At 46.6% G+C, this 243,979-nt stretch overlaps 6 protein-coding genes across 9 annotated transcripts; 4 read left to right on the top strand and 2 right to left on the bottom strand.

Annotated features, from left to right (window-relative positions):
- Nucleotides 1-4,425: 4,425 nt before the first annotated feature.
- Nucleotides 4,426-8,559, bottom strand: NDUFB7 (NADH:ubiquinone oxidoreductase subunit B7). Its single transcript, XM_078622516.1, has 3 exons — nucleotides 7,960-8,559; nucleotides 5,652-5,820; nucleotides 4,426-4,970 (listed from the first exon to the last, which is right to left on the bottom strand). Exons 1-3 carry the CDS (start codon nucleotides 8,069-8,071, stop codon nucleotides 4,886-4,888), a joined length of 366 nt encoding a protein of 121 aa, XP_078478642.1. The 5' UTR covers nucleotides 8,072-8,559; the 3' UTR covers nucleotides 4,426-4,885.
- Nucleotides 8,560-8,637: 78 nt separating this feature from the next.
- Nucleotides 8,638-30,747, top strand: ABCD3 (ATP binding cassette subfamily D member 3). 4 transcript variants are annotated; one of them, XM_078622505.1, is made up of 24 exons: nucleotides 8,638-8,777; nucleotides 10,335-10,371; nucleotides 11,210-11,308; nucleotides 13,233-13,321; nucleotides 16,536-16,605; nucleotides 17,904-18,001; nucleotides 18,706-18,829; nucleotides 19,290-19,346; nucleotides 20,051-20,193; nucleotides 20,767-20,836; nucleotides 21,081-21,150; nucleotides 22,000-22,097; nucleotides 22,976-23,067; nucleotides 23,514-23,605; nucleotides 24,638-24,710; nucleotides 25,314-25,377; nucleotides 25,735-25,812; nucleotides 26,681-26,746; nucleotides 27,159-27,248; nucleotides 27,615-27,734; nucleotides 28,129-28,233; nucleotides 28,766-28,822; nucleotides 29,245-29,337; nucleotides 30,499-30,628. In XM_078622505.1, the coding sequence occupies exons 1-23, from the start codon at nucleotides 8,668-8,670 to the stop codon at nucleotides 29,320-29,322; spliced, it is 1,980 nt and encodes a 659-aa protein (XP_078478631.1). In that variant the 5' UTR covers nucleotides 8,638-8,667; the 3' UTR covers nucleotides 29,323-29,337; nucleotides 30,499-30,628. The 4 variants fall into 4 exon arrangements, with proteins under 4 accessions (XP_078478631.1, XP_078478624.1, XP_078478612.1 ...); XM_078622498.1 differs by having other exon boundaries at nucleotides 30,496-30,624; XM_078622486.1 differs by having other exon boundaries at nucleotides 29,245-30,747.
- Nucleotides 30,748-36,018: 5,271 nt separating this feature from the next.
- Nucleotides 36,019-94,215, top strand: USP24 (ubiquitin specific peptidase 24). The gene is made up of 66 exons (XM_078622477.1): nucleotides 36,019-36,552; nucleotides 37,742-37,898; nucleotides 38,502-38,569; nucleotides 39,442-39,585; nucleotides 40,669-40,803; nucleotides 41,004-41,039; nucleotides 41,959-42,024; nucleotides 42,264-42,329; nucleotides 43,104-43,178; nucleotides 43,413-43,571; nucleotides 44,215-44,329; nucleotides 45,105-45,208; nucleotides 45,466-45,573; nucleotides 46,574-46,669; nucleotides 47,141-47,302; nucleotides 47,709-47,792; nucleotides 48,209-48,358; nucleotides 49,236-49,367; nucleotides 49,789-49,900; nucleotides 50,387-50,463; nucleotides 51,131-51,271; nucleotides 51,922-51,975; nucleotides 52,551-52,669; nucleotides 53,148-53,214; nucleotides 53,739-53,855; nucleotides 54,570-54,668; nucleotides 55,304-55,489; nucleotides 55,919-56,004; nucleotides 56,642-56,726; nucleotides 57,861-57,971; nucleotides 58,256-58,353; nucleotides 58,780-58,875; nucleotides 59,435-59,795; nucleotides 60,366-60,537; nucleotides 61,352-61,513; nucleotides 62,248-62,318; nucleotides 62,615-62,799; nucleotides 63,329-63,390; nucleotides 64,658-64,879; nucleotides 65,561-65,678; nucleotides 66,336-66,480; nucleotides 67,209-67,328; nucleotides 68,080-68,208; nucleotides 69,326-69,424; nucleotides 69,803-69,885; nucleotides 70,288-70,429; nucleotides 70,860-70,979; nucleotides 71,382-71,686; nucleotides 72,254-72,381; nucleotides 72,738-73,204; nucleotides 73,899-73,994; nucleotides 75,981-76,084; nucleotides 76,430-76,543; nucleotides 77,155-77,254; nucleotides 78,202-78,321; nucleotides 78,741-78,830; nucleotides 79,300-79,402; nucleotides 79,908-80,032; nucleotides 81,056-81,169; nucleotides 82,011-82,076; nucleotides 83,018-83,084; nucleotides 83,562-83,640; nucleotides 84,267-84,342; nucleotides 85,052-85,138; nucleotides 86,728-86,844; nucleotides 89,522-94,215. Exons 1-66 carry the CDS (start codon nucleotides 36,271-36,273, stop codon nucleotides 89,576-89,578), a joined length of 8,193 nt encoding a protein of 2,730 aa, XP_078478603.1. The 5' UTR covers nucleotides 36,019-36,270; the 3' UTR covers nucleotides 89,579-94,215.
- Nucleotides 94,216-96,485: 2,270 nt separating this feature from the next.
- LOC144739523 (sodium/glucose cotransporter 4-like) lies at nucleotides 96,486-119,999 on the top strand. Its single transcript, XM_078622469.1, has 14 exons — nucleotides 96,486-97,270; nucleotides 101,208-101,279; nucleotides 103,471-103,575; nucleotides 105,156-105,320; nucleotides 105,931-106,036; nucleotides 107,092-107,172; nucleotides 110,249-110,454; nucleotides 110,692-110,827; nucleotides 111,363-111,470; nucleotides 113,073-113,223; nucleotides 113,774-113,942; nucleotides 114,490-114,705; nucleotides 117,822-118,095; nucleotides 119,039-119,999. The coding sequence occupies exons 1-14, from the start codon at nucleotides 97,190-97,192 to the stop codon at nucleotides 119,224-119,226; spliced, it is 2,058 nt and encodes a 685-aa protein (XP_078478595.1). The 5' UTR covers nucleotides 96,486-97,189; the 3' UTR covers nucleotides 119,227-119,999.
- A 3,392-nt stretch (nucleotides 120,000-123,391) lies between these two features.
- Nucleotides 123,392-130,886, bottom strand: LOC144739512 (uncharacterized). Its single transcript, XM_078622459.1, has 3 exons — nucleotides 130,632-130,886; nucleotides 125,585-125,954; nucleotides 123,392-124,183 (listed from the first exon to the last, which is right to left on the bottom strand). The coding sequence occupies exons 1-3, from the start codon at nucleotides 130,663-130,665 to the stop codon at nucleotides 123,514-123,516; spliced, it is 1,074 nt and encodes a 357-aa protein (XP_078478585.1). The 5' UTR covers nucleotides 130,666-130,886; the 3' UTR covers nucleotides 123,392-123,513.
- A 39,421-nt stretch (nucleotides 130,887-170,307) lies between these two features.
- Nucleotides 170,308-242,561, top strand: LOC144739499 (microtubule-associated protein 1B-like). The gene is made up of 8 exons (XM_078622452.1): nucleotides 170,308-170,598; nucleotides 178,258-178,359; nucleotides 212,050-212,132; nucleotides 229,837-229,977; nucleotides 230,602-231,237; nucleotides 233,090-237,095; nucleotides 238,173-238,411; nucleotides 238,656-242,561. Exons 1-8 carry the CDS (start codon nucleotides 170,505-170,507, stop codon nucleotides 238,809-238,811), a joined length of 5,457 nt encoding a protein of 1,818 aa, XP_078478578.1. The 5' UTR covers nucleotides 170,308-170,504; the 3' UTR covers nucleotides 238,812-242,561.
- The last annotated feature ends 1,418 nt before the right edge of the window (nucleotides 242,562-243,979 follow it).

The following is a 243,979-nucleotide window of genomic DNA, read 5'->3' as shown; positions in this document are numbered from 1 at the left end:
AAGACTCTTTGAGTTCGCAGCACCTGAGATTCTGGGTTCGAGGTGCGAGCACGGGCCGATTTCTGTGGGGGGTTAGTACAGGGACACAGACTACGTTTAATTCACGTTCCACGAGGAATAAGTCAAATTCCGCTCCGTTCCATTACATTCCAGTCACTTTTGACGTTTGTTCTCGAATGCTCCTGGTTCATAAGAAACATACAAATCTTAAATTTCGATTTAAAGCTTTCGTGACTGCAGGGATTCATCTTCTTGGTTTTTTCGGTAAAGTCACGTAGAAGGGAAATAATAAAATAATAAAAAATCATTTTATTATGCTTTATTTTTATTATTTTATTACTTCCCTTCTACGTGACTTTACCGAAAGAACCAAGAAGATACAAATCTTGTTCTGGAATTATTGGAATGGAACGGAAGCCAGTTCCTTCGCGTTTCATTAGTAAACAAAATTAGCATCTATTTGTAGGCTACTAATGTCGAATGTTATCAAACTACAACATGGAGGAATGAGCTCTAATTACCTACTGTAATTACCCAGGAATGTCTGTCCTTAACGCTCGTGACGTCACTCCACATCGACCAGCCCCCTCATTAATATTCATGAGCATGTGACATCTTCCAAATGAGCATCTCCCCCCACCCCTCCTTATTAATAAGGGGTCGTCCATAAATGACGTCACGCACCTAGTGGGGGGAGGGGGGGGTCAGACATTCGTGACGATGTGTGACGAGGGGGGGGGAGAAATGTGACGTCACATCAAAATGCGCAACTTTAAATAAATATAGAATTGTTATAACAACACTAATTGTTATAACAACACTCCTACAACATCAGAATGCAGCGCCACATTAAATACGCACTACAATGACAATAGTTTAAAGCGATTTGAAGCATGTTTTATTTTCAAAATGGGAATATGGTTTGGGGGGGGGGCAGAGCTTTGTGACGTCATATTTGAGGGGGGGGTCTGACTTTTTGTGACGCCGTGTGACGAGGTGGGGGGGGTCAAAAATCGTCCAAAATCGCGTGACGTCATTTATGGACGGCCCCTAATCAAGATTAATCAAGACACTCTAACAGTGCAAAACACAGGAAATGGCTCACGTCTCCCAGATTGCAAATTATATTTGCCTAACTGCAGAATGGATTCACACCATCGGGATTATATAGATGCAAACCACCAGACATTTATGTGAATTTACACCACTAGAGATCATACAGATTAACACCACCATAGATTCACATCACTGGAGATCCAACCACACTATTGCACTCCTGCATATGGGTTCACGCGACTAGTTGAGAGATTCACAGCTAAAAAAAATGTTAGACACTTTCACATCACCGCTGGTTCCATACATTCACACCACGTTGGGACTCTGTCAATACCCACGATGTACATTTAAACCACTGCACATTTAACAGAATCACATCTGCGTCATTTGCCTAGATGTATACCACTACAGTTTTAACATTTAGGCTGTAACAAAATAACACCGCTAAATTACTCTGCATAACACATTGTTGTATGCATAATACATTGATGTATTGATGTATCATGCATATATTCATGTTATTATTGTAACAGACACAACAACAACCGCCGTTCGTGAAGTGTCAAAGGCTCGCTAACAGGAGGCCTCATGGACAGACCCAGGTGTTATGGTTGACTGAGATGCTACTTCAGATGCACCCCCCCAACTCCGTACTCCCCCCACTGTTCCAACTTTCTCTGCTCGTTGTTGTGAGCGTCGCTCCTGTGCCCTCCGTTGTTGTTGAAGGGTGCGACTGCCCTCCATTTGTTCAGTAGCAGCGTCCTCCTCCCTCCTCGAGAGAGAGTCTCATCTTGACACCGCTGGTTACCAGTACTCGGCAAGTCCACTCAGCTCCATCTCTTCTCTAGCCCGCAGAAGTTGCTTGGACATGCGGTGGCTGGGCATGCATTGAGAAGGGAGGGCATAACTGTGACCTAGACCACCCGCCCAGCCTGACCGCCTTTGTCTCCCTCGTGGCGATATTTACACATCGCACTCGGAACCCATTTGAGGCTGAGTCGACCTAGGGGAGGCCCACGAACGGTTAAGATAATCGTCACTGGGTCGCCAGGTTCGTAGCGCAGCGAGCCAACAGCGACACGACCGCTCTCCAATACACACACACCAACAATGTACATATACAGCACACAGTTCGACAAAAGATTATTAACACACAAATACACACAATTGTGCACCCCAATACACGCACTCATCGCCAGAAGCAGAGGTCGGGGTTAATATGCACCCGTTATACATGATAGACAAAATTATAAAACGTCACAATGTAACGGATGTGTCATCAGCAGTGAGAATTAAATGGTTTATATGTATGTATTCATCCAGTAAACAAGTCATGATCACATCGGTCGATTGTCATCAACATGTATAAAATCTCTCACATTATCATAGCTACTTCTATGCTAAATCCCTCTGTTGATATGTAAACTCCTTTGACAAGGCTTAATTTGGAGCTTTCGTGACTGCAGGAATTACTCTTTGGTTCTTTCGGTAAAGTCACGTATAAAGATAAAATAATAAATTAAATACTAACATACGACGTTTCGATTGCAACACAAGCAATCATCATCAGGTATATATGAAATAAAAACACAAATCTAGTATACTTAGAAATGTAATGTAATACAACAGAGAGTCGGATAACATAACAGTCAACACTCTACCTGGTTGATTACGTTCTTCCTGAGAATGCTAAATTTGAGAGAGAGATAAAACACAGAACCAGAGACATATAGACAGACATATAAGCAGACAGATATCACAGAGATACATAGAGAGAGAGAACAAACATAGGCACACAGGCGCTCTGCTCCTCCCACCCAGCTTAAATACGCTGCCAAGCTTAGCAGTGTTCATTGGAGCGCTGTCTTTCCGACAGCTCTGTTTCTTCACCTGAGGACGGCTGCTTGTGTTGTGGCCGAAACGTCGTGAGAATTTTATTTTAATGTTTTATTTTTATTATTTCCCTTCTACGTGGCTTTACCGCAAGAACCGAGATGTATAAACAGTCATACATTGGCTGATAACATCTTAATGTGTAGAGGAACGCAGAGCATTGGCAATTGTTGGTCACGCCCACTCACTACCTGGCTTGGCTGCCTCTCAGCTTGTCCGTGGTTCTTCATCGATTGATATCCAATTTGCATGACCGACGCGATATATATTTCCACAAAACATTATTGATGAACACACGTGTGAATAAAAGCCAAGCTGTATTTTACTGTACAGTATTTAATTATACTGTAGTCATTTGAATGATTGCTCATCATAACCGTGATAATTGTGAGTTTCTAAATAATTACCGTAATTCGGATGTGAAAGAAATATGATTGTAACAATTGTGTTTTAAACATACAATTGCTTACGCAATTGTATGTTTAAAACGAGTCGAAAACGGCGCTCAGATTAGTCCTGTACGCATTGTTCTAATCTACAAAACGCAAACAGTTGCCACCACAGGGAAAGCACGTGCCAGGCACGTTTAGAAAACAAGCCGATGTCAGCATTTACTATTGGCCATTGATTTTGGAACGTTTCCAACATTTAAGAGCAACAATATCCCAATTAAAAGTTGTCTTTGATTTTTCGTTCCAAAAAGGTTTTAATATTATGTTCATTAGTACATTGCAAGAAAATTCCATTGTTCTGAAATATTCATTCATTCCGTTTCCCATTCATAGTTCAACATTAATGAGCAGATGACACGAAGCTGGCTGTTTTGAAGGCACAATTAATGTGGTATCTGTCCCTCTCACGTGAGTTTATAATGATCATCACGTTGGGTAGGTTCATAAATCAAAGACACCCAAGGCAAAACGACACAAATCCTGGGTTTGAGCTTCGAATCTACAAGTCTCTCCTTTGAGGTTTGTAATTTTTTTCAGAATATTACGTATGTTGCAATGTGAAATCCAAATTGAGTAATTTGTTGGTGATTTTTCAGCATTGAGATGTTTGGTCAATACAAGTGACATTTTGGGTATTTTATGTAGCTATGGGATGAAACTAGAGAACTCGGGGGAGAACAAGTGTTACCACTGTGCCATCCTGCCATCAAAACAATTATTATTCGACACACAACCGTGTCAGGTTCATACCGGCCGTGCGAAAAAATGAGCGAACATCTCCAGTTTTAGCTTTGAGACTGGGCATCTCTTTCAGTTCAAATTCTTGTTAGGTTTATAGTCTTGTCAAAAGCACTGAGGCATCAAAGCCGAAATTGTGGGTTCAAGGTCAGTTTATGCTTCTAAGTGTCTCAGGTTTATAATGGTCTTGTCAGAAGAAATGAGCCAACACCGCTTACGTCCTGCGTTCAAACTTGGTTGAACCTCCTAACCAAACACGTTTCAACATCGCAACGCAAACACCAAGTTTAACGATTTATTCAGAAGTTTATTCGCGAACAATGTTCTTTCACAACCAATGGGCAGGTCGTGATGCGCCAGCCTGCTCACATGTGCAGGGACACACACGAGTGTGTGAACATGAAAGTAGTTATGGTGAGAGGCTCTGCCTTTTGATTGTGGGGAGGTGGGGTGGGGGGTATGATTTGTGTACGTGTGCTTGTGTGCGTGCGTGTGTCACAGTGGTTCACACATATAGCTACAAATGTGGTGACACAAGTTCAATTCCCCGCCATGGCCGGTGAGGTGGGTGAACATCGATAATGGGGAGACTAAACCGAATGGGTGAATTGCTGGCCATATTGCCCCCTTGTGCACAATGCTGGAATTAATGAGTGCTCCGCTAATGGCACTTGCCCCAACAGTCTCTATAAGGATGAGTGGGGGGTCGATGTCTTTGTGTGTGTATGTATATGTGTCCAGGTGTATTATGCTGCTTGTTTCTGATCCAGACGCTGCTTTCTCTCCAGAAGCCGACGTTCGCGCTCGTATTCCTTCATGCGCATCACGTAACTAAACACACAGAGACATGCACGCACACACACACATATATGAACAAATTGGAAAAGTGTGCAAAGAAGTATGGGGATATCTATGCTCTGAATAAAAATTAGATGCAGAAACAAGAACACTTGGATCAGGGAATAAACACAAGTTAGAGATAGTACTTTCATGATTAATAAAAGTGAGTGGGCTTTGGCAGGACACATTGCTAAACAAGATGATGAGCTGACAGACTGGACTGATGACACACTCGCAGCCAATGGAAAGGAGGGTACCTGCATTGCGTGCTTTCCGATTTGATTCTGCAGCCGTCTAGAACGCTCTTCCTTACGATGTTAGGAAGCCACTGGAGCTATGCACTTTTAAATCTACATTGAAATCTAATTTCTTTAGAACTGCTTTTTGTATTTAGTTTGTTGTCCTTCCTCCGCACATCCAATTAGTACGGTTCGCTATGTATTGTGCGAAAGAAGTTCAATATACATACATACAGGAGTATCAAGTATCAATCACTGCAAAAATGGAGCAATGAGATCAGTTATAATTTGCAGGAGTGAGATGGATTGTGGAGTTCAAGGACAATGAAGGATGGCGATGGCATGAGGCCTTCATCCAGCAGTGGATAATAGCTGCTGCTGAAAATGACGTCTACGTAAGTGTGCGTGTGTACACAGCAGCGAGTGTACTCACTCATCGTGTTGGCACTGTTCCCACGAGTGCTTTTGGTGGCCGCAAGCGAAGATGTCGGGGAAGTTGTCACGCTTGCACTTGAGCCACATGATCATGTGGTGGGCGCAGTAGTCACGGAGATCTACGGGTACCTGAGCATCACGCATTTGTTCCGCCGTGGCCACCATCACTGACAAACAGACAAATACACGCAGTCATTGATAAAGATCCTCTCCATAGAGCCATAACAGACGTTTGTGGTGCTGTTAGTGAGCACCTATGAAGGCCACCAGGGAACACGAGGGGGTGGTGTGTCTAACGCCATGCGCAAGCTGCTTTTGTTTCTCCAGCGCTGATGTTTACGCACAACAGCTTCTCAATCTTGATTTTAAGCTTTCGTGACTGCAGGAATCCATACTCTTTGGTTCTTTCGGTAAAGTCACGTAGTTACCGAAAGAACCAAACAGGAATCAGTTTACCTTGCAGAGGCCCAGGACCGATTCAGATAGTCGCCACTGGCATTAGCTCTGGCACGAAATCAAATTCAGCTAGCTGAATTCATAGTGCATTGTGCTAACCACCACACATCATCACTCATTTGTACACAATTGGAATGTGTATGGCCTTATCAGAACTCAGAAACAAAGCAGGGTTTGGCCCGAACACCAGCTAAGCTAAGCAGGTTGAGGCCTGACCACCAGGTTTTGTCGTCTTGGGCTGTGTAGTACCCAGCAGACAACAGCGCAGCAATGGATTATTGAATCTATCTGTGGAAACTTTTGAGTCATCCCATTGTATGCATGGGTTTTCTTGGGTACTTGGGCAGTCTTCGCAAATGCTAACATTAATGAATGAACTGACCAAATAATTCTATACATCCCAATCCAGTCTTGAGATTCAGGAATACTTTTCTGGATAAATAGATGTTTTACATATACACACACGTATATAATCATATACTTTATCATAAAATAATACACATACAAATAGATACATTTCTGTTTTTTCAGCTGCAATGTTTTCCATCTGCATTTATTTAATCAGGCAAACTCTAGAATGTATAACATATTAAATAAATGCTAATTGATTGGCCTAATGTTAAAGACAACACTCCAAGTCCCGTCAAGCACAGTCCAGCAACATTGGATGTGCTATGAGCTAACCTTGTGGACAGAGTTTAAACGCAACGGTTTGTCTGGTCATATATAAACCATTGGAGTTCAACAACCTATTGGTCTTCTGATGCAATATTTTACAGCATCATCTGTTTAAACAACAACACTTGGAAGGGTTTAACTTTCATGAGTTTAACGTACATATACTCTCTCACCTTTAAAGATGTAAATACTAATGTTCAACTTCTTTCGCACCATACGTAGCCAACCATGCTAATCGGAGGTGCAGGGGAAAGACAACAAACTAAACACGAAAAATGGTATTCTCCAAGGGCTATAACGATTTAATTTGCTCATAACTGGAAAATCTGAAAAAGTAAATGTTTGGTTTTGGGCGTCATAAAATGTAGGGGGGGGGGGATATTTTAAACTTGTTTGTCCTCAGGCCTAGACGTATGAAATGTTATATCAGAAGGGTTTGAAGGGTGAAGAATGAAAATACATCATATATTGATAGCCCAATTTCTCTGGAACTTTTTGGAAAAAAGCCACGACCATTTACTGTGCTATGTGATAAGGAGGGTAATTGCCTGAAACGTCATCTATTCTATACTTTTGTTTTAAGGCAATGTTATTGGCGTTACTGTGAATCGTGGCACGAATACAAAGCACACACAAGTATACTCTGGTGGCACGGAGTACACCCCGATGACATGGCACTTTAATGATACTGTGGTGACGAGCACATTGTAGTGATAAGCGTACACCGTCACAGTACCATGGATGTTGCAGCAGTGCCCTCTGCTGCCGACAACGCACCACAGCCCCATGACAACTGAATTCCAGCCGCCCAACCAAACAAAATCCAGGCTCTTCACATGCTTAGCTTACACGGTCTGACGTTACGTGACACAGTGCGGGTTATTTGGTGGTCAACATAATCATCATCACGATATCCCGTGGGTGTCCACTGCACATTCCTCCGTCTTGTACCAAATAGCTTGGGCACATCTTTCTGGCACCAGATTTGGTCACAGGCTTAATAGTAACTGCACTGTCCAAATGAATACGAGCACGCAAACGTCAGCAAGCGTATACTGCTTGACCCCGTGCAACTAAAGACACACGCACGAATACAAATCGCACACGAATATAAAATACAAAGGCTGAAGGTGCCGCGGTTTGCCCCGTGACGCCAGGTTTGAAGGCCTCACCCCTCTCCTGCCGTTCGCCGAAGCCCTTGTTGGGGTCAAACGAGGGTTTGCTTTGCGGGTCTGGCTCGGTCTCGGTGCTCGTCACGTAGCGGCGCGTGAAATGCGACCCCATCGCGCCCTAAGTCAGTCGACGCTTTTTGCGATATTCACCAATCTTCTTAATTTAAGTTGGGCAGCCGCTCAAAGACTTAAGAAGGGCGAGGAATCGATTCCATCTGCGAAGATAACCTCATTCGATTCTTTGCACGTTAGGCATCGTGTGCGACCAGGAATCGATTCCCACTTTTGGCGCGCATTAATCGGCGAAGGTACTTTCGCCTTCAACAACGTGTAGGGATTCGAAATAATCCAAAATCGATCATGAGAATCGAATCGTGTTTGGTGACACCAACATCGATAATATCAACGCCGATTGGCGGCTTAGCGGTCACGTCACAGCAACGAAGAGTTCTGCCCCCTAACGCTGACGTCATGCCGCTCGTCATCGATTCGCAGATGACGACTCCGCCCACGCTGTCTACAAGCCACGCCCATTCTCAATTGTCATTAATCGTGACGTAGAATGAGACGGCGTCTGACCAAATGAAAGAGCAGCCCTGGGAGGTGGGGGGGGCCAAGAGGGGGCGGGGCGAGAGGTGGGGGCGGTGCGATGACGTCACAACGTTTATATAAAGCCGCGCCGGAAGCGGACGACCTCCCCTTACCAACATGGCGGCGCTGAGCAAGCTGTTCACTCGCACCAATGGCTCTGCCGCGGCAGCCGCTTTCATCGCCTGCTACCTCCTCTCCCGACGCCGCGGCCAGCGCAAACCGCCCAAGTACGTGCGATTGCCGCCACCTCGCGCTCTGTCTGCGGCGCTTCTCGGTATCCCGTCGTCGGTAAATCGATGCGAACGTCACTACCAATGGGTCTCGGACAGCAGCCCAAGTGTCTTTGGAATTCGTAGTTTGCATGTGCGGCGCTGCAGCACGATTGGCTGCGCGCGCGTCGCGTGATGGCGGCCTCGCGACCTGATTGGTCGACGTTTGACGCGCCGGGTTCCCCTGTGGGGAGCTGCGCGCCTAAGCGCTGTATGGAATGCAAAGGCTCCAGTTGACCTTAGGTGAACGTGCGTGCGAGTCTTTGAGTTGACATAAAACTACGCGTGTATAGTTCGTAACGTTGCTCGCACATACGTATCTAAGGCATTTGTGTTGGGTGGTGGGGGGGAGACATTTACATTGCAAAAAAAAATAGGTGCGGTTTTTGTGAACTGTGTTAGGTTTTATTATACAATCTGTGTTAAGGGTCACGGGTTGAAATTTCGTGTTGGTTACAATATTGAGCTGGAATCAACTTCGCCTGGTTGGTGTAGGTGTGTCATGAGCTCTCACTGTACAGAAAGTGCGTCAGTCATTCAAGATGTACTACTGTACCCTGCGGCTCGTTAATTAGCGGTGTCAACTGGTAATTTGGTTGAAAGGGGTATTAACATGGCTAATGGAAGGCATTCGTTTAGAATACGGTACAATCAATGTCAACGTGGTTAAATAAAGGACGGCAAAAAAATCGACAAGGTTAAATAAAGTACACGATTAAACCAGGTGAGGGTCCATTGAAATGGGGCCCTCACCTGGTTTAATCATTGTAGCGAATATGCATCTCTGGACTCGCACCTACCTCACGAACGTCAATCACAAGGGATATAACCTCAAATGATACCTGGTTAAATCAAGGACACCTCAACAGAATTTCAACGGGCCCTCACCTGGTTTAAAGAAGGTAACGACACTAAATCGAATGTTTTTTTTCCCCGAGGAATGTCCCCTTAGGATATCCAGAGCACAGTGTGTTCCCTATAAATATAATTCACCGACTCTGCCTCCCTGAAATCACACGAAGTGTAAGGCAAAGATTAATTCCCCCTCCTCTGGCTCTGATTCTGAACTATAAAAAACGCCCCCTACAGTTTGCATTGTGACTCGCAGTACGTGTCCTGCGAATCCTGTCATCGTCTTTGAAACCCATTGCTAATTTGATTTGACCCATTATCATCAGCATCATTAGCAGCATCAGCAAACAACAATTTGTTCAGCTGCAGTAAAAAAAACACCGTTGTAAACACCATCGCGAACAGCTATAGCAGCAGAATCGGGAGCAACAGTCATCATCATCCCCTATGTGGTGGTAAAGTAAATAGTATCACTTTGTGGGAAGTCACCAGTGTTCTTCCAGTGTATCGACCGAGCTCAAATCGTTGCTCTTTTGATTATTGGAGACACTTTGAATATTTTGAAGGCTCGTAAAGTACAAGAACATATATATAAACCATAATGTGATGCCTTTGCTGTTGATAACACGACAGGTAATAAACATTTTGTCTTTCTTTTTCTAGGAAAGATGGTGATGGATTTGCAATTGTTGTCAATTCGGTAAGACTCTTCCTTAGGAAGTTCACAATGGCCGTGTCTGAGACACTGAGCTAGCACTACTGCGAATGTGGATTTGATGTTTGGGTCTCTCTCACTTGAAGCGTAAATGTCGTGGTTGAGGTATTGAAATTGAGTGGGAAAAAGCACACGAATGACTTCATAGGTGCTTCCTAACAGCACTCATTCCAACAACTCCCACAGGCTAAATTAAGGTGTTGTGTGCATAATTGATGATGGCGGTGATCATGTTGTGTTGTTTAACAGAGTTTTTTCGTGCAGTTTACTTTTTACACGCTGCCAGACAGTTCATTTTGGTTTCATACTTCATTGGGTTTACAGAACGTTGGTTTCATCCCCTCATGTAGACTTGCATATACACTTTTTCTTTACCAAGCACATTGTTTTCTCATCTCTGTTATGTAAGCCCATCATTCTATGGCAGCTTACATTAGCTCCCAGTGCAGTCAGTCTTCCTCTCTTGAACTACAGGCATAATCGTATATTTATAGCTTGAAGAGCAGAGGCATGGTGCATGCCTGGTCAGCTGTCTCGCATTGTCACGGTTTGCACAATCGCAAGCCAGCACATTAAATGGCAGCCTATGAAACCGGTTCTCCTATTCCTTGCACTGCATCTCGGCCAGTGAGATCTGCCTTGATTTTTCTCTTGGGTGGCGACCACACCCAACGTTGGTTATCCCATGGGTTACCCCATTTGATGGCGACAGGTATGGTGTTCCTCTACCTTGTCACATGGTGGTTGTGAGCATGATGATGGTGGTGGTGGTAGTAGTGATGGTGATGATGCAAACGGGACTTGTCCATGTGTCTGTGTGCAGAAGGATGGCAAGAGAGAGAGGGCAGCTGTTGACAAGGCATTTTTTGGCCGAATTTGGCAGATTTTGAAAATCATGGTGCCTGGGATGCTTTCTAAGGAGGTAAGAGTTTAGATGTTGTTATTGTTATATGAAAGTGATATGAAATGTGTGTGCAACTGTCAGTCATCTCACTCGGCTAACCCCTTAACACCTCAGTTTGACCCTTGACTTGCCTCCAAGTGCACCTGGCTTGGCACAAGTATGCTGGTGAAATCACCACTGATTAGTAGAAAATGACAGTCATTGTTTTTCTGGGTGTGGATACGCTATGTGCTAAAATGTGTGTGATCGTTAACAGCACTTTCCCCAACAGTCTGTTTAAAGGTTGTATGGGTGTCTGTGTATGTAATATAGTATGTGTCTGCACATGTACAGACACACATACTATTTGACAAATTGTTACGTGGAGGTCATTATTTGTAAAAAAAAAATTTGCGTTTTTTCATTCTTGTTTGAATTATCTAGTTTATACTGTCGTTTTTATAGTACTGGTCGCTCTTTCAGCGAAAATATAATGACATATCATTTGGATATGCTTGTATCATAAGTGTCAATGTATTTTAATAAATGCAGTGAAGCATCATTACATTTCCAATGCGTACGCATATAGTTTACATCCATACCCAGATCCACACATTAACTGTACATACACATGCAGACAAAAATACAGTTACATCTAGACACGCACACATACATATCCATATATACAGAGATATGCAGTCATGCACCAAAATGCATATGCACATACACAGAAATGGGAACGTGTGCGACCTTTGTGTAGGCATAGTTGTGTGTGTCTTATCAGTCGCACAATTTAGTGAGCGAGATGTTCTGTCAACTTACAGCCTCTAAATGATAAGAAAGCTCTCCACCCCTAAAAGCTAGCTGTTAAGTTCACAATGGCTGTCTCAGATGTATAATGCCTTCAATGGTGAATGGTGATGGAGTGTTGTTGGTGCAGTGGTTATAACTGCACTCAGAACCCAGTGACTTGAGTTTGATTCCTGGCCACAGTTAACAACAGTGACGAGTGATATGTCAACTGCTCCTAGGTTTACCCCCCCCCTCACCAACTCACACTGACCAGTGTGGTCAAGGATGGTGATATAAACCCCATTATGGATAGGCATGGAGAGGGGAAGTCATATCCAGCAGTGGATTGGCAAAGGGCTGCACATTAATGTGAAGATCATAAAGGCCATGTTGACAATGCTCCACCAGCACCACTGATATCCTGGGTTTGGGTTTACACATGCCTCTCTTGGGAGTTCAAAATGGCTCTGTTTGAGACTTTGAGCCAGCGCCACTAAAATCCTGGCTTCACAGAGATTGTAAAACCCCTACAGGGATCCTAGGTATTAATATGCTGACTAATTAAACCAAATCGCCGTGTTTCATGAGTTTAGTGTCACAACCTACCTGATCACTAATGACTGGAACAAAACAAGAAAAATGGCATCCTGATCTTCATTATTTCAATAGTAAATCTTGTTTTTTATTTAACCAAGCCCAGCTCTTGAGAGATAAAATTTGTATGACCGACACTTGGTGAACAACTTGTTATGGGGTGTTAATAAGTGCCCTCTAATTTGGGGTGAGGGGTGGCTCTTGAAGGCGAGACTCCTATTGAAGTGGCGATGATGGTAATCGGCTGAATCGACTCCGACCAGGGTTTGAACTCAACCTTCCAACTTGTGAGTCAAGTACTCAGACCACAGTGACACCAAGCTAAATTTGAAAGACAATACATCAAAAAATTCTGACTTCATTTTAAAACCTCATGTTCCTCGATTTAATGAACGTTGCCCTCCATTGCCCCTGAACCCTCCCTATTGAACTTTGCCCAATGCTGACCTGTCTCCTCTCTCCCCCCTCATTCTTCCCCTACCACCCCCCCCAATTCCTCCTCCCCCATTCCTCTCCTAAACCATCTCGCCTCACTCCCTCCCTGATTCAACCTCCCAACCCACGTGACCTGGTTAAGACAATGTATCTGGTTATGGTGGCGGCAACTTTGGTGGCCCGGACCTACTGCGACGTGTGGATGATTGAGAACGGGACAATGATTGAGAGGTAAGGGAGCTACTCCGGTGATAGTGATGAGGAGGATAATAATGATTATGAAGCTGATGTTGCTGTTGATGACGGTGATTGTGATGGTGATGATATTCATGAGGGCGACGATGTTTATGTTTCTTATGAACAGGTTCAAATAAGTAAAGATAATTTTAGTAATTTTGTAATCTTTGTCAGTGCAATTCCTGTTAAAATTGTACAGTGAATGGGGGGCATAAGCCTGGTACTCATATTTAAAAATATATATACTGTAAATGGGAGGTAAAAGGCACGTGATCAATGATGCGTTCTTTCTTTCCACAACTACACATTTGAATAGCAGTGAGCTTATATTTGTGTTTTTGTCCTCTGAGGGTATACAGATGCATGAGATGTATTGCAGAATGAAGCTGCAATATGATTACAATTGTATTCTGTTCACATAGAAATATGGCCAATAAGGCACAACAAAGATGAGTTTATTTTTTAATAGACTGTTCCCACACTTTTTTGCTAGCAACTCCTAATATATGCTTAGTTCCTACTTGACCTGGCATTCAAAATCAGCACCTCAACACAAGCATTGTTGCTTAGACTTGAAGCATCTTTCCCACCACTTCTGTTGTCGTCACAAACATGGCCATATCTTGATTACCGCAGATCCACAATTTTTTTTTACTTTAAATACAGGTGCCACCATAATTTAACCTTATTATTTCAAGAAATGGCATGTGTCCTTACACCCCATAACAGCTCTCCGCTCTTGGATTGAAAATTGGGGCAAGTCTGTCATCTAGTGGAAAAATCTTGAGAAAAAGTTATGCGAGTACCGGAGTCAAGCTCCATTATGTACAACTTTTTTTTACTGACATTGCAGTGATATAAGTGATATCATTGTTAAAGTTTTATATATTGAAATACCTTAATATAAACGAATGTGGTGATGCTGATACTGTCTGGTAATTGATTAAGATGATTAAGAGGTGGTGGTTGGGTGGCTCAAGCGGCCAGGACAAGGAGCTGTCACCGTTGCAGTCCCAGGTTAAATATTGACAGCCACTCGTCATTAAACAGGTTCTCAAGTGGTCGTGCGTGGATGGCCTCGACTCAGTCACCAATGACTGCACAAAAACCTTGACGTTTTTTTATTTACTTAATTTGGAAACATTTCAACTGAAAATTTAAAAAGAGCAATTTTATTGTCATGCGTACATTTTTTCTCTGAAGCAAGGTGTTTAGGAAAGTGCGCACCTTGTGTGTGGATAAATAGGGTGACTTGAGAGATCTCAGAAGTAGTTCTGTGATATTGGACTCTGCGGGCCATTCTCGAGCACAGGCTCATGCACAGTGTACCGTGAGGAGTGCCAAATGGACATTTCGTCTCATCACATGAAGATAGTGGCACAATTTGAATAAAATTGTCGAAAGAGACAATTGTTAGTGTTGCTTAAGTCAGCTTTTTATCTTAGTGTCTGTGGTTACCACCTGAAACCATCATTCAACCAACAAGACACGACAACAACGATGGTGTCAAAAGCACTGCATGTTAAGCTTTTCCCTTTGGGAGTTTGGCCAAAACATGACCAAAAGGATTGCGTTAACACTTTGTGTGGTCTTCCATCCCGTGATTCTCTCTCGTTCCATTCCATTCGATAGCGGAATTATCAGCCGGAATACAACAGTTTTCAGGAGACATCTGTTTAAGTTCATATCAGCGATGCCGATGGTAAGATAATTAAAATATACAAAAAAAAGAAAGTTCTGCTCGCCTGTAAGGTTTGGTTGTGGATTGTGATGTTTCATGTTTTTCATGTTGGGTTTAAATGGCGATGTGGATTTTTACAACAATGAATATCATTAATGTCAGCCTCGGAAGATGACGCCACAAACCCACTTAAATACGAGCCTCATTTTAAAAAGGCCTCTCGAAACCAAAACTAGACATCGCTTCTTCACCCTCCATAAACAGTTGTCTGCTGTGTGTCAGTCATCTGATATCATTGGTGACCGAACTAAGACCTGATGCGACAACCTGATTTAACCATGGGCGGCTAAGACCAGGATTCATAATTAGGACCTCAAAGGTGCCAACACATTGTTTGAAATGCCCTTCATGAACGGCCTCAGACTCAGGGCTCAAACCCAAGATCTCTAGAACTCTCCTTGTCATTGATATGGCCTTTATGATACCCCCGAGACAGAAAGGTGTTCCCAGGCCCAGGCATCGAGTGCTCCTGGCTCATTACGATTTAAGAACCTCTAACGTTGCCATTGTAAATCTGGAAATTTAACACATTCACATTTCTTAAATATCTTTTATCTAAAGATGGATGTCTGTCTTGCCAGCATAGCATAACAAATGTGTACTAGAAAAGGTGATTTTGCCAGTCGAGGTTGGCCATTATGAAACCCAGCATGGAAATCCTGCTCGTATCGTGTTTGCGCATGTTTTTTTTGAGAAAAAAAAAAGATTTTCGCTGTTCAGCTTACAACCCAGAATCAGAATATGTGTTTATACTGGAGGAATCCGATGAGCTATAAAGCTCTTTTTCACAGATGTCCAGTAGGGGTGGGTCAGAACGTTACATCAACAACACAACTATACAAAAACATGATAGGAGTGCAGAGTAAAAGAAAAGGTAAACAAATTGCCTAAACACATACAAATGAAACTAAACCATCCCCATCCTACCAGGCAATCTGGGCTGGTGTCAAGGCTATGGGTTAATGTTATGTACAATTGTTGTGGATGTGGGTTCAATACAAATTCCATTCCCATTGTGTTTATATGCAGCTAATCTCCAATAGCTTTCATATAATTTAGAAAATTGAGAGACTGAAGGTGTGATTTCACGTTGAGGCTGTAGGGTAGTTGTTGAGGCTATGCGTTAATGTTATGGATAATTGTTGATTTGATTTTATGTCGTGCCATGATGGCTGGGTTATCTTTGGGTTGTGTCTTATTTTAAGAGCAAATTTTTATCGCTGAATGTCAGGGAACTGTTACTGAACAGTGAAATGTCGATCTGGGTTCAGGGAAGGGTGGCTGCTTTTTTGAATGATGCTGCCCTACCCCCTTCGCTCTTCACTTCTGATTCATTTGGTGTTCTTCACACACCTTGGTTAACTTTCACTCATTCGCTTCTTCGCTCTACTTCACCCCCCCCATCCCTCCCATCCCTCCCATCCCTCCCTCCCCTCGGTCTCCCCGTGCATGGCTTGGTGGCTTTAGTGCTATCATTGGGAGGAGTATGGGGCTGTTCAAGAAATACCTCCTCAACTTCATGTGGGCAATGCCTCTTGTAAGTGTGGTTACAGACTCACTCAGTGACTCACTGACCCGTCCACTTATTTTCCACCTTGCTTAACCATTCACTTACTCCCTTGCACCCGATAACTCACACATTCACACATGCACTCACTGCCACGCTCATTTGATCCTGCTCACTCAATGGCTCGTTAATCCGCTCACTCACTTTCTCACTCCCCACACACACACACCCCCACTTATTATCTCAACCACTCGCTTGCTTGCTAACCTGTCTGTCCGCTTGCTCATCAGTTACTCGATCACCCACTCATTCACACCAACTCACTCACCAACTCACTCACCAACTCACTCGTCTTCCTACTCATCACCCATGAAATGTGCCTGTTTATATGCTTTTGCACCAGGGTGTTTTATTAAGTAAAGAGGCTTTTAGAACTCCCATAGCATGTCAGTGTGATTTTAGTAAAAATTGCTTCGTAAATGGGGAAGAACCTTGGAAAGCATGTGCAATGTGATTGGTCTCACACGTGCATAATTGCTCATTAGAGCACGGTGCAAAGACATGCAAAATTTACTTTAGAATTAACTGCAATATGATGAACATCTGTATGAATTATGGCAGCGTTTACAAATGTTATTACAGCTGCAAACAGGACGTGAGCATACTGCTGCTACCATTGCGTGTAAAGAAGTTGATTGTTGGGTGGCGAAGTGGGTAGTAATTCGGCATAAATCAGCGGTCTATGGCATAGGTGTAGGAGCAGTTAATTGGACAGTTCATTAAATAATGTGTCCAAAGACCCTTTTGACTCTGAAAGAAGATGTACGTGGAAGGCAGCTCTACAGGAGGCTGAGAGCATTTGTGCAGTCACCACACAAAGAGCAACCAGGAGACTTCTCTGCTTTTGGCATTAGGTGAATTGGCAAAGGCTGTACATGAACATGCAAACTAATGTCCTCTGAAAAATAATTGTTGCCTCTTTGCTTACTGAAACGCCCTCGTATTTACTGTTGAATGTAATTTGGTGTACTTATGAGCAATGTAAAATCTAGCAATCTTCAGGTTCAACAATTGAAATAGTACGCCATCTTAATCATGGCCTTTATAACCAATGGTGTCCATGACAACCTTAACACATAAAAGCCATCATTCATATGAGCACAATGAAATGTGCATGCATGTGCTCATAAGCTTTGTGAAATCTAACATTGCTTATGAGAAATAACAAATGAACTAGGGTGTTTCTGCCATGCCCCATGATTATTGATGCTATGAAGGCCATGGTTGCGCTTGCATACAGTGTGGAGTCTGATGGCTTACTATTACAGATCGCAGTTGTCAACAACCTGCTAAAGTTCGGGCTCAATGAGCTGAAGCTGTGCTTTCGATCCCGGCTTACTCTGTACCTCTACGAGCAGTATCTCAAGTAAGTAGAGACCCACACCCACCATTGGCCAGAAGAGATATACATTCTCCGTCAGTAAGCTAGAGACCCATGATGTTGACAAGCAGTCACCCTCTTACTCGCCATTGGTAAGCAGTGACTAACATATGACCATTAGTTTTTGGTATAACTATGATCGTAAGCAGCGAGGCCAGAGTTTATTTGAGTGAGCACTCAGACTTTACTTGCCACCAGTAATATCTAGAATGTACTATTGGTGAGGAATTGCTTCCATTAATGATCAGTTACCCATGATTGCCGAGGAGTGAAATGTACTCATCACTGTAACGATCAATACTTAACGCTTACCCATAAGTACATCCCTATACCATTAAATGCTGAAATGGTAAGTTGATACCGTACTATTTGCACCAGACAATTTTCACCTATTTCATGCAGTGTTGGGAACTGCTTAGTGAGCTGCATTTATTCACAGTATGAGTACAGTGCAGTGTGACTGTAACATGATGTCTCATGTGAAAGTACTCTTGAGTGTAGAGTGTGTATCGTGATGTTCATACAGTTAGTGCATACAGTGTGACGTGGTTTCAGTTGACACAAACCAACCTTAGCATGCAGCGCACGTACAGTGCATATACTATGTACAGTTTTCATTTGGCACATTTGTTGTGCTGTCCATACGGTTCGCGCATACAATGCTCATACAGTGCTGTGTTCCGTGCTAGTGGCCACACGTACTACAAGATGGGGAACCTGGACAATCGCATCGCAAACGCCGACCAGCTGCTCACCCAGGATGTGGAGAAATTCTGCAACAGCGTAGTTGATCTTTACTCCAACCTGAGCAAGGTGAGGGAAGGCTGACTTGTCGACTCACCCATTGAACGATTCACGAGCTCACTCAATGATGTGCAACGACGACGACTCAAACTCACTCTGTAACTGACGAACACTCGATCACTGAATGACTCCCAAACATAAATACTCTCTCGACGCCTCACATACATGAACACTCTCAATGACTCTCGAACAAGCTCAATTATTTCCACACTCATTGACTCGGGAAGTTAAACACTTGCTCATTCACTCACACCCATTCGCTCACTCTTTTTTTTTCATATAACCACTTATGAACTCACCCGATCACTTGCTTGTTTGTTCACTGGTGCATTCACCAACTCATCCACTCGGTAGCCATCCTTTCAGGATACCTGCTGAGCCTATAACCCACACTCACTCACCCTGTTACCCAATGTATTGCTTGTTTTCTCTCACACCCCCACTCATTCATTCACTCACTTTGTTACAGCCTCTACTGGACATCGCTCTCTATGTGTTCCGGCTGACGAGTGCCATTGGAGCTCAGGTGAGCGTGAACTCTAATCCACAATCTCTGGCAATATGCCTGGCCTATGCTGGTGTTTTCAGTATATGTGTGTTTGCATGTGTGTTTGTACATGTCGAAAATGGTTGGCAGAGTGGGGAGCACAGGTGGTGTATCTGTCGGTCATCTCAGTCAGTCAACCCACAACACCTGAGTCTGTCCCGACACCTGTCAGTGAGCCTTTCAACGTGATCACCTCAAAGTGCATCTAGCCTGGCACAAGCGCTGTGGTGACGTCACCACCATATGGCAACAAATGGCGGCAGTTCTGTGTGTGAATATTTACATGTGTTGTGGACGGGCGTAGTGGTTTAGCACACTGGGCTACGAACCGTGAGACCTGAATTTTATTCCCGGCCTTGGCCCAACATCCGTGGCGAGTGATATCTGAACTGGTCTTGGGGTTCCTCTAGATCAACTCAAACTTACATGAGTACCCGGTGTGTTGTGTAAACAAAGGTGATGTGCGTGGTTGCAGCCACGCCAATCTCTCATGCTCATCTGCCTTAATGAGTTGCTCGCAAACAAAACTCTCCCGAACATTCTCTGTCGGCTAACATAATCTGTAGGCAATGACTTGACACAAGGGCTGTACATGTATATATGTTTGTATTACCGCACACGCGCGTGTGTCTGTTTGCATGTGTCTTTGTGTATATGCTGTACGTTTGTGCCTATGTATGCAGGGCCCGTGTGCAATGCTCTCGTACCTCATGGTGTCGGGGCTGTTCTTGACGAGGCTGCGTCGCCCCATCGGGAAGATGACGATGACGGAGCAGAGATTCGAGGGCGAGTACAGATACGTGAACTCGCGGCTCATCACCAACAGGCAAGGACCCCATATCACCATAAGCACAAGCAGCATCACCATCAGCAAGCCAGAGCAACAACAGCAGCATCTTCGTCATCATCATCAATAGCATCAGCAGTATCATTGGGTGCAGCGTATTTATTGTTATAATTGGCAATAGCAGCAATATCAGCAATAACAGCAATTTCATTTTTGATATCATTTAGTATCGTAATCAGCAGTAGCAGTTTTTGAAGCATCAATGATCAGTCACAGCAGTAGAAGTATCAGTTGTAGCAGCATTTTCATTAAAGAGAATAGCACCAGCATCACCATCAGGAGCAGTAGCATCAGCAGCCATAACAGCAGCATCAGCAAATGTATCATCTTCATTATCATTATCAGCACAAGTAGCATTAATGTCAGCAGCAGCATCATCAGCAATGAGCTTCGCCATCAATATCTTCATTAATATTATTGGTATCATTGTTGTCAAAAATATCACCACGATCATCATCAGCATCGTCATCATCAGCAGTATTTTCATTATCATCAGCATCATCTCCATAATTTTGATGTGTCGATGTGTGTGCGTGACTTTTTACTCTACAGTGAGGAGATTGCTTTTTACAATGGCAACAAACGAGAGAAAACGACCATCAAGAACACGTTCAAGCGGCTGGTGAGATGGTTTCTTTCACCACTCCGACCACCATTATTACATCAGCAGCACCACCATTACTGTTATCAGTGAACATTACCACAACTACTACCACCTCCACTATCACCACCTGCAACACCATAACCACCTTCAATGTCTCGTAGACTCGATGCGCGTCTCAAACTTAAATCCTACAGTGCTATGTGTGTTGTGCTCATTGTGTTGGGTGTTTTTTGGTTTGTAAATTGTGTCTTTGTGTTCCCAGGTCGATCATCTGCACAATTTCATTGTGTTTCGCTTTTCCATGGGCATTGTGGATGACATCATCGCCAAATGTGAGCCATGTTTAAAAAAGCAATAACAATTCTATGAAAACCGCAAAGAATCATGGCAAACACCCACCATGCTTTGCAGGACTCCTGGAGCCAAGTCCCATTCAAGACTAATCCTTGGACCCAGTCTTCTGGAGTCGAGTTTTGATCAATACTCCAATCCTAAAAAATATCTCCTGCAGCCAGTTTTGGAGACGGTGTGTGTGTGTGTGTAAAACAAAGCACTACAATCACTATGAGCTCAGTTCAATTCCCAGCCATGGATATCATCAGTGGAAAGTGGTATCTGAATTATTCCTTGGTTATGTCAACTCTAAATTAGTACATAGTGAAGTGTGTGAATGTTGGCACAGGGGAGACAAAGGTGGCTGGGTATGTTGCTTGCTACACCACCCCCTCTAGCATGGTGCAGGGTCTCACAGGTGCTCGTGAATAGACGATGCCCTAACAGTCGATAAGGCATTAGGGGATCTGTCACTGTGGATCTCTAACTGTAAAGTGTGTATGTGTTTTTATCTGGGGAGTGGTGGTACAATAGTTTTCACACTGCTATAAACCTAGTGACCTGCATTTGATTCATGACCATGGCTGTAGTCAGAAGTAAATGATATGTGAACCAGTCCTGACCTCCGTTCGATACTCAGTCTTGAATGAATACCTGGTGCGATGTGTAAATGTGCACTGGGGAGACAAAAGGCGGCCTTCTCGTGTGTTCAGCCAGCTTTAATAGATGTTCGTCAACAACACTTGCCCCAAATGTCTGGAAGGCTATGCTGGGATCTCTGCTTTTTGTTTTGCATATGTTGTATATATCCATAGAAACGGTTGTATTTGTGTGTGTGTATGCACCAGATGTTGCCACGGTGGTGGGTTACCTGGTCGTGAGTCGTCCCTTTCTGGAGCATAACAACCCTCGCCACCTCACCAGCAGCCATGCCGAGCTGCTGGAGGTGAGAGACATTCACCATGGATTGTGGTGACCGGTTGACGCGGGAGTATCATAATGGTCATGTCAGAGGCGCTGAACCGCTGCTCCCCCGAGCACTTGGGTTTGAAACGTGATTTTTGGTCACCCATAATTAAACCAGGTTGTCATGTGTGTCGTGAAGTTGATGTCTTGACCCAGTCACCAATGATTAGTTTCTCGATTCTTTCGAGCCCAGATCCAAATGCTGCGATTTATGAATACAGGATAATCCATGGTGACTAAAGCCTCTTTGTGGAGCGTAAAGGGGAGATAGGCTTTATAAAGATGATGCTCCTTTTGAAGTGGATGCCAGTGGTTTTTTTTTACAAGTCTGTGTGCCTGTCTTCATATCTGTGTGTCTTTATGTGTAAATATCTTCATCTGCCGTGAATATAAGGTGTTAAGATGTTTAAACATTAAATAGACACCAGTTACAAGGTGTCACGTTTACGTAGCCACACAAGCTTGTGGTGAAGAATGCGAATACATTTTTGCTTTGATAATGTATGCATTGTCCTTGCAATTGATTGGTCTGCACGAGAGACAGCCTCCTTAATGGCATTGTATTGCTCGTCCTAGACCAGGGCCATCAAAAGAAGCACTACAAGGACAATGCAATCGCAAAACAATTATCACTTTCAAAATGTGTGCATTGTTCTTGAAACTGATTGCTCTGCGCCAGAGACAGCTTTCTTCATGGCATTGGCTTGCTCGTGCTAGACCAGGGCTGCTAAAATAGCAGTACAAGGATTATGTAATCATCCTTGTGCTGCTATCTGTCTATAATTCTGCTTGTGTGGGTGTGTTGTCTGTATGCCTATGTCTTTGTGTCTGTGTGCCTGCCTGCTTGACCGGCTACAGGATTACTACCAGAGTGGAAGGATGTTGTTGAGGATGTCTCAAGCACTGGGTCGGATTGTTTTGGCTGGAAGAGAAATGACCCGACTTGCTGGGTATAAACACAATGCTGCATATCGCGAGCACTAACCAACCCCTTACGCAAGCCCATAGCCAAAGCACTTGTCTTAAAATTAGCTGATTCCCATAACGCGAACACGAGCCCATAGGTTTATCCCTCACCCTAACACTAATCCTGCTGCTAATCCATAGCCTAAACCGGACCATGACACTTAACACTTACTCTGTCCTTGACCAAACACTCTCACTAGCTTCATCACGTGTCCTTCATGATAACCATCACATTTACGTAACTATTATGAACCTGAAAACCGTCATTATGAACCTCCTCAGAGTAAGATAAACGTGCAGACCTGGGACACGAACCCAGGTCCTCGGCAGCGCTGTCTCATTGTATCAGATATGACCATTATGAACCCGCTGAGAGAGTGAGAATTGCACCCAGAGTCAGGGCTCAAACCCAGCTTTTTATTGCTCTCAGGTTCACCGCTCGCATAACGGAACTCATGCAGGTGCTGAAGGAACTGAATGCTGGAAAATACGAACGGACGATGGTGACATCGCACGATCGAGGTGATTCCTTGACCGTTTGTACGTGTGAGCGTATTGTGTGTGAGTGTGTGAGCTGTACCACCTGGGTTATACTCTCAGCTGTGGTTAATACGAGTGATAGTTGAACCTTTTTGGGCCACCCGTATGTCAGCTCATCCTTAATTGATCACCTGATGCATTGTGTCAGGATTAGCACTGGGAAGATGAACTCGGCTGAGCCTGATTCTGGCCACACTATCAGAGGTCGCAATCGGGTACCCGATACCCGGCTACCCGTACCCGGCCGGGTACAGGTACAGGTATGGGTACCCGTTTGCGACCCTGGTGCGGCCAGGTACGGGTACGGGTAGGCCGTGAGTCACTGGTGAGTCACCGTTTGTCACTCATTTCCCAACGTCTTGTCTATTCTCACAATTCAAGTTCCTAGAACCAACCCACCCGCACCTGCAAAATGGCTTCATCCCAGAGGTCGCAATCGGGTACCCGTACCCTACCCGATACCCGGCCGGGTACGGGTAGCCGGGTATCGAGTAGGGTACGGGTACCCGATTGCGACCCTGTTGCGGCCGGGTACGGGTAAGGAATCAAAACCCGTTTGCGACCTCTGCACACTATCCCTCATGTCATGCCAGCCTGAATTTTCGACCACTGAGAATGATTTTCACAATAGTTTGTAATGGTAAAATGGGAAAACTGCCTTCACATTTGTGTGTATGTTCATCTGCATGCATGTGTGCATATGTAAGCTTACTATGTATTTACTGTCTCATTTATACCGTCTCTTCTGTACCGTCTGCACACTTTGTACTATCATTGTCTTGTTCTTGTCTGTAATGTTTAATATGTTCTGTCTTTACGCGCTAATTTGTTTCGTCTCATTGTGTGTGTAACTGTGTGTGTAGGTACGGGAATAATATCTGTCTGTCGTGTGCGCGCGCGTGACTATGGGTATGTGTGTCCCCTTTGTGAGGGCGTATATCTACGTGCGTGCATTTCACCAAGTGTGTGTGCATATAACCAAGTGTGTGTGTGTGCGTGTCTGCATGTGAGAAGGCGCCTCTCAAGAGGAGACGGAACCACTTGTCCCTGGACGAGGACAAGTCATCCTCACCGACCACATCATCAAGTGAGGGCTTAACACAGTTCATGAAGGAACCTGCTATGAGCCAAGGCTCGTGACTGCATCTCCAGAGTTAGTAGGGTGTGTGTGTGCATTTCTGTGTTTTTATTTGTGTAGGGGGGGGCGGGTGAGGCTGGGGTACAGTAGTTCATGCACTGCGCTATAAACCCAGCGACCTGAGTTCGATTCCCAGCAATTACTAATATTGGAGGCGATTATCTGAACCTCTTCTGGGCCTTCCTTTGGTCGACTCAGTCTTCATTGAATACCTTGTGCAGTGTTTAAACATCAGCACTGGAACGACAAAGGCAGGCAGATGTTGTGTTGGCCACCCACCCCTTCAGGTGCTATGCTGGCCTTCACATGTGCTCGTTAACAGCACTTGTCCCAATTGTCTGTTACAGGCTATATGAGGGATTTCTGTCTTTGTGTCTTTCTGAATGTATATCATCATTTGCCATGATCAATCCACTGTTTGGTGAAGGCCCTCCCACACCGTTGTCATCGCTCATGATCGTACAATGATTAATATAGAATGTATGAGTGTGTTATACGTGTGTGTATGTGTATATTTTGGTATGCATAAGTTCGTGTCTCGCTGTGCTACAGGTTTGAACACGTCCCATTGGCCACCCCTAACGGAGACGTCCTCATCAAAGACCTCTCCTTCGAGGTCTCCTGATACATTATCACATTCAGCAGGACAGGGTTAAGTGTCAGCGTTAGGGTGAGTAGTTAGTTTTAGTGTTATTTTTAGGGGTAAATAGTTGTGGTTATTGGTAAGGTAGTGTCCCAGTTATAGTTTATAATCGGGATAGTTTAAGGGTTAAGGTTATAGTTATTAGTACAGTTAATGTACGGTTATTGCTAGGATTATGTTTATTATCAGGGATAATATAACGGTTATGGTTAGAATCGTGGTCGGGATTAATATTTTCACCTCTCTTTTGTGATGTGGTGTGCCAGTCCGCTTGAATCCATGTACTTATCTCACCCTTGACTGTCCCTTCCCTCCCAATGTCATGTGCAGGTGCGTTCTGGGACAAATGTCCTCGTTTGTGGCCCCAACGGCTGCGGGAAGAGTTCGCTCTTCCGAGTGCTGGGAGAGGTGAGTTTTACTTCCACATGACGCGTGTAACTTTCTCTCTCGAGGGGTTAGCTCCTCTATACCTTGGTGATCTGCTGAAACTGTATGCGCCTGTCCGGCAACTTCGATCCACCAAATCCTTGCACCTGAGTGTACCAATGACAAATCTGCGTTCAATGGGTGAATCGGTAGTCGGGCGCCTCGTTTGTAGAACGCCTAGCCCCAGACCGTTAGGGATGTTACGTCAGTCGAGGTTTTTAGGGCTCGTGTAAAAACAATTTTATTTTCTCTTTCATATCCATCTGTTTACGGTTGTTTGCCTCTTAGTTTTAGTGTTAAGGGGTTTTTACTGGGGTTCTGTTGTAAAACGCTGTGGGTCTTGTGTGAATGGTGTGATAAAAAACCGAGTTTTTCTTGTTTTATTTGCCTTGTCAGGATCATAATGGTTAATCAGACCCTGAGCCAGCACCAGAGGTTCTTGATTCAAACCCTTATGAAGCCCTCTTTGATGAGGGCTTCATAGTTGCTGTGCCAGACACTGAGCTATCACAGCTGAGGTACTGGGGTCCCTGAATCTGCATGTCTCTTTTAAGGGTGGTTCACAATAGCTCTTTGGGGAGACACTGAATCGACACTGATGAGTTTGAGCCCTGGGTCTGAGTGTTTCCTCAAAGGGTTTGTAATGGATATACTATGTTAAAAATGGACACTAGCAGAACTGGGGTAATGCTTGTCTTTCTCTCTTATGAATGGGCATCAGGTTAACAGTGGCTATGTAGGAGACACTGAGCCAGAAATACTGAAGTCTTCATTTCAGCCAAACACCGACCACAAAGTGTCATTGTTGGTGTTTGTTGGTGTTACAGCTTTGTCTCTTTGTTTTCCCCAGCTGTGGCCCTTATTTGGAGGATCTCTCACCAAACCAGAGATTGGAAAGCTCTTTTACGTCCCACAGGTACTGAATAATTCATTATTTGTTCGTGAGAACCTTTACGGGGCCTGTGGTTAACACACTCAACTCTCACTCCAAAGGTTGAAAAATTAAATCCTGGTCCGTATCATCATCATCAGCATCCTCATCATCTTCACAACCATTGTCAACAGCAGAATCATTAACATCAGGACGATCAGCATTGTAACATCAACTGTATTATTGCTTGCATTATCAATGTCATCAGAATCATTAACATCATGATTAGAAAAACAATTTACGGAGTGGATTAATTGAGAAGCGCACACTTTGTGAAGTGTCAACATTGGTCATCATCCCATTGAGATGCTGATATCCAAAATAGGAATGTGGATTTGTTGGTTGGGAGAAGAATGCGGTTGCAATTGAATTGTTTATGGGTTTTCTGCTATCACAGAGGCCGTACATGACCCTCGGAACCCTGAGGGACCAAGTGATTTACCCTGACTCACCTGAAGACCAGCGGGAAAAGGGCGTCTCTGACAAGGTGATGGTGGTGGTGGTGACAATGGCGGTTTTTCTGATTTTTTTTTCGTCATGGTGGTGATCTTGGTGATGGTGGTGGGTGAGCCTTTGATATTTCACATGACCTCAGTAAACCTAGCATGGCACAAGCACCGTGGTGATGTCACCGCCACTTAGTGGTGAACGGTGGTTGTTGTTGAAGTTAATAATGGTGGTTCTATTTGTAATAGTGTAGTCCTGATGATGGAAATAATGATGTTGGTGGTGATGATATTGGTAGTTGTGGTGTTGATCATGACACTGATTGTCATGATGATGCTGCTTTTATTGATGATGTTGATAATGTTCCTGCTACTGCCCCCCTATACTCCTGCTTTTATTGATGCAGGTCCTCAAGGACTACTTGGACAACGTGCAACTTGGTCACATCCTGGATAGGGAGGGAGGCTGGGATAGCGTTCAGGACTGGATGGACGTACTGAGTGGTGGAGAGAAGCAGCGAATGGCCGTAAGTGTGTGATTTTTCCACACGCTTTCTCCCATAAACCTGTAATGCCAAGGTGTGGAGGCTGCACATTTTGTTAGCCTTCCCACATTCCTCATCTGTCTCCCAGGCCCCCTTTCTCGCAGATTTCTCTGTCTTCATCTTCCCATTGTCCCCTTCATCATGGCCACCCCTCCACTTGAGTCTTCCTATAATCCCCCACTACCTTCTTGCAATCCCCTATCAGTTCCAATTTTTAACAATATTGTTTCCCACAATCCCTCCTTTTCTACAATCCCCCTCTCCCATATTACAATTGTTTTATTGACTGCTCCATCTCCCACCCTCCTCTTAACTCTATCCACAATGCCATTTATTTTTTTCCATGTTGCTCCTGTCGCTTCCCACGATGCCTTAGATGGCGCGCCTCTTCTACCACAAGCCGCAGTTCGCTATCCTGGATGAGTGCACGAGCGCAGTGAGCGTCGATGTTGAGGACTTCATCTACAGCCACTGCAAGAAGGTGAGTTGCAGCAGTAGTAGCTGCGGTGTCAGTAGTAGTGTTAACAAAGTGGCAGCATTTGGAGAACTGACTGCAACAGCAGTATAAACATAATTACCGGCAGTCGTGGCATTGGTAGCAACAGTAGTAACAGAAGTGTCAGTAACTATTGGAACATTAGTCACCTTAAAATCAGAAGTAGCAGCAGGTTATGCATTAGTCATGGTAAAAATCGTAGCAACAGCAGTATTATTTGCCACAGCAGCAGTAGTTACAGTATTAACCTTAGTAACAACACACGGCGTAGTAGAAGTCGCAAGTATCAGTAATAAAATCAGTAGCGGTAGCCATATCAGCATCATAAGTAATAGTAACAGCAGCAAAAATGGTGGTTCTTATTGTATTGGTGTCAGCAGCAATAGTTTTAGCAGTTAACAGGTGTAGGCAGCTATAAACTAGTGCTAGTATTAAGGTTATGTGTGATGGCTCGTGCCATTGTTGGGGCGAGTGTTTGGGATCATCTCGGCCGTTTCTTCCTCTTCTCGGTCCCCAGGTTCACATTACGCTCTTCACAGTGTCTCACAGGAAATCACTCTGGAAACACCATGCCGTGAGTGATACCAACAGCACCAACATCATCGTCATCACCACATAACCAAAATCATTATCATCATCATTTCTGTCACCATCATCACTCTCACCGTCATCACTTCACTCTCACCGTAATTACTTTCCACTGTTGCTGTCATCACCATAATCAGCAACACCACAAACCATCACTGCTCGTCTTAACACCATCACTCACTACTGTACAATAAACAGCACCACCAAAATGTGTATGCATGTGTGGTTATATTTAATATATTTGGCATGTATGTGTGCCGTCGTGCTGTGCTAGCGACCTTTAATACGTCCACTCTAATAGCACTTGTCTCAAACCCTCCATAAAGGACAATATTAGTATTTATTTCATACTTACATTTTTATGTGTCGGGTGTATATTTATGAGTATATGCGTGTGTCTCTCACCAGTTTTACCTGCACATGGATGGACGTGGCAACTACGAATTCAAAGCGATCACTTCTGACACCGTGGAGTTTGGATCTTAGTCCTGTAATTCTTGAGTGAGTGAGAGTGGTCAATTAGAGACAGCTTTGGTGGGTTGCAGTGAAGGAGGTTGATATTGGTTGGGAAATGTGTGAGTGAGTGATTAGGTTGATCGTAGAGTGAGTAGGTGGGTGGATGTGTGTGTGTGGATAAAATTAGTTGAGTGGATCAGTGTGTGAGTGAGTAGTTGGGTTGGTGAGCAAGCAGTTGGGTGAATGAGTGAGTAAGAAGATCGGTGGGTGAATGGATGAGTGGATTGGTAAATTAATCAATGAGTGGGTAGGCGAGTGATTGGGTGGATTAATTGGTGAGTAAATTCAGTGCATGTCTTTGTGCTCATGAAACTTGGAACTGCAGGCTCCACAAGCCGAGCAATGGCCCATTTAGTCCAGGATCAGAACCTGGACCGAGGTCCACATTTCCATGCTCCATGAGGCTGTCTGGTCTCAGGCCCACTCGTCTTGTTTTATATTCTTCCCCTACCTTCGGTAGCCAGAGGGAAGGGAGTGGGGTTGAGAAACTGGAATATAATGTTCTTAGGAACATTTAATATAGGCATGGGTTATGTTATGCAATTCTGCAAAAATGTTTTGACACTTCAACCAAGGTAGGAAAGCATGAGAGTGTATCAATTTTGCCCATTTGTCTGTTCTTCTATCTTAACGTGGGGGAGGGAACGATAACTCTCGTAAAGCTTAATCCCTTATGTACGAAACTTTATTAAAAAAAAATAGTTCTTAGACACTCACTAATTAAAACTGGCCAAATTGTGAATAAAGAGTTGTGCAAAACTTTGACAAAAATCCAGCACTTAAAGGATACGCCTTGGCGTTTGTGCCATAACGGCTGAGATTTGTGAGCGTCTCGCTTTCCCCCGCCTCAGGACGTCACATGTCATGAGGCTGCCTCCCCACCTGATGTGTCATAATCCCACCCCCTCCACACACAGCTGAGAAGTTAAACTAAGCAGATGACATCAAGTACGCATTGGCCTGTCATACTCATTGACCCCTCCACTCATGCTGCATTCCAAAACCATGGGAAAGCAGACTGCAACCGTGCTAAGCAATTTCAAGAATGACTGAAAATGGCTTGGTTTTTGTCCCAATGTTTCAAGAAACATGCCACCATGGATTAACTTCCCCGATATCCTCCTTGCCCCCCTCTCTTTCCAGAAGAAGAGGAAGGATCAACATTTTTTTTGTAACTAGGTTTGTCGCATGGTTGGGTTAACTTGCACTGTCCCATTTTAAAATGTATCAAATTTGGAATTGTATGCTGTGACTTTATTAGAAAAACACAGCTGTGATTTTAACTTAGAAACATCAATCATGGAGCATTTATCTTCTACCTTTAAGCCCGTTATGTAACAACTCGGGTGAAAGAATGTAGATCCATTCGTAAATGGTGCCACATGGCTTACAAAATACGAGCTATGGCTTGGCATGGTAAGGGTAATTTGGGAATCCATGCCAAGCTCACTTGTCTGGCTGGCTAGCTTCCCAATAGTGATGGTATCGTTACGCAAATATTTTGTAACCGTGCCGAGGGGTTCAGGGTGCCAAGGTCACTTAAAGTCGAGTAGGCCTGGGAGGACCGTGTGTGGGAATTTGCGTTCATCGTTTCAGCCCCGATGGAGCACCACCGGATCAGTGCAGTTCCCAGTGCCCGTGTAAATGTTCCAACAATATGGTGCTGCTCTCATCACCACCATCCATGTCCAACACTGCTAGCATAATCATTGTTATGGATTTATAACCACTGTGGCAAAGGCATTTAATGGTTGAACACATTTTGGAGCCACTGCACAGCAAAGTGTGTTGAGGAAATAGGGTTATTTTAAAGACCAATTACTGTAGTAATTACTGTAGTTAGTGTTGGTACTTTTAATGAATGTGCAAATAAAGAATGTCCAATGCATTTAAACGAAATCGTCACTATGTACAGCATCAATACTGTATACTGTGCTGTGTAATACCTATTACCAGAATCCTTCACTTTTGCCATAATTATAATTTCCATAAATGTTTTCGGAAAAAAGTTTAATTATTTATTTTCAAAATAGCATGCAAGTTACACCTTGATGGGCAAGATTTCTCAATTTGCAGTTGCCTTGTCAATTATACAATGTCCCAGATTTACTCAAACTGCCCTATTTAATTATAGCTCGGATAATAATTTGCTAGTGCAAATGAAATGCAGTACTGATACAAAAAATATTACAACTTATTATTACTGTTAACTTTAACATCGCAAATGCGCGTGAATGTAATTTCAACCGATTCCTAACGTGTCGACAAAATGTTGATGTTGCTGTTGAATTAATTTGCAATAAAATGCTCATTAGAAACATTTCGTGGATGAGTAAATTATAGTGAGCGGGTGAGTGAGGTCCAAGTGAGTAGATTAGTGAGTGGGTATGCGAGTAAAATAGTCGAGTGATTAGATTGAGTGGGTTAGTTGGTTCGTGGTTGAGTGAGGATTACCAATGATTGGGTTAGTACAGGGGTCGGCAACCTACGGCTCCGGAGCCGCATGCGGCTCTTTACGGGCTGCTTCTTGACGATATGTACATGTACATAGATGCATTGCGGCTCTTGAAATACTGAATTTTGTACCGAATTGGAAAGAAATGGCTCTTGTTATTTTGGTTGCCGACCCCTGGGTTAGTAGATTGGTGGGTGAGTAGCTTCGTGAGGAGATTGATAAGTGGATGAGAGTAGTTGAGTGAGAAGGCGAGTAGATTGAGGGAATATATTAATGTGAAAGTAGAGTAACGAGTAGATCATTGAGTGGGTGGATAAGTATGTTGGTGAGTGAAAGATTGAGTCGATTAGATAATTGAGTAGTTTCATGAGTGGATGTGTAGATTAGTGAGTGGGCTAGTTTATGATTCCATGAGAGTGGGTGAGCGAGATGAATGAGTAAGATGAGTAAAGTCACGTAGAAGGGAAATAAAATAATAAAAATAAAACAAAATGAAATTCTCACGACGTTTCGGCCACAACACAAGCAGCCGTCCTCAGGTGAAAAAACAGCTGTCGGAAAGACAGCGTCTTAATGAACACTGCTAAGCTTGGCAGCGTATTTTAAGCTGGGTGGGAGGAGCCATTCAAAATCATCACCTTACCCTACATTGCGGGTGTCACGAAAAAGATCTCAAAAATCCTGAATAAACACAAGATCCAGGTCCGATTCAACACAGTACATAAAATACGTGATCTGGTCCTGTCTGTAACAGATGTGATTCCAGACATACAGTACCCTGGCATCTACAAACTAAGTTGCCTCTGTGGTAGTAGTTACATTGGGGAAACCAAACGACATGTCTCGGACCGCATCCGTGAACACAAAGCAGACCTGAAACACGGTAGGACCAACACCTCAGCCGTGGCAGACCATTGTTATAGTTCAGTGGGCTCACATGACATTGACTTCTCCAAGACGGAGGTTCTCTGCAAGCCATCCGGCTACCATGACAGATTTATTCATGAGGCCATCCACATATACAAACACAGAGACAATTTCAACCGAGAAGATGGATTCTGGCTCAGCAATCATTGGAAGGACGTGATAAACCATTTCGGGTCTTGATTGATTATGTTCACGTTTACGGTGACTTTCAGACCGCATTCCATTCGCTGGCATTGACTTTATAGCTTTTGTATTCTCTTCACAGATCGGAGTCTTTGCTCCGATGCAAGTTTCCTGCTACCACTCTCCCACTGACATATTTCTTTGCTTCCTCCCTGTACCTTTCACGTGACGGTCAAGGGTATGGTGTATAGTAGAATGTATAATAATAATAATAATTAGTATAATAGTGCAATGTTTAAATTTTGATTTAAAGCTTTCGTGACTGCAGGGATTCATATTCTTGGTTCTTTCGGTAAAGTCACGTAGAATGGAAATAATTAAATAATATAATTATTAAACAATAAAAATTCTCACGACGTTTCGACTGCAACACAAGCAATCATCATCAGGTGTGAAATCCACAGCAAAAAATTTTGAAAAAGTGCTGTGGATTTCACACCTGATGATGATTGCTTGTGTTGCAGTCGAAACGTCGTGAGAATGTTTTATTGTTTTATATCTATATTATTTTATTATTTCCCTTCTACGTGACTTTACCGAAAGAACCAATAATATACAGTGCAATGTTTAATAGAATGTATAAGGTAATATATAGTATCGTAATTGTATAGTGAATATACAGCAGTGTGGTATACAGTAAGGTTTGTAGAATAATACATAGCGTAATATTACAATTGTTTTCGATTTAAAGCTTTCGTAACTGCAGGGATTCATCTTATTGGTTCTTTCGGTAAAGTCACGTAGAAGGGAAATAATAAAATAATAAATACAACATAATAAAATACAATTCTCACGACGTTTCGGCCACAACGCAAGCAGCCGTCCTCAGTTGAAGAACAGGTCTGTCGGAAAGACAGCGTCTGAAATATTACAATGTATAGTCTAAGGTTTAGGGTAGTGTATAGTAACGCAGTGTACAATTCAATGTTGGGGTTTGTCTATGGCAGTGTATAGTACGGTGTATAGTCGTGTGATGTAGAAAAAAGTTTAGTTGGAGGCATATCAATATAATGCATAATGTTAGAGCTTATATTGGGCTGTGTATACGATATTATACAGTGTAGTTTAAATTGGAAGGTATAATATTGTAATGTATAGTAGTCTATATTCTTGGTTCTTTCGGTAAAGTCACGTAGAAGGGAAATAATAAAATAATAAAAATAAACCAATAAAATAATTCTCACGACGTTTCGGCCACAACGCAAGCAGCCGTCCTCAGGTGAAGAACAGGTCTGTCGGAAAGACAGCGTCTGAATGAACACCACCAGGCTTGGCAGCGTATATTTAAGCTGGGTTGGAGGGGGAAGAGCGCCTTAGAGTCGCGGCATCTCTTCAGAAAGGTGAAAGACTCAATTAGCTGAGCCTTCTTATACCGGAGTTTGTTGAAGGATCTTAAAGTTTTGTGGAATCCCACCCCGTAGTGGCGGTTAAATTTCGATTTTAAGCTTTCGTGACTGCAGGGATTCATCAACCAAGAAGATGAATCCCTGCAGTCACGAAAGCTTTAAATCGAAATATAGTAGTCTAGTTTATCGCATAGTTGTAACGCAACACAGGACAGAGTAGCGCATCGTGGTTGTTTCTTTCTATCTCCCCTCTCCTCCGTTCCCAGCGTAAATGGACTCGTCCGTCTGAACGACGCTAGCTGCTTTCCGTGGTGCTGACGTTAAGGAGGAAAAAGGAAACCGCCACTTTTTTCGACATAGAATTGTAATGTATACTGACTTATTGTTAGTAGCTCAGCTGATTGGAGAGTATATTGAGTTTATTGATAATATTGATGTAGTTTATATTTTAGTTTTTTTTATCAGTTTACTATATGGTATGCATTATATAGTGTAGTGTATACCCGGTTACTTAATGTTAATAGCTCAGCTAATTGGAGAGTATATTGAGTGCATTTATTATATTGATGTAGTTTATATTTAGTTTTTTCACATCGGGTTATTGTATGATAGTAGGGTATGTGTAGTTCTTTAAAAACTCCTTTTTTGTTTTCCACATCATGCACGAGCTTGATACGTGGTGGTTTGGCTGCTGCAGTTCTTTATTATTAAAATTTCCATCCCTTTATTACTGCTAATCCTACATAATACACGAGCATAATATGACTTTGAGACCCCCCACCGCCTACACATTCCGCAAGGAGTGACTAACCCCATATCTGCATTTGTCATCAATATGCTAAATTACTCTGTTGATATATAAACTCCTTTGTCAAGGCTCTCTCCTCCAACCCAGCTTAAAATACGCTGCCAAGCTTAGCAGTGTTCATTAAGACGCTGTCTTTCCGACAGCTCTGTTTATTCACCTGAAGACGGCTGCTTGCGTTGTGGCCGAAACGTCGTGAGAATTTCATTTGATTTTGTTTTATTTTTATTGTATTATTTCCCTGCAGTCACGAAAGCTTTCAATCGAAATTTAAGATGAGTAACTGAAACTTATATAAAATAAATCTTCAAATGGTGTATCTAATGGCCGTGTCGATGATATGAATGGAGCACTGCTGATGTTCCAGTTTCATGATTCATTCCCTGGGTTTTGATCAGTGGTGGAGTCACGACATCAGTTCAAGGCGTGCGGCGATCGGTCAGATGGGAGCCCCAATATTTGATTTGTTCTTACACGGCCGCACCCAAGGTTATTATAGATCGCGGCTCCTCACCGACTCGCATCATTACGCTCACGGTCTCGAACATTTAACGTTGTAAGGGGCACTCCGTTTTAAATAAGTGTTTTGTTCTTTTACACCTCTGTTGAAAACGTATCTCATGGTTGTCAAGGGGGGGCCCAGCTCGTAGCTTTGGCCACCAGGGGTTGGGGGGGGTGGCAAAACACCCCCCTGTCCCCTCGCTAGTTACGATACTGGTCTTGAAATCTTTCCTCGGGTTCATAATGGCCAAGCCAGAAGTCGTCTCCGGTTCAAATCCAGCGCGCTCAGAGAATCGATTCTCAGTTTAGAAAGTTTCGAATCTTGCCATTCGGGGCCCAAGGAATCGAATCACTTGGCGTCGAATCGCACCAACCTCGAGCACCCGAACAGAAAAGGATGGGAATCGACGGGGTTGAGAATCGATTCTGATCTTAAATCCGAAATCGAATCTCCGCAATGCAAAGCTCATGAGGCAGAGAAGTGAGGAGGCGACGATGGGGGATGATGGTGCTAATGATGTCGGAGTCTTTTAAACTTTAATTGCAAAACCTTACCCGCATCAAGTGAAAGCACAGAGCGTCTCGCTCAAAGCTCGAAAGTTAACGCGGGAGCCACAAATCACCTTCGCCTCGGGGAATTCCACATTCCTATGGCCGGGAGCTGCTGTCGGTTGAACTTCTTCTAACTTGGAGCAGTCACGATGGAGGTGGACGAGGAGCATGTGTCCACGCTGCTCGCCATGGGCTTCTCGGACCCCTTCTCCGTGCGAAGAGCGCTCAGCTTAGCCAAGGGAGACCTGGGCGACGCCGTGTCCTTCCTCACCAACGAGACGCCGGGCCTTGGCCTCCAGAGGGAAGGGAGAGAAGGCGGTGTCGGTGGTGGTGGCGGTGGCGGTGGCGGAGAAGACGACGAGGACGTGGAGATGAAGACGGTGTCGGGCAGGGACGCGCTGCCCGCCTACGACGACCTCGCGGAAGCGGAGGTGAGAGGAGATGGTCTTCTCGGGGTATGGAGGTGGGGGGGCCTAGTGTTTTGATCGGGACAAGTGAAGGGAAGTTCGGTAGGAAGGCTTATGCAAGAGGGGGGCGGTCGGCGTGGCCGTCAGGATATGGGTTTTAGTTCGAATTTATTTGATAAAAGAGAGTTGGGGGGAGCTTGTACGGCACGACTAAGGGAGTGCAGTGCCGCTCAAGACTTTGGGGAAGTAGAGGATTCAAGGTAAATTGTTGGATAGGGGTTGGGAGGGGGTGGTGCGGCCTAGTTTCATTGGCCGGGTAGGGTCAAGGGACCCCAGTAGGGTGACTAGGCGAGGTCGGTGAGCTCGGCCCTTGGAGAGTTTTATGGTAAAATTAGCGCCGCCATGGTCGAGGAGGTAAATTTAGATGCGGGAGTGGTTATTTGAGGAGACACGAGGGGTGTGTTTTAATATGAGCGCCTTGTTTGCCTGCCTGAGTGAAATGGGGTGATGATGAATTCACGATGAATGTTGATTGCGCTGATGGTGGTGGTGTTGATGTTATTAATCACTAATGCTGATTGCCCTGATGATGATGGTGATGGGGTACAGTCTGATGCTACTGATAATGATACGGTCACTGCTGATTTTTGACCACCAAATTATTGAATGAAACATGCGAGTGTTGATTATGAGGTTGCTGCTGATGGTCGTGGTTGTAGTGATGCTCCTGCTGACTGATGACGGTGCTGCTGATGCTTAGAGTGCGGCTTATACTGCAGATAATGGTAATGATGCTAATTATGCTGCTACTGCTGATGCTCCTAGTGAAGTTGCTGCTGTCGAAAATGTTGCTACTGTTGATTCTGATGCGGCTGCTGTCAATTTAGCCAAATACTGCTGTTGTTGAAATGCTGCTACTGCTAATCATAATTCGACTGCAGATGTTCATGTTGCTCTTTAGAGTGCTGCTGCTGATGATACTGCTATCATTGACACTGATGCGGTTAATGATACCGGTACTACAGCTGCACATCGTTCTGCTTGTGGTGGTTGTGTTACTGTTAATAACGCCGCTGCTGATGCCAACTTTCCTCGTGTCACTGCTTCTGCTAACTTCGCTGCTGCTGCTGACGATGATGATGGCGCTCCTGCTGACTCCAATATCGCTGCTGCCGCCTTGTGGCGGTCGTCCCCTGGCTGGTGGCGAGTGCAGGACGAGAATGGAAATGGCACGGGCGTCCCCACCTTCCCAGCTGCGTGCCTCTACGACCTGGAGAACAGAGTGTTCACCGAGCAATGGTCAATACCGTATAAGCGCAACGAGTCGCTGGGACGGTGTCTCTCGGCCGCCACACGCCTCGCCAAGCATGGTACGAGCCACACCTCCTCACCTTGACCCTGACATTGAAGCAGGGTTGGTGACTCACGCCCGAAGGTCCAAATGGATGTGTTGTCCTCTGATATGCCATTTGATAGCTTGCGTTAAAAGGGAAACTAAATGAGGCTATCTTAACTATCCAGCATGCTGCAGTGATGTCGCCACCGTCTCACACTCATGCTCTCTAGTGTCCTGGGCGTGTGCTTTATCATAAATTCTATGTTACGATTTCACCTCCATACACCTGTGATTGATGTGACACACACTAACATAAAAAAATATCAAATATTAACCGCACACGTCCCATTTTTTATGCAAACTTACCTTAAGTTTATTATGGTTCTTAATTGTTTTGTTTTCTGTTTAATAAAGTTTGGGTATGTTAATAAGGTTATATATGTGTTTTAATTATGTGGTTATTATCAAGGTGTGGGGACTTTTTTTGTTTTCTATTCAACATTTTTACTGTCTTTAGAAGCGGTCACATTTACATGCTTTATAAATCGAAATAGGGTTAAGGATCAGATTTTTGGTAAGCATATGATGATGCCTTTGGTTTACCTTATTGTGTGTACATTTGTGTGTGTGCGATCAGACCTCCTTGATTCAGATGAGAGCTGCAAGAGGTTCATTGAGCGCTGCATGCCTGAAGCTTTTAAGAAGGTAAACTACAGCAAGGCTCACAATGACGGTGCTGAAAATGGCTAACCATCGAACTTTTGGCTAACCATCGAACAGAGAGGGTCACTGCATTGCGTGCTTTCAGATGCGCTTCGGTGGCCGTCTGGAACGCTCTTCCTTCTGATATTAGGAAGCCACTGGAGCTATGCATTTAAAAAATTAGAATAAGAACTAATATCTTTAGAACTGCTTTTTCAGTTTAGTTTGTTGTCCTTCCCCTACACCTCTGATTAGCATGGTTGGCTATGTACGGTGCAAAAGAGGTTCAATATATATATGGAGCAAGCATCGGTCAGTACCCGATTTAGAGCCCTGGGTCTAGGTGGCTTCATCTCAGGGAATTTGTAATATGCATGTCTGGTTTATAATGACCTTGATAGCATCATAATGGCCATGTCAGAGACCCTGAGCCAGCATTGGATTCCAGCCCTGGATCTGGGTGTCTGTCTGTCTGTCTCCCAGGGTTCATCATTGCTGTGGTAGAGACATTGAGCAAGCGCACGTGAGGTGTTAAAGTCAGATAGTGATGATGAGATGAGTGGTCCTTGAGAGATGTTTCCACTGTTCCAACAAGATGAGCATGATGATGAAACTGCAAGAGCTATCTTTGAAGGACGCATCAATTGTCAAAAAAGGGGAACCTCAAGCCGATGGAAGCAGTCTCGAGACTTAGAGTGGTCCTTGAAAGATGAAAGTGACTGCATAACAGTGGTTAAACTTTACACCAGACAATGACAGTGACGACGAGACTTAAGAGCGGTCCATGCGTAGATTTTTGCAACAGTTGCTGCATGTGGCATAAGTAAGGAAGCAATGGCATGGTGTGGCTGACCCCCTTCAACCTTGTCATTCAGCTGTTGACGTCGAGTGCGGTGCACAAGTGGGGTTCGGAGATCCAGGAGGGGATCCTCCACATGCTGCTGCTTCTGGTGCAGCTCACAGCAGAGACGCTCACTTCTAAGAACACGTCCCCCTTTCTACTCACGTCACTCTCACTGGTGAGTATATCAGTGTGTCTGAGTGTGTGCGCAAATGTAGTATGTGCGAGTGTTAGTTCATGAAATCAGACCAGATATTGCACTTTTTGGTACTACTCGAGGTGGTGTAGTTTTAGCGGCTCCGATTTCTTGATGTAGCCAATAACAGTGGATGATGTTATAACCATTTTAAATCAGTGGGTTATCAAATCGTTCACTCTTTTTAGCCATGTAAATCAATCATTCATTCTTTTTAGGCAATTAAATCAATCCGAACTATAAAAGTTTCGTGAACATATGTGTGACTTAAAACTTTCGTGACTGCAGGAATTCATATTCTATGGTTCTTACAGTAAAGTCACGTAGATAGAAAAATAAAAATAATAAAAATAAAGTGAATACAAATAATACAAATATCACGATGTTTCGATCGCTTGTGTTGCGATAAAAACGTCGTGATATTTTTAGTATTTTTATTCACTTTATTTTTATTTTATTGTTATTTTTTCTATCTACGTGATTTTACCGAAAGAACCATAGAATAACATGTGTGGTACCAATATTGGCTCATGGATTGTGTAAGTATACATGAGCGTGCATGTGTGAGTGAGGTTGTGTGATAGTGTGTATGTGTGCGATCACATGCCCCCCATTTCTGACCACCTTGCATTGGTAAGTATATGTGTGCGAGCACACAGGACATTCTCTTCTCACCTCACACGTGTGATGGTGTGTGTTTATGGTATGATGTGTGTGTGTACATAAACATGGAGAGTGGTGGCATACTGCTCTATGACCCCAGCAACCTGGATTTATATTCCACAGCTAACATCAGTGGCGATTACCTGAACTGGTTCTGGGACACACTCGAGGTTGACTCGGCCTCAAATGTGTACTTGGTTCAGTGTGTAAACATCAGCATTGGGGAGACAATGGTGGCTGGGTGTGGTGTTGGCCATGCATCCCCTTCGTGTACTGTGCCGGCCTTAATATGGTGCTCGCTAACAGCACTTGTCCCAACATTCTGTTGAACGCTATATGGAGGTGCTTTGTATTTTTGCGTACATATATATACCCATGTATTTGTATGGTTGTGTCACACAGGCCTTCAACCCAGAGAACGAGTTCCACTTCAAGAACCGTGCCAAAGCTTCCCAGACACCACGCCTTTCCTCTTCCTCGTCATCCTCCACCTCCTCACAGGATGACCCCCCTTTTGCAGAGTCTTCCCCTGGCAAGGTAGAGGGACACAGTGCTGACTATTCACAGTGAGAACGGTGTGCGGAGGAGTGAGATACATGGTGGTGATAGCGATGGAGGTGGTGTTGATTAATTGTTGTGTATTTTGGTGGCCATTTTGATGGTGTTCGTGGTGGTGATGATTGTGAAATTCCATACTGGTTTAAAAGAAGATGACGATAATGTTTTCTTGTTTTCAGGAACCCTATGGCTGGCTTGTGGATTTAATCAATAAGGTACGGCAGTGTTTTCTTTTTATCATTTTTTAAAGAAAGAATATTACTCTGGAATTATATGTTGGACTAAATCGAAAACTAAAATTAGTACTTTCTGCTGATAGACTGTACAATTAGAAGGCCCATTGTAATCGGTCTTCGTCTTGCTAGCCAACCTGTGGGTACACTTTTCTCTTCCCTCAACCCTCGTGAGGAGTTTTGCTTCCCTTAATCACTTGACGATTTTGCTAGGATATGCCGCGGGTGGAACTTATTTTTGACGTGAGTAGGGCTGCTATGCAGTGGCTTGGGCTTCTTGCTGTCGTGGCTGTGATCTTTTTGCTGTAGTAGGGGGCCCTCTCCATAGTGGGCAGGGTTGAGTGGGTGTGGCTCTTTTGTAGTGGCCAGGGCTTCCTACTATATTGGGCGAGGTTTCTTGTTCTCGTGGTCTGGATTTCTACGAAGGGTGCAGCTTGTCAGTATAGTGGGTGACGCCTCTAGCGGTGGGGTTTTTCTCCACGAGGCAGTTTCTCGCTGTCATGAGCAGGATTTCTCACTCTTTGGTGTGGCTTCTCTGTAATAGGCGGGGCTTCCTGCTGCAATGGGTGGGGCTTCTTGCTGCAGTGGGCAGGCAAACGTAAATACAGCACAAGGTGGTGCATCTTCATCGATTAGTGTGTAGATGCAGAACAAGACTGCATCTTCATTAAAGAGGATATCAAGAAAGGATGAGGCTTTCTTCATTGGTTTGTCTATAGATTCAGGACAGGACTCCATATCTCAAATAAGAAGTGTATAGATGCAATACAAACTCTAGGCCTTCAGTTTCAAGTGTATCGATGCAATGCTCTAGTATAGTACCAGTGGTATTAGGTGTCCACTAACATAATTTGCTCCATCTCTCTCTAAGTCTCAATGAGAATGTCTTTGTGTGTTTTAGTTCGCCGAGGTTGGAGGTTTCAACGCCATAAAGACCAAGGCAGAGACTGAAGATCTGGACTTGACGGTACAACTTATACAAATGGAGACACGGATAGAGACACTGAGATGGACAGACACACAGCTACACAGACGGACAGACAAAGACACACCAGCCATCGTATACTACCCGCAAGCCTTTAAACGAATCACTGGATGGCTAAAGCAGATCGGCAAAGCCAGCACACTTCCCATCTACACGAGTGATTTGCTCTGATTTGTCCTGTTGGTGTATATTCTGAACAATTCTCTCTCTTGTTCCTCCAGACTATGGCCTCCGTCCTGCAGCCACTAGGAATGTGTGCAGAATTTCTCAACCCCACAGTCATGAAGGTAACCTCATTCATTACCAGCATCGGCATCATTTGGCGTGCAGTGGTGGTGCTCACCTTTAATCAACACTGGTGGCAGGGGTTGGTATATCACGCAAATGTTGTGAAACTTCCTTGCCATGGGCGTCCAGCTGCCATACCCTGGCTTACCAGAAGGCAGTACTGCAATGTATGGACTAAAGTGTTGCCCCCTGGCATGTGTTGGTTTGCTCCGGGTGCTTTGGTTTCCTCCCACATGTAATAATTAATTCTCTGAAAATATCTTAATTTATAGAGGACCTCAGAGCCTGCCTAATTGTTGGTGCCTGCTCACCGCCTGGCTGCCTTCCCGCTTGTCTGTGGTTCCTTGTGCCTCTGAGCCATTCTTCTTCTTTGAGAGTGAATGAATCCTGTGCGCATTACAAGTTGAAATAATAATTATTGTCATTATTGGCAGCAATAGCATTCACAGCAGCATTGCCAAACATCATATGTGTCAGTTTAACACGTAGGCTTTCGCGACCAATATCATCGTCACTAGTACAGCACACCGGTGTGTTGTTGTGGCTTGGCTCTCCAACACATCGGTGTGCTGTACGAGTGACGAATTGGCATGTTCTGTTTACGTGACAACCCTTACTAGCTGGCTCTGTCGGGTGGTGGCGGGTTTTAACCACACATGTTTACGCGATCTAACCCAAAAACCTCTGTTATGGATCATATGTGTCATCATAATCTCATTGGTGCGGACTCTTGAGTCTCTAACATGGCCTTCATGAACCCTTGTATCCTGCAGACGATGTTCAACCCTGTGGTTCAGAAAGTTATGGCGTCATTGCAGAACCTGGATGAGAAAGATCTGAAGGACAAGGTGATGGTGGTGAAAATGATTGTGGTGATGCATCTGTTGCTCCTATTACTCGTGCTGATGCTGATGAGAATGGTGATGACTGGAATTGGTTATGTTGCTCTTGCCTTTGTTGCTGCTGCTGATAACTGTGTGTTGCTGCTGTGTGCTATTGCGAATGTTGATGTTGCATTTGCTTCTGCTGATGTCGTTAATGATGATAACAATGATGACACACCCTCTTCTCTGCCGTCTTAGCGCCTTGCCTCTGTGCCATCGCTGCTGTCATCCCTGAAACTGCTGTGCCTTCGTTTGAGCGCTGAAGCGGCGCAGCAGGTTGACCTGCTGCGCCTCGACACCCTGCTGCGTATGCTGCGATCGCCACACTTCAACGCCAAGATGACTTCACTCAAGGAGGTTTGAGCTGCTGCACGTGCAGATGCACTTTTCACTATATCCCCTTCTGCGAATACTGCTACATCATCTACTACACCTTACCCATATACCCATTGTGCATCATCTACTGCTACACCTTCTGCTACACCTACAGGGACACCTACGGTAGTATCGACTTCTATATCTACATGCATCACATGCCACACTTACAGCTCTATCACCTACTTCTCTATCACATACTACTCCACCTATATCACCCGCTGCTCCTCCCGCTGTCAATTTCTGCTGTATCAAGCACCGCCTGCTCTTTCACGACCCACTGCATTACCTCTTACTGCGTCAGCTGCTTCTGTTTTGTCGGCTGCTGATGCTGACTGTATTGCAAATAATGATGCAGTGGTTAGTGCGCACTGCGTGCTACCCAGTGACCTGTGTTTGATTCCTGGCCACAGCCAACATCTTATCTGAACCAGTCCTGGGTCTCACCCAGGTCAACTCAGCCTTAAATGTATAATTGGTGCGGTGTGTAAACATCAGCATTGCCTTGGCCACACTGGCCCCTTATGAGCTTTGCCAGCCTTCATTGGTGCTTGTGAACAGGCCTTTCCCCAAAAGTCTGTTAAAGGCTCTCAGGGGGATCTCTCTGTCTTTGTCCCGGCTGCAGGTGTCCCGCCTGCTGGAGGACAGCTCGAGTGCGCGTGCTTCGCGGGACGCGATGGCACGCGAGCAGCTGCTCTCGTGGCTCGAGCAGCAGCACGTGCTGTCTCTCGCTCTGGAGGGTGCGGCCCAATAACCTCAAACTTTCAATCCCGCTCCTCAGACCCTCGACCCCACACACCTAATATCTGACCCTCAAAACTCAATTTCCAATCCCACAAACTTAAATCTCACAAACTCTCGTGACTTCCGGTAACTTAACTCCAGGTCGCTGACTTTTTTTGACGCAGCAAACCGAACTTAGATTATGATACCACTTGTTAAACCGCGACCCACAACTTTTAAGCCCACGAACGTATCACGTGACTGCTGACCCTGCGCACTTGCGCTACCGCCTCATGAATTTTGAACTTGACCGCTGATTCTTGATCCCACTAACTTGGATTCAGGATCTTGACCCATGACCCCATTAAGTCAACTCAGCACCTGACCTCCGACTCCAAAAACTCAACGTCTGACAGTTGATCCACAGCCCCAACTGATTGCCATCTGTCTTTGACCTCATGCATTCAAGATCCAAGTTTTACCCCTCATACTCAACCCGAACCCCGTAACAAAAACCTTGATCCAAGAGCTCAAGAATTCAGAGCTTGACCCCTGGCCTTTGCAAACACCATGAACTTGACACATCAAGCTGGGATTCTGATTTGAAACCTCAAGTCTTGACCCTAGACACTGCTGCCATGATAATGATAATGATGCTGATTCTAGTTGTGATGATAGCGATAATAGTGGAAATGATATTGATAATGATCATGACAATTATGATGGTGAAGCTGCTGTTGATGGCTATGATGATGCTTCAAGTGATAATAATGATGGTGATGATGTGTGCAGGTAACATAGACCAAGCGCAATACTGTGACCGAGTCAAGGGAATCATCGATGCTTTGGGTAGCAAACTGACCCTCGATGAGATTGCATCATTATGGAAAATGCAGGTAAGTGTGATGGTCATTAGGTTGGGGGAATGGGTGAGTGTGTGGGAGTGGTGATTGAGTACATGGGTTAGTTGTTGAAGTATGAATTTGTTGAGCAAGTGAGTAAGAGTATTAGCAAGTGTTAGGTGTGCGTATTGGGTAAATCAATGTGTGGATATATGGGTGAGTGAATAATTGTCAGTGAACGAGTGACTGAGAGAGTGGTAGTGTGGGCGAGTAAACAAGCGGGTGAGTTGAGCTTTGTTTTTTTTGTTCAGACGGGACAGTCGACCACAGTGATGGACAACATCCACTCCATCCTCGCGTCTTCCGCCACCCACTTGGGAAACCAGCAACTTCACCACCTCTTTGACCTCATCCACCAGGTACACCCAGACAACTTCACATCCCTGCAGAAGTTATCAGCACTTGATGAACACCACTTTGGCTCAGAGTGGGGTTTGTGATGACTTTGTCAGGTTCATAATGGCTGTGTCGGAGATATTACGGTTATGCATTCAAGCCCTGGCTTTGTTGGTGACACAACTGGTAACTGAGGTCATTGATTCAATATTCAATCCTCAGGGATGCCTGTCTTTTTCGTTTTCAAATGGTTCATAGCAGCTATGTTGGGTACGTAATGGAAATGTTAAATCGGCTTCTCCGGGGTTCCTGCTTTATGTTTGGTTGTCTCGGGGGGTTCATAATGGCCATGTCTGTTTCATAATTGCTGTGTCAGCGTCAATGTGTACAAATGTTGAGGCTGTGTTGATCAATCAAGGCAAATTGTCTCACTGCTTAATAACTGTACATTACACAGCTCTTTTCATTGAGCAACCCTTTGAAGGCAGTGGAAGTTCCACATTCTCATGTTGGGGGCCCACTGTCGTTCAATTGCTACAAAAGTGGTGATACTCATTATCTCAACCCTGGAAAGAGGTGGATGGTGTTGTTGATAATGTAATTATGTATCCAGTAGACCCTCATTAGTTTTTAGACTCTTTTTTTCAATATGATCTGCATTTGGATGATTGGTAGATTCCTCTTAGTTTTGCATGTGGGAGGACACCAGAGCACCCACAAAAAAGCCTTTCCACACATGAACACTAAGCAGTTCGCAATTCCACCTGTTGTACTTCCATCTCCTTGCTACTTTTCCATCCTACAGGCTTGAGAGTTTCGCGATTGGACGTGAGCCACCAATATTTTGATTACAAGTGCGCGCCACTCTGTCTAGCTTTCATGACAGTCCCCGTTTGGAATTTGAACTTGTGACCTTTTGAATGTGAGCCGAGTCCTCTGACCACAGCGCCGCTCGGACAGATCATCATGCTGTGTCGCAGTTTTTAGCCAAAAAACCCATGGTGGTTTTGTCTCTTGCTGCAGAGCTGGGATTCGGAGAGCGACAGGGTGAGACAGAAACTCCTCACTCTGATTGGGCGAATTGGCCGGGAGGGGAGGTCGGAGAGCACAACCTCCAAGGTGAGTGAGATAACGTGTTCTCGGTCTATATTCTCACCTCTTTGTGTCACCCGTCTCCTCCTTTGGTCACTTCACCTTTCCGCATCGTCCTTCATCTACTTCTGTCTCCAACCACCTCTAAAGTTACTCATCTCCTGCTCCTATTGCTTGCATACCCTTATCACCCTTCCCCCGTGTCACTTTTCCATGTTTCTTCTTTCTCTTCTCGTACCTTCCTTCACGTCCTCCTTTATTCCCTTCCCTGTGTCTCCCTTCTCTCCATGTCTCCTTTCTCCTCCACCTCTCTCCCTCCAGCCCCTGTTTCATTTCTCCTCTTGTCTCCCTTCCCCCTCTCTCTTCTCCCTCAGCATTTCTCATTTCTCCTCCTATCTCTCCCTGCTCCCTGCATCTCATTCTCCCCCATATCTCTTCCTTCTCCTTGTCTCTGCTTCCCGTGTCTCATTTTTGTGTCTCCCTCCTCGTGCCTCCTAGGTGCTGGACCTGCTGTGGGATTTCTCCCACGAGCAGTCGCTGCCTTGCAGTCTGGTCCAGCAGGCTTTGTCTGAGCACATGGCAGTGTGCTGTGAGCCATACTCGACGCGGGATGCTCTCAAGAGATCGTTCGCTCTCCGCTGTGTTGAAGACCTCAAGAAGGTGCCCACATGACCTGCATGATTTATAATGGTCATGCTGGAGACGCTGGTCCTGGCTGCAAGTCCTGGGTTTCTATTAATTGTCAAGATTCAGGGTTGCAATAAGATTTAAGAATCGATTCTTTTGTTCTCTTTTTGGCATCTCATTGGTAATTTTTCGATTATTTGCCACATTTTAACCGTTTGTGTTTGCATTATTAGCTTGAATATAGCCTTAGCATATCGTCTGCATAAATCATAAATAATACATTCTTACACACATGATTCTATGCATATATCACATAAAACTCCATGTCATTGTTGAATCGTTGGATCGTCCGATGCCTTCACACCCATGATGTGAGGGCTCAAGCTCTGGGTTTAAATGTGTGTGACAGTTATAATTACGTGTTTGCATCTCGCCACAGGGCATCCTGGTGGTTCCTCTACTGAGGCATCTGCACGAGATGGTGAAGAGCCTCTTAGAACACAGCTACCAGAAGCAGGAAAAGGTTGGCCATCAAATTAATTTCTACTTTAGTAACTTCAGGAGGGAGGGGCTGAAATCATTTATGAAAGTTATTTGGGGAGAAGGCAGCACGGGGAGGACAAGGGAAGACATGGGGAAAAGTAAGACCTTGGGAGAGGGGGAGACATGGGAAGGAGAATGGTGACATGGGGAGGGGAAGAAAGATCAATAACTGATCGTGTGTCTACGCGAACAGGTTGAAGGAGGTTGCTGCTCAATGGTTCATTTTTGAGTTTGTGCTTTTTGGTCATGCCTCCCAGCTGCTTTCTTCAGAGCATGTGAAATGTATAAAGTGATGTTCATTGATTGTGTTATCCATGGGGGCACTGCATTGTATACAAGATGAATGATGTGGAATGCAGTTCAGAGTTTGCCCTCTCTTCTCACCCTCCCCCTCAGGGCATCATCCAGGAGCTCAAGAAACATGTGGACATGGTGAAAATGGTGACAGGCAGCCTGGTGGCCACCCATAAGACAGCTGTCGGGTCCTCAGGTCCTGGGGTCCTCGATGGGTCCGTGCTTGTGGACGGCCGCTATTCCCACCGTGATGTGCGTCTCCAACTCTTGCCTTCCACTCACAATAACAACACAATACAACAACGTTATTAATAATAACATCGATATCACAATTTATCCAGGGGATGGGGTGGTGGTGCAGTGTTTAGCACGCTGTGCTATGAACCTAATGACATGATTTGGATTTCCAACCATGGCTAACATCAGGTGGCGAGTGATTCTCAACCGGTCCTAGGTTACCCCCCACTCCTCCAACACAGATTTATCATGCTGCATTGACCAGCATGGTAAAGTATGGTCAAACAACTTCCATGACTGACATGGTATAAGGAGGTCTTCATCCAGCAGTAGCTCAGCAACTGGTTTTCAGGAGGGTCTTGAATTGGAAAGTTTGTTTAGAGAGCTGTTGGATATTTTTTAAGGTTTTTGAGATATTTATAATAGATTTTTTTTTTCACATTGGTGATTATTCATAATTTTTTGATTAACTAATTTTAAACATTTATAATTATAGGATTCATCCTAGGGTTTTTGTTTATTATATTAATATATTCTACTGATATATTTTTTTTATCTTGAATCTAGTTTTCTATTAATATGCTGCTGATGAAGTTTCTTCTGAAGCAGCACCAGAATGATGGTGCACCATAATGATGGTGTTGCTTCCCATGATGATGGTCTTGCTACTGCTGCAGCTCATGATGCAGATGATGATCATGATGACACTGCTGGTGATGATGTTGCTAATTATAATACTGGCGATCATGCTGACAGTGATGCGGCTCCTGTTGCTGCTGATGGTGATAATGCTAATGATAATACTACTAGTGATACTGCTGTTGTTGCTGCTGCTTATGCAACTAATACTTTATGCTGCTGCTGATAGTTGTGATGATGTTGATGTTCCCAGCATGTGGAGGCTCATCTCAAGTTCTTGGCGTTCTTCCTCCAAGTGGCCGCCCTGTATCTGTCCCAGAGCCGAGCCAACGACATCTGGGACTGCCTGGTGTCCAACCCCAATGCATGCGATTCAGACAGAGAGGTGAGTGTGTATATCTGTCTATATATCTGTGTCTGTGCATATGTTTGTGTGTAGACATGCACACGTGTTTAGATGTGAGTGTCTGTTTGCCTTTGTGTGTGTATCTGTCTGTCCTCGTATCTCCCTCCTGTGGCTTGTCTGACTGTCCATGAGTCAGTCTCTGTTTATGAATCTTTATGTTTGTCCTTTTCTTTGCATCGGTGTGTCTGTGTGTCACTGTCTGTCTGTAAGTGTGGATAATTATCAGTACCTGTCTGGCCATTGATAACAATTGATCTGTGTTTGTGTCCGACTTAATTTTTATGTCCATGTTTTTGTCCGTTAATAAAGTAATCTTTCTGTCTGTGTGTCTCTCTGCCATGTAATGTATCTGTCTTTCCATGTGTGTCCATGTCGGTCTGTGTGTGTGTGCGTTTGTCAGCTGTGTCTCGAGTGGTTCACCCGCGGTCTTCACGACCTGGAGCCGGACACGCAGCAGCGTCTCTTCAAAGACAAAATTCTCCGTCTGGAGCCACTTGAAATGTCCATGAACGGTGACTCCCCCTCACACGCCCCAGAGCATCATGGGGAAAAAACACCCACATGGCATTGTCTTTATTTGTTAAAGAGTGTTTTCTAATTGGTAATTTAAAAAACATGGATACAATTCTACAAGTAATTATTATCTAGATATTGAGTGGGTTTTGAACATTCTTAGACTTAAAACTTTCGTGACTGCAGGAATTCATATTCTTGGTTCTTTCGCTAAAGTCACAGTAGATAGAAAACTAAAATCTAAATTCAAAGCAAAAAACCCACGACGTTTCAATCGCAACACAAGCGGTCTTCTCGCCACCTGTATGTATGTATATACCCATAGTGCGTTGTTTTTGTTAAATTGTGTTTTAATAGGTTGCAGATCATCATGGGAAAAGCCCCACAATTCATTGCATGTATAATGATTGATTTCAGGGTTGTTCTCAGTTCTTTGGAGTGGTTTATCATAACTAATTGGCGTGTATGTGTGTGACACGCATCAGCGTTCAATCTGTTCAAGGCATTCTTTGAGAGCGTGAACATGAATGAGCATCGACTGAAGAAGCAGGCTGGGCAAATGGTAATATTTTTACACGCATTATATATAACATATATACAGTTTAGACACTGCAGACAGACAAGATACAGGAGTCTTTAGAATCTTATTGAGTAGGATACAAACAGGCGGGAAACCCGCTGAATTAAATTCACAGCTTTCAATTAGCAACTGCACACAGTTGCTTTGTTTCAGGTTGTCTAATGAATGCAAGTTTGAATTGTCTATATAGAGAAGTAGCTTTTCCCATGAGTGATTATTATTATTATTTAACTTTGGAAACATATTGTAAGGCATTGGGAGCCAAGTCTGGGAATGTGGGCTTTCTCCACATTTTTACTTTTGTCTCCAGAATTTTCCACATTTCAGCTTACGTGCCAATTGAATGGCCCTTGGACACTTGCAAAAAAATGATTGGTTTGATTTCCTCATGATATGTGTTAGTCCTTCAAAACACAGACAGCCTCTTACTCACCCTTCATGTTTTGTTAACAAACATTTCCTTCCATGTCAGGCAACAGGCAATTATTTCACCCCTCGTAACTGCAAACTCAACACGACCGCAACTCAAGAACACCACCACCATAATACAATCACACCGGCTGCAACACAGAGCTGGCTTTGCCTCTGGGTGCCTTTTTAATAAGTGCTCGCTAACATCCCTGCCCCCGTCTCTACCGCATGCTCCCAGCTCGTAGAGAAGCCAGAGTTAATGGGGATGGATTTCATCTGGCGGGTTGCCATGGAAACAAGTGATGATGACATCGCAAATGAAGCCATCAACCTCATCATCAGCTACGGCTTCACATGCCTCAACCCTCGCCTCAAGAAGGTACTTTGAAATTCACAATGGCTGTCTCAGGTTGATACTGGCTGTGTCAGAGGCAGATCTGACACTGCTGACATCCTGTGCTTGAGCCTTGGGTCTGTGTCTACGTGTGTCTCTCAGGTACTTCATAATGGTTGAGTCAGGTTCATAATGGCTGTGTCAGTGACACCAACCGGTGATTTTTTTTTTTATCTGGGGGAGCATTGTGGGACTTTGCAGGCCCTGAGGTGTTTTAGGAATGCGCTTGGCTATAACAAGTGTCCAGTGCTTTTAAATACTTTGTTTTGAAAGGTGCTTTATAAAATGAAGATGATCACTATTACATCTGTTGAAAGTGAAACTGGTCTGTGGTTTGAAAATCATTGATCCTGAGGGCCCTTTAGCTGATGGAACATAAAGTTATCATTATGTGCAGAGATGAACATTGGTTAATTGTGTTTTTTTATATATATTTCCACAAGAACAGACAATAACGGGGTTAAATGCCTATATGCCGATTTACCCAAGATAGGAATTGGGTGAGGACATTCAGTCAATTTGCGAACATATAACCAAAATCGGATTATTATGAGAGCAATTTTGGTTGATTTAAAAAAAAAATTTTGATTCGTCAAGACTAGAATCAGAACATGGAAATGTTCATTTAATTTCAGGACCCATCCTCGCTTCACAAGAAATTCTTCTCTGAATGCCAAAAGAGACTGGAGGTGAGATCCGCAAACCCTCGTATTTCTTCTTCATTTCTCACTCTGCATCTCCCTTGTCTTCGCTGTCTCTCTGCCCCTCTCTATTTCTCCTTTACCCCAATCTCCAATATGTTTCCTTACATCTTGATGCGTTTCCCCTAATTAGTCTGTCTCCTTTCTCTTTGTTTCTCCTTTCTTCCTGTGTCTCTCTTCTCTCCATGACTCCTTTGATTTATCCGTGCCTCCGTTACCCATACTGCTACTTCACTCTGTCCGTGCCACCATTCTTCTACCTGTCATCCTTTGCTTCCCGGCATTTCCCATCACCTCCCTTTAACTCCCTTCTGCTCCTTCTCTCTTCTTCTCCATACCTCCCGTCATATAAACTTTTGCTTCCTTTCTCCGCCAGCTGATGACAACGGGCGGAGAAACGAAGTATCAGCTTGTCATCATAATCGCTGTCTGACAATTTTTTTGTAAAAGGGAGCTATTATAAAAGATGTTTAATTGAATGGTTGATTCCGGTTATCTGCCATCAACTTCCTCTTAACTCCCTTCTCTCCGCTCCTCTCGCCCCCGTCACGTGTGTGTCCCAGGCGGCGAGTGGAGGTCTGAGCGGCGTGCCTTCTGTCTGCCACGTGCTGGGCCGTGCGACGCGGACGTTAACGGCTACGGCTTCCCCGGAGCTCTCCAGCACCGTCGACGCCCCCTCAAGGTTTCTGGCATCTCTTATTTAGAGAAAAATACGCAACTCAGAAATCGCACGGCTCATCTCGAGCAGCCACACACCCAGGCGTTCTCACACTTTCCTGACACAAGTTTGAAGCTTCGATAGCGAGATAAAACAAACTTTTTAAAGTCATGGTCAGGCACTCGGTCACAGCGCACTGGCCATGCCGCTGTATTAACAAATTGAATCGTGTGATAGTGACGTATCGGTGATCTAACTAGAGTGCTATAATAAAGTGCTTGACCATGATTTTTTATTATATTTTTCACGAATGAAGATTAAAACTTTGACGCACGGCCTAGGTGTGTAGCTACTAGGGACGCGTTCTCTGTTTTTGGTTGCGCCTTCTTTTACACATTCATGGGCCCATCCAGATTCAAGATCTGTCCTTGATTTAACAAAATTGTGTTGACTCTGATTGATGGATTGATTGTTTGATGGATTTTTGTTTGTTCAATGCCAGGGTAAGGAGGGTTTTGACTCTGGAAAGGCTCTTACTTCTGGCGGAGCGATATATTGTCACTATTGAGGTGGGTGAGTGGTTGGGAGGGTGGACGGGTGGGTGGGTGGGTGGATGGATGGCTGGATGTGTGAGCGAGTGAGCTCGTGGGTGGATGAGCAAATGAGTGAGTTTGTGGGTTGGTGAGTGAATCAGTGAATTAGTGGGTGGGTGGGCGGGTGGGTGAGCGTGTGAGTGGGAAAGTTGAAATTGAGTGGGATGGATGGGTCAGCAGGTGTGTATGTGAAGAGTGGGTGAGTGTATGAGCGGATGGATGAGTGAGTGACTGAATGAGTGTGTGGGTAAGTGAGTGAATGCATTGGTGGTAGATTGGGGAAATGAGTGGATGATTGAGTGGGTAGGTGAATAAGTACGTGATTGAGTGAAAGAATGGGCGAGTAACTGAATATATGAGTGAGGAAATTAGTGGATGGGTGTTAGGTTGAGTGAGTGAGTGAGGGAGAAAGTGAATGTGAGCGAGTTAATGAATGAGCGGTTGAGTCAGTGATTCAGTGAGACTTTCCTCATCTTCTTGTCTCCCGTGTCCTCCTTTAGGACTCCAGTGCCGATGCATTTCCGAGGACCCTGCTCCCCCATGGGGCCTCGTTTCATGGCCATCCCATTACCCTGCACGTGTCGTGTGATGGGACAGGAACCTCATTCACACTAGAGGTGAACAAGACCGGGGCCCTCGGGAGTCTCAATTTAGACCGAAATTGGAGTCTTGATTGAGACTCGGCTCCAGGTTTAAATACGTGCTTGAGTGTCGATGTCTGTGCATATGTGTATATATATACATACATACGGTGAGGAGCGGTGTTTTGTAGTGCTTTGCACACAAACCTGCCCAACTGAGTTTGATTCCTGCTCACGGCCAACATCAGTGGTGATTATCTGAACCGGTCCTGGCACTCCTTTAAGTTGACTCGGCCTTACACGAGTACCTTGTGGCGATCTATAAACATTGCCACTTGGGAGACAAAGGTGGCTGGGCATGGTGCTTGCCTACCACTCGTTTGTGTGCCGTGCCGCTAACAGCGCTTTACCAAAAGGTCTGTAAAGGTTATACAGGAGATATTTGTCTTGTATATACATACACCCACTTTGGTGACAATTGGACTGGTCCCGGGTCTCCCCTAGGTCAACTCAGTCTTAAATGAGTACCTAGTACAGTGTGCAAACACCAGCACTGGGAAGATAAAAATGCGGCCGGGCATGGTGCTGGCCACCTACCCCCTCGTGTGTCTTGCCGGCCTTCATAGGTGCTCGCTGATCGCTTTTGCCCCCAACAGTTTGTGAAAGGCTATACGGGGGTCTTTGTCTTTGGTGCCGTAACATGAACTCGACTACGAGTCTCACCCCTGTCTCCAACCGTGGCCCCTGCAGGCTCATGGCAACGAGACGGTCAGCAGCGTGAGAGCTCGTGTTGCGGCTCACATCCCCTGCTCACAAGACGTCCTCCAGATTTTCGCCAACGACACCTTGGTTAGTACGAACGCATGGCGAGACACAGGGAATGGATGAGAAGGAAAAGGAGACTTGGGGGGAGGTGAAAGGCGGCATGGAGACGAGATAGGAGACATGGCGATGGGAAGGGAGATGCAGGAAAAAGTATGGAGACACTGGGAGGCTGTGGAAGTCTGGAGAAGGAGAAGGGAGATATTAGGAGGAGTAATGAGATATTGGCAAGAGACTGGAGAGATAATGAGAAATCAGAAATAAGGAGGGCAATGGCTTTATGGGAAAGAGAATAGAGACGTGGGGAAGAGCAGGGAGGCATGAGAAAGAGATGGATGGTATGGGGAAGAGATGGGAGAAACGAGTAAGAAAATAGGGACAGCAGAGAATTAATGCATAGGGGGCGGAGCAATGAAACTGGTCGAAGGAAGATGCCCGGAAGACTTTTAAGACACGGGGAAGAGGAAGGATATGCGGGAAAAAGAGTGGACATACGGGAAGGAGAAACGAGACCCGAGAAAGAGATGGGAGTCGTGTGGTGAAGAAAGCACGAGGGAGGAGATGGGCAACACATTTTCCATCTCCTGTGTCACCTTGTCCCCGCAGCTGTTCTCCTGCGTTGTTGTTGCATGTGAGTCTCCGCGTCCCCGTGTCTCCCTCAGCTCACCTCCTCCCGCAACCACAAGCTCCTCCGCCAGCTGCACTTTGCCGAGCGGCAGCAGCTTGGGGCAAAGGTCGCATCGGGGTCGGCAACCTCCACTTCTTCGGCAGCTGGAGGAGGAGGCGGCGGGGCGGCAGCAACCGCCACGGATACAGCCGCCACTGGCAACGCGTATGGGCTAGATCAGGTGACGTCTTCCCATTAATTGATTAGCAATTCGGGGAAGGTTGCATTTGTTAAATTTGACACTTGCTTACCCCGAAATTTTTTTTATATGAATTTCAAGACTTTTTCAGGAGGGTCCTGCCAAGTTTTTGCCATGGGGGGAGGGCGATGTTGCTATGTGTAATCCGAATTGATTCGATGTTTGGCCAATACTCATTACATTTTATGTTTTTACAGTCATGGGAGGAAGCACATGCAGGACAGGGGGAAATCATTAAAATTCTACACAGAAAGGCAACGGAGTCGAGACCCTTTTTGCTTGAGGCACAGTTGTTACCACTGTGCCACCCTGCCAGCCAATGGTTACTAAAGAAATACAGATTTTCATTGTTTGCCTACCAAACTATATTTTTTATAAATGATGTTATTCATGGTGATGATGTTGTTACAGGAGAAATCCCTGCCCGGTGTTGTGATGGCACTAGGGCAACCGATGTTCGACCTCCTCTACCAGCTCGCCAACATCGACGAGCCTAGGTTTGACTCGTGAATGTGACACTCGCCTCTTTTGGGGCTCATCAGTGTGCTGTAGGCTACTCGCATGCATCCATCGTAGGTCAAGATCAGAGGCTCTCCCTGCTTAAGCCAGTTTGGAGTAGCGCCCAGCTCTGTGGCGCCCCCCTGTCTTTGGCGGAAATTCCACGTTCCCGTGCCAGTCTCTCCATAGAACAACGACTGCTGTTGGCTTCCTACTGAGAAGTGCTGCTCGTTTTATTAGCCTCGGAGTGATGGTGTTGGCGATGATGGTGTTGGTAACGATGGTGATCATTAAGTTGGTGATAATAATTATACTACTGCCAGTGATTATTATGGTGATTATGTTGATAAGGGTGCCAATGCAAAGTAACAATGCTGTTGATCGTGATATGAATGATCTTGTCGATGATGCTGTTGATGTTGATCATAATGACGAGTTTACACATCTGACTAGGATTTGAAATTGCAACCTTCCTGTCTGAATTGAGTGCTCTAACCACATTAACACAGTCACATTACAACTTTGTTCATAATAATACTGTTTAATATCATGGTACTATTCATTAGCGGTGGAAATTTGCATCGATTCCATCATGTTGATTGTTAAGGTCTAATACTGTCGTGTTGCTGGTTACAGGCTGACTGTGCGAGTTCGGAACCTGCTGCTTCTCATTCCCACGGACCCTTCAGTCCAAGATACCCTGGATGCCTTGGGGCGAAAGGTGCTTTGGCCTTCATAATGACCGTGTTGGGTTCATAAAAGCCATGTCATGAGCCTCTGCCAGCACGACTGAGGTGCTGGATTCGGGCTTAAAGGCTTCAGTGGCTGTGTCAGGTTCATAATGGCTGTGTCAGGTTCATAATGGCCGTGTCAGGTTCATAATAACTCCGTTGGAACAGGGGCCTCAACACTTTGGGGCACCTGTACCCCACCCCCCTAGTTGTGTTTTTCAAAACCTTTGTGCACCCATTTGGCTCTTGAACATGGGCCCACCCCCATTCGAAGTATTCACTATTCGCTCCCCACCATGTGCTGTGATGTGACGAATTAATTAATTTGTACTGTTTCATTCCATCTCAATTCTGTCATGAACTGATATACAATGTGCATATGATTTGCAAATTTTTTTTTTAATTGCAAATTCATTTTAGGTGCGCAATTCAATCTGTTAGTTACATGCCTGCCCCCCTGACCCCCCTAAATTTGAAATCCCCACCTCCCTTGTCATAACCACGGAGCCAGCACTGCTTATGTAATCGGTTCACACCTCCCAGTACTGTGGTCTCTGTCTCAGGCTGCACATAATGGGTATGTCATATGGGTGCCACGGTGGTGAGATGTTAACTACTTCTCCTGGTATACAGTAGGTCGTGGGTTCGAGCCCAACCCTGACGCCTGTCTATTTGGAGTTTGCGTGTTGTCCCCTTGATCGCCTGCATTTTTCTCTGGGCCCTCCGGTTTTTCCCTCCACATTTAGAATCGGCGTGCGTTTAGAGTATTTGGCTGCTATAAATATCCACGTAATAAGCCACTTCGTTGCGCTATCATTCTTGACCAGGTCCCTTCTGAAAAAGAGCTATATAGCTTAGTGGGCCTTATCTGTTAAAATAAAAATATTTTTTTAGTTTATATTCACAATGGCTGTGCGATAGACACCAAGTTAACATGACTAGGTTCGTAATCGATTAATGATGTTAGTGATGATGTTTGTGGTGACGATGTTTGTGGTAATGATGATGAATTTCATGGTGATACTTTTGCTGATGACATGTTTATGGTGACGATGAAGGTGATGTTGCTACTGATAATGATGATAATGGCTGTGATATTCATCTGAAGTTGTTGATGTGTCTAGTCTGCAGATGGGAGATGCAACAGCATCCAAGCCTTGGGCTCCGTTCTAGAGAGCCTTTTCCGATTCTCCTCCACCGGCATGTCCACCTTCAGAGTTCTCTACAACCTGGAGGTACAGGGAGACTCGTAGAGGGCAAGGCTGTCACGGGGAGGTGATGCCGACGATGAAGCTGCTTCTGTTGCTGACACTGTTGCTAATGCTTCTGATGCAGCTCCTGCTTGTGGGTTTGCTTTTGCTGATATTTCTCCCGCTAATGGTTGTGTTACTTCTGTGGATGCCACTGCTGCTGGTATTGCTGCTTCTGCAAATGCTTTTGATGGTGATAATGCTGTTGATGCTGCGGATGTTATTCCTGTTGCTGATATTGTTGCTCTGACTTGCTGATGTTGTTGCAGGTTCTGAGCTCGAAGCTCATGCCGTTGTCTCAAGATGAGATGGCTCGGGACTGTGCTCGATCCTTCTGTGAGGGCTTTGTTCAAGCAGGAGGACTGAAGTAAGATATCACTGTCATTATCATCATCATCATCATTTTCACCACCATCGGCAGCTGTATTATCATAGTCATCATCAGACCTCTCCTCGGTGTGGTATGCGAGACATCCTCTGTTGTGTTAGTTGGTATAATTCTAGATTTGAAGTTTTCGTGACTGCAAGGATCCATACTCTTTGGTTATTTCGGTAAAGTCACGTAGATGAAAAAAAAGTGAAAATAACTAAATTAAATCACGACGTTTCGGAGGCAACACAAGCTTCCGCCATCAGGTGGAACAGCCACAGCTGTTCGTGATTTAATTTAGATATTTTCATTTTATTTTTCATTTAGTTGGTATAGTCCATGAATTTGTGTATGAGACCACCCATATGTGTATTTGAGTTGGTATAGTCTGGAGTCACTGCCTCCACTATGTGATCCACTCAGCCTCGTTGTGGGAGTGATGGAGAGAGACACTCTGCCCATGGACACGGACTACGAGACGAGACAAGACATCTACTCCATCTGTCTTCAGTTGGCCCGGTCAGACATCAACAACATTAACATGATTGTTATCTGCGCCATGCAATGTTAGTCATGTAATGATTTGTGCAATGAATCAATGAATTGCCATGGTTCAGGGTCACGATTTAGTTAAATAATTGATTCTTGTTTTTTTTCTTGTCTTGTATTGTCATATAGTTTAAATTATAATACATTTGCAACATGATGCATGTGTTGTGAGCATGTGACAATTAATCTTAAGCAATTAATTATTACAATCATCATAACAAACAATTATCAACACAATCAATCATCACCACCAGCACCGCTAACACCACCAGTGGTTGGCAACACCCAACACAACCACCACCACGAATCACCGTGACCTTCTTCACTACCAGCACTGCCATCACCACCTCCACCATTATCACTACCATCACCACATCAACACTAGGACCAACGCTACTACTACTAGCACTGCTGCCACCACCATCGCTATTGTTACCACCATTACCACCGACAACGTCACTAGCCTTGTTGTCTATAGGTATGAGATGATTACTCCCCTCCTTATGTCCCCTCCCCCTTCCCTTCTCAGCTTCTTGCTCGTCGGCCTTCCCCTCGACAACAATTTTCCCGACGACATCGCCATGGAGACAAACGAGGGCCGCCCATCCCCATCGTCGCGTCCAGCCCGCACCGCCCATCACCTCCGCTCCAACACCACCACATCGCCGTCAACGCCATCGTCGTCCTCGTCGTCATCGCCGGCCACGGGCTCCATCTGCTCCACCAACGCCAGCACCTCCCCCTTCTCTACCGCTTCAGGGACTCAGCCCGCCACTCCCTCCACGCGCCTGTCTGTGGGCAGCGGCGGTGGCACGGGGACACAGTCCTCGTCTGATCGCGCGTCGATCCGCATCGACGACGTGCATCCGGCAGCACGAGCAGCCATACAGGTGCCCAGCGGGGTCTACTTGGCACGTTCCCCACCAGATCTGGGGAGTGGGGCAGGGGGGGCGCTGAGTTAACGTACGGCGTAGACGGAGCCTGATCGGGTGTATAGTGACGTATCCATCCGTGTCTTCCTGTACCCCTTGGCATCTTCCTATGTCCCTTTGTCTCTGCCAGTGTCTCTCCATGACCCTCCGTGTCTCCCTGTGTTTGGCCATGTCTCCTTGTGTCTCATCAAGCCTTCCATTGATTCTCTGTCCTCCCCTCTCCTTGCTGTTCCTCCTTCCCTCCCCACCCCCCTATGCTTTCCTCTTTCCTCTCCAAAATCCGTACACCCTGTTCCTGCAATGTTCACCTCCCTTCCCATCTCACTCTCCTTCACTTTTTATTTTTTATCCTTTTTGTCTCCCATGCTACCCTTTTACCTGTGCCTCTCTTTCCTTTGCTTGTCTGCCTTGTCTTCCATTTCCTTCCTTCTCGCTGTGTCTCTCTTATTCCTGTGCCTTTGCTCACCTCCCTGTCTCTCCCTTCACCTCCCCATGTGTGCCTCCTGTCTTTCGCCTGTGTCACCCCAGACGATGGAGTCATGTGATTTTGCAAGCGCAGTCTCTTGTCTCGTCCGTGTCTCCTGGGCGGCTGCTGCTGGACGTCTGGATCTGTCGGGGACGACTCCGCTATCGGATCCCGGCGTCATTTACATGCGTGGAGCGATGGGGGGCGGCAGACGCAGTCGGCAAAGCAGCACAGGTAAGCGACGCAAGCCTACTGTTTGCAGTGACTCTAATGGTGGCACTAACAAGGACTCGTAACCTTGGCCCTGAAACTAACAGTCACATTAACACCGACTCTGATTCTTTCCCTGACATTAACAGTGGTACTACTTTCCAATACTGCCACGAATGCTGATGTTAGCCCTAATACTCTTAATGAAAGTCCTGGTACTAACTCTGACACTGGCCCTGTTGCTAGCACTGGCAAAAAACCTGAAACTAGCAACTAGCCCTGCCAATGACCTGAACACACAAGCCCGATTCCTGATCCTAAGACGACCACTTGCCCAAACCGTGATTTTATAACACATTAGCAAGCGGGTTGAGAGTTATGCGGGGCCAAGGATGACGTAACGTCACGGGTTATGTAAGGGGCTTTAGGAAAGCACTTTCGGAAAAGTAGGCGGGGCCGAGCTGTGGGGAGATAGCCACCCAAAGGGTTCTTAAGGGGGGGACCCCGTGACGGAGGCGTGGTCTTCGTCGGGGGCCAGGGTAAGGACCGGCTGGAGTAGGGTCTCTCTCCTCGTCGCGGGGCGGTGATGGCTGATCCCCCGCCCCGGGCAGACGAGTGAGAGAGCCAAGGGGATAGCCGGGGTAGGGTCCAAATAGTTATTCAGTGTCCGTGTGAAGGACGGAGATAGAGTGCACCTACACTGGTGTGAGTGTTGGATGCCGAGTGAGAGAGTGTGTTCATAAACGGCAACAGCCCTTATAGTATTCCTCGTCTCCGCGTGGTTGTACTGCACAACGATTGTATTGTGTAATGCTTGTGTTTAAATGTGATGTTACAGGCAGCACAGGCAGCTCGGGAAGCGAGTTGGGCGACCCGTCTGCGGTCCTGCAGACCGGTGTTTGTGTCCGGCAGCTCGCCGTGGCTCCCAAGGACGCCCGCGTGTCCATCGAGGCCCTCTCACTCCTCGTCACGTGTCTGCAGCTACGCAGCTCTCTCATAGGTCAGCCTCACGCCCTACCCACAATGCCTTGCTCCCTAGTGGGTGTTGCCATATTTGGAGATAATAATTCCCATAATCCTATAATGAGTCTGCCTCTTCGGTGATGGTAATACCCGTAATTTTTAATTCCTGCTGTTCCCCTTTCATACTTGTACATGTACAGCCCGTTTGTCAATGCACTGCTGGAAGAGTTGCCTCCCTGCTCCATGTGGGCCGTGGGGGGTTTTTGTCCATACTTCACCACGCTGGTCAGTGCAGGTTGGTGAATGTGGGGGAGGGGGGATTACAGAACTAAAACATATTTAGACTGGCCCACAATTCTTCCTACACCTGTTTTTTTGCACATGATTGTCAAAAATCCAAGCACTATCCTCCAGACTTAAGCCTGCTTAACTTAGCAGGTCTGATGGAATCTTGTGCTTTCTGGGTGAGAAAGCAATAATCAGAATTCATTCTGTTTCGGGATAATAATTCCTAGAAGTCTTCAGTTCAGTTTTCATCTGCAATTCGTAAATATTGCATTAATCCTCAACTCCTAAAGCTCCTTGGATTAAGAAATATCCCATGATTATTGTCTGGTCGCACCCTGTGTTTGGTTGTAATAATACCCAACGTCCTTCACTCCTGCACTCTCATTGATACATATCAGATGATGATAGTTCAGAGAATCCAACATTGTTGTTTCCCCTTTTGTATCATATTAACCCCAGAATGCCTCGCTGCTTTGTGCCCAGGTGCATTCTACACTGTTCCCTGTGTCTCTGACTTCATCATCGACATATTACTCTGCTCGCCAAGCGAAGAGGTGAGACGACAGCTATAGGATTTACCCCTTCCTCGTTTGTCAACCATCTTCACGCTCCACCTCTGCATGCCTCTGTGTCAACATTCTCTCCTTTGTGCTCTCCTACTCTCTTCATGTCTCCCTTCACCTCCTTACATCCCTTCCTCCATTCTCTTGATGTCTCCACCTTCCTGTGTCTCCCTGAGGTGTGCTCTTGTTTTTATTTTCCTCCCAGAGTCTTCCCCCTTCACTTCCACCATTTTTTTACCTACCCCCCCCCCCCACAAATGTTTCCCCTCTCCCCACCATGCCCCTAGGTGCGGCGTGCTGCGTGCGATGAGCTCTACGCTCTGAGCTGCACCTCCTGCCCCACCATGGGAGGGGGTGTGGGGGACGACGCTTCCCAGGGTCAGAAACCACTGCTCTTCCTGCTCAGGGTCATTCTACAGGCGCGTCTACCGCTGTGGACACCGGCCGGGACGCTACGGGGACACCACCAGCGGTGGGGACACACGGGGAGGGGAGAGGAGACACGGGCAGGGCAGAGAAAATTAGACACGACAGGGGAGAGGAAAGAAGACACGGGAAAGGAGACAGCGGGGAGAGAAAAGTCCACATTGAAATGAAAAGCAAGTCGTGTAGAAGAGAAGGGTGACGTGACGAGGAGAAAGGTGAAATTGGGACGGGAGAGGAGGCATGGGGAGTAGTGTGACATGGGGATGGAAGAGTGCACATGGGGAGTAGGAAGGCAACATTGGAAGAAAGAAGTCATGGGGAGAAAAAGGGTGACATGGGGAGGTGGGGGGGACGTAGAGGATACATGGGGAGGATAAAAGTAGAATTGAAATTAAATAAAGTCGTTGGGAGGAGAATAGATTTTGCAGAGGAGAAGAGGGGAGATTGGGGAAGTGAGGCACAGAGAACAGAACGGAGATTCTGGGAGAAGAAGAAATGGAGACATGGAGAAATGGGACTTGTGAGAAAAAGGGAGGCATGGGAAAGACATGGTATGTGTATGTGTGTCTCCTCAGTCTGCTGGCTCAGTGCAAGGAGTACTTTGACCTAAGATGCCGCCTGCTGGAGGATATGACAGGTAAGTGATAGTCCAACATAGCCATAATGATTCCACTGAGAGAGATGCTTGACCCAGGGCTCAATCCAGGATTTTATCGGTGTTGGCATGGCCATTATGAACCCAATACAGCCATCTGGCATTTACATTTTGAAGTCATCAGTTTCATGAACCTGAAACAACCAGGATGAATTGCTGGAGAGAAGCACACATTTTAGACCCAGGTTTTCAACCTTAAACCCAAGATTTGCATGACTGTGACTCATGGTCTCTAATGGTCATTGTGGACATTATAGTTCTTATAAACCCACTGATAGAAATATAAACACAGATCCATGTAAATAATTTATCCAGGGATACCTCACGGAGTCTCAAGACCCCATTTCTCAGTCGTGTGTCCTGCAATGGTATGTTTGGCTACGTTCCACTGACGATTTCCAATCAGTGTTGAAAGCATTAATGCAATATCTTCTTGGTTCTTTCGGTAAAGTCACGTAGAAGGGAAGTAATAAAATAATAAAAATAAAACATAATAAAACAATTCTCACAATTGTTTTATTATGTTTTATTTTTATTATTTTATTACTTCCCTTCTACGTGACTTTACCGAAAGAACCAAGAAGATGAATCCATGCAGTCACGAAAGCTTTAAATCATTAATGCAATAGCTTTATCTCATAATTTTCAAAAAGATGATCGAAAATAAACTAAATTTCAGTTAAAATTGTCATTGCTTTAGGGATTTACCTGAGAGAAAACAGACCAAATTCATCAAAGGGGGGCTGCCCAGGTTTTGGTTAACAAAAAACAGTGCTAAAAGTATTTGCCTTGCCGGAACAATGTGGTGACGACGCATGTCATGCGCGCACCTCACCACCTCCTGATACAATTGTGTGTGACGTCATCTCATTGTGCAGCTTGAAAAGTATCTGCTTTACAGCTGTTTAAACACAAAAGCATGTTGGGGAGTGTTTTTAAATCCATGCATATCCATGATTTGTCTTCCTTGTTTAATAATGTTTTGCTCTATCTGGGAGGAGAGTTTGCGGACATATTGCACGTACGTGACGAAATAATACTCTGCAAGGACAGATTAATTTCCCTACTTACCCACTTGTTGTACTGCCATTTCTGGCTACCTTGCAGCCCAATGGATTTTTAAATTTCACAAATCTGCACTGTTTGCAAGCCCTTGCCTCAAAGTTCCGGGTTATAGGTGTGCACCACTACACCCGGCCATTGCAAACATAACACTGCCATTGTGAACCTCCATCTCCCCCTCCCCTAGACACGGATATGAAAATGTTGGAAGTGAGCCCGGCGGCCATGTTGGAAGATGAGATCACATGGCTCGACAACTATGAGCTCCCCGCGGCATTGTGGGAAGGAGGCGACGGAGGCGGCGGTGGCACCAGCGTCGCAGTGCATTCTGGGACATCTCTTCTGGCGGGACACCTACGTCTCATCAACACTCTGCTAATGCTGAGCACGCAGGACAAAGATCAGATCGGTGCGTCACTGGCGATTCTGATGACATTAGAAGGGTTACAAACGAGAGTGGGGGGGGGGACCATTCGGTCCATCCAGCATGTTCAGTTATGAATAACGTATTGATTCTAGAATCTCATAAAGGCGTTTCTTGAGGTCCAGTGAATTAAAAATGGGTTTGAGCCACCAATTCTATACTCCCACCCTTTGTATATATAAAAAAATGTCTCCTCTATTCGGTCCTGAACTTTCCCACATGTAGCTTCCACCGTTTGCCTCTAATTTTCTTCTCTCTGTTAAGCTTGAAGTAGTAGTCCGGATCGACTCGGTCAATACTATTTATGATTTTGTAGACCTGGATTAAGTCCCCACGAATTCTTCTTTGTTCAGGATTAAAGAGGTTTAGTATGTTGAGCCTATCTGTCTTTCAGTCCAGACATCACTTTGGTTGGTTTCCAGGACAGGAATGACCGAACTGAACACAATTCCAAGTTGGGGTCGTACAAATGCATTGTATAGACTTAACGGTGCATCCCTGCATTTTTTCTCATGAATGAACTTCATTTTTTAGTTTTTTGGGTTGGACAGCTGGGGACGATAAAGCGGTCATCCTTGAAGTTATTTTACACGCCTGTCGCCTTTAGGGTGGAATTGTTTATAGCCTCTGATGATTACCTATAACGTTGACTTCCTTGCTCCCTAGGTCCCCACCTCATTCGTCAACTCTTGGAGACGTTCCTCTTCCCCGCGGCGAAAATCATTGAGACGACGCAGAAGGAGGAAGCGGCGGGCCCACCCTCGCAGCACAACTTCAACCCCAGGCAGGGGCAGCACTGCACCTTGCCCTCTGAACTTACATTCCCCATCTTGAAACCTTAGTTTTAGGATCTTGAGTATGGATGTGTATGCCTTCGCTTTGATAATATATTTCATGAGCCTATGGCCAAAGCACTCAGAATGTGCTCAATCTCATTTTAAATCAGATGCTTGGCATGGTTGAACCTGGATGGGACTTGAGTTGGTGACCAACCATGTCTGCAACAGGTGTCGGACTACGTTGTCGACAGCAGAGGGCAGTGCATTAAAACCTCATTGTTGTACTTGCATCTCTGCTCAGACATCTATGTGCACCCTGCCTTTAGTAACCTGCACTGACAGGTGAAGTATCCTCAAACTACCGACACGGCATTTTAAGGTCCTCATCTAGCAGTGGATTGACATTGGTCTATACATGCATATGTCCCATTATACCCGGGAACCTTGACCTTTGAACCTGTGGTTCAATATGGAGCCATTTTCCTTGAATCTTTGACCCTTGAATGTGAGCCCTGAATCCTAAGCTCTAATGTAACATCAACACGCCCCAACTTTAACATGATGGTTATTCCTTTACTCTGACCTTCAGCCTATCTTTAGCCCTTGTCCTGGCCAGGAGGTTTACCTATGTCCCCTTCTCCCGTGTGTCTCTTTGTGTGTAGGTGCTGCTCGCCAGAAAGCCGCCTCGCTGCCTGTGAGGTTCTGGTCACTCTCGCCGACAGCAGCCTCCATAACCTGCAGCTGTTATGCTCCGAGCTGCTGTCTCTGCACCACCAAGTGGAGCCGTCGCTCGCCAAGGAGTTCGAGGTAGGGTCCTGATCGGCTCTCGCAGCAGCAACGACGTAATCAACGTGAACAACGATAAATAAAAACGGCAGCAACATCTTCATTATCAGTTGCAGCAACAGAAGCAACGATTCTGATATCAGTATCAGAATCTTAATTATCATCATCATCGGCAGAAACATCTTAATTATTGCCATCAGGAGCAGCAGCATCATTAGTAGCAGCAGACATATCAGTAGCATCTTTATTATGCATTTCTGCTAAATTACCCTTCAAATGTGGGAGAATACGTATGCACAGTATTCACTCAGTCACACTTCGATGTAGACACACAAGCCAGGCACATGGACAGTTACGGTTTTGCTCGCTCCACTCCTTCCTAATTTCCCTTGCCCGTGTCTTCATCACACTGCTTAAGCCAAGGTGTTATTATTAGGATTATCATGAAATGGCAACACTATGATATAGCATGCGCTTACACGGTCCATGATAATCCTTGCCAGCGACCACCACCACAGCTTGCCTACTGACCCAGCCTCTTTAGAGCTGTCCACCGAGCCCTCCGCTAACCTCTGCACTATGCAGGAGGCATGGGAGGCTGGATATCACTCGGCAAATGTCACCCTGGCCCATGCAAGGCTGTGTCATGTGCCCTGGCTTCCAACGGTTGTGCATCATTCACGCCTTGTCCTTGTAGGCAGTGTCACTCACACCCGTGTGTTTGTTGTGTCTTGGTGGGTGTTTTTCAGTACCTTCCGCCTGTGGATGGTCGCTCCGAGTCCGGATTTGTGGGTCTCAGAAACGGGGGAGCAACGTGCTACATGAACGCCGTGTTCCAGCAGCTCTACATGCATCCCGGCCTACCCGAGGTAGCCCCGCACACTCGCCCTCCTGGCCCTTACCGTGAACAAAAGCTCGAACATTAGCATCAGCATTATTACTAGCGCTGTTACTAGCCGTGATGCTAATGCTGTCACTGGTGTTAGCCCTCATTACATTAACCCCAAAACCCACACTAACCCTAATACCCAAACTCCAACAAGAAAGTAGTGCTAGCCTTTGCCCTGACCCAAACACCGTCACTAGCACGTATATATGTCTGTGCTTGTGTGTGTGTCAGCATGTGTGTCTGCATGTAGTGTCGAGGTTAGTGGGCTGCGCAACGAACCCGGTGACACGAGTTCCATTGCTGCTCACGGCTAACACCAGTGATCATTATCTGAACTAGTCCTGGGCCTCCCATAGGTCGACTCAGCCTCAAATGAGTACCTGCAATTTGTAAACATGGTGTAAACATGCTCACAAAGATGGCCGGGATGGTGCTGGCCTCCCATCCCCTCGTGTGCTGTGCCGGCCTTCATAGGTGCTCGCTAACAGCACTTATCCTTAGTCTTTTAAGTCTATACGAGGGATCGTTGTGTCAGCGTGTGTCTGCATGTGTCTGAAAACTGGAGCACAGGCGGTGCATCTGAGTCATTTCAGTCGGTTAACTTGTAATATGTCTGTTCTGTGACCTGCCTTACACACTTCACGTGGCATTGGTGCATTTGGCTGGGCCCAAGCGCCGTGGTGATGTCACTGTCACTTCGTGACTGCTGTTGTGTCTGCATGTGTTTCTAGGCCATTCTGGCTGTGGAGGGGGATGATGCGGAGAACCCAGATGAGAGCGTCTTCTATCAAGTGCAGTGTCTCTTTGGACACCTCATGGAGAGCAAACTGCAGTACTACGTGCCACAGACATTCTGGAAGGTGATGCATACATACATACACGCATACACACAATTTGAAATGCACAGATCCACTGTGTAACCATTAACAGACTGGTGAGGCAAGTGCTGTTCGTGAGCACTTATGAAGGCTTGCACAGGACATGAGGGGGTGGTTGGCCAATACCACGCCCAGCCACCTTTGCTCCCTAGTGCTGATGTTTACACAGTGCATCAGGTATTCCTTTGAGGTTGAGTCGACCTTGGGGAGGTCCAGAATAGGTTCAGACATTTGTCAACGATGTTGGGTGAAAGCGGGGAATCATACTTGGGTTGCCGGATTCGTAGTGCAGCGCGCTAATCACCACACTACCGCTCCAACTACCTACACACACACATCATGTGTAGATGTAGATGATCATAATGTTGATTGTATTGATTGACCAAGTCATTCATGTAAATTACAATTATATTCTAGAAGTGCAACAAACTTGAATTTGGTGGTGTGCAGGGGCTGCACCTTTACATTTTAACATTTTGAGATAATTATAAACATTGCAATCAGATATTATAAGATACAATGTTTGAAAATGTTATATATTGTGGTAACATTTTGAAATGCTCTCACGATTCACTGCCATGGATTATGAATACTTCAACAACAAGAACAGCCACCATTCGCCACTAAGTGGCGGTGACATCGCCACTCTGCTTGTGCCAGGCCACGTTAAGTGTCAAAGGCTCACTGACAGGAGGTTACGGGACAGCCCCAGGTACCATGGGTTGACTGATTGAGATTACTGGCAGATGCACCACCTTTGCCCCCTGCTATGCCAACTTGCTGCATTTTAGCAGCCGCTCTGCTCGTCGTTGTGAGCGTCGCTCTTCTGCCCTCTGTTGTTGTTGGAGGGCGACTGGTCAAAGCCTGACTTGAAACTTTCATGACTACAGGAATTCATATTCTTTGGTTCTTTCGGTAAAGTCATGTAGATAGAAAGAAAAAATTATAATAAAAGTACTTTTCTTTTTCTATCTACGTACTCTATACCGAAAAAAAACAAAGAATATGGTCAAAGCCTGTTAATACTTACATACATTCACCTAAATGTACATGAATCATGTGTGTATGTATGTGTGTGCGTATTTCCTGGTCTTCCCAGATCTTCAGGCTCTGGAACCGGCCCCTGATGGTTCGGGATCAGCAGGATGCTTACGAATTCTTCACCAGCATCATCGACCAAATCGACGAACACCTGAAGGTCAAATTATAATCCTGTCCATTGACTCGACAGCCCTACTACTTGACTCCAACACGTAACATTTACTGTAATTCGTAACACGAACCCGCAACACTTATTCCTAACTCCTAACACTAACCATAACTTCGAACACCAACTTCTAACACGAACCATAATACGTATCCTAACTCGTAACACATACTTCTAACACTGTATCCTAACCTTATCCCTAACTCAACACTAATCCTTACTCGTAACAATAACCACATCATAACTCTTTTCTCCCGGCTCTTGCTACTTAAATTCAGTGAAATGTTAAACTGTTATATATTTTATTGGTAATCATTGTCAATTTAATATGCTATTTTCATTTTTGTTTTTATGCTTTGTGTGCCACAGAAACTGGGAAAGGAACAGATCTTTAAGAACACTTTTCAGGGAGTTTTTTCCGACCAGAAAATCTGCAAGGACTGTCCACACAGGTTCGTCTTACTGCTAGCAGGAACACACAGTGCAGAACCATTCATTCTATTGAATTGCGGCAAAATATGAACACAAATTAAACCTGAGCAGCCAGTGCAATAAAACATGTCCCTTCCCTCTGTGTCTCCTGCCATGCCCCCTTCTTGTTGCTGTGTCTCCCCTTCACCTCCTCCTGTGTCTCCCTTCTCTCTGCACCTCCTTTCTCCACTCTCTTCTCCCCATTTTCTCCTTTATCCTCCCTGTGTTTCCCTACACCCAATGCTCTTCCCTGTAACTCTCTTCTTCTCACTTTGCTTCCTTTATTCCCATGTTTCTCTGCTCATTTGCCTCCTCCCCATGCTCCCGTCCCCCTAATCAACGTCTCTCTGTGTGTTTTCTCCTCCTCGTGTCTCGTGTATCAGGTATGAGAGAGAGGAGCTGTTTGTGGCTCTCGACCTTGGTGTGACTGGCGGCTCGAGTCTTGAGGTTTGCCTTGACCAGTTTGTGAGGGGCGAACTTCTGGAAGGGGACAACTCGTACTACTGTGAGAGGTGCTGCCTCAAGGTGAGATACTGGTCCAGATTATACTTCCCGTATTTGCACTGGCCCAGACTCTGTAGCCAAGCAGCACGTGTGCATCTCGGTACACGCCTCTGCACTTGTGCGCTCATGTCTGTGGCTATACTTGTGTGTGGGTGTGTACGTGTCTACGTGTCTACGTGTGAGGAGCGGTGGTGTAATGGTTAGTGCATTACGCTTTGAACCTGGAAACCAGCATCAATGAAAAATAGCTGAATCAATATTGGCCCTGCTGTTGATTTACTTGGCCTAAAAGCAGTATCTTTTGCAGTGTATAAACATCAGGACTGGGGAGACAAAGGTGGCTGGGAATGGTGTTGGCCACCTCCCCACTAGCCTTTGATGGGTACTTGCTAATAGCACTCGCCCCAGCAGTCTGTCGGCTAAATATGGGGGATCTTTGTCTTTGTTGCAGCGCACGACTGTGAAGCGAATGTGCATCAAGTCCCTGCCAGAGCTGCTCGTGATTCATCTCATGAGGTTCGGATTCGACTGGGACAGCGGCCGCCCCATCAAATATGACGAGCAGATCCGGGTGAGGGTCATTTTCATCAGCGGCAGCATCATCATCATTAGCAGCAGGAGCATTGCCATCATCACGATTCAGGGTGTCACATTTTTTCCTCCTCAATGCACGGTCATGGTTTGATTAACGAATGATTTTTTTAAACAACGTGGTGAATCTAGCAGCCTCTAGTGGCTGGAGTGTTCACGTGAGCTTTGTGCATATACCATATACACATTTTAAAACGCACACAATGCAAATATCAGATCTGCCTCTGGCCGCACTCTCTATATTTCTCCGAACTCAACGACCTCCACCTGCTCATTTACCTCTTAACCTCATCCACCTCCCACCACCTCTCACCACCACCTCCCGAACCTCCTCAAGCCTCCCCTCTCTCCCCGCCCCCCCCCCCGACCCCATACCTCCCAGTTCCCGTTCCTCCTCAACATGGAGCCGTACACGACCGTGGGGCTTGCTCGCCAAGAGAGCAGCAGCAACAACAGCAGCAACAACAGCAGTAACGGCGGCAGTAACGGCGGCAGTAATGGCGGCAGTAACGGCAGTAGTAATGGCAGCAGCAACGGAAGCAATGGCGCGGCATTGAATGGGTCGGCCACGGCGGCGCCGGGCGGGGGAGCCGGCGTGCACGACGATCAGTACGAGCTCGTGGGCGTCGTGGTTCACAGCGGACAAGCGCACGCGGGGCACTACTACAGCTTCATCAAGGAGCGCAGGTGAGAGACTCCATAACGGTGGTATCGCAGACACTGAGGTTGGCAACCTTTGAGGGTTTTAAAGCTCTGGTCTGAATATTTCTCACTTGCTCTGAAGGTGGGGGTTTATAATGGGCCGTGTTGCAGGCATGAAGCTAGCATCACTTAGAGCGTGGGTTTTTGAGGCCTTGTCTATCTTGGATGGTAAATAATGGCTGTGTTGGAGACATTGATTGGCCTGGCAACCAATGACTTCTGGGTTCAGGCACTTTTCTGAGTGTCTCTGTCTCTCTCAGGGGGCTCATAATGGTCATGTCAGAGACATTGAGCTACCATTGCTAAGCACATGGTGTTGTTGAGATGACAATGACGATTATGCAGTTAGATGGTTACCGTGGTTGTGGAGATATTGGTGATGCTCTTTTGTAAATGGTTGTGGTGGCTGTGGAGATGATAAACATGATGATGATGTTGGGTTGATGGATTGTGATGGTAATGCAAAAGATGATGATGATGATGCTGTTTGATTGATGGTTGTTGTTGTTGTTGTACTTAATGGTTGTCTTTGGGTTGTTGTGGTTATGCCAGGCCCGGTCCTGCTCTTGGCCGTTGGTTCCGGTTTAACGACACCCAAGTGGAGGGGTTTGAGATGACGGAAGAGGCCCTGGAATATGAATGCTTTGGCGGAGAGTACAGAACGAAGGTTTACGATCAACGTGAGAATCGTCATCAGCAACAGCATAGTAGCATCACCAGTATCAGTATTATCAGCAGCAGCATTATCACCACCACTGTCACAACCTCAACCACATCACCACCATCACTCTCACCACTATAATTATCATTACCAAAACCACTACCATCGGCCACACCATTACCACCATTGTTGGCATTTCTAGCGTCACCACCCATATCTTCATCACCACTATCACTACCACTGTCAGCACCAACAACACCTCCACTCATGCTACCATCACCATCTTCATCACACTGCCACCGCCAACATTAGCAACATGACAACCATCATCAGCACTTTAATAACTGCCACCACCTGTGCCTCCCGTGTGTTTAGACAACTCTGCGTCGGATCTCCGTCGCCGCTACTGGAATGCCTACATGCTGTTCTACCAACGCACTGGGGCATCTGCTGCTGCTGCCTCTGCTGCTGCTTCGAACGTTTCAACCACCACAGCCACCTCCACTACTGCCATCTCACCTGTATTGCCCAAGAAAAGTCGTGTCAGCACCAGTTCTGGATCTAGCTCTGGCTCTGGATTGGGCTCCAATGCCGTTTCTGACTCCGGTTCCGGACTGGGTGTCACCTCCACCCCTGGCTCCGGTTCTGGATCTGGATCCAGACAGGGGGTGTTTCCGGGTATTGTGGCGGCGACGGCGGCGGCAGCGTCCCCGGATCTGTCCCCGGTCTCGTCCCCGCGCCCGCCTCGGGCTCACGACGGACTCTCCCTGCTCGCCCGCCTCGTGCGGCGCTGGGAGCGCACGGGGATGCTGGGGGAGCGCATGCCGCCCTCCATCTGTCAGGTGCGGGATGCTGTCCCGAATACGAGCCCTCGACACGGCCACTATCCCAGACGCGCACTGATGCTAGCTCGTCTCGCCAAATCACTGACATTAGTGCTGGTCATATCACTGACACTCATGCTGAACATATCACTGACACTAGTACCGACCATATTCCTAACCATAGCCCTAAACATGTGAACATGTTGACATTATTACTGGCCCTGACCCTAGTCATAACCAATAACCATGCTGGATATTAACACAAGCCCACGTTTATTGAGACTAATATGACCAGCCATTACACTGTCACTAGTGCTGACTATCATCCCAATCCTGACCTTAACTATTACACCCCTTCCTAACACCCGAATGCTTGGTCTTATCTGAATACTTACCATAAAATAAACTTGGACACTAACCTGAAATTGAGCACCGATCTGACCCTAACTGTGACCATAACCGTTACCAAAGCCTGACAATAACACAAAGCCTAACAATAACTCGAATCTTCCCATTTTCCCTCGTGTGCCCCCCACCCCCCACCCCTGACTAATCTTAACTTTTTCGCTAAGCCCTGCAGGCCTGACCTTCAACCTCAGGCCGCCGTCTTGGACGCCGTTTTCTTAGTGGCATGTCACTTCATTTGTTGGTGTTGTTGATTATTTTTATCGACTTGGTGACGTGAAGGAATTTTTCTGCTTCATGCTACCAGGCGGTTCTCGAAGAAAACCTGAAGTTCATGAAGAACCGAGAGGTCTACAACCAAAACTACTTCAAATTCATCCGAGCGCTGGCGTCCATCAATGTCGTGAGTTTTGAGACAAAAAGGTGGAAATTCCACATTCCTATGGCAGTGGCCAGTCTTTCTCCATTGGTCATAAACCACTGCTGTTGACTTGCTTACACTAATTAGCATTACCCATTCTCTATGCCCCAGAGAGGATGATGATGGTTGACGGTGATTTAAGACTGTACAGCGTGGCTGTGTGCAGGAGCTGCATGGATCATTGACATCGCAGGATTGTAACAGGTGGTGACGGATTGGGGAGGTCTTCGTTCAGCAGGAAATAGATCATGGCTGGTTATAATGATGATGCTGTGATAATTAAGTCCCTCCCTGGTTTTAAAGTAATGCAAGACTTCAATACTGTTCATACCTTTTCATCCCAACTTGAAAATTTCTCCATACTTTTTTCCCAAAATGTCTCGAGTAACTTTTCCAAGGGCAGTTTTTATCCTTACCTTGAGCTCTTCCACATTTCCTGGCTTCTTGTTGTGACTCTGGACTTGGACATCCGGTCACCACTTCAAATGTTGTTTCGTGACCCTGAAGTCGTGGCACAGCAGTTTGCATCGCAAACGCCACCGCTTTCTGTATGTGCTGTGAAATAAGGGGGCCAGTGCCCAAAATGTCACCTTTTTATATTTTATTTTTTTCATTTTAAGGCCACTCAATGTTACTGACAAATGTGCGGAGGTTTTTTTTCTTTACTCTTTGTCATCCATGGCTCGTAACATTAGCTAACATGGGGTCTATCTTTATTCTAAAATAATACTGGATATTTATATTGATCTTGATTTGAAGCTTTTTCGTGACTGCAGGAATCCATACTCGTTGGTTCTTTCGGTAAAGTCACGTAGGTATTTTATTTTATACCTACGTGACTTTACCGAAAGAACCAAAGAGTTTATATTGATATTACATTTACCTATACGCATTCTTCTTTTACCAGGGAGGAACTTTACCTTTACCTTGTACTGAACAGATCATGTGCAGCACTCTGTGTTTATCCAGCAGTTGATTGAAAATGGCTGTTACATTATTTAAAGCCTTTGTGTGATAATGCGTGATTCATTTTTACCTGATCAGAAGTACAGAACATACGTGTTGATCTATCACTAATATTGCAGTAGAGAGTCAAGGATCCAAGCTAACTGGGATTTTAGGTAGGTTGGCTTTACGAAGTCTCGTGTGGGAGCCGCCAGCCATTGTTAAGGTGTTGCATTGTGATCTGATTAAGCCAGTGAATGCCACATGAACATGTTTCCCACATTACATGGATCCCTGCATCACACTCATGCCACATGAGGAATGTGCATCACATCCAACCCCTAGACACTGAACCAATAAGCATGATCTTCAGCATAAAGATAAATATCCCCCGTATGGCCTTAACAGACTATAGGAGCAAGAGCACCTATGAAGGCCGGCACTTGACACGAGGAGGTGGGTGGCCAGCACCACGCCCGGCCGCCTTTGTCTCCTCAGTGGCGATGTTTACACACCGCACTCGGTACTAATTTGAGGCTGAGTCGACCTAGAGGAAGCCCAAGACCGGTTCAGTTAATCGTCACTGGTGTTGGCCGTGAGCGGGAATCGAACTTGTGTCTGTCACCAGGTTCCTAGCGCAATGCGCTAACCGCTGCACCACCGCTCCACAGCACAACCTCCACCACCCTAGCACACCAACAGACTACGCCTGCTTTCCTAAAACCAGGTTCTTTTTGTATTGGAGGTTCGATTATGACGTTTAGGACCACTGCGGTGGTGGCACAGTAGTTCGCACACTACACTTTTAACCTGTATGACCTTAGTTTGTTTTCTGGACACGGCTAACATCACTCGCTGATATCCAAACCAGTCCTGGGCCTCCTTTTCCCCTTCGTGAAGCTGCACTGACTCGCGTGATGATTGACGCGATGTGGGGAAGCCTTCACCCAGCAGTGGATTGACAAGGGCTGTGAAAATTTAGGACCAGTGTTTTGATTGAGACTCGGCTCCTGTGTTATTCAGAATAAGAGCAAGCACACGGACTTTGAGGAGATGGCTACCGTGAGTCTGCGTTTGGCCGTGAACTTTCTCTTCAACACCTTCCTTCGCACCAAGAAGAAGCTCTGGTGAGACCTGTGCAAACCTCGTCAACGCTCAACCTCGTTTCATCTTCTCAAACGCCTCGCTCATGTGCACGATGTCCTTAACCGTCTCCTACACCTCAACTGCCTTATCCATTCCTTTATTAACGATGGTGTTGATGGTTCTATCGATGATGATGATGATGATAAAATAAAAATGTTGCTGCTGCTGATGGTTCTGCTGCTGAGGCTGCATGGCAATGACGATGCTGTTGATACTGCTGATTATTACTTAAATTGCTTAAGTTGACGGTGGTGATGATGTTATTGCTGATACTGATGTTGATGGTGATGATGATAAGTGTGGTGGTGGTGGTGGTGGTGATGCAGGGAGGATGTTGATGAGTGGATGATGCTGGTCGGGTCTCTGCTCTGCCGTTCGAGTCGGGCCTGCGAATGGCTCCTGGAGACGATAAGGAGCACAGAGGGACATGAGACGATACGGTACAACCACAACCCTGACAACCACCACAGCTATCACAACAACCACAACCACCACAGCTTCCACAACCACAACCACCACAGCTTCCACAACCATGACAACCAGCACAGCTATCACAACCACCACAAAAAGAAGCACCCCAACTACCACCACCACAACTACCACAACTGTCATCACCACAACTACCTTAAACCACTGCCACTACCGCCACCATCATCACAACCACCATCGTCATTATAACAGCACAACCGCATCGCAGCTACCACAACCACCACAACTACAACACCTCTCACCACCTCTACCAATATTACAACACCACAGCTCCATCACAACTTTCACCACAGCCACCAACAACTGCAAAACCACAAACACTACCTCCCCTATCAAAATAGCAACTACCACCACCACCAGCATCATCTGAACCACCTATGACCGCCTTCACCACAACAACCCTTATCATTATTACCACCAAAATAATTCCCACCAATGCCATGACCACCACAACCATGTCCCATCCCCTGACCTCAAACCAGTTTTCCCTTTGACCCCAGACATCTAGGTTGTTTATGCGTCACTCTTGACCCCTGAACTTTGACTCTGACCTCTGACCCAGGCTGCTGTTGCTCGAGTGCGGCGTTCGTGAGGTCAGGAGTCACACGGCAACCATTCTCGACAAGACCCTGGAGGGAGGACTCCAGCACACAGACAGCCAGGTGATGGGTTCATAATGGCCATGTCGGACGGAGACACTTAGCCTGCATCACTGAGATATTTGGTTCAAGGCATGGGTCTAGGTGAGTGCGTGTGTTTCTCTTGGGGCGGGGGAGGGCAGGTTCATGTTGGCCGTGCCAGAGTCACTGAACCAGCAATGCTGAGATCATGGGTTCAAGACCTCGAACTCATCATCACTGTCAGAGAGTTCAATACGGTCGTGCCAGGTTCGTAATGGTCATGTCGGAGACACTTGGCCAGCATCACTGAGATATTTGGTTCAAGGCATGGGTCTAGGTGAGTGCGTGTGTTTCTCTTGGGGGGGGGAGGGCGGGTTCATGTTGGCCGTGCCAGAGTCACTGAACCAGCAATGCTGAGATCATGGGTTCAAGACCTCGAACTCGTCATCACTGTCGGAGAGTTCAATACGGTCGTGCCAGGTTCGTAATGGCCATGTCAGAGACACCGTTGCATTGCTCGCCATGAAAGGCTTTTCTCCATAATTTGCAGTAGCCATCTTACCGATTGTGCAACCGCCATTGATGAAACGTCACTTTTGTCTGCCTTGGCGAGATGGCCAGCCAATCACGGAACGGAGAGGGTGCATGTCCTGCTTTCATTCTCCGTGTATCGTGGTGGCATACACAAGCAGGCAAACTGGACTTGTTTTGACTTCATAAGCCTCATCAGCCGGCGTGTTTAGCAAATGCTACTGGTTTGTAGGTGTGAAAGGCAGGAGCTCTCCACAGACACTGGTGTTTGTTCAGTGAACTACAGCAACATTTTTTTTTTCTTCTTGGTTCTTTCGGTAAAGTCATGTAGAAGGGAAGTAATAAAATAATAAAAATAAAACATAATAAAATTACAGCAACATTGTACACACATCCATTATGCATTGTCCTAGTGGACTGTGGATAAAAAAAACTCACGCTTGTCATCACTGTGTCAGGTTGTGCAGGGATTGAAGAAGCTGGTGGATTCCTTACTGGACCTCCTGGACAAAGATGTCATGGAGAACTGTAAAAACTGTGCCCAGTATTTCCGACTCCTGGAGTCCTTCGCTCGCAGGGTAAGAATTCGTTAAAAATCCAAAATTCTGGTCCCAAAACCAGTTTCCTGAAGCCAAGTCTCAAGACGTCCCTGAAACCCAGTCACCTGGAGTCTCGATAACTACTTTAAACATGAAATTCGATTTCTTGAAGCTGAGACTCAATCAAAGCTTGTTTCTTTAAATCTGATCTCAATCCAGACAATGATTCGAAAACATAGCCTCCTAAACTCCCTTTGTATTCTCATTTGCTCCCATGCCTCCCCAAACTTCCCTTTGTTTCCCAAAGTCCTCCCATGTATTCCCATGTGTCCCCTTGGTTTCCCATCCTTCTTTATGTCCCAGTGCTACTCAACATCTCCTCTTGCCTTCCTATGCCTTCTGTGTTCCCACGTGTCCCTACGAATCCTCATGGCGCTCCTTGTCACCTTGTTTCTCAGGGTCCAGCCCCCTGCCAGCTCCTGCTGGATCTCTCTGCATTCCGGCGCCTCATCTCATTCCTGTTGGGACCTGGACCTCAACCAAACCAGGTGCACAGTGCCAGATCTACCCCTACTACTAACACATCCCCATCCTTAACCTTACCACTAACACAGTCCCATCTATACCCCTACCACTAACACAGCCCACCAAAGACAAAAACCCTCCATATAGCATTAATAGACTGAGCAAGCGTTGTTAACGAGCACCTATGAAAGCCAGCACAGCAGGGTGGGTGGCCAGCACCACGCACCAGGTATTCATTTTGAGGCTGAATCGACCTAGGGGAGGCCCAGGGACCGGTTCAGATAATCGTCACTTGTGTTGGCCGTAAGCGGGAATCAAACTCGGATCGCCGGGTTCATAGTGCAGCGTATTAACCACGACAACTCCCGCTCCCCACAGCCCCATCTCTACCACTAACACTGCCGTCCTGCCCCGAACACTAACACCAGCCCCATCTCTCCCACTGTCTCTGTTATCGAAAGCTTCGTGTTAAAGGATTTTATTCTTTCGCAGAATCGTCACTGGACCATGTCTCAAACGCGAGAATTTTCTGGCCTCCACTCCTGTCTGGCTCTCATCATCCTGCACTGTGACGTCTCATCACAGGCCACTGTGGGTGAGTGAAGTCACCACCATCACAAGCAGAAGCATCAGCACACAAAGATGTTGATGCTGCTGACCACGGTGATATGGCGATCATGATGACTGAGATGATCATACTGGTGCTGCTACCGTTGATGAGTATTTGGTTGATGCTGATACAAATTTTTATTAATTTTATTTCTGATGGTATTGATCCTGCTAATGATGATGAAAATGCTTATGTGGTTGACGATGCTATTTCTGCTTCTGGTGGTGATTCTATGTTTGCTGCTGATGAGGATGTTAACTGATATTTCTGATGGTATTGATGCTGCTGATGATGGTATTACTGATTATGATGCTAATGCTCGTGGTGATAATTCCACTGATGTCTACGATTGTGCGATTGCTGATGATGCTGATGATGATTTTTTATGAAATGTGATGTTGATGATGATCCCAATATGGGTACTGTTTGCTGCTGACCATGACGCTGCTGGTCTTTGCAGTGTTGACAGTGTTTGATGTTGACGTTACAGAACCTGGCACTGCGGTCATGACCTCCACCGCTGTGGAGGCACCGCCCTCCAACGCCCTCCTCACCCTGCCTGAGGACATCGCACAACTGCTTTTCACAAACAGCAACCAGGCCTACATCAGAGAGGTGCGGAGGAGCACCGCATTACCACCTCATCATCATCGTCGTCAACAACAGCAGCGTTAACTGCAACAGCTTCATCAACATCATCAACAGCAGCTATATTAGCAGCATTAGCAAGATTAGTAACGAAAGTATCATCATCAGGGCTGTCAGGTCACACCATTCATACACTCACAAGTCGACACCCAATGATTCCCCATAGTCCATGAGCCCAGACCAGATATTTCACTTGTCGGTACCACCTAAGATGGCATAACTTGAATGCTCCTAATGTATCAATGTGGCCAATAACAATGAATGACGTGGTAATGATATTTTTATGACTAGGGTTGTCAAGTAATTAACTCTCTATTAACTTTGCATATACATTTATATGACTAAAGTTTTACCGCCTTAGGTGGTACCAATATCTGATTTGGCTCATGAACAAATGCATCAGCCCCTCCCTACTTTTCTTTGCCCTTGCACCAGGCAATATTCATACGCATGCCCTTGCACATGCAAACATGTGCACACTTCCCACACAGCCAGTGTAGCGGTGTGCATAACACACATCTGTGGCATGTAAAGCTTGACAGTGCTGCATCAATACAGGACTGTGAATTCACGTGCTTTGTGTGTGTGACACACATGCTGGTGGCTATTGTTGACTTTCCATTGCGTGATCTCATATATGTTTCCTTCCCCAGAACTTGGCAGCCTTGTAATTATCATCAATAATACTCTTACTGCCATATCATCTTTCACCTCTCCACCATTTACAATGTTAGTCCTTATTCTAATGTTATTATTGAGGATGTTGGTTTAAATAATTTTACCGTCAATGACACGAGTGATGACGGTGCTGATAATGTTGAGAATGTAAGTATGTATGTTGAACTTCTCTAGCAACGTACGTTGCCAACTGCTAATCGGAGATGCCGGATGATGCTAGTGACGACACTAATCCTGCCGGTGATGATGCAGCTGCTCATAGTGCCGATTGTGACCTAGCTGATCCTCATGCTGGTGATGATTTTGATGTAGGTCATCATCGCATTGAGGAAGCTGCCATCCATCGTCACCATCCTCATGCAGGCGCTCTGCTACCTCTGCTTCTGCAATGAGCAGTTCTCCGCCACCGTCCTTCAGCAGATCAAGGCAAGGCCGCGCTGGGGACTCGGGGAGAGGGGGGGAAATTAAGCGAGAAGCGGTTGGGGTGGGGGGGCGCACATGGGTGGCGTCAGCTGAATTCAGGTTTAACCTCGTCAGCCTAAAAACTCGATTATCCAGGTTGGCGGGGAGAGGGGTTGCCCGGATAAAACATGGAATTAGATGAGGCTATGAAAACGTATCTAATGTTTATTAAATTAGGGTAAAGGTGTTGAATGTGCAATGTTTTTTATCGCCTCTTAAAGTGACACTGATTCATTGACTCTAAGTGGGGAGCTGCTAGTCATTAAACCAGTGTCTGTAAGAGGAACATTCTTAATCCACAACCCGGATAATCTGGACAGGGAGCATTGTGAGTTGACTGTCGGTGATACAGACTTAATTCAACACTTGGTTGAAAATTACATCTGTTTTGTGTCCTGCATAGTTGCTTGCTAAATAACATTTGCTACCACATCCTGTAAAGATAAGAGTAGGTATGCTTATGTGTGTGTCTTGCAGTGGTTAGCACACTGCTACGAACCTGGTGACCCAAGTTCGATTCCTGTTCATGGTTAACCTCAGCGACCAGTATTTTAAATGTTATTAGGCCTCTCCGAGGTTGACAGCCCAAATAAAAACCGGTTCCAGTGTGTAAACATCAATACCAAACCCGTCCACTAATGTGCCATGCCGTCTTTCACAGGTGCCCGCGAACAGCACTTGCCCCAACAACCTGTTAAGTCTATAGGGGGTCTTTGTTTTTTTTTATTTTTGTGGATATGTGTGTGCTAGCGTTAGTAAGTGTATTAGTGTGTTTGTGATTGTGTGTTTGTAATTGCATGTTCAGAGCCAACTGGAGACGGCTCCACCCAACGAACTCAAGTCCATCTTCCAGTTGCTCCATGAGATTCTTGTGAGTGACATCAACACATCAGGACACATGGGTGGGTGGTCATGCTTGTGGTAGTGGTAGTAGTGGTGGTACTGTGGCAATAGTGATGATTTCAAGTATATTTTAATCAGGTGGAAACTCAAACCAGTGTCTAATTTGCAAAAGTGACCTGAGGCATTGATCTGTCAGTACGGGGTGATGATTTCTGTGTATAATCCTAGATCAGTCAGTTCCAAGTAATTTTTTAACTTGGCAAATTTGAACGCTGACACCGGCACACAATGGCCTACTCTTATGATGACGTCAAGAAGTTTTTAATGTCCACTGTGAAGCAGGATGCACGTAGTATTATGATTATTTACACCTGCAGTATTAATCGGGGGCGGCCACTGGATTCGAACCGTGAAGCTCTTCAGCAGGCGGCGAAGGTGCCCACCCCCGCTGGGCCGCGTCACCACCAAATGTTGCGCTGGTAAATGGCGTTTAATTTTGGTAGTTCAGGTGATGATGGTGATTGTGGTGGTGTTGATTTTGGTAGTTAATATCGATGATAGTATTGGGGCTATGTGGTGGGCAGCATAATCCAGTGGAACAATCCGTCGTTGAACTGTTCTTCTATATCTGCTCGTATGCGCTCCCACGCCTTCATCCTGCAATGGCTAGTGTGGTGAAGTATGTTCACATTTTTCATGACCCACACAGGCATGGGGAGACCCTTACCCTTTTGTCAGTGGACTGACAAAAGGGATGCACATGTGCATGATGATGTTGGTGTTATTGCTGATGCTGTTATTGCTGATGCTAATGCGATTGCTGATGCTAATGCGATTTCTGATGCTGTTATTGCTAATGCTAATGCTGATGCGAATGTTATTGCTGATGCTGATGTTATTGCTGATGCTGATGTTGCTGATGAAAAATGTTATTGGTGAAGCGAATGTTATTGCTGATTTTGTCTGTAGATGATCGAGGACCCACTTCAGACGGAACGCCTCAAATTCACCTTCGAGCGGGAGCGAGGGCTTCTGGGTAAGACAATGGACGCAGACCCCCACATACGTTCCAGAGAGACGAGACGTTATTTACTCACCACGGCACACTGAATTGTAGTTAAACTGTGGTCATCCTGCGGAGAGACTGGCCCCTTGATGGGAATGTGGAATTTTCACAGCTGATTCTGGGCCGAAATGGAAAGCGACGCTGTCCTGTTGTTCGGTTGATGATGAGACACTTTGACTTGACGTGTGTGTCCTTGAATGTACATGTGTGTTAACTTGTATATGTGTACCAGTGTACCTGTATTAATGTGTCTTTATTTCTCTGTATTCAAATTTGGGTTTTTGTCCCCTGCTCAAACAAGTGTGGGGTGGCACTCATCTCCACTGGTGGCCCTTGAACCAGCAGTGGAAATTCCACATTCCCATGGTGAGGGACAGTTTATCCATGGGGACAACGACTGTTGCATGCAACATGTGTATATGCGTGTGCGTGTGTCTGTGTCCACAGCCTTTATGCATCAGACCTCCACCACGGACAGCTCGCGCTGCTACCAATGCATCAAGTTCATCATGGGGCTGGCCCAGAGGTCAGAGGTCTATGTTTGGTGGAGTTAACAGTTTTAACGGTTGTGGTTTATGGTGCATTTGAATTGACTCAGCAATTGGTGGTGGTGATGGCAGAGATGGTGGTGCTGGTGGTGGAGATGGTAGTGTGATGGTGGTTGTGGTGGTGATGATGATGCTTTTAAAATGGTGTTGGTAATCATAATTGTCAAGTGTGGATGTGTTTATATGCATGTGCATGGATGTGGTGAAATGCATGTGTATGCGTGCATATTAATGGTGAGCGGTAGTTTAGCGGTAGCGCGTCGCGTTACGAACCTGGTGACCCTGGTTCGATTACCGCTCATGGCCAACACCAGTGATGATTATCTGAACCGGTCCTGGGCCTCCCATAGGTCGCTCAGCCCCAAATGGGTACCTGGTATAGTTGTGTAAACACTGCCACTCGGGAGACAAAGATGACCGAGCGTGGTGCTGGCCACCCACCCTCTCGTGTGCTGTTCCGCCCTGGATGAGTGCTCGATAACAGCACTTGCCCCAACAGCCTGTGTAAGGCTACACCGAGGATCTTTGTATTATATATGTTCATTTTTTGTACTTGGTATATATCTATATAATTTTGAAATGTGTGCATGAATATACTGCGTAGGTGTTCATCTGCCAAAGAATATTTTCGTGGTGACACCTACCATCTCTCATGGACTGTTCAGTGGCTTCAGAAGAAGGTACATGTGTATGTATGTATGTGATGGTTTCTTTGCATATCAATGTGTGTGTGGGGAGTGGTGGTCCCTTGGTATTGTGCACTGTGCTTTAAACCAAGTGGTGACCTGAGTTGAATTCCCTGCCATGGGTAATATCAGTGGCAAGTTGTTATCAGAAGTTGTCCTGGGCCTCCCCTAAGTAACCTCGACCCTAAATGACCACCCGGTGTGTTTTTTAAACTTCAGCATTGACGTTAGTGAGCCATGCCAGCCTTGATAGTTGCTCGTGAACAGAAATGGCTCAACAGACGAAATGGCTTCATGGAGAATCTTTGTGTGTGTCTGTGATGCACCAGTGGTTACACGTTAGCGTACTGCACTACGAACCTGGTGGCTTGAGTTTGATTCCTACTCGTGGCCAATATCAGTGACAAATATCTGAACATGTCCTGGGCCTCCCCTAGATCGAATGGGCCTTAAATGAATAGCTGCCTGGGTATGTAAACATAATAATTTGGGAGCCAAAGGAGGCTGAAGCGTGGTGCTCGCCACCCACCCCTTTGTGTGGCCATGCTGGCCTTAATAGGTGCTCGCTAACAGCACTTGCCACAAAAGTCTTAAAGTTTCTTTGGGGGATCTTTATTGATGTGCCAACCTACTATGTGCTCTAAAACAGGGCTCGCTTGTCCCGGCAGAGTGGAAGGGAGTTTTATTGTTTTTTTGTTCACAGATGTCAGATCAGTACTACGCTCCACAAACTGACATCTCAAACGAGACTTCTATTGGAAAAGCCTTTCAACGGACCATGTCTGCACAGGTGAGTTGCTGATGACAGGAATATCTTTATCATCATTTTCATCGCCATCATGATCATCATTATTCATTATGTTGGGCGATGGTGGCGCACGCCTGTAATCTAGCACAGTGGAGGCGAGGGTTGGTGGATTGTGCAAATGTTGAGAAGCTCCCTTCCCGTGGGTGGCGAGGAGGTGTCGTACCCTGGCTTGTCCTTCCCCCCGCACCTCCAATTAGCACGGTTGACTATGTACGGTGCGAAAGAAGTTCCACATACATACATTGCCAGAGATAGAGTGTTACTCCCCTGGCGCTCGTGCGCTTTCTCCAGGCTCTCCGGTTTCTTCTCGCATGTGTAGTGAGTCCAACTGAGTCGCAGACGTTGTCTTGGGAGCAACACTATTTATTTCAGTAACTCAACCTCACATAACACAACCTACACTCGGGTGTTGAATGCCCATTTCGCCACGCTACGGCAGAACTAGACATGGTTCGCTATGCCGGCCCGGACCACAAGCTAGGTCCCGGACCGCGTGGCTAGAGTTCTTCTTTTACCCGACGTGGATCTTCATCACCAGCAACACGAAGAACCCCGAGCCCCTCACGGGGCCCCGTTATATTGGCCTGGGCTGGGGCTGGCTCCGCCCTTCGCCCCGCCCACCTTCTAGATCTCTCGAGCTCTTCCCCGAAGGCTCCCGAGAGCTCTTCTATACCACGTGACCGCCCAGCGACCCCCGCCCACCGGTGACCCCCCTCCAATATAATCCGGTGACGTGTCGGCAGATCAACCAGCGTATCATGCCCCAACGTAACCCTGGCTGGCTGACACTCCCTCTTGCTCCCTCACCGGGAGCCCGCACCGCACACTGTACGCGGTGCCTCCGTGCTGACCAGCGCTCACGCAAGCCCCACTGGGGCTGGTACTACGCCCAGTAAGCGGTCTACACATAATGCCAACACATCCGCCATGGCTTCGTAAGCCTGACACCAGACAGTGACAATCACAGTCACTACACATGTATAAACAACCATTAATGGTCTTCATCAAACATCCCAATATTGCACCACAGAGATCGGGCAGTTGTTAGCGGCAATTCCAGTTGCCTTTCTGGTTGTGATTTCTCGCACCTCTGAATCCTTCTCTCTCTGAAACTGTGCGCATGTTACAAAGTCTAAATCATTATTATCAACAGCACCAGCAGTCTTATTTTGTTTAACATTTAGTTTAAATCGGTATTAATTTTTTTCTGTTCCGGGCACCCTTCCATCTCAGATTTTTGCTGACCATGGCACGTGTCAAATATTGGATTGATGATTGATTGAACGTCATGCATTTGCATGACGTTCAGCGTCACCAGTCGTCCACTGTTGGATGACTGCCTCCGCAAGCTGTCGCCATCTTGCTTGACCTCGCTGTGCTACAATCCATATCGCTCCTGCACATGGGCTGATCTCCATATCGCCGAATCTCCACAGTGGACGCCACCTCTGCCGTGCTTATGCCTACGGCTGTCAGTGTATTATTACTATGATGTCTATAACACTTGTTTTATTTGCAGATTATTCGCACGTGTGATTATTGATATGCTGTGATAATGTTTGTGGCTGCAGGACACACTGGCAGGCATCACAGCCCTCCTGAATGAGAAGGACGCAACCGGCACTGCGAGTGTCTTTGAGGACGAGGCCGAGGGCTCCACAGACACCACTCAGAGGGCCTCTGAACAGGTGACTCCCAGAATGTCTTTTTTTGCTTTTTCTTTACTTGGAGCTCTTTACTGGGTGGTGGTGGTGGCGGCTGCTGTGGGTAACTGTAATCCAGCACTTTGAAGGCGATGGCTGGTGGATCGCACAGATTTTGTGAAACTCCCTGTTTATGTCGAGGATGTGGTGTATCCTGGCTCGCCAGGAGGAAGGTCGTATAGCAAAAATGTGGACTTCCACCTGTTTCATCTCTGGGATAGTGTTTCTCCCTCGCAGGTGTGGATTTTCTCTGGGTGCTGTGATATCCTGCCACATGCAAACGTTCATTAATTGGCCAATAACATCTTAGTATATATAGAGGATGCCAGAGTTTTGGCATCTGCTGGTTGCCGGTTCATTGTATGGCTGCCTTCCTGGTCGCCTGTGGTTCCTCCAGCCTCTGACCCTTGCTCTTTTGTCTACCATACACCCAGCCTTGTGACTCATCAATTGTCTACCATACACCCAGCCCTGTGACTCAGACCCAGCAATGAATCGGTGCTAGCTCACGGTCACTGAAATCTATATATATAAAATCGCAAATCTGTCTGTCTGTCTGTGTGTGTGTCTGTGTGTCGCCGGACCATACGCAGTTTCATTGGACGGCGGTTGCCCCTGGCGACGGGTAGCGACGCATTCGCTGCCGGGTGGACGCCATTTTTAATTCCCGTTAAAAATATGCGCACGCATTTGTGGTATAAACTCGATATACCCAGCGTTGCCCGGGGGGAAAATACATTTAAAATCTTATGAAAACTTTCAAACATTACATACCAATGAAAAAACAACTGTGTAATTACTTTTAAACCCGACACGCCAAGAATCGATTCTCTGAATCGCAACAAAGGAATCGAAGGTTGTACATTCCTTTAGATTCGGACGATTCCCGTTTACTATAAGTTGCTTAAAGTCGATATAAACTGCTACGAACGGGAAATATCCGGCGTTGACCGGGGCAAAAATGTAATTAAAAACTCCTGAAAAAATAAAAAAATAAAATAACAATGAAAATGAAACTCTATCATTCAAAATGTAAACCCCCAACATGCCAGGAATCGATTCTTTGAATCGCACAAAGGACTAATCGAAGGTTGTAAATTACTTTAGGATCGCGCTTCCTGTTTAATATAAGTTGCTTATAGAGTTGATATAAACTGCTACGAATGGGAAATATCCGGCGTTGACTGGGGCAAAAATATAATGGTGAGGGCGGTTGTGAGTGGCGATTGTGAGTGGTGATTAGTGAGTGGTGAGGGGAGGTTGAGTGGTGAGGGTGAGTGGTGAGGGTGAGTGGTGAGTGGTGAGTGGTGAGGGTGTGATTGGTGAGGATGAGTCGTGAGGGAGAGTGGTGAGGGAGAGTGGTGAGGGTGAGTGGTGAGTGGTGAGGGTGAGTGTTGAGGGTGAGTGGTGAGTGGTGATTGGTGAGCGTGTCATTGGTGAGGGAGAGTGGTGAGGGTGAATGGTGAGGGTGAGTGGTGAGGGTGAGTGTTGAGGGTGAGTCGTGAGTGGTGATTGGTGAGGGTGTGATTGGTGAGGATGAGTGGTGAGGGAGAGTGGTGAGGGAGAGTGGTGAGGGTGAATGGTGAGGGTGAGTGGTGAGGGTGAGTGTTGAGGGTGAGTGGTGATTGGTGAGGGTGTGATTGGTGAGGATGAGTGGTGAGTGAGAGTGGTGAGGGAGAGTGGTGAGGGTGAATGGTGAGTGGTGAGGGTGTGTATATATGTAAGGTTATTAAGAAATATATTTTTCACCCGGGCAACGCCGGGTACTTATGCTAGTTACCGTTATAAATCTGGCATGGCCATTATGATCTGACATAACCATCAGGATAGTATTTTGTGTGAGTATAAATTCGCTTTAAATCTGTTTGTGTTTTCGTGTTGTATGAGTGGAGAGCAGTGGCACAGCAGTTAGCACACTGTGCTACGAATCCCGCAAACCCGAGTTTATAGACGCAGAAAAGCACATCGCATTATAATTGCTAATCCATAAATGCACATCAATTAGATGTATTAGTTCATTTGATAGTGTATTGACATCTTCTTGGTTCTTTCGGTAAAGTCACGTAGAAGGGAAGTAATAAAATAATAAAGAACCAAGAAGATGAATCCCTGCAGTCACGAAAGCTTTAAATCGAAGTGTATTGACAGTGGTGCACAAGCACAAATAGCCCAAAAACTCAACACATCAATAACACTGCATTTAAGAGAAAACATAATAGGCGACCTATCACGCAAGCCCTTTTGAACCCATGTGCTTAACCTTCAACAATGCGAGTTTGACACCAATGAAGGTTTGAGAGCAGAATGAAGTTCAAAAGAACTCACAAACAAACACCTTGTGAAAGACCCAATGCAGAAGATCTTCCATGGAGCTCATGGTCAACCCTAAACCGCATCCGCACAAACCATGGCAAATACGGATACCCGATGCACAAATAGAAAATTAAAACCTTCTTCAGTGCGCGCGACTGTGGTCTTCCGGAACAGAGCAACATATAACGACGCAATGCCCGATCCACAAATTTGAAAGAGACATCAAAGCGATATTACAACTCCGCTTCTCCTGACGTGGTTATCTGGCTTGACCACCTGCATCTGCTGATGGTGATGATGGTGGTGTGTGTGTAAATATATCTTCTGTCTGCATTTTTGTTCTTTTCAGACTCTGGGTTCCCCTATGAAAATCGGTGACACGGACATCACCGACATTGATCCCTGATCGCCTCCCTCTCCCTCCCTGGCTCGGGAACGCCTCTCTCCGAGTCCCGCAACTCATTCACAGGAGGGTGTTGCCTCGGCGTGTCCGCCTACTGCCTTACCGAGTTACATTCAGCTTGAAAGCCCTCCACGGAGGAGAGACACTGCACAATAACTCCACTAAGACAGAGAGGGTGGCAGCATAGTTTTGTACTGCCCAACAACAGCAGATGGAAGGCTGTGTTCAAAGTCAAAGTAACATAAATAATCATGATCTGGATAATATTGTCCTGTGGATAAACTGACCCCTGGCCATAGGAATGTGGATTGTCTGCTCTGAGGCTGCCAATCGACGTGAGTTGCTACCCCTTGGGGAGACACCCAGGGCTTGAACGTAGGCCTTCGGTGTCTCTGACTAGGCCATCATGAACCACATGAGAGAGCCATCCAGACATCGGGCTTAATTGAGCAGGAATAGGAAACTTAATAAATAAAACATATATAATTAAAGTGACTATTTTCTGCTCCAATTTGTGTCCAACTTGTGGTACTCATCTTCATTGGTGGCTCTAAGCCAGAGATGCAAATTCCACATTCCCAATGCCAGTGGTCAGTTTTTGTCCATATGATGGTCACAGTTTTTGATTGAAAAAGTGGTGCTTCTCATTCTATAAACCCCTGGAGGGATGACGACGATGATGAAGGAGATGATAATAATGATGATGGGCTGGGGATTTGAAGTCACAATCTCCCAACTCCTTGAGTCGTGTTGCTCTGACCCCAGAGACACCCGACTGGAGTATATCAAAACAGTCAAATTATTCAAATTAAGTGCACATTTTTGCAATGAAATCGCAGCTCTGAGCCTTGCAAAGGGCCTCTCTTGCCTTTAAAACTAAGCGATTTACCGCAAACCCTAACATCGACGTGCCTTTAACACAAATACTTTTCAAATGGAAACACAAAAAATTGCCAATTTCTTTTTTCATTTGACCATCGCGTTTTGGTTTGCTATTTTTACAAACATTTGTCAATTTTTCCTTTTTTTTTCCTTTTTGTTTACTTTCCAACATTTCATTTTGCCGCTATCTGGTGCTGCTTTGGTTTCCGCATATTTTTCGTTGGGGTTGTCGCGTTTCCGTTTGTTATTTTCAGCTTTCGATTAAAGAAAATTCATCGTCAAACATCGCACTTGGTGCTAAGCAGATTCAATGACAGAATTCCTAAGAGCAGGCATTTAAACCACACCACTCCATTCTCAGGCACCCAGGCATTGACGTCTGGAATTAGTGTTGAATTTTAACCTGGTTTAATGTTTTCAATATTAATGGATCAATTTCTTTTCCCCCAATTTCATCCTAATTTTGCATTCGGCGTCATGAAACAGAACTGACATAGAACTCTCAGCAGATATCACAGAACTATTTCAGGAATCTCCTTATCCACCAGAGAAGAACACCTTTTTCACCTGAAAGAGAGAATTGTCCATCACGTGAAAAGGTAAACTGATCGTTTTAACACTGATTTGGAATTTAACCATCGTGAGTGCCAAATAAAAAATGTTTATGGTTTTTTTCATACAGTTATTGGTGACCAGGCTGAAACCAACAACTCGCTACAATTGAAAATCAAGCCTATTCACAGAGGGGGGGGGGGTGACTGGTTTCCAACCCAGGAGTCCAGTGATGGCAGCTCTCAGCCCTTTGACTTGTGAGCCACCTGAATTCCAGACGTTTTACCCGTTGATGTCCTTCAGCGGCTATCCTACAGTTCAGTTTCATGTTCTCCCTGATTTCGACTGAATGAGTCCTCACGGCTGAACAATGACTAAAATTGCATTCAACCCAAATTCATTTATTTTTTTGTTAAACCAATCTGAAGCCTTAAACTCATGACCAATGGCAACCGGGTGTGCTCATGGCTGGTGCTGGTTCACTTCCTCTGACATAACCATGATGAGCCTCCTCAGGGAGAAAGATGTTGCATTCCCACAACAGTTGGCAACTCGGCTATTACAGGAATGATCTGACACGGCGCGGCCCTTGCCCCAAAACATGGCTCCATGGATTCGATTCCTCCCCATCCCCCCCCCCTCTCCTCTCTCTACGGACAGAGGGAAGCAGTCATTATTTTGGAAATGTTCTGCCGTGCCTATTTTTAACACAATCGTGAAGTTAGTTTAATTCGAGAAATGCCATTCACGGCATACATCGCTTTTTTTTCCATTACCCCTGTATGTGTCACAGCTGTTTACCAGGCCCGCCCATCTGAAGCGTGGGTAGCTTGCTCAGCCAAGCAAGCTACACAGCCCAGATTGCGAGTCGCACGGACCGTGTTCAGCTTGGTGCCGGCTTTTATTGGAATCCGAGCGTCAGCCCAGTTGTCTACCGGGCACGTGGGGTTGTTTTTGTTGTTGTAAACTGGCTGTGGGCACGCAGCAAGTGACCCCAAACTCGAGGAGTCGGTTGAACCCATGGTCTTGTCGGTGCTGGCTCGGTTGCAGCGTTTATAATTTAAGGTTTTAACCGAGGACTCTTTTAAAATGTTTTTTTTCACAACCCCAACTTTGGCAGGTATATTTTATTTTAAATCTAGCTATTCAATTGTTTAAAGATTCCAGAGTGTGGCACAAGTTTTAAATTGATTACATTTAACATTTACACACCCAGACAACCTTTTCCTGAGAATGGAGTAGCAATGTTCTGATGGCCTCTTGGATTGTTATCGACAAACATTTGTCTTAAAGCTTTGAGATTAATGTTTTAAAGAATTTTGTGGTTTAGGGTGTGCATGTTTGCTGTATACGCGTGCGTGTGTTGGGGTACGCAGCGGTTTGAAAACTGAGCGATGTTCCCAGTGACCTGGGTTTGCTTCCTGACTGTTGATACCAAACAGTGGAAAGTGGTATCTGTAACTGCCCTGGGCATCCCCCGAGGTCAACTTCGCCTTAAATAAACACCCGAGTGTGTAAACCATCAGCACTGTGGAGAGAAGATCAGAATCGGAATCTTTATATAGACTGCAGGAGGAATCCGATTGGCTATGAAGCTCTTTCTTTCACGGATGTCCAGGATGGGTGGGTCCGCAATGATGGGGTCAGGCATTGGTGCTGGCTGCACTACCTCCATGTTCGCCATGCCGACCTAAATAGGTGCTCGCTAACAGAACTTACTCGAACCAGTCTGAGGATAATTGGGGGATTTTGTTCTTGTAAAGTGAAAGTATACGAGGGTGTACCATCTGTGAGTATGTATAGGAGCATGTGTCTGAATGTATGTGTGCATTTACATGTTATTGAGTATGGCTATGCTAATTGGTATAAATGAGTATATATTGGTACATATATTGGTATATATCTATATAGTGTGTATGTAATATGGCTGAGAACTGTAATGAATGTGTGGATGTATAGTTGAGGATGTGTTTAGAGTGTGTGTGCATGAATGTGTGTTTTTGTATTTGATTGTTTACGTATATGAATATTTGGAAGTATGTATATGAGTGTGTGTAATGTACTATATATGTGCAAGTGTGCCAAATTTTGCATATCCCTTAAACCCAGTTTTAAACTGCTTTTAGTGCCAAAGACCCATTTTCAGCCTTTTATGCCGATGGGTATTTGTCAAGATCCAGATCTGGCTTGCGTTTAAAATTCAATCTCCTAAAATTGATATAATCTCATTAATATATATATTGACTTTTTATTTTAGCCATTTGAGGGCCAATTGAGATATATTATCTCTTGTGATTGACATACTTTAACCAGGTGGGAGTCCATTGAGAGTGATTCAATGTTGCGATTAACATCCTTGAACAGGTGAGAGCCCACTGAGATTGATCGTCTCTTGTGATTGAATTATTGATTCATGCGAGGGCCCATTGAGATTCATTATTTTGTGACGAGAGCCTCATGAGATTTATTCTCTCTTGTGACCGACGTCCTTTAACCAAGCGATAACTTTTTCGAGTTCCATTATCTCTAGTGATGAACACCCTTTATTTAACCAGGCGACAGTCCACTGAGATGTATTATCTCTTATGATTGACGTCCCGTAACCAGGGGAGAGCATATACGTTATTTCTATCTTTCGGTCCGGTTGTTGAATCTTTATCTTAACTGAAACGGCTGTGATCGTCAATGCGTGAACATTTAAGCCAACTAACGTGGCTGAAGCACAAATTGCTCAACTGTTTTTTTTTGGTATAAATATGCAAAAAGTGTAACCAACTGAATTTGTTTTTACGTTTTATTAATTTTAAAGTTTATTTAGGACTTGGCTTTTCTGCAGAAAATTTAATTGTCTCTGGTTTGCGTCGCTTGCCTTTTTCACATTTTAATTATGGATGTAAAGCGTTGTTTATAGGCTTTGGGGGACTGGAGTGGATGAATGTAATTTACTTTAGGGGTTTAACAAATAAAGCGTTGGTTAAAAAAACAGCCTTAGTCTGGCTCTATAAACTATAAAGCTGTCCTAAGCCTGGCTCTATGAACCCTAAGCTCGGGTCGCAACCAAAATAACAAGAAGAGACATGTTTTTGTTCGAATTCGGTGAAAAAAAAGTGCTACGCTGTCTTATAAAACAGATCGACGTACTTGGTGATGTTGCTGCTGCGTTGGCAGCGGTGCACAATTAACAAATAAACTCAACACACCCGTCACTCACACTGTGGCCTTTAAATTAAACATTCCATGGGCGACGTTCTACGCAATGGACCTTCTTACATGCCATGAAATGCCGTATGACCCAACACATCGTCTGTTATAGTTCGTCCTTTTATAGCAGTGTTATTGACATGTGTTGATACACCGGTCATGTGATAGAACAATTCAGCTCGTCTTGACATTTCAGGCAATATTGTACTTGTGCAGTTTAGGAAACGTAGTTGCGATTAAAAGTATGGATACTCGTCCGTTCTCGGCACGTTCCGATGGGAATTTGAATAAATGTCCTTTGTCGGGGTTATACCACGGGTTCTTGCTGGCCCTATTGGGTTCACAATGGCCACCTTGATTTTCTGATGGTTGCGCGAAAGACACTGGACCACTATTTTTGAGAGCATGAGTTCGAGCCCTGGGTCTGTTTCTCTCGCAAGATGCTTCTAATAGCTGTGGTAGAGACACGGAACCGGTGAAGATATTGATTTTTGGTTACCAAATAAGCACTGGATCGCTATTTAAAGCTGTTAATTTTTTATGAAATTCCAATCGGGTAAATAGTTCAAGTGGCCACACTTACGGACGTGATTCATTAACAGAACACACGAGATCTCTTCGTTGGGAGTCAACTGTGGTGGATGACCTGTGGATAGAATGACCCTGCTGTGAGAACAAGGAATTTCCACCAGTGGTTTACTTCCACCAACAGAGATAAGCGCTGTCCCACGCTCTCTTAAGCAGGATATGCTTTGAATCGGGATTTGACCAACAACCGTTTGTTGACGAAGCACACTACTCCAAATGATTCGGTGAATATTGATTTGAAGCTTTCGTGACTGCAGGATTCGGTGAGTTTGACATTGCAACTATAAGCAGCGACGTGCCACCAGGGGACATGGCCAGACCGTTTGCGTTGTTCGCCGCTTGTTGCAGAGACTCGTGGTTCGAAGTCCAGTGGCCACGCTGATTAATACTGCCGGGTGTGTTCACCCTAAGAATACAATGCTCCGTCCACTTCACATTGCACCTTAAATATCCTGTGACGTATTTATCAAAGAGCGAGTCATTTTCGGTGTGATGGTCCAAATTTGGTACATTTTAAAAAGATACTCGTTTGGGATTTTGTGCAAAGCAATCATTGCCCCCCCCCCACTACTGCGAAAACACTTGGCAGGATCCTCGGTGACAAAACAAGAGTCGGCGAAGTCGGCGAGACACTTCTGTGTAAAGAAGTGCAATAATGAGATCTTCAGATCAGCCTGGGTGTCACGGGGGTCATCGCGGTCGGCTGAGTAGTAAAGTCGCGAGTTCAAATCCCGGCTTGGCGTTCACTCGGCGCAGTATGCTCATCTTAATCACCAGCAGAACCAGCCTCATCGTCATTCTCATCGGTAATCGTCGTTGATGACGTGTGTACTATTGTGGGGTAGTCCGTAGCGGTCATCATTTCCACCGCCGGCTCAGGGCCGGCAACGGGTATGAGTTGCCACTCCTCCGATAAAGAAATCGTCTCCAAAAGTTTCGTAGATGATCGTTGACATTTGTTGAGCAGGTGAAAGCCCAATTTGGGCCAAGGGCTACTTTGTTTCGAGGGAGACTTCAAGAGATCTGAATCGAAACACTTTTTCCTGCGGAGGGAGCTGGTAGGAACGTTGGGTTGCTCGGTCAATGGCCAGGGTCAACGGCGGCGTGGTGTATTCCGCAAATATGCCCGCCTGTGAGGGCGGGCACAAGCCGGCGTGAGTAGGTTAAACGTTGAGTTTTATAACGGCACCACGGGGTGACCAGCCCCTCCCCACCCAGCCCCACCTCTCCCACCCCCACCCAGCCCCACCCAGCCCCTCACCACCCAGCCCCACCCTCCCCACTCAGCCCCTCCACCCCCTCCACCCCCTCCCCACCCAGCCCCTCCCTCCCCACCCAGCCCCTCCCTGCACGACGGACGGACACAATAATCTCCTGTGGGCTGGTGTAACCAGGAGGTTCCTACCAGTATACCCATGGTCTATGGGCCTTACCACCTACCTCTTCCTCACCCGTGCACTGTCCAGCGTCTAGATCCGCTCAGCCTCAAAACTTGCAGGTGCAAACAGAAGCCGCCAAATTGGGTGTTCGAATTAACATTTTATCAACACCTCATCCGTATTTGTCTCTCTCGCACATTGCACAGCCGCTGAGCCGATGGAACGGGTTAATTAATTACGTATAGGGAGGTTAATTAGTAATTAATTGGCAGCACTCCCAGGAGTAGGGGGGGGTTAAGGTTCAACTCATTCCGCTGACCCCCAATCTCCATACAGTATCTTCCCGCCTTCGCTATTAGGGGCGGCTGAACATTTCCAGGGGGTTTGTTGGGCGAGTAGTCGTGTGTTCGAGTGGTCGTGTGTTCGTGTGTTCGAGTGGTCGTGTGGTCGACACAGGTGTGCGGAGGTGCGTCCAGTGGACGGGCGTGTTCGACGTGTTAGGTTAGACAGGTGTGTTGGGCGCTAGGTAGACAGAATAGTGTGTTCGACAAAGGGGTGTTAAGCGTGAGGCAGGCAGGTGTGACAGGTGATCATACAGGTGTGCTAAGCGTGAGGTCAGATAGGTGTGTTTATGTGCTTGGAATACAGACAGATATGTGTGTGTGTGTGTTCTGTGGTCGGGAAATAGAAAAGTGTTATGCAGAGAATGTTAGGGGTGTCATGTGTTAGGTAGACGGGTGATTATGAAGGTGTGTTAAGTGTAAGGTATAAACATAAGTATGATAGTCTTTGGATATATAGACATGCGCGTTGTACAGGCGTGTTAAGCGTTATGTATATTGCCAGGTTTGTTCATTGTCAGATTTCCATGCAGGTGTTTTATCTGCTGTATAAGCAGGTGTGTTAGCTGTGTCCGTGCAGGTGTGTTAAGCGAGCAGGTGTATCGGGCGGGGAGTGTAAGTGTAGAGACTGGTGGTGTGTAAGAACCCAGGTAAACCGTGGGAGGTTCGCGATGGACTACGCTGTGCTGGACACGGTGGATGTGGTGGTGTTGGTGGTCTACTTCATACTGGTGATGGTGGTTGGGATGTGGGTGAGTTATTCAATGCAGTACATCCAGTCGATACGCTGTCGACACTTCGTCCTTAGATACGCACACATACATTTCTCCAAGACAATTAAGGATTCTGAATGTATGTATACCGTATGTTGAACTTATTTCGCACCATGCGTAGCCAACCGTGCTATTGACACAAAGACAAATATCCCCCGTATAGCCTTACCAGACTGTTGGGGCAAGTGCTGTTAGCGAGCACCTATGAAGGCCAGCACGGTACACGATGGGGTGGGTGGCCAGCACCACGCTCGGCCGCCTTTGTCTCCCTCGTGGTGATGTTTACTACACACCGCATCAGGTACTCATTTGAGCCTGAGTCCACCTAGGGGAGGCCCAGGACCTGTTTAGATAATCGTTACCGGTGAGCTAACCGCTACACCACCGCTCCGCTAATGACACACACACACACATGGACATGCGCGCATATAGACACTTGCATACACATACTGCCCTTACATTGACTCACACGCATGCGTACACAGTCACATAAACACAAATACAAAAAGACACGCACACTACAAAAACAGTAGCAGCCGCCACTAAGTGATGGGGATGTCACCGCGGCAATGACGCCAGGCTGAGTGTACTTTGAGACCTGTGAAGTGGCAAGAACGCTCCCTGTCTGGAAATCACAGCACAGACCCAGATGCTCTGGGTTAACTGACTGGCACATGCACCACCTGCACGTTTCACTGTGCCAACGATCGGTTTTAGCTGCCGGATGCTCTGTCCATTGTTGTGAGGGCGTGCCACTGTGGCGAGATGTTAACTACCTCGCCTGGTATACAGGAGGTCGTGGGTTCGGTCCCGACCCCGACGCCTGTTGTATATTTGGAGTTTGCGGTGTCTCTCTCCCCGTGGTCGCGTGAAATTTTCTCCGGGTCCTCCGGTTTTTCCCTCCACATTTCGAAACACGCATTTAGAGTATTTGGCTGCTGTAAATGTCCACATGATTAGCCACTTCGTTTAGCTATCATTTGTGGCCAGGTCGCATCTGAGTGTTGCTTCTCTGCATCCAGTTATTGCTGTACAGTGGCTTCGACCGGTCGCGCAGTAGCAACTTTCACGAGCCTCCTCCACACAGGTCGATTGTGACACCACTTCTGGCATCTGTTGGCAGGATCCACTTAGCTTCAAAGGGCATCCTTAGCCTCATGGAGGATGACTCCGAACTCCTCGCCATGCAGCTTTACCAGGGCTGTACATCATCATCACAACAAACCAAATCCCTGGCAGCTCACTGGTGTAATTGCCCTTAATGACATCAAGAATGCAAAGGCGTAGATCGGGTTGAAATTTCCAACACCTCTTTATTTAGCAGACGCAATGTGAGCATTGGTGATGGTTGCCAATACCCCCACCAAAGAGAACGATCCATGGAGGGACCACAGGCAAGACTGATGAGTCAAGCCTTCTGTGACTTCCTGTCCCAAGTGCTCGTGCAGCTTTACTGCCCGAGTGGGTCATGCTGTTAACACTGGGATATTAACGTGATCGGAATTGACAATGCAGATTAATTCAATGATAATGGTAGGAGGCTGCTAAATTTCTGTGCAGCCAATGGGTTTGTAACAATATTGTACGCTGTTCCTTCATAGGTAAGCATGAGTAGTGAGCGACTTCCGAGACGCGTCGTGTAGAAGGCTTCTTATTTATTCTCACACTTTAAGCACAACACTGGGCGATACGTCTATGTAGCGTTCTACGTAGCGAGACAACCCCATTGTCGGCGTCCAACTACAAAGCTGTCTGACTAGCGCAGCGACGGCGACGATGAGAGCCTTGCAGAAGATCGGCCACGCGGCCAGACGACGAATAAAAATGACGGCGAACAGCGACACAGCCAGGACCCAGGAGCCGCAACAGCACCGAACCTCTGGATCGGTCCCCCTTATATACACCCTGGCGCGGCCAAGCCCCGCCTCCGGCCACGCCCCCCTTCCAGAACCTTCGAGCAGGTTCCCGGAGCTTCCCGACTGACTCCGCCTTACACCTTTACCCCAGATACGCCCCCCTCATAATTAGACATGACGTGACATGCCCATAACCACGAATACCCCTTCAGGCCGACAGGTGGCACCCTGTCATTACACAAACATGGGTCCTCGCAGGAATATCTACTGCACTCCGTGATGACAGAGCAATGAATGCGAGCCCAAGTTGTTGACATTAAAACCTTCAATTTTGTTGATCTGTTCATGGAGCATTGGCTTGTTTATATTTGAGATGCCCCTGCCATTATTTCCTTACAATATTCAAATCACATTTCACATGTTGTTGTTGTTTTTTACTGCTGCATCCAGCTACGATGTGTTCAGGATTCGTGATGTTCAGTGTTTTTGGATGCTCGTTGCATGAATAATGCCGGATAAAATAAAACTTTTTATTTCATTACTGTTTTTTGGACTTTCTCTGATGTCAGGAGATGAAGTGGTCGGTACCACCCTGCCTGGTTCGTGGTGTTGTTGTTCACCTCTCTACCCTTGATCGTGTTCGGTTTTCTATCCTTTCTGTGTGGTCCTCGTGCCATTTTTGACGTTAAGTGTGATTTGCAATGTTCACCATTGTGATATTCAATTTGCCATCATGACACTATATACGCACCTCCGATGAGCATGGTTGGCTACGTACCGTGCGAAAGAAGTTCAACATACATGCAATTGTATTATTTTACAATATGTCCACGTCTTTGTATAAACAAAATCGTCGACATGTCACACGAAGACCCAAGGCTCGAACCCACAACCTCAGTGTTGCCGGTGCAGTGTCCAACATGGCCATTATGATCCAGACACGGTCAATGTTAGGAAGCCCTTGCAAAAGACAACCAGACCCAGTGCACAAACATATAACCCATTGAATCATAATGTTGGACGTGAAAGCCTCTACACATGAAATAATAAATACAAATCTATGATCTCAATGGTGGCAGCGGCTCACTGTGTCGCAGAGCTGCGTTGGCTTCCAGTTGCCAAACGATACGTTACAAGGTCGCACTCTTTCCGATTTAAAGCTTCTTTCGTGACTGCAGGGATTCATCTTCTTGGTTCTTTCGGTAAAGTCACGTAGAAGGGAAATAATAAAATAATAAAAATAAAACATCATAAAATTTCGATTTAAAGCTTTCGTGACTGCAGGGATTCATCTTCTTGGTTCTTTCGGTAAAGTCACGTAGAAGGGAAGTAATAAAATAATAAAAATAAAACATAATAAAATAATTCTCACGACGTTTCGGCCACAACGCAAGCAGCCGTCCGTCCCCAGGTGCTTGGAGCATATATATATAAGCTTATAAGCTTATATATATGCTCCAAGCACGTGTGCTGTTTCATTCAGACGCTGTCGCCTCGACAGACCTGGTTTCACCTGAGGACGGCTGCTTGCGTTGTGGCCGAAACGTCGTGAGAATTATTTTATTATGTTTTATTTTTATTATTTTATTACTTCCCTTCTACGTGACTTTACCGAAAGAACCAAGAAGAAGAAAGGTCGCACTCATTACGCACAAAGTGCTCGCCACAAATAAACCACAATACCTCGCTGATCTCGTCAAGGAGCATAAACCCATCACGCAAACTCCGGTCATCCTCGCAGCAGCGGATTTTTGGCTAACCAATAGAACAAAGATGGTCACCGCATCACTCGCATTCAGATGTGCTTCTGCGGCCGTCTGGAACGCATCTTCCTCCAGATATTAGGAAGTCACTGGAGATATGCACTTTTACATGTAAATAAAAACCTCGTTTCTTTAGAACTGCTTCTTGTCTTTAGTTTGTTGCCCTTCCCCCGCACGTTCGATTAGCACGGTTGGCTACATACGGAGCGAAAGAAGTTCAAAATGAATACGTACGTGATAATTGGGAACTTGACTTGGCCATTGTGAATATCTTGCCCGTCTTCTCCCCCTTCCCAGGCCTCGTGCCGGACGAATCGCTCGACGGTGGGGGGGTATTTTCTGGCCGGTAGGACCATGACATGGCTCCCGGTAAGTCCAACCATACTCATTCACTCGCTAACTTCCTTGTGTCTGTGTTTAAAACTCTATGTATGTGTGTTTGTACCTATGTGTGTCCATGCGTGTGTGTGTGTGTAGGCATGTGTATTTGTGAAGAGTGATCGTGTCAGGTCTCTTTTCATTTTTGTTTAACACGTGATGCATTTCGGGCACAAATCTGCCACCCAAAGCACTGCACTTCGAATCCGGCGAACTGAGTTCGATTCCCGCTCGTGGCCAACACCTGTGACGATTATCTGAATCGGTCCCGGGCCTCTCCTAGGTCTACTCAGCCTTAAATGAGGACTGTGTAAACATTGCCACTGGGGAGCCACAGACAGTCGTCGGGAGTGGTGCTGGCCACCCACCACCTCGTGTGCTATGCTGGCCTCTATATGTGCTTGCGAACACCACTTGCCTCAACAGTCTTTGTCTTGGTATCTGTTGGTATGCGTCTTGTAGTGGTTAGCGAAAATATATTGAGGAAACTGAAACCCACATGTGTGAGGCGGGTAACATTCATTCCCCATACAGATGGAAATGAAGCCACCTGCTGCACCCCCTTCTGCTCGCCAGCCAGGGAGGGTTATGACAACCTTGATGCCCACGGGAAGGGAGTTTCACAGCAATTGTGCGACCCACCAACCCTCGCCTCCACAGTGCTGGATTACAGGCGTGCACAGCCACCGCCACCACCCGGTATAGCAGCGTTACAAACGAACTCAACTTTGTTTTGAGCCAGGTAAGGCCCACTGAGCTATAGAGATATTTTTCAGATGCCACCTGGCTGTCACAAATGATAGCCCAACGAAGTGGCTTATCATCATCATCACCACGTGGAATTGATAGCAGCCAAATCACTCTAAAAGCGCGATGTTGATTCTTAATGTGGAGGGGAAAACCAGTGGACCCAGAGACAAATCCACACGACCACTGGGACAGAGACACCGAAAACTCCAAATATACAACAGACGTCAGGGTCGGGAAACATCTCCTAGCCATCGGGGCACCCAGCAATGCAGTGCAACAATGCCGTCTACAGCCCACGAGGTAGCCCTGGCGGGTACAGTATCCGTGTACCCTGTGTGCACGTATGCTCTTTGCAGGTACGCTCTGTGTATGTATGATCCGCACCTCTGACTAGCACAGTTGGCCACGTACGGTGCGAAGCACGTTCAACACATTCCTGTGCGAAAGGTTTCTCTTTGGTGTTTGAACATATTAACACCTGTTTTATTTCCAGAAAGGGTAAAGCCTTTTCTTATTTTTCCATAAATATGTAGTGTCAGTGAGTCGGAGACGATGTTTGTAGAGGCACTTTCTTTATTGAGCACACACACGACCTCGCCTGCACACCCTACAGCCTATGCACAACACGAGCCGGACTAACACCGACGGCGTTGACGGAGACAGCCAACAACTATCTCGCCGCGCAATGTCGAGCGAAGACAACAGCGACGACGATGGCGACGAGACGACAGCAACAACGAGACCATCCAATCCCAGAACCGGCTGCCCCAGGCTCCCGCTCTCGGCCCCTGTGATGCGACCAGCGTGGCCTGACTCCGCCCTGGCCACGCCTCCCTTCTCGAACCTATTAACAGGTTCCAGGGGCTTCCAGATGGGGCCCTCCGTGACCCTTAGGGGCCGTCCATAAATTACGTCACGATTTTGGACGATTTTTGACCCCCCCCCCCTCGTCACACGGCGTCACAAAAAGTCAGACCCCCCCCCTCAAATATGACGTCACAAAGCTTTGCCCCCCCCCCCCAAATAAAACATGCTTCAAATCTCATTTAAACTATTGTCATTGTAGTGCGTATTTAATGTGGCGCTGTACTCTGATGTTGTAGGAGAAAAGATTGATTAAAAAGTCTACTTAATTAAATAGAACGTGTTGTCTATATTTATTAAAAGTTGCGCATTTTGACGTGACGTCACATTTATCAACCCCCCCCCCCTCCCCTCTTCACACATCGTCACAAATGTCTGATCCCCCCCCCCCTAGGTGCGTGACGTCATTTATGGACGTCCCCTTACCTCAGTTCCCCCGTGTATATGCTCACCGGCGTGTGTACTGTTTGTCCACCGCAGTTGCCGCTGTTGGCCACCAGCCGACGCTATTACACTCCACGCACATAGTGTGTGTACGTGTTTGTTTTGGATGCCTTGTGAGTGACAGATCGGAGCCTCGTTGATGTCCAGTAACGTGGGGAGCGGCCTCTTCATCGGGCTCGCGGGGTCAGGGGCCGCCGGAGGAATCGCGATTGGAGGGTTTGAGTGGAACGTATGTGCACACACAAAGACAAAAATCCCCCGTATAGCCGTAACAAACTGTTGGGGCAAGTGCCTGTAGCGAGCACCTATGAAGGCCGACACGGTGTACGCGGGTGGGGGGTCAGCACCATGCCCGGCCGCCTTTGTCTCCCTCGTGGTGATGTTTACACACCGCGTCAGGTTTCTCGTTTTGAGGCCGAGTCGACCTAGGGGAGGCCCAAGACCGGTTCAGGTAATCGTCAGTGGTGTTGGCCGTGAGCAAAATTTGAACTCGGGTCACCGGGTTTGTAGCGCAGCGCATGAACCACTACACGCGTTGACACATTGACACAGACACACACGGGGAGGCGGCACAGTGGTCACACTTGCGCACAAGAGCAAAAAGCGCCTGGGTTCGATTGGCGACTTGGGCGTTTTCCTGTGTGGAGTTTGTATGTTCTCCCCCTGTTCTGCGTGGGATTTCCTCCCAGTTCCCTGGTTTTGATTTGGAAAGTTAGCTGTACGCATCATTGCTTACTTAGGCTTCCGTGCTTTAAATCACCTGTTTGTTGCCAAAAAAAAGGGGAAAACCTATTCTCAAATCTCAACACATTGATCAATAATAATATTGCCTTACAAGAGAACAAATATATATCAGGTGATGTTTTGACTATTTGCCCTTCTTCCATTTGTGATATTGAGAAGGGCCATTTCCCCCAAAATGTTGACGATTATATATTTACACTCAAAGGCCGCTGTTTTCGGTAAAGTCACCTATGTGACTTTACCGAAAAAAACCTAAGAATATGAATGTGGTGAGTTTTTTTTCGTTTGTATAATACAAAAAAAGTTGAATTTGTGAGCATCTAAAGAATTTTACAGTCACACCGTTACACACAAATACTCCACACGGTGTGGGCAGTTGGGTTGCTCGGGGGTGGGTACACGACGGTCGGCTATGCGTGTACCTATTTTGAATTCCTTCCGCACCGTATGTAGCCACGCATGCTCATCGGAGGTGCGACGTAGTACAACTAGAACCAGTGGCGGTAGTAGCTACGTTGTCAGCTCAGCGGGGTGCGGCGATCGGTCAGGTTGGGGCCTGAATAACTGTTGCACACGTGCCTCATGGTGGTTGCCAAGGGGGCCCCAACTCGTAGCTTTGGCCACCAACGGGAATGGGCCAAGGCACCCTCTGCCCCCACGCTAATTACGCTACTGACTATAACTCGACGTGCTGTGCAGTGTGTTCTCGTTTAGCGTGGTAGTTGCATTCCTGAAAAACACCGCGTTATGGAAAAATCGCGTTTTGATAATTAACATGTGAGACCTGTATGCAGGCTGAACAAAGACTGAGGCGCCTGGGTAGCATCTAGAAGCATCCAGCAGCATCCCGTCCCGCGTGGATGATCGGCCGAGGCAGCCGTACGACCGCTTATTCCTACTCGCGCGACGTACTTCTGTTCACACGATTGCGTTATGTCCATGAAAACACGCGTTATAGAAGAACAGACTCTGTGCTCTTAGAGGCCTACGGCGGGAGCTGGGCCCTGGTTTGTACGCCGGGCTCGGAGTTGCTAACGAGTTGGCCCCCCATGCGGCGTCGTGCAGGCCAGCTGGGTGTTGGTGGCCCTGGGCTGGGTGTTCGTGCCGGTGTACATCGCCGCCGGCGTGCTCACCATGCCGGGCTACCTGAGGCGGAGGTTCGGAGGGCAGAGAATCTCACTCTACCTGTCGGGGCTCTCGCTGGCCCTCTACGTGTTCACCAAGATATCGGTGGATTAACGCGCGGCGCGCACACACACACGCGCATGTAACGCCTACACCTCACCACCACCATCAACAACAATCACCTCCTTTCTCAGCCGTGACCATCATCGCCTTCTCTTCCATTATCATTGCTACTGTTGTCGCCAATATCTCCACCATCGTAGTGGCGGGTGCAGGGGCGAGCGATGAGGGAAACCCCAAAGTTGGTATTGTATTTATATAAAAAAAAAAATTAGTAGTGTAGGGCATTATTTTAAAAGCTTGACAATTTAGGACTACCGCTACCCCTTTGTAAGTTCTAGATCTGCTTCTGTATGTATGTTGAAATTCTTTCGCACCGTACATAGCCAACCGTGCTAATCGGAGGTGCGGGGGATGGTGCTTTTACACCATCGCCACCATCACTACCAACCGCTCCCCAAACCATCACCGCCACACCTCCAGCACCACTGGCACTGAGGCTGTGACTTGTGCAATCCCATCACATGTCGGTAACTGGGCTCGCATGGTCATCATGCCCGTCATGGATTCTTGATGTTAAGCTCCAGGCCCTGACGATGCTGCATCTGCCGATGTCAACGTCAGTCCGCCCGTCTGTCTTGTCTCTCCGCTGTAGACAGACATTTTTGCTGGAGCTATTTTCATCAAGGTGTCCCTGGGCTGGGACATCTACCTGTCCACTGTGGTGCTCATCGCTGTGACAGCGATTTACACTATTGCCGGTACAGACACACATGTACCCATACACTTACACATGTTAATGTACCTCTACACTTATACACGTACAGTGCCCAAAAGACAAATATCCCCCGTATAGCCTTACCAGACTGTTGGGGAAAGTGCTATTAGCGAGCACCTATGAAGGCCGGAACGGCACACGAGGGGGTGGGTAGCCAGAAACACGCCCGGCCGCCTTTGTCTCCCAAATGACTTTTTACACATCACACTAGGTACTCAAGTGAGACTTAGTCGACCTAGGGGAGGCCCAGGACCGGTTTAGATAATGGCCACTTGTGTTGGCCATAAGTGGGAATCGAACTCGCGTTGCTGATTCCTCGCACAGCGCACTAACTGCTACACTGTTGCTCCTTATATCCTTATACATGATGATATAAATGTACCCATACACTTGCACGCATATATGTATAACAACAGTACAAAGACAAACACCCCAGTCTAACTATACATATGTTTGTGGCAAGTGCTGAGAGAATGGGCACCTTCTAAGGCCCGAATGATGCACGCAGGGGTGGTGTGGCCAGCTTGTCTTCCCTGAAAGTTGACTTAGGGAAGAGCCAGAAACAGGGTCCTCCGGTGTTTCCCTCCACATTTAGAACCAACATGCATTTAGAGTATTTGACTGCTGTAAATATACAAATGATAAGGTACTTTATTGGGCTAACATTTGTGGCCAGGTCGCTTCGAAACAAGAGCTACATGTATAGCTCAATGGGGCTTGCCTGGTAAAATAAAAAAAGTATAATAGTAACTAAATAAGTTCATATACCACCTTCTCCTGGTGGTACCCACGGTTGGGAATTGAACTTAGATACCTGTGTGTGTAACATACATATTCAGCAATACACACGTACGTACGTCAATTTGTTCTGTAATTTCGTTGTGAATAATGGTGAATTTGTACCCCCTCATGTTTTCCCTTGCCTACCTATCTCCATGTCTCCCTTCTCCATCCCGTGAGTCCCCGTGTCTCCCTTCACCCAATGTCTCCCTGTGTCTCCATGCCTGCCTTCTCCACCCCGCATCTCCCCATGTTTAGGAGGCCTGGCTGCTGTCATTTACACCGATGCACTCCAGACTGTGATCATGGTTGTGGGAGCAATGATTTTGATGGGAATTGGTGAGTATATGTAAACAAATACGAATTCTACTCACGCGGCACGATGTTCAAAGATCCCCTCTTAACCTACGTAGAATGTTGGGGCAAGTGATGTTGGCAAGCACCTATGAAGGCTGACATGGCGCACAAATGGGTGGTGTAGCTACAATCTCACCCATCTGCTTTTGTCTCCCCAGTTGTTATGTTTACACACTCCACCAGACACTCATTTATGGCTGAGTTAACCTAGGGTAGGCCTAGAACCGGTTCAGACATCACTTGCTTTTGGCGTTAGCCGTGGCTCGTAATGGGACTTGGGGTGCTGCCTTCATAGCATGGTGCTCTAACCACGATTCCACTGTTCCCCACACACGATGAACATCACCCCATCATCGGGGTAGAATTGGGCCAATTCCTGCACTGGCATCGCAAATGCATTTCATTGGCGATTCTGGATTTGAGGAAGCTTCCATAGTCCCCATTGTGTGTGGTTAGAATCGACAATAGCTTAGCTCAGCTAAAATCCTACGCCTTTCCGGCCCGTGGGCCCTGACGCAGTTGCACCGCCTGCACACTCGACAGCTGTACCACTGAAGCCTCCGTGTTAACGAGAGGCCCTCTTGCTGAGAGACCTTTGCCCATGGTCCAAAGTAGCAAATTCTATCAAATTCAGCAGGTACTTCTGCAACAAACCCTTGCTTATCTAAAATATGTGCGACAATAAAATCAACTTTGTTTTCTTTCCTCCCAAGAGTTAGCAACTGTAAGTCTGAGTGTGTGAAGCAACCATACTTCACCACATTGGTCAGTATGGGTTGGCAGTGCCGGATTATCCTAGTAGCAAAAGTAGCATATGCTACGGGCCCCGCACTTTCAAGGGCTCCGCGCTAAATGCTTTCAAGCTATCAATTCTGGTTCAGTGATTCTGCACTTGCTCTATTACTATAGTACTACACTACCTTCAACTTTTATGAACGACTGGGTGTTTAAGGTTAGCGATTTGTCGTATTATTTGGCTGTATAGCAAATGAAAAAATACAATTGCTTTACTATGCAAGTAAAAAGTGTTGTGTTTTCATATTTATGTTTTTTTAGGGCCCCTTTATAACATATGCTACAGGCCCCCGAACTAGCTTAGTCCGGCACTGCGGGTTGGTGAAGTGGAGGTGGATCGAGCACTGGCTAAGATTTCACTCGCCGCCGGTGTTGGTCATGATCGGGAATCGAACTCAGTTTGTCGAGTCCACAGCGTAATGAGCTAACCACTCTGCCACTGCTCGAACCATGTGAAAAAATCCCCGTGGTCTAATAATGGTAACAGGAATTTGACGGCAACCACTTTCCTTGGTTTGCATTTTGTACAATTCCTCTTTTTAAAAACACGCCCATATCTGCTATGATATTCCGCAATTATACTATATTAATATAAAATCCAAAGTCCAAATGCTGAACTAGCTACATGAGCCACAGACCTCACCCATTTCCCGTCAGCATCCGAGGGGGTTGGGGGTGGGAGGTGATGCAAAAATCCTCACCCACAACTTTGAATAGTTGGCCGAGACCAGGCTGCTGTGGATATGAGTGGGGTCCAAGGTGAATAAACTAAAACTATTTAAACTACTTTTTTATTTTACCAGGTAAAGCCCATTGAGCTATATAGCTTTTTTAGAAGCGACCTGGCCTCAAATGATAACGCAAAGAAATGTCTTATTACGTGTATATTGTTAGCAGCCAAATACTCTAAACGCATGTTTCTAAATGTGGAGGGAAAACTGGAGGAACCAGTAAAATAATCCACGGGGAAAACATGCAAACTCCAAATACGCATGCATCGCGGTCGGGATTGAACCCACGACCTCCTGCATACTAACATATCGTCACTAGAAGGATATTGGTTGCATCCTGCAGGTGACCAAACAATATATTCACACATATACACACGTCTACACGTAGACAAGGATCCCCCATATCGCACTGACAGACTGTTGAAGGCTGGCACGGCACTTGAAGGGGTGGGTGGCCAGGACCGCACCTCGCTGCCCGTTCCCCCAGTGGCGATGTTTGCACATTGCACGAGGTACTCTTTTGAGGCTGAGTCGACCCAGGGGAACAATTGCACCACCTCTCCCCATTTACAAAGATCCTCCGTATAGTCTTAACAGACTGTAGGGGCAAGTGCTGTTAGCGAGCACATACACACACGTATACACATATACAGCCATGTACACAAATATACAGCAGATACACGCACACATATCCTGCTATGTTGTAGTCCAGCGAGTGAAAACCTATTGTACCATTATTCAGCATTGGGCTCTCATATCTATGTTCAGCCACAGCTATAAATGTATACACTTTCCACCGGTGATGATTGTTCACAATAACCGGTGTCTATGACTTTCTACATTCGACCTTGTCAATTATTGCCCACACTTGACCCTTATCTATATTTGTCCACTATTGTCCAGCATTACCTATCGTTGCCCCCCTCTGGCGAGATGTTCACTACCTCACCTGGTAAACAGGAGGTCGTGGGTTCGATCCTGACCCTCTCACATTTATATTTGGAGTTTGTGGTGTATCTCTCCCCGTGGTCGTGTGGACTTTTCTCCGGCTCCTCCTTCCCCATTTACAAACATGCATTTAGAGTATTTGGCTGCTATTAATTTCCACATGATAATGTACTTCGTTGAGCTATCATTTGTGGCCAGGTAGCTTCTGAAAAAGAGCTAAATAGCTCAGTGGGCCTTACCTGGTAAAATATACAAAGTTTAGTTTGAACAGTTTTTTTTATTGTCCACCTATGACATTTGCCTGCCAATGTCCAGCCCTTGTTCATACTTTACACATGTCCGTCGTTGTCTACCTTTGGCCTCGCCTTTCATCGTTCACCATTGTACATCCGTGATGCTCGTCCCTCATTTGTCCACTCTTGACCCTTCGCCGTCCCTTCTCATTGTCCAACGCTGACCTTTCCTCACCTGCTCTACCAGGCCTAAAATATCCCGGAGGGGAGTGGGGGCACTCTCCATATTTATCAATCGCAATCGACATCCACCCTTGTCCACTGCCATCCACCCCCTGCTCCCGCACCCAGGCCTGGTGAAGCTGGACGGGTACGACGGCATGGCGCGTAGCTACATGGCGGCCGTGCCCAACATCACGGTGCCAAACACCACGTGCCACCAGCCCCGGGCAGATGCCCTCCACCTCCTCCGAGACCCCGTCCAGGGGGACCTGCCCTGGCCGGGACTCATCTTCGGACTCACGGTGCTCGCCACGTGGAACTGGTGCACGGACCAGGTGCGGGGCTGGAGGAGGAGGTGGGGGTGGAGGAGGCGGTGTTGATAGCGGTGGTGGAGGAGGTGGGGATGGATAGCCGAAAACCGCTGAGAAATTGATGGGAGTTTGCATGATGGTTTATGCTCCTTGACGAGATCAGCAAGGTGTTGTGGTTCATTTGTGGCGAGCACTTTGTGTCCAATGAGTGTGACCTCAAAACAAGTGAGGTGTTGTTATCGTTGCTGTACGTGCCCGTAGGTGATTGTGCAGCGCTCTCTCTCCGCCCGCTCGCTCTCGCACGCCAAGGCTGGCTCCGTTCTCGCCGGCTTTCTCAAGGTCCTGCCCATGTTCTTCATCGTCTGGCCCGGGATGATGAGCAGAGCGATGTTCCCTGGTATTGTGCACGTCATTATCATAACCTGCGTTTACATCGTCGTCATCATCAGCAGCATAGTCAACGACTCAGAATCATCAATAGCTGCTGCATCATCGTTGTTACCACCATGACCATCCGAAGCATGCGCAGTATTATAAACATTAGCAGCATTAGGATCGTCATCATAGCCACCTGAAAATCATCATCACCATTAACATCGTCAGTATTTTAAGCATCAAGTAAATCGTTTTTTTTATGCTTTTCCCAATCTTGATCAATCGGACATATATGATAAATAATTATATATAGTGACTTGCTTACCATTTTCTATTATTTTTCACTCCTATCGTTTTCTAAATATTGTTTGCTGTTGTAACTTTCTGACCCTCCCACACTGGACATCTGTGAAAAAGAGCTTCATAGTTCATCGGATTCCTCCATTTTCAATTCAGATTATGATTCTAATTTGTGTGAAGAAGCCTGCGAGGCAGCGTCGCGTCTCCAACGAGATGCATCTTTGACGAGAGGCACCCGACGTGTTGTGCTGCCCTAGATGAGGTTGCGTGCGTCGCTCCGGACGAGTGCCAACGAGTCTGTGGCTCCAGGGTCGGCTGCTCCAACGTCGCCTACCCCAAACTCGTGGTGGAGCTCATGCCCACAGGTAACCGTTTACCCCCATCCCTAACACTACTGTAGAGGAGTAAAATGGGGACGTGACGTCAGGTGTGCCGTTCAGTGCGATGACGTCACGTCTCCTAGGGTATTTAAGGGATACCCCGTGACGTAAGCAGGGTCACTGTGGGAACGGGTAGAGTGAGAAGGGTGAAGAGGGAACCAGGGGGTAGAGAGAGGGATCGAGTGGTGAGTCTGGGGAGAAGCCGGTGGTAGCCGTAGAGGTGCTTCTCTCTCCGGTCGGTGGAGTCGGCAGAGTCCACGATCCGACACGAGAGAGAGAGAGACCGGAGCTAGCCGGCAGGGACCCCTAGCTCCTGGGAGTTGTGTACCCTTGTGTATTATTGTAACAACTTTATTAAACCCTGGCGAAAGCCCTTAACTTACCTCCGTCTCCGAGTACGTCCGTCGGAACTTCTCTACACTTCCAAGAAACCAGCATTGGAGCTGATGCCCACGAGGTCAGGAGGTCATTGTCTACCACAATCCCTAACTAATGGCCCAAACACAAACTCCCGAAACCGGCATAGGGGAGTTTTTTCCCTACTGAGGGTCAAGGACTTTTAAATATTGTACCTTTGTCGGGACACACATTAACACGCGTCCCATTCACTTATGTCACTCCAAGAGGTTATTTTATACTCTTTTGTTCTTTCGGTAAGGTCACGTAGATAGAGAAATTATAGTTCACGACGTTTCGATCGCAACACAAGCAATCGTCATCAGGTGGGACAACCACAGCAAGAAAAAACTGCTGAAGTAGGCGAGAGATCTTCCGTGGCACGAGGTTATATAGTAGGCCTCGGCAGTAGGGGAGGAGAGGGAAGTGGGGGGGGGAGGAGGCGGGGCAGAAAGTGGACCACGCAGCAGCACCCAGGTCACTAGAGTAGAGATTGGAGAGAGATGCACAGAGAAAGAGAGAGAAAGACACAGAGAGTCGGAAATAACAGCTGACATTGGCAGGTAGGAAGGAAACATCACAGTCAGTTAAGACTTTACCTGGTTAATAAGACTTTACCTGGTTAGTGCACTAAGCCCTCTTGCCGTGGCTAGCAGACCTCGAATTTGGCATTGGGCTAACGAACACATTGCTGCCAAACCACTCAAATTAAAAATGCTGTGCTGCCAGGTTGAAAATATTGCCATTGAGTACGCGATTAGCGCGGCTAACATCGTTTTTAGGCGGTTTTGATGTGGTAGGTCTCATGTGACAACAAGCCATGTCCAACCGTTGGGTCGGGAGGTTCCTCACTCCTGCGTTCCATGAACACTGCCTGAAACTTGGGGTAAAACTCAAGCCCACAAGACATTAGTTACCATGGTCTGACCCTCAACACTAACCCGCTCCATACGATTTACTGCGATCCATAACGTTTAATCCTAATACAACAATATCTAACCTGTGGCAACCCTTTAGCCAGTGACCTAACGACCTTTGAACTTAGTGACCTCTTTATGTATAACCTCACACCTTGACCCCAGTCACCCATTGATCTGACTCCCATTTGCCATCTGACCTTATGATCCCATGACCACGTGACTCCTATGAATGTTGAACTCTCCTGTTGACCTCATGACCCCTGGCCTGCAGGCCTGCGGGGGCTGATGATGGCGGTGATGGTGGCGGCACTGATGTCATCCCTCACGTCCATCTTCAACTCCTCGGGCACCATCTTCACCATAGATGTGTGGAAGAGATTCCGGCCACGAGCCTCCGAGATGGAGCTTATGGTGGTGGGGAGGTGAGTAGGGACGCTCAACAGCATTCACCAACACTCATTAAAAACAAAGACACAAGATTCCCCCGTATAGCCTTCAGAGACTGGTGGGGCAAGTGTTGTTAGGGAGCACCTATGAAGGCCGGCATGGTACACCAGGGGGTGGGTGGCCAGCACCACGCTTGCCCGCCTTTGTCTGCCCAGTGGCGATGTTTACACTCTGTACTAGGGGAGGCCCAGGTCCAGAACATACAATTGTCACTGGTGTGTCACGTGAGCGGGTTTCAAACTCAGGTCGCCAGGTTTGTAGCGCAGCACACTAACCGCTGCGCCACCGCTCCCCACACCAACACTCAAAGGCAATCACAGACATGCACCAACACCCACCATCACACTCACGCGAACCAATGCTCGCCACACTCACAGCTATTCACCAACATAGACACTCACCGACACTCACTAACAATCGTAAGGCGCTGATGCACACCAACTCTCGCAGACACTCGCCAACACTCGTACGCACTGACACTGTCATAACTCACGCTCACACACTCAACGTGCACGTGTACCCCAGGCTGTTCGTGCTGCTGCTGGTGATCATCAGCATTCTGTGGCTGCCGGTTGTTCAAGTGGCGAACAGTGGCCGACTCTTTGACTACATCCAGTCGGTGACGAGCTTCCTCGCTCCTCCGATCACCGCGATCTTCCTCCTCGCCATCTTCTGGCCCCGGATGAATGAGCCGGTTTGTGTGACGAGGCCACCAAAAATCTTTATCGGGCCGGAAGAGTTCCGGTGGTTTCACAAAGGCTGTCCCGGTGTCCCTCATCAAATCTTTGGCAAAAATCGGGATTTTGTTCAGGCTTATTGTTTGTTGCTGTAACTATCTGACCCGTCCTTGCTGGACATCTGTGAAAAAGAGCTTCATATCTCGTGGGATTTCTCCAGGATAAATAAAGATTCTGATTCTGGTTAAAATATTTCTGGCCTAACCCTCGACTTACGATGCGGGCAACGTATGACAATATCACTCGGGATGCTTGAAGAGGTGACCGCCAAAGCCTTCGTTTTCATATGTCCATGGGACTAAGTGGTGGGCAGCAGAGGGCAATGCATAAAAAAATAGATTGTCTACGCTCAACGCCTTGACAAATCCACACTGACCAGCGTCTTAAGAGAACGGTCGAATAACGCCCACGACCCGCACAGCATTGGGGAGGCCCTCGTCCACCGTGTGTATTTAGAAGCGGACCGTGCGTGTGTACGCGTGCGTATGGGGCGTGTGCGAGCAGGGCGCTTTCTGGGCTCTCATGTGCGGCCTGGCCATCGGGGTGTCCCGCATGGCGCTGGAGTTCTCTTTCGCTCCCCCGGCGTGCGGCGAGGCCGACCGGCGCCCTCCCGTGCTGCGCGACATGCACTACCTCTACTTCGCTCTGCTGCTCTGCGGCCTCACGGCCCTCATCGGGGTCATCATCAGCCTCGCCACGCCCGCCCCACACCCTCAGCACGTGAGGTCACACTTTCCGCAGCGCCTCTCCAGCTCGCTCGCTTTAATACGTTCGAATAAGTGCTGTGCTGCTTCAACCGGGGCAGTGGTGGCTATGCACGTGACCTGTAATCCAGCACTACGGATCGGGTTGGTGGAATGCACAGATGTTGTGAAACTCCCTTCCTGTAGGCGTCGACTAATCGCCAACTGTTTCCATCTGTATGGGGATAGAGTGTTGCCCCCTCACGCGCATCGGTTTTCTCCTGGTGTTCCAGTTTCGCATTTGCTCCGACTTAGTATTTGTTTTCTATACATTTCCACGCAATAAGCCGTTTTGTTGAGCTATTATTTGTGGCCAGGTCGCTTCTGAAAATGAGCTGTATAGCTTAGTGGGCCTTACCTGGTAAAATAAAAAAAATTATTTAGTTTAGAATTTCCTTCCACGTATAAATAACCATCATTAATTGGCTTGAAACATCATAAAATAAAAACCCAACGCAGGACCCTCCTGAAAGTGAGTCATATATCTCAGTGTAGCTCCCCTGGATAAAATAAGTACATTATAATTAGATTCATAGTTGTTTTAAAAAAATCGATAGTACGGATACAAATGTGGCGGTGACATGGCCCAGTGGTAGTGTGCTGGCTGTTTGTTGCAGACATTTATGGTTGGAATCCGGCAGGTCGCTCTGGTTATTTCTGCAGGATAAATACATACTGTCTGCTGAACAATGGGTGTTAATGGTCCCACGAAGCCATTTGAAACGGGTAGGCGATTGTGTGCTGGCATCAAGGTACAAATTTGCCAAATTCCAAAATATTCCCACAAATTACTCAATTGGAATTCACTTAGCAATAATCATCACCATCCCCATATTGGCAGACTACCGTAATGCCCTCCTTGCAGGCAGGTGCGGAGTCAGCCTTGTGCCACACAGGGACAACTGCCACTGGGGGCCCCCTTTGAATGTTGAGATGTGATGTAAGGCGCTTTGAGTTACTGAAGCATTTACGCACCATGTACATGCCAAAGATTACGATTATTATGACATTCATACGGTACGTCTTCCAGAAAATGTATCCTACTTGCCAACAGGGGGAAACTTGTATACGTCCTTTTTATTTGGTATCAGATTCATGCGTTTAGGAAGCAGTGATGAATTTTCCTTCGTAAAGAAAAGCGACAACGTTGAAACGGATGTGGACAGGGACATTTGGCTTGGACATCAGATGACTGATGGCGGCCGGAATAAGAATTCTGTTGGCGGGATATGGATAAGGCGAGGGAAGAAGAGAAGTGCAGTATTCCCTCGTTATTGACAAACTTGCTGTCCGCGATTTTGGCAATCCACGAAACGCATCTGGGACTCTACACGATTGCATCGAGAGAGTGAGAAAGTGATGAGATAAAGTGATGAGATATGATGCAAAGCATCATCATTTAAGGTAAGTTCGTTTGTAAATGATTTTTTTAAACTTTAAAGTTTATTTTATTTATGTTATAACCAATTGTATCTGCGTTAATATAATTGTCATGTAATCAATAGGTTTTCGTTGGCCAATATAATAATTATCCGTGAAATGTGCTAATTCACGCGAATAACGAGGAAATGCCGTACACGGAAGATGAGATGGCACACTGTGCCGACTGTGAGAGTTGACAAAGGCACCAGATGGGAGGGCAGTGAGAAGTGGTGGAGCGTGAAAGACTTGAGAGGAAGCCTTTTCCCAGCAGTGAATTGTTCATTGTTGAGAATTTTATTTTTTTTACAAAATAAGCGACACTAGGCGGAATACATCAAATACAGGTCATCGCGGGAGGTCCTCGTCCAGCAGTGGATCGGCAAAAGGGCTGTACTAACGTTGCACCATGAGAACAATGCATAACATCACAGTGCACGGTGCCTGCTGTGGATTATCACGAGACACAATTCCGTTTCAGAAAAAGTCACAAAATTATTGGCATGAACGCTGGGTAATTTAAAAGTGCACGGGTTGAGGTATTGCTTCTGTGTTTTCATAAAAACCCAAAGTGATTTGTATTGCAGTTGATCGTGTACCAAAGAATTAACATGTACGAAATGTAAATGTTTCCCATTTTCATCTTGTACACGTATCTGCTCTATAAGCGATTCATCTGTACATTTGTAAAAAAAAAAACTTGACCTAGATCCCTCCACCAATTTTCATTCATGAGGTGTAATTAAAAGGCTCATGAAGATTAAATTCACCAAACGAGGTTGAATATATGAGAAAAAATGCCTTTGACCTGATGCAGCGAATTGGAGCTGGTTCCGCTTATCCGCTCTACCATTTACAAAGGCCTAGAACCCCCTGTTTAAAATCACACACCAGATAAGTGTAACCTGGCACCGTTGAATCTGAAACAGACTTCCCACGATGTCTCCTGCATACCAGGTGAAAGCCCATCGAGACTTCAATTATAAAATATATATACATCATACCAGCGGTCAATAAGGATACACGAGGCAAATAATACAAGACAGAACAAATGAGCAAGACAAAACATCACTACAGCTTGAACCTTGACCTCTTGAACTTGTCAGTTTAAAGCCTTTCTTATCATTAGCAAGCTGAACGACTCGTGCGGCCTAGGTGTGTAGCTACTAGAGAGGAGCTCTGTGTTTCATGGGTCGCGTCGTTAAGGAATACGGTTGCCGAACGAATGCGTTATAAGGTCGTACTCGTTGCGCGCAAAGTGCTTGTCCACAAAAGAACCGCGGCACCTCGCTGCTGATCTCGTCAAGCAGCATAAACTACCGTCACGCGCAACTCCGGTCATCCTCGCAGCAGCGGCGGCGGCTTTTTGCTCAGGCGTCGAACATAGACGGTCACCGCATCATCGAGCGGTGCGCTTTCAGATGCGCTGCTTCTGCGGCCGTCTGGACCGCTCTTCCCCTTCCGATGATAGGAAGCCACTGGGAGCTGTGCTGCACTTTCAAATCATCGTCTAGAATGACAAACTCGTTTCTTCAGAACCGCTTTTTGCGTTTAGTTTGTTGTCCTTCCCACCGCGTCTCCGAATTACCGTGGTTGGTTGCGTATCGTGCGAAAGAAGTTCAGTATCCATATCGTACATGCAACAAACTTCTCAGTATTTATCCTGTATTGCAGCTTGTGCGCCTAACTTGGTGGACTCGACACTCCAAGGACGCCGAGGGTGGCCACGATAATCTCGATGAGGTGCCCGATGGGACGAGCAATTCTAAGGAGCCCGAGGAGGGTGGTCACAGCAATCCATGCGAGGTGCACGACGAGACAGGCAACTCGAAGAGCCCCGAAGAGGCTGCCCACAGCAATTCCTGCGAGGTGCCCGATGGTAAAGGCCTCTCCGGGGACACCCACAAGCGAACTGGAGATCTTGATCAAGAGACCCCAGAAAGCACAGGTGAGAGAGCGCACGGCTAAAGGCTGGATCTACAAAAAACATGCTGACAGCGGCATCACTGGTCTCGACTTTAGACATGATTGGGCCAAGTCTGGGTCTAAATAGAAAGGCTGACACTGGGGTTGCACAAGAATAGGTTCTGCACAGTTTTACGCTCAGGATGAATAGAAATTATGATCGAGGTGGCACGAGGCGAACCTTAGGCTAGTCGAGGCTAAGGCTGAGTCTAAACAGAAGTTGTAAACAGATGGCGGCACTCGTCGATAATGGGCTGAGACGGAGTGAATCTTAGTTGTTTCTTCCCACCCACTAATTCCAATGATGCCACTGGGTGCATTTTTTCCGATTCAATGGAGTTTCAATGCAGAACTCTTGAGTCAGAGAATGGCCCCAATGACGACTTTTGAAGTTTATCCTTTTTCATCCACATTGGGTGTCACGCCTTTCTATTTTGCCCCACAAAGAGCGTTTTTCGCACAGCAATCGCACCTAAATATGCATTCCTCGAAGCTGAGATGTGTTGAATCAAGAGACAAAGCTTTTATATTATGGCCTCGGCTTGTTCGGTCATTTGGTAGCAGGACTCAGACCATCATCTCGGTTTAATCACTGGCAGCTGAAACACAGATGTCTCTAACATGGCCATTGTGAACCTTCTGATAGAAAGAGATACCCAGTCTCAGTACTTGAAACAATAGTCTCAGCCAGCCCATGCTGGCTCGGTGTCTCCGACAACCATTTTAAGCCTCCTGAAAGGGAGAGGCACGATTCAACTCCATGACTTGAAGCCAGGACCTCAGTGGTGCTGGTTTCAGTATCTCTGACATGGCCATTGTGAATCCCCTGAGCCTCCAACAGAAATGCTGACATGGGATGCATTAGGCTGATGCAGGTTTTGTGTTTAAACAACGTGTTATTTTTTTGTGGGGTGGCTTCATTGCAGGACCACGAGGCTGGAAGAGAGCTCTTTTCTGGATGTGTGGCCTCACTGGGTCTAAATCATCATCGTCATCATCATCGCCACCCATCCTAACAAGCATTGAAGAGGACTGGAAGTGGAAACATATCTGCAACACCAGCGCCATGCTCCTCCTTGTTGGAAATATCTTCCTGTGGGGCTACTACGCCTGACCTCACTACGACACTAACGACGCACCATCCCCATTACCACCACCTCCTCACCAATTCATTATGCAAGCCACACAGCTATTGTCAAGGTTTCTCGCTACTCATCCCGACCTTAAGAGACGAGTCACTGTGTATTTTGTTGACATCTGAACTCTCTTGTTGTGAGCCATCAGCATGCGTGGAAGCAGCATCACCATGGGATTCTGAGCCATCTTGTTCTGAATCGCCATCGTTTATCTCTGAACTTTCATCATCATTGTTTATAAGCCACTGTTAACATCATCATACCTGTGATCGTCATCATCACTTCGCTGAACTAAAGGAAGATACACAGAGACGTGAAGACGTAGAAAGAGACGTGAAGACAGACTAGAGACAAGCAATCACAGAAACGGGGACATTTATGCACAGAGTACAATGCCATGCTACATGCTGCTATTAATAATTCATACCCTGACTTGCCAAGAGAAGGCAGGACAGAAAATGTTGACTCCGCCTGTTCCGTCTGTATGGGATAGAGTGTTTCCCTTTCTCATGCATCCGTTTTTTTCCGGATGCTCCAGTTTCTTCCCACGTATAAACACGTATTAATTAGCTGATAACACCTTCATATATGGAGAAGCGCAGAGCTTGGGAAAATATTGGCGCCAACTTATCGTGTGGCTGCCTTCCTGCTTGTCCGTGGCTCCTCCTCATGCCTCTGAGTCGTTATCTCTCTACGAGAGCGAGTAAATGCTGTGTGCTTTACAAGTTGAAATAATGATTATCATTCAGAACTGATCAGAATCAGAATGTTTATTTATGCTGCAGGAGGAATCCGATGAGCTATGAAGCTCTTTCTCACAGATGTCCAGTAGGGGCGTGTCAGAACGTTACAACAACAATCAATACAAAAGCACGATCGGAGTGCAAAGTATAGGAAAGGTAAACAAATAACTTTAATACAAATAACACTAAACTTGTTTCTGTTATCTTACCAGGTAAAGCCCACTGAGCTATTAGCTTCTCTTTCAGAAGCAACCCGGCCACAAATGACAGCTCAACCAAGTGGCTTATCATGTGGATATTTATAGCAGCACAATAATCTAAATAATCGAACTGATTCATTATTCATTATTATTCGATAACAGCGAGCTCTTGATTTCAGGCGGGAGCTGCGTGCACGCTGAGACAATGTAGAGGTGGCACCGGCCCAGGCTCCACAGTGCTTGCGTGAGCCATCACTGAACCAGTAGAACGCACGCATAATACTGGTAGGAACCTCCTGGTTACACCAGCCCACAGGGGATTATTGTGTCCGTCGTGCAGGGAGGGGCTGGGTGGGGAGGGAGGGACTGGGTGGGAATGGTGGGGTGGGGAGGGGCTTGGTGGGGAGGGTGGGGCTGGGTGGGGAGGGTGGGGAGGGGCTGGATGGGGAGGGTGGGGCTGGGTGGGGAGGGGCTGGGTGAGGAGGAGAGTGTGGAGGGACTGGGTGGGAGGGGTGGGGCTGGGTGGGGAGGGGCTGGTCACCCCGTAGTGCCCTTATACAACTCAACGTTTAACCTACTCACGCCGGCTTGAGCCCGCCCTCACAGTCGGGCATATTTGCGGAATACACCACGCCGCCGTTGACCCTGGCCATTGACCGAGCAACCAAACGTTCCTACCAGCTCCCTCCGCAGGAGGAATGTGTTAACCCTCATGGAAAGTAAAGCCTTGAGACTCGGACAATCCCCAACATCAACACGCACGGAGAGAGTGACATTTCATAACACACGCAACGTTTATTAAGATATAAAATGCCTGGGTTGCACCCCCAAATTATCACACTCATGTAAAATAAAAAAACATTGTAAATCAAAATAAAGCGAATGTGGAATGTCCAAGCGTTGTCTCGAGAACTGGCGCTGACGTCGAGCTCGGCTCCACGGGTTACGTGACCAAGACACTCACCCGTGACTGGACATTAGAATTATTTTGATTTAAAGCTTTCGTGACTGCAGGGATTCATATTCTTGTTTCTTTCGGTAAAGTCACGTAGAAGGGAAATAATACAATTATACAAATATAAAACAATTGTTATTGTGTTATTGACTTTACCGAAAGAACCAAGAATATTAGAATTATCGTTAACGTGGCTATTTCCCCAGAATTAGGACCCCGAGGCATGTGATTATAACCTAAGACTTATTTTAAACTCATGTGTACCTAACAATGCAAGATTCTGCCATTTTTGTCTGAACAGAGACGTATTCTTAGACGTTCATAAATTAATTATTGCACTCAACGATGACGCGCATTGAATTGTGCACGTGGGAATCATTCATTTTACATTCATGCACTGTGTTTATCGGCTTGTACACGACTACTTACTGCATAGGCTTTTACCAGTTATTAAAAAAAAGTGGGCTTTTGAGTCATTCCCTAAGACAAACCGAGGCACACCTTCCAAGCTCTCTCAAACTTAAGCGTTAAAAAAAACATTCGTGGGATTTATCAAAAATATCCAACGAATTATAACCACTGTACTGAGATCGCAGGCTATTCACGGCAAAATAGGATACTCGTTGAAAACTGAATTGGAAAAGTAATGGCATAAGCGTTCTACGTCAAAAGTGTGAGTCATCTCAGTGGAGCTGATAACATAGAAAAACGAATGAATCGAGGGAAATCAATTACAGTCATTGTTGACTGAATGAAGAACTTCACAATTGGGCTGCAAACATTGTATTAAGGATAAATATGAGCAAAACAAAAGCCCCTGTACAAGTTTGCAGAACAAATAAACATATAAATAGTAGTACAAATGAAAACGCAGCGTTATGTACATGTAAAGTAACTGTTTGAGGTGGATAAACATTACGAAATAACGAAGCAAACAGGAGCAGGATTAAACACTTGTACGGTGACATTTGACATTTGATCGTGAAAAGCCGCACGGCAATCAATCAATCTTTATTTGATGCGCCAATATCGCCGTCGCTAAAGTGTGGCGTCAGCGCACATTATCGCGGAACGGGAACGGTACAAGAGGGGTGGCACAGAGCAACAGGAATGAAAAATAAGCGATATTTTTAAAAAAAACTTTTAAAAAAACATGCTTTTATGAAATGTACTAGTAATGGCAGAACTCCACGACTCCAAGAAGTGGCCCCGAAGCTTGCCATAACGTAAGGGACCGTGGGCAATTAGACCCATGCCGAAACATAACATGGAAAAAATAATGTTTAGAAATATATATTTTTTAATGATAGAATATGGTATTGTCATCAGTATGACATAAGTGTACCGAGTTTGCAGTCGACACCACATTGGGAAGTGGGTTACAATTTAGTTACAAAATTTGAGGATACAACGACAACAGCAGACAGAGTTAGTTAAATGAAAGCGTGTAAAATAAAAAAATATTTTAAAATACTTTTAAAAAACCCACGCTTTAATGAAATGTACTGTCCGAGCTGCTCCTCCCCCTGCCCCCTTCCCCCATCGCCCCTCCCCTCCTTCCACATCCCCCGCCCCTGGGCGTGGCTGCCCGAGGCTTGCCGTGACGTCAGGGACCACGTGGTGATTTACAGGCAACGTGAGTTGAGCGTGGACAATTAGAGCCGTAAAAAAGATTGTTTAAGAAAATATTTTTAATTTTCAATGATAGAATATAGTATTGTCATCAATATGACATACCTATACCAAGTTTGCAGTCGATAGCACATTGGGAAGTGGGTAAAAATTGAGTTAGAAGATTTGTTTAAGGATACGACAACAGACGGAGTGAGTTAAATGAAAGCGTGTAAAAAGAAATCCGTCACACTCCACAACCCGCAGCGGCTAACACCGCTGTGCCTCAAGAGGTCCAACGTTGCTCCAACGTTGCTCCAACCACATGCAGCACTGTTTGCCAAACGTTGCACGTTTACAGACCACACACAATTACAAAACTCCCCCCCGCCTCCCCCAACTTGGTTTGATTGGTTCATACCAGTAAATATTTTACAGATATATACAATCGAGATTCTGCATGCATGATATTGCTTTCTTAGGTTTGAAAATGTATGGATTTATAGCGCTATCGGTTCTGCAGAGCCACCTCACCATCGACTCAATAGCAGGGGCTAAACATGCCTGAATTAAATTGTAGCCAAATTCTGACAAATGATTGAATAATGGACAGAGTGCTTTGTTACATTCACAATTTTAGTTTTGTTTAGTAGACCCAGATTACATCTTTTTCTGCATGATATTTTGAAGGGGGGAAAAAACTGCCCCATCGCATATACCAAGTTAGTCATCCACCCCGAACTGAAGCCATCACATCTACAGATTTTCATAATCGTCTTTGTCGTTATAATTAATATCACCATCGATATAATTGTCAGATTCCATGTCTTCCTCTATCATCTCCCCCACATTATCGTACACATCTTCGGGGACGTACGGGGAGGACAATTCCGCGGTGGTGATGTAAGCATTGTTGACCGTATTGCTGGTCGCGAAACTCGTTCCAACAGTGATATTACTGATGGGAGCATTGTTGGAAACTCGACGGTGATTGTAGGAGTGTTTTCTGGCCATCCACATCCCTGCTATAGCTACAGCGGAAATGACCAAAAACAGAGCAACCCCGACGGCCATTGCCACGACATACAACTTGGAGAAATAGGGGCCCACATCCCGGCAAACCATGTCCATGGACACGTTCTTGACTGGTTCGCCTTTTAGTTGAACAGGGCTGTGGCATTTGGGGAACTCCGGCGCATAATCGGTGGGCACAAGCAGTGTCGTTTTGTGTCGGAGCATGAGGTAGAGGGAGCAGTCACAGACCAGCAAGTTGTTGTGGAGGGTGAGGGATTTGAGGGGTAGTTTGATGAAGGAGGGGAGGTGCATCAGCATGTTATTGTGCAGCAGTAGCTTCTCCATGCTGACGCACCCCTTGAGGAAAGCCATGGGCAGGATCGTGAGATGGTTGTCTTCCAGGTGAAGTACCCTGTGAGACGACGTACAGGGAAGGGGGGCCATCGTGAACCGCGACTCTGCACAACGCCTACAGATAATACCGTGCCGCTGACCATGTCACCCGGAATGCGCTCGTTCCCCATCAGATCTAGTAAGCCAAGTAGGGATGAGTCTGGATAGTGCTTTGATAGACTTTCACCGTGCATTATCGTGTTGTCATAGGGCTGTGGGGCATCGCGGTGGGCAGTGAAACAAATCCGCCGGACTGTATTTCTGTGCCGCCACATCTGTGCTCCCCTCCTTCAGCAACCTGCACTGGCCAGCATGAAGTGTATCGTCAAATAACCTTCCTTCAAGATCACGTCTTCAAGATGGGAGACCTGGCCCAATAGTTTATAACGCGATTAACCACAGCACCTCACTGCTGCCACCACCCTCAGCTTAATGTTGAGACGTTATTACGGATTTGCATTTAGAGAGCACTTAAATGCCTCGGCGACTAACTCAAAGTGCCTTAACATCAATCCTACCTCACTTAGACCATTTTAATGTTCTGCTACAGTATAGACAGGGGGATCCCCTGTGGTAGCTACCCCTTTGTGGCACGAGGTGCACCAAACACCAGGGTGCAAATGGGCATACTCCATCTGCCTGTGTGGGGAGATGCTGCTTATGTGGGGTTTCCCAATTAAGTTGGGAGTAAGTTATCGTATGCGGCCCACTCTTTTTGCAGACACATCGTGGAATCTTTAACATCCGCTGTGAAGCTAACGGCGCATATTCATGAGCAACACACCCGCAGTAATAACTAGGCCGGCTGCTGGGTTCGAGCCGTAAATCTATGCAACAAGTGTAAGATCCGCCCAAGGACTCCTGAAAGCCCAGCGGCAGAATCCGTACTTAGCTACCATTATTTATTCACAACAATAAATGGGCCCATTGTGTGTTTCCCCTACTTTGTTGTGTGAAGGGCCCAGGGTAAATTGCCCCTTCTGCTCCCACTACTCTGGACACCCCGACAAATGTATGGTCGCCATGGTGGCGAGATGTCAACTACCTCGCCTGCTATACAGGAGTCTGTGGGTTCGATCCTGACCCTGACACCTGCTGCTGTATATTTGGGGTTTGAATGTCTCTCTCCCTGTAGTCGTGTGGATTGTTTTCCGACTCCTCCGGCTGTTCCCTCCACATTTATAATCAATATGCGGTTAGAGTGTTTGGCTGCTATAAATTTCCACGCGATAAGCCGCTTCATTGGGCTATTATTTGCGATAGCCAGGTCGCTTATGAAAAAGAGCTATATAGCTCAGTAGGCCTTACCCGGTAAAATAAAAACAATAGTTTTAACGTGCTACCCACTGGGGCCATGTTACTGCCCCCCCCCCCCAGACCTGACCTGTGGGTGTTTTTGGCCTGTGGGAGTTTCCCTTACTTGAGGCTCTTATGGTTGCCCATGAACCCCGTGGGGAGGTTTTGCAGCTGGTTGTTGTTCAGGCGGAGCTCATTGAGGTTGGGCAGCATGGGGAACGGCTGCCCCTCAGAAACCTCCACGGATTTCAGTTTGCAGTCGATCTTCAGAATCTTGGCCGAGGCCGACGTCAAGGAGACGAGGACGTCCCAATTCAAACTTGGGCCGAGAGGGCAGTTGGATCCTGTGGCTTCGAAACATGTGGTGGTGGAGGAGGCGGGGGGAGGCGACGAGGAGGATATGTTCAGTGGGTCGCACTTAGCTGAGAAAGCAGAAGGGACGATGGTGGTGGTGATGATGATGGTGATGCTAAAGGCGAGGTGAGGAGATAGATCTGTGGAGAGAAGAGAAGACCAGCAGCAACACTATTATATGCATTCTGCGGCCGTTTGAAACGCTATTCCATTGAATCTTAGGAAGTCACTGGAGCTATGCATTTTTAAATCACCTAGATTTAAAAATCATTTCTTGAGATCTGCTTTTTGTGTTCAGTTTGTTGTCTTTCCCCCACACCTCACATTAGCACGGTTGGCTACGTGCGGTGCGAAATAAATTTAACATACAATACCTACTGTGAATATATACATACATGTGTAGTGGGTACAAATGGGCGAGAGACTTCTCCTGGAGGCAACACGTTTATTATAATAACATCAACACCCTAACACAAGGGTGGGGAACCTTTTTTCTGCCAAGGGCCATTTGTATATTTATAACATCATTCGCGGGCCATACTAAATTATCAACTTACAAATTAGCCTGTTATATTTGGTCAAACATTTAATTAACTCACACCCCTAATGTGATGACTGGAACTGCTTCTCTGTGGTGAGGCGTCTGATGTTAGCTGGTATTGATGATGTTGCTACTCGCAACTGCATTTCCAGGTTTGCTCCTAGATTTATTGAATTTCGAGTCCCGCCTGCTGTTGCCTTGGCAGGGCCAGACCAAATGATTTTGCGGACCTGAAACGGCCCACGGGCCGGACGTTCCCCACCCCTGCACAAAGGAGTATCTGCCCCTTCCACCAGGTAACCTAGGGAGGTTGTCCCTCCGGGCTGACGAGGCCCCAACACAACTGGTGGAGGCTGTCAAGACTGGACCCCGACTCGGGTCCGGTCTTGTCTTGGGGCTTCTCTTCAGGATGACGGCTTCATGACTTCAGGTTAACAACAGCAGCCGGACCCGTTCAGGGGTCCGGCTTATATAGTCAGACCCGGGGCTTCCTCCGCCCCTAGCCATGCCTCCCTTCTCGAACCTTCAAGAGGGACCTGGTCCTGGTCCCATGGTCCCCCAGCCCCCTCTTTGGGGGGCCCCGGGCTGGTGCCTCCGGTCACGAGGTCCTCCAGGTTCATCCGGAGTGCCATGGCCCCCTGTCACCCCTGCGCCACTCCAGGCGCTCTCGCCCCCGAGCCCCCAGGGGGTGACACTGCACACGGAGTGCGGTGCCCTGCAGCTGCCGTGCTGTCGGTGGTGTGAGCAGCGTGTCTCGTGCTTCACACACATGACATGCAGAGTGTGAAACTGTTGAGTGTGTGTATATGTGGTGATGTGTGTGAGTGTTGTGCTTGTTTTGCTGGAGTGGCGGGGGGGGGCTAAGCGGGCGTATCATGGGCTAGGGGTATCGGCTGATTTGGTACGGGAGGATTTTGAGCTCATTGGACTTGCAAATGACTGGTACCAGCGATATCAAGATCGGTCTCTGTGGAGGAGGCTTGTAAAGAATGCTACTGGGACAGTGCCAGGCTAGGTCCACTTCGAGATTACAACGGATAAGTGGAAGAGGGACGCCTACAACAACGAGCCAGATGGCGTTTTTGGTTAAAATAGCAAGTTGCCACAGTGGGAGCACAAGTTTCAAGTTCCATTGATTATGTAGAGCCCTGTGAGCCATGCGGCTCTTGAGTCGGGTGCAACCGCAACAAACAAAATATGAACAGAGAACATCTTAAAGCGACGACGGGGTGAATCTGCCAGTCATCTCGGTCAACCCAAAAACTGCAACTTGTCCTGCAAGACAGACGGTGATGCACATTGTTGAGGGCTGTCCTCCAAATTAAGCAAGCTAAGCGATGGTCTGTGGAAAACGTCGCATTCTGCAAATGATAAAGCTAGCTTTCTGGCTTGGTGGCAAATTCAGGCGATAAATAAATAATGTAATGGAGGCGAGAGGGAAGTGACGAGGTGGGAAGAGAAGTAGCTGACATGCATATGGACGTCCAGCGTTTCAGTGAAGGCCAGTGTGCAACATGTTTAACTTATGTACAGTTTATCAAATTATTTTTACGTTGATAGATATTTTAGATAGGAACCTATTTCGAATATCTATTTTAAAAAAGTATTTTAAAGGTGTTGAGAACATAATTTTTAAAATTGTATTTTACTATTGGCGTCCTCTGGTCTGACACCGTTTGAGACTAGGCTCAAAAGAAAGCTGTCTCTGGTGTGGACCATTCAGTTTAAAGGACAATGCATATATTATCAGAGTATGTTTATTGTTTGCATTCTGACCACAAGTATTGTGATTAATGCAGACGTGATTCCTTGTAAAAGGTTTCAGTTTGATGTTTTAACATCTGAACACCTGTTTTGTTGCCAGAAAAAAGAGGAAAACCTATTATCATATTTTGATACCGACAAAAGAGGTACCATGATGTATTTTACTCTTTGTCTTTAAAATATATTTTCCAGTTAGAAATGGCACTGAGGAACAAAACAACCCGCAGAGGGTTTTCTTTGGAAAGAAGCTTATTTTAAAAAAGCTAACTTGCTATCATACATATTTTAACACATTCCTGCGGAAGGAGCTGGTAGGAACTTTGGGTTGCTCGGTCAATGGCCAGGGTCAACGGCGGCGTGGTGTATTCCGCAAATATGTCCGACTGTGAGGGCGGGCACAAGCCGGCGTGAGTAGGTTAAACGTTGAGTTGTATAAGGGCACCACGGGGTGACCAGCCACTCCCCACCCAGCCCCACCCCTCCCACCCCCCACCCAGCCCCACCCTCCCCACCCAGCCCCTCCCGACCCAGCCCCTCCCCACCCAGCCCCATCCTCCCCACCCAGCCCCTCCGCACCCCCTCCCTCCCCACCCAGCCCCATCCTCCCCACCCAGCCCCTCCCCACCCCCTCCCTACCCACCCAGCCCCTCCCTGCACGACGGACACAATAATCCCCTGTGGGCTGGTGTAATCAGGAGGTTCCTACCAGTATACCCGAGATATAAAAAGCTCAAAGAAAACCACTGTTAGGATTCCGCCTCTGGCTCAAAGATTGTAATATCTGCGTCTTTGTCTGTTTCTCTCCGTGTGTCTTGCGTCCCGCTATTTCTGTATATTTCTGCGTCACTGTTCTTTCTCTGTCACCATATTCCCGTGTATTTCTATGTCTCTCCGTGTCTCTTTGTCGCTGTATTTCTGTGCATCTGACTTTCCCTGTCTTGCTCCTAGCTTATGTGTATTTCTCGTTTTTATGGCTCTGTGTATGATCTGTATTATGTGTGTACGTGTACATGTATTGCCACAATAGGTCGCACATCTGCCAATCATCTCAGTTAACCCAAAACACCATGATTTTCCCTGTGACCACCTGCCAGCGAGCGTTTGACACTTTATGTGGCCTCGAATTGCACCTCGCCAAGCAAAGGCGCTGTGGTGACACAACTGCCACTTAGTGGCCAATGGCAGTTGTTGTTATGTGCACGTGTGCATGCGCGTGCTGCGCATGTGTGCATGGATGTGTTCGTGTATGTATGTGTGTGCTTTATGTGTGCATGGATGTGTTCACGTGTGTATGCGCGTGCTGCACATGTGCATGCACGTGTACATGTGTGTATGTATACGTACGTGTTTGCAGGTGGTTAAGAGTTTCTTCGTTTAAGCAAAATTGTTTGCTTCTCTTGTTAACCATGAAAGGTCCACACATATTGTGTTTTAAAAATAACTCTTCTTGAAGTGAATTCACTTTCATACAAGTCTCTTAAAGTGACTGACATTCACTTTCATAGAAGTCTCTTAAAGTGACTGACATTCACTTTCATAGAAGTCTCTTAAAGTGACTGACATTCACTTTCATAGAAGTCTCTTAAAAGTGACTGACATTCACTTTCATGGACGTCTCTTAAAGTGACTGACATTCACTTTCATGAAAGTCTCTTAAAGTGACTGACATTCACTTTCATAGAAGTCTCTTAAAAGTGACTGACATTCACTTTCATAGAAGTCTCTTAAAAGTGACTGACATTCACTTTCATAGAAGTCTCTTAAAAGTGACTGACATTCACTTTCATAGAAGTCTCTTAAAAGTGACTGACATTCACTTTCATGGACGTCTCTTAAAAGTGACTGACATTCACTTTCATGGAAGTCTCTTAAAGTGACTGACATTCACTTTCATAGAAGTCTCTTAAAGTGACTGACATTCACTTTCATAGAAGTCTCTTAAAGTGACTGACATTCACTTTCATGGAGGTCTCTTAAAGTGACATCAGATGACTGAGAGATGGCGATGAATTGGGGAGTCCTTCATCCAGCAGTGGATAAGCCATGGCTCATGATGATGACGATGACACACTTATGATAAGGATATTTTTGTTCTCATAAAAGTCCTGCATTGGAATGTTTAGCCAACACCAGTTATATTGTATTTTTCTATTGGAGGAAACCGAAAAGCCCGGATGAAATTCATGCAGAACAGGGGGAGAGAACATACAACGTCCATACAGAAAAAAACAATTCCGAGCCAGGAATTTAGCCGAGGCCCTTTACGCTGTGAAGTACAAGCATTACAACGTTGCCACCCAGTCCCCACATATATAGCCCGTACATATTCACAAACATAGCAATGCATGCACACACATTTGCAGATGTTCTTTACATACACCCATACGACACGTGCTGCTACAACATGTACACTCTTGACAAACAGCCTCTCTTAAATTGTAAAACGAATGACAAAACACGGTTAACACCATATTCATTTCCCCAAAATACAACGTGTAAATATTGTACTTACGCGACACGAACGAACTTGGTGACGTTAGCTTCATGGTTTAAAGAATTGTAATCGTATATTCGTCAGCGGCGTTGAACAGAGGCTAAAGCGCGTGTGTCGACAATGCCTTTTTGAGGACAGCGTCCGTGTTTTATGGCACGTGATCCATACGCCAGTAGTAGATATGGGACGTGCTGCAGTTCGATAAATTATAGTTCCTCTTTTAAATCCCCTTTTAATTTTTTCTTGCACAGAACAGAAATTTGTCAGCATATTCACGCTTGGTGAGCGGTGGCGCAGCGGTTGGCACGCCGTGCTGCCAGCGTCGGTGACGAGAGCTCGATTCCTGGCCACGTCGGTGATGTCGGAACCAGCCGTGGACTCCGCACAAGATGATTTTGCTTTAGCTTGTACGACTTCGAGAGACCAGGGATCCACTCACTCGCAAGAGTGACCCGGGTCAACAAACTGACGAAAGAATGACAGTGGGTTAAAGTAACAGCAACGAAACAATTATCTCATCAAATCGAAAACAAACCGTGTTGCAGGAGAAATTCAAAATTCTGCGCTACTAATTCGACGATCCTGAGAATATTTAGTCATGTCATCCACCAAATTGTCACAATCTTACCCAGAATGTTCGTAACATTTACCGTTGCCTGTAGCTTCGGGTCAGTCACCTTTGAAATGTAGCAAATTATGGACAACATATACCACGCAAAAAAGTGTTGTACTGTACTTTGAAGATCATAATACATCGACGAGCAATAGTTTTGGGGCAACGGTGTCAAACCACTCAAGTCATTTAAAGAGTCAAGAAGAGGCATTGCCGTGCTGAGGAGACTAGATTTGAAGCTTTCGTGACTGCAAGGATTCATATTCTTAGGTTTTTTTCGGTAAAGTCACGTAGGTAAAAAAAATCACGACGTTTCGGAGGCAACACAAGCTTCCGTCTTCAGCTGTATCAAGTGAGCACTTGATACAGCTATCGTGCTGTGACGGTTCCACCTGAAGACGGAAGCTTGTGTTGCCTCCGAAACGTCGTGATTTTTTTTTTTTACCTACGTGACTTTACCGAAAAAACCTAAGAAAACTGAGGAGACTCATCTGAAATGTCGCGCTGTCCATACGGACGATGCACGGGTAGCATTCCTGGTGTACTCTCAAAACTACTGATGCCTCACCGATTTCCATTACATGTTACACCACGCAAAGGTGTGTAGCATTACATGTACATGTCCAGACCACTGCTGTCTGGTGGGATGACCACATTTTCTCAACTGTTTGAAGTTGGGGCTAATCGCCCTGAGAACGATTGTTTAAGGACGCTTTATACAGGTAGGAACAACAGTTCCACACTGCCCACCAGGGAGTATTTGTCTGTCTGTCGTGCATAGCCACGCCCTCGATTTGTATTTCATAGAGCGCTTCGGGCGGGCTCAGCACCACGTGACGCGCCGCGTGACACGGATCGCACGAATGCGCTGTCCAACCAAGTTCCTACCTGCCCACTCCGAAGGAACGTGTTAAATTAGTATGACTATTATTATTTAATCACCAACATGGCCACACGTTCGGTTACTATTGAAGCTGGTGGTGTGGAAAAGGCTGAACGAGCATGATTGTACACGCAATGCGACACATCCACGAGTGTCGTTAAATCTATTTGTTTCCAACCTGCGTTTTATTGTCTGTTGAATTACCGATTCATTTTCGTGGATACAACATCAAAATCCAGTTCGAATATCTATGACAGGGTTAATTCAACCTACACATGTGGTCAAGTGTTAGACCCCGAGCATGCCTATTCACAGTTAGGAAAACTCATTACATTCCTTACGGCCCTTAAAGACTTTCATATCATCTTCTGGAATGCATTCAAAAGTTTTAAAGGTTGAGAACTCATTACGTGACATCACCTTACCCTATACACACACATCCTTGCTGGTATACGTAACATTACATGTTACTACTCTCGAAACCCCCAGTATTTTCTGGAAAAGGTTGACCAAACATCATCAATATCTACCTTTCCTTTCAGTGAAAATAAAAAAAAGGTCTAAAAATTATTAATTGCATGTATGTTGAGCTTCTTTCGCACCGTACGTAGCCAACCGTGCTAATCGGAGATGCGGGGGAAGGACAACAAACTGAACACAACACATTCCTGCGGAGGGAGCTGGTAGGAACGTTGGGTTGCTCGGTCAATGGCCAGGGTCAACGGCGGCGTGGTGTATTCCGCAAATATGCCCGACTGTGAGGGCGGGCACAAGCCGGCGTGAGTAGGTTAAACGTTGAGTTTTATAAGGGCACCACGGGGTGACCAGCCCCTCCCCACCCAGCCCCACCCTCCCCACCCAGCCCCTCCCCACCCTCCCCACCCAGCCCCACCCTCCTCACCCAGCCCCTCCCCACCCAGCCCCTCCCTCCCCACCCAGCCCCTCCCTTCACGACGGACGGACACAATAATCCCCTGTGGGCTGGTGGAACCAGTGGGTTCCTACTAGTAAAAAGCAGTTAATACGTGGATAAGCTGCATGTATGAAACTTACGTCTTTACTGTACATTGTTTTAGCTTGGTAGCGTGTTTTTTGCATTGGCACAGCCAAATTTGACTAGAGCAGCCGATGCGATGGAAGGGTGCTGTTGAAATATTTCTGTTTTCATGAAGATGTGCATTGTAACAACTTCCACTTTTTTCATGGCTTGAATGTCCAAACATAGCGACTTGTGGTGGACATTTCCTCCATCTACTGTATACAGGGTGGCGCAAAAGTCAGGACACACAGGGTCATTATTCTATGCTATTTTGGATTTATAAAGCGCCTTATATTTATGTAACGAATCAAAGGGTTATTTCATTTATTTAACTAATCTTAAAAACTGCACTTCAATTAACATTAACGCGTGCATGCATTCTTTTTAGAAACTAATTCAGGAATTATTATTTTCAAGATTATACCTTCCTTCTTAAGCACTCGTTCGTCTCGTCGTCAAACTTTCTCTCCATTTTTCAATGTCATCTGAAAAGGAAGAAGGAATATGCGTGAATAATTATAATATATCACACATGAACATAAAACAAATATTAAAATGTGTTCATGCAAGTGTTAAAATAAATTAAATAAGCCGATGTGTCTTGGCTTTTGGGCCACCCTGTGTGAGCGATTTGAGGCTTTCGTGACTGCAGGAATCCATACTCTTTAGTTATTTCGGTAAAGTCACGTAGGTAGAAAAATAAAATAAATCACGACGTTTCGAACGCAACACAAGCGTTCGTCTTCAGGTGAAAATCTCGATAGCTGCGATGTGAAGAGAAGCTGTTACCAGCAAGAGTTTATTCAAGTTTTGAGATCGGTATTACCTTGTGGTCGCGGCATCTCTGCAGAAAGGTGAGAGACTCGATCAAGTCGTGATTTATTTCATTTTATTTCTAATTACGTGACTTTACCGAAAGAACCAAAGAGTATATACACACACAGTATATTCTTAGGTTTTTTCGGTAAAGTCACGTAGGTAAAAAAATGTAATTAATAAAAGTAAAATAAAAATCAAATAAAAATCACTGTTCCACCTGAAGACGGAAGCTAGTGTTGCCTCCGAAACGTCGTGATTTTTATTTTATTTTACTTTTATTAATTTCATTTTTTACCTACGTGACTTTACCGAAAAAACATAAGAATATGAATCCTTGCTGTCACGAAAGCTTCAAATCTAGAAATAAACACACAGTGTAGTCCACGGCCCGTTGTGTCAATCCACGACTGAATGAGGACCTCCCTCAGCCTTTGCGGGACGTGACAGTCGACCAGAAGCTTCACCACACTGGCCAGCAGAGGTGTGGACTCGAGTCATGTGACTTGGACTCGAGTCAGACTCGAGTCATGAATTTGATGACTTGCGACTCGACTTGGACTTGCATAACAATGACTTTGTCCCACCTATGAGATGTGGACTCGAGTCATGTGACTTGGACTCGAGTCAGACTCGAGTCATGAATTTGATGACTTGCGACTCGACTTGGACTTGCATAACAATGACTTTGTCCCACCTCTGCTGGCCAGTGTTGTACAACTTCGCTGACACTACCGTAGCCCGCTGCTAACAACGTAGCCAACGCAGCGGGCGACAAACGCACGCGTCTTTTATGCGCGGCCACCGCCAATGCAAGCGCTCGCCACCCAGCAAACGTTGAACGTTTTAGTCGACGCTGGGCCAACGTTGGGATGTGACGGTCCCCACCACTCACCGCCAACATTGGGCTCCACCTCGCGTGGTTTAACTGCGCGTCCAGGCTCAACGTGACTCTGCCTCTGGCTGGCTGCGGAGGAAGGACAATAAGCTAAACGCAAAAAGCAGTGAAAAAGAAATTAGTTTTTAATCTAAATTTTAAAGTGCATAGCTCCCTTTCGATTTAAAGCGTTCGTGACTGCAGGGATTCATCTTCTTGGTTCTTTCGGTAAAGTCACGTAGAATGGAAATAATAAAATAATAAAAATTAAACATAATAAAATAATTCTCACGACGTTTCGGCCACAACGCAAGCAGCCGTCCTCAGATGAAGAACAGGCCTGTCGAGACGACAGACTCTGTCGTCTCGACAGACCTTTTCTTCACCTGCTTGCGTTGTGGCCGAAACGTCGTGAGAATTATTTTAATATGTTTTATTTTATTATTTTATTATTTCCATTCTACGTGACTTTACCGAAAGCACCAAGAAGATGCATAGCTCCCGTGGCTTCCTAATATCGGAAGGAAGAGCGTTCCAGACGGCCGCAGAAGCGCATTTGAAAGCACGCGATGCAGTGACTGTCCTTGTTCGATGGCCAGTCCAAAGCCGCTGCTGCGTGCATGACCAGAACGGAGAGATGGTGACAGTTTAGGGAAGCCCTCATCCAGTGACGGATAGATCATGCCTGATGATAATAAGTGAGCAAATGTGTAATCTTGCCCACAGAAAATGGCTGTGTTGCTTCTGTTATTATTCCGTGGTCCGTTCGTATTAATGCGATGTCTCAACAACATTCTAAGGAAAGTCCGGAATGGAATCGCAAAGCAAGTTCACAATGGAATTCAAACTGAAATGGTATTTCCATACTTCCCTTTTTACAACCACATCCACAAAACGTACCTGGAAATATGGTAGAAATATAAAAAATATTTTTTCATCTCCTTGGCAATCGATGTCATGTTAGTCATGATGGGTGTTTGACCATACAGGACCACATATTACTCACCACCGATGTCAGCTATGACCAGCAGTTGAACTCAGATCACTCGGTTCATAGTGGCGTAAACTAAGCACTGCGCCACCACTCAGCATATGATAAGTACTATTTATGGCATCCTGCGTAAGTAAAGAATAGTAAACTATCTCGAGTTGTCCATGTATGAACGTTGAGTGAAAAGTAACGTTGAAATATTAACGTTGGAATCAACGATCAGTCCAAAGTTTGTCTTATTATACCTCCCAAGTTTTAATTGTCGAATCGATAAACGTTGGCTACTCGTGGTGCCCTGACGATGGGAGTGTCAAGAAAACCCTAAACCGTGATGCGTAAATGATGATGATGACGACGACGAGGTGGTAAAATGATGACGATGAGGTTGAGATGAGATCATGATGACGTCGTGATAAGATGTCATGAAATTATGACGATGAGGTTGAGATGAGATCATGATGACATCGTGATAAGATGTCATGAAATTATGACGATGAGGTAGTGAAATGATAACGAGGTGGGGTTGATCACAATGAGGTGGTCGAATGATAACAATGAGGTGGTGATAAGATGACGAAGTGGCGACATGATGTCTTGACAAAGGGCTGTGAATCATAATTCCAAAACAACATGACTTTTAAACCCTCTTTACACCAGGAACATCCTGACACCTTATGGCCGCTACATTGCTCACAGTGTTTAAAAACAATTGATGCTTGAATCTCTACCCCGAGTCATGACACTTCATTGAATTTCAAGGGTGGATAATCTTTAGCCCCTTGTCGCTCTCAAATTAATCCATTCTATTCTTGCATACGATGGCAATATGTTCAGGAGCTAAATACCAATGCCGAGATCTGCTAGCTACTAGAGAATAGATGTTGTCTGGTTTTGCTGTTCCTCTTCTGAAGGAACACAGACTACAGTGGTTTGCATGGCCACAATCGCGCAATTGTGGCTTGTCTTTAATGTTTCCATTTATGAAGGTGTCGTGCGCATCGACCTCTTGACGTTCTGATGCGGTTGAAGGCGACACAAGTGTCTTCAAGGAATGTCAAAATCAAGAAGTGCGTCGTTTTGGTTTCGAATTCGGTGTTTCTTGTGGACGTGCGCGTTGTTCCTCTCTGTTCGCCAGCGTTTTTCCGAACCTGGGGTGAGATTCGAGAATGATGACAGCGCGATACAAGAAGGGGGACATTGCTTAGTTAATGGGTAGGTGGTTGTCGTTGGCAAGGAAACGCGTAAAGTCATTTGCAATTTCCGTCTGTCTGCGGATAATAATAATAATTTACATTTGTAAAGCGCCCTTAAAAATCGTTATCAGGGGCTTATGCATGGAAAAGCGGTAATAGTTAGCCATCAACCAAGGAAAGAAGAAGTGAGAAGAACTTTGAAAATAACTCAAAACAGAAAGCCATTTGAAACATGTTTTTAGTCGAGATTTGAGGATTTGTTGTGTCTCGGAAGTCCTGACCTCGAAGGGCAACGAGTTGCAGAGTTTAGGTACCGCAACCGCAAAGGCACCGTCACCCCAAGTGTGAAGCCTCGACCGTGGGGCAGTGAGATATGCACAATCTGAGGATCTTAATGATCTTGATGGAATATATGGCTGAAGGAGGTCATGAATGTAGGGAGAAGCAAGTCCATTAAAGGGATAATAGCACAGGTGTGATGTGATCCTTAAAAACACATTCCTGCGGAGGGAGCTGGTTGGAACGTTGGGTTGCTCGGTCAATGGCCAGGGTCAACTGTGAGGGCGGGCACAAGCCGGCGTGAGTCGGATAAACGTTGAGTTTTATAAGGGCACCACGGGGTGACCAGCCCCTCCCCACCCAGCCCCACCCCTCCCCACGCAGCCCCTCCCCACCCTCCCCTCCCCACCCAGCCCCACCCAGCCCCTCCCCTCCCCACCCAGCCCCTCCCTGCACGACGGACGGACACAATAACCCCCTGTGGGCTGGTGTAACCAGGATGTTCCTACCAGTATGATATTTACGTCAGTTCATGAACGCCGTGCATGATGCGGTGGTGATAGTCGTGGTGGTGGTGGTGCTGGCGAAGCTGTCACGCTTGGTACAACGGCTACATTCCAACACTCACTGTCACTGACAGGCATGAGCAGGTGTTTGTGACAGTTCCAATACATTACCGAGTGCAGCTGACTCATGTGCTCCTATCACCCCATCCCACGCACTGCTTTGCAAGTGAGTAACCGTCAGCAGCTTTGTAGAATTTCTCAAGTGTCATGAATGGAAGGAAATGACGCTCAGCTAAATATTCCTCCTCTATTATTCTGAGTGAAAATGCTCTGCCAAGCACTGACTGTAAATGTAGGTGGAGCAGGGAAGGCATGTTTTGGAATCTCCAGACTCCTTGCACTAAAAATGTTTACGTGCAGCGCTGTTATTATTATTATTATTGTTTTTGTGCTTTACTAAAAGGGTTTTATGATGCCGTAACATGGAAACCAGCTCTCACAATGCCCATTAACGATATATTTCTGGACAAGCTATTCAAGTAATTTATATCATGAGAACCGCCACTACCGTGCACTTTATAGGCAGTTTCAAAAGTTTAACCCATTTGGTCGACAGCCGATTCCCAACCTGTGGTTCACAGGCCCGTGGGGAAGTGATCCGTGGAACTGTTCCAGATGCGATTTATTTTCTCGCAAAAATCTGTAGGTTTTAACGGAAGGTGGGCACGGTTATCTTGTTACGGCTGACAGTGATAGGTAAAGTTAGAATCAGAATCTTTATTTAGACTGGAGGAATCAGATAAGCTATCAAGCTCTTTTTCACAGATGTCCAGGATGAGAGGGTCACGTGCGTTGTCAAGGCAGTGCAGTGCAGCACAATTAATTGTTCTGTACTGTGCCCCAAAGTCCATGCTTCCTGCCATCACCAACCATCGCTGACTGACGTTTGATCAAATATTATCTCCAAGACCTGCAGGGCATGGGGAGGCTGTCATCCAGCCAGTGAATTGACAACGGGTTTATTTTTAACATGAAGACTTTCGCGACCAATATCCCTAATTATGGAAACGGGTTTATGTTTTCCTATTCTTTCCTTTTCAATGTCTGTAACACGGATAGAACACCTGAGATTCAGAGACGCCGGAAACCACAGACGGACGAGCGATTGGGAAGGCAGTCAAAACCGGTGCCCAACATTTCCCTCCCCCCACCCCTAAGCTCTGTGGCCCTACATTGGGATGTATGGCCAACTCCATTCACGAGTGATTGTCCACGTGGCAGGAAACTCAAATAAAGTGAATAAACACATTCAACGTGATTGTGTTGCTGTTGATAATTGGTTATTTACCCTTTTATCTGGCAACAAAACTGACACCTTTTTTACGAGCAGTCATGTTTGCATAGACCACAATACCTGCAGACATAATGTTTGCATTATTGTGTCAGTTTTGTTGCCAGATAAAAGGGTCAAAAACCAATTATCATATATTTTTGCTGGCAAATGAGGTACCAATGGTGTGTTGTTGTTGTTGTTGTTGTCCAGCCATTGGTGACCAGGCTGAGGCCATCAACTGACTACGGCTCAGAAGTCGGTGTTTTATAGTGGTGGCTGCCAATTTTCTAACGCAGGATCTCATCGGTGCCAGTTCAGTACAGTACTACTGACACGGCATTCGCCACTCGGCCACCCGAAATGTGCTGCATTATAGAACCCGGCATCATATCAGGCGAATCGCCCAGGATTCCCATTTCCCACGTCCTTGTGACCCGTGGCAGGTAAACAAGTTGTTTACCTGCCACGGGTTGTATGGTGAATATGCAGCAGTGTGGTGTGCAGTAGGGTGGGTAGAATTATATATAGTGTAATATTACATAAATATGCTAAAATTCCTCTTGATATGCATATTATTTTGTCAAGGCGCTCTTCCTCCTCCCTCCCAGCTTAAATAGACGCTCCAAGCACCAGGACGTGTCATTCAGACTCTGTCTTATCGACAGACCTGTTCTTCGCCTGAGGACGGCTGCTTGCGTTGTGGCCGAAACGTCGTGACAATTATTTTATTATGTTTTATTTTTATTATTTTATTATTTCCATTCTACGTGACTTTACCGAAAGAACCAAGAAGATGAATCCCTGCAGTCACGAAAGCTTTAAATCGAAAGGTAAACAGGTTCTCTGCGAGGCGGTCCGTGTTGTGGGTCTTTCACACCACATATGCTAGAGGGCGCCATTGCACAGTTCCTCGTACAACGATGATTCTTGGTTCTCTCGGTAAAGTCACGCAGGTAGAACACACTATTTTTCCACCTACGTGACTTTACCGAAAGAACCAAAGAGTATGGATTCCTGCAGCCACGAAAGCTTCAAACCCCGTACAACGTTGATTATTGCGTGCGATGCCAATAATTATGTTCAGGAAACCGAAATGCCAAATGTCGAGGTCTGCTCGCCACGAGAGGGCTTCGGGTGTCTAGGAGAGTTCGTGGAGTTTCGCCGTTCCTCCTCATTTGAAGGCGCGCAGACCACTGTGGTTTTACTCTACGGTCAATTGTTTGGGTTGCATGGCCTACAATCGCACTCGCCTTTAATCTTCCATTCACAATTACAGCTCTGTTTATACAACTCAAAGCAATCAGCGTAATTGGGGAGAAATAACAGAATTGATAAGCAGACAATATGGCCCATTCGTATCTGTCTTTTCACGTAATAACAAAAATGTAGTTTTTTTTGTCGATTGCACGCCAACACACCGCTGCTGCTGCTGATGATGATGAAACCGGAGTAAATCGGAACCTTTGTTCACCACGTGACAACTTTATTAATTGGCTGCGTCTGATGGTGGAGGGTGTACGACACACGCACATGCTATACACGTTGGGCTCACTGGCTGCTCCCGATGCAGCATCTGAGTGCAGGCGATACACACGCGGTGCAAGTAGCTGCGCATTCTCCTTGATCGGTGTTTCAATGCACGTGAGGTCCAATTTCAAAGCCATGCACGCGCCCCCTTGATATTGGTCACGGATATGTCTGTGATGCTAATGCTGACTATGCTGACGGTGATTTTTATACTGGTTGTGTTGTTAATGCAGCTGCTGATGATGATCATTATTTAGATGTTGATGATTTTGACAAAGTTCATTCTTCTGCTGCTGTTGATGATACATTTGCTGATTGTAATCATGCTGATACTAACGATGATAACACTAGGTAACGCAATTTTTGTTCCTGGGTAGTAAGTGTTATTTCGTAATTGCTTATGCCTAAAAAGTATAGAAAATGGCTATTATTCCCCACAAACTTTGCTTTTGTGACCAGGACAGTCATATTTTAAATGTACCTATTTTCAATGAGAAAACGGGCGATTTTGTGTATTTTCGTTAACATAACGTCAGAAAAAACACCATATGAATCAAAATTAACATGTATTTATACTAAAGTAACACAAACATGACTACAAAAGATTTAGAAGTGAGTAGTTTTTCGAGATTTACGATTATACTGTAAATCACTTTCACGAATCAGCCCCCAAATATAGTCTCCCATCATGTTCTCGTGATATTATCCTTGGTAGCGACGTTCAAAGTCCAGTATATCCTGGTGGAAGCGCTCGCCTTGCTCCTCCGAGTACGCTCCCATGTTCTCCTCAAGATGAGCATCAAGGATATGGACTTTGAGGGACATCCTTCAGCCCATTGTGCCGTAGTTCTTCACCAGAGTCTCAACCAGCTCCACATAGTATTTCAACCTTGTGATTGCCCAGGAAGCCACGAACCACTACGACCAAGCTGTTCCAAGCCGCTTTCTCCTTACTAGTGAGCTTCTTGGGGAATTCATTGCACTCCAGGATCTTCTTTATCTGTGGTCCTACGAAGACACCGGCTTTGACCTTTGCTTAAGACAGCTTCGGGAAGAAGTTTTGAAGGTACTTGAAGGCTGCCGACTCCTTATCTACAGCTCTGACAAATTGTTTCATAAGGCCCAATTTGATGTGCAGTGGTGGCATCAGCATTTTCCGGGGGTCCACCAGTGGCTCCCACTTGACGTTGTTCCTCCCCACAGAGAACTTGGTCCGCTGTTGCCAGTTCCGCCTGTGGTAGTGCGCCTTGGTGTCCCTGCTGTCCCAAAGGCAAAGATAGCAGGGAAACTTGGTAAAACGGACTTGGAGACCCATCAGGAATGCCACCATTTTGAAGTCTCTGATGACCTCCCAGCCGTACTCATCATACTTCAAGGCGTCCAGCAAGGTCTTGATGCTGTTGTAATCCTCCTTGAGGTGCACCGACTGAGGCAGGGGAAGAGATGGGTACTTGTTACTATTATGGAGCAGCACGGCTTTGAGGCTCCTGGATGAGCTGTCAATGAAGAGGTGCCACTCATTCTGGTTACAGGTGATTCCGATTGCCTCGAACAGACTGGTCACATTGTGGCAGATGCAGAGCCCATCTTGACGGGTGAAGAAGCTGCAAAAAGGTTTGTGATGCTTCCTCTGATCTACGACTTGCACACTTTCATCCAAGTTCCACTGCTTGAGCCTAGGCGTCAAAAGCTCGGCATTGGACTTGGTGAGACCAAGATCTCTGATCTTGGTCTCACCAAGTCGTTGAGGTCTTTTTGGTTGGGGTAGTATGGGTTACTCTCCTCAGCTCCACCTCTGAAATTGTCATCTGGATCTACAACGTCTTCCTCGCTCTCTGACTTGCTGCTCTCTTCTAAAGACGGCTGCTCTCTCTCCGGAGGAGTGGGTACAGGGAGCTCGTGGCAGTGTGGCACCGGGGCGATGGATGAAGGAAGGTCCGGATACGTAATAGCAGTTGCATTCTTGCCAGTCCGACGTTTGGAAGGGTCCACCATGCAGAAGTAGCAGTTGCTTGAGTGGTCAGTGGGTTCCTGCCAAATTATTGGGATATCAAACTTCATGGCTATCTTTTCCCCATGACTCATGTGTAAGAAATTCTCACAACATTTTTCATATATGATGTTTTTTCAATAACATTGAAAATTGTAAAAAAATGTAAAATGAAAAAGTTTTACAATTAAACATTTTAAAACAAATTTTATAACGTAAAATTCCGAGCCAAAATTGTCCATCTTACCTTCCAGAGTTTTTTTGCATTGCTCGCAGGTAAAATGAGGTGCCCAGGGTTTGTCTTGATCCCTGACAGGCATGCCGAAATATGCCTTGTAGGCCTCACACATCTTAGCAGATGCTTCCACAGAGTACTTTTTCGCTCTTGTCTTGATAAATTGGCCGCAGACATAGCAAAATGCATCTGCCGGATGCTTGCAGCCTCTTGATACCATCTCAGAAAAATGCAGATATGTATCCACTTAGGCAGCTGGAACTAAACTGAACTGGTGGGCTTAAGGCCCCTGTTTACTCAGCACTTAATCTATCTGTAATGTTCTGGAAAATAGGTAAATTTCAAAATATCACTGTCCTGGTCACAAAAGCAAAGTTTGTGGGGAATAAAAGCCATTTTCTGTACTTTTTAGGCATAAGCAATTATGAAATAACACTTACTACCCATGAAAAAAAATTGTGACACTGTAATGATAGTGTTGTGGCCGCTACTGCTGGTGACGCTACTGCTCTTATTCTGCTGGCGCTGCTGATGGTGATTCTGATGTTGTTGCTGCTGTTCATGATAACGCTTATGCCGATAGTAATACTGTATTGCTTTTCCTTGCTGCTGTTGTCGGTGCTGAGCGGGTGCGTGAGTTAGTGGATGACTGGGTGACTCGGTGGGTGAATGGGTAATCCCGGTGGGTGAGTCGGTGGCTGATTGAGTGGGTGGGTGAGTGAGTGGGTGGATGACCGGGTGGGTGAGTGAGTGGCTGGGTGGGTGAGTTGGTGAGTGGGTGGGTGACTGGGTGGGGGACCGGGTGACTCGGTGGATGAGTGGGTGGCTGGGTGGGTGAGTAGTGTGGGCGAGTGGGTGTGTGGGAGTGCGTGTGTGGCTGACTGGGTGGGTGAGTGAATGAGTGGGAGAGTGAGTCGGTGGGCGAGTCGGTGGGTGGCTGAGTGGGTGGGCGACTGTGTGACTCGGTGGATGAGTGGGTGAGTCGGCGAGTGAGTCGATGGGTGGCTGAGTGGGTGGGCGACTGGGTGACTGAGTGGCTAGGTATACCCTCCACGTGGCTGTTTGCTCAGCGTGTCGCGCTGAATGCCAATGAGACCGATGCTGGCTGCCTCTATCTGCGCTGCGCGCCAGTGCCACCCGCTCCGCTCCCAGTAGCGGCTCAGCCACTCACTCTCGCCCAGTCGCCCGCAGGGGACACACAGCCGACCCTACCGCACCCTGATACGGCAGCTCTCCTGCAGCTTCGCCTGCCCCGCTACACCCAGGTAAACGCACACGCGCCACACCACCTGCCTATACGGTACGACACCGTCATCATCATTATCATCATCATCATCAGCCATGATCATTCCACTGCTGGATGAAGGCCTCCTGCTCTCCAGCAACGCGTCATCATCATATCTTCCCACGATCACGCGATGTAAAAATCTGATTATTAATTTATCGTGGAAAATTTGTCCGGGTCCACCCACACCCTATTCCCAACCCCACTGGATCTCGGGCGCGGGGAGATATTTTCCGGTGCTCAGCCGCTGGACAGCTCCGCCTGAAATAATTCCCAGGATTTAATCGCTCCATCTCCTCTTCACTTAGACGTCCTCTCGGACGCGTTCCACCCCTTCCTAGACTGCCCATCATTCTTGGCCACGGTGATCCCTTATCAGCGACGTGACCCGCCCAAGGTCACTCTTTTATTTAAGTTTAAATGATGTCATCGTGAACCCGTGCGTGCACGTTCACAGTCATCGTGGCTTAGACATCTCGCTGAATACGGTCTCGATTTCGCTCAGGTAGACTGGAATATGCTTGTGGCGGTGTGGCGAGCCCGAACATATGTAACAGGATCGCTGCTTGATGCGGACGGACCCGGCCGAATTGAATCCCTGGGTACAATTCTATACTGTCCGTACTGCATGCAATCACATTGCGCAGCTGTGAAATGCACGTGCGACGGGACACGTTTGTGCGTTTGCACGTCAAGTGCAGCAACGTCGACAGGAACAAATATACGTCTCACAAATGTTGTCCCACAAGCTGTCGTCGTAGTGGCAATAGGCGAAGAATCCATTTGGCACGGCCGCAGAGCAGTGCACCTGATCTGTCAGCACGAGAGAGCGGCCCGCGGAAGCGGCTATCACGGAACTGCCTTCAATCGACCTCTGACTGGATATTTAGTTTTCTTCACATTGAAAGTGCGGAACGAAATTGAACGCTGGGGATTTTTAGTTTTGTGTGCTTGCATTCATTGCAATACGAATGCCACTCACCTTGGCTTCAATTGAAGGTGCACTTCAAGCGATTGACATTAAATTACTAAAACGGAGATAGGATAAATTTCGATTTAAAGCTTTCGTGACTGCAGGGATTCATCTTCTTGTGCTTTCGGTAAAGTCACATAGAATGGAAATAATGAAATAATAAAAATCTAAATAATAAACTAATGTTTTATTTTATTATTTCCATTCTACGTGACTTTACCGAAAGAACCAAGAAGAGGAGATAGGATAATGAAAGTCCTGTGATTGGGAATAACGAATGAAAACGGTTAGCGTGTGTGGAACATGAATCCCTACGCGTGAACATTTCACAAATGCAATGTCATTTGCAATCAATGTGTGCAACTAATATACTATGACTACTAACCACCACCTCCATGGCCTCTCCATGTGATGTGAAGAAGGGCAATTGCCCGAAACGTCGCCCGCTACTCCTACTACTACAGGAGAACTCGTATCCACGGTCGTATTACCTGCAACTGCGGCAGTTGTATGTGGTTGGTGAAAACTATTATCAGTTATTTTTTTCGTAGATAAAAGTCGGCAAATTCGTCCTGTTGTCCGCTTAGGCTATCTGCAAATATTTACCCACGCGAATAAGAGGAATAAGAGTAAGATCGGATAAAAATGATCCAAAATATAGTTTTATTTTATTTTAGGGCAATGTTATTGACGAATGTGTCATATGTTGTATTGATATAATAAGACTTAAACCTACAGTGTGTAATACATGCATCCAATCGGATGCGCACGAATCGATGGCTTTTCGAAAAATGCAAATATTATGCAAAACGAGGTGCTTATAATTAATGACATGCTCCTATTAAATTCATACATGTCAACACCTTATCAGTGCCCTACTTATTACAGATCAATTCAGACCTTGTTGGTCACCCGGTACCCCTTATACATCTCAACGTTCATCCTATAAAATCCCATCACGAGGGAGAAACACAAACAAATAGATATAAGAAAAATTGCCCCTATTGAACACTCAATTTCCCTGTCCAAGATTACGGGAAAACCGTGTGGTTTGACAGGTACGTTCAATGTATGCGATCGGAGCGAATACAATTTCGCAATCGATAAGAAGGAGGAGCAATGCAAAGGGGGTTGAAACAATCGATTACCGGAGTCGAATCGGGACAATGGGATCTCTGGGGGAGGGGTGAGCAGACACACCCAGGGGGCATCATCATCGTCATCGCCATATAGCACGGGAGTGGTTAATGCTGCAGTGTAATGTGATTGCACATCCTTATCCACTGCTGGATGAAGGCTTAACCCACGCCGTTGGGGGAGGTGTGGGTGGGGTTGTTTGACCATACTTCAGCACGTCGAGTCATTGCGGGTTGGTGAAGTGGTGGAGGGTCTAGAGAATCGGTGCAGAATTCACTCGCCACCGACTTGAGCCGCTGCCGGGAAACGAACTTCACGGCGCTGCTCGGTGGTGGTGGAGTGACTCGTGGAGGTGAGAGAAGCCAAGGGGCCTGGCTCAATATATCACTCGCGACTGATGTTTGCCTTGGTTTGGAATCGAACTCGGTTCGCCGGTTTATATACGGCTTAAACAGTACGTCACTGGCTTTGTGCCAACAGTAGCTACAATCACATCTGTTGTGTACGTGGTGTAAGCGTGTAAATATAAACATGTGTACTTGTGAAAAACAGACCCTGCTCTTCACCTGAGGACGGCTGCTTGCGTTGTGGCCGAAACGTCGTGAGAATTAGATTTTATTACGTTGTATTAAAATGTTATTATTTCTTATTTAATTATTTAAACTTTTATTTCATGCTTTAATTTTATTATTTTATTATTTCCCTTCTACGTGACTTTACCGAAAGAACCAAGAAGAAAAAAAACACTCTCTTTTATGGCTTTCCGTACAACTCGGTGAGCATGCAATGTCGGGGCATGTTGTTAGAAACTGTTTGCCCTACGTTCCAAGGTTACTGGGACATTGATTCGTGTCGGTGGTGTGATTCGATTTCTTGCAACGTAGGAGCTCGAGGGATGGTGGTCGCTTGAGGGGAAGCCTTCATCCAGCAGTGGATTGATCGTGGCCGATGATGATCATCAGAATGTTGCACGGCAGCTTTGCTGCTGTGTGGTGTTGTATATAGTGCAGTGAATACATCCACGCTCGCTGCCCCAGGGCAAGCTGCCTATGACTTATTTAGTGTGGCCTAGATCAAGAAATATAACCTAACATCTGAAATAAAGTACTGTACTGTGTATGTATGTATTACTTTGATGACTGAATCGAGTATACGCAGCAGCGGCAGCTTGTAAAAAAGGAATGAAATTGAATTATAAACAGCGGCGGGGTTTCACTTGGAAATGTATTCGCAGCTTTCAGCGCCCAATGACCTTGCAGACAAATTAATTTAGAGTCCCCGAGTCGTTGAGTATTCATCTCTCATTTCTATTCTGCAGGGCAGGGGTGGGAACCTTTACCCTTCTGAGGGCCGAATGGTCTTCATCCCTCTGCCAATGGCAAGTCTTTGCCTTAAACCTTATCCATCTTGTCAGGTCTCGACTTGTCTTCTTAATTTCGCTGTGAGCCCCCCTCGGTTGAAGAAGCCAAGTAGCATCTTCTTCTGTTTCTTGGCCTCTTTTAACGTTAAACATCCTTGCAGAACGTCGTCGGTCAAGTTTTCACCTTTGAGAATGTGCTGCCCAGCGCATATTTTGCCTCGTATGCATTGTTCAAATGCATTGTTTCCGGGCTAATGTTTCAAAGTAGTAGGCTTTATGTGGGCCAAGGGGCCAAATGGATTGACTTATTAAACTAAAGCTACTACATTTTTTATTTGACCAGGTAAGGCCCATTGAACTATATAGCTAATTTCCAGAAGCTACCTGGCCTAAGATGATAGCTGATCAAAATGTATAGCAACCAAATACTCTAAACACATACTTCTAAATGTGGAGGGATAAAACCCGGAGGACCCCGAGAAAAATCGACACGGCCACAGGGAGAACATGCAAACCCCAAATATACATGCGTCATAATCGGGATCGAACCCACGGCCTCCTGCATACCAGGTGAGGGAGTTTAACATTTCGCCACCGCGGCGCCCTGATGATGTGGCGGGTGACATTACAAATGCGGACCATAGCATCGCCACCTCCGCTACAGTGTATAAATTCAACATTGTGATGTGTTATTCGTTGAAAGGAGTTGCTCAGCTTACAACTGAAAATAAGGAGAACTGTGAACCTTCTATGGACACCAAAATTGTGAGAACATTTTTAGTTTCCAAAATGGAAGTTTTTTTCCCCGAGTGTGACCTGACCCATAGATTTGGCAAAAACTTTTAACGAGTGATCAATCGATTGGTTGTGTTTGCTTGACAGGGATAGCTATTGATTTTAAGATTCTCTTGCTAGTATTCAAGATTTTAAATGGACTTGCTCCTCCCTGCATTTATGACCTCTTTCAGCCATATATTCCATCAAGATCATTAAGATCCTTATATTGTTCAATGCTCACTCTCCCAGGGTCTAGGCCTCGCACTTGGGGTGACGGTGCCTTTGCAGTTGCGGCACCTAAACTCTGGAACTCGTTGCCCTTCGAGGTCAGGTCTTCCAGAACACTACAAACCTTCAAATCTCGACTAAAAACATAAATGTTTAAAATGTCTTTCTCTCTTTAGTTATTTTCAAACGTCTTTCTCACTTCTTATTTCCTTGGTTGATGTTAACTATTTCCACTTTTTCATGCCTACCATAATCAGAATAATTTCAAGATGTTTGTTTTTATCATAATCATAATTCTTATATAGCTTTGAGGATTCATTAATTTAATAATCATACCAATCATGATGTATTACAAAGTGTTTAATTTCATAACCATCATAATTGAAATAACTTGCTCCTGTCATAAGAATGTGGAATTTATACTACTGCCCAACGAGCAGTAGTAGTGCGGAGATAAATTGGATTTCTCGTTGAAGCTCATTATAACAAAGAGAAAGTAATTTACACTTTGGTTTGACTTTGACGACTGTAATTGCAAGGCACAATGAAAGGCCCTATAATTATAATGTTGGCTTCTGTCCTTGTGAGGGAGAACTTCAGGCCCCATGCTGGATCCACACAACATTTGCCTCCAGAAAAATAACCGAAATGTGACCGGTCTCATCAACTATGAGCCCAGCAGGCTTGAGCCTGGTTAACATTTTGGAATGGAGATTGACTCAGAATAGTAGGCGTTGTGCACTTGGGTATGCAAGTCGGCCATGACATGGTCATACAGCAATTCTCGATTTCACCTGTACAGAGCTTTATACCCCGGCAAATACATGAGGAGTTTTTTTTAAAATCAGTACTGTACTCTGCAGGGTTTCCTCCTCAAGTCAAACGTGAACTTTGGTCATCCTCGCAGTGGCTTTTGGCTAGTAATCGAACAAATATGGGCAATGCATCGCGCGTTTTAAGATGTGCTTCTGCGGCCGTCTGGAACGCTCTTCCTTCTGATATTAGGAGGCGACTGGAGCGATGCACTTTTAAATCTAGATTTAAAACGTATTTCTTTAAAAATGATTTTTGTGTTGAGTTGTCCTTCCTCCACCTCCGATTGGCAAGGTTGGTTACGTACGGTGCGAAAGAATTTCAATATACATACCTACATACTCGTAAATCCTTCTAAGAAGTGCCTTGAGGCTCGGTGAGACTTTCATTGACAACAAAAGGGCGAAGGGGGATGTGAATACTATTATTGTATTATCATGCGAAGCGGATTGCTCTATCTGCCAGTTTCTCACAACCACCAATGTAAAAATGCCGGTTTCGGACAACCTATAATGTGATTCCCATGAACCTTGGGCTATACGTCTGAGAGTTTGGGATTTTTTAAAGAAGGGTTCGGGCAGCACCAGGCGGTGGGGCATATGCTCCGCAGCGAATTAATTTGGGAGAATTGCTTCATGGCTGCTGGGAGAGTGTCCTGGAGTGCGTGGCATTTTGCTTTTGTGCTGTATATACATGAGTTTAAACAGGTTCCGCATCTAAACGAGATTACAGCTAAGTGGATTTATATTGACAGCTGCAGGATGGAGAGCCATGAGAATTGAAAAGCCTACAATAACCTCCTACTGTAATATTGTAGCTCCTCCTCACAAATGAGATTATTTTCCTCCTCAAACCATATATTTTATTGCCAATGTCGACATTGAGATAACATTAAATTTTTGTTTGGTAATACTTTCGCACTGTATGAAGCCAACCATGATAATCGGAGGTGTGGGGGAAGGACAACAAACTAAACACAAAAAAGCAGTTGTAAAGAAATTCGTTTTCAATATAGATTTAAGAGTGCATAGCTCCAGTGGCTTCCTAATATTGGAAGGAAAAGCATTCCAGATGGCCGCAGGAGCACATCCTGAAAGCGCGTGATATAATGGCCATCTTTGTTCAATGGTTAGGACTGTGCTATGAGTCGGATGATCCGAGTTTGATTCCCAGCCATGGCTAACATCAGCGGTGAGGGATAATGGCTGGTAAGTTGGCACAGTAGCGGTAACATTTGAGCCTCACAAAAATTAACCCGTAAAAACAAAGTTTTTCACTATAAATCCTTTATATGCGTGGCGGCTAGAGTCTTCTCGTCCTCTGGCTTGAGATGGCTGCCACCTATGGGTCAGATTATTGCCTGGCAGTATTAAGCAATTGGTAATTAAATATAAAAAAAAAATTCCTAAAAAGTGTAAAATTTTGCACATTTTTTTTCACTAAAATTAATTGTCACGCACAACGAGTCTGTGTGGAAAATGTCAGCTCGATTGGATCACGGGAAGTGGGTTAAAAAACGACCGAAAGATTTGCACGGTCGTAAGCGCACAAGCAAGCAAGCAAGCGAACTTAATATAAAGGATTTAAATAAAAAAACGACCGAAAGATTTGCACGGTCGTAAGCGCGCAAGCAAGCAAGCGAACTTAATATAAAGGATTTAAAAAATAGTACCTGGGTTTGATTCTCGACTTGGGCGGTTTTCTGTGTAGACTTTGTATATTCTTCCCTTGTTATGCATGGTTCCGCAGTTTCCTCCCAAAGCTAAAAACATTGTGAAACTGGCATTGGCCAAAACATCCCAATGCTTAAAAAATTACCAGCAATTTATTCAGTTGAGATTAGACATAGCAACATTGCATCGCTACTGTGAAAACATGGCAAGACCCTTGAAACTCAATGTGGTTTTTTTTTCAGGGTAAAGTAACATCATAAGAATAATTTTTAAAATGGTCCTGCCCCCCGCCCTTCCCCCCCTTTTACCAGCCCACACTGACGTCTGTGGTGAAGTATGGTCAAACAACCCCTATGACCGACACAGCATAGGTATCCCTTGATCTAGCAGTAATACTCTACCTGGTTTGCTCAGGTAAGACTCGCTGCATATTTGCTCTTGTTTGCGCGGGTCTTCCTTTTGGATATTAGAATTAATATATTTTTTAAAGAAAATGTTGGGTCGTGGGAATGTTTTTGTTTAGTTGCTGGAGAAAGACTTTCTCTCATACACATAGGTTTGAAAGGCCGTAGAGGGAGAAGTGGGAGGAAAGCCAGTGGGGCAGTTTGCCATGGGCCTCAGAAAAAGTTCAGGGTGCGTCAGAAGAGGCTTCATGTGGGGTTTATCCTGGGGCTTTAAAAATCATTCTGTAGCCTCGAGGTTAGAATGTGAACCTGCTTGCTGCGTTACCTCCTACAGGCACTGCCTCGTTACCCTGCAGGTGTTTTTCCTTGGCCACAAAATGTATTCATCTCCTTGTGATCCATCCATTCTGCCTCGGCCCCCAGATAAGACCACTGGTTTAATAATTTTAGAATAACGCCCACAGGCTTGCTGCAGGCATCATTAAAATCGAGAAATGATATTACAATCGCGGCACTGGCTGCATACAGATCTACATGTGTTGGGATGTCCCTCTGATAAGCTCCGTGAGGCTGTGCAATGTAGCACTGTATTTGTAATGCCTCCTGCACGGAATCCATCCTACAACGTGCCTTTTTTCAATTTAAAACCCATTTACTGCATCATACAAACATTTATTCCATCTAATGTAAAGAACGTATATACAGTTTTTTTTTAATTCTGCACATGAATAGGATAGGATTTTTTGCAAGGGCATAGTAATCTCTGCCCCACCGATTTTCAAAAAAAAATGTTGTAACAGCACAGACAACACTTATTTGAACAAAAAAAGTGAATTTGAAATCTGGTATGTCAGGCAGCAAGCATATGGTCGAATCGCAAAATAACATAACTTAATTTGCATATAAATTGAATACTACTCCTGGCTTTCGCGTGCACATTTATTTGATAGACTCCGCTAATAAGTCATTAAAATTGTATTGTACGGTAAATGCACTGCGTGTGACGCGGCAGCCATCGCCCTTGCATCACATTCGTGCGCGTTTTAAAGCGTCAACAGCAACTTGCACGCAGCAGGCTCAAGCTGTGATTGGAGGGCAATTCACATCGCTCCTAAGACGGTGTTGTGAGCCCACAAGCACTGAATGGCGATGCTTATAATCACATGATTGCGTAAAGGCTCCCAGGCGTCGGCTTGTAGTGCTCGCTTTTGTAGTCTGTTATCCTCTGCCAATTTACAAACTCCCCCCCCCCTCCTCCCCGAGGAGTATTCATGTATTTTTTTGGGGGGGGAAACTGGGAAAATTCGCCCACCGCAGGGAGGTTTGCAGATGCTGCACTTAGTTTTTTGTTAATTTACATCTTTTTGAGGGGGTGGTTGGTCGCAGTGAGTGAGTCTCGTTGGTGCAGCTGCTGTGCGTATTCGTGAATGCTACCAAAAGATACCCGCGATGCTTGGGCGTATGTATTGTTAGTCGCTTGTTAATCAAAGTGGTTATAGCATGCTGCACTGTGAACCCAGCGACCCAAGTACGATTCCCCACCATGAACTAACCAGCATGGTGACGGATGGTAAAAAAAAATCATGACCGACATCGCTTGTTGAAACCTTTGTTATCCACTGGTGGATTCTGAAAAGATTTAAAGGATTTTTTTTTCCATGTATAAGACCCTAGTCAATACTATAATCATAATATCCTTAATTGCACAGGAAGGCCTCATTGAGGACCTTGCATCACGATGTTTGGCCAATTCCATTTTAGTTATTCATATTTTAAACTTTGCATTTCAATTAGGGCTTACATGTGTTTAATGGGAAAAACATGCTTGACCATCATCTTTTCCATTACACACTGCCTTGTAAGTAAACATAATAAGGTTTTTGGCAATGGCTTTTATTCAGAACTTATATATTTCTAGGGCAGTTATTCAATGCAAAATTACAACTGTGACAGCCCAACTGATGTAAATTATCATGGCGTTCAAATGTAGTCGAGTCTGAATATAACTGCAAAAATCTGACAACAATTTTTTTTATCGCTGAGGTTCTCAAAAATTGCAGCCCACATGACAGAGTCAGCCTGAAGTACCAAATTGCTTCAAGCTCATGCCAAACGCTTAAAAATATATGATCGCAGTCATCACTGAACCAAGTAATTCACCTCCTGCACTAAAGCCATTACGTATAAGTCTGGAAAAGCCTAGTGGACAAATATCATTCATATTGATTCTGAGTGACCAAGTGAATTAAATTGTGCATGACGTTTGCAGTTCACACCCTGCATCTGTTACTTTATTGTTTTGGAGTGTCCGTGCATTTATAGGTGTGGGCTTCTGCTGTTAATTTGCCATTGTAAACCCAGGGTCGATACAATGATTACCACTTTGTGGGATGTCAAGTGGTCCTCACCCTAGAAATGACAATTCCAGCAGTGGCTCAGGGCCACCCCGTTGCTTATTTGAGCAAGGACACACATTGACTTTGGCATGTGTGAAGGCCACCATGCATTATAGATGGGGGACTTACGGTCCACTGGCTGTATCTTAATTTCATGTGGCCCACCACTTTGAAATGGCCCACAAATTATACTTATCCACCACTGCAATTTTTCCATATTTGGATACTAGAGCGGAATATTTTTGACCTGGCAGGACGGTGTTTTTCATATTAGCTCACTCAGTCACTTCTGTCACAGCGAGAGGCCATTGACCTCCAGGTGTGTGTTAATGTATGGCCTGCGAAAGGTATTTGAAAGTCCTGTATGGTCCTCAATAAGTAAAATGTTCCCCACCCACGCCATACTGTCCTCGTGTATAGTTGTGGGCCAACTCATGTTCTATAGCTGTCTTAATTAAACTTTATTGCATACGCGAATGAATGGTGTATAATTGTCTCTCCTGTCTAATCTCCACTGGTGTGTCTATAGTGTGGCTGAGCATGTAGGAACGCACAAACGCAGCTGTGCAAGCAAGGCGAATTAATTAGACTCAGCTAACGGCATTTCCGTGGCACTCACACAGCTGACACAATTTAAAAATACCTTGGAGTATAATCAACCGTGTGACCGAGATGTCTTTTAAGATGGGAGATAGATTAGCGTGTTGGCCCCTGGCTGTAAATCCAGACTTACAAATGGGGTTGTTGGATCATGAAGAGATGGAGGCATGATGTTTGAGAGAAACCATGTGGTGAGGAATGGATCCGTGGGAGTGTGTGGCTATCAATCTGAAAGCGAGGTTAGTGGATCATGCAGAGGGTGGGGTATTGTAATGTTTGCGAGATATCTGTATGGTGGGAGATGAATGAGTATGGTGGAGTGTGTTTGTAAATCCATATATTTAGTAGTGGGGTTAGTGGAGCGTGCAGTGAATGTGATATTATATCTGAGAAATCCTTTTTTAGGGGTAGTGATATTCTTTGTATTCGTTGAATTTCTTCAGGAACTCTGGTTTCGTCTCACGTGAAAAAAAACTGACGAAAGAATTGGCTAAACATCTCATATGTAAAGTTACAGGGGGCTCAGAACCTCCATCTGCCCTGCCCACTTTTATATAAACATGCCCACTCAGGAACTAGCACCGGCTTGAGTTAGGTAGCCCCGCCTTTCGTCCTTGATCATGAGTAACGTCCAAGCCCATTCTGTTGTACAATTACGCAAGGCAATATGTTCAGGAACAAAATGTTGAGGTCGGCTATCCATGGGAGAGCTTCAGGAGAGAGTTTGTAGTTTTGCTTTCGCCCCATTGAAGTATCACAGACTGCATTGGTTCGCGATATGATCCATAGTATGTGTTGCATGGCCAGTCGCATCGTGATTTGTCTTGAATTTGGGCCTCGTTAAATCGAATCCAGATATCAGCAGAAGGCTGGAGAATGTTAAACCCGGAACAAAAATACACTTCTTTACAAATGCTTCGGAACACTGGGACAGCCTTTGTGAAACCGTTTCCAGGCAATGGCCCTGCTTCCTACAACACAAAAAAGTGCATTTGCCCAAAATATCACCTGTTATATGTTCTCTTTCAAGATAGTGTTATTGGCAAATGCGTCGAGTTTTTTAAGAAAAGTTTATTGTGATTGTGCATCACAAGCCATACTGCATCCACAAATAATTCGTGCAACACGGACGTTTGCTATCTTTACCCTTACAGGACCATACTTTTAATACTCCAGGAATTACTGTAAAAAGCTGTCGGCAGCAGCAGTGTGGTGAAGTACTATTTTACTATTCACTAATTTTTATTTTACCAGGTAAGGCCCACTGAGCTATACAACTTTTTTTCACCAGCGACCTGGCCACAGATGATAGCCCAACGAAGTGGCTTATCACGTGGAAATGTATAGCAGCCACTGGCAGAGCCAGTGGGGGTGGTGTGGCACGTGCCCCCCCAATGATCCGATCGAAATCCCTAATTTCGATCGGATCATTGTGGTTTATGAGTAAAAGATCGGCATTTTGCGACTGCCACTGTGTGTAGCATATTATTATGTGCCAGGGACTCTGTGAGATGATAGGACAATAGTCTTGAGTCCATAATTGGCAATAAGTAACGGCAAAGCAGTTATAAGTGACTCAGAATTGTGCGCAGTTGAGTCTACAGGACACGGCTTCCCGGACGTTCAAACACCTTCAGCGAGCGCGATGCCGATCACACAACGCGGTTCGAATTCGACCCTCAATCGATGGCTGTGCCATCGCATCGCCGCACACGCGTCGAATAAAAAGCAAGGGACAAGTGCTTACTTACTAACTCCTGTCATTTTTCATTGCTGGAGGGGTTGCCCCCTACCGCCATTGATAGCAGCCAAATCCTCTGAACGCATGTTTCTAAATGTGATTGGGAAAAAACTGGAGAACCCGGAAAAAATTCCACGCGACCCCGGGTAGAACATGCAAACTCCAAATATCCAGGTGCATGGTCGGGATTGAACCCACGACCTCCTCCGTACCACGTGAGGTGCCCCATGGTCAAAGTATGGTCAAAGAACCACACGCGGTGGGGAGGCCCTCATCCAGCAGTGGATTGACAAAGATATGTTAATGTCCCATATGTATGCAAATACAGTACAGTCGTGGTACTGTAGTTTTAACTTTCCCGAACTTTGCTCGGGTTTATTTTCTCAAGGCGTTTCAGCCTCTCATTCAGCTTAAGGGTGATGTCATCCCTCGGGCAGCCCGACCCACGTGTTCCCTCCGGCTGAGCATTACGTCACCGCGAGGGGTCACGAGGCAGGCTTGCCACGCGGGAAGGGTTTACCTCTATGTAGACTTACCCTCCAGGTCGAGAGGGGGGGGTTAACCATCTCCAGATGCAAAATCGTTCTTGGATGGCATTTGAGAAAACGAGGTTTGGGGAATGCTAGGCAGCTGTTCATTTTGTAGAAGTGGAAATACTGTTAGTTATTCTTTAATATGACTTTCAGCTCACCATAACTGTATGCCAACAAAACCCCTAATTATTGTACAGTACAATTGACATCTACATAAAACGATGATAAATAGCATTTAAGGCCCTTTGTAAATCCACTGCTGGATGAAGGCCACCCCACACTGTCGTCCGTGGGAGTTGACCATACTTCATGGCACATCAATTGCCGATGCTGTCAGCTGTGTTTGGACAAGTGTATGATATATTAAACATACACTGCCATGATCGGTTATTTGGGAGATGACAATACATTGAGATGGCATGTCTCATGCAAGAGAGGCCATAGAGAAAATGCATTTTCGAAAGATAGTACTGTCTAACCCAGGGGTCTGCAACCTTTAAGACATAAAGAGCCACTTGGACCCGTTTCCGAAGGAAAAAATAAACTGGGAGCCGCAAAACCATTGCAACATTTAAAACAAATATAACACTGCATATATTGTTTCTTACCTTATTGCTATATACAGGATCGTGCAGTCAGCTGTCAATCTGAATAAAAAAAAGGACTTTTTCACTTAACAATGTAAAATATATTTTTGCAAATTAATAGCTAAATTACCTGGTTAATGGGATTTTTGCTCCTGAACCTCAGTGCACAGTGTCTGCACATCAGGGCTGTAAGACGTCACCTTCATTTTCACACAGGCTTGCAAGCTGTCATCTGTGAGGCGTGATCGATGTTTGTTTTTAATATAGTTCATGTTGGAGAAGACCTGCTCACATACATATGTGGAGCCGAAGATCGACAGGACTCCAAATGCATACTTTTTCATGTTTATATAAGTGTTGGGGATGGCATTCCATGTTTCGAATACAAGTTTGTCCTGTTTGGGAACGTTTTCAATATCACTCCATTTATGATTCTGAGCCAGAATGGCCTTCTGACGGGCAACATCCTCAAGAGTAGCGGTCAAGCATTTGAACTTGGACACCCATATATCTTTGTCGGCTATATCGGCCAGTTCCATCTCAAGATCAGGTTGACTTACACCTGCAAATGCAGTCATATTCAATAGGGATGGATCGATCGCCAGGGGAGTGACAGGGAAGGATAATGTCGTTTTTTCCTCTCTGAACTCACAGAATCGTTTCCCAAACGAACTTTGCATTGTGGTGATTGCAGACTTGAAATATTCCAAATTTATCGTATCATGACTTTGTTTGAACTCTCTCAAAGAGGGAAAGTGAGACAGTGTACCTCTCTGTAAATCTTTGACAAACACTGTCAACTTGCGCTCGAATGCCAAAACCTCCTCCAGCATGTGCAGGGCTGTGCCTCCATTCCCCTGAAGGGTTGTATTTAGCGTGTTTAGATGTGCTGTCATGTCTACCATAAAATGTAATTTTTCCAGCCACTCTGGCTGTTCCAGCTCAGCAAAGGTGAGCTCTTTGCTGCCCAGGAAGGTTTTTACTTCTTCCAAACATGTGACAAAGCAACGGCAACGTTATTGCCTGTCACCGGGCGGGCAGTGTGGAGCGGAGCGGCGACCTGTCAGCAGCGGCAACGCCAGAGCAGGTGTCACAGTGCGCCTCCTCCCCTCGCTAGCATCCGCCCCGGAGCCGCGGTCAAGGTTCAAAAGAGCCGCATGCGGCTCCGGAGCCGCAGGTTGCCGACCCCTGGTCTAACCCAATAGACACACGTTTAGAGAAAATTCTATCTGAAATGCGTGTACCTGGTGGCAGATACGGACGGTACTGTAATACATGGCTGAGAATTTATTGCATTTAAAAGCATGCGCTGATGGCCAGCAGTCGAGAATAATGGTGGAGTGGCAACCAAAGAAGTGAATACGCCCGAGAAGATGTCTACTGTTGAGACTGAGCGATAAAATCAGCTCATTTGCATGGATGGATTGATGCATCGCAAGACCACGAGAGAGATGGCATTGGCATGGGGGGGCCCTTCAATCAGCAGGGGCTAGATCATGGCTGATGATGATTGATTAAAGAGGGAAAAAAAACTGTTCATGAAAATACTGTGCAGTGGACTTTGCATCGGCTTCTCAAGTCTCCTTTGTGTTTGAGATGTTGTTATTGCCGAGCGTTCAAAAACATTATAGTGGCTTTAAGTTACAGCCTGTGACTCTTGGCCAAGTGTTGGATCACCCAGGAAAACATTCAGTTGTCAAATACATAAATACAGTCCACGTGGGCCAGGGATTCACAAACTGGGTCACATTTCCTGTTGGCACAGTTGCAAATAGAAGTAAACAATCACTAGCAGCTATTATAAATCCACTGCTGGATTAACGCCAATTATTGTACAGTATTGTACAGAGTGGTCCAGGTGTCTTGTGACCCCCATTTAATTGTCTAAAATTTAATCATTTTAAGTAATATTTTATTTAAAACACAAATTAATAGTCAAAGGAAAGAAAAATCCTAAGAATATAAAAATATGGGTCGATTAATTGAAGTTCACGACATCAGGACCACGCTTTATATACTTTTTGTCACATTTAAATCAGTTGCCAAAAACTGTACAAAGCTTTACACGTTAGATAGGGTTACACGACTGTACAGTAGTGCATTTACAAAAGGGTGCACACATACCTCCAGGCTTGGGGAACGTTACTCCATCACCAAGACTCTTGACCAATGCAATGGTATACAAGCCCAGAAAATGTGAGAAATTCCAACTAGCTTTTCCAAAACTTGACTCGAAGTATAAACATGTCTTGAAAGACAAATTACAGACGCCCCATAACTTGTAGTCAAATTTTGTAAACACGTTTTAGTGATATGTTACAGTACTGTAAGCACTGCACTATGGCCAAATCACTAAATGTGCCAGATCACATCAAATCTTGAAAGCTGAGCAGGTTTGACCCTGGATAGCAATTGGACACGTGACCAGCATGCTCATCAGGTTGTTGAAGGCTGAGGGGGCTAAGTGGTGGGCAGCAGAGAGCAGTGGAGCAGAGAGCAGTGGAGCATAAACCCGAACTGACCAGTTTGGTGAAGTATGGTCAAATAACTTATATGACCTACTCGGTGTGGGGAGGCTCTCATTCAGCAATTAATGACAAGGGGTTGTACATGTACATATATATCACAGAGAAGCATAGAGCATGGGCAGGCACAATTTTGTTATTACGCTCAGAAGCAGAAAGAGGAATATACATGGATCACAAAACAGACACAAGTTGAGACATGCAATAATTTTGGATGTGAAGAAAAATAATTGCGCTTGAGTCGGGACACGTCTAGAAGGCTTTGATGATGGCCAGTGGTTGAGAATAACAATGGAGTGGCAGTCGAAGGAGGGGAACATGCCCGACTTGGGTGTCCAACGCAGAGATGGAGCAATGATGTCAGTCTGTGTGCAGAGGCTGGATATATTGTTGCATTGCGAGTTCATGAGAGATGGTTTCAATTTGAAGGGGGCTTCATTCAGGAGTTGATGGATCATGGTGAATGATGACAATGATTGGACAGTTTAATATTGCAGTATACCACAGCAGGACAATAATGGTTTTAAAAATTATCAGCTGATAGAAAAAGGCTGCATTTTATAAATACTACAATTTTTTTAATTCTTGAAGTATGGTATACTTTGGAACTTCATCTGAAGGGTTGCGTTGGGATATGTACTGGTTGTAGATGCATTGGTGCAGGAGTGTTCTATACAGCCACTCTGTACGTATACAGTATTTATGTAGACCACACTAGCGGTAGTAGTGGCGATGGTTGAGGGTTGCCGTGATGATGGTGTTGGGGGCTTTGTAATGGTGGTATAGGCTACATAATTGTGGACCAGTGGTGGGCTAATGAGAGCGTTTGGTGGTTGTATAAGTTGTCTAACCCCCAAAAAACCTGTATTATGCATGGTATTGGTCGCGAAAGCCTACTTGTTAAACTGTATAAGTTGTGTTGGTTAGCTCACGGTAGCAGTGGTGGTTAGGCTAGAGGCATAGTGATGCTACTGTGACTGCTAAAAACTAGCGGTGACTGCTAAAAACTAGCGGTGGCTGAGGTGGAGGATCATAGTAGCAGTGGCGTGATTATTGAGCGTGCAGGTGGTGCAACTGGACTGAGGTCTGTGGGCCAAACAAGTCTAGGCATTGGGCTAAAAATATGGGGAAATTAAAGGGGAGGTGGGGGGGAGCAATTTAATTCCTTGCACCAGGGCCCATGCCTACCACGCCACTGGATGGTAGTGGTGGTGGTGTAAGTCAAGGGCTGTTGTGGTGGTATTGCAGTAGTAAGAGTGGGGAAAAGGTGGATGCTTATATTTGTGTTTTTAGTGTTGAGGCGGGTGCTGATGAAACGCATGGAGGATTATGAGACTTGAAGAGGTGGTTTTGGATCTGGTGGTGACGGTGTTCGTGGTAATGCTGGATGCCTAGAAGATGTTTCGTGATGATGTTTGGGATGGTCGCAGTACTGGTGGTATGTTACTGAATCTGCAGGAACTTGCATCACAAAACTACCAGGGCCAGGTTGATGAATCTTGGCTATCAGAAAACCAGAGCAGAAATTACCCATCCCAGGATTGATACATTGATACATACAGGTGTAGGGGTGTTAGAGAGAGAGCCCGTTATGCATGGCAGCTTATGGCAAACAAACACAGTGGGCGGGGCTACGTGAGTGCACGGGGAGGTGCTCTCTACGACGTCCGCGCCAGGTACCCTGGGGGGGCTGATTCGGAGTTATGATCCCCCGGGGCCCCACCCCTCAAGGGGGGGGTTGGGTATAAAAGGGGATGTGTCGGAGGGCTCGAGGAGAATGTTAAGCTAACCAGTGAAGACTGAAGACGTCTTAGCTAGAGCCCTGGACTCCCCTGGTTCGCCGTCCTTATCAGGGCCGAACAGGACCGAGCCAGCGGCGTGGTCCCGAGATCCAGAGCCGGTGCTCCTGTCAGAGCTGGTCTGGGACTCAGGGTACCGGGCCCGACTTACCAGTGTCGGGCCAGATAGTCTCCCCTAGCCCGTTAGTGGAGGACTAGGAGGCAGGCTAGGAGTAGCTAGCGCGTGTATCCCCAGCTAGCCGGGTGAGGGGGCCGATACCCCCTCTAGTGTTGTATGCCACAACCGTGCTGTGTGAAATAAACCCGTGTGCCTCCAATTCCGGCGTCCAAGAGTCGTGAACTCTACTACATCTGGTGTCAGAAGTAAAGATCTACGAACATGGACACGCGCCGGACAGCTCGAGTCAGGGTACCGGAGGGGGAGGACACCGTTGCAGTCGGGGAGCCCGGGACGGCTGAAGAAAGCACAGAGCAGTCGGGGCCGGATGTGTCCACACCGCAGCAACAGGAGAATGGGGAGCCGTCGACAGAGGGGCTGAGGCAGGCGCACGCTAAGCTGGCGGAACTGCTGTACGCCGCTGCCACCATGCTGGACCACATCACACAGCTGGGGGCTGCTGGACCGCCACGGGGCGATGGCAGCCGACGACCACAGCACCTTCCCGCCATTTCGACGGAGCACCACTTTGAAAATCCCGCCATCGCCGCGGCTGCTGTTGAGGGCATGGCCGGTCTGAGCATCGCGTCCAACGGCGGCCGTACAGTACCTGCCGCGTCATCACCAACGGACGGAACGTCACCACGGGTGCGACCGGCGATGCCATCAGTTGTTCGCGCCGAGGCAGAGCCGGGTGAGGGGGACGAGGGAGTGCGACCTTCCGCGGCAGCCGCTGCGTTACATCAGCGACTACCTCCACTCAAAGAATTTGTGGGCGAGGAAGGCGACTGGGGCGGCTTCCAGCGGCGCTTCCTCGCTCACCAGGAGATGGCGCAGTGGACGGACGCCGAGGCTCTCCGCGCGCTGCCGGCACTCCTCGACAGCGACGCCCTCGCCACTCTAACATCGGCACCGAAGGAGAGGCGCTCCACGCTGCAGACGGCGATGCAGCTGCTGGCTGCAGTCTACGGTCCGCCGTCGGACTGTCGGCAACTCTTTTACGATCGCCAGCGGGGGGCAAAGGAGTCGCCCCTGGCGTACCGCACAAGCCTCCTGGCACTGGCGAAGGCGGTCTTTCCACGGATGGACAACGAAGGTATCGACGCCATGGTTACGGAGAAGATACTCCTGCTGGCGGACGACTTGGATATCGTCATCGTCGCACAGGACGACGCGGAGATGTGCTCCCTCCAAGCGGCACGACTCCTCCACGCAAACCTGCTCTCGCAACGACGGAAGGCCAGCAAGGCGGTGAGCGGGCGTGCCGTGGCTGCAGCCACCCTCCCGGCGGAAGAGATTTGCGCCATCGACCATCAACGGCAGCAGGGAGCGGGAGTACCGGCGGACCGGGGCGGTTTGAGCCATCTCGACCATCCATCGTCGTCGCCAGCGCTCCCGCACTGTTACAACTGCGGCATTCGGGGCCATGTCGCCTCGGGGTGCCGCTCTCCTCGGCAGCGCGGGACGACACCTCGACGGGACGCCGGCCCTCTTCCCAAGCTCCATCATCATAACCCGGCGAGTCGCGGCACCCCTCATGTTTGGCCCACGCACACGCCCGTCACACACTCAAACACCGCGGCGAATGGGGGGTCGATATCGCGCACCATCGCACCAACACGCACCACTCTGGGTACTCATATCGAACCCAGCCAGTGGTCCGTGTTGGCCCATCGCGTTGTAGCCGCATCGTCGGGGTCGTCTGCCGTTGTGGGGCACATCGACGGGGTTGAGGTGCGCATCCTGGTCGATACGGGAGCATCGGCGACCATTATTTCGGAATTAATTTACAATATTCTCCCTGTCCAGAGCCGTCCTTTGATGCCCGTTAACGTGCCATTCCATGCTGCTAATGGGGGCTCACTTGGCATCATTGGACAAATTCGAGCCCAAATTTGTGTCGGGGATATTAAATTGTCTGGGCCGATTTTTGTTTCCTCCTTGCTGGCGGTTCCGTGCCTGCTGGGGACGGACTTCCTGGCCAAAATGCCGATTAGGATATTAATCGACCAGGGATGCATTGAGCTCCCATCGGGCCGACGCATGGCGTTTCTACCATCCCCCGTTACGACTCGGACGGCGTTCGCGACGGTGCCGGCGTTCGTAGATAGAACGGTGCGCGTTCCTCCGGGGGCACAAATGTTGATTCCTTTGAAACTTCGGCGGCCCTTCGCTACGGGCATTGGGGCCCAGGGGGTTCTGCTGGGGCCGTCTAGGGCCGGGGTTAGTGGACCTCATTTACTTCCGGCCCAGACCATAGTAAGAGGGGATGGAGACCCCTTCATCGCGGTCCTCAATGTGGGCTCGCAGACGGTGGTGGTCCCACAGGGGACCGTGCTTGCTCACGCAACGCCGGTGCCCTGTGAGGAACCCGTCGCGAATCACGCGAGCGCTGTCCCTGCGCCGCGACCACATTCGGACAGCGATGAAGGGTGGCTCGAGGCGCTTTGTGCGGGATCGACGGACCTGTCAAATTCAGAGCGTCAACAGCTTAAAACACTACTGCGGGAATTTTCCGACGTTTTCAGTCGGGACAAATACGATTTGGGCTGCACTCATCTGCTGCGTCACCATATTGATACGGGTGACAGCGCGCCAATACGCCAGAATCCTTTTCGGTTAAGTCCCGCCGAAAAGGACCATGTCAAATCGGCTGTTGATGACATGTTAGCCGCCGACATCATTTCTCCTTCCACCAGCCCTTGGGGAGCGCCGATCGTCCTAGTTAAGAAACAGGACGGCTCGTTGCGGTTTTGCGTTGATTTTCGGCGCCTTAACAAAATTTCGGTGGCCGACGCATACCCGCTCCCACGGATGGACGAATCGCTTGACGCCTTGGCGAGAGCGCGATTCTTCTCCACATTGGATTTACTTTCGGGATTCTGGCAGCTTCCTCTGGACGATGATTCAAAGCCTAAAACTGCTTTCCGTACATCGCACGGCCTGTTCCAATTCAACCGGTTGCCGATGGGACTCCACTCAGCGCCGGCAACTTTCCAGCGTTTGATGGAATTAGTTTTGGCTGGATTGCAATGGGACTCGTGCTTGATTTATTTGGATGACGTTATCGTCTTTAGTAAAACATTTGACGAACATCTCCAAAGGTTGCGGGCGGTTTTCCAAAAGATGCGGGCTGCTAATTTGAAATTCAAACCCCAAAAATGTCATCTGTTACGCGAATCGGTGCGTTATTTGGGACACATCGTGGGACGCTCAGGTATTGCTACCGATCCCGCCAAAACGCAGTGCGTCAGCTCCTGGCCGACTCGCACCTCGGTGGGAGAGGTCAGGAGTTTCATTGGCTTCGCGTCCTATTACCGACGGTTTGTCGCGGATTTTGCGACGATTGCGAAACCCCTACACGCTTTAACGTCAAAAGGGGTTCGGTTCCACTGGGGACAGGAGGAGGAGGCTGCTTTCCGCTCCCTTCGGGACGCTCTGGTGAAAGCTCCTCCCTTGGTTTACCCCGATTTTTCTAAGCCCTTTTTGCTTGACACCGATGCGAGCAACACGGGTATTGGGGGCGTGCTTTCCCAGGTGGTTGACGGCGTGGAACGGGTGGTCGCGTACGGTAGTCGGGTGTTGTCTCCTGCGGAGCAAAGATATTGTGTCACCCGTCGGGAACTGTTGGCAATTGTCTATTTCATCCAACAGTATCGCCCATATCTGTACAGTCGGCATTTCACCGTCTGCACAGATCATGCGGCACTACAGTACGCCCTGCGAGTTCAACAACCATCGGGACAATTGTCTCGATGGTTGGAGATTCTCCAGGACTTTGATTTTGAAACCACCTACCGTAAGGGCGTTCGCCACACCAATGCGGACGCTCTGTCGCGCATGCCAACCACCTCCGAATGTGCATGCCTCCTGGGGTCTGGACGTTGCAGGCCTCCGGGGGACATATCGGTTCCGGTCTTGGCGGCCGCCGACGACGACGAAACATTGATTACTAATTTGATCGCACAACAGGGAAAAGATTCCCTGTTGGGGTTGCCCGTCACTGAATGGGGGCGCCTCCAGATGGAGGATACCTCCCTCCTCGGGTGGCGTCGTCGCGTCGGCGGTGCTGCGCGGGGGAGGGGTGATGCCGACGCATGGGAGATGGTGCAAGGTCTGCTGATGCATTGGGACGGGAAATCCCATCGACACCGGCTGGTGGTCCCTTCTGGGTTGCGGGCAAGGTGGTGTGGGCCGCTCACGAACGCCTCCTACACCTGGGGACCCAAAAGACCCTCGCCTTGCTCCAACTTGATTTTTTTTGGCCAGGCATGACGAGGGATGTCGGGGATTTATTGGGGTCATGCCCTCGGTGCGCGCAACGGAAACCGCCAGCACGGGAGTCTAACCCACCCTTGCAATCAATCAAAGTGTCCAGAGTAAACGAGCTTGTCACGCTGGATATTTTGGGCCCATTCCCCGCCACCCCCAGGGGCAATAGATATTTGTTGACTGGTGTGGAGTATTTTACGCGCTGGCCTATGGCCTGGCCCCTTGCCAACCAGTCGGCAGCAGCCATCGTAGGGGCCTTTGTTCAGGGATACGTCCTGGACAAAGGTGCTCCGGAGCGGTTGCTGACCGACCAGGGCAAAAATTTTTCCGGCAAACTACTCCAACAAGTCTGTGAGCTCCTGGGCACGAAAAAAATTTGTACCTCCCTGTATCACCCGCAAACTGACGGGATGGTCGAGCGTCTGCATCGAACCATCACGTCAATGTTGTCACAGCAGGTTTCGGACTCACAGACCGATTGGGACCTGCAAATTCAAGGGGTCTTGGCGGCATACCGGATGGCCCCCCATGCAGCTACGGGATTTTCCCCCTTCTACCTCATGTACGGCCGCGAACCTGACCCGCCTGTTCGTGCCCAGCTGCAGATCCCCGCGCCGCAGGGTAAAACTAAATTGGCTGACCATGTAAAATTTAATCTGGCCAAATTAACAGAGGCACGGGATGCTGCCATGCAAAACTCTGACCTCCGTCAGAAAGCGAATGAGCGGCTCAGACTGGGTCGGGCGCACATGCTGCAGTGGAAGCCGGGGGACAGGGCATGGCTGCACTGTCCCCCAGGTGCCACTTGCAACCTCCTCTAAGCTGGTGCGGCCGTGGCGGGGCCCTGTGGAGGTGGTCGAGGTTTTGCGACCGCAGTGCGTGCGCATCAAATGGGGGAAGCGGCGGTGGTTCGTGCACCCCTCTAGATTAAAACCCTTCGTTGTGGTACACATCCCCACTTCACACACGCGTGGCCAAACATGTGGGGGGTCGACCGACTCGCTGGGTCCGTCTCCGTCGCTCTCACCTAATGCCTTGCCGGCTGTGCCACCTCCAGGTGCATCAGGAGTGACGGGCTCACACCCGATCACCCCTCCTGGGGATGCCAAGGGTCACGCGGCGTCGGATGAGGACTCACTCCGAGACGGACAGTTGCCACCTGACGGTCCGCCACCCGGGGTTACCCCGTGTGAGGGGCCCGCTGCAAGGACGCGTGCTAAAATGCGCAGACTGTTGTGAGGCCGGAAGATGTGTACATAGGTTGTGTTCATTGTGTGTTGTGTGGGTGGTGTGTTCCCTGCTCATTGGATGTACATATGTTGGGTTCGCCATGTGTTGTGTGTGTGGTGGGTTCCCTGCAAATTGTATATAGGCTGTTTTTACGGAATTCGTATTTATTCGGGGGGGGGGGGGGGGGGGTGCGTCGGGTTGTTTTCTCTTCTCGCTGTTGTGTTCTTGTTGTGTTCTTGTTGTTGTTCTTGTTATTGTTGAAAAATAGTGAGGCACACGCGCGGTCAGGGGGTAAATGCGCTTTTATTGTCATTTTTTTTTGTATGTTGGCAGCCGGGACGGCTGCAAGCTATGCGGGGGGGGGGGGGTTGATGTAGGGGTGTTAGAGAGAGAGCCCGTTATGCATGGCAGCTTATGGCAAACAAACACAGTGGGCGGGGCTACGTGAGTGCACGGGGAGGTGCTCTCTACGACGTCCGCGCCAGGCACCCCGGGGGGGCTGATTCGGAGTTATGATCCCCCGGGGCCCCACCCCTCAAGGGGGGGGTTGGGTATAAAAGGGGATGTGTCGGAGGGCTCGAGGAGAATGTTAAGCTAACCAGTGAAGACTGAAGACGTCTTAGCTAGAGCCCTGGACTCCCCTGGTTCGCCGTCCTTATCAGGGCCGAACAGGACCGAGCCAGCGGCGTGGTCCCGAGATCCAGAGCCGGTGCTCCTGTCAGAGCTGGTCTGGGACTCAGGGTACCGGGCCCGACTTACCAGTGTCGGGCCAGATAGCCTCCCCTAGCCCGTTAGTGGAGGACTAGGAGGCAGGCTAGGAGTAGCTAGCGCGTGTATCCCCAGCTAGCCGGGTGAGGGGGCCAATACCCCCTCTAGTGTTGTATGCCACAACCGTGCTGTGTGAAATAAACCCGTGTGCCTCCAACTCCGGCGTCCAAGAGTCGTGAACTCTACTACACAGGCACACAGTCCCCCAACCACCACTACCAAAATATACAGTACTGTACGTTATTGTTCTCATTAAAACCCTAATATGGATGATGTATTCTTTTCGTCGTCCCTGGCCCCTCTTCCGAGTTTTTGGCCCTGGTCCAAACCGACTGCTTGAGCTTGTTTAAAGGATGGGGAGGATGGCACAACAGTCGGTGATAAACTTTTAACAAACGTTAAATGCTGAACCGAATGTGTAACGATGCAATCTACTTGCGTCAATTGTGAATTCTGAAAAAAAGAAAAAGCTAATGATTCGTTTTATTGTGCCGTTTAGACAAATTGCATCTTACAATCACAGAGGAACCACAGACGAGCTTTAAGGCTGCCGGGCAGTGAACCATATGCCAACAAATTGCTCTGCAGTTCTCTATATATTGAGATTTTTTTTTTGCCAATTCGTGAGCGTTTATACATGTGGGAAGACATCGGAGCACCCGGAGAAACCCCCACACATGTGAGAGGGACAACACTATCTATCCCTAGCGCTCATCCCCTATTATAACGGGGATAGGCTGAGACTCATTTCTTTATAGGAGCATTTTTTGTTACTTGAATATAAGACTTTGGGTGGGGGGGGGGGGCTGAGACTTCAGCAGTGTTCTTGCTTGGCCCCCCAATTACAAAATCCGACCGTCAATATTGCTGACAGCAGGGCCGGTTGATTTGAAATATCGTAAAAGAAAAGTTAACATGTGAGCAATACGAAGTTCAAGTTCATTTATTGGGTATAGCCCTGTGAGCCATTCGGCTCTTGAATCGGGTGCAACCGCAACAAACAAAAACATGAACAAGAAAACATCTTAAAGTGACTATGTGCAAACAGAAAATCCAAGACTACTAGCACTCTGTGCGTCTCCATCGCCCTGCAGGGCCTTCCAGAACAACAATATCCCGCAGATATTGTGTCAGCAGAGCAATGATGGTGAGTCTGTCTGTGTAAGATATTCAGTGGGGAGCGGTGGTGGAGCTGTTAGCGCGCTGCCACCAGATTTGGATTCCCGCTCACGGCCACCACCACTGGGGGAGACAAAGGCGGCCGGGCGTGGTGCTGGCCACCCCCCCCCCCTCGTGCACCGTGCTCGCTAACAGCACTTGCCCCAACCAGTCTGTAAAGGCTACACGGGGAGGGGGGGGGATCCTTTGTCTTTGGTGTGTAGAGCTCCCGTGTTGATGGAGGAGGAGGATGGAGGAGAGAATGGGGGAGGAGGAGGGGGGAGGAGGAGGGGGGAGGAGGAGGGGGGAGGAGGAGGGGGGAGGAGGATGGGGGAGGAGGAGGGGGGAGGAGGATGGGGGAGGAGGAGGGGGGAGGAGGATGGGGGAGGAGGAGGGGGGAGGAGGGGGGAGGAGGATGGGGGAGGAGGATGGGGGAGGAGGAGGGGGGAGGAGGAGGGAGGAGGAGGGGGGAGGAGGAGGGGGGAGGAGGATGGGGGAGGAGGAGGGGGGAGGAGGAGGGGGGAGGAGGATGGGGGAGGAGGAGGGGGGAGGAGGATGGGGGGGGAGGAGGAGGGGGGAGGAGGAGGGGGGAGGAGGAGGGGGGAGGAGGAGGGGGGAGGAGGATGGGGGAGGAGGAGGGGGGAGGAGGATGGGGGGGGAGGAGGAGGGGGGAGGAGGAGGGGGGAGGAGGATGGGGGAGGAGGAGGAGGGGGGAGGAGGAGGGGGGAGGAGGAGGGGGGAGGAGGATGGGGGGAGGAGGATGGGGGAGGAGGAGGAAGAGAGAATGGGGGAGGAGGAGGATGGAGGAGGGGGAGGAGGATGGAGGAAGAGAGAATGGGGGAGGAGGAGGATGGAGGAGGGGGAGGAGGATGGAGGAAGAGAGAATGGGGGAGGAGGGTGAGGGAATGGGGGATGGGGGAGGGGGGAGGAGGGTGAGGGAATGGGGGAGGAGGGAGGGAGGGGGGGCGGAGGTTTTGCTGAGGGAGGAACGAGCAACGGGGTTGGGGGTGTTTCAGCATCCAGCCACGGGTGGAGGGGGAGGACACAACGCCGGCAGCTGCTGGCAGGACACGAGTGTGGAGGCGCAGAGAGACAGAGAGACAGCAGGGAGACAGAGACAGGGAGAGACACAGAGAGACAGGGAGAGAGACAGAGAGAGACGTACAAAAGGACAGAGAGACAAGGCAGGCGGCATGGCAGGGAGCGGGGGGCACCGGGCCCTGGTCGCCCTGGGGGAGCTGTGCGACCCCGGGCAGCTACACGCTGCCCTGGCCGACGTGGAGAGCGGTGAGATTGGGGGGCTGTCAGGGACCCCCACTAACCCTCACTAACCCCCAGTGCTGTCTGTGCTGTCTGTGCTGTCTGTGCTGTGTGTGTCTGTGAGCTCCTATTAAAGGACGCGTGTTGGTGTGTTACCCCCTGCCGCGTCAAGCTGTGGCGGGGTGTTAACCTAGAACATCGGACTTGCACGCCTACCACTAACACACACACACACGTGTGTACCACCACCACCCTGATACTTCACTGTACACGCAGTATTTGTGTAATGATCCAGCATTGTTTGCGAGCACCTGTTAATGTCTTTAGGGTTGGGGGGGGTGTTGACATTGCAAACACGAACAGAGCGCCGTGTACAGCAGCAGCAGTGCAGACAACGTGGGGTGGTGGTGCATTATAGACTGTATATATACTGTATAGATACTGTATGTTATAAACTGTATATACTATATTAGACTGTATATTATAGGCTATATATACTGTTTATATACTGTATATATACTATAGTATAGTCTGTATAGATACTGTATATATTAGACTATATTATAGACTACAGATACTGTATGTAGACTATATTATAGACTGTACAATAGACTGTATATTATAGACTATGTTATATACTGTATAGACTGTACAATACTGTATCTTATAGACTATGTTATATACTGTATAGACTATTATAGACTATTATAGACTACATTATAGACTGTATATTATAGACTGTATAGGCTGTATTACCGACTGTTACAGACTGTATATATACTGTATAGATACTGTATGTAGACTATGTTATAGACTGTATATACTAGATACTGTATAGATACTGTATGTAGACTATATTATAGACTATGTTATAGACTGTATATAGACTATATTATAGACTGTATATACTACATTATATACTGTATATAGACTGTATGTGTGTGTGGGGTGTATCGCTACGAGCACGACTATTGACCCGAGTTCGATTCCCGCTCGCGGCCACCAAACACCACCGGTGACGATTCTCTGAACCGGTTCTGATCCTCCTCCCCTAGGCCGACTCGGGCTCAAATGCGTACCTGGTGCGCTGTGTAGTGAACATCGCCACTGGGGGGGAGGGGAGAGACAAAGGCGGCCGGGCGTGGTTGCTAACCCAACCCCCTTCTCGTGTGCCGTGGGGACCTTAATAGGTGCTCGCTAACATCACTGCCCCCCCACAACACTCGTTACGTGCCGCTGCATGAGATGTAGGGGGGTGGCACGATGGTTTGCGAGCGCCTATTAAGGTAACAACTCCGCCGTGTGGAGTGGTTGCATCTGTTTAATGTTGTTGAAGGCACACCCACCGGCTAACATTGTGACTTGTCTATGCTGTAAAGTACTGTAGGTTATTGTATGGTGATAAAGTTTGTTGTGCTGTGTGGGTGAAGTGTTATTTATGAGAGCATCTATTAATGTGGTGGTCTATTACATTTTGAGGTCAGTGGTAATGTCACGGCTTGAAACAGAGATAACAAAACAATATCTACAGTCTTCCTCCTCTTCCTCCTCTTCTTCAGACTGTGAGATGGGCTCGTAAAGACGACGGTATGAATGGGGAGAGTCTGGGAATGTATCTTTGTTCACTTTGTGTAGAGTTGTGTAGAGTTTGTTTTAACTTTAGTTATTGCATTGTATGGACAATTGTGTGGTCGTCAGCTGATGAGGTTTCGAAGTAATCTTTGGTGAAGTTGTTTGTCCTGGCAATTGAGATTAAAGTGTTCTCAAAACTTGTTGATCGTGTGTACACAAAGCGTTATAATGCGTTACATCACGTGCAATAGTAAATGCCTTCCTGTGTGGTGTTTTATTCCATACTTTGTATTTTAGCACGTGTGTGTGTGTTCCAGAACACAACAGCACAAACCATGTGTTTCGTGTCGAAGTTTGTGTTTCTAAAATGTATTTCTCTCTATGTATATAAACAACCACAAACAATGAAACGCGCCCAGCAACGAAGTGTCACTTTTACGAACGTGGCTTTTAAAATAAACGCGAGAAAAAAAATTGACCCCCAAAAATAAAGTGGCTTTGAAAGTTGCCCGTAAACCACCACCACCCCCTGCCTGGCACCTAAACTTGTATTGGACTTAAACACCGTGTTTTTGTTTGTTTGTTGTTGCACCAAGTTGGTTACGTTGCTGAATACCACCACTCCTCCTCGTCGTCTTCCAAGCAAGGCGTTCGCTGGCCCCGTTGTTTTGTATTTGAATTTTGAACTGCCGCTGCCAACAATGGGATAAGCCAAATGAGTGGTTGCAGATTTGGCCGCAGTTGGCTGCCAGCGAGTAGTGGTGGTGGTGGGGGATGGAGAGACCGTAGGGGCTCAACAAGAGCCACCACCACCATCATCACCATCAAACCACCACCATCACCATCAAACCATCATCACCATCAAACCACCAGGCACAAACTTCCCTCCCCACCGCCGCTTCATCCCTGCAATGAGGGCTTTAATTTAATGGTTCCATTATGTTTTGATTTTAAGCTTTCGTGACTGCAGGGATTCATATTCTTGGTTCTTTCGGTAAAGTCACGTAGAAGGGAAACGATTAAATACAAATATATTTTTTATATAAAATAATAATATATATTTTTTTTATTTTATTTTGATATAAAATACTAATATATATTTTTCTTATTTTATTGTTTCCCTTCTATGTGACTTTACCGAAAGAACCAAGAATATAGATCCATTATAATTGGGATGCACCCTTATGGATAAACGCGCGCGGGTTTGCCCTGGGTGGTGGCTTTAGAATCTCATTGGTAGAGTAATATTTTGAGGAGGGCAGCTGATTATGCACGTATGTTGAACTTCTTTCGCACCGTACGTAGCCAATCGTGCTTATCGGAGGTGCCTCGCTGAGCCTCACGACTCTTTCATTGAAGCGGCACTGTTGAAATGTTTCTCATGTGCAATTATGAATGGCGTACGTTGCGAATCGCTTCCCTTTTCCATTCTGGTTTGGAGAAACTGACTTTTGCGGTAGACGTTTCCTACCATCTACTACTGTACAGGACTAAAATTGGCACAGCTGCGGTGTTATCCGAATGATAAGCCACAGTTTTTTTCTCCACTGCAACTTTAAAGTAAAAGTTTGTAGCCGCATCTTATAGGCTGGAGGGTACGTGTACGAGATGTGATCAGATGTGTGTCATTTTATTGACGCAGGGCACAACGCTTGGCATGGTTGTTACTTTCTGAATCATCTATAATTTTTATGATATGGTAAGTCGCCAAGGAAATGAGAGTATTAGTCTTATTTAGCCCATTAGACCTTATTGTTTGTACTTTCATGGATTACCTTTTGAATCATTCCTTAAATTCATGTTTGGCTGTGCAGACCATTTTGCCAGTGAACTCAATGGTTTTCATAGAACTGGTGCACGTGCCCTTTGTGCTCCTCGAGTGAAAATCAATCAGTTGATCAATCAAGACCATCATTCACAACTATGTAAATCCCCATTGAGATGAAGTATTGGTTTTGAAGGTGGGACTTCGGGGAAAATATGCATTCTCAATATTTGTTTTCAAGTCGGTGACAAATTGTATTGGGAGAGCTAAGGAAAACATACCAGTGTGGCACTTAACCCAGGTAATAATTTATCAGTAAAAGCCTCACTGAGCCTCAAGACTGCCTTGAATGTTTGCTTGAGTATCTGTGCACATGGGAGGAAACTGGAATGTCTAGGAGGGGTAAAAAAAAAAACTACGCAAAAAAGCGGATAATACTCAATCCCAAATTAATAGGTCATACACCTACAGGCATATCGGTGCCCTCTAGAGGTGTATGTCACGCAAAATGCGTCAAAAGTATGTTGCAGGCAAAAAAACGCCATGTGAAATCATGTACATCAAAATAATGAATGCACTTAAAAAATGATGTGTCCGGCAGCAATCTCCTCACGGCATAATGGCATTCAGCAAACAAGGCAGCCACGCTCAGTCTAAAGAATATTTTTTTTACTTCAGCAGAATCCTGCAGTGGTATGTTTGGCCAATTCTATTCATTAGTACGCATTGCGTGTGCGAGCAAAAAATTGGGAACTTAGATGAAATCCATGCATACAAAGGGGGTAATACGCAAACTTATACCGGGATAGAATTACGAATCCGTTGATAGAATGCTATGACTGACTCACACTCTCCTACTCTCTTTTGAGTTTTATATTCATATATAACTTTTAAAGTAGAAAATATATGAATATTTGAACAGATATATTACCTGGTATGTTGAAGTATTTATGGATTGTCATTTGGGAATGACATCGCATGGCTCAGAATCGCTTGGACTGTGATTAGGCTGAATGGGAACAATGTGCCTTGCCCCTATGCATTGGGTCAATTTTGGCCATTTCACCGAGCATATGAGTCGTCCTGCTTCCACAGGCAACTTGCAAGCAGATACAAGTGTCCTTCCTAGTGAAAGCCCCTCCACAGGTGGAGATTGCTAAGAACGTATGAAGTGAAGGGCAGTTGTGTTTTGGATTGTGGGCTGCCAAGCTTAACGCTTGAGTATCCTGCAGCTGCTGTGACAGCTATCGTTGGCAAGCGAATGCCATTGCAGTGCTATCTGCCTGGTCTTCGTCGCCTGTCTTTTCAAGTCGTATCTATTTACTGAATGGGAGCAGATGGCTGCAAATGTCTGTTTGATATACCGAGTCTGTGCCGTCTTTATTTAGCTCATTATTTGATTCACTTCCCTACCTCCTGTTGATGGCTAATGATTCACGGTCTGTAGTTCCATGCGGGTTTTTCCTCTTATTATTTTGGCAATGCATCATTGATTCAACATTGTTTTATTCCTGGTACGTGTATTGGCCCATTACATTTTTGGCTCGTTTAATAATTGCAGGACGTTATGAATTTTTTTCAACAAGTGAAAATATGTTGCTTTTTTCCCATATTTCCCCACACTTGCAAGGCCAGGCCACTTGACTCGCACTCTCTTTAGAACGCTGCCAAACGCTCGCCTGTCCCCTCGCCCATTATCCACTCAACGACTCATTCCCTTCCTACTCTGTGACTCTTTCCGTGCTTTCACCCCTGACTGCTCATTCTCGAGACATCTCTTTCAACACTTCTTTTTTTATATAGCGGTGATTGTTTTTGACTCGCCCACTTTATAACCAACGCTTCACAAGTTTATTTGTAGATGTTACCACAAAAAAGCTGGTATTATTGCGGGATATTTTTGCGGACAAAGTAATCGAGCACCCAATGAACCGTTAACTGTAGTTAAAAATCCCACGTGGTTTTCCCTAAAATACTATTTCTGTGCCCATGACAACCACAATAGGCCTCTTGTGACTTTGCTGCATATTTTATAAAATGGAAAATCAGCAGTTTTTTTATCATCTGGGCTTTCTGTATAAAAAGCTTCGGAATGAAGGAATTTATTAAAAAAAAAGTGTAATGCTGTTTGGTTTGTCAGGATGATCATGAAACAAATATCATATGCTGTATTTAATAACACAGATTCTGTTTAAATGTACCATACCAAAAATGAAGTGTCGATTGTGCACAATATACCGGCGTTACAAAATGCATGCTTTATGCTATGTACAGTGGATGGACAAAGCTCCATTGCCATTTTAGTGAGCAGCAAAGTCGTGTGTTTGGTGTGTTTATACAAGTGGATTGGAGATTACTCACAGCTGACGCACACTTGGATAGTCAGATGGGCCCCTTTCTACTCACTGGGAGCTGGCTCTTCAGCTCTATAACCCGGCCCGCGTGTCTGAACGTTCACTCATACATGGTACGCGCATACGCGTAGACTCTCTAACACGCACCTCACTGTTGACTGTTGAGACATTCGTCATAGTGTCACATGTGGCTGGATAACAGTGGTGGCCTGTGTTTTAGTCTTCTAAAGCAAAAACTGCAAATGATTTGCAATGCTGCCTAGCCGCATGTGTGAGAGGGTGGTTGCATTTTATAACGTGTTTTTTTTTCATGCAGTCTGGTGGCAGGGAAGCATTAGCGGTCGCGTTGTTGTGCAGTAAATTCCAGCGTCACTGGTCCAGTCGTTCATTCAGCGCCAGAGGTGGAGAACCTTTTCCTTACCGAGGGTCGAGTGGGACTTGCGAATACCCTTGGCGGGCTACACAATAACGCACTTCCATCTCCGTCACTCCTGTCACTGCGTTGATAGAAGTGACCGATCATGCTAAAATTATAAACACGAATCCTTGTTAAAAATATCCCCCCCCCACCGAGTAACTGATCAGTGCTGCTTTTAGGTGCTTGCAGTGAATGATAAATATTGTTTGCAGCCAATTTCCAGAGTGATACACCTTCTGTGGCCGTTGGTCATATGAAATTAAGTTGAGGGCCATATCTGGTCCTTGGACTGTAGGTTTTCCACCCCTCGTTTAAAGCCACGACACTATATTTTGCATAGCTACTGCATCTCACAGCCCACTGAGTTTGATGGAGAAATTGATGCAGCTGTTTGGTCTGCTTGCGGAGGATTGTATATATCCCACGACACCATTTTCAAGACTGGGCTATTTGTGTGTCCATTCCATGGCCAGAGACTCCTGGCAAGTAAAAAAAAAACAGGCTGTCCTTGTAAGCGCGCTGTATGATGGGTAAAACCAACGGAGGATAAACACATGCTAGAGACAAACATGATAAATATAAGAAAGCAGCACTAGTGCATTACCATTTGCAGAATGTTATGCCATTTTATACTTGGAACTTACATGCATCGGAACACACGCATATACAATGGCATGCCTGTGCTGAGCTTAATTCGTGCTAATAACATTTGACAGATTATATGTTTGTAATTGCTGTAGCCACTGCAGTAACAACATTGGGAGTGTGTGTAATTTACAATTAATCGCGGGCTGTTTTCCACCGTAATTACCAAACACTTTCATTACATTATAAATACAGTAAATAAACTGCTTTCTGAAGTCTCAGCCCATAATTCCTGCAACAGTGAGTGGTGCAATGACCCGCAAACAAGCAATGAAGAACTGAGGACAGGTCCCACATATACAATGAGTACCACTATTGCGGGACATCAACAGTTGGTGTGTATGGAAATACTGGTCACCACCATAGGAATGTGGCCCTGCCGCCACTGACTTGAAGACCACCCGTGGAGAAAATCACTTTCCAACACTTGTATGATGATAGCAATATGTGGACTTTAGATATTGAAGAAGTGGTAACCCATGCGATGTTAGTTCTTATCTGTTTTCTGTGGTTCGTGGTATAGAGCCGATGACCATTCACTCTGCAGCGTAGTGGTAGATATTGACTTGTACAATTAACTCTCGATTATCTGGGCACAGATTATAACCATGCTTGCAGATTAACTGCGCTTGCGGAAAAGAGGACCAAATATCTTTAAGCTCACACTGGTTCTGTGACTAGCTGCTCCTCACTCATCGAGGCTCCGTGAAAGTAAATGATTACTTTCAGAAGCAATAAAGAACTAAGTATTCACCTTCAATGTATGTCGGTCAACAACCGCATGATACATTTTTTACGTTAACTGTGATTTTGTTGTATCCTGGCCACCGCGGATGATGGAGAGTTGACGCTGTGTGGCAGTGCATGCGAGCGCGATGAGGAGGGGGGGGCGGCCCTCGTCACGGTGCTGTTTCTGTGTTGTCCCGTCGCAGGTCTCCGCTCGTGGGCCGTGGATCCCGCCGTCTGTGATCTTGATCAGCAGCTCAAGCTTTTCATCTCCCGACACTCGGCGCGCTCCTCAGCGCAGGTCAAAGGTCAGTGGGAGCAACCGGCACGTGTTTTACATATCAAAGGGCCAATAGCAGTCCCCAGATCGTCTTTATTAAAAAGGCCGTGCCGTGTGTTTTGGTGGTGTAGTTGTGAACGTGTGTAGGGGTGTGTGTGTGTGTTTTTTTAAAAGTACAATTTCTATGACGGGTTTTATTTCGTGTAATAACAGGTATAACAAAAGCGATTTTGGGGGTTCTCTATTTCCTCCAAGTAATATTCCATACAGAGTTTAATGAATTGATGGTAATAAATATAATTAATATACAGGTAGAAGAAACTACAAATTCGAATTGAACGATGGCATAGTGGTTTGCGCACGTTGCTGAGAACCTGGTGACCCGAGTTCGATTCTCAGCCACAGCTGCTACCATCATTGATGATTGATGTTGGAACCGTTCCTATGCACCCCCTACACCAACTCGCACTGATCAATGTGGCAAAATATGGTCAAACAATGATCACGACTGAATGTAGAGATTGCTTCATCCAGCAGTGGATAGCTAAAGGTATCTAAATTATTATTATTTAAAACACCGTTCTAAAATTCGATTTATGATTGTTCAGGAACATTATTTATCTTGACAGACAGAACTGTCATTAAAACAGGAATTTTGAATAAAAAGGGATCTAATCACCATCAGAAATGTCATTCAATTGCTTGTGTGCATGATTTGTGTCCAAATCATGCCATGCTTTATGGAGCACAGGATTATCTGCCTTTTAATCCCTAGATTCCCTACGGTATAAAATTCCTCCATATGTGTGTCGCCCACAGGCATTGCCAAGCTCATTTTGACATATGCAATGTCTGATCGCTGCTTACATTGTGGTTTTGCTAACGTTGGATGCATAGCTCCTGCCAAAGTGGTTCATGCGTGGTAAATTTTGTCAAAGTCTAGTCCTTGTAACAATGAGGCCAAAAATACAGTAATACAAAATCACAGAGCATATAATTGCCTTAGAGAGCATGTTAATGGTCCATCTCATAATATGTTGTAAGTAGCTCTTAGTGGGGGGGAGGTGTGGATAGAGCCTGGATTTGTTTGGGAGTGGGGGAGGGCGGGATTAGAGACTTGGATCCGTTTGGTGCGTGAGGACAGTTAATGTCAGTACTATTAGGGGTTCAGCAGTAGTATCCCGCCAAGTCTGAACAACATTGTGTCGTTTGCTCTATATTGTGCTTTTGGGTTGTACCGCATCTTGTTTGGCATGATGGCCGAAGTTTTCCCACCACGTGCTCAACAGCACCTGGTACGATCTGAAAATATATTGTAAAGCTATACTGCACAACCACCACGATAACCTACCCAGTAGTGCTGTCTGGTTGTAGTTGACATTTCGAGACAGTGGTAGCTGTTGCCTTGAAAAGCCCTCTCCCAATGTCTCCCCAGTTGCAATTATCTGAGCTCCGCTGGGCACTGTGATGCCAGTGAAGCGCTGTCCTGCCCGTGTATAACAACTCCTGAAACATTTGGCAGTGACAAAATGGGCGGGGAGGTGGAGCGCACTGATTAAAGTGCCAAAACAAATTTGATTAAGGGATTAACGTTTTTAAATTCTGCAAATAAATAAAAATGCAATCAAATCGATGCCGTTTGACTCGGTTTAAATATCTTAATCCGGTGGCATTTTTTGGGGCCAATATTATCAAATATGGCTCAATGAAATAGCCCACCTTACCGGATGTTTTTGGGCCAATGTGCTGAATGAAGGTTATCAATGCATGTGGTCTAAAATGGAAATTGTATGCAGCCTGAGTATTTCATGCTTTAAGTTTAAACTCCTTGCCTGAAGGTGTGGGGCCCCATTTCCTTAAGTACACAATACCTTTGTGCTGAGCGTCTCAGTTTTCAGCCCTCCACAGTAGTCGTACTTTAGCCCGTAGCACAGCCACTGTTTTAGTGTCTACAGTTGTCGTGAGTTGACGCAGTTAAGACAGAGTTGGTTGACGAAGGTGGTACATTTTTATTTTTACCATTATTATAACTAAAAATGTCACGGCAACCTAATGCGTTTAATGCAAGCACACTGGAGCCGCTGTTCATTAACATTACGAAACAGCATGCTACAATTGCCAATTGTGCTTGCCTGTTTCCCTTTTTATAAAAAACCCTGGCTGTGCCCATGTGTGCTATGTCAAGGCAGGACCTGAAGGCGTGAAGGAGAGGCTCTGTCAAAGCAACTGCTTTCATGCTGTGACGTCCAGACGTGGTCTCGTGTTCCTTAGCTGATTTTCCCCTTTGTTAGCATCGGCCGTGTGAAGTAGCTGTTCCTCGTTGGTTTTATGTTTCAAACGAAGCTGGCAAATGAAATTCATATTTAAAATTAGTTTCTGGTTTAAGTCTCTCCTTTGAAATCCTCTGTGTGTGTGTGTATATATATATTTGGAGAGCGGTAGTGCCCTCATTAACTGCACTGCATTATCAACCAGGTGACCCAAGAATGATTCCTGCCCATGGCCAATATCGGTGACGAATATTTGAATCGGTCCTGGGCTGTCCATAGTGTAACCATCAATACTAGGGGAGACATATGTGGCCAGGTATGGTTCTGGCCACTCATCCCCTCACGCCGTGTTTGCCGTCATAGGTGCTCGCTAACAGAAGTGACGAGATGGAGTGATACGCTTCGCAAGAACATGTGTGATGTGATTTGGGGAAGCCTTTATCCAGTCGTGGATAGGCCTTGCCTGATGGTGGGAACACATTCCTGCGGAGGGAGCTGGTAGTAACGGTGGGTTGCTCAGTCAATGGCCAGGGTCCACGGCGGCGTGGTGTATTCCGCAAATATGGCCGACTATGAGGGCGGGCACAAGCCGGCGTGAGTAGGTTAAACGTTGAATTTTATAAGGAAACCACGGGGTGACCAGTCCCTCCACACCCAGTCCCACCCCTCCCACCCCCCACCCAGCTCCACCCTCCCCTCCCCACCCAGTCCCTCCCCACCCTCCCCTCCCCACCCAGCCCCACCCCTCCCATTTTTGGATGCAGGACGGACGGACACAATAATCCCCTGTGGGCTGGTGTAACCAGGAGGTTCCTACCAGTATTATCCAACCTACCTATAACCTTTATTCTCTGTGCACATATTCGACTCGCATTTTATCCGTGTTTTCCCAATATTATTTGTCTCTTGTGAGATGGTCCAATTATCTTGGGTTCCATCTGTTTACGGAGATGTCCAGGTAACTATCTACACTGAAGACTTCTGGTGACCATGTCACTTATCTTATTTAAATGTATCCCTCTCTAACACCTGCATCGAGTTAAGGATGAGGCAAAAGCCTCTACTCCCTCTTAACTGTAAAGGAGAGCTATTGTTCAAAATATGAGCCTGTTATCTATATTTCTGTTTTTAGCTAGTGTTATGACAAATGTGGTGAGTGTCTTGTTATTTGTCATATGCGTGAGAAAACTCACGCATATGAAGGGGTCACGCGCAAAGCCCCATACATAGACAACCACGTGAAATAATCTGTCAATGTGCACTATTTTTTTTTCCTGCGTGTAACTTAAAAAATAATCAAACCAGATGGGTGGGATTCAAGTCTGGTGTGTGTTTGGTATTGTATGTCGCAGTATCGTGCATTGTACAATGCAGTGGGTAACCATGCTCCTGTTCCTGAAATGGCAACAGCCCAGTTTCCCAGTGGCTGTTGGAAAGAGGCATTCGAGGCACTAATAGTGGCCCCACTGTTAGCGGCTACCACAAAGCACAAATACTCTGCGTGCCAAATTGGGTGCGTTTTATAATTCCGTAAAGATGTTGGTTGAACTCGTAACACAGGTGCTAAAGTGAGTAAATAAATATATTCAGGAAAAGGTGTTTTTATTCCCATAAATGAAAGGCTACATTGTGCACAAAAGTGTATTTTATTTCATTCACATTTGTTAACATACGTGCATTTACTGAATATTTAATGCTGATAATATAGTATTTCTATATGGTACTGAGTGCATGTCTTTGTGCTTATAGTGCTTTACTCGCAATTCGCAATTAGAAGTTTGTGAGTTCTAAACGCGATGGATCATTCCGCGCCATCATCCTTCTGGGGTTGCTAAAATAGGCATTGCTTTCTGACACAATTAAATGTTTTCCTTTCCACAGCTCGCATCGGTGGTGAGTAATATGTGAACCGGTCTTTGGAGTCCAAATTATCCAAGCGATCGTTGATAATTGACTCAGGATGGGGATGTATGTATGTTGAACTTCTTTCGCACCGTACGTAGCCAACCATGCTAATCGGGGGGGTGGGGGGGGCATACACTTGCACACTGGTAGAACTGTCCCCGCTGCCCTCCCGATCACAAAGCGTTTGCAGGTCGGGGTTCAGCGCACGTCAGGCTGTCTTCATGGGAATCGGACATCTTCACTCTTAGCTCACCGGTCTACGGATGTCTTCTTAATCCAGCAGTGGCTTGCCTCAGGGCTTGTACATTTGTATGCCCACACATGGACACAACAAATCTGCACTTTGTGAAATTCCTCATCTCAGCCTCATCAATCCTTCAAAATCCCTTGCCCTGCCATAGCAAAATTAAAGCCTTGGAATTTTCTTACTCTGCCATCTATCACATTTGCATCTTTAACGTGAATAATATGCGTGTCCCTTGGGGCTACACATTTTTCTAAATAAAATTGCATCTTGTCACTTGGCCTTACATATGTAGTGACATCGTTGGATGTCAACTTGCTGGGTGCAGTGCCGGCCCTAAAGGGGCACAGCGTGCGGTGTAGCAACATCGCGGATACAACAGTGGGGGGGGGGGGGGGGGTGTAGTACCAGCCCTAGACGGGCCCCGTGAGTGCTGAATGATAGCGCTGGATGGCACCACGCTTTGCGTGCAGTGCCGACCCTACAGGACGGGGTGTGTGGGTGCCGGCCGAAGGATGAGGTTACTCGAGGCTATGGCACTCTGGTTGACCCGGGAGGACACGTGACCAGTTAAGTCTACGAAGGGGCCCCAGAGGGGGCTAGGGGTGGTCACGTGATTGGGACCCAGATCCTTCCCGAGGATTCTGGAAGGTGGACGTGGCCAAGGGTGGAGCCGGCCACGCCGCAGAGAATATAGGCCGGGTCCCGAGAGGGACCAGGGTTGTTGTTCATCCTGGAAGAAATCTTTGTCTACGTTCTCCGTTCAACGAGTCTCCAACACGTTGTTGGTCCCGGTCCATAGTGGCAGTTACGTAGTGACTCGTGTAGTTAGCCTGGTTGTTATTCTGTTAAGGGGAAAGTTACCCCGTGTGTTGGAACTGAATAAATGTGTTGCCTCCAAGTCTACGGCCGTGACTCAGTTGAACCCATTACACATAGAAGGGCAAAGGTGGATGACATATCGATGCATTGTACAAGTTCACATCCTTGAGGAAAGGGCTAAAATACGTCACCTTGGCGATTGACTCCGTTTTTGTTGTCACTGAAGTGTCGGTAATTTACAGCCAAAATGCGGACAGAATTTTTACATTCGTCGGCACGTGAAATGTGGCCCGCACTGCATTTGTATGAATTGTGTTAGCATTGCGCAAGGTGTAGTATTGTACTGGTATTGAGTGCACTTATGGCTGCATGTTTGTGATGTGTTGTTGTTGTAATGGAAACCATGCGGAGTGAACCCCGATACCTCATGGGTGAATGATTTTAGTTGCAAAGAAAAGTCGGGCTGTACGATTGGACTTGCTCGACCTTGCGATAGTGCCCGCGTGAACTACGAGTCTGTGCAGGTGATGCTTTCGAGAATAATTACTTTGAACAAACTCATTCGTGGTATCTTTTATTTGTGACATTTTTATATATCGAGATAGATATAAAAAAACATTAATTTATGTTTTCTCCCAGTTTTGCCAAAACTACAATGAGAATAAAAAATATTGCGACGCAATATCGCACACGGTATGAACAGGAACAACGTCTCTTGAATTTGTAGGTTGTGGCCTTAAACCATTGCACTCGAATCAAATCAACATTATTTCAAGAGCTTGTGATAAATTTCACTTCGATCAAAGCCCACTTTTGGTATTATCAAGTTCCAAATGGCAGTATATGTTGACTTCCCAACATGCTAATACAGTGAAATTGCTCTTCACTATGTCCCTATTCTATACAACTATTGTCTGAAACCACAAAGGATCGTTGAGAATCCTATTCATCCTGCATCGAGTCTATTATCCATACTTATCCATGGATAAAATGAGTCGGAAATTCCTCCTATTTGTGCGCTGAGTCACTTGTAAGTGGTCTCCCATAGGTGCTAATTTCATCCTGGTATCTGAGACTTTTTACATGGATAAGAGCCTGGAAGTTGTGGAAAATTTACTTTTTTGTCAGTCTTTAGCCACTCAAGAGCAAACCGAAATGTGGTATATCAAGAGGCACCAAATTAATCCTATTATTCAAGCCCACGTGTGGATGAAAAAGCAAAACCTGGAAGTGGTGCCACATTTTTTTGGCATGTGGAATTAAACCAGAGCCTTTAAGAAGACCCACACATCTGGGGGGTGGTAACACTCAACTTAATATAGACAAACGGATAACAATCTGTCATCTTGTGGTCACCGTGCATGATATTAACTGCCTTGTCTGCTCTTCAGGAAGGACGTGGGTTCGATCCCGACCCTGACGCCTGTATATTTGGAGTTAGCGGTGTCTCTCTTCCCATAGTAGCGTGGATTTTTCTCCGGGTCTTCCTATTTTCCCCTTTACATTGAGAAACATGCGTTTAGAGAATTTGGCTGCTATACATTTTTCACTTTGAGCGATCATTTGTGGCCAGGTCGCTTCTTAAAAAGAGCTGTATAGCTCTGTGAGCCTGACCTGGTAAAATAAAAAAAATAGTACAGGCCAAGCCTACAACACCTGGTATGCCCAGGCACTCTAACTCAAGTACTGTACTTTTTTGACATTTCATAAGCTTCGGTAGTCTGACGATATCGGTGCATTCAGGGTGATTAATTGCAGCCATCTGCAGGGCCAGCTGTGGGAGAAGGGAGTTGATGCTGGGCTGCTTTGTTTTGTAAACGTCCTTGTGCGTACACCGGAGCACGGTGCCCAGGTACTGCAGTTCCGTTCCCTCAAGCCCATACCGCACACTTGGACAATGAGTTTAAAGTGAATTCGTGTGCACGTCACACAATTTTTGGAAAGCGATTTATTCTCCAAAACGTAGCAAGAGCAGCGCGTCACATGCAGGCTCCACACTTGTTGTCATAGTTATGACTTTGTTGCGAAGTTACCACAAAATTGCCTCTGCACGCAAATTATATTTGCGTGTTTAGTGAGCGTTGTTTATTCAACTTGCCCTTGTTGCAAGTAAATTCGCAAATGTTCGATTTTTACTGTTAGTTTGTTTGCCACTGGGAAAAAGGTGAAAAAGAAGACTGGCCTTCGCAAATAACTCGAGTCTGTTTTGTATAGTTGCCAAATCAAGCTCAACAAGTTCGGGAAATCATATAAACGCGTGGATTGTGTCACATTCTTACATGAGTTTGTCTTCAAAATGATTATTTAGCAGTTATGGAAAAATCTATTCGCATATACGGGAATATTACTGATTTCTACAAGTTTGTGTCTCCATTTTTTGAGCAACTCTGAACAATTTTTTTATTTGGCCGTTTTTTAAGAAGATGATTCCCGATAGCAACACAATTTTGCTCGATAGTTGTTCTCATACTTGATCGTCATTACTAGAATTATAGTTCCTTCCCACCACTCCCCCTCCCCCACTTTTTGGATGGACAGAGCTTATGCGCTACCACTTTCAACTCTAGTTGGGAAGCATTACAAATTCGCTCGTAAATACTTCATAGAAATGCAGCTTAAGCATGGGCCTCGTTTTCAACTCCCTCCACTGTGCCTCTAAATCCATCGCCTTTTTCCACACTTTTGCGTTCGACCCTGGCTGCCTCGTTTCTCAAAAATACCTACGCCGGTCCACATTGTGTCTCTTGGCTGGCCGCCAATCACATTTCTTACACATTAGCGGGGGGAGTGGGGTCTCCGAAGGAATTCTGTGGGCGTTTAAGGAAAAACGGACGGACGCCGGAGCCTACACCTAAGCAAACAATAGCACTTGGCGGAGGGAAGGCAAAGGAGGGAAGGGAGTTCGCCGTTGGCGTTCAAGGAAGCACTGGGCATGACCTGCGCTAGGAGCCGGCAGTAGCCCTGTTACGCCTGGACCAGCGTGATAAACAATTATTCGGCCAATTCTTCACTTTTGTTTGATAACTTTTCAACATTCTCTTATTCGATTACCATCATATGAATATGCGGCAAACTGTTTTTGTTGTTGTTCGGCAGAATTTTTTCAAATGTTTTATTCGTAACAGTTCTACACTTTCTCAATAATTCAGCCGATCTAAAAAAAGGAGTGCAAGGCCCTCATGCAAGAATTGTTATTCATGTACAGGGTCCCTTTTTTACAAAAGGTTCCTTTTGTAAATGTCTTGAGAATCAGTGAGTCTTGGGAAAAATAATCGAATATTATCAATGTTGTTTTTATTATTAAGATGAGAGCTGCTTCAGCCCTGTTTATATACAAAACCCTACATGTACAGACCACATATTTTGCATAGAAACAAAACTCTTCACACAGTAGCTGTGGGCATGGGAGGTGGTGTGCTTACGAGCGTGATGAGCAAGTAACACACGCTCGAACCCCACACCATGGTGCTTGTGCCAGGCAAGGTGTACTTTGAGTCCACGTGAGGTGTCGAAGGCTCGCCGGTAGAAGGTCACGGGACACACCCAGGTGTTACGGATTAACTGATTGAGATGACTGGCAGATGTTCCACCTGTGCTCCCGATGGGGCCAACGTGCCGTGTCATAGCTGCCCTGCGCTTTGCATACACACACCCCACCACACGTACAAATGCACACATCCCGCACACAGTAGCTGTATGTGCATGCACAAGTGTGTGTGTGTGTTGCGGGAGAGACGTCGCGCTTCCTGCTCTCATTGCTCTCTGACCGAGGTCTTCGTTTTATTCTTGCAAAATGCACAGCCCTACCTGGCAGTCTGCGCGTGTGGCGTGCAAATGAAATACTGTACAGCGCCTTGCTCTGACCTCGAATCCACCTGGACTTTTTTTCAAATGGAAGCATTGCCAAGCTACGCTTCTGTGTGTTTTTAATATCATTTAAATATGAAAAGCCTATGATACAATTTGCATAAACGTTATATATTCTTATCTGTTATGCCAGACATGGCAATCCAGGGTTTTCAAGGCCGGCTTGTAGGGCTACGTAGTGGCCAGTAAATGGCAGTGGATAAAAAAAATTTGCAGTGGGCGCCACGGTGGCGAGATGTTCTCCCTCACCTGGTATACAGGAGGTTGTGGGTTCGATCCCGATCCTGACGCCTGCTGTATATTTGGAGTTTGCATGTTCTCCCCTTGGTCGCGTGGATTTTTCTTGAAGTCCTCTGGTTTTTCTCTCCACATTTAGAAACATGCGTTTAGAGTGTCTCTAAACGCATGTTTCGCTGCTATAATTTCCCACTTCAGAAGCCACTTCGTCGAGCTATCATTTGTGGCCAGGTCGCTTCTGAAAAACAGCTAATAGCTGAATGAGCCTCACCTGGTAAAATTAAAGTAGTAATTTAAAACATGGGTTGCTAACCTATTTGTACAGATTTTTGGTCTGGTTTTTTTCTTCTCTGGGTATCTTGTAAACTATTCAATAAGGAATTGGATTAACTAGGATTTGACAAACTCCAGTCCTCACACCCACACACCACCTGATGACTGTAATACAAGGAAACCTGCTTTGTGGTGGGTTGTGAGGAGTGAAAAATTTGAGAGGCCACGGGCTAAAAATAATTCAAAGCAGGACCATTTTCCTGAGGCTCGGTGAGGGATTTATTTACGTTTCTTTTTATGTCTTTACTTCCACGTGACTGACCAGACAGCAACAGCAGGCCTCCTTTGCAAAGTAGACCTGGAAAGGAGAGGGTGGCCATTAACATGCTGGAGAACGGCAGTTTGGTACAAGATCGGTGCTAACAGAACAACGGGTGCACGTTGGTGTTTGCTCATGCGGTGTAGGTGAATATAATCCAAGAATGTTCATGAACTGGCCATTTGTCAATGCACTGCTGGATGAGGGCCTCCCCCACATTGTGTGGGTCATGAAGCTTATTTACCCACCATTTATTGCGTGTTGGTGAGAGCGCGAAATGTAGATGTGGGAGCATAGAAGTACAGTACAAAAATAGATTTCACTGCACTACCCACCATGTAGTTCAGCCCCACAGCTGCTCATGACAACCTGTCATACATTCTGGTCATCTGTTGATGCTTTGTCTGGGCTCGACCTTGCTCGGATGAGATCGGGTGCATGCCGGGTGTATTGGTCATGGACACTAAGTGCAGGAAGACTACTTCTTATTAGAAATGGTACATATGTGGCCCTTTCACAACCAAGTCACAAACGGCTCCAGCCAGACATGACAGTTTGACAGCATCGCGGAATAATAAATTATCAAACCTGAAAAGGAGGGTAACCATTGTCGTTTGTTTGCTGGGAGATTTATAATTTGGACAATTTATATAATTGATCATAATGCAGCTATGAGTATAACACTTCATTTCACCCCACCCCATTTTCATCCCACCCTTCCAATTTCTTCTCAATCCATTGAATCCTTGAGATTCAGGTGTGCAGTTTGATGCAAGAATCTAATTATGTTTCACATGACAGTGAATGGTAGCACCTCTAGCGTGGCTTCAGAGGGCACGTGTACCCTATATATACGGTATACGAATGAAAAGCATCGATTCTCACATGCACGATTCATTGCATGTACCGTGAATTGGGTATCAACATTGATGACGCATACATGCAGCTCCCGGTGTTTGATTGTTCTGAAAATAAAGTTTGGGCTGATCGTGGAAATTAACGTCTCTTACAAGATCTCTCAGAATGAGCAGTTTCATCAGATATAGGAAGCTAAGCAGGTTTGAGCATGGGTAGCACTTGCGATGGGTGACCACCATTTACACTACATTGTTATAGGCTGCTACAGGGCTACGTGGTGGGTAGTGTCGAACAAAACGACTGTTGTATTGCACTGGCTATGCTCCCATGCCTGTGCTCCTCACTTTCACTTACCAGCCCTAATCAGTGTGGTTGAAGTATGATCCAATAGTCCGCACGGTGTGGGAAAGCCATCTTACAGCAGGGGGTTGACAATCGGGCTGTGCATGTACACACATGTGGGATGATGGCGAATGTCGTGCTGCTGACGATCATGATGATGACTGTGCTCACTGTAGTGAAATGCTGGTGCGTGCCTTAACTTTATAATAGAGTTTTCCACTTTTATCTGGCAACAAAACAGGTGTTAAGATGTTAAAACACCAAACTGAAACCTTTTACAAGGAATCATGTCTACATTAACCACAATACTTTTGGTCTGAATGCAAGCAAAAAACATACTCTGATAATATATGCATTGTCTTTGGTAACTGATTGGTCCACACCAGAGACAGCTTTCTTTTGAGACTCGTCTCAAACGGTGTTAGACCAGAGGACGCCAAAAGGCGTACAGCCCAAAGACAATGCACTAACAGAGTAATGAGAGCTCGGGGTGAGCATCTACATCATGGGACCTCCTTTGCCAGTATCAAAGAAGGTCCCATGATGTACGTGCCTGAACTTGTCACAATCATATTTCCCGATGCACTGCATGTATTTATATGGAAATGTAACCGTCAGACATGGGGGAAATGCTGTTTGTGTCGTACACACCGAGCATTGAGTTACCCAGCCTAGCCTCTGGCTATCAGTCTGTAATTGCTTAGCAAGGTGAACATAAATGTGCATTGTGCTTTCTAATCTTATCCAACTTTTTAGACGTATTAATATGAATCTTTGACTTCCAATGCATAAATAATCTAAAAATTGATTTATGGTGTTTAGTCAGAATCAATGTGTCTAACGATGAGCACAGAGTTATTCACGTAACTTGTTTAACCTTTAGTACTCGTGGCAGTGAGACATTCCACATTCCCATGGCAAGATCAGCACATCCAAAGGACAACCACTTTTTACTTTCAGCAAAGTGGTATACATTATTGGAGGTATAATGATGATGTATTGCTTCATTGATTGACATGATTCTTAGGCTCACAATACATGCATCAAATTGCCCATGTAAGATTTGATATAGCACAAAAAACAATCGATTCCTGACAGGAATCGTAACTGAATCATAATATAATCACCTCATGGGTCAACCAGTCCATCTTGACTCGTTATCGGAAGAAAACTATGTTCTGTATTCACGTGAAATGTCAGCATTCACATGTTATCATTGTCCACTAGTGAATACTCCTCCAAGCTGTCACCCTCAATTTAGAAGTCAACCAACTTCACTAGCAAGCTGGATTTGGGAAAGGTTTCTCTACCATCGATCACATCCACACTTTCAATCCATTTCTGGGAAATACATATTATATCAAACACAATTATGCCCTGACCATTGCAGACAATGAAATGGCCGTTGACTCGTTGGAAATTGAAGCAGTCATCATCCAAACTCGCACACTCGTGTTTGGATGTAATTACATTTCGGCTTTGCGTTGCTATTGTGCCTTTGCTGTGGTCTCGTTAAATCGGGCTGCACCCTGAGTCTGGTCTTTTATTGGGGTGTGGGGGTGGCGGGCTAACAGGGCAGTGGTCCTAACGACGGCTTTTGAACATAACACTGAACGTCTGTGCAAGCCCCACCTCAACTGCATGGAACACATTTGCTTTAGTGTAAATAAAGTGGGGGGGGGGGGGGTGCATGCGGCCCAGCGTCTGGCCTGGAGGGTTCGGTTCACAGCGGGCGGTGCACGTCCGTGGGGGGGGGGTGGGCACATGGGGGGGGGGTTATTGCAGAGTCGTCTGCGCGCCTATCAGTGCCCTTTGCAGTGCACGTTTCCTGTGCTGTGCATCAACACTGCTGACAGTGACAGTTGGGCTTCTTTCAATGCATTCAACAAAGTTTTACATGAAACAGATTAAGTTCATACATGCTGCCTGTGCCTGATGGTTGGTAAACACATGCCGTGTTAAAGAGGGAACACCAGTATGTGAACGTAGGTCCCATAGGCCTTAAAAGGTTCTTGCTAACAGCACTCATTCCAACAGTCTATATAGACTATATGGGGGATCTTTGTCTTTTTCCCCATGGTATTGAGGAGCGGTGGTGAAGTGGTTTAAGCATTGCGCTGTGTACCTGGCGACTGAAATTCTTGGCCATTACAAACATCAGAATCAGAATATTTATTTATACTGGAGGAATCTGATGAGCTATAGAGTTATTTTTTGACAAGATGTCCAGTTGGGGCTGGTAAGAACGTTACAACAACAAACAACACAAAAATGTGATAGAGTGCAAAGTACAAGAAAGGTAAAAAATCATCTTAACACATACAAATAAAACGAAACCATCTCCATCTTATCAGACAAAGCACACTGAGGTGTTAACTTATTTTTAAAAGCGACCTGGCCACATCAGTGGCTCAGTAATATCTGAAATAGTTTTGGGCTTTCCATCGGTCCACTCGGCCTTGCAAGAGTTTTCTGGTTCAGTGGGTAAACATCAGCACTGGAGAACGAAGGTTCCGGCCTTCACATGTGCTAGTCAAAACCACAACCAATTTTTTAAAAAGCTACATGGGGATTTTTTGTTGATGTCCCATGGGATTGTCGAGAGCGCAATCAATTTGGGCGCTCTGTGCATTGGTTGGGAGAGATTTACTGATCATCAGGTACGTGTAGTATGTAATGAACTAATTTGCATTTATATAGACGAGATTGGTAAACATCAACAGATGGACCGTGGTTAATAAGCATGTAAATATTAATCACGGTCCTTGCTATGTGCTTACTGACGAATGCATTTGCAATGCTGAGTAGGCTGGATATGTTATTAATACGCTAATCATGAATCCAACAGATTTGATTGTGTGAGCCACACCCATCCTGTAGGACTGTGAAGACAGCACAGCAAGTGGGGTGTGGACTAATTTGTTTAGATTAGATCCCTCTGTTATTGTCGTCTTTGCTTGGACTGTAGTTCTCTCATGCTTGCAAAATAATTTGGGATTGGCCAAACGGCCTGTAGTAGTAGGATTCTAGGTGACTTATTTATTTAGTTACCCAGGAAAGCTTCACTTAATCTGAAAATCTTTTCAGGGGGATCTGACTTGGAATGCTTAGCAAATTCAATATTTGAGATAGCTTGTGGCAGGAAGCCAGGAGCTCCGAAGGAATCCTACACATTTGATGGGATTACAAAAAAACGATGCCTGTGCAATGCTTTTGTTTGGGATCGTAGCGCAGACTTTGTTTAGACGTAGAGAAATTAAATTGCCTATTTCAATTTTCATGGAAATTTAACACGTATACTAGCTTGCAGCAATACAGCAATATAGCACAACCTTCAAATTGCTGACAGTGGGTACTCTGTGAAATATAAAATTCTGGCATTGAGCCATGAGCAGAAGAAAGCAAACTTTTGTAGATCTACATCATGGGACCTCCTTTGCCAGTACCAAAATATGAGAATAGGTTTTTCCCCTCTTTTCTCGCAACAAAACAGGTGTTCAGATATTAAAACACCAAACTGAAACCTTTGTACAAGGTCTCATGTCTCAAAAGAAAGCTGTCTCTGGTGTGGACCAATCAGTTTCAAGGACAATGCATATATTATCAGTGTTTTTTGTTTGCATTCTGACCACAAGTATTGTGGTTAATGCAGACATGATTCCTTGTAAAAAGGTTTCAGTTTTGTTGCCAGAAAAAAAGTGGAAAAACCCTATTATATTTTGGTACTGGCAAAGGAGGTCTAATGATGTAGATATTAACACCTGTTTTGTTGCCAGAAAAAAGTGGAAAACCCTAAGAATGTTACAACAACAAACAATACAAAAATGTGATATGAGTGCAAAGTATAAGAAAGGTAAAAAAAAAATCACCTTAACACATACAAATAAAACGAAACCATCTCCATCTTATCAGACAAAACCTATTATCATATTTTGTAGATCTATTACTGTGAGTGCCCATTGTCATTAAATGCATTTGAATGCTGCGTGTTAATCTGCTGCTTTGCCGGTGTTTAAGTGTGGTCGGTCCTTGCAGAACCATGGGAGTTAAAAAATGCGTCTTTCAAACTTTGCTAATGCTCCATAACTTGTTTTACAATGCAGGGTTTTTTTTGGCATTACGGCTAAAGGAGCCTCATTAATTATTGTCTCCGTCACGAGTGTGCAGCGCGTTCCGTGGGCGGAGCGGGGTGACGTGACCCATACGCTTCGATGAACCAGGATAAAAACCGCGCACAGTTTCGTTACTTTCTTTTCCCAGGGTGGAGTGGCATATATTTTTGGGAATTTTACAGAAAACAAACGTTTCCAGCTCACATTTTCCAAAGTGCCACATTCAGACGTGGCCCCTCTCTACCTTTCCTGCGAGTTTCATGGAATATCGCTCACTCTTGCTATTTTAATGTTTTCGGACACACTTGCTGGGGGGCCGTCTGGAAAAGCCAGACTGGGGTGAGATTTTTTTCCACTCCCAGCACGCACGGATCAAACGTTGAACCCATCCGTGTGAGCTCTCTAACAGAGCGTTCCCTCTTTGGCGTGGTTGAGCAGTCGCAAAAATAAGTCTCTGCGCACGCTCCCGAGCGCTGCCTTTAATCGGAAGCCATAATGGGTTATTGATTTCAAAACTGTGTGCACAAAACCGAATAAAATCCATGTCTGTTGGACTGGGGTGGTCAGTTATTGCAGTATACATTTTTGTAAATGTAAGCAATCATCTTGTGCAACTTTTAGAAGGCAAATCATGGGAGCATTGTTTGTTGAGACTTAAGTTAATGCATGTGTTTCATCGGTGGCCGGTCTGTTCAAACAGTGAGGAGCCATTCTGGCCAAAAGTTGTTCTGCAATTGCCCGCCCAGTTTTGAGATTGCTTGACAAATTGTGTCTGCTGCCTGGCAAGTTTCAGCTATAACACATATATCATTTCTCGCTGTTGCTGTGCTTATCAAGTTGTGTAATTTCATATATAGCTCCGGCTACTGATTGTCCCTGACCGTATTTCAAATCGGCACTTAGAATGTAGGATTGGAACTCAACACGCGATAGCCGGAAGTCGGCGGTCATGGACAGAACCGGATGGGTAATTTCCGAAACTGGAGAGCGTGACATTTTTTCTGAATTACATCTATAGCTGCAACGGTACTCCATAGCGAATGCTCCATGGGTAATGTTACTGCTTCCTCCATGTCTTCTGCCCCTTGCAGATGGAGAAGTATGCTCCCATAGCGTCCGCGTTGCCGGTTTCACAATTTACGGAGCATGATGTGCAAATGTGCTTGTGTGCGTCGTGACTTTCGCCTTGCTCATATTTATCTTGAGCCCCGCTTTGCAGATTTCTGTATTAAGTTCCATCATTTCCTGTGAATCATTCAATTGGGGTTTTAACATAATGATGTCATCGGCATGCAAGTTTATTTCCGCATCCAATGTTCTTGACCGGATATCAAAACTTGATCTGCCCTTGTAAAGGACAGATGAAGAATCTGCAAATTTTTTATGGTTGATATTTTCACCATTCCGATGATGACGGTGATAACGAACGTGCAATTGAACCAACATACGAGTGGTATTCTTTGCTTTCTGCAACTGAGAATGAAGCATTGTGAGAAGGTAATCATTGCATGCATTTTTAAAATGCATATAACGAAAGGCATCATAAAAAATGCTCGCCCATTCTCTGAAAAGCTCTTTGAAACCGTTGCCCTACCAGCGTAGTTTTGCGTTCACGCCTGTACTGTACGCACCGCTGTAAAGAGCAACTTTATCACCATTTTAGGCAGTGGCTGTCGGTGCAACCGTGGGCCAAGGGTGCACTCGCTCACCGATATTTCTCTCCAAATTGCCTTCGCATTCCCACGTGCGCATTGCACTTGCTTCCACCGAGTAACCCCAGCAGAGTAATGACTGTTGTAGTGCCTGGGGGAATGCACGTCCGTGCATCATCCTGTTTTGTGCGAATCCAATGCATTGTGAGAGAAACTCGAGGGCCACTTGAAAACCTGACGCTGTGCCGGGTAGGTGGGTGGGGGGGCCCCCCACCCCCCCCGTTACACAAGTGGGGAAAGCGAGCGTGGTTGTACCTCTGCCGTAAACTCGCCGAGAATATAAACGACGCGGTGCTGGTAGTCGCACGCGCATGCACACACAAAGACAAAGATCCCCCGTATAGCCTGAACAGACTGGGGGCAAGTGCTGTTAGCGAGCACCTATGAAGGCCGGTATGGTACACAAGGGGGTGGGTGGCCAGTACCACACCCGACCGCCTTTATCTCCCCGAGTGGCGATGTTTAGACACCACACCAGCTATTCATTTGAGGCTAAGTCGACCAAGAGGAGGAGGCTCAGGGCCGGTTCAGATAATCGTCACTGGTTTTGGCCATGAGTGGGAATTGAAATCGGGTCGCCAGGTTTGTAGCGCAGCGTGCTAACCGCTACACTACCGCTCTGCACGCACACACACACATGTCTATAAGGCCCTGCCATGCAAATGGCCTTCAGAAGAAAAAACCCTTTCAGTTTATATAAATGCACTGATATGCCAGGGGCGATGAAAATGCGCGGGCAGTAACGGATAGCCCCTGCGCTGCGCGTGCCTCCGACACAAAGGACTTTCCCGGCCACGAGCTTCGCTGTTGCATTGTCGATCATTGTTCCTCCGCGCCTGTTTACGCTGCCAGCAGGAAGCGGGTTTTATTCAAGGCAGAGTGGACTTGTGAACTTGGCCATCCCTACAAATGCCATCAAGGTTTGTTTACTAAGCATGCTTCATGTATTATAATAGTACTAGCTTTACTACCCGGCTTCGCCCGGGACTTGGATTCACCACGCCTGGCCGCCTTTGTCTCCCTAGTGGCGATGTTCACACACCACACCAGTTACTCGTTTGAGGCTGAGTCGACCTAGAGAAGGCCCAGGACCGGTCACATGACAGATTTGACGTCACAGCTCACTCACCGTGCAAAAAAATATATGCATTATTGAGCTCCCCCCCCCCCCCAAAAAAGTGTATTTTTATAATTTTTGCATGGAAAATTTCAAGTTTGTTGCATGTCGGGAAGTATTTTAAACAAACACACACATAATCAAAACTTCGCCTTTTATATATATAGAGATGATGTGTAAGTGTTTAAATAATGCATGGCAAAGTGAAAGCTGTTAAGGCCGCAGTGCATCTTGGGAACCCCCCCCCCCCCACTGCTTTACGAACCCCAGTGGAGTTGCGTTATACCAATAGGCAGAGCAGCCTGACGTAGCCACCCAAGTTAAGATGTTTCAGAGGTTCCCACAGTGACTTAGAGGCTGAAAGGTATGAGCACTGCACCAGCACTGCTGAGATCCTGGCTTAAATCCAGGCTGCTATCTGAACTGTGATTAAAACCACGTTCTCGGCTCCGTTGCCAATAACTTGAAAAATATCCTATTGCATGACGTTTGCTTGTTGGCTTAATTTCACAATATCACAGTTCTGATATTAAAACAAGCTTTTATTCATGCAATCAACACCCCCTAGTTTGTGGATTAAACTCACTTGATGGGATGTCTAAAGATGTTTTGTGATATCCACATCTGCAGGCCATTCTCTCACACTGGGTGACACTGCTTCGCAGGCATTGCGAATGGATTTTTTTTTATCTCATGACGGGACGCCAATGGCACAGTTGGTATAAAATTTACAAAAAATCGTACAATCTGACCATTCAAACTGCATCAGAAAGGCAACACGGCAACTGTAGATCAGTGTCCCCCTCGCTGCCGATCATGGTAACAATAAAAGCCTGCTATCATCATAGTGCTATAGCTTTTGACTCTGTGGCCTCTCTTAACTGTATGGGCCCCCATAAAATTAAGTTTGGCAAAGCCTCAAGGTTTTAAAAAATAAATGCCACAACAACCTGTCTAACAGAAGCGCAGTCAGCTGGGAAATGTGCAATGTTTCATGTACACAGAGACAAAGATTCTCCATTTAGCCATACATACTTGTAAGGGCAAGGTCCGTTCGTGAGCACCTGTAAAGGCCAGCCACAGCACATGGGGTGGTGTGGCTTGCACCACACCCACCGTGTTGACACACACCACACTCTGTACATATTTTAGGCTGAATATAACTAGGGGAGAACCAATCCAGGCTCAGAATCCAATTGTTGTTGCGTAGCATCGGCCCAGAATTGCACTGTCTGATTGCTTGGATTGTCGCGTATGGTGCCAACCCGTGTGTATGCACATGGAGCGGTGTCTCTACACACGAATAGGCGGTTCATGTACACAAAGCCTCCAACTCGATTAGGGTTTTCAAAAATATTGTCTTTCTCCATTTCCGTGTTTTGTGTTGTTGTCTTTGTGTGTCTGCATCTCTCTCAATGTTTGTATTTTTCTCTGTCTGCATCTTTCTGTTTTGGGATTTTCCCCATGTCTCTCTATTTCTGTGTGCCAGTCTCTCTATGTCACTGTGTGTGTGTTTCTCTCACTCGACTGTTTCACTTCACCGGGTGTTTCTGCATGTCTTTCTCCATGAGTGTCTGTCTCCATGTATCTGTGTCTCTCTCTACATGTCAGTCTGTGTGTGTCTGTCTCTACGTGTCTGTTTGTGTCCGTCTCTATCTTTAAATCTATCTGGGTATCTCCATAACTCTCTCTGCGCCTGCATCTGTCTCAAATACCCCTCTTACACGTGGTTCCAATTAGTATTGAGACGCCTCTGCATGCACCTACACAATAGTCAATCATGTGCTTGCAATAAAGTCTTCATCAAATATACCCGAGTCCCCATCTCTTCTGCAAAAAGCCCAAGCTCCCTTTCTTCCATTTAGCTGATGGTAGTGCTTTGGCAAAACACATCGCCACTGAATACTTAAGGCACCCATCCATACGGATGCGCATGTGCGCACACGTACACACGCACCACGCAAGCACGTAACAAACAAACAAATATTGGGCCGTTATTGCGTGCCGATAACCTTGGCTCGTGGGATTCAAGGTCCCATCCCCTTGTCAGGATATCCTCTCCACGGAGTGAGACTCAAGGCCCCTTGTAGTTTTGCGTTACAGCTGGGGCAACAACAGCTTTGCATTCTGATGACCGTGACACAAACATTCGGACTCCCGCAGGCACGCTTTGACTTTTTTTAGCCGAGTGCTATAACATCAGTCACGTAACAATAATAATCCTAGACTGTCGTGCGTTAATTCGTTCAGCAATTCAACTTTTCTTCCCAAACAGTTTAATTCCAAGATATTTTTTGGGAAATGTATGGCATTGCATATATCGTTAAATAAATGGTATTCTACTTGTAAACAGGATAAAACAAATAAGTACGTTTTAAGTTGAAATGAACAACGACTAAGCCATCCAACCACTTTCAAGCATCAGCTCAAGGCTCACCTGTTCCGGCTCTCACCCGTTCAGGCTCTCACCCGTTCAGGCTCTCGCCTGTTCAGGCTCTCACCCGTTCAGGCTCTCGCCTGTTCAGGCTCTCGCCTGTTCAGGCTCTCACCCGTTCAGGCTCTCACCCGTTCAGGCTCTCACCCGTTCAGGCTCTCGCCTGTTCAGGCTCTCACCCGTTCAGGCTCTCGCCTGTTCAGGCTCTCGCCTGTTCAGGCTCTCGCCTGTTCAGGCTCTCACCTGTTCAGGCTCTCACCTCCAGGCTCTCGCCTGTTCCATGTGGTGCATGAGCGAGCTCTGGCTCCCCATCTCTGAGTTCTCGATCAAAGAATGCGTCCGATTGGTGAAATGTTGCGTGTGTTATAAATTGTGCGTATTATAATAGACACCTATAATCCGACACGACTGCGACCACGTGTAAATCGCAGAAGAGATTGCCGGTCGTAGCTATTAAAGGGATACAAGTTAATTGTCTTCAGACAATTTCTATTCGCTGCTGCACGAAGGCCTGCCGACACCGTTGCCCTCCCTCACGGGTACAGTGTTGATGCAGTCCATGTCACTCCTGAACGAGAACTGATCTCATCGCTCCGATTCCACGGTGGTCGTCCTCCTGGACTCATTAAGTCCCTTGGCTGCCATTGCAGTCTTGTCCATCAGCCACCATCCCGTCTCGCTATTTTTCCTCCCCTTGCCCATTTTTTTTTTATCATTGAACAAGTTACTCGCATTATATTGTCATAATTATTATAGATTACTCAACTTATACAAGTTGTGATTGACATTGTAATGAGCTTGGCCCTCATTTGGTATGGAGGAGGGCATGGATTTGATCCCGACTGTTGACGCCTGGATATTTAGAGTTTGCATGTTCTCCCCGTGGTCATGTGGATTTTTCTCCAGGTCCTCCGGTTCTTCTCCTACACATTTAGAAACATGTGTTTAGAGTATTTGGCTGCTATAAAATTCCACGGATTAAGCCACCTCATTAAAAAACAAATGTTGTGCTTATGAAACGACTGGCAACGCATCGTCACAAAATATTAGTATCATTTGTGGCCAGGTGGCTTCCGAAAAAGAGTTGTACAGCTCAGTGGGCCTTACCTGGTAGAATTACAATAGTTTATAGATGGTTTCTCCTACTTCTCAATGGAAACCTGGCAGTACAATCTTAAGAGCTTGTGTTTCGAGGCTCATGCGACAAACGTTTAGCATTTTCATTTTTGAGTTTCATTGGCGTGTTGAAAGGACAATGGAGTATCCAGAAGAAACCCATGTGTAGAAGAGACCCATGTGTAGAAGAGACAAAGCATTCAAATGCCACACAAATAGGTCAGCAACCTGCTTGCTGCACTCGTGCCTACTGGCCACCTCGTAGACCTGAAGGTGGGCGTTTGGAATGTATCGTCATATTAGCATGAGCAACCTATCCAGTCGTCAAAGCTCTGCATTGTATTTGTACCTCTGCACACCCAGTGCCAATAGTACGAGTGTCACGATGCAGCGTTCGGGCAGAACACTGCCCGATCGATAAACCCGGGGGCCTAAGTTCAATTCGCCATCACGGCTAACATCAGTGGTGAGTGGAATCCACATCGGTCTTGTGTGCTCACCAGACCTTCACCAACCCACACTGACTGGTGTGGTGAAGTATGGTAAAGCACCTTGGATGAATAATGTGCCACATGGAGGCATTCGTTCAAAAGTAGATTGTCAAAAGCCTGTAAATAAAAACGTAACATTTGACAATTCATTGAGTTATCCGTTAAGTTTTTTTTTATCTCACGGTACATGCCTCCATTACCTGTGTTGGAATTTTTTTTGTCATACGTTGTATGTAATGGGTTCATGTCACCCCTGCAGCCACTGGAGGTGCTTCCATTGTTTAAAAATAAACGATACTTAAATCGAATCGCGACTATTGAAGTTGCCATTGTAAGGGTTGGTGGTTAGGTTTAGATGAATCATTCACCCCAAATATAGAGTGCAGTGCTACGCGTTATTCCACAATTGTTGCACGATGATGGTGAATGCATCCCTCGGGAGTGCATCACAAATTGATTGTGAACTTTGGGAAGTGGCCGAGCTGCTTAACGGAAAGACGCGAGACTTGGCCAAAAGTGAAAAGAGGATACAGTGTAAAATGACAGTTGTAGCATTGTGTTTATACTGTATTATGCAGTGGTTGCACCATGGAGAGAGTGTGACCACGACATCACAATGTGGACTTTTCATTGCTGGCTGAAGATCTCCAGCAATAAAGAGCAAAGATCCAAATTCAATTGGGCAGGGAGACGTTTTAACCAGACGTGTATCGACATTTCCTGCATTGCTAAGTTCATCTTTTGCAATTACCGCTTCATATCAATGCAATAGACCAAGAAACATTCATCATTAACACTGCCTTAAAATAATAAAAGTATGTAATATTTAAACTTTTTAACATTTTTTTATATTACCATGTCAGGCCCACTGAGCTATATAGCTTTATTTCAGAAGTGTAATAGCCACAAATGATAGCTCAACGAAGTGGCTTGTCATGTGGAAATTTATAGCAGCCACATACTGTACTCAAAACACGTGTTGATTCTAAATCCGGGAGGGAAAAACCAGAGGACCCGGAGAAAAATCCACGCGACCACAGGGAGAACATGCAGACTCCAAATATACAGGCGTCAGCATCAGGATCGAACCCACGACCTCCTACATGGCATGCGAAGTAGTTACAATCTTGCCCCTACGGCACCGCTATATATTATACTGATATAATGGCCTTTCTTCATAGCACGTGCTAGGAAGGAGGGCCTTTGGCTAAAACGTGCTGTGCACCACTGTTAATTGTGCTTATGAAACCAGTGCCAACAGCATTACCAAATATTTGTATCAATGAAATTGGATAGTTGCTCTCTTGAAGCCCAAATTAGCCGTGAGACGTACTGTAATTGGATGTCAACGTTTGCTATTGACAACCTTTTCAATGCTTTACAACCGATGTTGTACGCATGTATGTTGAACTTCTTTCGCACTGTACGTAGCCAACCGCACTCATTGGAGGTGCCAAAGCGTTTTTACATCAGTTCTGTCCATCCGTCCATAACAGGGTGGCACATGATATCCCGAGTTAAGCTCAAGGTGATGCAATGTGAGGGAAACTGCAGAATAAAGCTGTTGCTATGAGAGAATTACCCTTGTGAAAACTTGCCAAATGGATGAAAGGGTTTTTCAAACTCGTTTGTGTACAACTGAGCCATTAGCGCAAAGGAAATATTGGGGGCAGTCATGGATATCTGTGACAGGAGTCGACCATGCTATTCGCGACTTTATCGAATGCGCAGGCGCATGTGTGTGTGCAGTAAACAGCGTTTGTGTTTTTCAGTGAAAACGCTTTCGCTGTTTATCGGACGACGCCCTCATGGTGCCAGGATGTCGTTCTAGAAGCCCTCTACTCACACGGGCAATGAATGGACATCCCCCGCTGAGAATGAACGCCTGGTCCGGCCACTTGTGGATCAAGACTTTTGTGCTCTTGTGTGCCATACGTTTTGGTAATTTTTAATGACCACGGTGTCAAAAAATAACGATGCTCATTGCAGTGATTGCGCATTTACAGTCTGTTACTTTCATAATACGGTCATGGCCAAGTTAAGTCTTTGTCTTGCCGAGGTAAGTGCATTCCATTTAAAGTAGGTGGTATAATAATAATATTCATAAATTCATTTTTTCAAGAAATTCTCGCCAAGTCATAAGATTTTCTGGAGGGTCCCACTTTGGGATGTTTAGCCAATTCCTTTTTGTATTTTGCGCCGCTTAAAAACAATACCAGGAGAGGAACCCAGAGTGACGGCACTAAAATGTTTTCACAGAAGAGTCGCAAACCAACTTGCTGTACTGCCATCTCCTGGCCATTTCACAACCCAGCAGACTTGGGAGTCTCGGCACGAGATGAAATCTGCATGAACCACCAACCCTGCCTGGGAGACCAGGCGAAAGCCACCATACCTGATTACTAATAAGCATACGCCTATTAAACATAATCTATGCCGTGAGTTGCCTGGCTGGCTTTCTGGCTGCTGGCTGGGCTCCTCTCCAGCCCAACAATAACTCTGTTGTTCGTGGCTGCGGGGCCGTTGCCACCGAAATCAACTGGCTAACTGACTAAACTGCATTTTACGTATAACAAATGAACGTTGAATTGCATTGAAACGGCGGAAGAAGTTTGGAAGACATAATAATGGATAGCGACACCGAAGAGGTGAGAGTAATGAATTCAGAAGACTGACGCGGTCCATTTAAAATAGCTCTGACGTTTCAAGTTGTGTTCCTAACAATGTCATTGTTTTTCTAGAATATAAAAAAAACTCATCATTATAAATTATCTTGCCATTTTATGACATAAAACAGCAGATTACTTTTTTTAGTGCTTGGTACAGGATTGTGAGGAGGGTATGAAAATGAGAGCTGCCTCTTATTTTTCTTTGCGGAGAAATGGAGTCTCTTTCAGTAATAAAATAAAATCTTCAGTTACCCAGCAGAGCCTGGCTGAGTTCTGAGACTCGTGTTCAAGGTGCACGTGTGTGACTTGGCACCGCTAATAACCATGGTTCAAATCCAAGTAGCCACCTGTGATTTAGACCGGGTGCTATAGTGTAGCGAGTGGAGGGTGACAGCCCAGTCACCAATGTCTGCACACAAAAACTTACATCACTTTAAAATAAGTACACTGAGAATACATGACTACATTCAAAAGCTGACAGTTGAAATACATGTATATTGGTTTGACTGCCAAGTGACAAACATTTCCCTGTAGCTGGGATTGTGGGAAAGTACCTCTCCCCCCAAGTGTGTGTACGTGAAGGTCACTTGTTGGGATCTCAGAGTATGTATTTGATATCTCCTTCCACAAGCCACTCTCTAACACACAGGGGGTGATGCGTTGCTCTGCTAGGAGTTCCAAATGGATACTTTGTCTCGTGATATTACGCAGACAGCACCGTTGGAATACAATGGGAAACGAGAGAAAAAAACTATTCCAGGGCAGCCTGGTTCAATTCCCACTCAAGGCAATTTAAACTGTCCACACGTCTCTTTGTTGGGCCTTGCTTCGGTCCACCCAACGTAAACGGGTTAGGCTGCTGCGTGCACTAAGTAGATTATTGGATTTATTGCGATGGGATTAAAGTGCGTTCATCTCTGCTCTTCCAATCCATCTGTCCAGTGTCGCCAAGTCGCTTTTACTCCCTGTGAAATGGGAAGGCTTGGGCACTTTGCAAGGCCTACCTTTTCCACCTGTACATGTGTCAATCCTCTTAGGTAACGGCGTCACCAAACTGCGGGTCATGGCAGGATATTTGGCTGTTTTACAACGCTAGCTAGTGCTGGTTGGTGAAGCTATGGTGCACAGATGTGGGAGCATAAAAGTACAGCACAGCAATCGATTTGGCTGCACTGCCCTCTTCTGCTCACAGACATATCCCTGCAGTAGCCGGCAACGCCTTATTTTTATACACATGATGGTCAAGCGTCGTAGAACTATCCAGGCTAATTCCTGCATATCTTCTGAGATCTGATGATGGCCACATTTCGTGTGATTTAGTCGTGGGCTACCTATGCCTCTCAGGATTAACACGAAAGTCTCAGGTCTTAATAGAAGTACTCTCAAGTGTTGCTGGTGATAAGCCGCCACGTTATTAACAAGAAAGGGTTTTTTGTCCCAGTGCGATGCACGCTGCCCATCCTGCGCACATTATTTATCCGAGATAAGCAGTAGCATTAATATGACAGCTTGAGCACATGGCCAATTGAGTTGCTCGCAGTAAATTGACGCAGGATTGCATCCGGTGGCTCTTCAGCCTTGGCGAAAGACGATAAATCATTGTTTCCCGCCTTAGGCAATATTTGTGGCTCAGGATTTCTTTCATACAGCATATCAACATTCTTTGTCATTGTGCGTGCATTAGGCGGTGTGATCGCGGGCGTGTTCTGAAAAGGTGGTAAATGCTACTCGAGTGTGTAAGGGGTGCGTGGTGAGGGGGGGGTCTTGGAGAGCGGGGTGGAAGGGGATCAGTTCGGTACAGAGAGGGTGGCTTGGAGAGGTGGCGGCAGCCACTTTTTCCCTTAACGTGAACCGAAAACACGTCAACCTTCGGTGACTGCTGCGGGGAAACAGCGCCGGTAATGAGAATGTTAATGAAGGGAGAAAGGTCTTTGTGTCATTTTTAATGAAAGAAACCTAATAATCATAAAGGTTACCCTTCACTGCTTAATTATAATACAATGTACACAAATATAACAATTCGTTATGATATTAATATAGGGCAGTGTACGAACATAATGTTTCTTTCATTAAATAATCCGTGCGGTAAACCGATCTGCGGGAAGATTTCGTTGTACATTCACTGGTTCTTCTCATTATCTGCGCTTATCCACAGATAAGAGGAGTGGCCCTGAAGTGGTGGCAGATTTTCCCTATCTGTGCTTATCTGCGGGTGAGTCGCCCGGAAGTAGTCACCCAGAAATGCTACGTTCATTCTATCACGAGTGCTTTTCCACAGATGAAACTTCACCCAGATGTGGTGGCTTCTAGCTCTGGGATATCTGCTTCCGTTGTCTTTTCTCTTTCACTGGGGTGACACTGCTCTATGAGCGTTAAGAATGGTTTAGTAATGATTTAGTAATGATCCCAATAGCACAGTTTATAAACATGGAAAAAAAACTACTACAATAAAGCATGCTGTCATTGAGCCACTGGGTTAACATTTTATAAACCACTATATTTAATAAAGAAAATGTTCCTATCTCATGAAAAGCGTTTTGCTCGTAAACCGAATGTGGCCCCATCCATAGGAATTTGGCATTTACTCCAGTGGCTCATGGCATTCATTCAACAGAAATTCCCAGCCCATACTACACATTTATCTCATGCTTTGACTGAATTATAGATAAACATTACTTAATAATAATTTAAATTTGTAATGCAAATAGTATTCACTCTCTCTCAAACAGAGAAAATGACTCCGAGGAACGAGGAACCACGGACAAACAGGAAAGCAGCCAAGGCGATGCGCCAGTGCCAACAATTCCCCCATCTCTCCGGGCCTCTAGATATTCAGATGTTTTCAGCCAATTAATATCCATGAGTGTTTATACGTGTGGAAGGAAACCAGAGCTCCTGAATAAAACCTACTCATCCGAGGACGCAACGCTCAATCCCATAGAGATGGAATAGATGGAGTCCACATTTCCCGTAACCACTCTTTCCTGGCAAGCCAGGTTATGGCACCTCAATACTCATTGGAAGGCAGTTTGACAAGATTTCTGTGATCCACCAACCATTGCCTCCACAGTGCTGGATTATAGGCGTGCACCACTACGACCACCACCACCACGACCAATGCAATAAAGGCCAAAAATATGAAAGAAAAAAAACCTAATAATCACAAACACTAGCCCCATCTGTCTCTGTTGTCATTAAATCAATACTGACTTGTCTTCGGTGACCATTTTTTCTCCGGGCATCACAATCCCATGCTGCCCTTGCTGCTGCCAAATGCTTATAACAATACAAGTAAATCTCGGTTAAATATTTACAAAGTATCGCCTCTACAGGCGTCGTTTACTTCCTCATTAGTGTAATGGGCAGCCATTGTGTCCGAGTTGCGTTGAGGCTGCGTGGCCTCGTGCCTCTCTGCCCGCCCTTGAGCAATGAGATTGAGCTTGGCACCGTGTGCCCGTTCAACCAAGCGAGCGAACACGACCGAGAGGATTTCAACCGCGGAGATGGAGCAATGAAATCAGTCCTTGTAAAAGGTCCTGCACGAGGTGGAATGTTGCCGTGCAGGACCACTCGAAGATGGCGAGAGCTTGATGCAGCCTCTATCCACGCAGTGGATTGATCATGGCTGACGATTTATGCCCGTGCGTGACTGCCACTGAAACTAAGCAGCGCTGCTTTTTCGTGTTTGTGCCGCGCCCAGGGCCACTGGGAGCGTTGTGTAAAACGTCCTCTTCGGTGGCCACTACCGCCAGTGGAGAGAGAAAGAGAGAGGCATGCATGCTCCTTGCTTTCCACTGTGGCAGGCCATCTGTTCCCATTGTTTGCCAGAGGCCACGTTTTCGGCCGCTGGAATGACTCGCTAAGCGCGACTAAACCATTTTCTAATACGCCGTTGCTGCTGCTGCTCGTAAACTATGCATTTTTCAAAAGCGCCTTTTGAATGATGAAAGGACATTTGGAGCGATGTTAATAGGTTTGGACGCGCCAACTACAAATCGCAAACAGTGATGGCCGTTGTATTTTTCACAGCGCGGCAAATACAGCAGCACTGTACATCGATGTTGGCAAAAAATAAAACATCGATAGCATTGCCTTGCAAAAGAAAAATGTATAATTGGCTGGTATGACGGACAATGTGGCCCTTCTTCAGAGCAGAGATTGTCAGGGCAGAGAGATTGAGTGGCTTGCAGCTGGAGACTGCTTCATGCCGTGGGGCCCTGGGACAATTTGGAAAGTTTACAAACGAACAAATATGGATTAACATACACAGGTTTTTCTTACATATTTCAATCATGTTAATTCTTACTTTCACGGTGCATGCTTTGCATTAATTCTTTACACGCTATGCTAATCATATGTAAATTATATGCTAATCGTACATGTAAGACTTAACAGAACAAAACTGTACAAATGAAAGAATAGAAACAATTCAAATTAGATGGTATAAATGAGACTAAAAATATTTTTGCGTCAGATTGCAACCCCGAATCACACAAATAAAAATACAAAGAATAATGGTTATTTGGAATTCTATTCTACTTTGCCCAAAGAGGCAAAACTTGAGACGCTAAATCTGTCGGATTTCTGCAGCCCAGCCACCGTTCACAGGCATAATTGCTCGCGTAAAATGTGGAGATTGAAATTTCCCACACGCGATAGCTGGGCGACGTCGATGCGATTGCGTGTGTCGGTGTGTGTCGCGATAGGCCAGGAGGGTGTACATTGCCGGCCAGGTTGTGCGTCGCTCTAAAAAATTACGCAAGCGACGGGTGCTTTGTCTTCTTCCAGCGGAGAGACCTCATCGTTCAGAGTAGTGTGTGGAGGGACGTGGGGTGCATGGGCGTGGAGTGGGAGTTGGAGGGGGGGCGGTCGTGCGAATACATTCGTGTCTGGGCAGACCCACGAGGGTGAGGAATAGCTCCGTATCTTGTGGCAGGAAGGGTTCAACAGCTGAGGGCATATGTTGTCGTACGAGCTGATGGATGTCGTCTGTTTGAGAGTCGTATATCTTTTTTTTCACTCTTTTCTGATGTGTCGCACAGGCTCGCACTACGGAGCCATCGTTTATAACATTTCTGGACAGATATTTTCGTGGCCAAAATTGCTTTGTCACACTTTTTTAAGCAACCGTAAAAAATGTGGTTAAGACCGATTTGTGTTTTTGATGTGGTCAGGTGGTCCGCAGGTCTTGAGAGAGCTGAGCTGGCATCATTGAGATCCTGGGTTTGAATCCTGGTTTCAGTCGACTGCTGTTGAAACTGGGTTCTCAAGTGGTAGCGATTTGATGGTCTCAGGCTGGTCACGAATGAATACACACACAAATGCTGTTAGTTGGCTTAATTCCAGCTCTTGAGAAATTATAAATATCGGTTTGGCTGTTATGCGACAAATATTGCTCTCAAATTGGCATTCAGAAAGTAGCTTTGAATTACAGTATCTACTGCTGTGGGCCATTCTGGAACATGAATGGTTGGCCGGCTTTGTGAGAGATCTGAATGAACACTTCATCTCATGGCACAATGCGAAGCGTAGAATTGGGAGGCAATTGGGGAATATCTATGTATAGTTTTTAAGAGCTGTTTCTTTTGTATATATACTGTACAATGTCTGATACTAGATCTGATAATTCTATACTACTTACTACACATCTAAACACAGTGTTTGTCTTACAGTATTTAATTGCAAATATGCACTGGTCTGCTAGATTATACTGTTGCCTACATAGGGAATTAAACCTTTTCTTGAGCAATTGCAGCTGAATAATTGTATTTTGTCTGCTTTAAAATTCACCAAAGTGCAACATTGCTATTTTTCTGAAGAGCTGGGTTTATTCTTCATTAATTAAATTAGTCGTATGCAAGCATTCTTTTTCCTGTCTCCCTCGCATTGCTGCTATGTAAAATTAGCAATACAACTGCGGTATCGCCGGGTCAGGCAGCAGAGTCATTAAGTGCCTGGCACGCAATCGAGAGTTTTGAGTTAAATGTCTAGCAAACGGTGGACTCTGTTCAATATCGTTTTCATAATTAGTTTATAAGAAGAACATCCAAAAGATGAGGGCATAACGTCATCGGCAGACGGCCGCATGATAAACTAATGCATGCCGATTCGCTGCGGAATGCCGTATTCTGCCGAGCGTGGCTTAATTGGCGCCCAAACAGTGTTCCCGTTTGAGTTCTTGGGCTTTCCGTTTATTATATTTAACGAATGGTTGCCTCGTTTGGCTGACCCCAAATTCAGGTTCTTCATGCGCTGGTCACCAACTATGAGAACCAGGTTTAAAGGTAGTACTAAAAACCAAGTGTTACTCGAGTCTGGCTTCGAGAGGTTTTCTATTGTCTGCCGAGTGCAATGGGGGTTAGCCTGTAATATAGTGATGTGAATAGGTTGTATGGATGTTGAACTTCTTTTGCACCATACGCCGGCAACCGTGCTAATCGGAGGTGCTCATATGAGTTTGACGGATCACACATAGATGGGCCCATTTTGTGCAGGAGATACCCTTTGGTAAAGGCCATGAGGGTTCCATCGGGCAGCAGCACAGGAATTAGGATTTGCACAGGTTATCTGTGCGTATATAATAGAGGTTTTTTTGGATTAGATCGCGTAAATATATAAGTGTCGTTAAAACCCGCCACCACTCGACACAGCCAACTAGTAAGGGTTGTCACGTAACGTGTCGGATGGTGGCAGGTTTTAACGACACTTTTATATATTTAGGCGATCTAACCCAAAAAAAACCTCTATTGTATGGACTTTCTCCATGCATTTAAATGTTTCACCCCCGTGCAAAAACACACAACAAGCAATTGGCCAGGGTTGAGCCTTCCTGAATGCCTGGGTGTGCTTGGTCTTCGAGTTGGCAAGGAGCAGTAAGGAATTCGTCATTCTGTCTGTGCGGAGCTCTGACAGTAGCTCCGTCATATACCACGTGGGTTTTCTCTCTCCAGGTACTCCCACAAACACTCGCGAATGATTATTGGCTAAACATCTCAATGCAGAAGCCGCCGAAAACGGTCGTAAGGATCAGTGAGGCTTCCCTAGGTCTATAATAGCTACGTAGCATATCAAGTAATGACTCCACCATGGATAGACTGTGCATAATCATCAAACGATTTCGTCCCGACGTGTTATTTTAATTGCCATTAATGCAATGCATGACTTCAATTAGACTCTGTTGCATATGCTATTTTTACATGTGGGGGAACAAAAACCCAATAATAATGACAGCGAGGTCTTGACAACGCTGGCATTCGCTCTCACGCGCAATAACAACTACAGAAACATGTTTATGTAATATTAAAATACAGTAGCAGCGCAAATAAGAGCACATTTTCATTATTGACTTTCCTTTGAGAAGTGAATTGTGGTTGTGAGGTGACCGGATAACCTCAGAGGGTCACGGTGATGAGCTGAGATCTTGGGTTCGAATCCAGGCAGTCGCCTCTTGATTAAACTTGATATCTCCAGTGTCGTGATTTGATGGCCTCCGCAACAATCAATAATTATGTCACTCACAAAAACCATTGCATTTATCTCGATTATTACACCTCTTGAGAATTACAAACAATTACTGCCGTGCGACGAATGTAACTCTCTTGGCAGAGTGGGTGGTAACAGACCTGTGTGAACCAGAGGTCAAAATTATTGTATAAGTACCTCTGCAGTCACCGCTTCTAATGGCCATTCTGTTGCAAAAGTGGTTGAACTGCACCGTGGGAGATCCGGATGAGTAATGACTTGACGATGATGGCACAATCGCGATAACATCGGCCGAAAAAGACAGATCAAAAAGAGAATCGTTGCTGTACAATACCCTTTGTCTCGTAATAACTCCCCTCGTATATATCCCCATCACAACTTCCTCCATTGTCTCGTAATAACGCGACGGTGGCGGCCACTGTGAGGGAGTGGTTTTTGTCGCGTTGGCCTAATGAGCTGGAGCTGATGCGGTCTCACCCGTCGGCTGGGGTCTGACACCTGATCCTGCATGAGGGGTATGGTGAGGGAGTGTGATGAGGGAGTGTGGTGGGGGGGTGTGGTGGGGGAGTGTGAAGTGCCCATGCCTCCAAGAAAGCAGAGGGGAGGTGGCACACTGGTGGCTGAGAGGGGGCGTGGTGGGGGGGGGTGGCAGTGGAGATGTAACAGGGATTGTGTGGGGAGATGGGGCTGGAGTGAAGGGCGGGGGGGGGGCTAAGAGCGACCCTCCCTACCCCCACTGTCGGCAGACGCCTGCGAAGAACCGTCCAATCGGCTGTGGTCGCGCGTGCCCAGGCCACGCTGGGATTCAGTCTCCTGCTAGCGAGAGAGCCGGCTCCGTCTGGTGAGGCACAGCAGCACCGCTGCCTAATGTTGCCCTAGAGAGGTGGGTATAGTCTAGACAGCCGTTACATGGGATCGTGTCCCAGACAGATCGACGGAATAAGAGACGGAGACGAACGTACGTTCGAAAAGCCACATTAGCCGGAGATACAAATGACTTTAACCATCCAGGCAGACAGCCAAGCCTGATAGAGCAACAGGCAGACAACCAGTGAATTGAACAAGCAGACAATCGGCCACACAGTTGGTTAACCGTGCAGACAGGCAGCCAAGCGGTCTATCGGAGCCATTCAGCCGGGCAAGCGATGCGGCTGCGCTGGTAACCGGCTTCCAGCTTTTGTTTGGGTGCGAGGCTGTGAGCCGGCGCTTTATCCTCATTAGGCTGATGCCACGGCTGATGTGCCGGCTGCTCTGTCGACATGCAAATCTCGACGGATGGTTGCTGACGTCACTCCCCCACCCGTCCGTCTGCCGCGCGTTCCTCCAGCAGCCCGGCTCGGGGTGCTGGGGGGGGCGGCCCGGGTACCGTTAGGCGCGGGCGAGCGGTAGCATCCCTGTCTGCTCACCTCCCCCTCCGCCCCCCTCTCCCGTCTTGCGCCCCTTCACAGGTGAGAAGACGCTGCAGCATCGGAGCGATGTCCTAGAGACGTCCGTGCTTCTCAACCCCTCGGAGAACACGCTCGTCGGCGAGGTGAGTGCGCGCGCGTTTACGAAGCGATGCTGCACAAATGTGCAGAGGCAGCGGAAAGGTCATTAACTGGATAAATGGAATTGCACTGCACACCAGGGGGACCCTGTTCTCATCTTCGTGTGGTGCTTGGTGTGAATTGCATCGGCACTCCCAATTGGTTTTTCTGTGCCGGTTACTAGGAAACAAATCTCTGTGCCTGTGTGTTTGTATAGACGTGGGAGCGACTGTACAGTGGGTTTGTGCACGGTGCTGCACACTCGGTGGCCTGAGTTCGGTTCCCAACCATGGCTCACATTGGAGAATTGTATCTGAACCAGTCCTGGGCATCTCCTAGGTTCACTCAGCCTTACACGATTACCTGGTGCGATGTCTTAAGCATCAGCCCTGGGGAGACGAAGTCGGCCCTGCGTGGTGCTGTCCACATCACCGCCTCTTGCACTGTCCTCCTCTAGGTGTTCACAAACAGAACTTGCCTCCACGAGTCTGTTCGAGTCTAAACGGCAGTCTTTGTCTTTGTGCTGTGCAGATGTATATTTTTCACGTGCACACACATTTGGCAAGAGAATCGTGGAAAGTGTTGTCCTACCATCGACGGTGCTTTCACGGGTAATGGAAAACTCGATGCAAAAACCTGAGGATATTGCATTTTTGACGAGCTATATCGTATTTTTAATTAATTACATTGTTCTTCACTGGGTGTGGTGCCGAGATGACGTATGTCACATTCAGCTATGGGGACAGCGGTGTGGTGCCTGTAGGAGGCAGCACCGCAACTACACAAATTATTCAGTAATGCTGCTGCTACGTTGGCAGCGGTGCACAAGCACAATTAAACAAAAAAAACTAATCAATTCGTCTGTCAATAACACAGTGGCCTTTAAAGAAAAACCAAATATATGAAAGGTGACGTTTCTGGCAATGGTCCTTCTTTGTAGCACATAAAAGAAGGGCCATTACCCAAAATGTCACAGCTACATTGATGGTCTCTTTGTGGGCTGCTTTCTCACCAGACATTTTACGCTTTTTTCTCACATACACAAAACGAAGAGCCGAATAAAGGGACTGGCTGAACATTTCGAGAAGGATCCACTGTGAACAAGAGGGCTTGAGACATTGTTTGGAAAAGAAGTGTTACATTCTCATGAGATATTAAATTCACAGCCCTTTGTCAATCCAGTGCTGAATGAATGCCTTCCCACACCACCGGTTGTCGGGGTTGTTACTCTGCCACACTGGTTAATGTAGGTGGGTGAAGGGGTGTACCCAGGACCGGCTGAGATGCTACTCGCCGCTCACGTTAGCTGTGGCCGAGATTCGAACTCTGCACGCTGATCTCATTGCGCACTGCGCAAACCTCTCGGCCTCTAATCACGATGTCATACTAATAATATATTATCAGTGCTTGTGGTGTGAAATATTAATCAGGTGACACGACGGCGACTAAAAGAACTCTGCAAGGGCAGCAGTCGCCAGGATTCGGAAGATGAGTTTCTGATGTCAGTGCACATTTCCAGGCCGCCACCGCCTGCCGCTGTCACACTTTTAAAATACGTGACGGGCAGAAACAGCGCCACGTTTAAACATTTAAAAGAATTTCCCTGCATCATTTATGTATGCACTATATAGCGGGCATCGCGTTGGAAAGGCTGCATGGTAAAAACGGGGCCAAAATGGAGTTCACTTTCCCAAAAATGGATTAGGTGGTGGTGGCTTTTTTGAAGTGGGGGAAATTAATTGGCCCCTGTGGGATGAGATGTTTTTGTTTTAAAAGTTGCAGTGGTGGAGCGTTTAAAATTATTTATGTCACCGAAAGCAAAAAAAGGCAACGCAACACCACGTGCGTGGCGGAGCAGTGGCATCGCTTTATGAGCAGCAGCACAGTGAACGTAAAAATGTAGGCCACTGTGTTTGTATGCAGGGTTATGAGAACTGTGAATGCGTCCCTCGAGTCGACATTTTGATGGTGCACAAACAATATATTTTCCTACATGCCATGATCCTCTCTCTTTATTATGTACTCGCGGGAAGTACCCGGCGTTGCCCGGGTAAAAAAGACAGACACACACATCGACTTACACACACTTACAGACATGGACCCACACACACAAACACAGCGACTTACACACACAGATTTACATATATGGACTCACACACACAGACATCGACTTTAGCAACGCACACATGGAGTTACACACACACATATCGACGTACACGCATACAGCGACTCGCACACAAACATACATAGACAACCACACACATCGACCTAAACACACATATGGACTTACACACACATGGAGACATGCACACACATCGACTTACACAACAACAACCGCCATTCGCCACTAAGTGGCGGTGACGTCACCACGACGCTTGTGCCAGGCCATGTGCACCCTGAGGCCACGTGAAGTGTCGAACGCCCGCTGGCAGGAGGTCACGGGGCAGACCCAGGTGCCACGGGTCGACTGACCGAGATGACCGAGATGACTGGCTGATGCACCACCTGTGCCCCCTACTGTGCCAACTTGCTGTGCTTTAGCCACCCGGCGCTCCGCTCGTTGTTGTGAGCGTCGCTCCTCCGCCCTCCGTTGTTGTTGGAGGGCGACTGCCTCCAACTGCCCAGTAGCGTCCTTCACGAGCCTCCTCCACTGAGGCCGATCTTGACACCGCTGGTACCAGTCATCGGCAAGTCCACTCAGCTCCACGTCCTCCTGTACCACATCACTCCATCTCTTCTCTAGCCCGTGCCGCGCCCGTTTAGCCCCCTCGATCCGGCCGAACAAAAGCTGTTTAGGCATGCGGTGGCTGGGCATGCGGGCTACATGACCCAGCCAACGCAGCCTTGCCTGCCAGAGGAGCTCACTGATGGGACTTTGCCCAGATCTTTCAAGGACTTGTGAGCTCCTCACACAATCCAGCCTGGTTAAACCCAGGATGGATCGTAGGCAGGCCAGCCTAAATGTTTCCAACCGGCGAAGATGCTCCACTAGGGGGGTCCACGTTTCGCAAGCGTAGAGAAGGGAGGGAATGACCGTGGCCGAGAAGACCTGAAGCTTCGTGCGGAGCGACAGACCAGGTAGCTTCCACACAGCGTTACGCAACCGATGAAAAGATATTGCCGTTCGACTGATTCGGAGTGAGACCTCTGCTGATAAACTGGAGCCGGTCATAAGCACACTGCCCAGGTATGGGAAACTCTCCACTCTCTCCACAACTGCCCCATCACCGATTGAGAGTTGTGGGGGTGGAGTGCCCGATGGTACAAAATACCCAGGCAGGTGCTTAGTTTTGGTGGGGCTGATGGTAAGGCCCCACCTCTTAGTGGCACGCTCCAGTCTCAGCAGCAGTGTCTCCAACTCCTCTTCTGAATGAGCAGCTATTACCAAATCATCGGCATACATAACGTGGTTGACCAATAGGAAGCCATCCCTTGATCGCACCCGGGCGTCGATCAGCCTCCCATTATATCTGTACCAAATGGTAATTCCCCCGGTACAGCTATTGAAGGCTTCACGAACTACGCAGTCGAAGTAGATGTTAAATAATGTGGGAGCCAGAGGACATCCCTGTCGCACCCCAAGGTGTACAGGGAAAGGCTCCGACTCCCGGCCACGTAGTTTTACCCGGGCCCGCTCACCATCATGAAGGTCCTTAATGATCGTGAGCAGAGGGTCAGGGACTCCGAAAGCACGAAGAACAACCCAGAGCCCAGTCCTACTGATGGTATCATAGGCCTTGACCAGGTCAATAAAGCAGAGATGTAGGTCTTTTTGGAATTCCCTACACCTCTGCTGTAGCAGACGGACAGAAAATATGGCATCTGTGCAGGACCGCCCTTTCCTGAAACCGCATTGGGGCTCCGCAAGCCTCTCCTCAGCGTGCCTAGCAAGGCGATGTTGAATAATCCTTGCCAGGACCTTACCCGGCACACTGAGGAGTGAGATGCCCCTGTAGTCGTTACAGTCGGTACGGTCCCCCTTCTTAAAAAGGAGGACCACCAGGGCATCCTTCCAGTCCTGCGGAACCCGTCCAGTGGTCCAGACTGTTGTTATGATGTCATATAGGGCAGTCTGTGCACAAACGCCACCCTTTCTCAGCATTTCGCTTGGGAGATCATCTCTGCCCGGTGCCTTCCCTGGTCTCAGACTCCGGATCGCCCTCAGTACTTCCTCAACAGCTGGTACCTCAGCCAGCCACTCACAGGGGGTGACCTCTTCCAATATTTGAGGCACCGCAGCCTCAGCAGGGTTATCCCCACTTTGTGCCATGATGTTTTCCTGGCTGAGAGATTTTCCCTCCCCCAGGACCTCACAGAAATGCTCAGCAAATCTGCAAACCTGTTCCTGGGGGTCGGAGATTGGATCACCGTTTTTTCCTCTAATGATGGTAATAGGTGTGGCGCTGCAGGTTACTTTTTTGATGGAGTTAAATAGTGATTTGTGATCGCGGGCCACTGAGGCAGACTCCATCTCCTCAGCAACCCGCGACCACCACCCATCCTTACAGCGCCTTACGGCTCTCCGAACCTCCGAGCGAAGGCTGCGGTAAACCTCCTCATTCTCTGACGTGGGATGCTGTAGGCGATGAGAGTGGGCCTGTCGCTTTTTCTCAATTAACCTGAACACCTCCTCCGTCAGCCAGGGTTTCTGGGGAGGTCTGGACCGCGTACCCAAAGCAGCCATTGCAGCTGCATGAGTCACAGTCTTAAACCTTGCCCATTTACCCTCGACATCAGGTGGAGTGGGGGACGATGCCAACCCCAGCTGCAAGCAATGATGAAATTCTCGCTTGCAACTTTCATCAGCTAGCTGAGACCAGGCCACTTTTGGTTGGAATGGGGTCCTGGGTGTACACCCACCACCGGAGTGGAAGAATGGCAGGCGCATCTTACAGATGACTAGTCGATGGTCAGAGGTCAGATCAGCTCCACGGTAGGTCCTGGTGTCAAGGACATGGGCTCGCATCCGCTGGTCCGTCACTATGTAGTCCAGCAGATGTTCTTGCTTGGACCCGGCATGTATCCATGATGTTGTGTGGATGCGCCGATGCCGGAAGAGCGTGTTGGTAATTACAAGCCCATGGGCAGCACAAAAATCTAGCAGCCTCCTACCGTTATTATTGAGCTGCCAGCATCATGACCAACTCGGGCATTGAAGTCACCCAACAAGATGACTCTGTCCCGAGTGGCCACTTTAGCCAGCACCTGTGACAGGAGGTCATAGAAAGCGTCTGACTCATCGGCTTTGCCTGCATCCCTCCACGGATGTTCGTCTTCGGTGGGGGCATAAGTAACCACGACCACCACTCCTCGCCTCTGGTTGATGGGAAGGCGAGCCCAAAGTATCCTGGGGCTTACAGCTTCCCACACCTCACCGCCACGCTCCCACGCCCCCTTCATTCTTTTGTTCAGAAGAAGAGCCACACCCTGTTGTTTGGCAGTCTCCTGCCCCGAGTAGAGGACTGTCCACCCCTCATGGTGGCAGGAGCCAGAACCGGTCCACCGGACCTCCTGAATGCCACAGAGATCCAGGCGGTACCGGTCCAGCTCCCGACAGAGGAGTGGCAGCCTCTCCTCCGCAGTGAGCGTTCGAACATTCCACGTGGCCATCCGCAATGGTTTTTCGTTGTTTCTGGAGGAGCCCCGAGGGTGAAAATTCAATCTCCTGGCTCCGCCAAATGGGGTTTGGCCAGGAGACGTCATAAAAGCCTGACCCCCCGGGGCCTCCGGCACAAGCTTATTAATTACAGGTTTATGTTTAATTCGTAGTTTAGTGGTGGTTAATTGAAGGTGGAGGGGTTACCAGCCCCTCGCACCCGTCCAGAGCCCCCGTTTAGCCACTGTGGTGGTCACAGACGCCATGAGGGGAGAGGCCAATGGGCATTGGCCCTCCCCCCACAGCACTGCCCACGACAGTGTTGCCCGTCCGGCACCGCGAGGAGGTAGGAGGTTGTTTTGCCGGACTTACACACACACAGACTGACACACACGTACACAGACTGACACACACAACGCTCTACACATAAAGACACATCGACTCGCACACACACATCGACTTATAAACACATAAACATCGACTTACACGCACACATGGACTCAAACACACAAACACATCGACTCTGACACTCACACATGAACTCACACACACACATCGACTGACAGACACATCGACTGACACGTACATTGACTCGCACACACACACACACACATATGGACTTACGCACACACTTGGACATACACATCGACACACACACACAAACATCGACGCACACACAGACGCATCGACTCGCGCGCGCGCGCGCACACACACAAAGAGACCGTTGCTGACACACAGATGGACTCGCACAGACACAAGGACATAGGCACACACATTAAAAAAGCAAGTAAATTGTGAAAAATGAGTTGTCTGCACACAAACATAATTATTCATATAAATGCAAGGTAATTATGAAAAAAATAGGTTTGAATGTACGTAAGTTTAGTGAAAGAAGAAAATGAAATAATATTTTTGTGCACACAAACAATATTACGTTCATATTTCCAAGGTTATGTAAATGATAGGTTTTTATGTATGTGCGTTTAGCAAAAGAAGCAATAAAATGAAATAATATTTTTCTGCACGCAAAAAAAAGAAATGTATTATTTACAAGGTGATGAATTTAAATAATGGGTTTCTATCTACGTGAGGTTAGCGAAAGAAGCAATAAAAAAGTAGTCTGCACACAAACAAAATTATTATGATATTTCCAAACCAATTGCTTTAATATCATTTTTCTATGTATGTGAGGTTAGCGAAAGATGCAATAAAATTGTACTTAACATTACCGTGGTGAGGCCTAGTCCCGTGCAGATTCCGCAGCCTCGCCTAGATTGTGCAGCCGGCCGCGGTGGTTCCCTGGCAGGCTGTGGGCTGGGCCACTCCCCCCGCCCGCGCAACAATAATGACTATCGAAGCGCTATATAATATTAATGTAGGGACTCTATAGCAGTAATTGCACGCATTGGGGTAGGGGGGTACACGACATTTAGAAGAATTAAGGTCAGCGTTTTGTGGGAAAATGTCCCCCTCACCCCGACCGACTTGGTAAAAGCCGTCCCCCCCCCCCACCAAATGCGTGTGACTTGGTACGGTAGATTGCGTGCCATTTAATAAATACATAAGCACAAACTGCACAATCGCTAATTGACGTAATTTTAAGTTCACAGATGGGAAAAGGGAATGGCGCTTGCTCACGGCGGGGCTTACGGCGTATCTTGCTATTTTTTTTTCACATAAACCCCACCGTTGGAGAGCCAAGCGCACGACCACACACAAACCCACAAACGCACACACAATTTTTGACTTTTTTTTTATATATATAGAAGATAGAAGAAGATAGATGAGCTTTACATTTGTTATGTATATTCCATGCCTTTCTCTGGGGCTTGGAACTGTACACAAAGAACTTAACTAATTGGTGCGTGTCGATTCACCGGTTTAAAATCGACCCTTCTATTCATGATACATGCATCAATTTGTGCATGTAAGAATCACTTATTTCTCACCACATACTTCACATGTAACCAGTTCACGTGACCCCTGCAGACAAGAGGTGCTGCATTACAATATAAATGTTTACAATGAGATATGTTTTTAATAGAATTACAACCTGGAACCATGATGGGGACAGAATTGATACAGGCCCAATGCATACTGTATTTGTGAGGTTATTGCAACACATGTAATGTGGAAGACTTGTAAACGAAACCCCCTGTTGTGAATTGGATGACCTCATTATTTCCTGCTACTGCCAGTCGTTGAGTCATTGGGGTAGAGTGTCCTTGTAGGGGGGAGGGGTACAGGGGGGGGGTTATCTTGGGTTATGACAAGTTTTTCCTGTGAGTGATGTAACCTCCGTTTAACACGTAGGTTTTCCTGACTAATATTCATAATAAAGGTTTTTGGGTTAGATTGCGTAAGTATAAATGTGTTGTAACCCTCCACCACCCAACACAGCCTACTACGTCAGCCCGACGGTGTGTTGGAGAGTAAATCATTGTTGATTTACTCTCCAACACACCCTTCGGCTGAAGTAGTAACTAATTGCCGCGTTGTTTACGCGACAAACCTTACTGGCTGTGTCGGGTGGTGGAGGGTTACGAGACATTTATACTTACGCAATCTAACCCAAAAATTTTGATTATGAATGATGTAACCTCACTTGTGCCCCCTTGTAATTGCCATGATGCACGGTTGCCTCATACAGCACATGAAGAGGCTAAGAAGGAATGGTGGCTGTTAGAGAGAGAGAGAGGTGCAGGTTGTATCATTGCGTTGAGCCATAAATTAACATTGTTTCTTATGATAATGAATACACGCATATGATTGTGCTTGTGAAAATCGATTATGTATTATTAATGCAAAACGATAAGCCAGTATTAGGTTTCAGTTTATCGAGCTAAAAAGGAAACTGTACAGATGAAACAGGACAAACATATATATAAGAAATACAAACGAGACATTGAAAAACAAGATGGAGAAACAGATTTTTTTAAATTAAGTTTCAGCCCCAAACTGTGACGATTCATCCCAATGATCATGGGGTGGATGCATTGTTAAATTCCCAGTGAGTCGAGTAGCCTCAGAACACGAAGACGATGACTGGCTGCTAATGTGGCTATCCAAAGCCTGCTCCCAAGCTGTACGGTCTGGAAACGAAAGCAGCTTGGTGTTGAATGCAGGCCGCAACAGCTGACTTGAGTAAAACAAAAGTCACGTGCCTGTTCAAACAGATGATGGGGGGGGAAGCGTTCATCTTCATTGAAGGTCTTTGGCTAGTTACGGAAATTCCACATTCCTTTGGTGGAGACCAGCATATCTGTCGACTAACGACTGTTGACTCCTCGTGAAAGTGGTATTCATTCGTATTGGCCTCAGATGATGTCAAGCTCTGACCCGGATTTGACCTCGTGACCTTTTTTTCACCCTGTGAGTACAGCAGTATGAGGTGCAATATTATTATTTAGACGCTAAATAAATCAAGATTGTAGTGTTGTATTTGTGGAAAATGCAATGCATAGATTTTCATCAGTCCCATTGTTAGATGAAGCCCTCCCCATGCCTTTCGGTCATTAGGGTTGTTACACCATACCTCGCCACGATGGTTGGTGTGGGCTGGAGAAGGGTTTGTGCCTGGGACCAGTTCAGATATCACTCACCGCTGGTGTTCGCCGTGGCTAGAAATCGAACTCGGGAAGTCAGGTCGCCGTGGTTCACTAAGCATGGCACCACGGTTTCACCCCATTGAACAATACAAGTGGTCTTTTCAGAAATGCGAGGCTATCCAATGATGTCACCGAGAGAATCTAATCACAAGTCTGCCGTCTTCGAGAAGAGAATGGCTAAAATCCAGTCGTCATCTCGTTTTCCTTTAAAAAAAAAAAACCCCTTGCTTATAAGATGCGGAACGTTGCTTGGAAACCCAAATACATGAGAGAAGAATGCAGGAAAATTGCCTCTGGCTGCCCAAAGCAGCCAGTTGGTGGCCTAATGTTGTGAGGCCGTGTTTAACGAGGCCCTCTCGCTGTGTGCTTCACCCAGGCTGCATAAGTGACGTCAGGAGCTAGTGTAGCGCAGCAACTCTAATCGTTGGCAATTGCCGCCCCGTGTTGCGTGAGGCTGGAAATGACCTCGTCGCGGTCAAGAGCGTGTGCCCTTCATCATCACAGCGTAAACCGCTGGATAGGAAACTTAATGAGAGAGCCTAGAGACCGTGTCACCCAGAATGCGCCCATTTGCATCCAATCTTCGTCTGGAAAGCGCTTGGATGGGTAACCACCGTGCATAAAATTAGGTGTTGCAGGCTGCTATAGGGATGTGTTGTCAGCAGAGGGCGGTGTAACGAAATTGGTTGCTGTACGATACTTATGCATCGACATCTATGCTCACCCGCCTTCAAAAAGCATGTTGTATGGTTAAAATAACCCCCACGATCCGCATGAGGTGACTTCATGCCCAGCATAGGATTGACATAAGGACTCTACATACATTGATGTTAATGAATGTGGCATTGTGTCCAGATTCCCTATGATGAATGTCTCACCTTTGAGCAGGGGGCGGTGATGAATTAATGGACCATCGGCATTTCCTGCTTTAAGGGAGCAATAATGCAGTGTACGGGTGACAAGTTGTTCATCGGCACATGGTGCTTTGTCTCAAATTGGTATATTATAATTGACTGGCTTTCTCAGAAGCTGCTCATGTGCACACAGTCAATTGCAGTGGGAATCTGTTGTGTGCATACATGCGGCTTCCTGGGGAATGACGGCACGGTTGGAATCGCACACAATGCGTTACAGTTCCGGAAATCTGAGTTCGATTCCTGGTCGTGCACAGCATTGGCAACTGGTGTTTTGAACGTGGGTATCCCCCTACGTCGGCTCCGTTAAACGAGTACCTGTTTTATCGGATGTTAACAGAGGCAGCCATACATAGTTCTTGGCCTCTGAATATACCAACCCCTTATGTGTCATGCTGGCCTTCATTTGCATGTATGTTGAACCTCTTTTGCACTGTACGTAGCCAACAGTTCTAATCGGATGAGGGTCTCCACACTCTGCGGCTTGTGGGGTCTTTCTGGCCATGCTTCACTCTGCTGGGCAGCGTCGGTTGCTGAATGCGGGGAGCACATATGCACGAGTGTATTTTGCTGCGCTGCCCTCTGCTGCCCACCACGTAGCCCCACGACCTATAACAACCTGTTTGGTGCATGGTCACCCATCCCAGTGCTGATCAGGCTCAATTATGTTGAGCTTACTAGGTTGAAGGATATTTGGTGCATTATTGGTGATTTGGTCACAGGTGTTGGTTGACCTTAATAGGCACTCGCTCACAGGTCTCACTATTGCAGTCAGTGAAGGTAAAATATTACGTGTTTTTATTATTTTATTAAGCTTGTGTATCCAGAATGAGTCTGCTTGGGTGGTTAACCAGAACACCTTCACAGCGTATTACGCCCGTGTTGGCCTCCCTGTATTGGCTTCCAGTTTCACGTAGAATACAGTTTAAAATCCTCTTGTTAACATACAAAGCGGTGAACCATCTTGCCGAAGCCTACATCAGTGACATGCTGCACCCGTATGTCCCCTCAAGGCCCCTAAGGTCTGGGGATGCAGATCTTCTCTGCGTTCCCAGGGCGAGGCTTCGGTCTTTGGGTGACTGAGCTTTTCCCTCTGTAGCCCCCAGGCTATGGAATGCTCTTCGAGGAGATATCAGGATCTGTGAGTTTGGACATTTTAAAAATGTGCCTTAATACCTATTTATATGCTTCTGCTTGTTCAACCTTTTGTTAATTTAGTAAATGGATTATTCATATATATTTATTATTTGGGTCTTTCGGTAAAGCCACGTAGATAGAATAAATAATGAAAATATCATGACGTTTCCATTGCAACACAAGCAATCGACCCAAAGAATATGAATTCCTGCAGTCACGAAAGCTTTAAGTCAAGATTTAATATATTTATAATATAATTATTTTTATGCTGAGTCTGCTGCTGCTGTGTCCTGTGCAGTGCTTTGACATCCTTGATGAAAAGCGCAATATAAATGGAATTATTATTACTGAGCCTCATGGCTCTGTGATGATCGCCATGTATCATCTCAGTTGAGTAATTTGCGGGTAATTTCTTTAATTTGGCAAATTTGAACCCTGGCACCCGGAACACAGTGGCCTACTCTCGCGAAAGACATCGCGTATTACTTTCCGGTTAACGCACCCGCAGTAATAACCAGGGCGGCCGCCAGATTCGAACCGTGGAAGTCCGCAACAAAGTGATGAACGCGCTGCCGCTGTGCCACGCCACCGTTCTAAAAGCAGTGTGGCGGAGGGCGTGGGCTGCCCTATCGATGTATTCTCCACTCACAAAAGGTGGTGCTGCTGCGGTGTTTGGACGGTTGTTCATAATGGATTACTTCGGCGCACGCGGTGGTTACGGCTCATTTTGCGTTATCCACTCGCGTCGTCCGCTCGCGCCTGACACCCACGGAGCTGTACTCTCCTTGAGCATTCGTTGACGCGATGTGAAATGTAATGTGGCGGTGCAATGATATCACTGAAAGTCACTCTTAAGTGTTTTCTAATTAGCGACCGAGACTCGTATTGTTGGGCAGCCCAGGACACGCAGCCAGGGAGTCATGGGTCTGCCAGGTAGTATTTTTTTGGGGGTTTATCTTTCTTCAAGCCCTCCTGTCTTGAGACTCTGTAAAGCTTTTCGAGGAAAGTCAATGAATAAATAAATTGTTATTACTACTTCAGTCGGTCACCGTCTTTGGTTGCAGCTCTACAACGCTTAGGTTTGTTTATGTCCGCACATAATCCAGCGTGCCTCAATCAATTGCATTGAACGACTGTTTCAATACTGCCAATGAGAAAAATTTTAACAGTACTCTCTTCATTTTTCAGCCTGCATTGGTATAAACATGGGCATTTTCGTTCCTTTGTTCATTCATGTGTATCAGACCTCCCCTCCCCCCTTTCTGCCCATTGTGTTGGCGTGCGCAGCAGCCGCGTCCAAGCCGTCGCCAAATGTTTTGTTGGCTCCCTCCCCCTCCCACCCCCCTCCCTCCCGATACGTTCCATTCATTGGCTACCACATTCTGATGAACTCCCCCCCCCTCTCCTCCCCCCCTTCAACTTGCTTATAAGGGATTACATTTTGAATCATTGCTTCACTTGATGCAGCTAATCTGGCTGTGACGGTCCCACCTGATGACGGAGACTTGTGTTGCCTCCGAAACGTCGTGAATTTTATTTTTATTTTTGTTTTGTTTTATTTTACTTTCATTACTTTTAATGTTTTACCTACGTGACTTTACCGAAAAAACCTGAGAATATGAATCATTGCAGTCACGAAAGCTTCAAATCTAGGGCCAAAATATTGACGCTTGCGTTGTGAGAATATAATTGATAATTTCAGCTGAGATCATGTTTCGGCTGTACGTGGCGAGATACATCCTGGGCCCTGTGTTTGGGGGGCTCTCCTGTCCTTCATGTCGGTAAGGTGGTGAGTTCTCTGATTGTGTTTTGTGGCTGTGCCTGGTCCTGGGCATAATTCAAAATCAGAGGTTTCTGGGTGGCTCATGGGACTAAAGCACCTGTACTGAAACAGTACTGCAGAATACCATGAGTGAGCAGATGCCAAAGAGTTACACTGGAAGTTAATGGTCTGGGCTAACACACACATGCACAGGATATTGTATATATTTGATGACATGCTCGGTCGTCTCTTTGTCTTAAAGAGCAAAGTGTGGAGGGCGTGGAATTTTTTTGAAGGATAAAGCGTTACTGTCTGCCTGTAGCCACAGCTGGGATTAGTTGGTAAACAACACACGGACCACACCCCTTTGGTTTTTGTGAGTGAGTGGATTCTTCACCATGCACATTGCAACAGAAATTGTGATCTGGCCCGCGCACCCACGCCCCGCGTGATTAAATTGACACAATTTGATTAAGGAATGTACTTCTGGTCCCCGATTTTACGACACAATGCGTTCCTGAAAACCCTGCCGTAAATCGGATCGTTGTAAATCAGACCCTATTTTCCCATCGACAGTAGAAACAGTAGAAACATCAAATGCCAATATGTTTTTCCTTTTAGAAGCCATATTTAACAGGGTTTAATAGGTAAAAATGCTCAAACACTTGAGAATAACAAAACCTCCAAGCAAAGTTCAGAGTATTGTTACGCTTAGGGCTAGGGTTACTCTTAGGTTAGGCAACATAACTCAAAACGAGAACGAACCTTGCCCACATGTGAATATGCTCTGCAAGGTCAGTGAGTCACAACATGAGTCTTGTGTAGATTATTAATCGCATGTTATGATTTAATTCGGATATTGATATTTTTGTTGTCATAGTACCATGGTGATTGTCAGACACATCCCACGATATCATCGTCGAAATCGCGACATCAACATGCTCTGGCCTTCACTTAACTTACCCACCTGCCAGCGTAAGACAGTGCGGCCTTCCCTAAAGACTTCCCAACGAGCCGTTACGAGCAATGGCAAGCGGGGGGGGGGGGGTGACGTTTCAAACATATGTCGCCGGCAGAGCAAATCCCCCACACCTCCCGATACCCCCTCCTCCTCCCTTCATTGCGGTCCCGGAGAGGATTCATTCCCATGGAAACGTGATGGATCTGATGGCTCCGTGTGAAGTGCTGCCAGACGACAGAGCCGCTGCCGCCGCCACTGCTCCGGCATTGTCGTTCTGCGGCGAGGATCTTTAGTCAATAACTAACACGGTTTTTGTTCCGGTCTGGTGAGCATGGCTGCCTTGTTTGTCTTACACCAGAGCCTTGCCCTTGATGCTTTGACCTTTGTTTTTTTTCTGGCCGTTCGTGTGGCTGGTGGTTTCAGAGCCAAGGTGTTCGGAGAGCTGTGCAGTCCAGAGGTCGCAAACGGGTTTTGATTCCTTATCCGTACCCGTACCCGGCCGCACCAGGGTCGCAAACAGGTACCCGTACCCTACCCGATACCCGGCTACTCGTACCCGGCTGGGTTCGGGTAGGGTACGGGCACGGGTACCCAATTGCGACCTCTGGGATGAAGCCATGTTGCAGGCGCGTGTGGGTTGATTCTAGGAACTTGAATTGTGAGAAGAGACAAAACGTTGGGCAATGAGTGACAAACGGTGACTCACCAGTGACTCACGGCCTACCCGTACCCGGCCGCACCAGGGTCACAAACGGGTACCCGTACCCGTACCCGGCCGGGTACGGGTAGCCGGGTATCGGGTAGGGGTACGGGTATCGGGTACCCGATTGCGACCTCTGGTGCAGCCCCATGAATCGTTCCGCTTCCTCTCCGTGATTGCAGCCAACTCGATGGAGGAGTGGGCAGGGAGAGGGCCAGAATAAATTGTGAAATGATAAAGCGTTTCTGTTTGACGTGTCGGCACGGGTGGCATGCCAAGCAGCAATTCCATTACAGCTGCCGCTCTTGGCTGCGTCACTGACTGAAGGATTTCCATAACCGAAGTGCTCTCATTCCTCTCGTCGGATGCGCATTCGATTTATCTAAGTGCGCGATGGCTTTTTCCTACACGTGTCCACCAGCTTCCCCTCCCCTACCCCCTCAACCCCTCTTGCTCGCTCTCCTCTTTCTCATAGCCTCGGTGTAAGAGATCCTTACGACACACATCATTCATAAACACCAGCAAAGCAGGGCTTATCCTTGGCACCCGGAATAGCCAGAGCGGAGAAGGATATCGATTGTGTCCGCATGGCATCGCAGGTTACTAATGGGTGCAAATGACTTCCCCGGTCCCTCTCATGGCTTGGTGGGAAAGGGGGGGAGGGCTTCGGGACGTCAATGACATTAATAATGAATAGCCAGGATAGGGGGTGGGGTGGTTCTGTAATGCACCACTAATTGTAGCCGAGTAGCCAAATCAATTATTTTTCTTGGCCTTTTTTTTTGTTAATTTGAATAAGGCTCTTGCAGCGACAGCATAGACAGCTGCAGCGCGTAATCTGTCGTCTGCGCGAGCAAATTGCGCCTCGGGATTTAACTTGGCACGTCTATCAAAAAAAAACCCACAGCGGGTGTAATTTTTTTTGTCGGCGAATATTTCTTCTTTGTCTGTTGCAGTGGTGGGGAGCATCTTATTCTGGGAAATGAAAGGATGCGCTGATCCGCAGGTGCTTTCAGTTGATTTGCTGTCAATGTTGAGCCATCAGATTGGCTTAAACAACCTGCATCTTTTGATTGCCTGTGCGAATGAATAATCTTACTAGTTCTGGTGTTGAACAAATGTCGCATGTTACTTACCGATATGTAGACCATCGCTGGATATTTGTTCAACAGAGCCTCACAGCTCATCGTATTTTCTGCAGGATAAATAAAGATTTAGATTCTGATGTACAGCCCTCATGTCAATCCACCGCTGGACGAAGGGCCTGTGGGTTTTATCGGGCTCACATGGCTATATTTCACCACACTGTTTGTGGTGGGCTGGGTAAGGTAGGGAGCATCGATGTTGGATTGTCGTATCTTATTTTTGATCGGATTTTTCTTTTTTGCGCACCGAACCTCTGCCGACAACGTAGGTATAGGCCACGGCAGCCTCTAACCTCTTGTGTTTTTTCATGCATGGCGGTCACCCATCCAAGCACTCTCCCTCTTCACCCCTACTCCAGCTGCTGTGAAAAGGCGAGAAGATCAGGCGCATTCCAAGCACCCCCTCCATAAAGCTTGTTTTACACTAATGGCAAAGCCGCCATCTCATATTCCCAGAAGGCATGTGATTTTGTACAAATGTGTTAAAACATTGGCTTGATTCAATTAAACCCTTATGGAAGTACAGTGCATGTGGAACAATCATGCAAATTGACAATTGTCAGTATACTGCAATAAGCACTTTATGAAGAAGGGGGGCTCTTTTGTAGGGAGCTGATTTCAGCGGGGGGGGGGGGGGGGTCACCCACTGGTTTCCACAAGGAGATTTTCGTGGAGTTAATTTGCATCACGGCAGCTGCGGAAGCCCAATATTTGTAGCGTTGTTATAGCCCAATCCCGAATGTTAAATTTACTATCAACTGGCTTATATCTTGCTTTTTAAAGACAAGTAACAATGTCTTACATGTGCTCGTGTGTGATGATGTGTCCCGTTTGTCAAAGCTTAATCCCCAACCCCTTAAAATAACTGCGCTTATCTGAGCCTCGGTTACAGAAGAGTTTCTGAATCTCAGCCGGGGTATGCCTGGTTAAAAAAATCCCTGGTTGATTAAATTGCCATGGCCACTTTTTTCGATCCACTGCATCTGTGCATGGGTGGCTGTCATAGCATGTAGCCGAGCAATGGTGTAGCTTGGGGGAAGTTGATGGCCACCCATGCCCTCGTGTGCCGTGTCGACATTCATAGGTGCTCGCTAACAGCACTTGCCTCAACAGTCTGTTAAGGCTGTGCAGAAGGTCTTTGTATGGATGATCAAGGGTGTGGTTGAGCAAGCACGCATTTGACTGAGCATTGACTGAGTGAACATGTGACCGAAATGAGCAGGTTGCCGAGCGAGCTCTTGGCTGATCTAGTGCATGGCAGAGTGAGCAGTTAGCTGAGTCGTCGTGCAGCCGAGTGAGCGTGAGGTTGAATAGCGTGTGGCCGAGTCATTGCCTTGTCGGCCGAGTGCGTGTCTGGGCGGGCCCTTGGCTTGAACAAGCATGTGGCTGATCGAACATCCAGCTGACTGAGCATGTGGCTGAGCGAGCTATTGATTGAGTGAGTGCATGCCTGAGCGAGCATGTGGTCGCGTGAGCTCTTGGTCGAGTGATCGTGTGGCTGACTGTGCATAAGGCCAACCATGCTCCGGGTCGGTGAGTATGTGGTTGAGTGAACATGTGGTTAAACAATCGTATGATTGAGGGAGTGTGTGTGTCTGAATCGGTGTGTGGTTGAGTGAGCTTTTGGCCGCACAATAGTATGGCCGAGCAAGTGGTTGGTAGTCCGATCTTATGTTCGGGTCGAGCTTATGTTCAATGGGGCTTTTCTTGGTCAAACGAACTCTGCTGCGTGAGCTTCTGGTTCAGCGTTCATGTGGCTAAGTGAGTGTGTGTAGGTCAAGCGAGTGTGTGTGGTACAGCATTCCTGCACGTGTGTGTGGCGGGTGGCCAGTGTCTGTGGCCGGGTTCCAGCGTGTGCCGTGTGTGTGTGTGTTACTGTGATGCAGGTGCGTGCCCTGCTTCTGTCTCCTGAGCACCACAAGCTGCTGCTGCTCGCCGGCGTGGGCCTAGAGGACACCGGCGACCTCGTGCTGCAGGACGGCTTCTTCTCCTGCCGACACCTCCTCAACATCTGCACCGACGACGAGGTTTGCTGCTGTTACTGCTCCTCATGCGGCTGTTTTTATTGCTGCTGCTGTTTCTGCTGTTGATGTTTTTTTTCCGAACAGCTTTGTCATCTTTACAGTATCTTGATTGCTAGCTCTGCAGCTAATCATGCGTGCAATCTATTGCACGTGTGTGTGTGTGGTATGGTTAGTTTATTTCAGCTGAATGTGAGGGCCAGCGATCAAATCATGTGCCCAGTCTTGTCACATCTCAGAAGCCAAGCAAAGTTGAGCCTGGGTAGTGCTTTGATGGTCGAGCACCGCACACGTCGAGTTGCAGGCAGATGTGGAGCTCCATGCTGGGAAGAAGAGGAAGTATCAGAGCACAATCCGTTGTGATATTGTATTTCTATGCTTCCACATCGGTGCTCCCCACATTCACCAACCTGCACAGACCAGTGTGGTGAGAGTAAAATAACCAAACCTCACAACCCACACGGGCGTGGGCAGTGCCTCATCCACAAACGCGTTGTTGCCATGTGGTTTTACCCAATGAATAAACACATTTGCGGGCAATTAACTTGCTTCGTAAAATAAGGCAACCTCATCTCCTGTCCTCCCGCTGTCTGCGCCGCACACGCGCCACCCTCACCCTCCGACCGGCAGGTGCAGGAATCCCTGAGCGCCGCCTTCCCCGAGCAGCGTGCGGAGCTCACGCTGTGCTGCTCCGTCGTGGACAGCGCCTCCTGGGGCAGCCTCCCCTCCGACGGCGGAGTCGTCTCGTCCGCCCTGGCCGTCGCCGTGAACCCGCCGGCGCTGCTGCCGCCCGGCATGGAGGGCGCGTGCGAGCTGAGCGAGTACCTGGCCGAGTCGTGGGAGGCGCCATCTCCGTTCGGCGTGCTCGAGGCACCGGCGTCGGGCGGCTTCCTCAAGCTGTCGCGCCCGTGCTGCTACGTGTTCCCCGGCGGGCGCGGGGACGCGGCGCTCTTCGCCATCAACGGGTTCACGCTGCTCGTGGACGGAGGCTCGGAGCGCCGCGCCGGCTTTTGGAAGCTGGCACGCCACCTGGACCGGCTCGACGCCCTGCTGCTCACGCACATTGGCGCCGACAACCTGCCGGGCGTGAACGCGCTGCTGGAGCGCAAGGTGGCGGAGGCGGAGGCGCAGAGCGGCGGGGAGGGGGGCAGGCCGCCCGGGGCGACGTCACCGGAGTGGTTGCGCAACCTTGTGTCGCCCGAGCTCGGGGTCGTCTTCTTCAACGTCCCCGACAAGATGGGGCAGTCCGGTGACCCCGCCGCCAACGTTCGTTTTTCATGCTCTATTGTTTGGCCCATTGTGGTTTGTGAAAGTGAAATGGGCTGTGCAGCTCAGAGGTCCGAGCATTGAGCTGGGCCCTCTTGAGATCCTCACCTTGAATCTTAAGTTTGACCCACCTGTGATTAAACCCGGTTTTCAAGTGTTGGGAGTGGTTTATCGTCTAGGCCTGGTCACCAATGATTGTACAGTAATACCCTCACACTCAGTTGAGTTCTGCACTTAATTGGCCTCAAATCCAGATATGAAAAAAAATATGAAACATATATATGAGTTTAAATAACCTTAGAAAACAGATGTGCACCATGCTTCATGTGTGGGTTTTCTCCTGGTACTTCAATTCCTCCAATGTAAAAATACTGTGAAAGGACATAACACAGTGCCATCCTGTAAAATTATTTTGAGACTTAGTGAAACTTTCTTGGCAAAGTAAAGGACAATATTACAGTGCTCTGTCTTGGTTTTGGTTTTTACTAAAGGCACTAATGTTAATATTATCAATCTACACTTTGTCCTGCATCTCTCACACCTTTTTGCGATGTTGCAGAAAAGAGTCACATTTTGCTTAAGCTATTTTCTCACTGCTGCTCAGCCGATTTCTTTCTGTGGAAGTCACGAATGCATCATTTGATGGGTTTGGCAAAAGTAGGAGATAGATTAAAATGAATTGTGCAGTAGCAGGCTTTAGTATTTTGCATGCTTTTCTTAACGACGCATTGTTGCCTTTTGCAATTTTAATTGAAAATTGACGTGTGTTGTGAGCCCATCTCATGTTACATTACGTGCGAATGTGTGGTAATTCCATTATATATATTCTGTAAGGTTCCCGATGGGTAGCGGATTTTGAAAGAACATTTTCTAAAAGGGTTAATTTCATATAGCTCACTCTAATTAAATTTTTTAAACATGTCCTTGGGAAACTTATTTTACGATAGTATATTCAAATGCTTTCAATACGTTAATGCAATAATGGCACATAATCTGTATTTATAAAAAAAAAAATTCTCTAAAAGCATGAACAAAAACATGAATGGAAAGTTGGTTATTAGCAATATCCTCTGCATCTTAATGGCGGCGAAATGTGATATTCCATTCTCTTGGCATGGAAACGAAGTTAATCGGAAATTTTACACTGTATAGTAATGTGAAAACAGTTTTGTCTTTTCGCATCGTTTAATGTGATATTTCCACTTAAATTCTATTCATATTATAGGTGTGTACGCACTGAGGCAGTGAACCTCTATTGAGGCCCTGTTATGGCAAAAGCACGCAAGATGAGATAGCACCACGCACACCTGGCTGAGTTTGTCTCCCCATTGCTAGCTCGTCACTTGCCAGGTATTTATTTTACATCACGTTACCCTAGGAGGGGGGAGACCCAAGCCAGGTTCAGATATGGGCTCATCATCTTCAACGTCGGATATAGACTGCCACTTGTAATGTGCATGGCCAGCTATTATATATGGCTTGTTGAAATTGAAATATTTCCCATCACCCACATGTGAATATTATTAATCCTTGATCGTTTCTGCGTGGATTAAATATCGGTCGTTCTATAGGATTTGGTGGGGGGAGGGGGTGTGTCAAGCGTACGTACACAGGTGGGGGGGGGGGGGATAAAAAGTATGCGTGCGTACAGGGAGGGGAGGAGGGGTCAGGTTTTGACGGATTTTTGCGTACGTACTAAATGGATGGCCCCTAAACCTCTGTGCCCGAAGTAACAATTTGTTCAACTAATACCTAATCGTAATAAAGCAGCTGTTGGCTTGATTGTCTCTTATCATTGGCCCTGTCACTGCACGTTTGACATACCGTCTACCTTGACTTGCTTGTCCGCCAGGTGAGACGAGGGCTGGACGAGGCGTGCGTGACTCTGCAGCATCTGAGCCAGCTGGGCATCCAGCCCGAGCCGCTGTTTCGCACCAACAGCCCCACGCTGGAGCCCATCATCCTGTTCCAGAAACTGGGCGTTGGGCGGCTTGAGATGTACGTGCTCAACCCCGTCAAGGACAGCAAGGAGATGCAGTTCATGTTACGGAAGTGGAACGGCAACGGCAAGGCCAAGTCGGGCGTCGTGATGCCCAACGGCAAGGAGGGCGAGGTCTCGGTGCCGTATCTGACCTCGGTGGCGGTACTGCTGGTGTGGCACCCCGCCAGCCCGACAGAGCGCATCGTGCGCACGCTCTTTCCCGGCAACGCCCCGCAAAACAAGATCCTCGAAGGCCTCGAGAAACTGAAGCACCTGGAGGTTCTCAAGCACCCGGTGGTGACGCAGCGGGACCTGGCATCTGGCGCCGCGGCCCAAGCGAAGCCCTTCCAGTTGAAGCCGAAGAACAGGACTGACAGCAAGGAGAGCCTCAAGATGTCCTCTAGGTCCGGAACGGCCAAGAAGGGGGAAACGGCAGCGATGGTGAGGGTAGATTCTAAAACGGATTTGGCTAAGATGCCCAGAGCCGAGAAGACACAGGCCATCCCTGCTGCTGTGAAATCTTCAGCTGCTGGACGGCCCGACACTGGCAACAAGGCCGGCGCTGACAGAGCCAAGGCCGAGGTGAAGCCCAAGGTGGCCAAGGAGCCAGCAATCGGTAAGGACGGCAAAGATAAACTTCATAAACCTACCAAGAAGGATATAAAAAAAGAAGAATCGAAGGACGACAAGAAGGATGTGAAGGATACAAAGACAAGCAAGGAAGTCAAAAAAGATGTTAAGCCAGTGAAAAAGCCTGAACTGAAGGCCTCTGCGAGCGACGCCAAGAAGCCCCTTGGCAAGACGACCGCGCCGCGTAAGGACAGCGCCGACGTGAAGAAGCCAGTTGCCTTAGCCGCGAAAGCCACAGAGGCGAAGAAAACTAAAGTGCAGATAAAAGCTGCAAAGCCAAAAGGGAAAGCTGATCAGATTGCCACTGCAGCGAAGGAGCAAACTCCGATCTCTTCGCCGGAAGATCTCACCAAAGATTTTGATGAGGTGAAAAAGGATGGTGTCGAATTCAAACAGTCGACGGAAGAGATCATCCCAAGCCCGCAGGAGGAAGTGCTTGTTGTGTCGCAGAAAACAGACAACATTGGGATGTCCTTGGTCTCCCCTGACGAGGGAATTACCACCACGGATGCCGAACCGTCTCCTCACGAAGAGGAGACGCCTTGTCACCGGGAAAACTCTGCACACCTGGATGGAGAGGAGTATGACGTTGGAGGTAAATGTCACATGGATGCGGATGGCGGAAGAGAATTGGCGTACCAGGGCGGGAATAACGCCCATGAGGCACCTGCCGTTGCAAAAGCAGAGTCTGCTGACAGTGATTTGGCAGATGATGATGACGAAATGCTAAGGGAGGATGACAGAAGTGATGATGATGGAGAAATGGTGGAGGAACCAGAAACTGCTGAAGCTTCTCCTGTTGGGAGTCCAAAAACTGGTGGAGCCGTTTTCACGAGCTCACGTGCAGAGTTTGATCCTGGTGTTCAAAACAAGTCATTCCCCCCCGTTTCGTCAATGTTGGATGGCGATGGCCTTGATAAAAATGTGCTGCAATTCCACCAGTCGGATGATAAAGATTGGGCTCCTTCTGAGCACGATTCCCAGCATTTCCAGCAACTGGATAATGAAAAAGGTGCCTCGCCCCACCACCACCACACTGCTTCTGATGTACCTTCACAAAGTCAGGATGGTGGAAGTCCAGCGGTGGAAAGCCCTGAACATATCCGGGGAGAAGTGAACGTGGACACATTCACCACTTCGAGCAACATACCTCTCGACAAGACTCCAGCCAGCGACCGCAGTGTAAAATTTGACCTGACGCCAATGGAAATTTCCCAGAAAGGGGGGCTTCTCAGTAATTTAGACGACACCCTCCCTGCACTGTACGAACTTCCGTCTTTTGGCAGCAACATATTCGGAGGTGGATTAGAGGAGACCAGGTCCTCATCGTCTCCGCCGCTGAGTGCAGGAATCACTCCGTACATGCAGTCACCGCTGGTGGAGGATTCCTTGCTGGTCGAGGGCTCCAACAAGGTCCCCAGTGTCCCCGCGCTGCCAAACTCGCCTCTCAAACTCTTCCCGGAAATGGCCCTACACTCGCCCAGTGGCCACGAAGAGGCCTCAGCGGTCAATCACTGCGAGCGGAGTTCCGACGGGCACATCGTCGGCGTGCTCGAGAACGGTTCCACGTTCAAGGAATATGAGAAGGACGGCTTTGCGTCGGAGGAGATCGCGTCGGCTGCAGTAGTGGACGGTGCCAGCCATAAGGTTGCAAGCAAGTTCAAGGAAGCGGTGCCGCATGAGGCGCACTTCTCCCTGAGCCTCTCGGGGAACCCCTTCGAGGAGGCACGCGCCCCGCTGATCGAGGTGTCGCCGACGCGCGCTGATGACACGAGCCAGCTGTTCTCGGCGCGCGAGGAGAGCAAGATGTCCATCTCCGCCGCCTCCCTCTCGGACCGCTCGGTGACGCCTACCACCGACGAGGCTGCCATTATGGCGGCAGTGTCGGCCTCCACGACGTCATTGGCCACGAGCTCCTTCCTGGACCCTTTCACGGCCGCCACGACGGGCGACGAGGTGTCTCCCTCCCTGCACGCCGAGGTGGGCTCTCCGCACTCCACCGAGGTGGACGAGTCTCTCTCCGTGTCCATGGAGCAGGTTCCAGCCTCGCTGCCAGACCCTGAGCAGTCTCACCGCGATCCGTCAGACCCACGGCCCATGTCCATCTCCCCCCCTGAGATGTCGCCGCGCCCCTCCACCCTGGCTGAGCCACGGGGCGCCCTCGCCTCCATCGCCTCCAACGGCCCCACCGAGGTGGACTTCAGCCCCTTCGACGTCGACGTCATCACTCCGCAGTCGCAGTTTTTCCAGGGTAACAGCCCGAGCCCGTCGAGCTCTGCCACCCCGTCGCCTGTGAGGGTCGTGGGCTCCATGGCCGAGGGCCTGAGCGAAGCGCAGCACCGCGATGCCGAGGCCGACGTGGAGGAGAATGAAGTGGATGTCGAGGAGGAGGTGGCGCCACCACATGTGCGCGCGTTCGAAGGTCTGGGAGGTCCCAACAACCACAACGATGAAGACAACGTGGACGACGAAGACGAGGAGGAGGAGGAGGATGTTGATGAATCCGCGCACGATGTGGATCTCTGCCTGGTGGCGTCTTGCGAGTTCCAGCACCATCGCGAGGGGCTGCAGCACAGCGGCGTGACGCAGAGCCCTGTGGATTTCTCAGACGACAGCGAGCACTCGCAGGACCGAGCCAAGCCGGCGGACAGCTTCTACAGGCCGTCGAGCAATCAGTACAACTCGGGCGGCCTCTCGTTCGGACCGTCCCCGACCGAGGAAACGCCCCCGACCTCCGCCAGTGAATCGCTGCCGACTCGCAGCGATTCCGACATCCCTCCCGGAACCGAGGACTGCACGGCGGAGGCCGCCCAGGACTCTGAGGATGACTCGGACTGCCTCCCGAGTGACAAGACGTCCTCGGACAAGAGCAACAAGTCGGTTCGGGTCGACGCTCGAAGCAGGATCGACGCGTCGCCTTCGGCTCCTGTGGACCCCTTCCCACCGCCCCCGGACCCAAACGTCTGCATGGCGGACCCCGAAACCCAGGAGGCTGATTTAGATAAGCAGTCAAAGAAGGAAGGCAAGACGAATCCAAAGGCAAGTGCGAAGGGTGCCAAGAAACCAGACGGGAAAGCCAAACCGAGCGCCGCTCAGCCCAAGGGCGCCGCTGGGAAGGAGAAGCCTACATCCAAGCCGAACAAAATAGCTGAAACCAAAATAACCAAGCAGGACAAAGAAGCCAAGAATGGAGTGAACGTCAATGCTTCCCGGGGCGGTGCCGGACAGACAAAGGCCACTGGAACAGGTAATTGAGAGTAATCCAAATTGCGCGTTTGTATTCTGATGAATCGGCAGTTTGGTCGACTGGTTTTGTAGAGCATCAAGTTCGCAACAGTGATGTCATGAATGCAGTCATGAATGCTTAATTGCCACCAATGGCTGGGTAATTTTTCTGAAAATATTTACACATAGCATGATCGTGGTTCCTATGAGCAACCTATCTCTACACGGAAGCAACAGGAACTTTACGGCTGTTTTGAAAGATGCAGATATCGGATCTTGGCCCCCATCATAACTAGCGCCTCTACTAGATTCCTAATCCTTGAGTAACTTCTGCAATCTCTGTTTCCTTTATAAATCAGCCAGTGGCTGTGAAATGTTCGATCAAGGCCTGATGCCATCATCAGTTTGAAGAACTCAACTCGATGAGGTTAAAGTCTTGAGGTCTAGATCCAGAAAGATTTAAGTATGTATAAGTTTTCTTGCCAAGGCGACAATGATTACTCCTGAGAGCCACGATGATGGTCTACATGTACGTGTCACCTACTCGTTTGCACAAGAAAAACAAACGTGTTTTAGCCATATATACTATAGGGGAAAGTCCTGTTAGTAAGCACCTATTAAGGCCAGCTTGACATTATGTGAGAGAGTGGCATTGTCAACACCCCATCTGTTCTTTCAGTTTTTGAAGTGTTCAAATTTCTACATGAGGGCAATGCATTTTGTTGCTCAACACTACAGCTATTCCACCCAATGTTAAAATGTTCAGATTCATACAGCCAGCACTACAGTTTCATTCTTTAATAAATTTCACAAGTTTTTACACCGTTTGAGGATATTTCTGTTTACATCTTTCTGAATTTATCATGTGCAGTTGTGCAAGGGCACTGCTGTGTTTAATCCCATTATCCGTCTGCCGTCTACCAGCAAAATCCGAGTACCATGGCCTAGCTCTGCTCCTTACCCAATAGTTTAACGAAATCCGTACCGTCGCCAAATAATCCAGCCTCTCTGCAGAGTGAGACACCCTCGTATATTCTCAGCTGATCGCGGTCACCTGCCACAGCCTTGTTGAACGCGCCTCTCATCCCGCTGCCTCCAGGTGCCGGCAAGCCGGCGGGCCTACTGGCGTCCTACCCCTCGGGGCCGCACGTCTACGTCGACCTCGCCTACGTCCCCAACCACTGCAGCGCCAAGACGGCCGATGTCGAGTTCTTCCGGCGTGTGCGCTCCGCGCACTATGTGGTGAGCGGAAACGACCCGGCGAGCGAGGAGCCCAGCCGCAGCGTGCTCGACTGCCTGCTGGAGGCCAAAGCCCAGTGGGGGAACAACGCCCTGCAGGTAACGAGGGCGGCAGCAGCCATCGTAATGTGTGGTGCGATCCAACAGACACAAAGACACACGCGCTTTAGGGCTGGAATAACATTTTTATCGTTCGATATGTGCGGGTACAGTCATCGACAATGCTTCAAAATTGAAATGAACGCGAGTCTTAAATAACCAAACTCATCGCATTGTCTTCCTCCCTCGACCTACAAACGCCCTCCCTACCCCCATCCCCCTCGCCCCCCGGCCAACCCGGCAGGTGACGCTGATCCCGACGCATGACACGGAGGTGATGCGCGAGTGGTACCAGGAGAGCCACGCGCGGCTCAAGGAGCTGAGCATCATGGTGCTGGCGAGCAGCAGCACAGTCGTCATGCAGGAAGAATCGTTCCCCGCCTGCAAGATCGAGTTCTGAGCCTCGCCCGGCAGCAGAGCGCCGTGCGATCACCAGACCCCGATTACCCGTTACGTTAGGTTCCACCAATGACGCTCCATGGGCCCGGCCATGTGACTGCTGCTCGCTTTGGTCATGGTAACGATCGTGACGAAGGTGACGATAAGGCAATGGTAAGATGATGATGACGATGGTTATAATGCCACGGCAGGACCAATGGTCTATAAAGAACCCGACCTGTCAGTGCCAACTTAAGTTACTTACCCAGCAGCCAGAGCAGCCTGAGTGTCGAGTAGTTGGGTGGGGGCAGCAGCAGACCCAGATGCGATGCAAGGAATTCGAACGGAGGTTCGGGATTAGGGTCCCGGACGGTCGTAATCTAGGCCTGGTGGTCGCACCGCACCGAGTGGCCGTGGCGGCCTCTTGGGCCAGCGAGGAGAGGGCTTACATCGATATGATTTACACGCATTTTCGTGACTGTTTGCGTTTTTATTTTTAATAATTATTTCATAAAAGTGTTGTAGCCCAAGGACATTTTTCTTTTCCTGGCAAGCGTCAGAATTGTGAGTGATTTAAATGATAGGGCAGAGAGTGAGGAGATGGACAGGGACGATGGAAGTGGTAAAAAGTAATGTGTGCTCGCTTTTTTTAAATGAACAAATTTGAAAACGAGTTATGCAAATTGGTCAGTTGGGATTGGGAACTGACCGTCCCTTACATTGAATGCAGGCAACATCTGCTTGCCACTAAGCTTGACATAATTTTGACAGCTCCCCCTTGTAAAAACAAAAAAAAGGTGTAAAGTTAATAAATATGAAGTGCAACTTAGGAGGACCAAACTTGAATACATTTTTTTATGCAGGAAAGCAAAAATAAGTCTGGCAAAGTTATTTTTTTTTTGCAAACTGGCTGTTACCAGTTGTGAACAAGACGAAAGCGTAAAAATGACTACAATGATATCGTTTAGCATTCATGCCATATGCCACCTCTCTAATTAATTATCCTTAAGTAATTCCACTTGGGTAAGTCTGGCTTTTGGTAAGGTGCAAGCGAGAGAATGATATGCTTTTGCACACATACATTTTTTTTTTGCAGAGTGTGGTCAAGTGAACGGTTTGCTTAAAAGCAATGCTCCTCTTTGATTCAGAAACGTGGCTTTTGTCTGTTGCTAATGTCGCCTTCTCAAACAAGGTAAAAACTTTTTGTATTCTTCACTTGCTGTCAAGTGTGCTTCGGCCATGTGGTGTCCGCGCTCATTTGTACCGGAGTTTGTGGTCACTCGAAACGGGTGTTGGGAGATTTCAAGACACTAAGTGGGTTGATTTAGGATATACCTAATCACTTTGGAAACTGTTAAATGTGCACTAAAGTGCATTGCAGCTTGATAGTTACTTTACAATTTGCTTAGGCATATTGCCTGTGATGCAGTGTTCGCAAGGGTATGTTTTCATTTATTATTGTTTTGTAATACCTTTGTGTGGTTAGAGATGTTTTGTATAGTTTTGTTTAAGGCACATTGGTTTTTCTACGGTTGAGAAACTTTGAAGTAAATGAAGGATTTGGAGACTCGAAAAGTATTTTTTTTTGCTCTGCGATGTTGATGCTGATTAGGCCGGAGTGACCATTTCTGGATTTCAGTGTTTTTCAAACAAGGCCCATGTCTTAGCTGAGAGAAAATCTTTCATATTTATCACAATCGGAATCTTTATTTATTCTGGAAAAATATGATGAGCTATGAAGCTCTTTTTCACAGATGGTCCAGTGGAAATTTATCGCAGCCAAATAATCTAAACGCATGTTTCTAAAAGTGGAGGGAAAATCCGGAGGACTCGGAGAACAAAACCACATGACCACTGGGAGAGAGACGTGCAAACTCCAAATATACAACAGGCGCCAGGGTCGGGATCAAACCCCTGACCTCCTCCATGTAATGTGAATTCTGAATATTCTTCTGCGCTGTATATTTACAACAACAAAAAAGCCAATTATACTTGCCTCTGAAAAAGAGCGAGACTCAAAACATATTGCTGTCCGTGCCATTTCGGTACTCGGTGAGATGGATTCAACACTGAAATCCTTTAAATGGGCTCACATGCTTTATTCAGTTGAAAATTAAATGCTCAGAACGGGTTCATTTAGTCATCACCTTTTCATAGTTAAATTTAACACTACATTTATGCCATTAGTTCTTAACATCCGTAGAATAATTGCAACATACTTAATAAAAAAAAATAACCGTCATGCTTAAGCTATAAATGTTACTCGTAATGGAAATAAATTGTTGCTGCTTCAGTAACTTCAGTAAAATTAAAACTGTGGAGAATCATTTGTCAGGAAAAAAGTCAATACTTTGGCTGACATGATACCAGTTCTTGCCAAAAGACTTATTATGAGAATAAACATTTGCATATTCCCTGTGCATTTGAAATAACTTTCTCCCATCTATTGATACGATTTGTGTGCGCGTGTAGCTGCGTGTGTAGCAGTGGAACACATGTTATAAGCGTTTATTGGAATTGACGTGCATCTGCGTTGGGGTAGAGAGCAGCGGGGCTGGCTACAAATTTAAATTCTCCCCCCTCATTGTTGTTCGTCGGACCTGGTGAAGGCTCGCACAGGTTCACCTCCCGTTTAACGGTGAAGACTTTTGGGGCGGGGGGGGGATGATTGTAGTCGGTGTGTAATATTTCAGACATGAGCTGTGACGCTTGCGCATCGGCTTACGCTTTTGGAAATTGTCAAAAGAGTGCGTGGCTTCTATTCGACATGAGATTATGCTTTTGCGAATCTCACAATGGGCAGTTGCCCCCACCTACTGCATGCACATGGCAGGCTCAGCGGAGTTCATCTCAGCACGAGGCAATCGCAGTGCCCAGGCACCGTGCTTGGAGGCTCGCTGCAACACCATGTGACATGCGTAGGAGTGCAGCTGACATTTTTCAACGTCACAAACTCACACTACACGCGTAAATTATATTTCAACGTAGATCAGAAAAGTTAAGAATGTTTAATGAGAAAGTTGCCTTTCGGCTGGACGGCATGTGAATTTGACAAAAAATTGCTTTCATACAATACAGATGAGATAGAGAGTAGATATTTGAAGTCGTCGTCCGGGCTGACGAGCTGCTGAAGTGATGCTGCTCTTTAGCTCGACCGCGGCAGCGTAAAGCAGCAGAGATGTCGTCGTGTCCCACTGTCGCTTCACAAAGCGTGTGTGTGACCCACATGGATACACTAAACCGCTGTTAAACCATCCTGTGTGGGAGCCACCGAAAGTGCGAGGAATAGGAGAAAGTTTCACGAGTTAGGAAGCGACCGAGCGCAAACAAAGCTGTGATGCAATGTGAACAAAACAAATTGACGTTGAAACAATGATGCTGTGACAATTTCATCACGGTTTGGGGTCAAGGGTATTCATTACCATGTAACTTTAATGACGTTTTTTTGTTCCTTTTACGTAATGTCTAAACTAAACTGCTTCGGTCAGTCGTGCATGCTGTAATGTTTCTTCATCTTAAAAGTCACTCTTGCTAATACTCTATAACAGTGCGGCATAACGGTAGTCTCGGTGCTGCTGTTTTGGTATGATGTCGAGTCTTTTACCACTGTATTTTGTAGGAAGTGCTACTTCCCCCTGCACCCCCTGCCTCCCCCAGTGCTATAGTTGTGAAGTGCTGTGCAGAAGCGTTCCTATTTCAGCACCTGTTCAGTCTTTGTTACAGTGTACAACACAGTACTTTGGCCTCTCAAATAAATTATTGCAAAACGGTGCTTCGTTTCTCGCTCTCGAGTGCTTTTTACATTTGACTTTCACCTCCGTTGAGTTGACAAGAAACGTCTCGCTCGCAGTGGGTGGGGGGGGGCTTCCCCCTCCTGGCTCGAGGCATCGCAATTGCTTCTAAGCACGGGGTCTTCCCAATGCAATGATGCCTCCGAACTCTGGTCCACCCCCCAAGCCCCCCCCCCACCTCCCCAAGCTACGACCAGGCCTATCCCCCAGCCCCTCTTTATAATCAATCTCTGTTGTTGTTCTGCTGTCGTCAAAACTACACCGCCACTTACAATAACCCAATTATTCATTTCAATTCGTTATCATGCTTTGTACAATTTTCTAATTGCTGTGAAGCGCCTTGGCAAAAGCACTTTCTATCCATTAATATCACCACTGCTGGGAAAAGGGGCCCCCTCCCTCTCAGGGTCGTGCACTCTCAATAATCGCCTGCTGCCACCTCCGTCCAGTGCACTCCCCCAATATATTCGAGGCCCGTAACCACCGTCTCATCGTTTTCTGTCTGCCTCTTTTCCTCATTCCTTCCATCGGCCTCCATCCCGCCGTCAATCTTGCCCATCTAGATGCCCTGCCCAGCTGAATACATCAACACGAATTCAATCGTGTTGATGTTTTCCAGGCTAATGGAGCTGGTCTGTTGGCGTGTGCTTGAGGAATTGGCACCATTCCATTGCACCCAGACGTGGTTTTCGTGACGCACCATTAACACTTGCAGCACGGGCATTCCTATTGGCCGGCGCGCTGTAGGTTGACGCACGTGGCATTCTTCGCACGTGTGGTACAACGAGTCTGAAGAAATTCACCTGGACTTGGCGGTCGATGCTGGCTACACCGACCACACCACTGCAAGGCTCTGACCAGGTCAATAGAATCTGCTCACAATGGAATCCTGTCAGTGTAGAAGAGCTCTGGGCGTTGTTTCAATTTGAGCGTGCTCTTCACGAGCGCCCAGTGGGGCTAGCATGGCACTTGGAAAGGTTGGTTAGGACCTTGCAGTTTAGGTAGAGATATGTACTGATGTGCAGTCCTGGAAATGTTTTAATTCAGTTGGTGAAAAATGGAGCCATGCTATAATCTGAGCTACCCCCGTCATGATGAACACAAGTGGCTGCTGGACTGCCGGTAGTCATCGTGTCCGGTGATGGCGTTGAAGGCAAGGGGAGACCACCTCAACCGACTTTCTGTAGGTCACGGCCCGACCCCCCCCCCTCCCCCCAGTTCGGAGTGTGGAGTTGCAAGGTGGAGGGGGGAGTGGGGGTAGAGGGATTTGATACGTTGGCCAGAGAACTTCAGAGGCAGATTTATGAGAGACCAGCCATTCATTCAGCATTCACATGACCTGCCATGCAAAGCGGCCAGCGTGCCATGCCACGGGCGCTATCCATTCCTTCTCCCAGTT

This window comes from Lampetra planeri, chromosome 3, assembly GCF_965212315.1.
Source record: "Lampetra planeri chromosome 3, kcLamPlan1.2.h2, whole genome shotgun sequence".
Lineage (NCBI taxonomy): Eukaryota > Metazoa > Chordata > Hyperoartia > Petromyzontiformes > Petromyzontidae > Lampetra > Lampetra planeri.
The sequence above is the reverse complement of the archived record's forward strand: the minus strand, read 5'-3'. Positions and strand labels throughout refer to the sequence as shown.

Excerpts from the sequence above, each read along its gene's own strand:
- USP24 (XM_078622477.1), top strand. The coding sequence starts at position 36,271 with ATGGAGGTGGACGAGGAGCATGTGTCCACGCTGCTCGCCATGGGCTTC. Across the intron at positions 77,255-78,201 it reads TCCAGCACACAGACAGCCAG|GTTGTGCAGGGATTGAAGAA; the intron begins GTGATGGGTTCA and ends TCACTGTGTCAG. Across the intron at positions 84,343-85,051 it reads TTCAGTGGCTTCAGAAGAAG|ATGTCAGATCAGTACTACGC; the intron begins GTACATGTGTAT and ends TTTTGTTCACAG.
- ABCD3 (XM_078622486.1), top strand. The coding sequence starts at position 8,668 with ATGGCGGCGCTGAGCAAGCTGTTCACTCGCACCAATGGCTCTGCCGCG. Across the intron at positions 10,372-11,209 it reads TTGCAATTGTTGTCAATTCG|AAGGATGGCAAGAGAGAGAG; the intron begins GTAAGACTCTTC and ends GTCTGTGTGCAG. Across the intron at positions 11,309-13,232 it reads CTGGGATGCTTTCTAAGGAG|ACAATGTATCTGGTTATGGT; the intron begins GTAAGAGTTTAG and ends GACCTGGTTAAG.
- NDUFB7 (XM_078622516.1), bottom strand. The coding sequence starts at position 8,071 with ATGGGGTCGCATTTCACGCGCCGCTACGTGACGAGCACCGAGACCGAG. Across the intron at positions 5,821-7,959 it reads CGGCGAACGGCAGGAGAGGG|TGATGGTGGCCACGGCGGAA; the intron begins GTGAGGCCTTCA and ends TCTGTTTGTCAG. Across the intron at positions 4,971-5,651 it reads GAACAGTGCCAACACGATGA|TTACGTGATGCGCATGAAGG; the intron begins GTGAGTACACTC and ends CTGTGTGTTTAG.
- LOC144739512 (XM_078622459.1), bottom strand. The coding sequence starts at position 130,665 with ATGAAGCTAACGTCACCAAGTTCGTTCGTGTCGC. Across the intron at positions 125,955-130,631 it reads ACCAAGTTCGTTCGTGTCGC|ATCTATCTCCTCACCTCGCC; the intron begins GTAAGTACAATA and ends TTCTCTCCACAG. Across the intron at positions 124,184-125,584 it reads GGCAACCATAAGAGCCTCAA|GGTACTTCACCTGGAAGACA; the intron begins GTAAGGGAAACT and ends GTCGTCTCACAG.
- LOC144739499 (XM_078622452.1), top strand. The coding sequence starts at position 170,505 with ATGGCAGGGAGCGGGGGGCACCGGGCCCTGGTCGCCCTGGGGGAGCTG. Across the intron at positions 178,360-212,049 it reads CTCCTCAGCGCAGGTCAAAG|GTGAGAAGACGCTGCAGCAT; the intron begins GTCAGTGGGAGC and ends GCCCCTTCACAG. Across the intron at positions 238,412-238,655 it reads GGGGGAACAACGCCCTGCAG|GTGACGCTGATCCCGACGCA; the intron begins GTAACGAGGGCG and ends CCAACCCGGCAG.
- LOC144739523 (XM_078622469.1), top strand. The coding sequence starts at position 97,190 with ATGGACTACGCTGTGCTGGACACGGTGGATGTGGTGGTGTTGGTGGTC. Across the intron at positions 110,455-110,691 it reads GGAACTGGTGCACGGACCAG|GTGATTGTGCAGCGCTCTCT; the intron begins GTGCGGGGCTGG and ends ACGTGCCCGTAG. Across the intron at positions 111,471-113,072 it reads GGTGGAGCTCATGCCCACAG|GCCTGCGGGGGCTGATGATG; the intron begins GTAACCGTTTAC and ends CCTGGCCTGCAG.